General features: G+C 43.1%; 4 protein-coding genes, 1 non-coding gene and 1 pseudogene across 9 annotated transcripts; 1 reads left to right on the forward strand and 5 right to left on the reverse strand.

Annotated features, from left to right (window-relative positions):
* Window positions 1–29,871: 29,871 nt before the first annotated feature.
* On the forward strand, window positions 29,872–84,929 carry USP8 (ubiquitin specific peptidase 8). Its single transcript, XM_004611774.2, has 20 exons — window positions 29,872–30,008; window positions 43,712–43,862; window positions 47,834–47,978; window positions 53,766–53,851; window positions 56,455–56,617; window positions 59,184–59,226; window positions 60,650–60,794; window positions 62,270–62,432; window positions 63,917–64,061; window positions 64,356–64,579; window positions 66,532–67,107; window positions 68,474–68,560; window positions 73,477–73,557; window positions 73,940–74,202; window positions 76,818–77,030; window positions 77,615–77,825; window positions 78,630–78,866; window positions 79,869–80,011; window positions 83,839–83,971; window positions 84,093–84,929. Exons 2-20 carry the CDS (start codon window positions 43,759–43,761, stop codon window positions 84,276–84,278), a joined length of 3,348 nt encoding a protein of 1,115 aa, XP_004611831.2. The 5' UTR covers window positions 29,872–30,008; window positions 43,712–43,758; the 3' UTR covers window positions 84,279–84,929.
* Window positions 84,930–85,835: 906 nt separating this feature from the next.
* USP50 (ubiquitin specific peptidase 50) lies at window positions 85,836–110,212 on the reverse strand. The gene is made up of 8 exons (XM_055131409.1): window positions 110,160–110,212; window positions 103,796–103,990; window positions 103,519–103,714; window positions 100,270–100,278; window positions 99,497–99,703; window positions 96,964–97,106; window positions 93,931–94,063; window positions 85,836–86,438 (listed from the first exon to the last, which is right to left on the reverse strand). Exons 1-8 carry the CDS (start codon window positions 110,210–110,212, stop codon window positions 86,247–86,249), a joined length of 1,128 nt encoding a protein of 375 aa, XP_054987384.1. The 3' UTR covers window positions 85,836–86,246.
* A 1,923-nt stretch (window positions 110,213–112,135) lies between these two features.
* Window positions 112,136–208,812, reverse strand: LOC101552909 (transient receptor potential cation channel subfamily M member 7). 4 transcript variants are annotated; one of them, XM_055131064.1, is made up of 39 exons: window positions 208,544–208,675; window positions 185,060–185,139; window positions 183,765–183,803; window positions 180,834–181,029; window positions 178,112–178,325; window positions 176,889–177,013; window positions 175,026–175,197; window positions 171,870–172,044; window positions 169,557–169,680; window positions 166,241–166,313; window positions 162,255–162,355; window positions 158,303–158,437; window positions 156,310–156,363; window positions 154,151–154,291; window positions 153,741–153,875; window positions 152,892–153,172; window positions 150,842–151,070; window positions 149,432–149,587; window positions 149,210–149,353; window positions 146,377–146,505; window positions 144,179–144,457; window positions 141,716–141,890; window positions 139,521–139,647; window positions 137,999–138,183; window positions 136,646–136,778; window positions 135,502–136,217; window positions 133,824–133,873; window positions 131,134–131,230; window positions 128,734–128,804; window positions 126,733–126,767; window positions 124,545–124,570; window positions 122,403–122,453; window positions 122,235–122,300; window positions 120,819–121,102; window positions 120,609–120,691; window positions 120,255–120,460; window positions 116,593–116,644; window positions 116,378–116,484; window positions 112,136–113,824 (listed from the first exon to the last, which is right to left on the reverse strand). In XM_055131064.1, exons 1-39 carry the CDS (start codon window positions 208,544–208,546, stop codon window positions 113,694–113,696), a joined length of 5,580 nt encoding a protein of 1,859 aa, XP_054987039.1. In that variant the 5' UTR covers window positions 208,547–208,675; the 3' UTR covers window positions 112,136–113,693. The 4 variants fall into 4 exon arrangements, 2 of the variants coding, with proteins under 2 accessions (XP_054987039.1, XP_054987040.1); XM_055131065.1 differs by lacking the exon at window positions 180,834–181,029 and having other exon boundaries at window positions 208,544–208,812; XR_008629187.1 differs by lacking the exons at window positions 112,136–113,824; window positions 116,378–116,484 and having other exon boundaries at window positions 120,255–120,425.
* Window positions 189,122–189,278, reverse strand: LOC129403709 (U1 spliceosomal RNA). Its single transcript, XR_008629406.1, has one exon. It is a non-coding gene; the product is annotated as a U1 spliceosomal RNA (small nuclear RNA).
* On the reverse strand, window positions 203,210–203,485 carry LOC129404119 (U1 spliceosomal RNA; annotated as a pseudogene).
* A 17,558-nt stretch (window positions 208,813–226,370) lies between the features above and the next one.
* SPPL2A (signal peptide peptidase like 2A) lies at window positions 226,371–277,957 on the reverse strand. 2 transcript variants are annotated; one of them, XM_012933480.2, is made up of 16 exons: window positions 277,791–277,957; window positions 264,948–265,067; window positions 264,457–264,639; window positions 263,000–263,089; window positions 262,432–262,565; window positions 259,761–259,909; window positions 256,357–256,453; window positions 255,636–255,737; window positions 254,346–254,427; window positions 252,627–252,701; window positions 247,768–247,824; window positions 247,522–247,575; window positions 246,988–247,090; window positions 239,844–239,918; window positions 236,561–236,721; window positions 226,371–226,603 (listed from the first exon to the last, which is right to left on the reverse strand). In XM_012933480.2, the coding sequence occupies exons 1-16, from the start codon at window positions 277,854–277,856 to the stop codon at window positions 226,538–226,540; spliced, it is 1,614 nt and encodes a 537-aa protein (XP_012788934.2). In that variant the 5' UTR covers window positions 277,857–277,957; the 3' UTR covers window positions 226,371–226,537. The 2 variants fall into 2 exon arrangements, with proteins under 2 accessions (XP_012788934.2, XP_054988727.1); XM_055132752.1 differs by lacking the exon at window positions 247,522–247,575.
* Between the last annotated feature and the right edge of the window lie 10,401 nt (window positions 277,958–288,358).

Consider the following 288,358-nt stretch of genomic DNA (forward strand, 5'->3'; position numbering starts at 1 on the left):
CAGGAAAAGAATTGCACATGTATATTTCTTTTGCTTTGTAGGTTTGCTTTCTTGTCTAGTTAAATATATTGTTCTTTTTAGTTCATTTTTTACTTTAGGGGCCTTCCAAATAGTGCTTTGTGAAGCCAGAGGCCTGTCCTGGCAAAACTCAGCTTGCCTGTGTGGCCCACGCATCTGAGTCCTTGGGCAGGGCTACGCAACACTGCTACCGGCTGCCTGGGCCACCACCAGTGATGCTCGTGGGCACATGAAGCACCAGGGTTGGATCCAAGCGACCAGATACAAAGCATTTTCTGAAGCCCCTTAAACTGGTTCTTCTGTCCTTTTGTTTTTAAACTTTATAAAAATTATGTGTTTTTAGCTTTATACAAATGATATTATGCTTTTTTCATATCACTGTCACTGAAGTCACTGTCATCCCATTGCTCGTCGATTTGCTCGAGCGGGACCTGTTGTTACTGTTTTTGGCATATCGAATATGCCACGGGGAGCTTGCCAGGCTCTGCTGTGCGGGCGAGATACTCTCAGTAGCTTGCTGGCCTCTCCGAGATGGGTGGAGGAATCAAACCTGGGTCGGCCGCGTGCAAGGCGAACGCCCTACCCGCTGTGCTATCGCTCCAGCCCTTTTTGATATTATGCTTTTTTTTAAATATAGCAGAGCCTGGCAAGCTACTCGTGACGTATTCGATATGCCAAAAACAGTAATAACATGCTCTTCATGTTCCTGGAGCGAGCAGACATCATCGGGCTACACTAACACATGACAGGGAGGAATGAAGACGTTACTGGTGCCTGCTCGAGCAATCGATGAGCAATGGGATGACGGTGATACAGTGATCATGTTTTTTTTAAATAGAATCACTGTGAGATACAGTTACAAAGATTTCATGGTTGAATTTCAGTTATACAATGATTGAACACCCATTCCTCCACCAGTGCGCATTTTCTATCACCGATGTTCCCAGTATCCCTCCCATCACAACTCACCTCAACCCCTGCCTCCGTGCAGGCACTTTCCTTCTTACTCTCTCTCTACTTTTTGGCATCATGGTTTGCAATATAGATACTGAGAGGCTATCATGTTTGGTCCTATGCCTACTCATAGCACACATCTCCCACCCCAAGTGGATATCATGCTTTTTTATTCAGCTTTGGGAGGATATGTGGGAGGATATGTGGATACTGGAAGATGTGGGATGGTACGGAATATTGCATGACTAAACATATTGTCTTGGGGGATCTGGGACTGTATTTTTACATACCTTTTGTAGTTTTATCATATATGTTTATTTCAACTTATGATACTTAAGTGAGGCACATTTTCTATCTTGGAGATTCACTAACATTTCAAAATGAGATGTGTATTCTAAGCTCTCTCTCCCTCTGGGGAATCTCATGTCCTCTCTTAAACATGTAATCACGTATCCTTCTCCCTCTTCCTAGTCAGAGTTCCTATACTGCACTGTAGCACTGTTGTTCCATTGCTTATCGATTTGCTCGAGCAGGCACCAGTAACGTCTCTATTGTGAGACTTGTTGCTACTGTTTTTGGCATATCGAATACGCCACGGGGAGCTTGCCAGGTTCTTCCGTGCAGGCAGGATACTCTCAGTAGCATGCTGGGCTCTCCGAGAGGGGCGGAGGAATCGAACCCAGCTCGGCCGAATGCAAGGCAAAAGCCCTACCCGCTGTGCTATCGCTCCAGCCCAGAATTCCTATAAGGAAACGATATCATGAATCATCAAAGATCTTTACCTAAGAACTTAGGTCTCTTCTCAAAAGCTTTGTCATTCATCTCTTTCTTCATATAAAGTGGCTCTGTCTAGCCCCTCCTACTTGTTTTCATTTATGAACATATCTTCTATAAGAGAAAGACATTTCTTTTTTTTTCATTATTATTATTATTTTTTTATTTTATCACCATGTGGAAAGTTACAAAGTTCTCAGGTTTATGTCTCATTTATACAATATTCAAACACCATCCCTTCACCAGTGCTCATATTCCACCACCAAAATCCCCAGTATAACCCCGCCCACGCCCCCCACCCCCAACTGTATAACTGATGAATTTCACTTCATTTTCTCTTTACCTTGATTACGTTCCATATTTCAACACAAAACTCACTATTGTTGTTGGAGTTTCCCCCCAAGAAGGAGAAAGACATTTCTAAGTAAAACTTCCTTCTTGTGACCTCTACGATAATGCAGATTAAACAGAAAATAATATGTAAAAGTTCCTATCTGGGGGCCAGAGAAATAATATAGTGACCACTTGCTATATACACAGCCGATCCCTTGAGCACTGCCAGGAGTGATCCTTGAGCACAGATTTCTGTGACATTCCCCCCACCTCCCAAGCCAAAAAAATAAATAAATAAAAAGCTCTTGTCATTTTAATTCCTTTGATAGGAAAGATTTTTGATTCTTAAGATAAATGAAGGGCTGTAGAAATAGTACAAGAGTAAGGCATTTACTTTGCATGTAACTGACCTGGGCCTTGTCCCAGTAACCTTTGCTATTCCTTCTGTTTTTATGCAGTACAGTAAAGGATAGGTTAGTATTTCACGATGACGTTAGAAATTTGAGAATCTACTTATTTCTGATAGGGGAATATATCTGTTTTTGGGAAATTCTACCTGAAGCTGGCTTTCAATTTTTGTTTCAAATAATTTTTTGAAATAAAAAGGTACAATAAAAATATAGATTGGTTAATGGAAGCAGAACAGTAAATAATTATTGTGTTTTCTAAATTTTGCTTTGGGACTGGAGCCATAGCACAGCGGGTAGGGTGTTTGCTTTGCATGTGGCCGACCTGCGTTTGATTCCCAGCATCCCGTATGGTCCCCTGAGCACCCCCAGGAGTTATTCCTGAGTGCAGAGCCAGGAGTAACCCCTGTGCATCGCCAGGTGTGACCCAAAAAGCAAAAAATAAAAATAAAAATAAATAAATTTTGCTTTATTCTGCCACACCTGGCAATGCTGGGGGATACTCCTGGCTCTCTGCTTGGGGGCCAGTGTCTTTGGGGACCACCTGGCGCTGCTTGCCAGGCCTAAGCCTCTGAACTGCAATGCATGCACTCAGCTGTTCAGCCCGAAGGATTGGTGGAGAATCATCGCTGTGGCCCCCAGGCTTTCTGCCCACCACAAGGGAGAAAAGGTCAAATCCAATTAAAATATTGAATTTATTCATTCAAATGAAGGTAGCTTAAATGATACAGAACAGAAAAAATTGGAAATTTTTAGATGTTAAAATGTGAATCTGTTATTAGCCAACACCACTAACATTTCCTGTTCAGCATTCATACATATACATAACTACCTTTTTCCTTTTACATAGGAATACCATATATGTAAATTATATGGTGATTATGAAAAAATAGAGATGCTGAAAATATTCTTGTTTTTAAGATGTCTACATGAGTAGATAACCTTATTTGATCTCATGATTTCATCATGGTGAAGCATAATTGTTTTCTCATCTCTTTAAGCAGTTTTGGTATATATTAGTTTTATAATAATTAAGGTACTTCATATAATAATAGCGTAGGGAAAAACTATATTAATTATTGAATGTGATTTTTTTTGTCTTACCTCTCTTTGTTGATTTGTTAATGTTCCGACCCACCTTTATGTTACTGCCCTATGTGATTGCTATATAAACTAAGACTGTAAGATCTGCGGAGAGACAGAAGCAGAAGGGGTGATGACTTAAGCTTTCAATATTTCCCTTATTGTTGTTATTTTTTTTATTTGGGGGTCACACCCATCACTGTTCAGGGTTATTTTTTAAAATTTATTTCTTCAAGTTTTTGGTTCTTTGGGTCACACCTGGTGATGTTCAAGAGTTCCTCCTGGCTCTGCACTCAGGAATTACTCCCTACAGTGTTCTGGGGACCTTATGGAATGCCAGGGATCGAACCCAGGTTGGCTGAGTGCAAGGCAAATGCCCTACCCACTCTACTTCCCTCTGGCCCACCTTAAGTATTTTCAACATTAGAAAATAGCTGCACACAATTAACTGGTTTTTTGTTGTTTTTAATTTTCTTTTTGGATCAGACCCGGCAATTCTCAGGGGATACTCCTGGCTCTGCACTCAAGAATTAGTCTTGGGAGTACTTGAGGGACCATATAGAATGCTAGGGATCAACCAAGACAAGTGCCCTGCTTGCCGTGCGATTGCTCCCACCCCAATTAGAAACAGTTATTTAGGTGCATATGCTGCTCGAACCTGTGTAGATGAGTGCGACCCCGAAAGGGAAAACAATAGATGAAAGTGCAAAAAAAAAAAAAAAGGAGAAGAAGAATGAATAGGGGCTGGAGCGGGTAGGGCATTTGCCTTGCATGAGGCCAACCCTGTTTTGATCTCCAGCATCCCATATGGTCCCCCGAGCACCACCAATTTCTGAGTGCAGAGCCAGGAGTCACTCCTGAGCATCGCTGGACATGACCCAAATGCAAATAAATAAATAAATAATAACAAGTATGTGGAGACAAAATCACATGCTACTGAAGAATTATTTGTTTAGTAAGGAAATCAAAAGGACAAAATGAAGGCTGTTTTGGGTATTTGGGGTGGGGTAGTGGAGGTTGGGCCACACTTAGCTGTGCTTAAGGGCTTACTCCCAGGATCACTCCTGGTGGTGTAGGAAATAGAACTGGGGTCAACCACATGCAAAGGGAGTGCCAGAGAGTGCCTCACCCCCTTTACTATTCTTTTGGATCTTCAAAAAAGAGATGCAAACTACTTGGAGACAGAGAAAAATGAATATATATGCTATCAGACCCTATGGGTGTAGCAAAAGTGATAACATGAGAGAAGCTTTTGACTTCTCTCACAGGGAACTATAAGAAACAAGAAAAATCTCAATATTACAAGCATATCCACTGTGTCTCCTATTATTCAGCACAATACCAGAAGCCTAGCCAGAGCTGTTAGGTAAGAGAAAAAAAGTAAAGGAATTTAAATTGTAAAAAAAGTAAAACTAAATATTTTGCAGGTAATGATGTAGCTTACATTGAAAACCCAAAACCTGACCAGAAAGCTAATAGTTATCAAATAGTACAGTAGCAGGCTGAAAACTTAATACACAAAAATATGGTATATTTCTACATGTAAATAACTACAGGAAAAGGAAATTAAGAAAATGTTATATGCAATGATATTACTTAAAATTTTTTTAAGAATTAAATACCTAGAAAAAGTATAATAAAAATTGAAGACATTACTTGTATGGTTGGTTTTTGTTTTGAATTTGGTTTTAAGGCCATAGCTGGAACTATTCCCAGCTTGGTACTCACTTCTGCCAGTGCCAGGAAATTGGTCCCAAGCCTCCTGCATGCAAAACATACTCAGACTATCAAACTATCTCTAGCTCCAAAAACTGTAGACATGGTTAAAAGGAATAGTAATATAGCCCTTTGGACCCTGCTGCGGAGCGAGCATGATGGAAGAGCCCAAGGAAGCGCTCTTGGACTCCAAACAGCCCACTGAACTAATTCCGGCATGGGACCAGAGACCCCACGGTGCGCTGAAACAGTGGGAGCCGGGCATCCCCCAATTCTTTTAACCTCTCTCTCTCTCCACACCTCCCCCCTGAGCACAGCGCAGGATCCGCGGTTTTCCTGAGCGCAAAATGGAGACGCCGAGCCTCTCTCTAGGCTTCTCCATCTTATGAGCACCATAAAAGGGTAAAAGTTTGTAGTGATGTTATTTCTGGTTGTACTTTCCCTGGACTCTATACAGAAACCCAAAACCGCGCGGCCGCTGTCGCGGCCGCGCGACCTAATGTCATCTTAGCATCAGCAATATGTAATATGTCCCTTTTTAATGGGTCGGACTTTTGTGGGAGATCCTAACAAGAATAGTAAGTCTGTTGCTGAAATATTGAAGGCAATCAAAGTGGTAGCCATCTCTCTAGACTGAACTAAGCTATATCCCCACGCCGGCTGAGAAGAAATATCCTTCTTTCTCGGGAAGAAACGCGGCGTGGTGTCAAACATAGTGTGATGTCCATTAAGCAAACAGACCTGGTGGCGTGGGAATGGGATATAAGGGGAAAAATTATGTACATGGAACAGTGGGACGCTGGTGGAATCTCGAGCCGGAGCCGATACCAGCGCAAGCCCTTCGGTTCCAGAAACTGCTTGCAGAAACTACTAGTCTATCAACTAAGCCAGAGCCCCACGCCTGCTGATGACGGGAAATAACCATCCTTTTCGGTTTTTTTTCCCCTTGTCAGGCAGCGTGGCGATTACCAAACAGGCGTGAACCCGGTGGCGCGGGGCAAGGGGGAAAAAGAAAAGTTATGTAACAAACAGCGGGACTTAATATCTCTATATTCTTAGCAGTGGAGAACTATCAAATGCCTCCTTGGCAATAGGACTGCTTTCCTTTTTTGGGGGAAACCCCAACAACGGTAGTGAGTTGTGTGTTGAAACATGGAATGTAATCGAGATAAGGCATAAACGAAGTGGAACTTATCATGTACAAGGGTGGGGACTGGGGAGGTGGGAGGGGGTGGCAGGTATACTGGGGGGGTTGGTGATGGGAGATGGGCACTGGTGAAGGGAAGGGTGTTTGAGAATTGTATAACCGACATAATCCTGAGAACTATGTAACCCTCCACATGGTGATTCAATAAAATTATTTAAAAAAAAAAAAAAAAAAACAAAGATACAAAAAAAAAAAAAGGAATAGTAATATAAGACACAAAGAAATTCTCTGCTCATGAATGAGAAGAATTAACATTATCATAGTGTCCACCTTATCCAAAGCAATAAACCGATGCAGTGAAATCCCTATCAAAATTTTAATACTAATGTTCATGGAAATAGAGCATAGCGGGCTAAAATTTGAATGAAATGACAAAGTACCCAAATAGCCAAGCAGTCCTAAGAAAAAGAAAAGTGGAGGCATCAAACTCACAATTTCATACCATACTAAAAGCAATAGTAATCAAAATATTAGAATAAGAACTGATATATCGGAACAGAATTCAGAGCAATAAAAACATACATGTATTAATGGAACATAACAGAGAGCTCAGAAATATAGGGGCCCGAGCTATAGGACAATGGCTAGGGCTTTTGCCTTACATGTGGCTGACCAGGGTTCAACCTGGCATCTCATTTGAACTCTCAACATCGCCTGAGTAATTCCTGAGTCCAGAGCCAGGAGTAACCCTGAATATCACTAGGTGTGACCCTCCCACAAAAAATGACTTGGTAATTTTTGACAAGGGAGCTATGATAATTCATCGGAGAAAATCACTGTCACTGTCACTGTCATCCCCTTGTTCATTGATTCACTCAAGCAGGCACCAGTAATTCGTCCCAGCCCTGAGATTTTAGCAGCCTCTCCTTGCTCATCTTTCCCAAAGATTGGAGGCTCTTTCAGGGTCAGGGGAATGAGACCTGTTATTATTACTTCTTTGGGCCTATCAAATAAGCCGTGGAGAGCTTGCCAGGCTCTGCCATGCGGGCAGGATACTCTAGATAGCTTGCTGGGCTCTCCGAGAGGCATATATGTTTATTTCCCTATATGATGATGTGTTCAGGAATATGTTCACTCATGCATGAGGCTCGGCCCAAGCATGTGGAAAGCAGCCTGTAGCGTGGCAGCGGTTGGGTAGTGGAGGTCGGCTGCTGGGGCTGGGCCCCTTGGGGCGGGAGGGCTCTCACCTGCCCCCCTCTGGGGCATCCCGAGTGAAAACAGCATGACGCAGAGTCCGGTGGCATGGTTATGGGGGCCTCATTTTATGTGCATAAATAGAGAAAATAGTCTTTCTTTTTGGCAGCCTAGTTTGGCCCTGAGATTTTATCAGCCTCTCCTTGTTCATCCTTCTCAACGCTGCTGTACTGGGGGCTCTTTTAGGGTCAGGGGAATGAGGCCCATTGTTGTTACTGGATTGACAGAACACTAGATGAAGGACAACCATGCAAGCAAGCCGGGTTCCAAAAAGGATTCAGCACGATTGACCATATCCCCACAGTGACAAGCTCATTGAGGTTTCTCGAGAGTTCAAGATGCTGCCCTGTCTAACGTTCATCGATTTAAAGAGGGCCTTTGAGTCCATTGAGACTAAAGCAGTCATCCAAGCCCTAGCCAAACAGGGCGTTCAAACTCAGTGCATCAAGATCCTCCGTGAGCTGTATTACGGATTGACCACTAGGATCTCACCATTCTACAAAGAAGTGATCACTGGCATAAAGAGAGGGATTCAGCAGGGCGATACCATTTCACTGAAACTCTTCAGTGCCACCCTCGAGAACATCATGCGATGACTGGAAGGGGAAGGAATGGGAGTGAAGCTAGACAGTCGGCAACTACACCACCTCCGCTTCGCTGATGACATCGTTCTAATAACACCAAATGTCATCCAAGCGGCACGAATGCTGGCCGACTTCGACCGTGAGTGTGGAAAGGTTGGACTGCAGCTGAATCTCACGAAGACAATGTTCATGAGAAACAAACTAGTTCCTGATGTTCCATTTGCCCTCAACGGAATAAACATCTCTGAATGCAGCAGCTATCTGTATCTGGGTCGAGAACTCAACATGACAAACAACCTGGCACCTGAACTGAGCAGGAGGAAGAGAAAAGCATGGAACACCTTCAAGAGCATTGAAGAAGTGGTTAAGAGGACGAAGAACCTCCAGCTCCGGGCACATCTTTTCGACTCCACCGTTCTTCCTGCACTAACATACCCTCAGAGACCTGGGCCCTATGAAAACAGGATGAGAACGCTATTTGAGTCTCCCAAAGAGGGATTGAAAGAACTATGCTTAAAGTATCACGTTTCACTCAAGTGAGAGAAGGAATCTGGAGTTCTGACCTCCGTTGATGATCCAGAATCAGGACACTGTCTCGTTTGCCAAGGCATCAAAGATCAGATGGGCCAGACACATAATTCGTGATTCAGAGATGACTGATGGACTAGAGCTGTTACCGACTGGATCCCACAGGACGTCAAAAGAATGCATGGCCGCCCACCTACGAGATGGTCAGACTTCTTCATCAAGACCCTAAGAATGGTTTAACGCTCTTCGTGTTCCTGGAGCAAGCAGATGCCACTGGGCTACACTAGCACATGACAGGGATGAATGAGGACATTATTGGCACCCGGTCAAGCAAATTGATGAGCAGTGGGATGACAGTGACAGTGACATGTAGCATTTCAATGTGGAATCACTAGCATCCAAATGTGGGCAATCTTTTTTTTTTAACTTCATAAAGTCCTCCCTTCTCTCTCATATTCAGGATATGAAGAAATATAGTGGGGAGGGCCAGAGAGACAGTACAGGGTGCACTTCCCTTGTACATGGGAGACCCAGGTTCTATCGCTGGCACCCAGTACAGTCCCTAAAAATAAACAAACATACTTGCCCCCATAAAAAAGGTTGGGGGAAGAAGGCAGGGAAGTTCCTGGAATTTGGAACTTGATGATTTTGGAACTCAACTTTTTAAAACTTCTACATTCTTTTTCCTATGAAGTGTTCAATTATGGGCCAGGGCAATAGGATTATGGGATTATGGGCTGGGGCGATAGGACAGCGGGGAGGGCATTTGCCTTGCATGAGGCCGACTGGGATTTGATCCTCGGCATCCCATAAGGTCCCCTTAGCACCACTAGGAGTGATTCCTGAGTGCAGAGCCAGGAAGTAACCCCTGAGCATCACTGGGTGTGACCCAAAAAGCCAAAAAGAAAAAAGTGGAATTATATAGATTATTTTATATAGAATTCTATATAAATTATATAGATTCTATTATATAGAATTATATAGTACCTCAGTCCTTGATTTCATAAAATTTACAAAGGGCTGGAGCAATAGCACAGCAGGTAGGATGTTTGTCTTGCATGCAGTTGACCCGGGTTTGATTCCTCCGTCCCTCTCAGAGAGCCTGGCAAGCTACCGAGAGTATCTTGCCCCCATGGCAGAGCCTGGCAAGCTACCTGTGATGTATTCAATATGCCAAAAACAGTAACAACAAGTTTTACAATGGAGACATTACTGGTGCCCGCTCGAGCAAATTGATAAACAATTGGACAACAGTGCTACAGTGCTACAATTGAAAAGGCAAATTTACATGTCAAACATTAAGTTTTACAGTAACTAAATGACACCGAGATTTATTTATTTGGTTGGTGGGGGTTTTTAGCGCAGTCACAGCCAGCTGTGTTCAAGGCTTCGCCCTGGCTCTGTGCTCAGGGTCACTCCTGGTGGTATTGAGGATTGAACTCGGCTGACCATGTGCAAGACAAGTGCCTTACCCATGTGCTTTTTTTTCCCAGTCCCATATGTCAGGATTAAAAAAAAAATTCCTTCTCCCTCCTCCTTCCTTGGTTTGTTATAGATATTTTTGATATGCTAATGCTTGACCGAGGTGCTCACACATTAGCTGTGGTACTCTCCAAGCGCACACATCAGGTTGTGGTGCCTGACACTTTGCCTTGGTGCTCACTGGGATCTGCACTCCCTTAGTTGTGGTGCTCACACACATGCTGTGGAGGGTCCTCCTCCTACTGAGGTGCACAGAGTATGGTTGTGATACTCACCAGGGCACAGAGTATGGTTGTGATACTCACCAGGGCTCACCATGGTGTTTACCCATGTCCTTGCCAGAGGCTGTAGTTTCAGGCCGTGTTTGTTACTAGCACATCTCTTAGTCATGGTGTTTGTTGGGGAGAAAGATTGGGAGGCAGGGTGGGTGTCACACCTTTTTTCCTGTAGTGCTCACACACCTGGCTGTAGTGCAGAAATCATTTGTGATGCCGGTGCCCATGGACTGGCATCCATGAACAGACTACCCGGATCAAAGTCAGCACATGGGAACCCGGGGGCTTCAACTCATTGCCGTATACTTGCAAGGCAGCCATTCTAAGCTATGGTGCTATTTTTCTGGACCCTTTATGTCAGAATCTCAATTTAGCATTAAATGAAAGGGCTGAGAATATAACTTGGCACTAGAGTACTTGCCTTACTTCCGTGAAGACCTGGGTTTGATTTTCAGCACCATCAAAGAAAATGCTCAGAAACATTAAAGATAAAAATTTCAGTTGCTTGGGAATGGAGAGATAGAACAAGGGTTTAGGTGCTTGCAACACATACCTGCTGTTCAAGTTCTATCCCCAGTACTGCATATGGTCCCCGCAAGCACCACCTGGAGTGATTCCTGAGCACAAAGCAGAAGTAAGCCCTGAGCACAGCTGGGTGTGGCCCCAAAACAAAAGAAAAACTTAAATTGCTATATTATTGTAATTCAGCACATAATCATCACAGATTTTATGCCTATACATTTTTTCTTTTTTTTTTTTCAATAGTATGAGGTGTGACCAGTCCAGTCAAGACTGGAGTGATAGCACAGCCGGTAGGGCGTTTGCCTTGCACGCAGCCAACCTGGGTTTGATTTCTTAGTCCCTCTCGGAGAGTCCAGCAAGCTGACGAGAGTATCTCGCCCGCACGGCAGAGCCTGGCAAGCTACCTGTGGCATATTCGATATGCCAAAAACAGTAACAACAAGTCTCACAATGGAGATGTTACTGGTGCCCACTCGAGCAAATCGATGTGCTACAGTGCTATGAGATGTGACCATTATGTGAAGTTTTTAAAAGACTGTGTTGATATTCCTGAAAAAAATAAAAAATGGTGTGGCGATGATGTGGGGGCAATGATTATGCGCAAAATGCAGTAGCTACATTTCAAGTGCTCAAAAGCCACATATGGCCAATTGCTGCTGTATTAGACTTAAGAGCCTAGTGGAATAGGGAAGAGTGGAAAATCAAGCTGACTATGGCCGCTAGGTGGCCAGCTGGTGACTTCAGAGCACGCAGCCCTTCAGTTGATTCCTTACATTCCACATCCTGATGTCAACCCTTCAGAAGCTGGTTTGTTCTCTGATTTTTTTCCTCCCACAGTTCTCTAAAGCAGTGCCACCTAGAAGATGGTACACTGTGACCCAGTGCTAATCTGTGAAGCCTTTGTTCTTGCTCTGTGCCGAGAAACAGAAATTGAGAGGAAGAATTTTGACATGTCCGTTGCAATTTCACACTTAAGTCCTGGATCGTGCTGTGGAGTGGGACTGATTTCACATTGATCTTCCTCCTCAGCGTGCTTCCTCTTGCTTCCCTCTTGCTACTTCTACTTGAGGCTGCTTTTCCTTCCTTCCTTCCTTCCTTCCTTCCTTCCTTCCTTCCTTCCTTCCTTCCTTCCTTCCTTCCTTCCTTCCTTCCTTCCTTCCTTCCTTTCTTTTCTTTCTTTCTTTCTTCTTTCTTTTTCTCTCTTTCTCTCTCTCCCCCTTCCTTCCTTCCTTCCTTCCTTCCTTCCTTCCTTCCTTCCTTCCTTCCTTCCTTCCTTCCTTCCTTCCTTCCTTCCTTCCTTCCTTCCTTCCTTCCCTTTTTGTGAGCAGATTCTTTTCTTTTTTGTCTTTAAACATCTTCCTTCTTCCATGTTTTCTAGATGACCATACAACCAGGTAGACTAAGCTCAGTGGGAAGCTCTTTTCTTTTGATTTTGAATATCTTGTGGCATTTCCCTTCTGTACCACATGCTTTCTGTTGCAAAGCCCAAGAATAACCGTGCAGGGGTTCTTTTATATATGATTCCTTTCCCCCCGCAAGATGCTTGTGATACTCTCTTCTCATCTTCAGTTTTTTACACTTTAATTTTAACATCTTATAGTGTGTTCGAGTTTAATTTTTTTGGCAGTTTTTTAGTCTCTTGAATCTGGATGGGTATTTAGTTCCTTTTGAGGAACTAAATAAGGGAAGTTTGTTCTCTCTCTCTCTCTCTCTCTCTCTCTCTCTCTCTTTCTCTCTCTCTCTCTCTCTGATGCCCAAAAGTTCTTACCCTGAGTAAACACTTGGCGGGGGTGAGGGAGTGGAGGGTGGGGACACCCAGAGGTGCTCAAGGCTTCCTCCTGGCTCTGCACTCAGGACTCACTCCTTGAGGTGTGAGTCTCAAGGTGTGAGTCTCAAGGACCATAAGGACCTTGAGAGCTTGTTTGGAGGTTCTAGCAGGGGAGCTCAGCTACTTGTATACCCTTGACTAAGCACACAGCTTCAGGGGGATGCACATGGAAAGATGAGGAGGAAGGGGACATCCGCCTAGCCAGCCAGATCAGCCAGGTCAATCCTGGTGATCAATGGGGTGACATATTTCACAGCCAGGTCTCCCTCACATCCATTTGAGATCATATGGGATGCCAGGAATTGAACCTGGGTTGGCCACAAGCACTCTGCCCACTGCACTATCTAATTATTATTATTTGTCTAATAAATTATTATTATTTATAATAAGTCCATCCTCTGCTTATTAGGGGGTGGACATGTGAAGGAGAATAAGACTATCAATCCTTAGAGTCCATGTGTTTTTTCTTCTGGTCTCATATGACAGGATTTTAAAAAAAAAGTTCCCATTGTTTCTTTGGGTATTTCTGAGAAGAAAAAAGATGGAAGGCACTGCATTACCCAATTTTAAAGTATATCATAAAGCTATGGTAATCAAAGCAAATGATACTACTAAAATAAAACCGGATGTCCAGATCAATGGAACAGAATTGAGAGGTTGGAAGAAAATCCTCAAATGTGGAGACAGTTAATTAATAACGAAGGAGGTAGGTGCATTATGTAAAGCCTCTTTAACAAATGGTGATGAGAAAAATGGAATAGTCACGTAAGCCAAAAGAACATAACAAAAAAACAAAAACCCCGAAACTGACTCCAAATTGGACATGAAAGTTAATTCAAAATGAAATAAATAGCTTGATATTAGACTAGGTTCCATGAAGCGCACTGTGTTACAATTAAAAGGCAGCCTACCGAGAGTAGGGGAGGCAGCTCAAGGAGCATGTGGGAGCCCTGGGTTTAGTCCCTTCCACTACATAGTTCTCCCAAACACTGTCAGGAGCACCAGGAAAAAAAAGAAAAAAAATTCCCTTGTCCCTCAATTTTATTGAATTGTTCAATACAATATTTTAGGTCATGCTAAATAAAATATAAAATATGTTTTACTTTTTCCCCCCTAATTGTTGTTCTCTTTGAGTGTTTTCAGTAAACATAGGTTCCAATAGATTAACTATCAAACTATTCTAATTTGCCATTAAACCCTTCTTATACTTTTAAATTCATGATTTCTGTTTGAAACTTTTTTTTGTTTTTGGAGGTGGGTAGGATACCCAAACCAGCAGTGCTAGGAGCCACCAGGACTCTACCCTGCAGTGCTCAGACCCCATGCAGGAATCAAACCCAGGAGCCTTGTGCCTGCCAAAAATGTGCTCCAGCCCTTTGAGCTATTCCTGGCTTCTATAGTTTTTCTTTATTATAAAATCTCATTTTGTTTATCAGTTTTGGGACTTTATTTAACATTGTTTTAACTGTTTTTTACAAAATCTTATTAGGATAGAGATCTTATTTGTTGGTGGCCAAACCAGGTTCAATCCCTGATATCTTATACGGTTTCCTGAGCACCACCAGAAGTGATTCCTGAGCACAGAGCCAGAAGTAAGCCCTAAGCACAGCTGTGTGCCACCCCCCTCAAAAAAAAATTAAAAGCCAATAAAATCTTCTTTTGGTAATGTATGAAAACAAATTCCAAGTTTGTGCGGGGTTGTGAAATTCTTCACACTGCAGTGCTGTGTAAGCCCCTTATGTGCGCAGGGATGACTCGTGAAAGGGTGCTCATGGGCTCTCCGGGCCTGCGTTCGGTGCTCTTGAGCTAATTCTCCACCCAGGACGGCTGTTGCCCTGGACCAGCAAAGGAAGACCGAGGTCCAAGCTGGTTGCTGATTAGTTGCTGTTTATTCAATCTCTCATCTCTCCCAGCTCTCTCCATCTCTCTCCCTCTCCCGCTCCCTCTCTCTCTTGTTTCAGTCGATTGAACCAACAATCCAACTATCCCGTCAACCCAATCCCCAATCACCCCTTCCTCCCTGCAGCTACTCTTTTTATCCTCTCCTCGCACCTTTCCCTAGCCACGCCTCCCCACGGGAAGCGTGGTCAAAAATGTTTTTCCACACTTCTCGACCACCTGCAGCCCATGAGGGCAAAACAGCCTTCAGGTGTGTTTCTCCACTCCTTAGACCTGCAACTTAATTAGCATCTTTAATTCTCCTAATATTTACCATTCTGTATGGACATAGTAGTAGACACTTTTAGGCTTGTAGGGTGACTGTCCTGGGAACATCTTACCACAGACTCAGACTACAGTGCTCAGGCCGGATCAATCATTCCTATCCCCAGCAGGGTCCAAATCTAGTTTTTACTTTTGGATCATGACAGAATTTGTCCATGACCAAGCTCTTAACTTATAGTTAAACATTAGGGCACTTTGGCCAGGCCCATCTCTATGCCAGGGTAGCTAATAGCTCACTGCTTTCCCTGGGTTCATCCAGTCTCTCATCGAGACCCTGCTTTTGGGGATCTAGGAAATAAGGGCAACTGAGGCTTAAATTGAGAGAGCAGATGTCCAGGACGTAAATTATCTGGAATCAATCAACTCCCAAGCCACAGGCTTGTCTTTTAACTGCCTTTCTATATCCATACAAAAAGCAACTGCTCTGAAATAATAACCACGCAAAGGACATTAAGGAGAGAAGAAGACAGAGTCTGATCAGGAGACAAAGGTAATTGACAGGCTGGGGGGTAATCAATAAACACAAGCTTCCAGCAGCCAGGGAGGAAGGACAAACCAACCGTTATCCTACAAAGTAAGTTGTCCAGTTTAATCACATTTTAAATTTACCCCAATTTTTGTTATTTTCCATCATTTGTGGCAACTTCCTTTTTTTTAAGATTGTATAATAACTATTATGAGTTGAGCAGCTGCCTTTTCTTAGCTTGCTGTGAAGATCTCCTATCAGAATCATGGGAGGCAGGATTTCGTTGTAGGCTATTTTCCTAGGATATTGAGCTGTTGGTTGCTTTACATACTGACATGTCTACATCAGTTTAGATGATTGGACTCCAGGCAGAGACAGCTGGAAGCAGAGAAGTTTCTGTCAGAAGGTGCCACCAAGGATTGGACAGATATTTCAGTGGCTAGGATGTTTGCCTTGCACAGGACTGAACCGGGTTTAATTCCTGCATCCCGATATGGTCCCTTGAACCACTCCAGGTGTGAGTCCTGAGCACAGAGCCAGGAGTAAGCCCTGAAAACCGCTGAGAGTAACTACCTCCCACCCCCGCCCCCCCCACACACACCAAAAACAGCTCTGTCGTCCCATTTTTCATCGATTTGCTCGATTTGCTCGAGCGGGCACCATTGTGAGACTTGTTGTTACTGTCTTTAGCATATCAAATACACCACGGGTAGCTTGCCAGGCTCTGCCATGTGGGCAGGATATTCTCGGTAGCTTGCTGGGCTCTCCGAGAGGGACGGAGAAATCGAACCTGGGTCAGCCGCGTCCAAAGCAAACACCCTACCCGATGTGCTATCGCCCCCCCCCCCAAAGAAAGAAAAGAATAAAAGAATAAGGAGCCCTGAGCTCAGGCCTCCTCAGCACCTGCTAGTGTCTAAGCTGTGGCGAGCACAGTGTGCAGGCTGGTCTTTCTCAGCTCCTTCATGCTATAACCAGGCCCTCCGTTGTGTTCTCATGATGTTCGATGGGTTCTGCTACCCAAATCCTACACATAGCTGCAGGCGGTAGAAGAGCAATACGGGAACCTGGGGTTCTTGGAGACGCTTTGGGGCGTGAGTGTCAGAGTCTCTAGGTGCTGTGAGTCAAACATTACCACCCTAACAAGCGCCCAGTATTTCAGGCCAGAGGTTTTCTAACATTTGTTGTTTCTAGTTGAATCGCCTGGAAGCCTTTACAATATCCCAAATATCAGGCCAGAGGGAGTCCAGCAGGTAAGGCACTTGCCTGGCACACAGCCAAGCCTGATTCCATCCCTAGCACTGCATATGGTTCCACCAAGCCCCACCAGGCGTGATACCTGAGCACACAACTAGGAGTAATCCCTGAGCATATCTAGGTGTGGGCCCAATATCCCTACCCTATACACCCGCCAAAAAGAACAACAACAACAAACTAGGCCAGAGACATAATACAGCAAGTAAGGGGGTAAGGCACTGTGTTCATGCAGCTGGTCCAGGTTTGATCCCCAGCACTAGTATGACCCTCCAGCGCTGCCAGGAGTAACCTGTGAGCACAGCCAGGTGTGGCCCCCAAACAACAGCATCATTCATTTTTACTGTCTTTCTAATATTCCCAATAATGTGGTTGAGGGCAGTGCGTGGCATGACATCCATACAGTCTCAGTTCCGTGACACTGGAACAGAGCGGAGCCCTCAGAGGCGTCGTGATTCTAGAGTGCAGTCAGCTGTGAGAACTGCTGCTTGAGGCTCTGACCACAGGCAGGGAGTAGCAAGGACTACATCCTGGTGCTCGTCATCCACATGGAGGGCTCATCTGCCCTGCCAGCAGCAGAGGGCCTTAGGAGAAAGACACGGGTGAGCTCATTCAGTTCCCGCACAAAATCTTAGTGAGACTTTTTTTTTTCCTTCTTGGGTCACACCCAGCAATGCACAGGGGTCACTCCTGGATCTGCACTCAGAAATTACCCCTGGCAGTGCTCAGGGGACCATATGGGATGCTGGGAATTGAATCCAGGTTGGCCATAAGGCAAATGCCCTACCCGCTATGCAATTGCTCCAGCCACCCCCCCCCTACCCCCGTAGTGAGACTTTCTGTGGGATGTAAGGATGGAGAGTCTACTCTACTCCCCTTCACAGGCCAATCCCCGATGTCAGAAAACTCCATTCTGGACACAATCCTACTTCAAACAGTCCCTGGCTGACTCATTACAGACCTAATCAGCAGGATATCTACTCCATGAACCCTGGTTTTCCACATTTATGGGCCAGAAAAAATTATTAAGACAGGTTAGCGAGAGCACAAAGTTTTGATCTATGCTCAGATATGACCGCTGACAAACACCCCCCCCCCCGCCCTGCCCTGCCACCCTGCCAGGGCTAGAGTGATAGCACAGCGGGTAGGGCGGTTGCCTTGCATGGGGCTGACCCGGGTTCGATTCCCAGCATCCCATATGGTCCCCTGAGCACTGCCAGGAGTAATGCCTGAGTGCAGAGCCAGGAGGAACCCCTGTGCATCACCAGGTATGACCCAAAAAGCAAAAAAAAAAAACAAAACAAAACTCAGATCATGGAGAAACTATCTGATGTTGGATGCTTTTGCTTGGTTTTGTTTGTTTGGGAGCCACACCCAGCAGTGCTGGCTTACTCCAGACTTATTCCTGGCTCTGTACTAATGGATCACTCCTGGTGGACTTGTGGGGGACCATATTGGTGCTGAGGATTGAATCTTAGTCGGCCTTGTGTAGGACAACACCCGACCCTCAATACTACCACTCCAGCCCCTGATCTTTGATTCTAAAACAAGATTTGGTGCTTGAGCCCAAAGAGATGACAAACTAGGAACTGTCACTGTCATCCCGTTGCTCATTGATTTGCTCAAGCGGGCACCAGTAACCTTTCCATCTTGAGACTTGTTGTTACCGTTTTTTGCATATTGAATATGCCACAGGTAGCTTGCTAGGCTCTGCCATGCAGCGGGATACTGTTGGTAGCTTGCCAGGCTCTCCGAGAGGGGCAGAGGAATTGAACCCGGATCAGCTGCATGCAAGGCAAATGCCCTACCACTGTGCTATTGCTCCAGCCCAACAACTAGGAAATGAGAAATAATTTCTAAATAATATTAAGAAAACACCTAAAGATTATTTCAGGACATAAAATTCTAAAATGTCCCTGTCTGAATTTTGGAGAAAGCTTTCAGCAGGATGAAAGACTGAGAGCTACCTTTTCTCCTGACTCTCCACCTCTTTCTGGCAGCGGGGAACCAAGAAGTGGGGTAAATAGTCTTTAATAATGGATTAGAGCATTTGCCTTGTGCAAGCAAGACTCCAGCCTCAATCCCCACAACGTGGTTCCTCAAACACCTCCTCAAACACTCATGATGTCCCAGAGCACTGCTTTGAAGACCCCCGAAATAAAAATGAAAGCACTAGGTCTTGAATTAATTCCAGATTTTAAAATTGTCTACATGCAAGGGCTAGAGAGTTGGCTCCATACTCCCCTCCCCATTTCAACAAGGTCCCCCATCACTGCTGGGAGTCCCCCTTGAGTATGGAGCCTGGGGGAGCCTCCAAGTATTTTGGGGTGGACTCTGAAGCAAAATTTCTGCATGCCAGAAATTGATATGCAGGGCTTGAAGACAGTACAATAGTTAGAGTATTTGCCTGGCATGCATCCAAACTATCATACTTAGTGTTACTCAGGGATCACCCCTGGTGGTGCTGGGGATCGAACCCGGGTCGGCACTGTGCAAGGCACATGCATCTTAACCCCTTTACTCTCTCTCTCTAGCACCCTTGTGTAGTCTTTTGATGGGTTCTCTCTTCATTATTGATTTCCATTCTCTTATTGACTCACTTAAGTCTTGCCTTGCTTACTGATCCTCCCATGAATCTGAATTTATTTTCATAAACATTTACATCTTCAGAGATATGCCTCTGCCTTGTCTACAGCACTTCACACCGAGTTTTGACCTTAATGTCTTTGTTCATTTATTTAACAATTTATTGACTTACTCGCTGAGTGCCAGGCACATTGCCAACTTCCAGGAATGCACAGCTGTGGTTAGGAATATGTTGGACTAGAGAAAAAAGTTTGAATCCTTGTTCCAAGTGGTGAGCAAAGGCAATAAATTCGAGAATTTATTCACCTTGTCAATGTGATGTCATGCGTCAATATACTTTATTATTTACTCTTGTTGGGTCAGAGCCTAAGCAGAGGTAACACATATGCCACCACTACTGTTTAAGTGTCAGGTGGACAAAAATGAGAAGCTTTGGCCCACCTGCTGATAATAATGCAGAGATTTCTCTCTCTCCTGCTTCTTGGGAAAGGGATCTCTCTGGGTTCTCAGGACTCCTTTAGAAAAGAATTGATATTCTGTCTCCTGCTTCTGCCAGGATGGTGCAGATCATCAAGGAAGGATTTTTTTGTTTCTTTGCATCCACTGCACCTATTACACCATCATGTTTAATGTTGGCTAAACCAAACTGAGTATGACCAGGGCTGATGACACAGTATACTTAAAATCTCAAAGTGCCCCACCAATGTGCTTCCTTTTAGTGGGCCTGCTTGGTTTCCAATCTGGGTTTTTGTTTGTTTCTGTTTCTTCTTTTATGTTGTTTTGATTTGGGGGCCACCCTGTTTGTGCTCAGGGCTTACTCCTGGCTCTGAATTCAGGGATTATTCTTGGCAGGGTCCAAGGGACCATATAGTGTTCTGGGGATCAAACCTGGATCAGCTGCTTGCCAGGAAAAGCACTTACCTACTGTACCATTCCTCTGGGCCCCTTGTTTCTGATTCTCAGATGTAAATCCTATAGCTTCCTTCTCCTTCCCCACAGCCATCCTACCTGGACACCTTCCCAAACCCTAATTTTCTCAGTGTTACTTGTTTCCGTGATTGCCAAGGGATTTTCACACACTTTTCTCCAAGCTTGGAAGCTGGTGTATTCCTCAAGGATTTTCTCAGTATCAAGTTTAATACATGCCTGATAGGTTGTGCTTCCACCAAGTTCAAGGGCTTCCCCAGCAACCAGTGCCCACGGCACGGTGAGGTGCTTTAGTCTCACATCCCGGCTCTAAGTCCTGCTCTGTCCTCACCCAGCAGTGTGTGTGACATAGCAGAAGGCACTAACACACTCTGAGCCTTGTTTTACTTATTTGTACATTTAGAATAAAATTGCTACAGTTGTCATGGTATTATTTTGGTGACTTAGAGAAATAGTGTGTGAAACTCCCTAGCACGGAGAAAAATACTCCATGAGCATACTGGCATGTACAATTTTTTAATTTAATTTTTTTTTCACACCCTGTGATTCACAGGGGTTACTCCTGGCTCTGCACTCAGGAATTACTCCTGGAGTACTCCTGGAGGTGCTCGGGGGACTATATGGGATGCTGGAAATTGAATCCAGGTCAGCTGCATGCAAGGCAAATGCCCTACCCACTGTAATATCACTCCAGACCCCATACTTGCTTTTTATCCATAAAATAGTTTGAGAAAGAATGAAGCGATTCCCTAAACAGCACTTGCTTCAGCCCATCTCTAGTTTTTCTATGTGCTCTTGGGATGGATCATCATATGTCCTGATCAAAGGCTGAGATTAGTGTGCCAGTGAGGTGGGTGTGTGTGGTTCCTCTTCACAGCTTTGTGATGCCCATGGTATGACAAGGCAGAGTCTCTGGACTATATACACGTGGTAGAAAGTTATATGGGCATAAGAAACATAACAAAAATCATGGCAATTTGATGAGAACTTTTTTTTTCTCGCCCATTTTATTTATTTATTTTTTTAATTTAAATTTTATTGAATCACCTTGTGGAAGGTTACATAGTTCTCAGAATTATGTCAGTTATACAATACTCAAACACCCTTCCCTTCACCCGTGCCCATATTCCATCACCAACCACCCCATTATACCTCCCGCCCCCCCCCCGTCCCCGCCCTTGTACGTGGTAAGTTTCACTTCGTTTACGCTTTATCTTGGTTACAGTCCATGTTTCAACACATAACTCACTATTGTTGCTAGGGTTTCCCCCAAAAAAAGAGAAGACAGTCCCACTGTCAAGGAAGCATTTGATGGCTCTCCATTGCTGAGAATGTAGAGATATTAAGTCCCGCTGTTTGTTACATAACTTTTCTATTTTTTCCCCCCCTCGTCCCGCGCCACCGAGATCACGCCTGTTTAGTAATCACCACGCTGCCTGACAAAGGGAAAACAAACCAAAAAAGATGGTTATTTCCCGTCATCAGCCGGCGTAGGGCTCTGGCTTAGTTGATAGTCTGGTAGAATGTCTGCAAGCAGTTTCTGGAACCAAAAGTAATATGCTGGTATCGGCCCCGGCTCGAGATTCCACCAGCGTCCCGCTGTTCCAAGTACATAATAATTTATTCCCTTGTATCCCATTCCCACGCCACCAGGTCCGTGTCAGCTTAATGGACATCATACTATGGTTAACGCCACGCCGCGTTTCTTCCCGAGAAAGAAGGATATTTCTTCTCAGCCGGCGTGGGGATATGGCTTAGTTCAGTCTATAGAGATGGCTACCACTTTGGTAGCCTTCAATATTTCAGCACAAGATTTACTATTCTTGTTAGGATTTCCCACCAAAGTCCGACCCGTTAAAAAGGAACCATTTCATATTGGTGATGATTAAATGACAATAGGTTGCACGGCCATGGCAGCGGCCTCGCGGCTTTGAATTTCTGTATAAAGTCCAGGGAAAGTACAGCCAGAAATTACACGTCGCTACAAACTTTAACCCTATTATGGTCCCCCCAAAGTCCAACCCGTTACAAAGGAACCATTTCATATTGCTGATGATTAGATGACATCAGGCTGCCGCGGCCGCGCGGTTTTGGGTTTCTATATAAAGTCCAGGGAAAATTCTGCCTAAAATTCTATCACTACAATCTTTTACCCTTCAACAAAAAACTCAGTACTATTGTTTGGAGTTTCCCCGCACGGTAAGCCCTGCCAAAAAGGAACATTTACACGTTGCTGACAATCAAGAGATATTAGGTCTCGCGGCTGCTATTGCAGCCGCGCGGTTTTGGATTTCTATATGAAGTCCAGGGAAAATTCTTTTGGTAATTGCATCACTCGATGGCAGTGCCTGGGCCCGAAGCTCCGAGCACACAGTTTGGAGGCATTTTGGGGTCGCCGCTCGTGTCCAAAGTGGTTCAGTTGCCTCCGGGGTCGATCTCGCGCGGGGCCGGAAAGGAGCGTCCCCACATGGCTCTGCGCTTAAATGTCGGCCGGCACAGGGCGGATCCGGAAGTCCCGCCCCATCGGCTTTCCTGGGCTTCCTGCATAGTCTAAAAACCGGCTATTGCCTCGCTGCGTTCAAAAAGAAAGAGTTGAGAGAGAAATGGCCATACCCCGCTGGCAGCGCCTGGGCCAGAACTCCGAGCACACAGTTTGGAGGCATTTTGGGGGCGCCGCTCATGTCCAAAGTGGTTAAGTTGCCTCCGGGGTCGATCTCGCGCGGGGCCGGAAAGGCTGATGAGAACTTATTGATCCAGGGATATAGCTCAGTTGCAGTTATGCATGCTTCACATGTACGATGTCTTGGATTAGATCCTTGGTACCCCAAAGCAGTGGGCAACCCGAGTGTCTGAGAAAAAGCATCATGGAAAGAAATCAGAAACATGAGAAAGGGCTGGAACGAGGAGGTATCATGTTATGTGAAATAAGTCAGGCGATAAGGGCAAATGCCAAATGATCCCACTTAATATATGGCATGTGAAGAAAGCAAGCCAGTCAGATTGTCTCCCCCTCCAAGAAAACCCAATTAAATGGGAGTTCAAGAAAATAGCACAAAAGGAAAGAGCATATGCTTTGCATACAGGAGTGCTTGTTTCTATCTCAGGCACTGTACGGTCTCTCGAGACTGCCAATAGTGACTCCAGACACTGAGTTGGCAGTAACCAGAAGCAATAGACAGAATCTAATGAAAACAAACCACTGGACTTTAACAGCAGAACAGAGGTTACTGTGGGGAGGGGGTGGTGGGGACTGAGGGGTGGGGAGGGATGAGGGACTAGAAGTACATAAGGACAGTGGAGGTCGGGCTCTGAACTTAGGTGGTGGCGCAGTAACAGTACACCATATGCATGCATATTAATGATTATAACCACGCTACCTCAATAACGATAGAATATCCAAAAAGGAAGGAAGGGAACAAAGAAGAAAGGAGAAAGAAAAGGCAAGGTATGTGGAGAAATTCTATTAACACTAATTTTATCAGTTTCATAGGAGGTATTTCTGAAGTGTGGTTAAACAACAGTCAAGAGGAACAAGTGGTTAAGGATAACGGGAAATGAGAGCAGAGGCTGAAAGTGTAACTTTTAAAAATAAACTTTGGTGATGAAGTGGGAACGTGTAAGGAAAGAGGTTGAAGGGTTCCGTTGTATCATGGGTTGAGGATATTGAGTTTGGCTGAAAGGGAAAATGAAGAACCAAACAATGTATAAATGTGAACACAAGATGTATGAAGGATAAGACTAAAGGAAAAGACAAAAACACTTGTATGGTAGCCAAAGCAATAGTACACTGGGTATGGCACTTGCCTTGCATGTGGCTAACCTGACACCCCATATGGTCCCTTGAGTGCCTCCAGGAGTGATTCCTAAGCACAGCTGGATGTGACCTTAAGACAAACAACAGCGAAACAAAAATTACTTGTCTGACACAAGATTCCAAGGAATTTCAAATTAGATTCCCATTTATAGAAAAAAAATTCCCATTTTTTTCCTTGAGAAGAAAATAGCCCCAGCATAAAACATTTTCCCATTCTTTGACAGTTAAATATGTTTCCAACGGACTTCCAACACGACCTTCTCAGTTAGAGACACTTGGCTGAAGGGGAGTGGAGTTGCATAATTGTTTCCCCTGCCCACCGTCATCTACCTTCGTTCCGAGGGCCGCTTGTTTGACTGCAATTGATGTCACAATACTCTGAACAGCCCCTTTAAAATAGCTCTTCAATTTGGAAAGATGTTGATTTCACAACTTCTCTAGCTCTGACACTTAAAAATAAGGAGTTAGAACTGGAGAGGTGATTCAGTGGCTGAGAACAGGCTGTGTACACAGGGGGGCTGAATTTGATCCCTGGCACTGCCTGGGGTCCTCCAACAAGTAAATAGATAATCAAATTCAGGAGATAAATGAGAAAGATCTTAAAAGAAAAATCTTTAAGCAGTTAAGAATGTGGAAGGGTTTCTCTGAGAAATTTCTCTGAGAGAAGAGCTTCATGCCCTTAGAAGAGTTAAAGATTTCTTAGACAGGAAACAAAATTATTGACCCTAAAGGGTAAAATGTGTGTTTCTACCTTTCAGATTCTTTTTCTTTGGGGGGGTCACACCCAGCAATGCACAGGGGTTACTCCTGGCTCTGCACTCAGGAATTACTCCTGGCAGTGCTTGGGGGACCATATGGGATGCTGGTATTCAAACCCGGGTTGGCCATGTGCAAGGCAAACACCCTACCCGCTGTGCTGTCACTCCAGCCCCTGGATTCTTAACTTTTTAATTTTCACAGGTTGAAATTTTTAGAAATATCTATCCAAAAGAATATTCTGCCCAGTTTTGGGTTTTGTGGTCTGTGCTTTGTTACTATATAGCTCAGGGTATCATCCTGAAATCCACATCACTAATAAAATTCCTCATGTAGCCAGATGCAAAACAGCATCGATTTAGTTTGGCCATATAGACAGTCTAGCACTAATATGAGCATCCTTAATTTGGTCAGTATCTTGATATCATGTATTGCCTCATTCTAGTAATGAGGCTCTGTGGATGTTAGCGTCAAGTTCAGGATATAATAATATTTAGGGAGGTAAATTGAAGTCAGAAATATATATTTAAGTGCTGAAAATAAATAATTTTCAACTGATGATACTCAGTGCTTCCAGATTATTGCTCAGAATTGAATGAGAAAAAAAAGCACTTTCTAGGTAAACAGGGATTGAACAGCTGATGAATTAAATAGGGGATTCTGTTAAATTCAAAGGAATTCCACTGTAGGGCCCTTTTCTTATACATTGCCAAACTGAGTTCAATTTCTGGCATTTCATATGGTCCCCTGAACATTGTAAAGAGTGGTCCCTGAGTATAGAGTTAGTAATAAGCCATGAACACAGCTAGGTAAAGCCCCGAACAAACAAACAAAAGGCAATGCCACCTAGGAGTGGTAAGATATCAAAATATACAATGTGAATGTTGTCTCACTAAAAGTGTGGCTCACAGATTGATTCCAAGATCAATCTACCACATAGGCCACAAGTATACAACTTTACGTATAGACTCAGAATGACAATACAATGAAAATCTACGGAAGAAAATCATACAAAACTGGAAAAGGAATTCAAACAAGCACAAAAGGAAGATGTTAAAACATCTGAGAAAAACTTAGAACAAAGAAGCAGTAAACATCTCCCAAAACAACCAATAAAATGAAATAAATAGTTGAACTTCAATAATTATGCTAAATGATAACAGTCTGAATTCACTGTTAAAAGTATAGACACTTGAGTGAAGGAGACAGCTCAAAGGGCTAGAGCACATACATTGGGTCTAATCTTTGGCACCTCATAGAACCTGGAGCAACCCACCCCAAACATTTATTGTTGTGGCCCCCAAACTAAAATGAATGAGTAAATGAACAAATAAAACCTTCTTTTAAAAAGTATAAACTAGTCCGATATTACAGAGGTAAAGCACTTGCCTTACAGGCAATCAATTCTGGTTTGATCCCTGGCACCACAGACAGTACCCTTGAGCACTGCCAGGAGTGATCCCTGAGCATAGCCAGGTGTGGCCCCAAAGCCAAAAATTAAGAAACCCAACATTTTGTTGCTTAATGGAAATTCAGTTTCCAAAACAAATCCAGGCCTGAGGTAAAGCTGAAAGATAATTTTTCAAGCAATTAAATCACAACCTATAAAATGCAGGTACAAGACTAGGGATATGGCTGGAAGGTGCACACCTTTCATTTGAAGATCAGGGAACCACATGATACAACCCTGGTGGCCCCAACATGTCTGTTATGTTCCTTGTGGCCCTGGAGCACCTCTTGAACTGACTCTGGAGGTTCCAACATCACTGGGGAGGCTGGTATAACCCCTGGCACTGCTGGACCAGAGCAGCATTGCATCACAGACTTTGTCCTGTGAGTGGAACCATGAGCCCCTGAGCACTACCGGGGAGGATGCAAGCGCGTGCGCACGCGCGCGCGCGCACACACACACACATACACACACTCACACACACACACACAAAAGCAAGAAGTTTTTCAAAAGATTTCTTGTTTTTGCAACCATTTAAAAATAAATTTTGAGGGCTGGAGCAATAGCACAGCGGGTAGGGTGTTTGCCTTGCACGCGGCCGACCCGGGTTCTAATCCCAGCATCCCATATGGTCCCCTGAGCACCGCCAGGAGTAATTCCTGAGTGCAGAGCCAGGAGTGACCCCTGTGCATTGCTGGGTGTGACCCAAAAAGAAAAAAAAAATGACCTCAGGGAATGTTTTCTCAGGATTGAGTCCAATTGTATTACTTCAGCCAGAGGGTTCAGTCAGATTCACCAACATCTAGAATTCCAGGAACACCTTTGAATTATGAGGGCTGGAGAAATATGGAAAAGGTGCTTGTCTTGCCTGCACCTAACCTGAGTTTGATCCCTGGCACCCCATCTGTTCACCTGAACCCCCCAGGAGTGATTTCTGAGTGCAGAGCCAGAAGTAAACCCTGACTACTGTCATGTGTGCTCCCCAAACCAAAAGACATAAAGATAAACAATTTTTAAATTGTGAATCTCAGGGGGAAATAGCTCAAAGGGCTAGTGTCCCCACTTAGCTCGTGGGAGTTCCTCAGAGACACATATAACCACCCACTCCTGCTTACTTAGCACCACCTGGGCCAACCCTGGAGTAGAGAATAGCCTTTGAGTACTGCCCGTGTGGCCCCAAAGAAAATTGATGACTCTCCTTTAAGCTAGAGAAGTAGGTAGGTTCTTATGATTCCTTGAGGGGAGAGTTCTCTAGCTTCTGGATAATCAAGGTCTTCACATTCTTTTCCTGCAGTTTAACAATAGAACAGTTTGATCAGGAAAACTCCCTATTGACCAGTGTCAAAACTTGAAATTTTAACAGTAAGTTTACCTCCATAGAGAAACTCAAAGTTTCCCAAATAAACTGGGTAATCCTTGCTCCTTCACTATTTCATAAATACGGGAGTTGTGAGTGAGTTAGGATTCCTGTTTTGGAATGTTTCCTCTGGTATAGTGAATTTTATTAAACTCAGGCACAACTCTGCATGGGTTTTGAACAGGTCAGGGGGAACCCTGAGCATTTGACTAGCTTTGAATCTAGCCTTGAGTCTAGTACATTTTTGTTTGAGGTTTTCAACTCTCTGATTTTGTGCTTACTCAAGCCAAGTATTCTTGGTAATACTAAAACCCCAGCAAAATTATTTAATTTTTTTACTAATGATTTATTAAGCTGCTCCCCACCAAATACATACTACTAGAATGCAAGCTGAATTCAGATTTTATATCTCATGCCTTAAACAATGCCTGGCACCACATTCACATTCAGTAAATTCTCGTTGCATGGATGATGAGCTCGGTTCAGTATGATTCAGTAAGCTTTAGACTACCACCTATATGCAGGAATTATAACAGAAGGTGAAGCAGAGGGTGCGCCTTCTCTGAACAGCTGGTGATCACAGTCTCTACTGCATAGAATTTACTGCTGCAGTACACTTGTTAAAACACATACTGGGAAAAAAAATCTTGGGAGTCAGTAAGCATAATTTTATCTAGGTAACCCTGCCTCCTTGAAAAGTCTCATTTCGGGGGCGGAAGAGATAGTACAGCAAGTAAAGTGCTTGCCTTGCACACCGCTGACCTGGATTTGATCCCTAGCAACCCATATGATCAAGCAGCCCATCTGGAGTGATCCCTGGGTGCAAAGCCCTGCCGCCCCTTCCTTTCCCTTCATCCCCCAACCCCCTGCCCCCCCCCCCCCCCAGTTTTGTCATCTTATCAAGTGCCTGATTTCTCTTCAGAATATGCGGACCTACAATATGGATCTTACTCATTTTCAAAAAAGGTAAAACAAAAGGCCAGAAAACAGCTCAATGCCCTGAAGCTCACTGAGGCCTGGGGGGAAGCCCTGGTCTGATCCTGGGCACTGCAGGGTCCCCCAAGCCCCAGGGATCAACCCTTGAGCACCGAGCTGGAAGTTACTCCCAGAATATTCCTAGGTATACTATTCCTAGGCACCAAAGCAAAACACCATGGAAAACAAATTATTTGTGTTTTATCAAAGTTGGTTGATGCAGTAGAAAGTGGGTGGGATTTTATTCACGCGGCTGGGATTGAGCAGTTACATCAGTGTAAGATAAAGAACTTTAGGTGAATATTGGAGCCAAAGAGAGAGTACAGGAGGTAAAAGCACTTCCCTTGTATACAGCCGGGCAAAAGCACTTTTGCCGCATACTCCCTACCTATTTTATAAGAGCTCTTTCACTATGGTTTACAGTCAGGGCCATTGTCTTTGAGATTTTCTTTAGACAACTTCAAATTCTTCAGTTGTCTCTCTTTGCTTCCTATTCCCAAACTCAGCTCTATTTGTATTTGTCTTCTCGAATTCATCAAGGTGCAACGACAATCAACTTTTCTTTCCTAAAGCCCACTCTCCAAAGTTAGGCGCACATTTTCTCTATTCATGAGGAAATGACTACGTTGCATCGTCAGTTGGCATAAAGCTGGCCAACTGGCATGAAGCAACTTAATTGTTACAAAATGATTGCCGCCTCCAGTCTCTTTTCCCGAGGAAAAGGACCGCGATCGCCTCTTGAGAAACACTCCAGTGCGTTTTAGGATCAGCTTGTGATCTTCCTTGCCTGGAGGCTTGGCCTTGGGGAATGTTTAACCTTCAGTTAGAATCTGAGAGTCAGCCCTAACATGCCCGAAAGGTGGAAAAAAGCCGTTCCTAAGCGTTTCTGCAGAATCCTAGGTTCCTCCTCTAGTAGTAACCTCCCGGGCAACCGAGCCTAGAGAGGTAGGGGGCGCAGAGATTGGAGAAAAGGGCATAGCAAGGGGATTCGCCCCAGCGCGCCGAAGCCCTACACCCACGGCCACCTCCGAGCCCGGGCTCCAGGGGGCGCCCGAGCGCCAAAGCCCGCACTCGCGGGGGCGGAGCCGGCTCTGAAGAACCCTGGGCGGAAGCGCGCGCGCGGCCCCGCCCCCGTGACGTCAGAGGCGCGACGAGCCGCAGCGCGGTGCACACCGGGAAAAGGGGGATGAGCGGGCTTGGCTCCGGTCGGCGCCGAGGAGGCTGAATTTTGCCGTGGCCGGTGGGAGATGGGCCTCTGGGAAGCAGGCCCGTGCTAGGGAAGCGCGTCCGGCGCCGCGGTGAGTGCGGGTCTGGGCCCGGGTTTTCGTTTTCCGGGGAGCTGTCAGCATCGGAAGCCCTTTCCTTCCTCCCTTCCCGTCTCCCTTCCTGCCTCCCGCTTCTGGTCACCCGGAAGACCAGCTTCTCCGCCGAGAGGGGTGGCACCAGCCCAGAGGGTCGGCTTTCGGACCCGGGGCCCGGCCGGCCTCCTCAAAGGCTAGCCTTTGCTGCCCGCCAGCGAATTTTCGGTGGACTCAGGGATTTTTTTTTTTTTTTAATTTGCCGTCTTCGAAGGTGGCCTTGACCATTGCTCCTCTCAGGACGGTCCCACCCGGACACCGACCTCCCTCCTGCCCCCGTCGTCGGCCTCTCTGCTGCCCATCTCTCCCAGGCCCTGTTGGAGCCCCCCCCCCCACCCCAGGCAGCTTTTTCAGCCCATCCCAGTTCAGACCTTAATTTTAATGACGCCCCTGTCTTGAGTCTTGAGTAGCTTAACGGATAAAGCGCATCAAAGTTAAGCACTACGGCTCCATTTCCCCCTCCCCCCGGGTAGAAACCGCTGTCCTCTCTTAAAATATGTGGTCCCTCTCCTGGAGTTGTGGAGAAAGTTGATTTTTCTCCTCCGCGCCACCTTGGAGATGAGCAGAAGCGCGGATAGCTGTGAGGTGCCTTTCTACGAAAAACGACAGATCCATGCTTTGGGGGTTAATTCTTTCCTCTAATTAATTCGGTGACCTTGAAGCAAATCACTGAACCATCAGAATATTTACCTGACTCAGGTATGGCAGAGCCCGAGGAGTTGAATATTACGAGCTCTGAGGGTTTTAGATGAAAATATATGCTTAATTAAGCGAAGCCCGTTACTCTTTCCAAGCCGTCAGCATCCTTAATTTTATATATGTATCCTGATGCGGCCCTTAAAAATGTCAAGTGATCTCTGTTAAGGAAGTGTTTCTGTTGGAGACTTGCTTTGTGGCTTTGCTATGGAAGCAGATTTTTCATTCTGACATATTCAGTTTTAAGATTCCATTGGTGGAGCCACAGTGATAGTATAGCAGGTGGGCTGTTGTCCTTGCCTGCAACTGACCTGGTTCAACCTCTGCACCCCCACATGGCCCCCCAAGCCCTGCCAGGAGTGATCCCTGAGCACAGAGCCAAGAATAAGCTCTGAGCATCGGCAGGTGGGGCCTCCAATCAGAAATGAACAAAAAGATTTTATTGGCGAGTGCCTTCTGTAGTAGTTTTTCATGACCTCACAGTACTGACCTTCTTCTATGAAAAGTGAAATATATATTAATATTGTTGACTTGAAAAATATGTGTACCTCTTCTGACATTATATGTGCCTTTAAAACTAATTAGGATTCCCTAATCATAAAAACATAAAACCACAACCAAATCCCTGTCTTTCATGACATAATGATGTGCTAATTGCACATAGATGTTTTTGTATTCTTTGAAATAAGTGCATGAGAAGAGCTAAAATATTTTTAAACTATGTCTACCACTTGATTATATATTCACTTAAACTTTATTGTGAATTTTTAAATTAAGGATTTTAAAAAAATTTGGTCATGTCCTACTTTATAATGACAACAAATCATTATAAAACAGTGACTTTTTGCAGTGCATTTTGTTTCTCTGGGCTGCGCTGGTTGGTTCTCAGTGAAGAGAATGCTGCATTTGTAGTCAGATAAGCGGTTGAAGTCCTCTGCAAGCTCACCCGGCTTGGGCATCTATAAGGGTTCATTTGTTTGACTTGGCGTTGATCTTGGCTGGGAGTTCAGTTCAGGATGTCAACTGAAGTGCCTGCACATAGCTGCTTCAGATAGCCGGGACCTTCAGCATGAAGGCTGAGTTCCAGGGGCCAGTGTCTGAGGAGATAGCACGTGGAAGCTACCAGTTTCTTTCCCCCCTCTTTTATTATTATTTTTTCTTTATTTAAAGTCTGAAGCAGGGGCCTGGGATATGGCTCAGCAGTAGAGCTGTTGCACCTATGAGCCACAGGGTAAATACCTTTCATGGTTTAAAATATATAGCTTGAAGCTTTACTTCCTCCATACACTGTTAGGTAAATAGTAGGTATTCCTCCTTGCTTGACAGTAGACCCTACTTTTTTTTTTTTTTTTTTTTTTTTTTTAATCCCTGCCTCTTAAGGGAAGAATGTTAAAGTAGTTAGGCCAGTTTTAGCCTATCAAAATTTTGATGATGAAGTTGTGTTTAGATTTGGTATTAGGAATGGAATATGTTACATTTCCAATTTCATAAATGGCGATTTTTCTCCCTCTTCATTACATATTACATTTCTTAGTTTCTTTTGATGCATGCTTTTTATTTGGTCCCTGTAAAAACTGTACAGAAATGGATAAATCATTTCCATTTTGAAGGTGAAGATCAACTGAGGAATGACAGTGGTAATAGGAAGTCTTAAGGAATTTGCTCTAAATCTTTTGATTGATCATTGGAAGATGGAGCTGGAGTGATAGTATAGCTGGTAGGGTGTTTGTCTTACATGTAGCTGACCCATGTTCAATCTCTGGCATCCTATATGGTCCCATGAGCACTACTATTAGTAACTCCTGAGTGCAGAGCCAGGAATAACCCCTGAGCATTGCCAGGTATAGGCCCCCCCCCAAAAAAAAGACCCCCAAAATAATAATTAAGAAATGCAACAAAGCCTGAAACATTCAATTTATTATTAGCAAGTTATAAAATGTTATATTAAACTATTTGTAAGTAAAACAGTACTCATATATAATAAATGGTAGCATTAAGATAGCTAAATTTGGAGGGCTGGAGAGATAGTGTAGTGAGGGAGGGTGCTTGCCTTGTGCAATCCCAGATGCTCCATATGCTCCCCTGACCCTTGACTACAGAGAGCCAGGAATAAGCCCTGAGCACTGCCTGATGTGGCCCCCAAACAAAACAAATGTAGAAAAAAAGCTAATTTTTATCTGTTTGGGGACCACATTGTTGCAGCAGGGAGTTGGAGGGTTGCAGGGGAATCACTCGTGGCTCATTCACTGGAGCGAATGAGCCTTGAACCATCTTCCCTGCCTCTAAATCTTCTCTTCAGATGATAATTTATGCTTTGCATTGAGTATTACAAAGTTTGATCCCCAGCACTGCCTGGTCCCTGAGCACCCCAAACACTCCCCCGAGGGGTAACCCCAGCACCACTGAGCACGATTGAAACAGTTTAGAATTCAGCTCCACATAATTATAACCTGTCTCAGAGACTTACCCGTGATAAGATTTTCCACCAATACAACAAAATGAAATTATCATATAGTCTAATACCAATTTTATTTTTTATTTTTTTATTTTTTTATTTATTTATTTTTTTTTTATTGAATCACCAAGTGGAGGGTTACAAAGTTCTCAGGATTATGTCAGTTATACCTAATACCAATTTTAAAACTGATGGCGAATCTTGAAAAGATTTAGGAATCCTGGAGATTTTAATTTGATTTTAATTTCTTTGTTGCAGAATTTTAAACCTGAATATGATTTTTCATTATTTTGGTAGACTGGGAACATTAGGATTTAAGATACTGATTTCAGATAATTTCTAATTGTCATCTTAATATTGTTTTGTTTTTGTTTTGCTTAGTAACATGCTTATGTCCTTCCTGTTTATGGTTCTGTCTTGGCTGCACATAGAATTCACCCAAGGCTTTTAAAAGAGACTTATATAGGGTCAGGGCAATAATATCACGGGTACAGTGTTTGCCTTGTATATGTCTGACCCAGGTTTGATCCCTAGCTTACCATATGGTCCCCTGAACCTGCCAGGAGTGATTCCTGAGTGGAGAGCCAAGAATAAGCCCTGAGCATCTCCATGTGTGGCCCAAAATCAAAATAAATAAATGAATAAAATAAAATGCCTGTAACTATTTAGGTACACTGTTAGTAGCTACAGGGTATACAAAGAATATAGCGCCTAATAAAGTTTATGCCTCTTAAGATGAAACTAAGAACACAGTGGTTATGCAGAGTATGCTTAGTGTGATGAGAAATTATCACGCATAAGCCATGTCCAAATCTATTTTTATTAAAAAGGTATTATTTTCCAGAATGTCTACCTGCATGGAAAACCTTAATCCATTTCCTGTTATCTCTCGCTCAGTAGCACCTTCATGGTACTCAGGACTTGGTCCTAGCTCTGTGTTTAGAGATCTCTCCTGGTGGGGCTTGGAGGACTATACATGGAGTTAGAAATCCACCTGGGTCAGCCACATGCAAAACAAGCATCTTTACTCCTGTACCATCTCGCTCACCCCAGATGTAGGTATTTTAAAATGTTCACCAAATTAAAGCCAGTTTATATAGGTACTCTTGAGAATTTGGGCTAATTATGTTAAACTTCCTTTTAAAGAGCCTTTTTAGTATTTTGTTAGATATCCTGGCATTCTCTGGTTTCCCAGAAACTTTTTCCTGCTTTTTCTAACCAAATTTCTAATGATTTCTGTTTCTTTTCTCTATTATGGATGGGCCCACTTTCTCCCAGCTCCTGTTTCTGAGCCCTTTATACATCATGTGAGCTGGAGAAACAGAGCTTGTTTCCATGATAATGCATTCTACTGATTTTAATTACTGGTGGCATGAAGTCTATGTGTGAGGTCATTCAGAAGGCTGCTGTGCATGCATGTGTGTGGCCCTGAGTTGAATCCCCAACACCACATCCTCCCTACCCCATACTGCTAGGTAGAGCAGTGCAGGCCCCCAGCATCACTGAGGCTGTGCAGGACCACACCACCAGGCTGAGTGGTAGTGGGAATGATCCCCAGATCCCTCCACCATGATGACTGTTTAAAAACTATTCAATTTGGGGGCCAGAGAGATAGTATATTAGGTAAGGCACTTGCCTTGCCAGCTGACCCGGTTTCGATCCCTGACTTCCCATACGGTCACACCCTGAGGAGTGACTCCTGAGAGCAGAGCCAGAAGTAAGCCCTGGGCACAGCTGGGGGTGGCCCCAAAGATTAAAACTTAAAATTTTAAATATGCATAGGAGTAAAGAAAATAAGATTACTTTAATCCAGTCATAACAGGGTGCTTGCCTTGCATACAGCTGACCTGGGTTCCATCCCCAGCATCCCTTATGGTCTCCCAAGAACTACCAGGAATAGTTCCTGAATGCAGAGCCAGGAGTAACCCTTGAGCATCGCCAAGTCACTGTCACTGTCATCCCATTGCTCATCAATTGGCTCAAGTGGGCACCAGTAATATCTCCATTGTGAGACTTCTTGTTACTGTTTTTGGCATATCAAATACGCCACGGGTAGCTTGCCAGGCTCTGCCATGTGGGCTAGATACTCTCGGTAGCTTGCCGGGCTCTCCGAGAGGGGCGGAGGAATCGAACCCGGGTTGGCCTTGTGCTAGGCAAACGCCCTACCCGCTTTTCTATCGCTCCAGCCCAGCATCGCCAAGTATGGCCTAAAAACCAAAAAGCAAGCAAACAAATCAACCAGGTGATAACATTTTAGGCTCAGTACTTGTCTCCCAAAACAATAGGTAGCATCAAAATTGTCTTTTAATTGTTTATCTGGATTGGAGCGATAGCACAGCTGGTAAGGTATTTGCCTTGCACATGGCCAACCCGGGTTCGATTCCTCTGTCCCTCTCAGAGAGCCTGGCAAGCTACCGAGAGTATCCCACCCGCACAGCAGAGCCTGGCAAGCTACCCATGGCATATTCGATATGCCAAAAACAGTAACAAGTCTCACAATGGAGACGTTATTGGTGCCCGCTCGAGCAAATTGATGAACAACAGGCTGACAGTGCTACAGAGCTGCAGTAGTTGATCTGTTATCTGTCTGGGCTGTACAGGATAGATGTCTGGTTTCATGTTTACATTTTTATCAGGGCATCTCTAGTGTTATTGTTTCTCAGTATATATAGAATTGAATTTTTCACTTTCCTGTAATTGGCCATTCTTATTTGGTTGCAATTTTTCTCTAAGACCACATTTCTCAGTGTCTGGAGATATTCTTTTTTTTTAAAAAATAAAAATTTTATTTTATTAAATCACCGTGTGGAAGATTACAATGCTTTCAGGCTTAGGTCTCAGTTATACAATGCTGAAACAACCATCCCTTCACCAGTGCCCATATACCACCACCAAAAAAAACCCACACAGTACACCTCCCATCCCGCCCCCCCCCTAACTTGTAACTGATAAGTTTCATTTTACATTCTGTTTACTTTGGTTACATTCAATATTTCAACACCAACCTCACTATTGTTGTTAGGAGTACCCCACTAGATTCAGACCTACTGTGAAGACAAATAAGGTCGCGCGGCCGCTACTGCGGCCGCGCGGTTTTGAATTTCTGTACTTTAACACAAAGTCCAGGGAGATTTCTTCCTGATATTGGATCATTGCAGGCTTGAAAACCCAATCTGTGGTCGTCTTAATATGGCGGACACCGTGCCCTTCATCCCCGGAGAGAAAGAGGCGAGAGAGAGAGAGAGAGAGAGAGAGAGAGAGAGAGAGAGAGAGAGAGAGAGAGAGAGAGAGAGAGAGAGAGAGAGAGAGAGAGAGAGAGAGGAAGGGAGGGAGGGAGGGAGGGAGGGAGGGAGGGAGGGAGAGAGAGAGAGAGAGAGAAGAGAGAGAGAGAGAGAGAAAAAAGAGAGAAAGAGAGAGAAAGAAATACCTTTCCCCTCCTGGGCGGGCACGGGGCTGAGGCTTAGTTCTCAGGCTGGAGACATTCTGCGAGGAGTTGCCCATGCCGAAAGAGGTTTTGCTGGGTCTGGATTCACGCTTGTGCAGCTGTGGAGAGGCCGAGTGTCTGGAGATATTCTTTAGGTTATTAAACTGCTGGCGTCTAGTGGGTTGAAGATGGAAAGGAAATGCTGCTAAACTTCCTACAGCGCGCAGAACCACCTCCCACTGCAAAGATTCTCGGGTACAAAATACACTGTGTGGGCTGACAAACACTGCTGTAAACTGTGTTTTTTAATTATAGTATTTATTTTTTGTTAACAGTACCAATCGCAGGACCTGGAATGGTAGTACAGTGGGTAAAGTGCTTCCCTTACACACAGTTCAATCCCCGGCACTCAGTGTGGTCCCCTGAACACTGCCAGGAGTGATTCCTGAGCATTGCCTGGTGTGGACCAAACCCTCCCAAAACAAACAAACAAAAATCTAGAAAACTAAACAGTACCAATCTTCATTTCTTAAGGGGGGAGGGGGCGGAAAAAGTGTGTGTGTGTATAAAAGAAAATGTGTTTTGATCTGTAATCTTTGGCCTCCCCCCACCCCAAACCTCCAGAGACTTTCTATATATACTTTCCTTGTTTCTTTCTCATATCCAGTTAGTATAACCTTCAGTTTGACCTGCCTTGAGATGACATTTTCCCCTTTCAGAATTAGTTTATTACTTGCTACATCAAATGTAAACAATTCTGGATGGCATCAAAAGTCTTCCATAGTGTGGCTCTATCTCTTTACCTAATATAGTGTATTATTGTTAGCCAACATTTGTTATGTGTTGACTATAGGGATTACTGAGATAAATGAAAGGAATGAAGACATGTCAGTATAATCCCTTTATCCAATCGATTATTTTCCAGTGACGTGCATAGTATTCCTTATTTTGTCCATTGCCTTCTCATAGTAGTTCCCTGTTTTGTATCTCTGTTCACGGTTCCCTTTTCTGGACTTCCCTCCTTTATCACTGTCGGCAGAGCGAAATCCTGTCAGGTTTCTGTTTCTGTCTCATATTAACATGAGCATTGCATGCTAATGGTTGGGAAATCTTTTGCAGTGTATACATAGTTGTCATTTGGTCTGAATCCTGTATTAAAGGAAATAATGCATATAAGTCCTAGAGGATTTAGACTGGAGAATAAATTTCAAGAGTTAAGATCGTCTGGGATGGAAGAGCTGGAATGGAAGTGAGTGCATTTGGGGCTGGAAGAATTGGCTTTTCAAGCTGAAATGGTTTCCCTTCCTTTTTGACTTCTAAGTGACTAGAGTTGTAGGTTGTGGTATTGTGTATGAATTGTTTGCTTATTATTAATGAATATTTTGGTAACCAGACCAAGATATCTGTGATCAAAAGCCCACTAGATCACTCTATATCCCCTAGAGCAAAGAAGACGGTACTTTTGTACAGGCTTACAATTCTAAGATATAAATGTATGCATTGTTTTCTTCATAGGAACAGTTCAATGTTCTTAATTGAGTTACTTCTATTGTAAGTATCTTGTTTTCTCACAGAGTGGTATTCAGTTCTGGAGCAACTGGTCTGTGGACCATACTTGTAATTTTGCTGTGCATGACTTTTACACTTTTATAACACACAGGAAGAAATGTATTTTGCTTTCAACCAAGTGTTATGTGTATGAAAGCTTTCAGAAAGCTTTTGTTCTGGCTATTTGTACATGTATACACATAACAGTTTTCTGAAATAATCTTAGTGTGTGTATGATATTTTGATGACAGAAACTCTCATAATATTTTTCTCTTCAGCTTTATTTCTTTAAAGTATCAACATTTGCTTGTTTTGGGGGGCTTTATGTAGTACTTAGGGCTATTCCCAGCATGGTGCTCAGTGGACAATGCAGTTCTAGTGATCAAACCTGGGCCTCCTTTCTGCAAAGCATATACTTTAGTCCATTGAACTCTCTCCCCAGAAGAACCTAGAAATGATCTTTTTAAATTTAAAACTTTCCTCTTGAGCATTTTGCACTGTTAGATATATAGTAGGTGCTTAGAAAATGCCAGAATTTTTAGCAATGAGTATCTTGAAAAGGGGGATCTTACTAATACCTTTGAGTTGTCTTAAATTAGTTTTATCAATATTTATTAGTGACACTTTAACTGGAACAAGTACAGAGAGAGAAGGTCACAGGGCCAGGGATGTGGCTCCATGTCAAGCGCTTGTCTTGCCTGACAGACCAGGGTTCAGTCCCGGGCACTGGAAGAGGATAAACAGAACAGATAAAATGAGTCAGTGAGTGCCCTTGAGTCCTGTGAGTACCATGCAAGGCCGAGGTGGGGCCAGGTGCAAGATGAGGAACAGGTATAAGCTGTGCTTTCTTTAAGTGGTTGTGGGTATGGGCAGTGGCTGTTGTGCAACCCCAGTTAAGATGCCAGGACCATTTGAAGTACCACAGACACCACTCTTCACTCTTTTTTTTTTTTTTTTTTGCTTTTTGGGTCACACCTGGCGATGCACAGGGGTTACTCCTGGCTTTGCACTCAGGAATCACCCCTGGCCGTGCTCAGGGGACCATATGGGATGCTGGGACTTGAACCCTGGTCGGCCGCGTGCAAGGCAAACGCCCTACCCACTGTGCTATCTCTCCAGCCCCTCTTCACTCTTTCTTTTTCAGTTTTCACTCTGGTCCAAGTAGTGTAGTCTCAACTTATCTTTTAGGAGTCTAAGAGGTCAAAGAGAATGATATGTATCCCTTCCGTTTTCTCTTTATTTACTAATTTTCCGTATAGTCTGGATTTCACTTTTGGAGCATTGCTGTTTGACTGAACTGGAGTTGGTTATCAAGATTATGCGTTTCAAGAACATTTACAGCTGAAGATAGGGCTCAGTGGTACAGTGCAAGCCTTGCAAGCATGAGACTGGGGTTTGATCCCTGACACGAATGAAAAAGAACATTTTGTTTTAGAAAAATGTCAATTCTGGGGTGTGATTTGTTTTTTTTTTTTTTTAGTCCTATGACTTTTTTAAAAGCATTTTAACAGTTTTGAATGGTGGCCTTTGTTATATTTAGTTCTACATCTAAACAAATTCCAATTTTTTCTTTCTTTCTTCCAAGTTTTTCTTTCTTTTTGGCCACACCCAGTTCAGTGCTTAGGGGGGGTCACTCCCAGTACCAGCAGTGTGCAGGGGACCACATGGTGCTAGAGTTTGAGCAATGAACCTGGGCCTTCTGCCCAGGAAGTATGTCTTCAGTCTCTCAAGCTCGCTCGCTCTCTAGTCCTGTACATTTGAGTTTCCAATAATATAGCAATATAAATAAATAATATACATTTTTGGGGTTTATATTTGATTCTACAAGTTTGAATTCCAGGGGCTAGAGAGATAGCACAAGATTTAAGGCCTTGGATGCAATTGACCCCAGTTTGCTCCCCAGCTCAGTATCTGGTCCTCAAGCACCACTAGCAGTGACCCGAGTCCCAGCAGGTATGGCCTCCAAACCCCCTTCCGGGTTGCTCTGGGTGTCATTAGGTTGCTGCTGCTACTACTTGATTTTGGTTATATTGTTACAGTCAGAATAAGGAAATGTTGAATTCATTCTGTCATTTTTGGCTTTTAAGTTTTGAAGTCTACTTTGAGATTTCCTTAATGGCAGGGTGTAGTGGAAGGACATTGCACAAACTTGAGTGGAAGAACTAGCCTTCTTTGTTACCTCATTAGAAAGAAACATCCTTTGCCATGTGCTTGACCTTGTGCAGAAATGCCTGCAACTAAAGCAATGCCTTGGGATTTTAACAGGGGGCATTATTTGACTATATTTTTGTGAATGAAAATGGAAACGACTGTGGTCATTTGAGGGTTTTAGGCATTATTAGGTGATGGTGTTATATATTTCAGCTCTTCTCAGAAATCAATTAAGGACAGAAAAGTAACTTAAAAAGTACAATCTTTCTCCTAGAAATCCCCACTAAAAGCTTTGATGTCATTGTAATCTTACTCTCATGTTTGCCTCCTTGTGTCTAATTATTTGCCAGGCCCTGTCATTCTACCCGGGCAGCCCTTCCCCAGTGCCCTGCTTCTGACCTTCATCATCTTTCCTTAGGATCAGTTGAATTGGAGCTCCTGTTTCCCTCAGCCCCACCCTCTTAAGGCCTACTTGATGCTGTTTTTAGTTTGGATCAGTTTCCTTTTTTTTCTCCAAGAACCTTGTTTTAACTTTTAACTACCTTAAGAAACCAAAGTAATGGTAGGACGCTAGAGCTTTCTGTTCTTCTTTGTGTGTGTTTTTGGGTGGGGAGGGAGAGTGTTGTTTGGGCTATACTTGGGTGGTGCTCAAAGGTTATTCCTGGCTCTGTGCCCAAGAGTGAACCCTGTAGGACTGGGGGACCATCCATGGTGCCAAGGATTCAAGCAGGGATGCAGTACCTTAACCCTTGTTTTGTCTCTTTGACGGTCCAGTTACTGTGTCTCTACTGTGTTTTTTTTTTTAACTTTTTTTTCTTTTCTTTTTTATTTTATTATTATTATTATTTCGCTTTTTGGGTCACACCCGGTGATGCACAGGGGTGACTCCTGGCTCATGCACTCAGGAATTACTCCTGGTGGTGCTCAGGGAACCATATGGGATGCTGGGAATCGAACCCAGGTCGGCCGCATGCAAGGCAAACGCCCTACCCGCTGTGCTATTGCTCCAGCCCCGTCTCTACTGTTTTTTAGACTACTGTTTAGTATATCCTCATTCATGTGCCGCTGGATAGTTCCTAGCTCCATCATTATCTCAAAACCTTCTCCACCCAAGTGTAAATTACCACTCCCATAATGCCTTTAAGAGCATGCTAGTCGTATTTCATCTTTTGCTGTAAATTTTCACTCTGGGTAACTATTCCTGGTTTGATACCTTACCATGCTGCAGTACGACTGCTCCCTTTTTTTTCAATATGGATGGAACCGGATCACGTTGTCTTGGAATCCGATGCCTTTGATACAGCTGTATATCTGTGAATGTTTGGATTGATTTTAACTTTGAGGTGATGATGGATTTACTACTCTCAGTAGCTTATTTAGGAAAGAGTTTTTCTTCTTCTGTTTTCTAAAGATCCAGACTTCAAAGATAATCATAGAGATTCAACTTAGAATATATTCTAGGCCTTCATTTTGAAATATTCAGATCAGTAAGTTTTCCCAGTAAATAACCTGTTGTCATAAATCAACAAATGGAGTCTGCCTGACTCACTGCTCTGTGGTTAGACTAGTACTCACAAGCCAGATAGAGGATAGGATTGGAAAAGCAGGTAGCATTACATGGTACTTGGTTACACTGCCTAATTCTGGTTGTAGTCTTTATCTTTGTGTACTTAGTGTCACCATTAAAAAATTATTGGGCTTTGTGGGAATTAGATTTCAAGAGCTGGCATGTATCAGGAGCAAATATGGTTAAGTAGGCCGTACCCTCGCTTATCAAATTGAATGTGGTAGAAAAGCCAAGAATAAAGCTTGTTGGGTCAAAACGATAGTACAGCGGAGAGGGGGTTTCCCTTGCACTCAGCCGGCCTAGGTTCGATCCCCAGCATCCCATAAGGTCTCCCACGCACCACCAGGAGTGATTCCTGAGTGCAGAGCCAGGAATAACCCCTGAGTATCACTAGGTGTGACCCAAAAAGCGAAAAGAATAATGTTTGATGCTGCTACCTTGGACTGGAGCGATAGCACAACGGGTAGGGCGTTCACCTTGCATGCGGCTGACCCGGGTGTGATTCCTCTGTCCCTCTTGGAGAGCCCGGCAAGCTACTAAGAGTATCCCGTCCGCACGGCAGAGCCTGGCAAGCTACCCGTGCATATTGGATATGCCAAAAACAGTAGCAACAAGTCTCATAATGGAGATGTTACTGGTGCCTGCTCGAGCAAATCAGTGAACAATGGGACAACAGTGCTACAGTGCTATAGTTCTGCTATCTTATTTTCTCATTAGTCGTCAGTAGTAGTACAGACTCCAGTGTTCCCTGTCTTGTGCATAGTAATATCTATTGTGGTACCACTAATACCTCAGATTTCCTTAGTCTTTTTTCTGAAAAGTCAGTAGCTTCTGACCTTACTGTGCTTTCTAATAGTCAGCAGTACTATTCTTCAACTCTTGCTTAATTTCCATTAAAATCCTGTCCTTGCGACACCATTTCTTTACTGCCAGTTGTTAATTTCTCTAATTACATCCCCCTTCCCTTTGTTGTTGCTGTGGTGACTGAGGGTTGGGCACCATGGCTGACATTTGACCACTCTGCTAAGGTGTGCGGTCATTTAGTTGTGCTCACGTGTGTTCACTGGGGCTCACGCTCTCAGTGTCTATCTGGACATGGGTGCTTGTCAGTGGTCACTGTAGTCCTCTGTATGTGCCCGTCAGCTCGAGTTTCCTGGCCACAGCACCGGCACTGTTTAGTTGGGAGCGGGAGGTGTCCACACTTGTGTGTGTGGTGGTAGTAGTGGTGGGGTGGAGGGTGGTTACCAATACCTGCTGGCAGCATGGCTGAGAATGGCTGGCAGTGCCAGATATCACAGGCATCAGACTTGGGAGGCTTAAACAGCCCAGGTGCCCAGGTTGTGTTTGTCACGGTGACTTTCTGAAGGCAGTTTGGTGGGGCGGGGAGAGGAGGGGTGTAAATTGAGGAACTTCTGATTACTTCTGCCTTTACTTCATATTCAGTTGTATATTTTATTTACATTTGCATTATCATACTCGTCTAATGACTTTTTAATTTTTTAAATGAAATCTATGTTGATGTGGCATATCTTTTTATATGCTATAATTGTATCCTGTAATAAGAAAATGATCATCTGTAAGTGAGCTCCCCATCCTGAGAGGTACTGGTACCCCCCAAATCTCCTTCCCCTGCCTTCCTGGTTTTATTTTCTGCCTCCCTGAAGGATACAGTTTGGAGGGGGTGTGTTTGGTGGGGGAAGGGGCGATGTCTTCTTTTTCTTTCTTTCTTTCTTTTTTTTTTTTTTTTGCTTGTTTCATTATGAGGAAAACTAGTGGGATCTTTTGTGTTTATTTTGCTTCAGAAAAGGAACTGTTTTTCATGAAACTGACAGAGTGAGGCTGCTTCATCATGCCTGCTGTGGCCTCCGTCCCTAAAGAGCTCTACCTCAGTTCTTCACTCAGGGACCTCAACAAGAAGACAGAAGTCAAGCCAGAGAAGATAAGCACTAAGAAGTAGGTGTCCTTCGGTAATTGGACTGCGTCATGTATTGTATGTAGCTCATTACCATTTGAATGGATGAAGTACATGAGTAGTCAGCTAAAAGTTTATTGGGAAAAATGGCATTATCTCATTAAAGTGAACCTAGAGAAGTTTTTAACTTTCCATCTTACAAAATACACATATGTTTTGCTTACATCCAAATTTTCTGGTGTAAGATAGAACAGAGGTTCTACATGGGGCCAGAGTGGTAAGTACAGTGGGTAAGGCGCTTTGCCTTGCACATGGCTGACCCAGGTTCGATCCCTACTTCCCCATATTGTATACCTGATCATCTCCAGGAGTAATTCCTGAGTGCAGAGCCAGGAGTAACCCCTGAGCATTACCAGGTGTGGCCCCAAAATCGAACCAAACCAAACAAACAAAACAAAACAACCCCAAAACCAAAAATACAAGGTTTATACAAGAGTCATGCAGCCACAGTTAAAGCCCTGTCATAACATAGCATACAGTTACTTCTTAGATCTTTATCCGAGTGTATTTCATTGACATTTGACATGTGGTCCTTGTATAGCTTTTTTTTTTTTTTAATTGAGATAGGAGATCTAATCCCCCCTCCTCCTCTGCTTTTTTGGGTCACACCTGGCGGCTTCTGGTTCTGCACTCAGGAATTACTCCTGGCGGTGCTTGGGGGACCATAGGGGATGCTGGTAATTGGACCCGGGTTGGCTGTGTGCAAGGCAAATGCCCTACCTGCTGTGCTATTGCTCCAGCCCCGAGATCTGCATTTTTGTCCAATATTCAGCACATTATTAATGTGTACCAATCTGATATCCCCTCCCCTTTCTCCTCTTGTTGCTCTTTTCGATGTTGCCAGGTGGGGGGGTGAGGGAGGGGGTGTCTCACACACTTGGTTGTGTTCACTGAGACTTGCACTCCTGGCCTTGGTGCTCATATACTTTTAGTTTTGGTTATTGCACATACCTGGCCATGCCCTGCAGCTGTCCTGAGGTCCTGGACAGCAAAATTACCAAGACTTCTGGAGTGGCCAAAGAACCAGGTGGGCACTCTTGGCTCTGTGCTATCCCTGGGCCTTGGTTTTGTATTTTTTTATTTTTATTTTTTTTGCTTTTTGGGTCACACCTGGTGATGCACAGGGTTTACTCCTGGCTATGCACTCAGGAATTACTCCTGTCGGTGCTCAGGGGACCATATGGGATGCTGGGAATGGAACCCGGGTTGGCCGCATGCAAAGCAACGCTGTGCTATTGCTCCACCCCCGGTTTTGTGGTTTTTTTGAAATGCTTTTTAACTTAATGTTAAAAAAAAAAATTTATGGCGTATAGCTACCTGCTGAAATACAGGCTGTTGATGACAGCTTATTTGATAATGATGTTAAAATCTGTCTTAAAATACAATGTAACAGTGATGAATGTGACTAAGTTAGTAAAGTCTCAGCTTTGCATATGTGAGTGAGCCCTGGGTTCAGTCCCAGGCACCACAATAAGACAAAATAAAGTGGAAACATAATAGAAAAAATCCACCTATTTTTCTGTTTGATTTGCAGAAAATGAGGTCTCACTAATTTTTCTATCTGGTGATTGTTTTTCTAGAAGAAAATAGGAAACTTTCCTGAGTTTATTCCACCTACAAAGGAGAAAGTTTGGTGTCCAGTCAGTAGCCACATTATTGCAGAGTTGGAAAGAGTTTTGAAGACAAAACAGGGACTTGGGGGACATCTTCAGTAGAGCAAATGAAACAGAAACGGAAAGGATGGAGATGGGAGTGGTAGGGACTTTTAAGAAAGCCAGGAAAGAAAATGCCAGAAAGAAAAGGTATTTCTTTTTTTTCTTTTTTTTTTTTTTTTTGCTTTTTGGGTCACACCTGGCGATGCACAGGGGTTACTCCTGGCTCTGCACTCAGGAATTACCCCTGGCTGTGCTCAGGGGACCATATGGGATGCTGGGATTTGAACCCGGGTCGGCCGCGTGCAAGGCAAACGCCCTACCCGCTGTGCTATCTCTCCAGCCCAGAAAAGGTATTTCTAAATAAAGGACAAAAGGATGTTTTTGAAACAGAAAGTCCCTGGTGCTGGAAGATGGCTCCAGAGGCCAGAGCGCACGCATTGCAGAGCAGAGGCCTCCCGTTCAACCCCCCGTAGCACTGGTGTCCCAGCACTAGGCACTTCTGCCTCGCCATTTCCTCAGAGAGCTTCCTTTAATCGGACGGCAGATCAAGCCTTTCTAGCAAGTTCTGGTTTCACACTAGAACTATACTGATCCCAAGGGAAGAGGTTTGTTTGAGGAACTTCACTAAAATGGAAACTCCTGTTTTGGTTGTGTCAGGGCACTGTTTCTGATGAATGCTAGAGGATTTTTTGGCTCTTTGGCCACTTCACTGGACTTGGTAGTACTATGGCCATCTCGGCTTGATCTGCTGTGTAGAGGCCCATGGGATATACCTGCATCCTAGGCAGAGAAATCTGGAGAAAACTCAGTACTGTCGCACTGACCCCTACACTCCTAAGGAGAGTGTTTTTAATAGCTCTGACTTGTTTCCTCTGACCTAGGTCTATAATGCCATGCTGAGCTGGGCTTACCTGCTGACTGAAGAAGTCCTTATATAGACTCCACCTCGGTCCTAAATGTCATCTGGCCCTATACCCTTGTGTATTGTTTCACTTCTTTCCTAAACAGCTTAATCATTAATTCATGCCTCAGTCTTGGAGCAGAGGTAGACAACTGGAGAAAATGAGATACAAAAGATAAATTAGCTTTTTATAAATATATTATTGACAAAGCCTAGTGAATAGAATCATTTGCACTGAAACTTGGTCACCAAAACTATAATCCTAAAGGAATGAATTTCTCATAGAAATGTCTATTAATTTAGTTTCTAAAGATTGTTCAAATAAACCAAGAAAAGTACTTAGAGTGATTATCACAGAGTTCTCAAATTACTAAAGAGAAGATCGAAGAGGACATGACTTTTAGGCTAAAAATCTCTTTTCCTTCTAGAATAAGTGAATTGGCATGAGTTTAACTTTTCTGTATAAGATTTTAATCAAGTAAAATGAGAGAACTCATGTCTGCTTTCCTCTCCCCAGTTTCATTGATTTTTGGTTGAGGGGAATTTAACGTTCCTGGTTAGAAAGGAGTGGGGAGGGGGCCAGAGCGATAGCACAGCGGGTAGGGCGTCTTCCTTGCACGTGGCCGACCTGGGTTCGATCCCCGGCATCCCATATGGTCCCCCAAGCACTGCCAGGAGTAATTCCTGAGTGCAAAGCCAGGAGTAACCCCTGAGCATCGCTGGGTGTGACCCAAAAAGCAAGAAAAAAAAAAAAGGAGTGGGGAAAATTGAAAAGTGTTTTAAGGGCTGGAGAGATTGTTATAGTGGGTAGGGCACTTGCTTTGTACATAGCTCTCCTGGGTTCAGTCTCCAGTACTACGTATGGTCCCCTGAACAGAGCTCAGCATGGCCCAAAAAACAATTACAAAATATGTGTTTGTTTTAACTTTATAATTTTTTTGTTCCCTTCCTTCAGTACAACTTGTGTGCAGTTATGATTTGTAGTCAGCCGATGACCTCGGATATCCGGGGGCACTTGCTCAGGATGGCCTTTATGCTCTTGTAACCTGGTGTTGAACCCTAGACCTTACACATGCAAGTGCTCTACTACTGGGCTACATCATGGGCCCAAGATATGTCTTATTACAGCAAATATTTTAAGACTAAATGGATTTAAATGGAGTTTAACAGTTTACTCATACATAAACAACTATTATGAAATAGAAGTATTTACTTTTACCATATGATAAAGTTTAAGGTTGCATCCAAACTCTGCATTTTGCAGTAGTGTAACTTAAAATAAGAAATTTGTACATGACTTAACTTTAAATATTAAACTTGTCATATGTAGGTTTTATACATGACTTAATTATGCCCAGATACTACGTACTTTAATTGCTTTTTTCTTGAATTGAAGTTATGTACAGAGTGCTCTGAAGATCTTCAAGACAGCAGAAGAAAGCAGATTAGATCGTGATGAGGAAAAGGCCTATGTATTATATATGAAATATGTGACTGTTTATAATCTAATCAAAAATAGGCCTGACTTCAAGCAACAGCAGGTACCTTTAATTTCTTTATTTGCTGAGTGACTTTTGCACAATGAAACTATGAATACCTCTAAAATTTTAACCTGCTCAAATTTTACTCATAATAACTTTAAACTTTTACACAGATAGAAGATGTAACTAGGCATGAAATTTTACTCAGCTATGAGAAAAAGGAAATTTTGGACTGGAACAGTAGTAGTTAATAGCTGTTGTCTTGCATACAGCCAACATCGATTTGATTCCTGGTACCACTTATGGTGCCCTGAGCCTGCCAGGAGTAGTCCCTGGGTGTGAACCAAAAAAGCCCCGACTTCCCAAAGAAAAGGGAAAGTTTGCAGTTTGTTTTAGCTTAGATAAAATTGGAGGATGTCATAGTTAAGATGTTAAGTGAAGTAAGTTAGAGAAAGACAAACCACATTATCTCATTCATAAGCAGAGTATAAAAAAAACAAAGCAAAAAATTTGACAGTCCTCCATGGAAGCAACCATGATATGCCATCAGTGGAACTCTGACCTGAGGGTATGGGGGACAGAGCTGGGGGGAAAGGAGTTGGGGTCAGGAAGGAAGGGACCTGGGAATAATGTGGTGGGCATGGTGTAGTAGCACTGCAAGTATAGAACAATGTCAGTACTACTGTATTGATACTGATTACTACATTGGTTTTGATATTGATTGCTATATTAATACTGTTGTATCTTTCAGCTGTTGGTTCGGGTGAATGTTAGTGTTGTATTTAATGGCAGCACATCATGGGTGGTATTTCTTCACCACCATTAATGTTACTGTGCCACTGCCTTCTCCTTAGTTTAGGGAGGGTGACCCCCTTGTATTCGTAGATTCACCGACCTGTCCACAAATGTTGCCTTGCTCCTGCCCTTGGAACATTCTTGGGCATATTTATCTGGAGCTACAGAGGCCTGCCCTAATTAAAACTGCCTTTTTAAATATTCTTTGATGGAATTTAACAGTTTTCTTTGATCAGTTTACAGTATTTATGAAAGTGGAAGTGCTTAAAAGGAGTGCAAGAGTGTTTACCAAAGAAATATTTTTGAAAGATTTCCAAATTTGGATAACTTTGGAGGTTGTGGTGATTACTGTTTTGTTTGTTGTAGTCATGCCAATTTTTAATATACTTGTTTACTATATGCTTTCTTTTTCTAAGCAGATTTTTTTTTTAATGTGATTGAAGTGTTTTTACAGTTCATCTTTTTTAATTGAGAAGGATGGTGTAAATGTTATTTGCTAAGGTAGCACTTTACTCACAGTACTTACTATCTCTCTGGCCCAGATTAATTCACACTTTATCTAGACTTTACAGTTTGGAAAAAAATCTCATTTATCTGATTTTTCTTACTTGTGGAATAGAAAGGGATAAAGCAAGGTAATAGATAGTATTGAACAATGACAAACCCTTGGCTTTGGGTTATAAAGAGGATGAGGCAGTGGGGAATGAATATAGGGCCAGAAGGGACATAGGGACAGGGTGAACCGTTCCCAGGCACTTTGGGTGGTGGTCAGGTGCAGTGGCTTTTTATATTGATAACATAAACTTTTAACATAATTGTAACCATATCACTTTAATTCACTTAAAAAAATGTAAAAACATAATAAGAATAAAAAGAAAAAAAGGGGGATTTTCCCAGAGACTTTTGCATTCCTGGCGACACTTGAGAGTTGTAGAAGTTCTGGTTAGGAGGCTGCCCACAGAAGCGCTAACTCAGGCTTCCATTCAGCTGCTACAGCTGGTCACCTTCGTCCTCAGAGGGTACACTGTGTCCATTTCCTGTCTCCAGGGCACCACTGCTGAGTCAGTCTTAACAGTCACTTTTATTTTATTTAACCTAACTCCTGTGCACTTCAAGTATGTGAATTTAAGTTTAATTTGTAACTGGGTATTTTTGGGTTTTGCTTGTACAACCAGCTAGTGGACAGAATGGTTTTTTTGTTTGTTTTTTTTAGTTGAATCACTGTGAATTACAGAGTTACAAAGTTAATCACGATTGAATTTACAGGTGTACAGTGTTCTAATACCAGTACTTTCACCAGTGTCCACAGGTGTTCCAGTTTCCCTCTCACCCACACCGCCCCTCCCCACTCGTGCCTCTGTGGCAAGCACTATTTTCTTTATTCCCCAACTTTTAGGCATTGTGATTTACAGTACTGTTTCCAATAGGGTATCATGAATGTCACTTTACTCCCTTTAAACACCTATTTCTGACCCCGAGTTACCACTTCCCCTCTACCATGAGACAGAATGTTTGGTCTCTGATCCTCTTTAGAAACTTTATCATTCATGCCTGTTTGCTCTAGGAAAGATTTAAGATTTAGTTAAAACTAGTCAAGGTAGGGGCTGGAGTGATAGCACAGCGGGTAGGGCGTTTGCCTTGCACGAGGCTGACCCGGGTTCGATTCCCAACATCCCATATGGTCCCCTGAGCACCGCCAGGGGTAATTCCTGAGTGCAGAGCCAGAAGTGACCCCTGTGCATTGCCGGATGTGACCCAAAAAGCGAAAAACAAACAAAAACTAGTCAATGTAGCAAACTCACTTAGAAAGAACACCTTGCATTTATTATGTATACGTTGAAATCGTCAACTTATTGAGTCTTTCAAGGCTCTCTGACATAGGGGGAGGCATATGTATTTAGATAATAGTATTATAAAGTCTCAATATAAAATTAATATTTTATAAATTTTATAAAATAGTACAGTGGGTAAGATGCTTGCCTTGCACCCTGCCAACCCCATGTTCAGTCCCAGGCACTCAATATGGTCCCTTGAGAACCAGAGTGTGGCTCAAAAAAACAACAAATTTTTTTTAATTATACTTCAAAATCTCCATGTGTGCCTGATAATATAGTCTATAATTTTCGTTGAAATTATTCATTGAAATTTTTATTTGAAATTATTGCTATAGTTTACATTTGCATACAGGGTTTGGTAAAGCAAAGTTTCAGATTTCTCAGAAACTTATCTTCTTTATTCTGTAATTTCCATTACTATTAAAAGTTTGAAAATATGTGTACCTTAATTGTGCACAGAGATAACCATTGATAAGAAATCTCACTAAGGGGCTGGAGCAATAGCACAGCGGGTAGGGCGTTTGCCTTGCACACGGCTGACCCGGGTTCGAATCCCAGCATCCCATATGGTCCCTTGAGCACCGCCAGGGATAATTCCTGAGTGCATGAGCCAGGAAGGACTCCTGTGCATCGCCAGATGTGACCCAAAAAGAAAAAAAAAAAAAAGAAATCTCACTAATATTAGTGGAGATATCCTTGTGGTATGCAGCAGTAATGCAGTAATGCCCCCAAACAATTGTCATTATTAAAACTATGCTAATCTGATTTTATTTATCTGACACTTTAATAAACTGAAAACAAAAATTAAAGCAGGGCAAGAGAGATAATACAGGGGTAAGATGCTTGCTTTTCATCACCTTTTTTTATCCTAGTACTGCATATGTTCCCCTGAATACTGTCAGAAGTGACCTTGAGCTGAGCACAGAGCAGGAGTGATGTTTCGGTACTGCCTGGTATGGCCCCCAACTGCCCACTCACTCTCAAATTTAATTTTTAAAAAGCCATAGCATATCTAAGGATTTACTTTATATCTTTTTGCCTTAAATATCTTACAGTAAAGGTTAAACTTAGTTTTCTGTTAAAGTGTTGGTTAGGTCTCTGACTATTTATTTTCTACTGTAATTCTAAGTTGTTACAATATCGAGCAAACTATATTTTCATCCAAAATTAAGAGTGAAGGACCCTTTTTATTTGGCGTTTTATCTAGAAAAATAAATACAACCAAAATATAATCTGCTTTGAAGTTAGACACATACATAATAGTTGTGATGAGAAGATAGGTTTCATCAGTTCATGAGACGACATCTCAGAGAACCAAAGGTGGTATCTCTGACCTCCTCTACCTTTTAAGTATCAAATAAATCTTGATTACCAAGTGGGTGAACTGTATGAGTAGGTTCTGCTTATAAAGTTATACTGTTCAGTTGTGGCAGTGGCAGTCCAGCAGACACTTATGTAATGGATCTCACAATCCTACATGTCATGTTGATTTCAAAATATTTCGTAGTACCAATAATAATCGTAGCCCTTGGTGAGAGCATTTTTTTTCGTAGTGGTTCAGGCTTTCTTCTGGCTCTGTGCTCAGCAGTCACTCCTGGTGATGCTTGGAGGATCTATGTGGTGCCAGCTATCAAACCAGGGTGAGCTTCATGCAAGGCGAGTGCCTTACCCTTAGAGTATCTCTCCAGCCTGAGAAATCTTTTTTTATTTCTTTGTTTTGGAGCCACATTTGGCAGTGCTAGGAGTTCACTCCTTGCTGTGCTAAGGAGCCACTCCTGGGGGTCCTAGGCACCATGCGGGCATTGAAGCCAGGCAAGTGCCCTACCCATTGTACTATCCCTCCAGCTTATAAATCATTTTTAACAAGAATTTCATTATGCTAGTAAATTATTTGCCAGAACATATTTTAGAGCATATTATTATTATTACTGTTATTGGGATTGGGCCACATCTAGCAATGTTCAGGTGTTACTTCTGGCTCTGAATTCAGGGATCACTCCTGATGCTGGTTGGGGGATCATATGAGATGCCAGGGATTGAACCCTGGTTGGCTGTGTGCAAGGCAAGCACCCTGCCCACTGTGCTATCTCTCCAGCCCCAAAGCATGTTTTTTTTTTAATATATACATATATATATTTATTATTTCTTAATTATTATTTTTGGGTCATACCTGGCAGTGCTCAGGGATTACTCCTGGCTCTGCACTCAGGAATAATTCCTGGCGGTGCTTGGTAGAGGAAGAAGGGAGGGACATAGGAGATGCTGGGGATAGAACTTGGGTTGGCCATATGCAAGGCAAACGTTCTACCTGCTGACTATTGGTCAGGCACCAGAGACTTCAAATTTTTTGACAGGTGCCTTACCCCATGGTGCTCAGGGACTACTTATGGCTCTGTGCTCATCCATATAGCAGATCTAACCCAGGCCTCCTACATACAAAATGTGAATTTAGCCTGTTGAGCTCTCTCAGACCCTACAGTATATTACTGTGATTTGTTTTCTATCGTTTGCTGTTCAGTTCCTCAGGATTTCATCAAATGTGAAAGTTTTATGTGTTAAGTGGGATTGAATCCTCTTGGGAATTAGGCAACTGTGAAAATAGAACTAGAAGTAGAAACATCTGAGTTTAAAACAAGCAAAAACAAATTCTGTGCTGTAGATCTATATATACTTCACTTTACTACTCAAGTAGAGAATAAATGCTAAGGAACATATTTGCAACAGGAAAACAACTTTTGCTTTAGAATCTTTTCGTTTTGGTGATCATAAGAGTAGAATTTTAATTGAAATTATTTGTACCTTGCAAATAAGTAAAATATTTTGCTTTTTGGTGTTTTTATTTTTAAAGCATACTAATGGGGCCAGAGTGATAGTATAGAGGGTAAGGCACTTGCTTTACATGCAGCTTTGACCCAGGTTTGATCCTTAGTACCACATGGTTCCCTGAGTCCTGCCAGAAATGATGGGCACAGCTGGCTGTGGCCCAGATCAAAATAACGAAAGCATATTGAAAGAATGAAGAGACTTTGGAAACATTATAGAATAAAGTGCATATTTATACACATTTACATTTTAACCAGTATTTTATTTGATCATCATGTTTCCATCTAAACTTTCCTTTACATGCACCATGTAAATGAACCATGCACCATGATTTGAATGCTTTAGCTCTAAGCTTATATAATAACAGTTCGGGATGTTCTTTCTGTCATTTTAGGACTATTTTCATTCTATCCTTGGACCTGCAAACATCAGAAAAGCTATTGAAGAAGCTGAAAGACTCTCTGAAAGCCTTAAACTCAGGTATGGACATTATAATGAGATATGTAAAAGAATGTTAATTTAAAAGATAAGAATTAAGATTGTCAGCACATTTCTGATATACAGCTGACTGCCTGTTCCTAGAAATAAAAAGAGACTCATACAATTTAAATCTTTAGGGCTTCGGGGTGGGGATGTCTCTCAGTGCAAAGCACGTGCTTTGCCTTGTAAGACCTGGATTTGATCCCCAGCTTCACAAAAAAAGATGTAATAGAAATAAATAAATCTCAGTATTTTCAACACTAACAAGTCTCACAAATGGAGACGTTACTGGTGCCCGCTCGAGCAAATCGATGAACAGCGGGACAACAGTGCTATAGTGCAGTGCTATTTTGAACACAAGAAAATAGATGCACACATTTAGAGCTTTCTTGCAAACCAGAAGTTTTAAAAAATGTTTAAGAGAGAGAAGAGATAAATAAGGTACAAGTTGATAAAAGAATTTTTAGTATCCCAAGTTGAAGTATAGGGGATCCTAGAGTGGATACCACGATGCAGTTGTTCTTAAGCAAATATTACCAGATGCTTGCATAAATTACCAATCAGTAATGGAAACAATCTTCATAGTGATAGCACAAGGGATGAGGTGCCTGTTTTGCATATAATTGACCCTGATTCTTCATCTGCACCAAATCATCTGTCCGCTTGGGGCCAGAGACATAGTACAGTGGGTAGGAGGCTTGCTTGGCATGTGACCAACCCGGGTTTGACCCCTGGCCTCTCATACAGTCTCTTAGCACCACAGGAGTGATGATTCCTGTGTGCAAAGCTTGTAGTGACTCCTGAGCATCACTGGATGTACCCCCTTTCTCCCATCCCCCAAATAAAAATCCCTCCAAGAACAAAAGCCTAGGTCCAGATGTGTTCACCTATTCTACCAACACTTCAAAGAAGACTGATTATGTATACTCAGGTTTTTTCAAAATATTGAAGAAATCCTTTTAAAATAATATTTCTTAACAGATTCCCTTCTTCCCAGGGTCATATCCAGTGATGCTCAATGGCTATTTCTGGTTCTTTGTTCAGAAGTAAGCATATATAGTGCTAGGAGTTTAAGTTGGGGTCAGCAAGATGTATGGGAATTCCTAATCCCTGTACTATCTGTCTGGCCAGGAATTCTTTTTTGTGGTAGTAGGGGTAGGGAGTGATTTGGTAGTGCTCAAGGGCTATTTGTGGTCTCCTCTTAGCCCTGGTGTGTCTTGGGGACCATTTGTGGTGCCAGGGGCTGTACTGAGTGTTGACATCTTGTACAATACACACCTTACCTCCTGTATCATTTTGTATCCCCAGAAATGGGAATTTATCCTAACAGCAGGCGGAGAAACTGCTAAAAAGAAGTTTTAGGCTGATAACCCTGATGAACAAAGACTTTCAGAAAACATGGAGCTGGAGTGGTAGTACAGTGGGTAGAGTGTTTACTTTGCCCTTGGCCGATCTGGGTCTGATCCCTGGCATCCCATATAATCCCCTGAGCAACTCCAGGAGTAATTCCTGACTGCAGGTGCAAAGTCAGGAGTAATTCCTGAGCATCACTGGGTGTGACCTAAAAACCAAAAAAAAAAAAAGACCTCAACAAAACAGGAAGTTTTGCTTTTATGAATTAAACTGAAATCAGAACTAAGTCCAGAAATATATCAAGGGCATATGCTTTGGAGATGCAAGGATGGTTCAGTATATGCAAATCAATTAGTGTAATGTACACCATATCAACAGTAGGGAAGACTGAAGTAGGCATGATTTTAACAAGATTGAACATCCATTCATGATAAAAGCTTGTAACAGAATTCAAAATTGGAACAAAAGGAGTAGTCCATAGTGATAATGTAAACAACAAGCCAACAGCCAACATCACATTCAATGCAAAGAAACAGCAGGGTAGACTGGAGTGATGGTACCCTAGGGAAACTTCCAGCAATGCTCCATGTTCACGTTCGACCTATGATCTTCTCAGGCAACCGTGTTAAAAATTCAGAGAAGTTGCTAAGCCCTTGAGTATTGAAATTAAGTGCTTGAAAACTTAAAGGTCACCTGGCCAACCAGGGTTTGATTCTTGGCACCACATAGTCCCCTGAACCCTTTTATCATGAGTGGATGTTGACTGCTCACTTCCACATTTGGCTTTAAATAATAAACATAATTGTGACATTTGGCTTTTTCTCCCCCCAAATAATTAGAAAACAATAAATCCTTCAAAAAGAAAATGGCAGCAGATTCAGTTCCTTGAAAAGATTCCGCAGGCTCCAGATGTGACTCCAGGAGAGGTGCAGTGCATGCCCTGCACTCTGCTGGTTCTGTCTGGCACTGCAGGAAAGCCCCTGTGGGTGTGGGGGATAGCATTGAAAGAGCACTGAGCACTAAACAAGATGGAGCTGCTTTTCAAGATTCATGAGCAATTGGGGACCAATCCCTAGGGGCAAGTTCACCGATTGTGGTCCTAAGAGGACACTGGCAGTGTGGAATGTCTGTTGAAGGGAAAACCTTTGCACCCTAGAAATAACCCAGGCAGGACACTCGGTTCTTAGAGCCTTTCTCCCCTTTCTCTGAGACTGCTCGTGACAGGCCTCTTGGCTTCTCTTTTTAACCAGATATGAAGAAGCTGAAGTTCGGAAAAAACTTGAAGAACAGGACCGGCAGGAGGAAGAACAGTTGCAGAAACATAAAAGGCAGGAAGCAGGCAGAGAGGAAGGAGGCACATCAGCTAAAGGTTCTTTGGAAAATGTACCAGGTTCCAAACACAAAACCCTAGAGGTATTTCAACTTTGTTGTGTGAGGGAAGAGGAGTTGGTCTAAAGCAGCCTAGATGAGACGCGGTGCAATGTTCCTGTTAGAAATGGAATTAAATTGTCTAGTTTCAGTTGATTCTAGGCTTATGGAGCATCTATGGAAATTTGTACTTTAACTTTGAGCAATTTTTATAAACTTATTTAGAGCAGTAGAAGGAGGATTATAACTATGGTTAAATATATTTGGGATTTTGTGCTTTTTTCCTTCCTAAATTATTCAGGAGCACTGTTTCCTTATTTGCCAAATGAAGACCTTGAAGCAGATGAGTTTTAAGGTTTTCTTTCTTATAAATGGTGCTCAGTCTGTACTCTTCACTTCCTGAGAAACTCTTCCTGAAATTCATGAAAGGATTTTTGCTATTAATTTTTGGAAGTGTTTGGTGGGGAAAACACCTAGCAGTGCTCAGAAACTACTACCGACTATGCTCGGGGGTCACTGTGTGATGCTCAGGGATGGAGTGATATTGGAGATCTAACGAAGGTTGGTTAAGGCAGATGCCTTAACCTCTGTACTCTCTCTTTGACTCTGCTTTCAAGCATTTGGTGTCTTTCAGCTACCAATTATATGTGAATCATTGATGTCATTAAGAAGTAGAGGGCTGGAGAGATGGTACAGTGGGTAGGGCGCTTTCCTTGCACACAGCCAACCTGTCAGGAGTGATTCCTGAGCATAGAGCATGGCTGGGTGTGGCCCAAAAGAATTAAACCAAAACAAAATCATTGAAAAGTAGTAGCTGACTTGGTTGTGACTCTGGGCCATGTGCTGTCTAAAAGGTGAATAAATCTTTCTGGTCTTTTGAGTTTAAGAACTCAAAGCATAAAATAAGTCATACTGTCTTAGAAACAGTTCAGATCATTAATATAGTTTTAAAAATAGAAAGACTTCAAGAAACTATACAAGGCAGGCTTTAATGTATATGTGTTTGTGTGTGTATGTATATATATATGTACATATATATAATATCACTGTATCACTGTCATCCCATTGCTCATCGATTTACTCGAGCAGGCACCAGTAACATCTCCATTGTGAGACTTGCTACTGGTTTTGGCATATGAATACGCCACGGGGAGCTTGCTAGGCTCTGCCGTGCGGGTGGGATACTCTCGCTAGCTTGCTGGGCTTTTCGAGAGGGACGGAGAAATTGAACCTGGGTCGGCCGCATGCAAGGCAAATGCCCTATCCGCTGTGCTATTGCTCCAGCCCATATATATGTGTGTGTGTGTGTGTGTATATATATATATATATATACATACACAGCAGGATGATAGTGACAGTGAGAGTATATATTACATATATATAAATATATGTTTCCTCCCCCAACATGCTTTTTTTGTCAGTGCTGGCCTGAAGGTTTAGTGTCCAGCTCCCTGATAAGGTGATGCTTGCACCCAGCATTGCTGGGAGCCACCAGGGCCCAATTAGTATCTTTGCTCCAGCTGTCTGAACCATCTTCTTGGCCCATAAAAAGGACTTTCAGTCTCATAATCTTTTTTATTGTCCTGCAGCAGGGCCAACTCTTATTTGTTGGGTTAATTTTTGTTGAGCTTTTTTTGTTTTCAGAGTACGGTTAAACACTCTTAAATTTTCAGTGGTCATCTAACATTTACATGTTTATATTCCCTTTCCTGTTTTGCTGGATTATGTCAGAGTACATTTCCTATCGTTTTAGTCTTAAATATTTCAGTATGCATCATCCCAAGATGGGGGAGTTTTCATAAAAGCCATAATGCTATTTTTCTATTTTATAGAATTAATAATGTTCCCAGTCTACATTGCTATCTCCCAGCTTTTCTCAGAAGGAATTTTAAAACTATTTTTTTTGAGTCAGGACATAAGACAGATTGTCTCATATTATAGTTGCCTTGTGTCTTAAGTCTCCCCTGTTTTCTGCCTGGATGCCTCTTCTCATCTTTCATTTCACAAATTGGACTTTTTAACTCTGACTCACCATTGGAACTTATCTGATTGCTTCCTTGGTGTGCTTTGTTCTTCTACCTCCCATAATTTCTGTAAGCTAGAATTTCAACTCCAGAGATTTACGTTTAAGTTTTATTTTTGCTATGAATGCTTCCTAAGCAATACCTTGCACATTATTTTGCACTATGTTAGGAGGCATTTAATATGTATGAATATATTTTTTATTTGTAAAGATCTTAAAATTGATAAATACAATAAGTTGTTTTCTCATCTATAAAATAAATTTATACCTTACACAGTTATCCCATGTTGGCCTGGTTAGAAAAGGTAGATTTATGAATATATTCATTACATACTTGAATTGTGTAATGGAGTGCTATAGAGGGAACACCAGGATTTTTATTTCATAATAAATTATCTATTAGCATAGCATTTAAATCATATTTGGCCTGTCTCTTTGAGAGGCTAGTTAATTGTAATTTTATAAAATGCTACTACTATGTGATCTTTCCTAGATTTGCAGTTTCATGATGTATTAAAGTTTAACTTTTTATCTGAAAATTTTTGTTTCTGTTCAAGAAAGTAAAACCCTTTTTCCTTTATAAAATAGATAAATGGTGAAAACAGTGAAAAGAGTGAGACCACAGAGAAAGGTAAGTGCGTACAGGTTGGGCATTCTGGTGAAATGAAATTCTCAACACTGTCTAATCTCTGTAAATTAGATTATTTCCCCAAAACTATACAATTACTTGTAAAATGTGTTCAGTATTCTTATAGACTGACCTCAGGGGCTATATCTGGTAATACCCAATTGGAAACGGCAGGGCCACGTTTTGTACTTGCCAGTTATTTGATTTGTAGATAAACCTTAGCATGGGCCGGTGGGCTGGGAATGTGGCTCAGCAGTAGAGTGCATGCTTTGTGCATGTGAGGCCCTGGGTTCTTCCCCTGCCTCCACACACATACAGAAAGGTTCCATTATTAGTTTAAAGGTTTAGGTTAGCATAGTGTTCACTGAGAAGTCAGCCTTCCTGTCACATTGTCTCTGAATTTCCGTAACACTCTTGCGGAAGTTATTTAACTTCTCTACATTAAATTCCCCATCTGCAAAGTGGGAATAATATTGCTACCTCATTCTTTTTCCTTTCTTTTTTCTTTGTGGGGGGTTCCACATCTGGCCATGCAGAAAGATCATACTTAACTCTGTCCAGGGGCCTCTTGTGACTGTGCCCAGAGGCCACATCTAGCAGTGCATGGGGGGGCCATATATGGTGCCAGGGATTGGAACCAGGTTGGCAGCTCCAGCCACTTTTGAGGAGAGTGCCTTAACTTAACTCTGTACTTTCTCCCGGGCAGTAAATCACTTGAGGTCACAGTGAAGATTGAATGAGCTAGAACACATAGCAAAATCTGTGTATAGATAAGCAATTGCTATAGTTGTACATTAACTACATGACATTTTCATGCCAAATAGGTAATGTGCTGACTGTGGAATCAGAGTTTGAGCAAGATACATAGCAGGCAGTGACATGAATATCCAGATGCCACAGTTATGAACCAGAGAATAGTGTATTCAAAGAGCTTCTTCACTCTGCCCAGAGACTGCGCTGTGAGCCAGAGCACGCGCACTGCATCCCTGGGCTCCGTACCGGACCCACACAGTTCATACTGGGTACTACAGGGCGGAATGCCTGACAGATGAGCCAGGAAGAGTCCCTGGGCGCCCAAGGTTTCAATTTGAGTTGAGAAATTAAAGTTATGTTTAGTGTTGGTTTATCAGGTGAATGAATATCATGTTGGAATAATGAGTATGGGACATGCCCAATATGCCTCACTTGTCTAGAAACAGTGATTCTTTCTTTGATGCTGGGCATGGGAGGGAAGGTAATAATTTGGGCAAGGCCCTGCAGTGCTCAGGAGCCCTGGTGATGCGAGGAAGGCTCCCAGGATCCCACATACAGAGCATGTCTTCTCACTCTCTAAGCTATCTCTCAGCCCCAGTAAAAGTTTCTTTTTATTAGCTTTTATTTAAGTATTGAGTGTGTCTTGTCACTTCCATTGTCTCTCAATTTCAAGGATCAATTTCTGCCAAAGAGCTATACACAATGATGATGGACAAAAGCACCAGCTTAATCATTATGGATGCTCGAAGACAGCAGGATTATCTGCATTCCCGAATATTTAATTCTCTCTGTGTTCCTGAAGAAGCCATCTCTCCAGGGTGGGTACTGTGTATTTTAGAGAAACTTGCTAACTGAACAATGGACCTTTTCTGAAGGGTCTTATAAGGCACCTGTTCTTTGGTCATTTTCTGCTCTTTGTGGTATTTGGAGTCTTTTTAGAAACCAGATAAAGCCACCTTTATGGTTCTCCTTGGGTGTTTTTTTACAATCTTATCTCTGAGCATGTAGAACATAAGCTTCATCTGGACCAAATTGTGAAGTAGTTGTTTTGGATATTTGGATACCCTATGTTAGAATCTGTTTTAAGAGTATATTTCAAGAAATACCTATTTGAAGAGAAAGCATTATAGTATCAATATTTAAGAAAGAATAACCTCCAAAAATCAGACTATAGTCATGTTATATTGTTATCTTTTAGTTTGGTTTTATTTTGGGGGTTTTGGGCCATATCTTGTAGTTCTTAGGAATTACTCCTGGCAAGCATGGGGGACCATATGGGGCGCCAGTGATCGAATCTGGGTCAGCCGCATACATGACAAGTGCCCTACCGACTGCACAACACTCCAGTCCAGAATCTTTTTGTTTCTGGGCCACATGTGGTTGATGTTCAGGGCTTATCTTGGTTCTTCATTCAGGGATCACTTCTTGTGTTGCCCCGGGAACTCTGAGGTGCCAAGGATCAAACTTACGTTGGCTGTGTATCAGACAAGCACCCTACCTGCTGTGCTATTTCTCTGGTCCTGTTTGGAACTTCGGGGGTATAGCTTCACAGCCCTCTACATATGTGACTCACTGCTAACACCAAAGTTCTAGCACTGCCCCATCATCATCAAAAGAGACTTCTCTGCTCATTCTTCCCCCTTTCATTTTCTTTTGCAGGAGTGTTCTCATCAAATCTCAGAGTTAACTGGAGAGCTTACTCCTGGCTCTCTACCCAAAAATCCCCTCTGGGGATTTATATCTGCAGACCATACCTGGTTCTGGGGATTAAACTGGGGTCTGCCACATGGAAGGCAAGCACCGACCCTATACTATCTCTCCAGCCCTAGACTGTTTAACATCCTATTGGACAGTCTCAACAGTCTCATAGAAAGGAATCGTGATTTTCTGGGGGCCAGTCCCTCTGGTGCTCAGAGAACCCCAAGATCCTGGTGATCAGATTTAGGCTAAGGCATGTATGCTAGTCCTCTGAGCTGTCTCCCCACTCTGAAAGGAATCACTCTTCCTTGGTGGAGTGTAGATCCCAAGTAGTATTCGGGGCACACGGACTCCTCCTGACAGTTCTCAGCCAGCTAGGACAGTAGTGCAATTCAGAGGCCCAGGAACTAAACCTGGGTCTGCCACATGCAAGGCGTGTTCCTTAATCCTTGTGTTGTCTTTGTGCAGTCTCCCCCATCCCCTAGGAGTATGCCTTAAAGTTTGCTATGGTATTGGTGTGATGTAGACTGTACAGCAGATCTTGGTGTCTTCGGCTTGTCTACTTTTGCCCAATACAAGTATTCATACATTTCAGGGTCACTGCTAGTTGGATTGAAACACACCTTCCCGCTGATTCTAAAGACACTTGGAAGAAGAGGGGAAGTGTGGATTTTGTGGTACTTCTCGACTGGTTTAGTTCAACAAAAGATTTACAAGTTGGAACAACTCTACGGAGTCTGAAAGATGCACTTTTCAAGGTCAGAACGTTTCCTGTTAATTATAACTATAAACTTTATCTGATTGGAAATGTGTATTATTTACTAGTCAGTAATGTTAAGATCCATCGTGCTCTGGTTGTAGAATTTAGGTAGAAAAGAGTACATTAGAATCACCGAATAACAGTTAACTGTTCTGCATAAAATAGGATGCTAGAATGTTCAAATATATAAGTACAGGTGAAAGTGTTTCATTTTTTTGTTTTAAGAATTGTATTTATGGGGCTGGAGAGATAGTACAGCAGGTAAGGCACTTGCCTTGCTTGCAGCCAGCCCTGGTTCAGTCCCTGGCATTCCATATGGTCCTCCAAGTACTCCCAGGAGTAATTTCTGAGTGTAGAGCCAGGAGTAAGCCCTAAGCATTGCTGGGTGTGCCCAGCTTCCCCGAAAATTGGACCTAGGCCAGTGAGATAGCTCAGAGGACTGGAGTGCTTGGCTGGCGTGCGTAGCCCTGTTCGATTCTTGGCACCATATGGGCCTTCCAGCTCTGCTGACTGTAACCTGGTGGACTCCAGCTTCACAGGCACAGGTGACTCCATGTCACAGGGCCTGAGTGCTAAACTTTCCGACCCTCACCAGTGGTACCTCACCAGGTGCCCGAGCTCTGTTAGAGGGACCAAAGTAAAGGCAAAGGAGGACACATCTAAAGAAAAAAAAGATGTTGTACAATGATGTCCTCTATAAAAAAAATGATCGGAGATTCCTACAAATTGAATAGAAAAAATAAAGATTCAGATTTAACTGAGTACCATAAAAATGATAAAAATATCTGCAGCAAATGTGGCAGTGTTTAGAACAGTCCTTCTCAGGATAGTCCAATGTGAAATTACCCAAGTGATGGGCCCCAGCATGAGCCCAGAGACAGCAAGGAGCCAGAGGAGGGAAATAAGGCCAGAAGGGAGCACAGTCGGATAAAGACTGAGGGGGGGGCGGGGGGGGGGGGAAGAGCGCTTATCTGGTATATACCTGACTCTGGGCTTGATCCCTAGCACCCTATCAGATCCACTGAGCGTCCCCAGGAGTGATCCCTGAGTACAGCTGGCTGTCGCCCCCAGAAAAAATATAAAGGGCGGTGGCGGAGAATGAGAAACACTGACTCATTTAGAATACCTGCAATATGGAGAGGTTTTGAAAATAAATAGGGATGTGCCTTAAAGTAGTCAAGTAAGTAGAAGACACACGAGGAAGAAGTGTCCCTCATTCCCTCCACCTGCTTTCTGAGCTCGCTGTCTGCCTCCCATTCTGTGGGGCCTCTCCAAACATAGGGCTATTAAATAAGAGTGTCAGACAGAAGACGGCAGGACTTGGGCACAAGTACACACTTGGCACGCTGCGTACACACTGTCTACGGGAACCCAGAGGCGGCAGCCCGCCACTGATAGGGAAAATCTGCACCTGGAGATGAAACGGCCCAACTGGCCAGCACATCGCTATCCTATTTAAAGATAACCCTCTGCCTCTTACAGTGGGAAACAAAAACACTCCTGCGCAACGAGCCCTTAGTCCTGGAGGGAGGCTATGAAAACTGGCTTCTCTGTTACCCCCAATATACAACCAACGCCAAAGTCACCCCGCCACCACGAGGCAAGAACGAAGAGGTGTCTATCTCATGTATGTATGTGAAATTTTTTGTTTAAATTGATTCGGTAAACTGGACATCCAAACAGGTGTTTTTGTGTCTGCCGGGTAATGTTCATGATGGCATGTGCATTTATCCTGTTACGCAGGCATATGTACTCAGGCATTCATAATCAGACTGTTCCCATTCTGGGAGTTGACGTTTCAGTCTTTGAGATTGTTGTCGTCTCCATGTAGTTGACGGTTAAATATCACAGCATGCATAAACTGCTATATACTGTTTAGGAGATGAACTGTTCTTTTATAATTTTTTTTTAATGATTTTAGTGGATTTTACTTATCCCTCGCTGGAAGAACCAGTTCCTTTTAAACCTGCTGCACAGATGCCGCCTCTTCCAATAGATGTAGAGGAAAATATGGAATTGATAAATGATCAGGATGAGAGAATGGGACCACTGAGCTTATCTGCTCCATCTGAACCAGTTATGTCTTCTAAGTCGGATGTTTCGCCCATGATTCAACCAGTGCCTATTTTAAAAAATGTTCCATTGGTATGTGATTTTGTTTTAATATTATACTAAATATGTAATATAGAAATTAAATAACCTTAACACTTTAGAAAGAAAAATATTAGTGAGAAGAATTGGCTTTGGTACATATTTTGTTTTGAGAAATTTCTTTAAAATTCTGTCTCCTTGGGGCCTTGCATATGCCTGATCCAGGTTCAATTCCCAGCACCACATATGGTCTGTTGAGCCCCACCAGGAGTCATTTCTGAGTGCAGAGCCAGGAGTAAGGAGTAACCCCTTGAGCATCACCTGTTGTGGCCCAAAAATCAAAAATAAAAACATTTTCTCAAAACAGTTGGCTTACTGGTGACCCATATCTGATGGTGGTTTTGAAATAGTACATCTGTTACTAAAAAGCCTTTTCAAATGTTTTAAATATCCAAGATGTTATAGATATTTCTTTGATTTTACTTAAATGAAGTTCACACATATATTTTCCAGCAAGATTTTTTTTTTTTTTAGCATTTGCTTAAACATTTTTCCTCATATATTATTCAAGAGTCTTTACTTAAAAAAATTTCCGGGGAGGGCCCACTCCCATCACTTCCTGAAAACTGCTCCTGGGTCTGTGCTCTGGGTTTGCTCCCTGCATTGCTTAGACAACTGTTCTGTGCTGTTCTGTGCTGGGGCTTGAACCCGAGCCTCCTGCATGCAGAGCCTGAGCAGCCGCCTGCCGGGAATATCTACATTTAAAGTGGATGACCATTGATTGTTGGAGGAGACCATAAATACAAAATGAAGAGGTTTCTTTTTGGAGGGGGTGGGGTGGGGTGTGCGAGACCTGCGATGCATAACCAACTGTGCACAGATCACTCAGGGCAGTGTTCAGGGAACTGCAGTGCTGGGGGTAGAATCTGGCTTGGCTCTGTGTAAAGTGTTTTAACCCCTTTGCAGCTCCTCAAGTCCCTGAGGATATAAGTAAAAGAAATTTATGGCTATGGCAGTGTTTTATTTTTTGCTTTAAATAAAGCAGGCTACTTATTTCTGCCTATTATAAAGGTTTTCCAGGGGCTGGAGCGATAGCACAGCGGGTAGGGCTTTTGCCTTGTACTCGGCTGACCCGGGTTCGATTCCCAGCATCCCACATGGTCCCCTGAGCACCACCAGAGGAATCCTGAGTGCAAAGCCAGGAGTAACCCCTGAGCATCGCTGAGTGTGACCCAGAAAAGCAAAAAAAAAAAAAAGTATTTCAGGGTCTGGAGAGATAGTACAGTTGTATTATCTGTAGATAGTACTTACCTTGCACATAACTGACTTGGTTGAATCCCTGAGCACTGCCAGAAGTGATTTCAGATGTGGCCCCAAACCAAATAATAATAATAATAATAGTAATAATAATTTAAATCATAAAGGTCTTCTAATTTTACTTTTTCAGATAAACACTTAAGACAAGTGTGTTTGACTTAAGTTTTCTGAAAATGCATGGTAAAGCAATTCTGAATGAGCCTATCTTACAGCACTTCCTTTCAACAAGTATATATGGTTTATCAAACATGCTTTGGCATTTTCTACATAAAAATTATCATGCATGTGCAAAATATAATTAAACTGTGGATCCTATAAATTTGTTTTTGTTTTACTGGGTTTATGTGGAATTCTAATGTTGGCTATACAGAGTGGACAATTGGATATAGAGAAAGTGAAACAGTCTAGGATCTCTCAAGTATAGGTTTTTTGTTTTTGAATGGACTCTTCCATGTAGAACACACCAGAATGAACTGAAAGTTTGGCAACAAGAGGAGGTTAAGTAGTTGACTCTTCCCATTCAAGTGCTTGTGAAAAATCTTGACCTTGATGACATTCACAGAGGTTGTAGCAGTTGTCTCCACAGTGTGCTGAGTCTTTTAGCATACCTTGATTTCAAGAACTGAAGTAGTGGTAATGTATCCTGGATCTTGGCAAAAGTGTATTTTGCTCTGTTTTTGTTGTTATAGATTGACCGTACAAAAAAACCGGCAGTCAGATTGCCTGAAGATCATAGAATACAGTCTGAAAATACAGATTATGAGCCGCAGTCTCAGGATGGAAAAGTTGTTCCCGATCGTTCCACAAAGCCAGTGTTTATATCTCCAACTACTGTGTTAACAGAGGAAGAGAAAGCTCTTATCCATGCAGAAACTGCTGTGCTAATGGAGAAAAACAGACGAGAAAAAGAACTCCGAGAAAGGCATCAGGAGGAACAGAAAGAGAAACTTAGGAGGGAAGAAGAACAGAAAGCCAGAGAGAAGCTTGAAACTGAACGAAATGGAATCGCAGAAAGGCAGCAAAAAGGAAAAGAAGAAACGGAGAAGAGAGAAAGTGAACAGGCCAAGAAAGAAGAGAAGGAAATCTCAGCAAAGAGGGGAAGAGAGATAACAGGAGTGAAAAGACAGAATAAAAGTGAACATGAAACTACTGATGCCAAGAAATCTGTGGAAGACAGAGGGAAAGGGGGCCCAACCCCAGAGCAGCAGAGAAAGCCGACAGATGTGCCCCAGGCCTCTGTGCCAGGAGATTCAAGTGCAGGCAAGGTACAGGCAGAAACTGTAAAAATTGCCAGCTCTGTGAGATGGGTGTATGTGAGATAACCCAGCCTTATCCCATAACCAGGCAGGCATTTTCAGATCTCCAGTGGATGGTCGAGTGTTATAGATTCATCTGATTTGCTCACCTCTTTGGTTGGTTGAGAATGGAATTACATAGTTTTAATAATTCACTTAAATATATTTTGAGTTTTTAATGTATATTCTTCTCTGGACAGAAAATTAGGTATCGTTTATTTATAAGATTTTTGTGTCTGCTTAGACTGGCCAAAATTAGTGGTACTTAAATGGCCTCACATTTATCTTTGTACATGAACATTTTTGTTTTGATTCGATGTACCATTTTGTTATTTCTCCATTTATCTAATAATATTGGTCATGGTTTTATTACTCTTGCCATTATTTTAGTCTTTCACCCCAATATTGAGTCCCACAATTCTGTGCTATTATTCTTCTAACCTAATGTTACGAGTACAAGCTGTTTGTTCATTTTTCCTCTTTTATGCCCCAGTAGCCCCAGCACCACTGGCATTGAACCTTCTCGGTCTGGTTGGCCAAGTATTGCCTGCTGAGCAGTGCTTGAAAGGCTCCACCCCTCAGGAAAGGAAACTGTGGCAGGCCCATGTATAGAGTGGATTTGCACTTTTTAATATTACTCTATAGAGTTCTGGAATCTTTCTGAGGGGTTGAGGTGGGGTGCCAAGGAATGTAGCCACCACCATATACACGGGCAGCTTGCACTGTCACTGAGCTACATCTCCACCCCATAGAATCTGTTGGTTTGCTTTAATGTCAGTTGTGTTTTTTTTAATTCCCACTGTTGTGCTAATCACCGTCATATTCTTGAGCAAAACGAAAATGTTCAGAAGAAATTAGGAAAAATAACATACTAATGACCAGCTTCTTGTACTTGGACTATATTATGTGCTTTACAATAAGTTGTGCTTCACATTTTTTTAACCAGACTAATTGATGAAAATTTTTTTGGGCCACACTTGGTGGTGCTCAGAGCTCACTCCTGGCTCTGCACTCAGGGATCACTCCTGGTAGGGCTCAGGGGAACACGTGGGTTCCCCGGGATCCAACCTGGTCTGCCGCACGCAAGGCATAAAACTCCCTGCTATACAATCTCTTCAGCCCCTCAAAATTCATTTTGTTAGAAAATGCCACGTGGTCTCCCACATGGGCCCCTTTAGTGAAACGTATTTTATTTGGCAGTAGAATGGACTTAAATGTTCCAAAGCCTCATTTTTTTCTTCCTTTTACACTTTTGGTGCGGTAGCCTGTGAAAAGTAGCATTGTAGTGGGGGAAGTTGGTTTTCCTTACCATTCTGACATTTTAACAACTTCACAGCCTGTTAAGATTAAAGGACAACCAGAAAGTGGAATTCTGAAGACTGGAACCTTGAAAGAAAATACAGAGGACACCGAAAAAAATAAAGTGAGTCGTTGATGGGTAGTTCCTTTTCTGAGGCCTGTGGGTATGGGTCCCCACTACGGTGCTTGAGCCCCTGAACTTGATTCTTGGCACCAGGAGGAAAATTTTTTTGCCCTTTAGTATCTTTTTCATTTACTTTTGTCAACATGAGTTTTCAGAACCCTTTATTTATTTTAATTAATTTTTTAATTGAATCACCGTGAAAGACACACTTACAAAGTTATTTGTGATTGGGTTTCAGTTATACAATGTTCCAACACTGGTCCCTTCACCAGTGTATATTTCCCAGCACCAATGTCCCCAGTTTCCCTCCCCTCAGCCTGTCCCCTGCCCCTCAGCCTGCCGCTGTGACTGGCATTTTCCCCTCCCCCCTCTCCTCTCCCTCCTCCTCTCTTTCTCCCTCCTTTAGGGAATTTGGTTTGTAATGCAGGTGCCGAGAGGTTATCCTGTTTCTCTCATTACCTACTTTCTGACTCAGTTCTTGTCCAGAGTAGTCATGTGGTCATTTCCAGCTGTCTTTGTTGTAGTGGTCCCTTCTCTATCCTAACTGCGCTCCTCCCCCCACCACCACTTGAGGCAGGCTTCCAACCTTGACTATTCCTCTTGGCTCGATTCTATATTAGTCTCGTACTATGTTTTATATATATATTCAGACATAAAATGAGTCCAGTCATTCTGTGTCTGTCCATCTCCCTCTGACTCATTTAGTTAAATGAAGTTGGGATGCTAGAGAGTTCCACACAAACAGATCAGTGACTGTAGACCCCATAGTATCTTGCACTTTGTCATGGTTTCTTTATCCTGAGCACTAGGGGAGGACATCAGCAGTTCAAAGATAAAGGGTCCAACGGAAGCCAGAGTGCAGGTGACAGTCAGCATGAAGGCCTTTTCTTTCCTGGGGACTTTGATTAAACTCTGTTCAGGGCTTTACTGCCCATTTCCCTTTGAGGTCAGCACTTTTATGATTGAGTCATTTATATGCTGAAGGGAACAAACTGATATCCTACTACTTAAAGCATATTCTGTGAAAGTGAAAACTAAGGGATTCTATGTTGGATTTTTGTTTTTGCTTTTCTGTGTGTTTTATTTTGTAGTTTCTAGGCCACACAGAATCTCTCAGAGCTTACTCCTGGCAGTACTTGGTGAACCACATAGTGCCAGGATTGAACCAAGGGCAGTTACATGGGAGCAAGCACTTTCTCCTCTGTACTGTCTTTCCAGCCCCAGGAATTCTACTTCTAAGTAGTACACAAATAGTTGAAAGCAAGACCTTGACCAAGCAGCTTAATCAATGGCTGAAAAAATAGCAGTACTCCTACATTAAAGAAAAAAGAATAACCCATAGATACAAACAAGGGTCAGTTATAAGTGATTTAGCGTAAGTGATGTATGGATTGTGAAATTTTCTTATCTGACATAACTTTGAAATACACTCAGGTTATTGAACATTGTTATTTTTGAAAGTTGCATCGGTTTTCTCCTGTTCTGATTTTGTTAATTTCTAGCTTATAAATTTGGTTTTAATTAAAGTTCTTATGTATATGTCATATCAATATTTATTCAAGAGCTACCCCTTTTAACTATCTGAACAAATGCAGATACAAATAGTAAACTTAGAAAAAGCCAACAAAAACAAGCACAATGCTTTAGAACAGAGGCCCCAACTTTTACATATATGAGTCTTGTAAAGGTCTCTCCCACAGTATTTTTATATTTAGTATCTATTGATTGTCAGAATATAATTGCCAAAAAAGCCACTATGCATTTAATAATATTGTAAAGTAAAAGTTGTTTTTCCTGATCTTTAAAAAAAAAGTTTTTTTTAGTTGAATATCTCAGATAGACCATTATAAAGCTGTTCCTAATCAGTTTTCAGTCATATAGTGATCCAGCACCCATCCCTCCACTCGTGTACATTCCCCCCACCAGTGTCCACCCCCAACCTGCCTCTATGGGAGACACTTTCCTTCTTACTCTTCTTTCCCTTTTGTGCATTATGGTTTGCAATACAGGTCATAAGAGGTCATGGTATTTTTTCAGGGCACTGGGTATTTTTATCGGGATGGTAAGGCTGGAGTATTTTTTTTAATTGCGTTATAGCTTTGAGGTGTGGATGTGACTGCCAAGGCTTCTGGAATTACAGGGAGGTGGGGGGAGGTAGCCTATCCCAACCCCGAGAAAGCCTGGAGATTTCAGTCACAAAACCTGCATACCAGGATTTTCAGCAGATTATATCTTGGTGAGGTCTGTCCTGAGATGGACCTGCTTGGGTGGGCTCCAGGCTGACCTGTCCCCTCTTCGATTTACCCTAGTCTATTCAGCTGTGCGTGGGTCTGATATTAATTGTGGCTTTTTATCTCTTTCAAGATTAATTTATGGGTCTCTGAAATAAGACAGATAAATGAGCTTGTGTAGCAGAGCCAGAGGTGGTTGTGGGCGTGGCTCCCATATATCTAACTTTTGGCCATTTAGTTTCTTGGTAAACTTGGTCCCAAGTTGTTGGGGTCCGGCCAAAGGCACAACAGCAATTTTGGGAGATCAGGAAGCCTGAAGGCACCATCAGGCTGCTGATGTACGCACCCACAAGTACAGGTTGTCCTACTGGCGGCACCAGACCCCCAGCAAACCTACTTTCATAGAAGAATTATTCATGCGAAAAGATGACAGCATCTTTAGTATCCCTTGTTAGATAATGTTGAAATGAAAGTGTGGCAAAAGGAGAGAGAGAGCAAAAAGGAATGCCCTGCCACAGAGGCGGGGTGCGGGGAGGGGGAACAGGGTGGGGATGGTGAGAGGGATGCTGGGACCATTGGTGGTGGAAAATGGGCACTGGAGGGATGGGCACTTGACCATCGTATGACTAAAACGCAAGCACGAAAGTTTGTAAGTCTGTAACTGTACTTCATGGTGATTCACTAACAAAAAATATATATATTAAGAAAAACTGAAATGGGGCTGGAGCGATAGCACAGCAGGTAGGGCATTTGCCTTGCACGTGGCCAACCCAGGTTCGATTCCCAGCATCCCATGTGGTACCCTGAGCACTGCCAAGAGTGCAGAATCAGGAGTAACTCCTGAGTGTCGCTGGGTGTGACCCAAAAAGCAAAAAAAAAAAAAAAGAAATGAAAGTGTGACATAACATACTGCGGATTATTATCTAGGCTTTATAAGGAAAGACAGGGCCGGGGCCAGAGTATAGCGAGTAGGCTCTCGTCATGGTTTGCTTCCTGATATTCGGTATGGGTCCTTGAGAATTTCCAGCAATAATTCCTAAATGCAGAGCCCTGGGCATTGCTGGTTGTGGCCCAAAAAGGAGGAAAAAACAAATTGAAGAACATATAGTGGGGCTAGTGCAAAAAGCTACCTTGCACACAGCCAGTCCAGCTTTGATCTCTGGCACCATAAATGGCCCTTCTCAAAGGGCTTTGGCACTGCTGGGTGCTGCCTTACAGACCCTTAGCACCATAGAGTGTGGCCTGCACTACTGAACTAAGGAGCTTGGAGTGCCAGAGCCCCAGACCTAGTACACCCGGGAGACCCCCCTCCCCAAAATAAACTTTAGTAGAAGTACCTTTGGGTTTTTTGGGGTTTTTTTTACCAAGTTAAAAGTTTTTCTTTTAATTTTTTTTTATTTTATAAGGTAGCTCACAATATTTAATTATATTTCATATACAAACACCAATCCCACCATCATTACACCTTCCCACCACCCTATTTGGGATGTTTCCATTCCAAACCCCAATCCCTGTCCCAGAGTCACTGTCACTGTCATCCCGTTGCTCATTGACTTGTTCAAGCGGGCACCAGTAACGTCTCATTGTGAGACTTGTTAATGTTTTTGGCATATCCAACACGCCACGGGTAGCTTGCCAGGCTCTGCCGTGCAGGCGCGATATTCTCAGTAGCTTGCCGGGCCTCCTAGAGAGGCAGAGGAATTGAACAGGGGTCGGCTGCGTGAAAGGTGAATGCCCTACCGCTGTGCTATCACTCCAGCCCAAAGTAGAGCCGAAATAATATATTTTGTATTGTTTGTTATGAAAAACCACTGAAAATGCTACAAAAAGTATCCATACAGGAAAGAGTGTGAAGATTGTTCTTTTTTGGCAGGGACCATTAAGACCTTCTATAAGTTATCGCTAACATGTTGTTAAAAGGTTAAGCCTTTTGAACATATATATATATGTATATATATATATATACATATATATATATGTGTACACACACATTTACCTCTAAGATTGGTTGCCTGCTATTTGAACCCCATCAAATGTGGTACTCTTTGAGAATGGGTAGGGTGTTTCTTATGATGAGTTGCATGGCCACATGGTCCAGGAATAGGTTCACTCATGAGTGATGCTCTGCCCGAGCATGTGGGCAGTGTCCTTGAGCATGGCGGCAGCTGGATTCTGGAGGTTTTCAGCTGCCGGGGCTGGGTGACCCCCTCAGGGGTGCCCCAATGAAACACCTGGCAAGGAGTCCAGTGGCATGGCTATGGCGAGCGTCATGTTATGCTTCCTTCCCAGAGAGAAGGACATGCAATCTAGATGGTGGCTGATGACAAGATTATCTGACACTGGCCAGAGGTGGCTTTATGGGCATGACTGCTGGGTCACCAGAGACGGGGAAATGGGCAGAGGATTTCCACTCCTGGTCCCGTTGAACCCAGAAAAGTACCTTTGTTATAGGAACAGTAAACAAAGAACAGTGTATACTCATTCTTCTCCTTGTAGTGATGATTTTTGGACTCTACAGGAAAACAGTGAAAACAGTTCTTAATCTTTGAACTCACTTCATGAAATGTTAAAAAGGGTCATTGTGAAGGATTGGGGTGGGGGCGGAAGCGGGGATAAGCAGCCTAAATTTGTTTGTAGTGGAATTTTTTTTTTAATTGTGTGTTTTTTTTTTTGGCTTTAAACTAGGCTCAGCGAGAACCTTTGACAAGAGCACGGAGTGAGGAAATGGGGAGGATTGTACCGGGACTGCCTTTAGGCTGGGCCAAGGTAACTCAGCGTTTTCATAGAAAGAACTGTTTATTATGTGTTTTTAACATTCTCTGCTGTGCACCTCCTGGAGTGCAGACTATTTTCTTCCTTCTGTATTGAGGACCCAGTTTATTCCCTAATGATAGCAGGCTTAGATTCTCAGCATTCAGCCTGGCGTCTGGGCTGCAGAATTGCAGCAGTCCTAGAATCCGTCATTTATTTAGAAATACATCTGTTGCTTTAAAACATAATTTCTCGGAAAGTTTCATTACTGTAGTTTTAATTATCACCCTTTTATCCAAAATAATTGGAAAGTTTAGCAATGGAGCGTGTGTGTGTGTGTCTGTGTGTCTGTGTGTGTGTAGTGTTCTAATTTGTGGCTTTTTTTTCTTTTCCTAAGTTCTTGGACCCAATCACTGGAACTTTTCGTTACTATCATTCACCCACCAACACTGTTCATATGTATCCACCGGAAATGGCTCCTCCTGCTGCACCCCCTTCTACCACCCCAACTCATAAAACCAAACCACAGATCCCTGCTGAGCGGGACCGGGAACCCTCTAAGCTGAATCGTTCCTACTCCTCCCCAGATATAACGCAGGCCATTCAAGAGGAAGAGAAGAGAAAACCAACAGTAACTCCAACAGTTAATCGGGATAACAAGTAAGTTTATTCTGACTCATAGACTAGAATGAGTGGCTTTGTTTGGAAATTTCTACACTAAACTTACCCAGCTTATTGCTGAGTCTGTCGTTTCTGTTACTAGCCATACCAGCCATTGATGTTTTCCAGAAAGGAAGAAACCGATTAATTACCCTTCTTTTTTCTCCCATTTATAACTTAAATATGTGAGCATGATGTATCTATGTAATGGGAGGGCTGGAGAGATCAGCTGACCAGGCAATGCTTTGCATTAAAGAAGCCCAGGTTTGATTTCCCGCACCAAGAGGTCTCCAGAGCACTGCCAGATATAGTCCAAAACCCAAAAAGTATTAATAAATTTACAAAAGTGCTTACACAGGACTGAGAGAGCACAACAGGCTGACGGGTGCTTTGCATTCAGTCCCTGATACCACCCGAGCAGAGACCCAGGAGCTGAGCCTCCCTCCTGCCCCCGCCCCCCTCCTCCCCGAATTGCATATACTTTGGTGTATTTTAAGGTCATAGATTACCTCAAAGTTTTCAGAAACTTCCTGTGGTCCTTTAGAGGAACATAGTTTCTAGGATTTTTTTTTTATCTTGTAGCAGATCTCAAAATCATGTTACCAAAAAAATCTCAGCCAGTTACATAGAAGCAGGCTTACACAAGCATAATAGTGTGTGTCTGCTTCTAGTTCTTATTCTGTTTCCTTTGCCCTCAGTGGATTTCCCAGTAGTCTTCTGTTCCCAAGTAATGATCAGTTGCAGCATTTCAGTGTCTGAGAAGCCTGGACTGGGGTGTGACTCGGGTAGAACAAGCAAACACTGGGCTTGATCCATAGTAACACACGTTTGCCCAAAAGCATCTCATTTAAATGTATTTTTGTGTGTAGTCCTTTAGGAAATGTAATGTTTATAGTAAAAAAAGGTTATAAGGAGGTAATTTATAAGTCTGCTTTCCACTTTTTTGACTGTTGTTGTGGGGCGGGGAGGGGAAGTGGTATTTGGCCACACTCAGTTGTGCTCAGGAGCCATATATGGTACTCAGGATCCAACCATACTTGGTGTCATGTAAGATAAAAACCTCATGGCCCCGACCTGCCCCCTCTAATCTTTACCTTTTCAGAGTTAGGAGGAGATATACATGGAAATATAAAATACAGTGTCTCAATTGCTAAGAAATTTCAGCTATGTTTATATTTTCATTTACCTCTTTTGTAGCATGCCCCCCCTCCCCAAATCAGAATTTTTGTTTTCTTCTGAAACTTATTATTATAGGTGGGAAATGAGTTGGAGATTTATGCGGTCAAACTAGTTTCTTATTTTGAGACTCAGTATTTTAAAATGGTGAGATTTTGGGGCTGGAGCGATAGCACAGCGGGTAGGGCGTTTGCCTTGCACGCGGCCGACCCGGGTTCTAATCCCAGCATCCCATATGGTCCCCTGAGCACCGCCAGGGGTAATTCCTGAGTGCAGAGCCAGGAGTAACCCCTGTGCATCGCCAGGTGTGACCCAAAAAGCAAAAAAAAAAATAATAATAAAATGGTGAGATTTCATTGTCCATAGAAATAGCTCAAGAGGACAACCACACCTTTGCCTGTGGGAGGCCCGGGTCAGTCCTGGCACTGCAAGGGCCCCATGAGCACCACCAGGAGCAGCCCTCCACACAGAGCCAGGAACAGCCTCTCCTCACGCCTCTCCCCACAAAGAGAAGTGAAACTTATTTTCTCCTTTGATCATTATTCTCGCCACTTCGTTAATTTGATAGTTAAGGGTTTATTTATTTATTTATTTAGCTTTTTGAGTCTCACCCAGCAATGCACAGGGGTTACTCCTGGCTCTGCACTCAGGAATTACCCATGGTGGTGCAAGGCAAACACCCTACCCGCTGTGCTATCACTTCAGCCCCAATTTGATAGTATATTTTTAAATATACTGGACAGAAAAAGATCATAAATACATCCATCTGTGTGTATCTAAAGAAGTTCATTGGGATAGTTTAGTCTGTTCTCAGTATCCCAATTAAGATGAGAGAATGCTTAGGATTAATAGTAAACCACCCATCAGTTAAGGTTTTTCCTTAATTCTCTTTAACAGTTCTAGAAATCACACTTGTAAAATAAATTCAGTAGCAAAAGTCTTGACTACATGCTCTAGTTCGTTCCATCTTTCTGTGATGACTAAAAAGTCATTCTGTGCTCCCCATTCTATTTTAAATTGTGGCTTATGAATGATTTTATTGAAACAGCCCTGGTCAGAAGCTGCCATATTTGTCACTGTAGCTCTAGACTTGGGTTATATGACCTTTGCCTCCCTAGTTAATATCCTTCTTTTTTTTTTTTTTTTGTTCTGTGTTCAGGATCCTGATATACCTGCAGATGGATTCTATGAACATTTGTTAATTTACTAGGCTTCCTTGGCACCACCACCTGTGTGGTTGGTCTTATGTAAAGAGATTAAAGATATTTCTCACCAGTACTACCCTGATACTACGTGTATGATAGACCCAGTACCTATGGACTGTTGATAAGATTATGATACGCTGAGGTACAGGGCTAGAGTCTGCTGTCATTTATTCTATACCTTTAATTTCAGGTATTCTGCATTTTAAGCCATCTTCTGTGTGTTCTCTTCTTCAGGCCAACATGTCACCCTAAAGCAGAGATTACAAGGCTTTGGAGTAATCAAATTCGAAATCTCAGCCCCGTTTTTGGAGGACCTGGACCAGCTCTTACTGGGCTTCGTAACTTAGGAAATACTTGTTACATGAACTCAATACTACAGTGCCTGTGTAATGCTCCATGTTTGGCTGATTATTTCAATCGAAACTATTACCAGGAAGATATTAACAGGTAAGGGAATATCATATTTTGCACACATTAGTATTAAAAGAGTGAACCAAGGCTGGAGCGATAGCACAGCGGGTTGGGTGTTTGCTTTGCACACGGCTCACCCGGGTTCGATTCCCAGCATCCCATATGGCCCCCTGAGCACTGCCAAGAGTTAGTTCCTGAGTGAAGAGCCAGGAGTATCACCCCTGTGTATCGCCGGGTGTGACCCCCCAAAAAAAACTAACAAAAAACCAAAAAACAAATAAAAGAGTGAGCCAGCCACACATATCACTCAGCTTCAGAGAGTACAAATTAGAGAAAATGTTTTTAATCTTCAAAGGGACGAGAAAAGTCTCCTCTGGCTGATGAAGGGCAGATGGGACAGGTTTAGGGCAGCAGCCTGTTAGTAAGTCAGTGGGACAGGTCAGGACTACCAGCCTCAAAAGGAACAAGGTTCGCAGAGTAGGGTTCTGGTGAGGATTTGGTAATAAACCTGTGAATGGATGTGTGTAGGGTCATAATTTGGGGCTTATTTAATGTTGACATCAAGAAAATACTATACTTTGCCTTGAAAATTTTTTAATGCTTCAATTTTATTTGCCAAGGTCTAATCTGTTGGGGCATAAAGGTGAAGTGGCAGAAGAATTTGGCATAATCATGAAAGCCTTGTGGGCAGGACAGTACAGGTATATCAGCCCAAAGGACTTCAAAATAACCATTGGGAAGATCAATGACCAATTTGCAGGATACAGCCAACAGGATTCACAAGAACTGCTGCTGTTCCTGATGGATGGTCTCCATGAAGATCTGAACAAAGTAAGCGGTTTGATTCTTCTTTTCTACGTTGACAGACTTTAGCAATGTAATAATTGTGTATGTAGCACTTTTAGTTACTAGTTAACTCAAATCTGTTGACTCTGAGAGTTGTATTTATGTTGACAAGTTGTATTGTGAGAAATTCCTAAGTGTTAAGTAGTTGAAAATACTATTTGTGATCTACATGTAGGTAATAGTAAAATTATAGATATGATTTATCATGAAAGATTATTTACAAACAACCTGAGCTTAGTTTAGTGTGTGATAATTATTCCATATAAATTATTCCTTTCTCTTTGTAATGACCATAACTAGCATCCATCTGTATGGTCAGGCTTCTCAGGCAATTATGTGTGCATGAGACTAGGATGAAAGAGTAATTTATAGTTGTAGCTCACCTCCCACCTGTATATAGGATATGTTCTCGTTTCAAAATGAGATTTTTATTTGGAGATGCTCAGGTGGTGCTTGGGGGACCATCTGCAATGTTGGGGATTAAACCAGGGTTGGCTGCAGCCAGACAAGCACCTAACTTCATACTATCTCTCTGGCCTTTGGCTAGAAGTTTTTTGTAAGACTAGGGATTGAACTTAAATCTCAGACATGCAAGGCCTACAACTTGACCATTAGTTACATCCCCCACACACACAAAAAAAAATCTGTAGCACATAATGGGATCAGAACCTACCTTTAAGAACCAGAAGTATCCTGATCTGCAAAGTACATTTATTTTTTCAGTTGTCTGCTTAAATGCTGGTATTGCGTTACTATATATATATTATTGTAGTTTAATCTTATTTCCAGGCTGATAATCGGAAGAGACATAAAGAAGAAAATAACGATCATCTCGATGACTTGAAAGCTGCAGAGCACGCCTGGCAGAAGCACAAGCAGCTCAATGAGTCTATTATTGTGACACTTTTTCAGGGTCAGTTCAAATCCACAGTCCAGTGCCTCACCTGTCACAAAAAGTCTCGGACATTTGAGGCCTTCATGTATCTATCTCTGCCACTAGCATCCACAAGTAAATGCACATTACAGGTAAGTTTGAGCTTTGGGAAGTGAAGTTTTTGGTGTATCAAACCTTGTTTGGTGTATAAAAAAACTGCTTACATATACAGAGACGTGTACTTTGTTTGGGAACTTTTGAATTTCTGCCCCATAGACATTTTATAGGCAAAAATTCTGTTTTAGATAGGTCTCATTGTCAAAAAAAAAAGAAAAAAAATTGGCCTAAAAAAAAAAAAAAACGAAACCAAAATCCTTTCCCCTTAGATATGCCGTCAGAGGGCAGGGAGCATGAGGCCATGCAGCACCACAGCCTGAGAAGGGATACTGAAGGATGAAAAGGCGGGGACTGTTCAAAGGGCAGGATTGTGTGTTTGCATGCTGGAGCCATAGGTTCAGCCCTGGCGCATGCTCATAGCTTACCCTTCCCCCCCTAAAAAAAAAGGATGGGCCGGAGAGATAGTATTATCTCAAGGGGTGGGGCGCTTGCCTTGCACCCAGCCACCGGGGTTCAGTAGCCAGTATCCCATATGGTTGCCCAGTCACTGCCAGGTATGGCCCCAAAATAAAAAAAAAAAAGAGAGAGAGAAAGAAGTTGGGAAACAGTATGTTATTTTTGTGTCAGGGTGGGAGAGTCACTCCCAGTGTGCTCAGCAGACAATACAATAACTGCCTGAGGATTGGACGACCCAGGGCTCCAGCCACTTGCGCCATCACTCCAACCTGCATTTTAACAAGAACTTGCTCTGGGTGGGAATGTCAAGTAGCCTGTTTCCCACACAGTAACGCTGAGATTGGAGTGGCTGGTAGATTCCTTCAGTCGTGTCTTTTTCTATTCCAGGTAGACTAGGTCAGGTTCCTGTGTGTTCTCAGGACTCCTCTGCTCCCACAGGGGTCCTCTCCACGTCCTTGGCCCCTCTTTGCCTGCCGTCCCCACTGGGCATAGGCTGGGTGTGCATAGCCCGTGTTTGCTGTGTTTGAGTCGTAGCTGAACGCATGGATTGATGAGTGTCTACTGCTTGTGCCTTCCTTCAGGATTGCCTTAGGTTATTTTCCAAAGAAGAGAAACTCACAGACAACAACAGGTTTTACTGCAGTCACTGCAGAGCTCGGCGGGACTCTCTCAAGAAGATAGAAATCTGGAAGTTACCACTTGTGCTTTTAGTGCATCTGAAACGGTAAAGGGGTCAGACTTAAGAGTCTACAAACTGTTTAATGATTTCCTGGAAGAAATGCTGTGTCCTTTATTCATTGTTGTCTTAAATTTCTAAGGACATGTAAGAGAAGATGATCTGGTTGGAGCAGCTATAGGCAGAATGATGAGGCTGTTGGTTCACTTTGTATTTACACCACCAGCGTGAGCAAGACACTATTTCATGCAGTTCTGTCTTAAAATCAGTGTAAATTAGTATATTTCAAATATATAAGGAATGGTATTAAGAATTTTATTAACAGCAGATAAATTCTTCATAGTTTTATTTTTATTTTGATAAAATGTTACTGGGGGTCGAGAGGTAGTATTTGGTTTAAGGAGCCTGACACCTGAGCACAGCAGGGTATTATCCAGAAAACAAATGAAAAGAAAAAAAATGTTAAAGGGCTGGGGACTTGCCACAAGTGGTCGAGCCTCTGCTTGACACTGAGAGCTCAATCCCTGGTTCTTCCATCACCAGGTGTGGCTCCTACAGAAAATCAAGCAGGGGCTCAGAGAGGACCACAAAGGGCTGGGTGCATTCTCTGTTCTGGAAGCACGGGATGTAAGGGATAGCTACAGAGCACTGCCACGTGTAGCCCAAGCAAAAATGTTTATGGTTAGCAATGGGATTTTTGTTTTGTTTTATTTTATTATTTTATTGAGTCACCATGAGATACAGTTACAAAGCTTTCATGCTTGAGTTTCAGTCATACAGTGATCGAACACCCATCCCTCTACCAGTGCACATTTTCCACCACCAATTTCCCCAGTATCTCCCCTTGTACTTTTATTATGTTTTTAATGTAGGAGTAACTATTTATTCAGCCATTGATTAAGCTGATTGAATTGGGCATGAACTCCACATTATATTTTATTCAAAATGTTAATTTTTTAAATTATGTTTTTAATCTCTGTGAGATAGAGATACAGAGCTTTCCTATTTGAGTTTCAGTCATACAATGACTGATCACCCAACCCCAGAATCCGCCCTGCCTCTGTGGCAGACAGTCTACCCCATACTCTCTCTATTGTATTTCTTGTTATGACTAGCATAAAATATTGCGTGGCCACCAGGGTTTTCTAGGGGGCAGGTGGAAGGACGACATCTGCCCCCGTCTGAGGCACCTCAATTAAGTCTTCATCCAGAAGCATATGCGGTTCGGAGATTCTTTTGTGTGTCTCTGGACCATGGCTGTTAAGGAGCTTAAGTACCAGCTGGAGGCAGTTTGTGAGCGTGATCTCCAGGGTCCCATGGGGATGGCGATGAGAGGGGTCAGCTCATCCCCTGTTCCTTTTGGAGACCTGGAGTTTGCTGTCAGTGAACCCACATACCTGCACTTCTCATTGGGTTCTGGAAGTTGGCAGCCACCGGGGCTTTCAGGGGGCAGGTGGAGGGACAACATCTACCTCCGTCTAAGGCACCCCAGTGAAGTCGGCCTGGCTTAAAGTCCAGGGGCACCTCTGCAACGAGCTGCCCAGTTTGGAGATTCTTTTGTGTCTCTGGATCGTGCCCCTTGTTCATCTTTTCCAGAGAAATAAACTATTGGCATATGCCCTGCGCCACTGGCCCTAACCGGTTTTTAACCTCTTTCGAGATGTATGGGTCTCTGAAACAAGGCCAGTAAATGAGCTTGTATAGCTGAGCAGGAGGTGGTTTGTGGGTGTGGCTCCCACATACCTTACTTTTGGCTGTTTGATTTCTTGGTAAATTTTGCCCCAAGTTGTTGGGGCACAGAGGCAGTTTTGGGGTAGCAGGAAGGCTGAAGGCACCATCAGGCTGCTGATGCACTCGCCCCACAGGTATAGGCTGACCTGCCGGCGGCACCATACCCCTGGAATTTTGCTTTAATAATGAAAAAATATAGCTGTCTTGGGGCTGATACAGTGGGTAGGGTGGGTAGGGTGCTTGTCTTGCACATATCTGAACCAAGTTCAGCCCCCAGCATTCTATAGGATCTCCTGAGCACACCAGAGCACTCAATCCTGAGTACATAGCCAAAATTAATTCCTGAGCACTGCCAGGTATGACCTGGAAAAAAAATCTAGCTTTTGTGAGGCTAAAGTACAGGGGATAGGGCTCTTGGCTTGCTTTGCATGCAGCTAGCTGATTTCGACCCCGTGTCCCATATGGTTCCCCCAGACATGGCAGGAGTGAGCACTGCTAGGTTTGGCCTGAAAAAGAAAGCCAAGCAAATAAAGTAGCACTGTAATAGGATAATGCAAGAGTTGTAAAATATGTCCCAAGTCTTTGCATTTATGTAGTGTACCTGTAGAATTGTAAGTCAATTTTTTAGACTTTTTAAGTAAAAAAAATTCTTTTTGTGATCTGTAATTTTAGAAGTCATGTTCAAATTTTTTTCAAAAATCAGCTAAGAGGGCTGGAGCGATAGCACAGCGGGTAGGGCGTTTGCCTTGCACGCGGCCGACCCAGGTTTGATTCCCAGCATCCCATATGGTCCCCTGAGCACCACCAGGGGTAATTCCTGAGTGCAGAGCCAGGAGTAACCCCTGTGCATTGCCGGGTGTGACCCAAAAAGCAAAAAAAAAAAAAAAAAAAATAACTAAGAATTGTAGAGGTATAAATATGCTGATTTATGATTATTTCTTTCACGATTTTGCCTGTTATTCTTGGAGAATGGGTGGAGCGATAGCACAGCGGGTAGGGAGGGCATTTGCCTTGCACGTGGTCGACCGGATTCGATACCTTTGTCCCTCTTGAAGAGCCTGGTAAGCTACCGAGAGTATCTCACCCACATGGCAGAGCCTGGCAAGCTACCGTGGCATAATCGATATGTCAAAAACAGTAACAGCAAGTTTCACAATGGAGACATGACGGGTGCCCGCTCGAGCAAATCAATGAACAATGGGATGACAGTGCTATGATAGTGCTACATTTTTGGAGAATATCTAAAATGGGTGCTTTTTTTTTTTTGGAGGGCCAGGAATCAAAAACTCGGGTTTTTAAAAGTTCTAGAATAACGATAGGATGCCTTTTTGCTTTATGGGTCACACCCAGCGACACTCAGAAATTACTCCTGGCGGCGATCAGGGGACCATATGGGATGCTGGGAATCGAACCCAGGTCTGCTGCGTGCAAGGCAAACGCCCTACCTAACTGTACTATCGCTCCAGTCCCCGGATGCCACTATTTCTGATCACAGGTCTACATGCCATAATGCCATGCACTCATTGACTCTGGATGTTTCCACTTCATTGGAGAGCAGCTCTCTGTCTCCTCGTCTGTTGGGATAATGCATGGGTGGGATTCCCTGCCTGTCAGGTGACATAGGAGTGGCCTCACTGCGGCATGCTAGGTCGGACATTGGGCCCAGCCATTTACTGTGTCTGTCTCGTTTCCGCATTTATAAAGCTGAAGAGGAAGTATTAGGGTATATTTGAGACAGATTGTGTTATCCTGGTGGAAGAGATAGTGTACGGAGTAAGGCTCTTGCATTGAACCCCAGTTTAAGTCCCTGGCATCCAGGAGGTGTGACTCCTAAATAGTGAATGAACTAGGGTTTAAATCATACTATTAAACATTAAATATCATTAAATGTATTTAATAAATAATAAAACAGTTTTTTATTTAATATATTAAAATAAGATATTGTTCCATTATAGTCTATCACTATAATCTATTTACGTGGCTTTTTGGGTCACACCCGGCGATGCTTGGATTACTCCTGGAAGTGCTCAGGGGACCATATGGGATGCTGGGAATCGAACCTGGATCGGCTGCGTGCAAGGCACATGCCCTACCCGCTGTGCTATCACTCCAGCCCCACTATAATCTCTTGTTTTTCTCTACAGTTTTTCCTATGATGGCAGATGGAAGCAAAAATTACAGACATATGTGGACTTCCCATTAGAAAATCTTGATTTGTCTCAGTATGTTATTGGTCCAAAAAACAACTTGAAGAAATATAATTTGTTTTCTGTTTCGGTAAGTATCTCCTTGAGCCCAAATGTGTTCAGAGCTAACAACAACAAAAAGCTGATAATTATTCTGAAATTGATGTCTTGACTGTGACTCCATTAAAAGGCTTTTCTGTCTCTTCCGACAGAATCACTATGGCGGGCTGGATGGGGGCCATTACACCGCCTACTGTAAGAACGCAGCCAGACAGCGCTGGTTTAAGTTTGATGATCATGAAGTTTCCGATATCTCCATTTCTTCTGTGAAATCTTCAGCAGCTTATATCCTCTTTTATACTTCAGTGGGACCACGAGCAGCTGATGTAGCCACATAACTCAAAAGCAGGTTAGCAGCTAGTTAACCTTTGAGAGGCTGGCAACACAACTCTTGACATGCATATAGAGATACTGGCCAGCTCGGGCTGGTCTTGCAGAGCAGCGGTATGACGGTGCGAGCTGTGTTACGTCGCCATATATTCTAGGTCAGTGGTATAAGAAGCAGCTGACATAACATTTAACAAGTATTGCAGTAAGCACTCCTTGCAGGTACCATTTATTTAAAAAGAACTTTTGTAGTCTGCTCCAAAGTCAAAAATAATTAACTAGCTAAGCATTATACTGGTCTAAAAACCATTGATATCCTTTCTTTTCCTTTTCACTGTATGGCCTTTTCACTTTCTAAATCCCAGCTTGACCTATGAATAATACTCTAGAATGATGTAAAGCAGATAGGAATGTATGTGTATATATTTATTGCACAATTGCACATCAAATCGATGTATATACTCTAATACATGGTCCTTTTGTGAAGCCTAGAACTCAGATAATTGCTGTTTGTTTTATTCCCTTCTTCTTGGCCTATTCTGAGTAACTGCAGTGCTTTCTTAGGGAAATGACAGGGCAAAGCTGTTTTTCTGTTAGCTTTGGGCTGTATTTGTGCACTAAATCTTTATTCTAAAAAAATAAAATGTAAAACTTTTCTTTAATTTTTTAAAATAAGAATTCTCATTTATACCTACATTAAAATCTTAATGAGAAAAATAATTTAAAACCCTTTAAGTGTTCTGTCATTAATGTTACATTATCAAACAGAATAGTGTAGAACTCTAGATTTTATACACCCATACACACATTATCTTATTACATTAACTTAAAATTTAATTGACTTGTATCAGGACTCATCCTTCGTCTGGACCCCAGAACTGTAGGTTCTCAGAGTTGGGAGTCAAAGTTAGAAGAAATAAAACTATCAAGATTTCAAGAACCCTGAGGTTCAGAGAAAGAGGGCTGGAAGTCAGGCACGATGGCATAGTGAACCACATTTTAAACCGCATCTTTACCCAGTGATGGAGTGAGTAGGAATAAAAGGTTAGAGGTGTTTGGAATGTATTGTTTCTCAGGAATTCAGTGGCTATAGACGAATTCAAATAAAATAATGCAAATAAGACTCAAGGTGGTTTTGAAAGTTCCCACCAATACTAGTGTGCCCTCAGCGAAGTCACAGAGAGGTTTTTTCCTTAGGAAGGTGACCACATCTCATGGTTTTACATTTAGTTCATATACTTAATTTGGCCAATAAACTTTCTTTTTGTTTTTTGGGTCACACCTATCGATGCTCAGGGGACCATATGGGATGCTGGGAATTGTACCTGGGTTGGCCACATGCAAGGCAAATGCCCTATCCGCTGTGCTATTTCTCCAGCCCCTAAACTTTTTCTTTTTGAGTTTAAAAAACTAAAAGTTTAAAACTTTTTTAAACTAAAAAATGGCTTATTGGCCAAATTAATAAACTATCTCTTAAAATATTTTCAGATCACATTCTTTAAATCACAAAAGTCAAATGAACTATAATGATTATGGTTTGGCCACCTGAAATGCTGGAAAGTAACTTGTTGGTATATAGACATGAAGATAGTTCACAATAAAAATATACTCAAATATGGGGAAGAGAGCGGGTGGAGCATTTGCTTATACACAGCTGACCGGGTTTGATCCCCGGCATCCCATATGGTCCCTTGAGCACTGCCAGGAGAAATTCCTGTGTACAGAGTCAGGAGTAACCCCTGAGCATCGCTGGGAGTGACCCAAAAAGCAAAATATATACTCAAACATTGAATTTTGAAGTCTGAAACTAACATATAATATGCAGTACTTTGAAATATAATTTGACTAAATTGCATTATCATGCCAGAAATAGTTTGTAATGCCAGTGACACAGAAGTTTCGAGAGTTTAATGACAAAGCAAAATTTCAGTGCCAGTATCTGATTGCTTATCTTGCAGTTTTCAGGAAACCCCATTTTCCTAGCTCTTGCATTTTCGTATAGGTATAGAGAAGGGCTGGCAGCTGTAGAACAGGAGATAGGCTGTAGCAGTTTGAACTGAAGTGTCTGGAATCTCACTGACTCTTGTGTCATCAAAGCTGTACCACGCCTGGGTAACTGAGTTCTTGCAGAAAGCAGTGTAGTGGCCACCGTCCAGATCCCCAAAGTGGTTCTAGGGGAGGAAGAAGATGACTTAGTGTTCACAAGGGACTACTTAGACTGCAGGAACAGAAGAGTTAAGAAATACTTTTAATCCGTTATACTACAAAGAAAATAATTTCCACTAAATAGATCTTGAGCCTGACTCCGTGGCCTCTCCCCATACATTAGCAGAGCTCGAATCCTGAGGGCACTGATGATTTAATAGACTCTCTGAGTGAAGTAGGATAGTTTTTGATATAATGTCTAATGCTTAGCACTTAATACTTTCAGCACTTCCTACACTAATACTCTATTAAACATTAAAAGAAACTTTAAAGTAAGATAGTCATCCATCCTAAATGCATTTAATTTTGTAGCTAGGCTAAGATGGACCTGAACAGGACAGTTCAACATTAGAACAAGACCTTTCAAGAGCTGCATAGTGCTACTGCACAATTTGAGGGGCTTGTGTCAAACAGCCCTCAGAGTCACCTAGTCTCCAAACCCAACTCTTCTGTGCTTTTCCCCATGTCTGTCTGAACTCAGACAAAGGAGAGCTTTGCCTATCAGCTGCTGTGTAGGGAGCGGGGCCGGCAGGCGGGGCCCATGAGTGGGATCGAGTCTGCTGCTTGTTTTGATATGGCCCATGAGTTAGAGATACATTTTATATTTTTATATGCTTGAAAACAATAATATTTTGTGAAATGTGAAGTTACTATAAAACTCAAATTTCAATGTCCTTAATAAAGTTTTATGGGAACACAGCCCTGGCCATTTGTTTGTTTTTCAAGTGGCTTCTTTCACATTACAAAAACCAAAGTTTAATAGTTGCAACACAACGCCTGAAATTTCCTTTCACAAGTTCACTGACCTCTGACATGAAGAGGAAGAGGGGAGTTTTTATGGTCAAGACGACTGTGATTTCAGTTCTGATTAATACTACACAATGAGTAGGAAATTCTGAGATTTACTTCTCCTACTAAAGCATGGTACTGATATATAGTCTGAGAAATAAAAAGAGCAAAATCGGGAATGGCCAAGGAAATAATACAAGGGTTAAAGGTACTCGTCTTGAGTGCAGCTGGTTTGATTCCTGGCATCATGTTTTCCACTTAATGTTGAAAATATGATGGGGGGGAGGTGGGGGGCAGTTCAAGACGGCAGCATAGGAAGACCCAGGGCTCCCCCAGCACACCAGCTTCCCATGTGGCAGTGCATGAGGATGAACAGCAAGGTGGTTTGTGCTCCATAAATACATCAGTCCTTGTCACTAGGCAGGTTCCAACAAAACCAAATTTCTGATCAGTTGGTGGACATCCATTTGCTAAGTGCAGATTCACTTACCTCAGGGCCAGAGCAAATGTAGCAATTTGATATTTTTAACAAACATAAATGAGTGTCTGCTATGGGGCAGGCATAAGGGGTGATTGGGAAAATCGGAGACAGTGATAGAGGGAAGGTGTAATGGTGGTGGGATTGGTGTTGGAATATTGAATGTCTCTAACAAATCATCACGAACAACTTTGTTAACCACAGTGTTTATATAAAGTATAAGGGGGAAATTTAAAAAATAAAAGCAATTTGGAAAGCATGTTAAGGCCAGGGTATCGTTCAGAGAGCTGGAGCACATGCTTTGCACACAGTGGGTTCAATCCCCCCCATCCCCACAAGGTCCTCTGATCTCTTCTAGAGTGACTCATCCCTGACAAAGCCACATGCTGGTGTGTGGCCTCCAAATTTAAAAACCACATCAGGCATGCATACAGGAAACTTCAGTCCTCAATCACCTGTGAAAAAGTAATTAAGCAAGCTTAAGGGGGGTGGGAGGCTTTTCTATTTCTGGCATCAAATTATACTACAAAGCTACCTTGCTAAAAATTGTGTGGCATTGGGTTAAAAAAGCCAGACTCTACAGGGAGAGACTGACCGTCCAGAGATAGAACCTCATATGTATGGACAATTAATCTATGTCTAAGGAACTATATGATAGGAAGCAAGGAAAGCCTTTTCAACAAATAGTGCTGAGGAAACTGGTTAACCACAAAAAATGTGTCCAGATTCCTAGCTCACATCATAAAGTTAATTCAAAATGGATCAAAACCTCAATAGTAGACTAAAATGTATCAGGGAAAACGTTCTTTTCATGGTGACTTGAGAGGCATTTTCAATGATTTTAGTACTATTGGCTAAGAAAACACAAGCAAATGTAAGCAAATGGCGGGGTGAGAGCTAGACCGGAGCACATAGGGTGTTTGCCATGCAATATGGGTGATCCAGGTTCAATCTCCAGCATTCCGTATGGCTCCCTGACCTGCCAGAAGAGATCCCAGAGCACAGAGCCAGGAGTGAGTCCTGAGCACTGCAGGTATGGCCCAGAGTAAACAAGATCTGAGATTTATAAAACAACAAAAAACGAACAACCCCATCAAAAATAGGGGGAGGAGCTGAGCAGATGCTTCCTCAGAACAGAGGTACATGGAAAAGTGCTCTTCATCACTTCATCAGGGAAATGTAAAACAAAATGACAGTGCAAACTAACAACACAAATGCAAATCAAAACAACAGAACCTCACGCCAGTTAGGATGGCACTCATCACACAAACCAGAAACACTAATGTGGTGGGGATGTGTGGAAAAGGGAATTCGGATCTGTGTTGGTGGGAGTGTCTCTGCTTCAGCTTCTATGGAAAAATGGTATGGAGATTTCTTTTAAGAACAGAGCTTCCGTAGAACCCAGAAAGTCCACTTGGCATCTATTCCAAGAGAAACATTAAGACAGAAAGATACTTGGTGGAGTTCATGTCCAGTTCAATGAGCTTAATCAATGGCTGAATAAATAGCAGTACTCCTACATTGTAAAAAGAGAAAGGTATTTGCACACTCTATTCACTGCAGTGCTAGTCGCAAAGCCCCAAATCTGGAAAAAACCCAAGTGCCCAACAATAGCAGATTCTATAAGGAAACTGTAGGTGAGGGGAAAATGAAATCTTGGAAGTTTTCTGCACCCTGGATGGAACTCGAGGGTGTCGTGCTAATGAAACACAGCCTGGAGAGCCTGTCTCTAGAAGTGTGCTCAGCCAGAAATGGGGAGTTCAGTGGGGCCTGGAGGCAGTGGTGGAAGTGTCCTGAAGCACTGTTCGAAGGTGTGGTGTAGCAACACTTTTCCTGAAATGTTAACGCTATTTTAAATCACAGTGCCTGAATAAAAGGGATTTTTTTAAAAAGCAGTTATGGGGCTGGAGCGATAGCACAGTGGGTAGGACATTTGCCTTGCACGTGGCCGACCCGGTTTGATTCCCAGCATCCCATATGGTCCCCTGAGCACCGCCAGGGGTAATTCCTGAGTGCAGAGCCAGGAGTAACCCCTGTGCATCGCCGGGTGTGGCCCAAAAAGAAAAAAATAAAAATTAAAGTTATTATCAAATATCAAATAGAAGAAACAACTATTAGGAAAGTATGTAGATGAAAGTGTACTCTTGTCCACTGCAGCATCCCATATGGCCCCCTCAATGCCCCCAGGAGTGATCCCTGAGTGCAAAATCATGGTAAGCCCTTGTGCACCTCCGGCTGTGGTCCCCAAAGTGAAAAAATCCACTGGAGATATTTGGGACATTTAAATATGGATTTGTGAATGTGTGATAGAATCCAACGTTTCCTTGTATATAATTCTGTGTAGGAAAATGCTGATTTATGTATGGATGAAAGTCATCATATATATATGCAACTCGGAGATCCTGGGAATATAATAAAACACTTAGGGGCAAAATGTTTTTAACTATAGTTCATCTTTTCTGAATTTTTGTAAATTTTTATTTTACTTGACAGGAGGGGAGAGGCTGGAGTACATGTGGCAAACTTAAGGCCCCAAGTTCAATCCCTGGTACTATGCCCTATCCCGACCCCACCAAACACCAGTGGATATACCTGGCCCCAAAGACTGCATCAGGGACCAGCACTGAACAGTCAGGCCCATGTGGCCTACACATTACCAGCCTAGAAACTGCTTTGAGATAACCCACCCTCACCCCAAAATGCTTATCATCATTAATCTTAAGAAAATGCAACTCAGAAGTCACAAACCAGCATTTCACACTCAGGAAGGCTAAAATGAAAAGAGAAATCAGGAGCATTTGCAAGGCTATGAAAGATGGTGAAAAGATTGAGAAAAGTTTAAGGCAAGCTAATTATCAACATGTATGAATATAAACACAGAGATGTGAAAGAATATGTGCAATATGATTTCAGATCTAAAGCATGCAAAGCAACATTACACAGTGCTCTGATACATATGCAGATGATAAAACGGTAAATGTATGCACAGGAGTGGGCTGGAGCGATAGTCCAGTGGGGAGGGCATTTGTCTTGCATGTGTCCAACCCGAGTTCAATCCCGGCATCCCAGACAGTCCCCTGAGCACTACCAGGAATAATTTCTGAGTGCAGAGCTAGGAATAACCCTTGAGCATTGCTGGATGTGACCACAAAAGGTTAAAAAAAAAAAAAAGCCTTCCTAATTCAACATAGTGGTTATGAAAGAGAATGGAGAGGACTGGTGTCTTTTATTGTTTTTGCTTTTAGGGTCATACACAATGATGCTTGAATTATTCCTGGCTCTGAGCTCAGACATTACTCCTAGTGGTGCTCAGGGGACCATATAAATGCCAGAGATTGGACCCAATGTTGGCCACAAGCAAGGCAAATGCCTTATGCTATACTATCTCTCCAGCCCCTGTACTGGTGTCTTTTTTTGGGGGGGGGGTGGTCATACCCGGCAATGCACAGGGGTCACTCCTGGCTTTGCACTCAGGAATTACCCCTGGTGGTGCTCAGGGAACCATGAGATGCTAGGAATTGAACCCGAATCGTCCGCGTGCAAGGCAGACGCCCTACCTGCTGTGCTATCTCTCCAGCCCCCCTGTACTGGTGTCTTTAAAGATGCACAGGGAGCAATTATTTTATGGACATGTTTTTTGGTGGTCAAGGCCTCCTGTGTACAAAGCATATGCTCCAGCTCCCCCAGCCCTCCCCCAGGTCCCTATCTGCAAAATTTTATCAGCAACATTTTTCTGCACCTGAATCGGAAATGTTTCATCATTTTAAAAAAGTTCTTTCGGAAACGGATAATTTGAAGAGGATTGAAGAATACATACTGTTTATGAGTGCACTTGGAAATATTTAAAGGGACATCCTGTATGAGAAAAATGTCCTTTTGCTAACCAACGTACAAGCATTTATTAGGTACAAAGCCACGTATCACTTTTAGTACTTCAGAGGACAGGAATTAGGGCAAAAGGAAGAAAGCGGGAGGAAGTCAGATTAGACCCACGAGTCAGCGGCTTGTTAATAAGCAGAGGCAGCTAAATACGGTAACAAGGCACAGAAGACTGTCTGGGCTGACCTGTCTGGCTTTATGTTTTGGCTCTTTCTTTCCTAGGCCACCAATGTGACTGCAACCAAACTATTTAACCTCCCTGCAGTAAAAAGTGGGTAATACCCAGCTGCTCTTGGTGCCATAGCAAGGACTGAGTGACTATTTGGTAAAGCACTTTGAACTGCCAAGTATCAGCAAACACTGTTTCTCAAACAAAGGAGCTGCCTTGGGAAGCAGGAAGTTCCTCACTGGCCTTAGGCTGGCGGAGACTTTAAGGGTGATGGGGAGCAGCATTTCAGACCTTTCCTAACTGTGAGCCCTCCCAATCTCGTTTCCTTCCTTGTGCCCCCCAACCCCCTTCTACTAGCTCTCCCCTTGTTCCCTGCCACAGCCCCCATTTAATACCTGTGACCCCTGGGAATATCCTGGGGGGTCCCCGGTGAGAAATACTGGCGCAGAGGTATCCTTCCCTTCCGGTCTGGATTGGAACTTCCCAAATATGCACATTCTCAAATATGCATTTATTTGATCTTGTTAAAATGCATAGACCAAGCCCCCAAAAAGTCATAGATGGAGCCTGAAATCATTTCGAACAGCTGATACCAATGCTTGAGCCCCAGGGAACCCCCTCTGAGCCTGTGCAGCCCTTCTGGATCACAGCTTACAGATGCCTCTTTGGCTTTTCCAGCCCGCATTGAGATACTGTGAGGTAACCCAATGCTACAAGTTTTAGCATCCAGTTTCAGGAATCCAATCCAGTTTCACACCATTTCAAAAAATTAGATTACATGTCACCATGATCAAAGCTGGAATAACTCCCCACCATCCCATAGCCCCCCACCGACTGTACATCCCTCCCCCATCCTAGCCCCCCAACCTCTGCCCACCTTTGGTAACCACCATTTATACTGGTTGCTTTTGTTTTTCCGTCTCCAACAGCAAGGAAAACAAGCCATGGGAAAGAAATTGGGTTACATCGAGCCCCAAAGTATCGGTATAGCACACACACAGGATAAAACCATCACACAAGGTAACCTACTTACTGGGAGGTGTTTGCAACTTACACTTTTGGCAGGGCTTTAACATCCAAAATTATAAAGAACATATTTCATTCAACCACAATAAAACCAACTCAGTCAAAATCAGAAATATTTGAATTGACACTTCTCTAAAGGCAACATCAGATGGCTCAGAGGCACATGAAAAACAGCGCATCCCTTATGAGGGAAATAGAAATCAAGACCCCAGCAAGATCACAGCACACTGCAGAGAATAGTGTAATTACAAAGAAACAAGAAACAAGTGTTGGTGAAGAGACACTAGTGGTGGTGGTACCATTTCAATGAAAAATAATAGATTCATCAAAAAATTAAAATTTGGGGCTGGAGTGATAGTACAGCAGATAGGACATTTGCCTTGTGTGCAGCCAATCCCTGGCATCCCACGTGGTCCCCCAAGAACTGCCAGAAGTGATTTTTTTTTTTTGCTTTTTGGGTCACACCCAGTGATGCTCAGGGGTTACTCCTGGTGGTGCTCGGAGACCATATGGGATGCTGAGAATCAAACCCGGGTTGGCCGAGTGGAAGGCAAACGCCCTACCCTCTGTGCCATGGCTCCAGCCCTCCAGAAGTGATTCTTGAGTGCAGAGCCAAGAGTAACTCCTGAGCATCTCCAGGTATGACCCCAAAAGCCAAAAATAAAGAATAAAAACATTAAAACTAGAACAACGGTTCAATTCTTGGTATGTGAAACTTGGGAAAACACCAATTACTATAATATATAAAACCATAGCACTATTATCTATTATTACATGTTATATATAACATGAAATATTATATAATATATATAAAATCACAGCACTATTTATAGTAACCAAATAGGTAGACAATGTAAATTCTATCCATGAATGATGATTAAAGATGCTTGTGTACACAATTGAATACGTCTCAACTCAACTATAAGAAAATCTTTCTATTTGCAACACCATGGACGCAAAGCAATGGAGGGGATCCTACAAATGCAGTAAGTCAGGAGAGCAGAGGACAAATCAGGGAAAGGAAGAAGGATTAGACTGAATTCAGACAGATCTGATTCTCCAGTTTCCTTTACTAAAGTCTTGTGTTCTGGTCCATCGTTTTTGGTATTTTACTCACCACCACTGCACAGAGATTGTATTTTGGACGTTTCCTGAAGACTGGGTAGATGTACGGAGTGAGGTCCAAGTTTGTGAGTGGGTATTGAATAGATGTTCTCAGTTTCCTTTTCATTGTGCCAAGAATGTCAAATCTGGCGAGGAAAGAAAGGTGGGTTGGAGTAAACGGAATGTCTGCTCATGAATCAAGTCCATAGATCTTGACAAACGCCACAGAGAGTTCAAAGTGATTTCTTAGATGGGTGCAGACTGCCTGCACACAAATCGCTTTTTTCCTCATCTGTGTATTTAGAATCTCTCACCCAGAACACTCATGAACCAGACTGGAATGAAGCAGGAGGTACAGAGAGTGCCCACCGTCTGGAGTGACAGACAAGGACAGAGTGAGAGGGTCAGCCATGACTTTTGTGACTTTTGGGGGTGCCCACGCTGTTCCACCTAAACTGTGGCTCAGCCCATCTTTGGTGTGATTTTAATATATGCTGTCTTGGCACTGGTCTGTCTGCTAGTTCTGAAATTTTAAGATCTTTATAAGATATGTTTTGTGACACTCTGGTCACATTCTCATACACAGAACACCCATGCCCACAACTGATCAAGAGCTTTTGGGGAAAAAAAATGCTAATGGCTGACTTTGGAGTCAAATTACTGGGTGAATCTGAGATATTCTCTTTAAAACTGTTATTAAAACACCATGTTCATAATACAGTTTCAGGCATACAATCTTTTAATCTTATCAGCATTGTGACCTTCCCCTCCATGTCCCCAGATTCCCTCCCACTATTCCCCCACCTACCCAGATAACAAATTTATCAGGCACAAAACAAGTTTACTTCAAACTACTTGCTCCAACAAAACTTAAAGAGATGGCAAATGGAATTCTCAGAAAATAAATCGGTCCATTTGTAGATATTCTTTCAATTTTTAAAATTTATTTTTGGGGGGTTAGAGGGATAGCACAGCGGGTAGGGCGTTTGCCTTGCATGCGGCTAACCCGGGTTCGATCCCCAGCATCCCATATGGTCCCCCAAGCACTGCCTGGAGTAATTCCTGAATGCAGAGGCAGGAGTATCCCCTGTGCATCGCTGGGTGTGACCCAAAAAGAGAAAAAAATATATTTAATATATTTTTGGTTTTTGAGCCACACCTGGCACTGCTCAGGGTTTACTTCAGGCTTGCACTCAGGGGTCACTCCTTAGCAGTGCTCAGGGGGACCATATGCTGTGCCGGGGATCAAATTTGGATTGGCTGCCTGCAAGGCAAATGCCTTAACCCCTGTACTCTCTCTCTCTGAATCTGAAATACTCTTGGAGCAGAAATTAAGACACCTTGCAGGGGAGCGGGGAGGGGTGGCAGAATCACAGCCAATTTGAGCATCTGCCTTGCAAGCATATGGTTATAAGTTCAGATGCCTGTAGGTGCCGTCCGAGCCCCCCAGCATCCTGAGTGCAGCACAGCGATGTGTGAGCCCCACAGACAAGTGGGGGCACTGCTCAAATGTGTGAACCAGCTAGTGGGAGTTCCATTGAGGAGGAGCACGGGTGTGAGCACCACAGCAATGCCCAGCGAGTGGCACAAGCATGCTTTCCGCACCCTCAGCCTTGGAACAAGCACCCCACCCGGTGGAGAACAGCCCTCGGGGAGCACCTCTGCTCAAAATGTAAAGTCCCCATGAGCACCACAGCTGGGACAAAGAGTGTGAGCACTTTAGTCAGGAACATGGATGGGCCCTCTTAGAGGAGTGGCCCCAGAGATAATGACAGTTACAGAGGGAAGGAGGGGAGGAAATTAAAGAGAGAGCTTAAACAGAATCTTTTTTTTTTCTTCCAAGTTTTAATTTTGGGTCTTTAGCAATAGCACAGTGGGTAGGGCGTTTGCCTTGCTTGCAGAAGACCTGGGTTCAATTGATCCGCCCCTCTCAGAGAGCCCGGCAAGCAACAAGAGTATCCCACCCGCACAGCAGAGCCTGGCAAGCTACCCATAGCATATTTGATATGCCAAACACAGTAACAACAAGTCTCACCATGGAGACGTGACTGGTGCCCGCTCGAACAAATCGATGAACATTGGGACAACAGTGCTACTGTGCTCCATGTATACCAAAGCTCACATTACCCAAACTTTAACATGTTAGTGATATCCTATAGAATGTCTTAATGGTTCCTGCCAAAATAGAATAACCTTCACACTGTTTCCTACAGGAACACTTTTTTGTAAGCATGTTCAGCAATAGGAAATAACAGACAATAGGAAATATATTATTTCAGTTGTGCTTTGGGACAGGGATTAGGGCTTGGGATGGAAATATCCTGAATTTGATGGTGGGAAGGTCTAATGGTGGTGTGGTGGGATTAGTGTTTGAATATTAAATGAAATCAAATATTGTCAACTAACTTATAAAATTTTTTAAACTAGAATTTGGAGGAGCACTCAAATGATATAAAGGGCCTCCAGGAATCAAAAATTTTTTTCTTAGGTATGATAATGGTGTCATTATGTAGGAGAATGTCCCTTTTCTCAGGTGGCACAAGAGAAAACTACTAAAGCAACAGATACCCTTGTGTTTGCACCTCATTTCAGATGTTTAGCTAAGCTGAAGAAGAGAAACAGAAAAAGCCGGGAAAAGAACAGAAATGAAGTCAGGTAACACCAAATAAGGAAGACTTTAGGTGAAGTAGATATGGATGTGTGTTATATGTATGTTGTGATTAGGGCTTACTCCTGGCTCTGTGCTCAGGGATTACTCCTCTTGGTACTCAGGGGACCACACATATGGTACTGAGAATCGAACCTGGATCTGCCATGTGAAAGGCATGAGCCCTACCCTCTGTACAATTGCTGTATGTAATTCACCCTCCAGTCCTTGCTATATTTTACCGCAAAATTTTTAGATATCCTAAACACCACTATACACCTTAAATTGGTGAATCCCATGATTTGCAAATTGTATTTTGAGAAAATTCTGTGTGTATGTGAGGCGGAGGGACAGGGTGGGGGGACAGTAATCTGATCACAGAAGTGTCAATTCTTTTACCTTTTTAAATGAAAGATCATAATTTTCGGTGCTTTGGACATAACGGCCCTCACAGCGGTCTCCTGCTTGGTCTCACAGACGGAGCAGTGGATCTGGTTGTTCCAGGTCAGTGTGTCTTGTTGGAAAAAGCACTGGAGACACTCCTGTTGGCATGGGAAAGCATTTGGTGACAACGGGAATGCCAGCACGGGGGCTCCTCAGGCCAGTGTGCCTGGGGACAGCAGGGCCCCAGGGGTGCCCAGACACAGCAGAGCTCCTGGGGCCTCACAGCCCCCATCTCAGCTCTGGCAGCCTCACGTCTGCTTTCTCGAGAATGAGGAGGCCACCTGTGCTGTTCTCACTAGCCCAGTGACAGGCGTGCTGCACTGTAGCTCTGTCGTCACATTGTTCATTGGTTTTGCTCGAGCGGGCACCAGTAACATCTCCATTGTGAGACTTGTGATCGAATATGCCATGGGGAGCTTGCCAGGCTCTGCTGTGCGGGCGGGATACTCTCAGTAGCTTGCTGAGATCTCCGAGAAGGACGGAGGAATCGAACCCGGGTCAGCCACGTGCAAGGCAAACGCCCTACGCGCTGTGCTATCACTCCAGACAGGGTGCTAGCTGACAAATATGCTGTCTCAGGGTCTTGGGTGGCCCACAAGGAAGAGAGCAGACAGAGGAGAAGGAGAGCGGGTGACTTAGGGGACACTGTGACACCTGGCTCCCTGGTCCTGCAAACCATGGACCTCCAGAGAGTGACCATGGCGGAGCTTGCTGGCTCCTTGCGGATCCCTGCAGTCCACGCAGCAACCCTTGACAGTTTGGTCTCAGAACAGAACCCAGTTCCGAATACCTCGTGTATGTACCTATAAACCATATATGTTTTTATCTGTATTGTTTTGGTGGTGGTAGGGAGCGGGCCGGTGACACCTGGCAATGCTCGGGGTCTATTACTGGTTCTGCACCCAGGAATCACTCTCGAAGGCCAAACGGGGTGCCAGGGATCAAACCTGAATTGACGGCACACAGCACCTTTCCCACTGCACTATTTCTCCAGTCTCTTATATACGTATTTTTCGGTGATCTCTGTCTGCCACTGCTCCCCTGGTCCACCGCTAAAGAATAACGTACTAGTATATTATGGTGTAGAAAACTTTTTTTTTTTTGCTTTTTTTTGGGTCACACCTGGCGATGCACAGGGGTTACTCCTGGCTCTGCACTCAGGAATCACTCCTGGCGGTGCTCAGGGGACCATATGGGATGCTGGGAATCGAACCCGGGTCGACCGCGTGCAAGGCAAACGCCCTACCCGCTGTGCTATTGCTCCAGCCCCTGGTGTAGAAAACTTGATAGGTAAATGGCGGTCCTGCACTCTGTCCTCCCAACGCGTTTCACAATTTATGTCCAAAACATTAAGAGCTCAAGAATAAATAGCAAGACTTTATTTAGGCATCACTCCTGATGGTGCTCAGGAGACCATATGGAAAGCTGGCAATTGAACCCAGGTTGGTTGCACGCCAGCCAAGTATCCTACTCCACTGTACTATCGCTCCAGTCCCTATTGAGACAATATTTTTTAAAACAATCTGGACCTAGACCTATTACAACTGTGTAAGGAAGGCAAAGAAAGGTTTGCCAGAAAATATCAATTCCCTGCACACATCAACGCAACATACTAAGCCCACCTAGCTTCTCAGTTACACGAGGCTGTTGTACAGAATACCTGTAGAAATGCAGATGAATTCACACCAATTTGGGGATAGTGTGTTACTTTTCTAGAAAACATTATAATTGGGGGACAGCAGAGAGAGCAGAGCGAGGAGGGTGCTTGCCTTGCACACAGCCAACCGGGGCTGGATCCTCGGCACCACGACAATTCCTTGAGCCTCACCAGGAGTGATCCCTGAGCACAGAGCCGGGTGTCAACACCGCCAGGCGTGGCCCCCTCAAAAAATTATAATCGTGGGTTTCCCCCTAAATTTGTAAAGCAATCAATTTCATATTAGAAAAGGTAAGAAACAGGGGCTGGAGAGATAATACAGCAGGTAAGCCGTTTGCCTTGCATATGGCCAAACTGGGTTCAATCCCCAGCACCCCCATGTGGTCCCTCTAAGCAGCACCAGGGACTGGATAGCTCAGTGGGCAGGGCACTTGCCTTGCATGCATCCAACCTGGGTTTGATCCCTAGCATCCTATATGGTCCTCTGAGTACCACCAAGAGTGATTACTGAATGCAGAGCCAGGAGTAAGCCCTGAGTATCACCAGGTATGAGCCCAAAACTAAACAGAAAATAAACAGAAAATGTAGGAAACAGCTCTGAGAAAATCCAGGGCTAGAGCAAAGCCAGACAAAAGAAGTCTCTAGAAGTGGAGATACAGCTCGGCGGGCTACTTGGCATTCTGGAAGCCTGGGTTTGATCCCTGATACTGCAAGTTCCCCTTAAGCACCGCCAGGAGTGAGCCCCCTGAACACAGAAACAGGAGCAGCCCGACACCGAAGCAGGGGTTTGCTTAAAAATAAGCAAACGGTCTCCTGGAGTACAGGCCCTACCTGCAGCGTGCACTCAGACTCGGATGGGATGGGGAGGGAGAGGACGGTGAAGACTTCGTTCCTGTAGCTGCAGTTCTCACACTTCAGGCACATGACGCTGTAGCTGAGCTGCCCCTCAAACAGACGCGTGATGATGGAGGACTCGCTGACCAGCACCTTTCTGCAGCACCTTGGAACAGAGCTTTTTTCACGCGATCTCCGCTGGTACTAGAGCAACAGGACAGGGTGGAGGCACGTGGGTTCAATCCCTGGCACCACATAAAGTCCCCTCCCCCTCAAAAAAAGGGGGGGTATAATGTAAAGACTGAGTCTTCCTGCCTCTCAAAATGACCAAAAACCACGGAGGTCTGGATTCAGGTGACAAGTGAGCACGGTTTTTAGAAGATGCATAATTTCTGGTAATTTGGCCACTCCTCTCCAATGAAGCTGAAAAATGTTTTACCCCAAACATGGTAAAACACATGTCCCTGCTGCCAAGTTAATAGTTGATTACAATGTGCTCAAGGGTCTCTAGCCCATTTCCCTGGGGCCAGAGCAATAGTCCAGAGGGGAGGGCATTTGCCTTGCAACATGGCCAACTGGGTTTAATCTCTGGCATCCCATACGATCCCCCAAGCACCTCCAGGAGCAGTTCCTGAGTGCAGAGCCAGGAGTAAGCCCTAAGCATTGCCCAGTGTGACCCAAAAAGGAAAAAAAAAAGACTTTCCCTGGGAAGAGAGGAGAGAGTTTCATCAAATAAAATAAAAAATATTTGTCTGGGTTTGGGGCCCCACCCAGTGATACTCAGGGGCTACTCCTGGCTCTGCACTCAGGAATCACTCTGGCGGTACTCAGAGGATCATATAGGATAATAGGGATCGAACCCAGGTTGGCTGAATGCAAGGCAAGTGTCCTGACCACTGTTCTATCTCTCTAGCCCCAACGGTAAGATGTTTAACCAGTTGTCAGGCCAGTTAATTTGGAGATAAAACAAAGAATTTGATCTTTCCTCTGGTCCTTTGCAATAATAATCCTAAACCTTCTATTAGAAACCTTAAATTTTTAAATTTTTATCTTTTGGGCCACAGTCAGCAGTGCTCAGAGATCACTCCTGTTGAACTCAGGGGACCATATGGGGTGCCAGGGATCACACCCGGTGGTCAGTCACGTGCAAGGCAAGCACCCTACCCACTACATTCTCCCTATTTAGAAAACATTTTTAAAACAAGCAAATCTTAATATTCTAAGAGAGTACAAGTAAACTAGCGTTGTTGTCCAGTATGACTCTAAGGGAAGCCTTCATGTTGCTGAGATTTCTGGAAATGTGCTTGAGCAAATTGGCACTGACTGTAACCAGCGTTACCAGAGGTTGGCCCTCAGGAACAAGAGGGAGTTTCAGGAAAGATCTCTGCTTACAAAAACATCACCAACCCTCTGAATGAAGACCAAATATGCAGAGCTAGAGTGACAGAATGATAGGTAAGGCATCGCCATGGGCCTGGGTTCCATCCATGGCACTTCATAGGTGCCCTTGAGCACCAGCAGGAGTGATCCCTACCTGCAGAGCCAAGAGTAAGCCCTGAGCCCCACCAGGTGTGGCCCCAAACAAACTAAAGCAAAACCCAATACACTTCTATTACTGTTGTTGGGGTTTTTTTGTTTCTTTGTTTTGGGGGCCACATCTGGCAATGCTCAGTGTGTACTGCTGGCTCTGCACTCAGGAATCAGGGTGTGAGAGACCCAAGGGATTCTGGGGACAGAACTCCAGTTAGCCACATTGAAGGCAAATGCCCTACTCGCTGTACTATCTCTCTGGCCATAATGCTTCTCCTATTCAACAGTTGTACACATTCACTCATTCCTTCTCCATCTGTTCCTTCCAGATCAGGCCGGGACCAAAGCCCCACCCTGCAGGTGGGACAGGCAGGTGGAAGCCCTTCCAGCATAAGGACTGTTACCCTCCTCCCCCGCTCACCCACCTACTCCCCCTTCACAAGTCTCTTGAGCGCATCTCGGGGACAGTGGAGGGAACTATGGCAGCTGGAGAAACCCAGCTCAGAGGTGCAAGCCCCAAACAGACAGGGGGTCAGGAACTGATCATGTTCCTCAGTTATCTGAGTAACTCCGGTTTGCATTCTGATGACCCATTCATGCCTCAGTCAGCTCAATTGTGGGCACGCTGCGCCCCCTGTGTTCTCGGAGCACACGTTGCCATCCAGGGGGCCAGGCTGTGGAATGTGGCCCAGGAACTGTTTCTTCTCAGATTGGTGTAGAAGCCCGAAATCAATTTTACTGACCAATGCCCTCCCCTGGATGAAAGAGGAAAGGCATCCTGAGTAGTTAATCATTATTAGTAAAAAAAATTTAAAAATGGGTCTGCCGACGAGAAGGTGTTACTGGTTATAGTTTACAATCATTTAGGCTTGAGAGCAGCCGAGATTAGCAAAATCATGCTGCAGAAATAGAACGTATCTATGGCGAGGTGGGGTCTCAGTTCTAGAATGAAGGCAACGGAGTGCTATGAACAAAGCCCTCATCTCTGACCATGTTCTGTTTCGGTAACTGTATGTCCTAATGCAATGCAAGGCTCGGATCAGGCTAATCTGGTGTGAAGATAAAATTCTGCCAATCTGGCCTGAAGTAATAATAGAACAGTGAGCAGGGAACTTGTCTTGCACACTTCCAACCTGGGTTCAGTCCCTGGCAGCACATATGGTCCTCTGAGCCCCACTAGGGCTGATAACTCAGCAGAGAGCCGGGAGTAAGCTCTGAGCACACCCAGTTGTGGCCCCAAAACAAAAACAGAAAGCAAAAATAAAATTCTGCCATACATATAGACAATATATATTAGATGGTGAGTACAACCTTAGTTTTTGCTTTTGGCCAAATCTTTGATGCTCAGGATTGACCCCTGGGGATCATATGTGGTGCCAGGGATTCAGTCTGGGTTGGCCAAATGCAAAGTGCATTAACAAAACACTTTAGGGTATAAAATTATAAATGTTCATGCTGTACATTTTTTCAGCAGGGATTAATCCCGAAGTCTGACATCTACAAGACATTTGCTCTAATACAGAGTTATATTTCTAGCTTCTAAACATTCTATCACCTGAGAAATTTGGGGCTGGAGTGATAGCACAGTGAGTAGGGCATTTGCCTTGCACACGACCAAGTGGGTTAGATTCCCAACATCCCATATGGTCCCCTGAACACCACCAGGAGTAATTCCTGAGTGCATGAGCCAGGAGTAATCCCTGTGCATCACCAGGTGTGACCCAAAAAGAGAATAGAATTTATAAAAGATGTATTTCTGAGCCAGGACTTTAGCTTTTGCCTTTCGTGTGTGAGTGTGAGGCCCTGTGTTAGCTTCCTAAAACTATTTAAAGTTCATTTTTCTTTCAATTTTGGGGGACACCCAGTGGTGCCAGGGGGCCCATGCAATGCCAGAGATCAAACCTAGGTCTCCTTTATGCAGAGCACGTGCTCAACCCACTGAGCTACTTTGCTGACCCCAAGATTTCCACTTTGAACCCTGTGGTGACATCTCCCACATCACACATGGTCCCTTGAGCATAGGATCAGGAATAAGCCCATAAACACCTTCAGGTGTAGCCCTAGCTCCCAAGCCAAACAAAAAAGATGCTGCTGCAGCACTTTGCAAAACAAAAAACAAAAACAAAATCAAAACTGGTCTAGTGGTTCTTACACCTGCGGATCCCTACAACTGCCATCTGGACTTTCTCAGAAGAATGCGGTGAATGGGAGTAAGGGGAGGGTGGGTTTTGGAACCTGAGCCCTAACAATTTATCAGCAAAGCGGGGAAGAAACGGCTCTACAGTAAGACATTTACCTTGCATGCCTTACGCCTTGGATGCCTTACGTCCCATCCCAAGCAGTGCCAAATAAATAAACAAAAGTCCCAAACCCTCCCCTTCAAATCCAAACTGCATCTTCCCGCGATCCCAAGCAACTGCTGGTGAAAGAGTTGCAGCCTCTGTCTCCAGCCGCCCCCCCCCCCCCACTCCGCCCCCAGCCCACCTTACCTTTTTCAGCGCGTCATGGAGTTCGTTCAGGACGTAAATCAAGAACTCCTGCGCATCCTGCTGCGTCTTTTTCATAAACGCCGGGTAGAGGCTGCCCAGGGCTGATCGGAATACTTCGGGTGAGACACATTCGGAGTCTCCCAGCCACATGTCTGTCATCAGGTAGGCAAAGGCGGTGGCCACCTGGCTGCAGTCCCTTGGGAGAGGAAAGGGGGCTGGTCGGCGGCCGCCTGCGCCCTTCCCCGCTGCAGCCCAGCCCGGGGCCCCGGCGCCTTACTTCTGGAGCGCGGTGATGTACTTTCCCGACAGGAAGTATTCCACCAGCGGCGAGATGCTGCACAGGCTCTGCAGGATGGCGTTCATGTAGCACGTGTTGCCCAGGTTGCGCAGGCCCGTCACCCCCTGGGAACGCTGCTGGTGGTCGTCCACCCCGCCCGCGGGCAGGGGGTCGCCGTGGTCTGCACACTCCGCACTGTGCGGGGCATGGGGTGGGGCGGGGGTCGGACAGAGAGGGAAGGAAGGGGCACAGGATGAGGAATAAAGCATCGGAGGGGGGGGGGCTTAGGGTGGGGGGGCTAGGGGCGTGGGGGTGTTTGGGGTGTGAGGGGGCGGGGTGGAGCTATACTGGGATTCTTGGTGGTGGAATATGAGCACTGGTGAAGGGATGGGTATTCGAGCATTGTATAACTGAGATTTAAACCTGAAAACTTTGTAACTTTGTAACTTTCCACAATAAAAAATTAAAAAAAAAATAAAAATAAAAAAAATATGCCATTTAATAAAAAAATAAAAAATAAAAAAAAAAAAAGCATCGGAGGGGCCAGGGCCACGCAGCGGACCCCGGTCCACCTCCGGTTCCCCCAAAGGGTTCTCCGAGTCTCCAGGAGTGATCCCGGAGCACAGCCGGGTGTGGCCCCCAAACAAACTGAATCAACTTTAGAAAGCATATTAATGGGCAGGGAAGGGGGTGCAGTGCCCACTTCCCCCACCTCCACTCAGCAGGGATGCAATGAAGCTTAGCACCCCCTCTCTGGCCCCCTTTTTCCATGCCAAGGACACAAACACACACTTGGTCCTTTCTGGAACTTCGAGTTTCAACAAAGAGAAAAGTTGAACCAAAGCAGGGTGTGGACCACAGCGCCTACCAGCTGCCTCCAATTGCGTGGCTGAGCGTGGAATCCTACAGATAGCTCAACCTCTGGGCTGCAGAGATAGTATATGTGGGTTGCATGCAGCTGCCCTGAGTTTAGTCCCCAGCACCTGACCTGGTCTCCTGGGCCCGCCAGGAGTAAGCCCTGATCACCACCAGGTGTGGCTCCCAAACAAACAGCAGCAAACTGTGAATGCATCCTTAGTGAGTTGAGAGTTAATTTCAAATAGTCCAGCGTAAGTATAATTGTCATCTCTGGCTGGCAGGGAGGGCAGAAAAAGCAATTGAAGAAATAACAGCAAACTACAACATTTAATGAAAGCCCAGTCCCCCACTTCCAAAAAACTAATGAAACTCAAGCATAAAACTCAAGCATATGGGGCCACAGTTAAGGCACAGCAGGTAGGGGCTTGCCTTCCACCCAGAGACTGATCCCTGAGTGCACAACCAGGAGTAAGTCCTGAGTAATGCTAGATGTGTTCCACTAAATAATTTTTTTTTTTTGCTTTTTGGGTTACACCCAGTGATGCTCAGGGGTTACTCCTTGCTCTATACTCAGCGGGAATCACTCCTGGCAGTACTTGGGGGACCATATGGGATGCCGGGGATCCAACCCGGGTTGGCTGTATGCAAGGCAAATGTCCTATCTGCTGTGCTATCTCTTGGGCCCCCACAAGTAATTTTATTTTTTTGCATTTTGGGTCACACCTGGCGATGCACAGGGGTTACTCCTGGCTCATGCACTCAGGAATTATTCCTGGTGGTGCTCAGGGGACCATATGGGATGCTGGGGATTGAACCCGGGATGGCCGTGTGCAAGGCAAACGCTCTACCCACTGTGCTATTGTTCCAGCCCCCAGAAGTAAAATTTTTAAAATAAATACTTTGAAATCATCTGTTTCTCACCTAGAGGCCCTGTGAGGAGCAGGGCAATGGCCAGAGCCGATTTTGAGGAAGGCAGTCATGAGCAGGGGTGAGGGGGACTGGGGTTTTTATCAAGTTCTGGAGGAAATTGGAACTGGCTGATTCAGGGAGCCCTAGAGAGTTCGGCGCCTCTCATTGGCCGTCTGCGCCACTGCCCTCATCAGCTCAAGGAGGGACAGGTGCTGGGCCCTGTTTTGAAAGGCCCTTTCATCTGTCGAGATCCGCAGAGCATAAGTCACACCTGAGCATAAGTTGAGTTATCCACTTTTAGTGAAATACATTCTGCCCTCCACTGCCACAAAGGATCTTTCCTTTTTTTTTTTTTTGTTTTTTGTTTTTTGGGTCACACCCAGCGATGCTCAGGGGTTACTCCTGGCTCTGCACTCAGGAATTACTCCTGGCGGTGCTTGGGGGACCATATGGATGCCGGGGATCGAACCCGGGTCAGCCGCATGCAAGGCAAACGCCCTACCCGCTGTGCTATCACTCCGGCCCCACACAAAGGATCTTTCTTGGAGAATATGACCCACGTCATGCCCAGGGACGGAAAGTCACCAGGAACGACATTTGAGTGACTCAGAATTCAGGTGGAAGGGCCCCCTGGCCATTTCACTTTTTTTTTTTTTTTTTTTGCTTTTTGGGTCACACCCAGCGATGCTCAGGGGTTACTCCTGTCTCTGCACTCAAGAATTACTCCTGGTAGTGCTTGGGAACCATATAAGATGCCGGGGATTGAACCCAGGTCGGCCGCGTGCAAGGCAAATGCCCTACCCGCTCTACTATCGCTCTGACCCCTTTTGAGATCTTCAAACGCTGAAAATCAGCACCAAGTGTTGAGCCAGTGACACACCCTTCCCTGCACTGTTCATTGCTTGAGTGGTGGTGGTGGAAGTTTCTATGATGGGACGTTTCTGAAACGGAGTGTCTGAAGCTGAGACCGGCCCTGCCACTCCCACAGCCAGCTGTGCCCAGGAGGGCGCGGAGGCGCCGCTCTCACTCGGCTCTGTGGCTCGGTTGGTTCCTAGCACTGGCCGCAGGTCTCCTGCTCACCCATCTGTAGAAAGCAGAAACTTCCTGCCTGCACTATTAACACTCCCCAGGACTGTGCAAGAGGAGTCTCTCTGCAGGCCTCTGCTGTCCCTCAGGCCCGTGCGCCGCCTTTTAATAAAACGGACTTTGCTCTGCCCAAACTGTCTCGCTCTCCTGGCAAATTCTTTCACCTACCCATGGCTGGGACCCAACGAGGCCCTGGACTCGGGCAGCCCCTACTTCCCCTTCAGTTTCTCTCCCTTTTGTAAAGGGAGGGGGGCTCCCAAGAAGAGTTCTGGGGGTCCTGGGACCAGCCCGCCAGGACAGCTCACTGTTCAGACTCAAGGATATCAGGTGTTCCAGCATATCCGTTGGGGGACCAAGGCCAGCCCAGGGTGCTGGGGGTGGGAGAGCATGTGGTGCTGGGGTTTGAACTCCAGCACAGATGCCTGTGCTGACTAGTGAGCTACCCAGTCAGTGCAAGGTTGCTCCTTTTCTAATGAACGGGGAAGTGTGCACAGAAGCACCGTTTCTCCAAAAAGAGAATAAAGGCAAGAGTCTTGGTTCTATTACACAACTCTACAGAGTGTGGGGCTACTCCGAATGGGTGCAGATAGGAGCAGAGATCACAAAAGTTACCATCGCTTCACAAAAGCAAAGCTTCCAAATCACCATCAGAAACGAAGCCAGAAAGAAGTGGGCAGAAATTACGTCCATAAAAAAGGAAATCTTCGGAGCTGGGCTGATAGTACAGCAGGGAGGGAGCCTGCCTTGCACATGGCCCACCTGGGTTTGATTCCTCGGACCCTACACAGTCCCCCGAGCACTATCAGGAGTGATCCCTGAGTGCAGAGGCAGAAGCAAACCCTGAGCATCGCCGGGTGTGGCCTCCAAACCAAACACTAAAGCCAAACAAACAAACGAAAAAAGCCAACCAACCAAACAAATTCCTGAAATCTGGGCCCTGGGAGTGCCATGAGTTAGGCAAGCAGCAGACTGAATCTTATCCCTGGCACACCTGAGGCCTGCCAAGAGTGATCACTGAGCACAGAAGTAAGCCCTGCGTTACTGAGGGTGTGGCCCACGGTTCCTCCCTCCAAAAAATCCTGTGAGATCTGGAACCCACCACAACAAAAGCGGACACATTATTACACAAACCTTAGCCACATGCTGCACCATCAATAGTTGCAAGCAAGGTGAACCCATGCTTTTGTATTTGAGTGAAAGGTTCCTGTTGGGTAAGTTGTTTTTTTTTTAAGTGGTCTTTTAATTTTGTTGCTTTAGAGCCACACCCAGCTGTCTTCAGGGGTGAGTCAGCTCAGTGCTCAGAGAATCACGCAGTGTGGGTGCTTACACCCCAGATTCCTGCATGAAAGCATGTGCTCAGCTCCAGAGATCAGTGATCTCTGCAGTTGCCTTTTTTTTTTTTTCTTTTTTGGGTCACACCCGACGATGCTCAGGGGTTACTCCTGACTCTGCCCTCAGGAATTATTCCTGGTGGTGCTCAATGGACTATATGGGATGCCTGGGTCAGCTGCATACATGGCAAACACCTTACCCCCTGTACTATCAACCTTCTTCTAACTTAATTCCTTTTCCCACCCACCCCTTCCTTTCATTATTTTTCATATCATTGTTGGGGTGTCATGCAAGGCAGGCATCTGAGGTGAGGTCCGGTGTTACTCCTCTGGGCCGTTAGACTTCTCCAGGTGCACTCCCCGCCTTCAGCACCCCGAGGCTTCCATAAAGTGATGTGATACCCGCCCCTCCCCCCATCTCTGTATTGCTGAAATCAAGAATCTGACCTTTTTCTCTTGGGGCGTGGGGCATCAAACAGTTGCTCAGGGCTTACTCCTGGCTCTGCACGCAGGGATCACTCCTGGAGGGCTCAGGGGACCTTATGAGTTCTCAGGGATCAAACCCAGGTTGGTACGAACGCAAGAACTGGCTCTCTGCAGGAGCTACTGAGTCATTCCAATGCTCTCTTCTCTTTTGTGGTTGAGCAAGTCATCTGTGATATGTGGAGGTGAGGAGTATATATCTATCTACCTAATTATTTAAGATCTGCTAAGTTATTAAATTTGAATTTATGTACCAAGATTTATAAAAATCTTTATAAAATTTATAAAAAAAGATTTATACAAACCAGAGAGTCTCCTGCCTGCACGCCTGGCTGTCTTCCCCGGAGCCCCTTGGAGGGGATGGGTTCCAGCTTCCCTTCCCGCCCTGAGCAGAGTTCCCGGCGGCCGAAGACCACTGGAACCTAGCCACAGCCATGCTCAAGGCCCCTCTGCACACGTTCGGACAAGCCTCATGCATGAAGGTACCGGCAGAGGAACCCAGGTGTGTATAATCCCATCAACGGCCAACATCCAGAGACTTAAAAGCAAGCTCCCAGAAGTGTTGCGGCCGTGCGATTTCTTATAACCTACTTTTCCCTCTGGGAGAAACTTGCAAGCTACTGGGAGCTTCCTGCCCACATGGGACAGCCTCGAAAGCTTCCCATGATGTATCCATATGCTAAAGCCAGTAACCAGCTGAATCTCATTCTCCTGACCCTGAAAGAGCTTCCAATGCGGCATCGTTGGGAAGGCCGAGAAGAGAGAGGCTTCTAAAATCTCAGGGACAGGACAAATGTAGAGGTTACTGAGACCGCTCAAGCAACTCGATGATCAACGGGATTTCGTGATTCGTAATTATGTACCAAATGTTAAGACTGCGTGTATATAATATGGCATAATGTATGTAAATAACATACATATGTAACAAGAGCATAATGTATACAAATGTTATGTATACATGTATGATATACAAAAACATACATACATATTATGAGCAAAATATATACAAATATTAAAAGCAAGTATACAGGCCTCTTGGTCTTGCCAGAGACTGTTCTTCACAGACATAAAGAGGAAGGAGAGTAAATCCATCCAACATATATACTCAGCCCAGGGCTGGAGAAAGTGCAGCCTGGCACGGGGCCAACCCGGATTCTGTCTCCGGCATCCCATACGGTTCCCTGAGCAGCACCAGGACTGATTCCTGAGCAGAGCCAGCAGGGTGCTGCTCCCTGAAGAACAAATACACATATTCAATATGCACATGTTATGTATGTGCACAGACACATAAGGAGGCAGAAAAGATAAAGAGCATGGACATGGACTCCACAGAAATAACTGACCTTAGTTTAAATCCTCATTGTCACTTAGCTGCTACATGATCTGAGTCTTTCTTTTAAAAAAAAAAAGTCTTTCTAAAAATTCTGTGTATGGACTGCATCTAGAGGTGCTTGGGGGACATGTGGGACTGGAAACCGATCCCGTGGCCTCTCACCTATAAACATGTGCTCTACCCGAGCACTCTCCTGGGTCCAGAAACATTACCTTAGGACTGCCTAGACATTCATTTGGGGGACTTCCAGTGGGTCAAACCTGCAGGAACCCTCCCAAGGGAGCATGATGCTACCCCTAAATTCTTTGAGCTCCCTCAGGACCCCCAGCTGAGTTTATCTAGAAAGCCGTAGATGGAGGCTCACAGGACATAGTAGATACCGAAGTCATCTGCAGGGAAATGCTGCTGCGAAGTCATGTTAGTGAACTGCATGGGGCTTTCGAGTCTGCTCAGGAGCTAGAGGTAATCCAATCCATTTAACTTCATTTCTTGGAGCCCTTCACTGTGAGTCTCCTTGTTTGTGATGACTTATGTGCTTCTCCCCCCCCTCAAGCTGATTTTCTTCTGAACTTCAGGCACAATTCCAACTCAGAATTTTCCAGGCATCATAATCCTTTCCACTCCAAGGTTCTAGCAGGTTGCCATGAGACTTACTTGGTTACTGAAACCAAGACTGGGTATTGCTGGTAACAAATTGACCCCATCATTGTCGCTTTGGGCACTCACCCACCCTCCTAGTGCCCACCCCACTCCTCTAACGTCAATGAAGTGTTTCTCACACTTGGGCAGACGGGGGCGGTTCCACTGCTCTAAAAAAGTGCTCAGCAGGGCTGGAGAGCTGGCTCCACAGGCTGGACTCACATTTGACATGTGGGAAGCCCAGGCTCAATGCACTGCAGGGTTTCCCGAGCACTGCTGGGAGACATTCCCCAAGCATGGCAGGGTGTGATGCAGAAACCAAAGAGAAAATTTAAAAGATAAAAATGCTCAGCACAGCTGAGTACTGCTGGGAATGGCATGACTGGGTATGCAGTGATTATAGAAGGAACTGACAGGGAACCCTGGGCTGTATCTGAAGGGAAACAGGGCTAGGGAAGATAAGTGGTAGCAGTCGGGTTGAGGAAGTGGTGCGCCTGTGTCGACATCAAGCCCAGACCTCGTACCTACCCCCCCAATACGCCCCCATGTGCTGGGACAGGATCTGTTAGAAAAGGAGAGGCCCTCTGGAGTGCCCAAAGCTGGCAGCAGCCTCGTGAGCCTTTAAGCTGACTCGGAATCTGTTGAGTGGCCAAACGGTGAGGGAAGGAAGCAAAGGCAGAGCCCAGGAGGCCAGAACTACCTTGTCTTTTCTTAGTTCTGAATAAGAAAAGAAAAAGCGTCTTTAAAATGGCACTGCAAGGTTCCCCTGCCGCCAGGCGTAGCCCTCAGCACACCAGATGTGGTTCAAAACCAAGAAAATCATTTTCAGGTAAAGGGAAAAAAAAGCCAAGATTCACACCCCCATCCCCAACCCTCCCCCAAATTTAAGAAGAATTTGGAGAAATAAGACCAACATAACACCTAAATCTGGACTGAGTCCTGATCAGCAAGAAAAAAAAAAAAAAGTCCATAAGGGTTATTTTAATAACCAACCTTGACCCTTGAATATATTTATGTCTTAAATATCCGTGGAAGTAATTATAACATACAAAAATAATTTACTTAATATCTTGAATTTTCTAATTTGCAAATATTAATAGTACCAATTCATAAGATAATTAGGAGCATTAAATGAGTTACATAAAGTACTTAGAGGAAATAATATTAAGCAATACATAAAGGCTTGCTACTTACTATTCACCTTGTAAAAATAATGAACTTAAAAATTAAATGCCAGTAGAAAGCCTATATCTGCAGTTCTATTTTTTTTGCTCTTTGGGTCACACTTGGCAATGCTCAAGGGTTACTCCTGGCTCTGCACTCAGGAATTACTCCTGGCAGTGCTCAAGGGACCAGATGGGATACTGGGAATTGAACCCGGGTCGGCCGTGTGCAAGGCAAACGCCCTACCCGCTGTGCTATCACTCCAGACCCTATCCTCCATTCTTTAATTTTTCTTTCATGATTTTTGGGTCATATCCAGCAATACTCAGGGGTTACTCCTGGCTCTGTGCTCAGGAATCATTTCTGGAGAGCTTGGGGGACCATATGAGATGCTGGGGAGCTGGGCACACGCCCTACCCACTGTACTATCACTCTGGCTGCAGCCCAGATCCTCGTTTCTGACATAACCAGAATCAATGAAAGAAAGGTAGACCAAGATCACGTTAAACAATGCATAGGATACAAAGGAGAAAAAGCACAGGTATGCAAATGGTTTATTAAAAACAAACCAAAAAAACAATGGACACTCTGAAAACAAACTGACCGGAGGTATCAGACACTTTTGGGGAATAATTAAACTCACTAAACATCTGTAAACAAGAATAAATTTATTTAATTTCTTTTAAAGATTTAATGATATACAAAATGTATATAGAATATTATCTTTAATACACTTTTTCTTTCTCCCCTCATCAATATTAAACACTATTTAAACAGTTTCTCACTTCTTGCTTTGTCTGTATCTATGAGATACACTACAGAATACAAATAAGATTTACACTGCTCCCTCCAAATAAAAATAAAAATTAGTACCTAGAAAGTAAAAAGAAAAAAAAATCAAAGCGTAAAACTTTAGTCAGATGAAAAGCTTTTCTTACTGTTGAGTATTCAACAATATCTGGGGCAGTTAAATTACATTTTATTGGCATAATGTTGCATTGCAATCTCCCGACATCACATAATGATAATCCAACTCAGTTTCTTAAATAAGTAACACACATGCGCATGAGCGCACACACACACACATACACACACACACACTTCCCCCCAAAACCCTCATGTTCATTTGTTCCTGCCCAATTTTAAATATATAAGAATTCATGTTTACACATTCTGACTGATACACTGGTCAATAAAATCTTTGGAAAAGTATGTAATTTCCAGGTTGTCACTACAGATACAGATAGGAAAAAAGCACTTTTAACTTTTCTCACTAGGTAACTTCTGTCTAATAGTGCCTGAAGTTTTTTCCTTTGCTCATTTATACCAATTTATCATGGCTTTCTTCTACTTAACAATAACTTGATAAAACAATGCTTATTAAAAACAAAAACAAAAGAAAACCAACCAATACTTTTGCACAATTTGGGCTCTATTTAAACTGGCTCTATCTTTAAATATGGAGCCGAACCCTGATTCTTAGAGACCCTCTTAGAAAATGGTTTTCAGCAAAGGCTTGTACTAGTACTGTGAACCTAAAATATTAAGTTACCTCCTTTACCTGGGCCAATAACTTGCTAGCTGGAATCTAGTAACTTCCATCAATGCACACATGAGAACACAGCGAGGAAACCTCTGACTGCCACTGAACCCAGAAGGCTGGGTGGTTCATTTTCTTCGCTACCTGCACGGCAGTAAGCTAGCTGCCAGTGTCACCTGCAAGGACACCTAACTTTGGTTAATGGCATTGCACCACATGAGAGAGGGCAGGACCCTCATCGGGACAGAGTCAAAGGAAATCCTCGGGGGGAAGTGAGGGGGTGGGAAAAAGCCCTTAGAAGGTGATAAATACTAATTTCCTTTAAAACTTAACAGCTGCCCACTCTCTGCTACAGGGAGTTTCTGGCTGGGCCGACTCATCAGGCCGGAAGAGGAGGGATCTTCCTAACGGTCAGAATCCGCACAGACAACACGCACACGCTTCTCCAGGAATCAACCGCTTCCGGCTAAAGGAAAAGTGACACTGACAGTTTGATGAGGTGTAGACAAAAAAAAAAAAAAAAGGAAAAGAAAAAAGAAAATCGATTCAGTATTATTATAACATCAGACGAATAGAACTGGCTGACTCAGATTCTTTGGTGGAATCTCCAGGCTGAAGAGTCAAATCTGTAGGCTCATCCTGAGGAAATAGGATTTTATCAGGTGTGTAGTCATTCCTCTTCAGATCTACAGTCAGCACCCCAAAGAGAAAAAGAAAAAAGGGTCAGCATTTTTTAGAAAGGGAGGATAAAGAACATTTCCTAAATCAATATTTTTATCTTTGAATGCTCCAGATGTACTTTTTTTTTTACCAGGTTACTATAAATTCTACAGTCACAACATTTAAACAGATAAAAAAAGCAATCCATTAGGAAGCTGAAGCAACAGTACAGCAGTTAGGGCATTTGCTTTGCATGCAGCAAACCTGGGTTTGCAACCCAGCACCACACAAGGTCCCCTGCGCTCCTCCAGGAGTGACTCCTGAGCACGGACCAGAGGAAGCCCTGAGGGCTGCTGGGTGTGGCCCACTAGCAAACAAAGCCAATTCATCAAACAAGTAACCCTTACGTTAAAACCATAATTCATAAGAATAGGGAATACAGCAATAAACAACTTCCCTGCTCTCATGAAATGCATACTTTTGTGGGTAAAAAGAAAAGAAAAAAAAGAAAAGAAAATTGAAGAACTATAGCAGAAATAGGTGCATAGAAGGTGAGTATACATATATTCTTTTTTCACGTGGAAGGGCAGAAAACAAGGAGATCATATTTGTGTGAAGCCCTAAATATTGAGAAGTAACCTATTAAAAAAACTCTGAGGACTTTTTCTTTGGGAGGGGGGTGGGCAGGGGAGAAGCCTGGATGAGGGGAAGACCAGCAATAAAGGTCCAGCAGCAGATAATGGCCAAGTGTGGCCAAACTGGCCTATGGGAGAAACCTGGTTTGCTGCTCACATCTCCCCATCCCCTAAATTTGTTACTACTGTTAGGGGGCCACCCATGCGCCAGAGATCAAATCCAAGGCCTCATGCAATCGAGGATCGCACACTTGGGCCACATCCCTGGTCCTGTTACGTAAGCTTCAGGTATTTGCTGCCTGTTTTTACACTCTTACTTTACTGCAGATTGCAGTGCATTTTGCCAGTGTTTTCTTTCGGATCTTCAATGACTATTCTACACAGCCAAACGAGTGGGGCTGCTGTGGCACAGGCCACGAATCTCACGAAGCATAAAACATTTCGCACCTGGCCGTTTCTGACACTGATTTATGGAATGCAAGCTATAGTAAGGACTAAATTTTTACAGTGAAAATCCAGGGGGAGGTAATCCTGTCTTAAGAGAGAAGCAGCCTGACTACAGAGTTTTGGCAAAATTCAAGGAAACAAAGTAGTGGCAATGATGATGGGAGAAAGATACACATTCTAGGAAGACTTCAGAATTGAGAGCAGGCAGAATTTGTACCAGATTGGCCATGAAAGCAAGGTATTTCTGATACGAAAATCTACCACAGATTAAAGGAGATAACAGAAGCAAGTTCCATGTACTTCAAAGACCAACTCACTTAATCCTGATTTAAAAAAAAAAAAAAAAAGTCCACAGGGCATTCCGATGGACTTTGTTAAGGGGTGTAACCACTGGTCGTTGCCCAAGTTTACAGTAACAACTTGTAATTCTCCAGATGAAAAATGTAGTACTGAGAGAAAGTGCCTGCAGTTCATATTCTTTTTTTCTTTTTTCAGGCCACATATGGTGATACTCAGAGGATACTACTGGCTCTGTAGTCAGGAATTATACCTGGTGGTGCTCATGGGACTATATGGGATGCCAGGAATGGAACCCAGGTTGGCTGCGTGCAAGACAAATGCCCCACCTGCTGTACAATTATGGTGCACCCCCCATTTTTGGGGGGGATAGGGGAAGGGTTTACTCCTATCTCTCTGCTCAGGGATCAGTTCTGGTGGGGTTGGGGGACCACCTGAGGTGCTGGGGACTGAACCTGAGCAGGAAGCATGCCAACTGAGTGTCTTACGCAGTGTACTATCTCCCACTGGCCCCACAGTTCCTTATTCTTGCTCCATGAAAACCTTTGTTCTCAACTTTTCTGCCAGAATAATCTAAAAATCTTCATCCTGCAGTGTAAGCAAGTCTCCCAGCTGCCCAAGAAGTATTTGATCTCTAAGTTGTGCTAAGCAACCTGTTTACCTGTTTGATTTTTTTCTGCTTGGTATTTATGACATTCAGTAACCCCATTAATCTTGTCAATATTCATTATTTAACTAAACTCTACCGAGGGCAGGGACAATGTCTGTTTGGTTCACTCCAGGCTAGCATCCAGTAGACAAATATCTATGAAACAAATGAACTTTGTGCTTTTCACAGTGGGGAAGGCAGACAGCTCTCCTTATAGCCAACAAGTATTTGTGCCTCTGCCTTACTGCAGTAAATAATTCTGTTAATTTATTTACTATACAGGTCAGCTGGGGCTGGAGCAATAGCACAAGACAAACAGGGCATTTGCCTTGCATGCAGCGACCTGGGTTTGATTCCTCCGCCCCTCTTAGAGAGCCTGGCAAGCTACTGAGAGTATCTCGCCTGCATGGCAGAGCCTGGCAAGCTACCCGTGGTGAATCTGATATGCCAAAAACATAACAACAAGTCTCACAATAAAGATGTTACTGGTGTCCGTTCAAGCAAATCAATAAACAACGGGTTGACAGTGACAGGTCACCTGAAATGCTTACCTGGAAGTTTAAGTTTTCTACAGCAAGAATTACAGTGATGTTTTGCTCTGAAGTTTTTTATTGCATCTTCTCCTAGATTTGCCGGGCCAAAAACCATATCACAAGATCTGCAGAATTGGTAGTTAAAATGAGGGAATAAAAGGCAATTTGTAAACATAGAAATGGAGACTTTAAAATTATAAAAATGACAATGGAATATTAAAACTTTTTTTTACCTCTTTTCTTCTGCTTTTATCACAGATGGGTCAGTCAAATTTTCACCCACACCTTTATATGTACATACAAAAAAAAAAAAAAAGAAAATTTTACACTGTGTTAACTACTGTAACACTGATATTTGTGGACATTTTATAGCAACACCAAAAAAAAAAAAAAAAAAAGAAGATAAAACACCCCATTAAGTATTACATCACTCAATTTACGTACTAAATTACTCAAATGTCATGTTGGTATTTCTCTTGGTGATCCATAACCTAGAGCTGACCTGAGCGCCACACCTGAACCAACACAGCTTCTGTGCTGTGAAGGAAGTAGGTGTCTGAGCTGGCATGTAGGATATGAGCTCCCGAGACACCAGCTTCGGACACAGCACAGCTTGTGGGTGCCAGCACACATCTCCTCATGAAAAAACGCTACAGTCGGGGTTGGAGCGATAGCACAGCGGGTAGGGCGTTTGCCTTGCACGCGGCCGATCCGAGTTCGAATCCCAGCATCCCATATGGTCCCCTGAGCACCGCCAGGGGTAATTCCTGAGTGCAGAGCCAGGAGTAACCCCTGTGCATCGCCAGGTGTGACCCAAAAAGCAAAAAAAAAAAAAAAAAAAAAAAAGAAAAAAACGCTACAGTTTGCCCCTCCCCACCCTGATGAGAAAGAACACTTAGGCATACAAAGGGATAGTGACAGTATGCAATTGGGTGGGGGTGGGGTGGGGCTGGCGTCCAAGCATACAGCTCGGCAGTGAGATGAACGACTCACAATATATGAAGCTGTTAAGTTCAAGTCCCATTATCACTGCGAAGCTGGACGTGGTTAAACATTTTATTTTATTTCATGTAATCATTCATATATGAACGACTACTGATATTTGAATACTCTTTTAACCTGTGAATGTAAAATCTAATAAAACAGATTTTTTCTTTTGTCTGGAAGTGGGGGGAGGCTATTGGCCAGAGCTCAGTGGGTGAAGGGGCACTAGAATGACTCTTGACCAACCTTAATCAAAAAAGTTCACTGCTCGGGACGTGGTGGTCCCAGGTCAACCCCAGTGATGCCCAGGGCCATACCCAGTGGTGTACATGGGACCAGACTGTCAGGTTCCAACTCAGACCCCTGAGCATGCACGGCCGCTTTGGCTGCTGAGCTGTATTAGAACTTTATGGTGGGAAACGCAGAATTAAAACTACACATGGTGAGTAGTAATACTATCTATCAAACCACATTGATAGATATTAAAGGAAAAAGTACTGGAGAGACTGATATTCATATAGCTTTTTGTTTGCTTTTTTTGCTTTTTGGGGCACACCTGATGATGCACAGGGGTTTACTCCTGGCTCTGCACTCAGGAATTACCCCCGGCGGTGCTCAGGGGACCATATGGGATGCTGGGAACTGAACCCGTGTCGGCCTCGTGCAAGGCAAACACCCTACCCACTGTGCTATCGCTCCAGCCTCTCATATAGCTCTTGTTATTGGGGGCGGGGGGTAAAAACCCATTATGGTCTGAGAATATACTGTGATATTTATTATTTTCTTTTTCATATGTTTTCTTGGCCACATTCAGTGGTGCACAGGGCTTACTTCTGGCTCTGTACTCAGAGATCACTCCTGGCAATGCTTGGGGGATCATATAGGGTCCAGGGATCAAACCCAGGGGGAAAGTATGCAAGGCAAACACCCTACCTCGTGTACTATCTCTTCTCTGGCCCCCAATTTTTTTTATTTTTGGGCCACAACCTTACTGAGAGAACCCTATGGCTCCCGCATGGTGCCGGGATCAAACTGGGTTAGCTGCGCGCAAGGCAAGTAGTGCCTTCCCTGATAAACTAGAGCCCCGGCCTGGACATAACTTTCTAGGTTCCAAAAGAGAGAGTGCAGTACCCTAAGGAATGCCTAGCTTCAGTTTCTTACAGAAGCTCCACGGCACTTTGCAAAACAGTTTCAGCAACGTATATTCCCAACAATAGTGCATCAGTGCTCCTTCGCCTCCGTACCTCCCTCAACATTTACTCTTATTGCTGTTTCTGCTGCGAGCCATTCTCAAAGGTGTGAGGCAGTGTCTCATTTTTTTTTTTTTTTGGGTTTTTGCGTCACACCTGGCGATGCACAGGGGTTACTCCTGGCTCTGCACTCAGGAATTACTCCTGGTGGTGCTCAGGGGACCATATGGGATGCTGGGATTTGAACCCGGGTCGGCTGCATGCAAGGCAAATGCCCTACCCGCTATGCTATCACTCCAGCCCCATGGCAGTGTCTCATTAGGGGCTTAATTTTGATTTTCTTGATGACCAATGATGACCAGCATTTCCTCAGAGGCCTATTAGCCATCTGTATATCTTCTTTGGAAAAGTATTTATTCAAATACTTTTTGAATAAATGGACAGAATCATCCATTTAAAAAAATTAGTTTCTTTTGCTGTTGCTGAATATAGTGAGTTCTTTATTTACCTTGGATACTAGGAGACTTTTACAGATGTATAATGTACAAATAACACTCACCATTCAGGTTTTTTGTTCCATCTTTATTTTCTCTTGATATAAAAAAGCTTTTTAATTTAATCTAGTCCCAACTGTTTATTGCTACTTTTGCTTCCTTTACTGCTGGGGTGGGCTGGAGCAATAGCACAATGGGTAGGGTGTTTACCTTGCACGAGGCCAGCCCGGGTTTGTATCCTCCACCCCTCTCGGAGAGGCTGGCAAGCTATCAAGAGTATCTCGCTCCCCATGGCAGAACCTGGCAAGCTACCCATGGCATATTCAATATGTCAAAAACGGTAACAAGTCTCACAATGGAGACATTACTGGTGCCCGCTCAAGCAAATCAATGAGCAACAGGATGACAGTGATACTGTTGGGGCTAAATTGTCTAAAATCTTCTCTAAAGTAGTAGATATTTCACCAATGCTTTTATTTACTTTATGGCCTAAGATCTATTTTTTTGGCCCATGCCTGACTTTGCTCAGGGACACTCCTAGAGGGACTCAGGGAACCATTTACCCCCGGAACTCCTAGCAGTGCTGGGGGTTGAAGCAGAGTCTGCCACATGCAAGGCCAGCACTTAAATCTCTATACTATCTCTCTGGCCCTTACACTGATGTCTTTAACCATGCTCGATTTCTCTGAAAATTCAGTTAGGCTGTAGTTCAGCTTCATTCTTTGGCATATGTTGGTCTAGTTTCCCAGCCCCATTTTTTGGAGACTCTCCTTTTCCCACTGTATGATCTTAGATCCTTTGTCATAAATTAAAGTATTGATAAACATCTAAATTTATCTCTGGACTTCCTATTCTATTTCACTGTTCTCTTGTGTCTGTATTACACCAATGTCGGAGAACAACAAAAAAAATGTGGTGCTAAGGGGTCACCGAATCTTGCCCCAGCCCTAAGATTCTCTGGGGTAATCATATACCACGTAACTAGTCTAACTACCTGAAATTATCATGCTATGAAAATGTCCATGTTGCTTTAATGCTTGATGAAGAACTAAGAAATTCAGCTAACAGTGAACAGAGATCTCGAATATTTGGCTACAGTCAAGCTGTCCACAGTAACATACAGTCATTTGAAGGCTCCAAGCGGATCCCAAAGATAAACCATCTCCATTAAGCCCCATCCACATTTCTGAACGAAAGAAATGTATGTACATGAAATGGTTGTTTTACCTTGTAAATCAAGCACCAGTAACTCTCCTCTTGTATATTCGTAAGTCCAGTGGCTAAAGGCTAGCATGATCTCTTCCAGTGTATTAGTTGGAATAATCTCATCACCATTGTTATTGTTGTATTTTCTAAATTCTCCAGTCATACATTCTTCCACTGCAAACCACTGTCCTGCTGAATGGCAATATAGCAGGAAAACTTCAAGGAACCTTATAAAAAACAGTTATAGACATTACTGGCAATTTTGTTAATAACATTTTAATTAATCTTTAAAAGGGGCAAGTAAAATACAACATCAATAGTTAAAAAGAGGTTCCACGTTATACTAAAAGATGCCAGAAAAATGTTGACATTTACCTTGGAGAATACGGTATGGATTTGGGTTTCATTTGGTTGAAGGCAAATGTGAGCTTTTGTGCTGCTCTCTGCTGTTGAATTTCCTACAGAGAAGGAAAAAAATAAGGTTTTCAATGTTTACACTTAAGATTTTGTTTCATAAAATTTATCTTTCAGAAGGGAAACAGTAAGTTCAACTAATGTTCCACGTTCTAGAACCGTGAGACTTACTCTGAGACAGAGGTGCAGAACGGTATCCTCTTTATAGATACTCGACCACGTGTTAACCACTTCCGGAAGGAAAGACTTGATAATATAGAGATGCCCTGACTTGAGGATGTCGTGTTCTGACCAGGTACACTGCACTTTGACAGCTCTCCGTAAGCCTCCTCCCATCTCTTCTTTACTTAAAAATTCTATTTTGGCACAGAGGCCGAGCTGCGACCAGGAGGACATGCTGTTGTTCAGGATGCTGGGCGAGCTCTCCTCCAAGCGATACACGGTGACGGGCTCACCTGCGACACAAAAGGGCACTTTGTAAGGCGAAAGCAGGGCACTGGAGAGAACCGGGCGGAGTAAAGACTTTTTGCTTATTTTGGTCCAAATCAGGAGAGGGAGAGAGGATGACACTGAGAATTGTATTTTATAAAAGAAGTTCAAGCCAAAAAATACTTAGAAATCAGTTATCGACTAATTTCTCAATATTCATATTAGAAATCAGTGATGGTAGTTACTTTTAAAATGTGAACATTTCCGGGATTAGAGAGACAGTACAGCGAGTAGGGCATTTGCCTTGCATTCGGTCAACCTGGGTTCGATTCCTAGCATTCCATATGGTCACCCAAGGAGTGATTCCTGAGAGCAGAGCCAGGCGTCACTCCTGAGCATTGCTGGGTGTGGCCCAAAACCAAACCATACCAAACAAACCCCAAACAAACAAAAAACAAAACACTCCAACAACAACAAAATGAACATTTCAAGAAAATACAGACAGGCACTTTAAACTATATGCTGCACACATGCTCAGAGATCAATTTATCCATGTTTTCATTATTAACAATGGATCAGAGCTTTTCTGGATGAGAGTACAGCACTGCTTCTAAATGCTGCAGTAATCAAGAACTTCAGTATTTCTGTGGCCAGAGTGTTGATTCAATAGGCTGCAGAGTACATGCTCTGTTTGCAGGTGGAATTGATCCTTAGCACCAGATGACCTCCTGAGCACTGCTGGAAGTGACCACCACCCCCCCACACCCCAGCACAGAGCAAAGAGTCCCGGGCACTGTCAGACATAGGCCCAAACAAAATAAAACTAAACAGATAAATTCAGCAATTCTAATGTTCCTTTTTAAAAAGCATATAACTCTTGTGGCCAAGCTAATTAGGAATTTATATAAAATTGGCTCTTTTTGTGGTTTGGGGCCATATCCCGTGGTGCTCAGGGAACCATAGATAGTGCTGGGGACTCGAACCAGGGTTGGTATAAGCAAGGCAAGAGCTTTACATCCTATCCCCATTCTCCAGCCTGAAATGGGCTGTTCTCAGTGTAACCCCTCTACCGCCACCACCCATGTTCTCTATTAATCCTAAAAACATAAATTAACAGTTGTTTTTTTTTAAATCATTTTACTAATTTTTTAGATTTACCTCTTGGAGGCACAGGTGTGAATGGAATGCTCTGGGATAACCTCATCAAGTTATTTCTTTCCACAGCTACATGCAGATAAGAGAAAAAATATATGAAAAAGATTCATAAATTTTTAAAAATCCCCGTAAAAGTGCAAAATATGAGTAAATTTTGTTCATAGTGTTTACCTGAGTAATAGTAATTTGTATCCATCACTGGCTTAAATGGAGAAGCAAGACCTAAAATAAACAAATTAAGATATTTTAATATTTTAAAAAGTATTGCAACAACATTTTTATTCTTTTTTCTGACCCTGCCCCCACCCCGGGGAGAGGGGCACACCTGATAGTGCTTAGGGATCACTCCTGACTCTGCACTCAAGGGTTTTTATGTGGTGCCAGGGATAGAACTCGGATTGGCTGTGTGCAAGGCAAATGTCCTACTCTCCAGCCCTCCCATTCTTTTATCCTGCTTCTTTCATGTAAACTCACTTCACAAAAACAAAAGCAAAATTTGGCCACTGAGTGCTATGTTACTCTATTACATTACGCTAGATTAGTGGCAATTAAGTACCCAGACACCTGGAAGGAAAAAGGACATGATGGTCCACATTCTTTCTCATGAAGTGTATTTTTTTTCATTCCCTCCACTCAAAAAGAAAGTCTCTGGGGCTAAGGACGGGGCTCAAGTGGTAGGGCGCATGCTCGTATGTGCCAGGCTAGTTGCAGAATCCTCAGCACTGCCCTTGACCCAGGGGGGGTGACCCTAGTAACCCTGTAAGCATCAGTCAAATATGGCACCTACAACAACTTAGAAGTAGAATAGAAGACAATGGAAAAGAGTCATCTGACAAATTCACTGAAAAATAAAAAACGATTTGGGAGTGTTTAGTAAGTGCTTATCACCAAGCAACTCTATACCTGGTTATAGAGTAAAAAAAAAAAATTACATGTGTAAGTTTACCAAACAACATAAACATGAATATCACAGCAGGGCTATTCATAATAGCCATACACTCAATCAACTGGGATGCACAATAAATAGAATGGATATGCAAATCAAATACACAAGAAAATACTATGTAGCAGTGAGGATGTACAAACCAGCATAATACATAGCAATATAGATGAATCATGAATATTTGGAGGAAAAGGCCACAATACAAAAGAGAAACCATTACATGATTCCTTTTATATTTCACTCATACACAAACTGTCACTGTCATCCCATTGCTCATCGATTTGCTCGAGCGGGCACCAGTAACATCTCCATTGTAAGACTTGTTACTGTTTTTGGCATATTGAATATGCCACGGGTAGCTTGCCAGGCTCTGCCATGCAGGCGGAATATTCTTGGTAGCCTGCCAGGCTCTCTGAGAGGGACGGAGGAATCGAACCTGGGTCAGCCATGCACAAGGCAAACAGCCTACCCGCTGTGCTATTGCTCCAGCCCCATACACAAAAGGTTAAATAAATATATTATGTTATGTGGAGGGATTATATGCATAAACACAACACAAAAGCTAGAATTTGGCAACATTTGACCTTATGGCTTGGGTGCTGATATAAAAAAGATTTTAAAATGAAAGACTATCAAAAGCAGTTGAGTGATACATAGTAGAGGATGAATTAAGAGTGACTTCCCTCTACTGTCCGTTGTACCCGTCCCTGACTGTTGCTTTTTGCTTGGGAACGTACAGAAAGGGGAACTTGCTATTCCCCTTTGTTTCTTTATGTCCAACATAGGAGAGAGATCATTCTGTGTCTGCCCCTCTCCCTCTAACTACTTCACTCAACACGGTACTTTACAGATCCACCTATGTAGCAGCAAACTGCATGACTTCATCTTCTTTTTAATTTTTATGGCCGAATGGTATTCCCTTGTGTCTATGTACTAGTTTCTTTATCCAGTCATCTGATTTTGAGGTATTTGGGTTGTTTCCAGATTTTGGCTATTGTCAATAGTGCTGCAATGAACACAGGAATGCAGGTGGTTTTCCCGCATTGTGCTTTTGGGCCCCTTGGGTATATTAGGGTCAAATGGAATAGAAATATATTGAAGAGGTAAATACAACTCTAAGAACTCCCTTTCAAGAGAAGGCTGGGTGGCAGGTAGGAGAGGGGCTGGAGGAGTGACAGTGCAGAGATTATCACATGATGACATGCGAGGCATCTATATTAGATAGAACTTTGCTGAACAAGGTACACTTTACTGGCATTTTCAAACATGACGTCTAAAATTTCATACCTAGAATAGTCTGGCATTTGCTATAACAAGATCATATGGTTTATCACTATTATTTTTACATCAAATCTGTAACATGGACTCACCATTTAATGTTCCTTCTTCAGATGGTCTAAAGAAACACAAAAAAAAGGCAATTTCTCAATGTTAGTTTAGGCTATCATACAAACTTTTAGAAAATTATAATTATTAAATTTGGCAATGTGAAAGGAATTCTTAAGTTCAGACCTACCTCTGACTATATGCCATTTTCACTAGGTCAAAGTCATATGTGGATATGACACAGCCATATGTTATTATGATTATTTAATTTGGCATTATGGGGATCTGCCATTTTCATTAAACTAATGCCAAAATCATGCATGAATATGATATAGCTATATGCATATATTTTAACTATAATTGGTATCTTCAATCCATGCCTATAAAAACATAATTAGTATTTTGGTGCAAAATGAAGATCCAATAGTAATGCAATGCAGGAAAAAGTTGATGATTTACTTGTGGACATTCATCTCAGTACTATAAAGTACATACAAAGTTTTCTGCCCAGAAATAAGGCTAATAAGACAGCACAAAGCTAAAGTATCCAAGTCTTTGAAAAATGTATTAAGAGCAAGCTGAAAACAAGATATTCCCCCGCACCCACCATCTGTATCAATATAAGGAAGATCTTACCAGTCACAATTATAGTATGACTCAATTTTGTGGGATAACATTGGTTTGTCCTTTCTGCCTTGCCACAGGGAGCTTAGGTTTACTGGGTTGCACCCATTCACAGTGCTCCCGAGGCACTCCCATTCCACTGTGTTTATTTGTAACCTCTTTCTTTGTGCTTTGCTTACCCCTGGTCAATCGCCTTTTTCTCCTAATCAGACTCTGTTAACTTGTAAATACTGCTTTTCTCTTCTCCTTGTGTCTTTTGCATAGTTAATTTAAAGCAATGTCCTTTTTGTATAGACACAGGAAGACAGTTAATGCTATGCTTTTGTAACTTGGGAGTTAACTGAGTCCAAAGAATATTCACTCCTGGGCATCTGTTTTCTTGACCTAAGCCTCAGTTGCCCTTAGTTCCTAGCACCCCAAAAGCAGGGTCCCGATGAGGGACTGGATGAACCCAGGGCAAGATGTGAGCTACCCTGGCATCGAAATGGGCCATGCCAAAGAGCCATAGTACTTAACTATAAGTTAAGAGCATGGTCATGGACAAATTCTGTCATGATCCAAAAAGTAACAACTATATTAAGACCCTGCTAGGGTTAGGAAAGATTAATCTGGCCTGAGACTGTAGTCTGAGATCTACAGCAAGATGTCCCTAGGAGAGCCACCTTACAAGCCTAATGTATCTCTTACTGTGTACATATAAAATAACTAATATTAAGAAGTAAAATTAAGATAAATGTTTAAATGATGATTAGACTAAGGAAAGGAGCAAAACCCTAGGTGGTATTTCATCCTTGAGCTGATCTCCTGGCTGCAGAAGACCAGGAAAGGCTTTGATATGTTGACTGTGCTACCGCCAATACTGGGAGGTTGAGAGAGTTGAGGGAGAGAGACCAAGGAGGTGAGTGGGAGCGTGGACAGTGAGGGGGACAGGAGGAGACGGGAATCAGGGGCATACTGAGACTGGAACAGACGTGTGGGGAGAATGGAATAAACAGCAACTGATCAACAACCAGCCTGGCCCTCATTTCCTCCCTCATCTGCCCATGGCATCAGTCGTCCCACGTGGGGAAGCGGCCTGAGACCACCCAATGCAAGTGGTGAGAGAGAGCCATGGGATTCCGAGTCGTTTGGTGATTACACGAATTTTACTATAAACTATACAAAATTTTGTATGCATTATTATTTATTTTTATACCCCTTCCCCATACATGTGGGGATGTGTTTGAACTCCAAGTACATCCCTGGACCAAAAATTATCAAATTAAATCTACATAATAAATTGTGAGCCCTTTAAATTCTTTGCAAAAATAATAATCATCACTCATACTAAAATAATGTTCAAAAGGAGCCAGAGTGATAGGGGGTAAGGCCCTTGCCTTGCACATAGTCGACCTGGGTTCCACCCCCAAGATACAATACAGTCCCCTGAGCACCACCTGGAGTGATTCCTGAGTGCAGAGTCAGGATTAGCCCCAGAGCACTGCTGGGTGTGCCCTCCCACCACAAACAAAACAAGAAGAATGTTAAAGAAATGATACAAGGATATAAAGACAACAGTCAATAACTATTATACTTTTTCAAGGTAACAATGAGAAACGGTTTACTTACATTTCTCTGTTTAATGGTTTATCCTGTAACCAATCCTTTAGTAAAAAAAAAATACAATAAGAATTAAAAAAAGAAACTTTAGGTGTGACAAAACTATTTAACACTTTGTTTCAGGAGTATGTTTTAAGAACAAAGGCTGAAAGATTAATATGAAGTCCTGTCTCAAACGGAAAGAATACCATAATAAACGTAGCTTTCATAAGGCCATTCCTCATGGTAAAATAAAGAAGTCACACACAAACATTACTTCTCATAAAACAGTCTATCAAGGGACTGGAGAAATAGTACGGTACAGTGGGTAAGTTGTCGCCTTGCATGTGGCTGACCTGGGTTCAATCCCTGGCACTGAACATGGTCCCTAGAGCCCTGCCCGGTGCCATTCCTGAGCACAGAGCTGGGAGTAAGCCCCAAGCACTGCTGGTTGCAACCCTTAAAGCAAAAAAACAAAAACAAAAAATGAAACAACACAAAAACAGTCTACTTCTTTAATTTCTTAAATTCCTGATGACATTTTTATTCTTTCAAAATATGTTTTCATCCTAAATATGGTGGTAGGAAGGTGTAATAGCGGTGGGATCGATGTTCAAATATTAAATGTGATAAAATATTGTATAACTACTTTAATAAAATAAAATTAAAAAAAATATATGTGTTTCGGGGCCAGAGTGATAATATGGCGGGCAGGACAGTTGCCTTGCACGTGGCCCACCTGGGTTTGACCCCCGGCATCCTATATAGTCTCCCCAGCACTGCCAGGAGTGATTCCTGAGTGCAGAGCCAGGAGTAACCCCTGAGCATTGCTGGGTGTGACCCAAAGAGAAAAAAAGAATAAAATATATATATGTGTGTTTCTATGATTCTAAAACTAATATTTACCCTGTGCAAAAGAATACCATATAAAGGTATAAAAAGAACATATTTAACCATTTTATCACTGATATTTAGGCATTTTCATTGCTTTTTCTGTGTGTGTGCATACAAATTTTATTCTAGAATTTTGCAATGTTTCTAGGTGTGGACTTATTTTCATTTTTCCAGTTTGGAACTTAACGTTACCTTCATTTAAATTTCCATCCATTTCATAAATTTGAAGAACTTTTAAGTCATCTATAATCTTTTCATAATCTGTATACACACTCAAGGCTAAGTATATGCATTTTTTTCTGTTTCTATTTTACTACTATGGGCTGGAGTGATAGCACAGCAGGTGGGGCATTTGCCTTGCAGGCAGCCGACCCGAGTTCGATTCCTTTGCCCCTCTCAGAGAGCCCAGCAAGCTACCGAGTCTCTCGCCCGCACAGCAGAGCCTGGCTAGCTACCCGTGGCGTATTCGATATGCCAAAAACAGTAACAACAAGTCTCACAATGGAGACATTACCAGTGCCTGCTCGAGCAAATCGATGAGCAACAGGATGACAGTGACAGTGATTTTTACTATACCTTAATTAAAAAAAAAAAAAAAAAGAATCTTGGGGCCCTGAGTGATATAGTACAGCACGTAAGGTGCTTAAGCTGCACATGGCCAACTCAAGTTTGATCCCTGGCACAACATATGGTCCCTGATGTCCTACCAGAAATGATTCCTCAGCACAGAGCCAAGAATAAATCCTCAGTACCACTGCATGTGGGCCCAAGACAAAAAGAGTTTTGTCTTTCTACTGCATAAATCTTTTAAATTCTTGATTTAGGGACTGGAGTGATAGCACAGCAGGTAGGGCATTTGCCTTGCATGGGGCCAACCCGAGGTTTATTCCCAGCATCCCATATGGCTCCCTGAGCACCTCCAGGAGTAATTCCTGAGAGCAGAGCCAGGAGTTAAACCCTGTGCATCGCCAAGTGTGACTCAAAAAGAAAAAAAAAATTCTTGATTTCACAAAAGTGGTAAGTTCTCTAAAGTGAAAGAATTTTTGAAAGCTATTATCTCAAAAGAAACAACATCTCTTAGCTCTTCTTTAACAAATATGTATTTAAAATACACATTAATACAGAAAGTATACTAACCGGCAGTAAAGCTGCCTTGGAATTTACTTCCTGGGTTTCTTCTGTAGATGGCCTTCTACTGCTGCTTTCCACTTAAAGAAAATTTAAAAAAAAAATTAAAACTCAAACTTTAAATACCTATGTAACCAAACATACAGCCTCTAGAGAGTGTGGCTGGAATACTGCATTCTCTCCCTAACAGTGCTGTAACCTAAGAGTTACATGAGGCCTACAAGTCCTTTGGCACAATGGAACAAAACTGGGGATCAGAAACAAACCAAAAAGAAATCTTGGGCTAGAGAGCTAGTACAGAGGGCAGGGTGTTTGCCTTTCCCCTGACCAACCTGGGTTTGATCCCAGGCACCATCCCTGCCTGCCAGGAGTGGTCCCAAGTGAGTGCAGAGCCAGGAATTACCACTGAGCACCACTAGGTGTGGGTGAGAAACAAAACAAAACAAAACAAGCCCCCCCTCCCCCTACAACTGAACAAACCTTAGTCAACTGACTCTTGTGCTCTTGTGAAAGACAGCAAGAGAGAAGTATCAAAGCATTTTGCTCTTCTCCTGTTCCCTTGGGGAATACATAGATTAATATTCTATTATGATTTCTTACTATCTTTAAAAAAAACAAAGGTAGTATAATATTCACAATGATATATGTGGGAATTTTCTTGCTGTTTATTTTAGCCATTTTCTTTCTGTATCAATACACAGGACTTCTCTATTCTGTGTTGATGCTAAGTTGGACATTATACTACAGAAAAATAACAGAACTGATATTGTTTAACATTTCAATCTCTTGCTATTATCAAGAATGTTACAAATAACACACATACACACACCAATCTATAGTAAAGAGGGGAGAGACTGTTCACCTTTTCTTTACAGATTTAAGATGTCATCTTTGACACCTTGTTTAACCAAAAACACTGAAGAACTGGGTCTATTATGAAACAAACAAATAAACAAAAACCCTTACAAGGTGTTATTTACTTATAGAAAACTTAAAATTTATACAATAAGAGAAATCAGAATGAATGATAGCTAGAAACCTTAAAACAACAATTGTATTCAAAGGACAAGAAATTTTAAGCTAATAGAACTACCACCAAACAGTTTATCTTTAAAAGAGTTACATACCAGAGAACATAGTGTTTATTTAACCAAAATAATTACCTGACTGTATTGGTAGGGAAAAAAAAGAGAAATGGGAAAGGCTAAAACCCTATCTTGGACTATTTTTATGAAACCTTGATGTTGGTGGTAAATTTCTGAGGACATCCTTAAGCTCAAATGAAGGAAATTCCACTTTATTTTGTTTTTTGTTTTTTTTTTGCTTTTTGGGTCACACCCGGCAATGCACAGGGGTTACTCCTGGTTCTGCACTCAGGAATCACCCCTGGCGGTGCTCAGGGGACCATATGGGATGCTGGGATTCGAACCCGGGTCGCTCGCGTGCAAGGCAAACGCCTACCCGCTGTGCTATCACTCCAGTCCCGGAAATTCCACTTTATTATTATTTTTCGGGGCTGGAGGATAGTACAGGGGTTAACATGCTTGTCATACATGTGGCTGGCCCCATTTTAATCCCGGCACTTCAGGGTTCCTGGGCACCACCGAGAGCGAATCCCATTACAGCGCCAGAAGCAGGTATAGGTGAACACCTCCTCCCACCCGTATTCATTATTATTTTGCCAAGAGTTCCTAATTTAATCTAATCATTAGATCCTTAATCTAATTATGAATTAGAGTTCAATCTCATTAATTGCCCACCTTTCCTACAACGATTGAAATAATCTAAGAAGCTTAATTAAATTCATGTGCATCACTAAGCTTTAAAATTAATTATTCAACTTTTATATTACATATACACATGTACATACATGTATACACACACACACACACACACGTAACTTGACTCATAAAAAGCATGATATGGCTGCAGGCCAGAGAAATAACACATTAGATAAAGCATTTGTCTTGAATCCTGCCAACATTTGTTTGAATCCTGGTCCCATATATGGTTCAAGTATTGGCACAAGTAACGCCTAAGCACAGTCAGGAATAGCCCCAGAGCACTGCTGGGCCCACGCGACATGCCACAGAAACACCCCCAATTCAACTGTAATTTTAAAAAGTAAAATTAGAAATCACTAGCCTGGTTGGTTTCTAACTGGAGAGCCCCCCTCCCCCCAGAAGAAGAATTCAATTAAAGATGCTGAACTAATGATACATTTATATATAAATATAACATCATAAAAGTCAAAAAAGGTTTATATATCATCTTTAGGAATTAATCTAAAAATATTGGAATGTAACAAAGATGGATCAGAATTATCATTTCTTAACTCAGAATATGATTGGTCAGGCATGACACATAGCTAAAATGAGTATGTGTGCTATTCATAGTCAAAATTCTCACCTTGTTCTGAATGAGGAGAAACAGAAGTTTTGTGACATTCAGTAAATCCAGCGTAAGAACTCACATGTTTCAAAGTGCTTTCAGGAGGAATATCATTCTGTATATTGCACATAAACACAATTTTCAGAACAAATGAATCTCAAATCACAATAATACATATTAACAGTCTATTTAGCACAATATACTTAATTCTATCTGGGCACCCAAAGGGAATATTACAGACTTTTAAATTTTCTTGCATATCAACCTCAAAAAAATACTCTATAAATACACCTAAATGAATCCTTTATCATGTTTTCACAAATTCACAGAAACTAGGGTGCAGCGGCTGGAGCAACATACAAGGCAGGGTACTTGCCGTGCATGCAGCCGACCGAGTTCGATCCCCAGCACCACAAACGGCCCCCTGAGTCCTGCCAGGAGACTCAGGTTAGACCCCAGGCACTGCCACGGGCGTGCACCAGTGAATGCCAAAAACCAAAACCAAAGCCAAGAAAAACCTAATACTAGTTTGGGGTAGGTGGGGCAGGGTGGAATTTAATACAGTAAAAAAACATTGGGTTCAAAAATCAAACTAATCAAAACACTAATGTGAAAAGATAGGCAAATCGGTGAACTGAAAGGGCTGGCAAGGGCAGGGCACACTCACACTCTTTCCCTCCAGTACCCTGGGTGTGGGCCTGGTGCTCAGTCACACCTTTCACCCTGTAGCCTACTAGTGATAGAAAGAAAAAGATAATGCACACCAATGTCCACAGTAGTACAATTTACAACAGCCAAACATGTCAACAGCTCAAATGCCCAAGGACAGAAGAATGGATACAGACACAGTATTATACACAAAGAGGAATATCATGCAGCTCTAAGAAAAGACAAAATTCGCTTTATTGCCATGACATGGAGACCGGGAAGGAGAATATTAAGTGAAAAAAGTCAGAAGGAAAAAGACAAAGTAATGACTAATGACTTCACTCAGACGGGCAGTGAAAAACAGCGCAAAGGAAAACACAAGCAGTGGAGTTCATGCCCAATTCAATCAGCTTAGTCAATGGCTGAACAAATAGCAGTACTCCTACATTATTTTTTAAAAATTAAATTAATTAATTAGTAAAAAAAACAAGAAAAACACAAGCTGACAAAAAAAAAATCCCGCTAAGTCCTACAGAGAAGGGATAGAAGTATATTGGGTGGTGGGTATGGTGAAGTAATTTACACTTGAAAATGGTATGGAATTTTATCCCTTAAACATATATAGTCCTGCAAATCAATGCTACTTCAATTTAAAAAGAAAAGAAATTCATGTCCTTGTCATTCTTTAGCTTCAATGTTAGGGAATATCTTTTTGTTGTATTTCTATAACTAAAGATCGTTAAGAGACGGAGAAAACTAATACTTTCAGCTTTTTTTTTTTCTTTTTGGGTCACACCCGGCGATGCACAGGAATTACTCCTGGCGGTGCTCAGGGGACCATATGGGATGCTGGGAATCGAATCTGGGTCGGGCGGTGTGCAAGGCACGCCTGACCCGCTGTGCTATTGCTCCAGCCCTCAGCTTTTCTTAATTATCATAGTTCAAATACATCATTACCCTCAGGACACGAGACAGCTATGGGCAATTCAGGAAATCAAATAGTAAGTAATGAAAACTAGAGGTTGCAGATGTGGCTCAAACGTAGGGCATATGTCTCAGGTGAGTGAAGCCCTGGGTTCAATCCCCCAACAACTCATGGCTCTGTGAATACCTGAAGTTCCCTTCCTCAAATTAAAAACAAAAACAAAAAACCACCCTATTTTCAGCAGAAAACACACATCTATTGGCCAAATCTACATATTTCAAACCTTAGTTAAAAATATTATCAATTATACTAGTTACTGGAAAATATAGAGGGAAGCAACTTAAAGAGATACTTAAATTTAATATAAATATTAAATGTATACTGAAAGATAAATACTATGATCTTAATGGGGAGATTTTACCTAGAGAGAAAACATTCAATTCTCTAATCTTTATAGATGTTCAAAGACCAAGTAAACTTCCAGGCTGGGAAGGTGATGACCATGTTGAAGATAGTTTAAAATTTTAGTTAATAGGGGGCTGGAGTGATAGCACAGCGGGTAGGGCGTTTGCCTTGCATGCAGCCGACCCGGGTTCGATTCCCAGCATCCCATATGGTCCCCTGAGCACCACCAGGGGTAATTCCTGAGTGCAGAGCCAGGAGTGACCCCTGTGCATCGCTGGGTGTGACCCAAAAAGCAAAAAAAAAAAAAAAAAAATTTAGTTAATAAAATGTGGATATTTGTTTTTTTGTTTTTTGTTTTTTTTTTTTGCTTTTTGGGTCACACCCAGCGATGCTCAGGGGTTACTCCTGGCTTTGCACTCAGGAATTACTCCTGGCAGTGCCCGGGGGACCAAATGGGATGCCGGGGATCGAACCTGGGTCGGCCGCGTGCAAGGCAAACGCCCTACCCACTGTGCTATCGCTCCGGCCCCGGATATTTGTATTTTTTAAAGATTCCTGAATTTTTCTTTTTTTGCTTTCTTCAAACTGTTTCAACTAATAGGAATTATCATACTGATGATACTAAAACTATTATGTTTAATGAAAAAATTTAATTCCATTTGCAACTAAATTCTAAAACAGAAACGAAACAACAGTGTAAGAATTTACAATGAATAATTATTTCCTTTACCTTGACTGATGTTTCTTTAAATCTCTGTAAATCCATGCTATCTCTATGTCCTTAAAGAGAATAACAACAACAAAAATTTAAAAAGATTTAAAAAAAAAAAAATCAATATAAAGTCACCGACTAAAGTCTACAAAATAAGTAATTTGTTTTGAATAGTTTCCACTTTTCCACCGCTTTGCTGTTCCTTCTAGCTCTTTTTATTTCGGGGCCACCCCCAGCAGTGCATGGGTCTTACTCTCTTGGCTGAGTTCAGGGATTACTCCTGGCACCAGCAGAGATGCTCGGGAGACCCTGGACTGGACTCCTGGCATCACATGGTCCCTAGAGAACCGAGTGGGAGTAGCCCTGGAGAACTGATTGTGGCCACAAAATAAACAGAAAAACCAACTTGCAGAGTTGATCTTAATGGGGAGATTTTACACAGACACAAAACATTTCAATTTTCTAATCTTTATAGATGCTCAAAGGCCAAGTAAACTTTCAGGCTGGGAAGGCGATGACCACGTTGAAGGTAAGCTGCAAGCTACTTGATAGAAAATGACACATCTAGGAGACAGAGGTTGTCATTCACACCTTGATTATGTCTACAAACAAAACAAGCTATCTGCTAAGAATTATTTGATAAATACTTTGCTCTTACTAATATGAAAGAAAAATTTAAGAGAACATCATATTCTTCCAAATTTTAGGGATCAATCTAGTCTCTGAAGAATTCTCACCTTTTCCTTAACAGGGAATACTGCCAGCATTTGTATTACCAAGTCTTGAACATCATTAAAAATAAAATAGGGCCAGAGAAATAGCAGAGATAGTAGGATATTTGTCTTGCATGTGGCTCACCCGGGTTCGATCCCTAGCCCCGTCTTGTCACCTGAGCATCACCAGGAGTGATCCCTAAGCACAGAGCGAGGAATAAGCCCTCAGCACTTGTAACTGTAGCCCCAAACCAAAAATGTCAATAGTGAAATAAAAAGGAGCCAGACCGCGCCAAGGGAGCAAAGTGCTGGAATGTGCTAGCCCCCCAAGAAGCCTATCACCAGGCCTGACACCTAACAACTAAGCCCAGCATAGCCAGGACGAGGTATCGACAGGATGTCCTGGGTTCCCTGAGCACTGCTCAGAAGGAACCCGAAAATTAGTAACACAAAAACCCACCTTCCTTAAACAAACTTTTTCTTTTTGCAGTACGTCCTTTAGTCTTATGTGCACTGATTTGAATTAAAATATATAGCTACCCTGTGTATAGAGCAATACTCTCTTCCAATTATTTTTATTTTCTCTTGAACTTTCTTACTATCTCCCAGGTGTCTAACACTATGAATCACGCAGGTACTTACAATAAAACTTCATAAGATTAAATGGAATATTAAGTTCAAAAGGTAAGAACTCCTTTTGAAATTTTCATTTAAAAAATTATAATAAATTACACTAAAAATTATAGTAAATTACACTAAAGACCTATACATATGTGCCAATATATTTATTAAAGCGCAATTCAACATGTTTCCCCCACACTTTCCATTTCATTTACGCATTTTTGTAAGTAGGAGCTGAGGACACAGCTCAGTGGTAAAGCACAACAGTATACGCGTGAAGCCCCAGGCTTGGTCCCTTTTAAGCAATTCTAAAAGAAACACACGTTTTGATATACAAATATTAAACTGTTTTCTAAACTTACCTACAAATGCTCCAAATTCTATATTATCTCCTTCTGCGCCTTTAGGGCAAATAGTTTCTTGATCTTTGGTTACATTTTCCAAGTGGCTTTTACAACTTGGCTGAGATGGTGTACTAACAAAAAATTTGGTTGGTGGGGATGACTGATGTGGGATACTAGCAGATGAACTACCTAATTTTTGACTTTTACTAAACATTTTTAAGGCTTCTACTCCAGGAAGCCTCTGTCGAAGTTCTGAGGGAGAAATAGCACTTGGGAATAAGGCACCACAAGATGAACCAGCCTCTGGAAAACTGAATTCTTTTCTCTGGGGTATTACAGGTAAATCCTGACCAAATATGTCAGGTTGGGGATCTTTTTCATCTTTCATAAAAACATTACATAGAAAAGGATTATTACTTTCGAGACCACCTTGGGGAAGTGAGGAACTAAGTGTATTTACAACACTGTGCTTTTTCCATACAGAAGGTCTTACAGGACCATCATCAATAAGGTTTTGAGCCAAGTGTTTGGATATGCTTAATTCTCTTGTGATTTCATTGTGAACTTTGCTAGCTTCAGAAGCTTTCTGGGCAGTGAGTGTTTTTAATGTGTCTACAGTTAGGGCTGACAGATCTTGCAAATGACCAATCTGAGAATCTAATGACTGCAATGATCTCTTAATATAGTTGACACGATCTCCAACTTCTTTAATCTGAATACACATCTGTTCCACTCTGTAAAGGAAACAAAAGTCTTTTATAAATGTTGAGAATGTTTTAGAAATATTTGTGTAGGTTTACTAAATGGAAATGGTAAGAAATTAAATTTGTAGAGATAAGCAAATCAAAATAAAGGTATTATCATACTTATACAGATACATAATTATGCTTAGGTAGTGCTAAATGTATCATTTAGCATAAGATTTTAAAAGTATTGTTCCATATGCTCTTCATTACAATTTCCCCCATCAAATCAATGGGGAAAAAAATGACTTTATAAAGTACTAGAAGTAAAAGCTGAAAGATCTCCTAATATATACTGTAAAACTATTACTGAACTTGTTGACAAACTGAACAATGATGAGGTAGGTATAAGATTCAAAGAACTAGTAAAACTCATTCTGACATACAATATACTAATTGTAACTGGAAAATTTATGAACCTTTCAAAGGTAACACGAATTCTTTCTTCACTCCCAGAATGGAATTTGTCATCTTTCTCATTAAAGAACATTTCAACACATTGCTCTTCAAAATCATGAAGTTTCTTTTGATCTTCTTCTGTTAAATAAAGTTCTAAGGGAAACACACACCAAAAAAAATGAAGACAATCATGAAATCAAACTCTCAGTTCATGAATTATGTGAATTATATGTGACTGCTAAGATTATATTCACTGCAATTCTTTTTCCCTCATTTTTAGAAATAATGTTGCATTTCTAATGCACTAGGTTAAGTAATATTTTACTTCACTCACATAGTGCAATGTTGACAAAACAATTACATGTCTAAATCCCTTTTCCAATAAAAGGCCCTCTTCCCCCTATTTTCCTTCTCTCATATATATGTAGTTAGAGGAATTCAGAATTGACTGAGTAGAACAGAAATCCATCATAAATTTTAAATCACAGTTTGCCGTGGTGATTGATCTTGTTTAAGAATGTATATGGTTTGGGGCTGGGAGACGGTACAGTGGTCAGGGCATGCCTAGCAGATACCCAACCTGGGCTTGAGGTGCACCTCTGGGGTCTGGACAGCCCCAGCACTGCAGGGGCTGAGCTGAACTATGGCCCCAGGTCCTTGCACTGAATCACCGGTGGGGCTCCAGGTCTCCTGAGCACTGCTTGGGAACACCCCTATGAATAGCTAAGTAATAAAATGAAAATCAAGAAAGAATGTATATGGCTTGCAAAGCAGCAACAAAAGTTTACAGAATGCCATGTTATGGGTCAAAGTGATAGAACAGCAGGTAGGGTGGTTTGCCTTGCATGCGGCCAACCTGGGTTCCATCCCTGGCATGCCATATGGTGCCCAGTCCCACCAGGAATGATCCTGGAGTGCAGAGCCAGGAGTAAGTCCCAAGCACCACTAGGTATGGCGCCCATCGCCTCCCACAAAAAAAATCCAACAAAATACTGTGTTATGAGGGTGTGGTTCAGCAGGAAAATGCATGGTTCTCACACATTAAGGCCCTGGATAGAATTAAACCTCAGCATAGAATTTAAAAAAAGGAAGGGGAGGTGCCCTAGACAATAAGCATGATGCTAGGTTTATCAATTAAAAAAAAACAAACCCAAAAACTGAGACGCCACTTAAACAAAAAAAGGACATTTAATACTAAGTGCACTTGTACAAATATATTTCTGAAATTCCTTGGCTTAAGCAAATTCAATGAAATATCAATTGTAATATATTTTATAATCATATCCAATTAAGCCTTGTAAATAAAATTTATGTTAGCCTTCACTATAGTACTATTTAGTAATTTATTAAATATAACAGTATATTTTACTTACTTGGTCCATCTGAAGTCTTATCTTTTTTTCTTCTTTTACATATGCAACAAAACAGAGAAACTATATGGCTAAGAATGATGAGTGGTGGAGGCAGAACTGGTTTCTCATGATAAGCCATAATAAAATGGTAACGCTGGTACTTCCACACAATGTTGGAAATTGCCTTCACTTGGAAATACACATTGCTTGGAATAATAAAAGAAAAAAGAATTCAGGTAATCATCTTAAAATTTAAAATATTCAAATATTTCATCGTACTTCAGGTTCTAAACATAGGGTTGACTGAGTTTATTACTATAAATATGAGAAACTAGGAAAAAGGTGCAACAAGGATTACAAGGTTATTACTGAAGGTCTTCATTACAAACTCTGATGTGTGGGCAGGACAATTCCAGAAAATCAGTGCTGCCCAGACCCAGTGATGGTGGGGCTCACCAAAACCACATCAGGCGGTTCACAGCGAACACATACAGCCCTAAGGACCAAACTCAGGGCTCCTACACTGCCCTGTGATGAATGTTCCTGGGACACAAAGCAGGATTTTGGTGGGGGGAGGGCAAGGGGAGGTTTGGGCTACATCTGGCAATGCTCAGGGTGAGTCTTGGCCCTGCACTCAGGAATTATTCCTGGTGGGTGCTTAGGGGACCGTATGGGACACTAGGGATGGAACCTAGACTGGACACATGCAAGGCACGCTCTCTACCCACTGTACTGTCACTCCAGCCCCACAAAATGGAATTTTTGAAATTTAAAAATTGTATGTAAATGACAAAAACATGAGAAAATTTTCAACCTTTGTAGCAATAAAACTAAAAACAAATAAAACCAAGACACTTTCACTAACATCAGAGTAGCAAGTTTTAAAAAATACATCCAAGTGTTGGAAATGTAGGAACATAGGCTTATTTTGACTTTAACTTCTAAAAGTCCTAAAAAAGATTTATAGTAAACAGTTTTATTTTTAGGAAATGTTCTAAGAAACTACTTAATGACTGACCAAATAACCACAATATAATTTTAGGAATAAAAAAATCAGACAATCAAAATTGAATCATAAACCATTAGCTTGAAAAAGAGCATGGTCTACATAAGGAACACCAGAAAGTCATTAAAAACAAACTTGAGAGGGATATTTAGAGAATAATAGTCAAGCTTTAGTTCGCTCAAAACATTATATAAAATACAGCATTTAAAAAAAGATCTCATATATATACAAAAATAATAGAAAGTGGTACATCAGAATGAATTACTAATATTCTATTTAATTTTCTGTGTACTTATCAGCCTAGTAAAAACTCCAAATTTTTTAAATTTATAAAAAAACCCTGCAAGTTCAAAGATAATTCTCAAAATTAAAATTCATTTAATATAAAAAAGCATACCTTGTTTGCAATTTTCAAAGATAATTTCAGTAGTGTAAGTATCAAGTGCAATTTGGAAAAAGCCTCTGTATTTCCTTCAAAATAAGTAGGGCTGTGTGTTAAATGATCTCATTACCATAGTGAGTGAATAAAATTCTTACTTGAAAAATGCAATAAGAAGATTGACCATAATGATATACTGTACAAAGAGGTAGACTGCTTGGAGAAATGGAGTCAACCATGTCCCAGGACCACAGATTGAAGAGATAGTGGAATCATTTGCACACACTTTAGAAAAGAAAAATAAATAAAATTAAAATACAATCATTAACCAAATCTGTTGCTATTTATAATATTTACCTTTTTAATAATATTTACCTATATTATTTACAAAAACAGTATTTCTTTTTGAAAGTAGTTTTGATTATGTACAAATATTATTCACAGTCAAAAGCCTCTGGGCAGAGAGTCATGGAAATACAAAGGCAGAACACACCTTCTAGAAAGCTTTAAGTGGAGTCACGTCACTCCATAACATTTCTATAAGAAAAGTAACTAAACCATTAAAGTTTGCAGAGTCCTAGTAAACGTAAAGACAGAGAAAAAGACTGCTGAATTTATCTTATGCCATAGAAGACTGCAGGCGTGGTCACACTCCCTGTAAATGTATAGTGACAGATTTATTGTTGTTATTTTGTCTGCTGTCTGGGTCACACCCGGCAATGCTCAGGGGTAACTACTGGCTCTACACTCAGGAATTACTCCTGGTGGTGCTTGGTGGACCAAATGGGATTCCGGAGATTGAACCTGGTAAGGCAAATGCCCTACGTGCTGTACTGGCCCTGTATAGTGCCAGATTTGAAAAGCTTCTTTTTCATTGCTTCTACTGGGAATGATTCTGAAGCTGAAACTGAATATAAACAAGGGGAAGAACTTTAATACCTTTTATAGCTGAATATAAATAACAGAAGAACTTTAATCCCAAGCAAAGAGTTATGAGGAATAAGGTAAAACTGATTTTAAAAAGTGCACAGATTACAATAATCCTGTATTAGTGAAAATTTTAAGATCACTGTATCACAGTCACTGTCATCCCGTTGTTCATCGATTTACTCGAGTGGACACCAGTAACGTCTCCACTTGTCCAAGCCCTGAGATGATATTTTAAGATATATTAAGTGTTCGAGTTTAGTTAATTTAAAACGATAGTCTTCAACCACTTGTATGCAGGACAGATGCCAGTCCTCAGGTGTAAAAATATTAAAGAACACTGATTTAAAAAACCATATGCCCCATGGGGCTAGATAGACAGTACAGTGGACAGCGTGCTTGCCCTGCACACAGCCGACCGAGGTTTGATCCCCAGCACCTCTTAGGGCGCCCCAGCCCTGCAAGGAGTGACCCCTGATTGCAGAGACAGCAGGAAGTCCTGAGCACATTTGGATGTGGCCCCCAAACAAACCAAAAACCCCCAACTATACATACACCATGAATGAAGTTCTCATCTCTCTCATTTGGTTTTAAGAAATGGTTTTATTGCCAAGCAGAAGTACAAGATCCTTTCCCATCTTTTTTTTTTTTTTTTTTTTTTTTGCTTTTTGGGTCACACCCAGCAATGCTCAGGGGTTACTCCTGGCTTTGCACTCAGGAATTACTCCTGGCAGTGCTTGGGGGACCATATGGGATGCCGGGGATCGAACCCGGGTCGGCCGCGTGCAAGGCAAACGCCCTACCCGCTGTGCTATCGCTCCGGCCCCTCCTTTCCCATCTAAAAAAACATATTCGGGCTGGAGAGAAAGTACATGGGCAAACTGCTAGTCTCGCCTGAGAGGCAGGAGAGACTGCTCAAAGGAATCGCTGAATTAATACCCGGCTCTACAGAGCCAGGGGCAGCTCAGCGCCCCGTATGTGTGTAGGGGAAGGGAGAGAGAAGATGAGGAGAGAGGGTAGAGGAGAGAGGGAGGGAGGGGGTCTCTTTCCTCCTGTTACTAGATACTACGGAGAGCCTTAGCATAAAGAAAATCTCTATCAATCAAAATGATTAGAGCTGAGAAGTGACAAAGAAGAGGTGTCCCGAGCTATGAACCAATGAGCCACTTCCAAAGGTCATTCTACTTCTGGCCTTTGTTATATGAGCTAATAAATATCCTTAGCTGTAAGTCAGTTTAGTCCAGGTTTCCATTATTTGTATAGCTGAAAAACTTAAAAAATATTCCCCTCCCCCACGCCCCGAATGGCTTTCTGTAACAGATGTTTGGAAATCAGTACACTGAGGGAGTGCTGTAGGGCAGTGGTAATGTTTTGGCTTAAAAACATCAAATGACCGAAAGATGAATTCATAAACATAACTCCTTACCATCAATTTCATATGCATAAACTTCACCAAAGATCATCCAATAAGGCTGAAAAACAATATCTTTAGCAAGTGTCCAAGATGGTTCTTCACGAGGATAAAGTATTGCCTTTCTGGGAACACCAAAACTAAGTAATACAAGAGCCATAATCACTACAATGTAGAACATATTGGCCACCTGTTAAAAAATAAACAGCGTTAAAAAATATGGAATAAAAATACAATGACCAATTTTCACCCTAAAAATGTTTTATTTTTCCCTCATAGATAACTAGAATCTGAGTTTTTTAACATAACAACATAACACCACCGTACTGGGTGTTGCTTAAAGATCACTCCCCCACGTGCCCCAGGGACCAAACCTGGGCCTTCCACATGCAAAGCATGTGCAACAGCTATTGACACCATCTCCCTTGTTCTTCATGTATCTTTTAATGATATATACAGCTATGGAAACAGAAAGGAATATAAAGCAGAAAGCTAAAAGACTCGATGGACTAACTATATATAGTCATTTAGACTTCATCTTTTAAAAATTCTGTTAAAATTTCCTTTTACAGTAAACAAGAGCTGGGTCTGTGACTTGCAAATAAAGAGTTCTAATCCCCTAAAAATTTCAGTTTTTTAACTTGTAGTCACACAATGCCTTCTTTGACTATTTAAGAGAATTACTGAATCCCCCCCTCACTCCCTCCACCCCTTCCAGCTGGTCACACCCAGTGATGCTCAGGGGTTACTCCTGGCTCTGCACTCAGGAATTATTCCTAGCTGTGCTCAGGGGGCTATATGGGATGCCAGAAATAGAGTAGGGTCAGCTAAGTGAGAGGCAAGGGCTCTACCCTTGTCATTGCTCTGGCTCCTGAATATTTTTAATATACATTGGGGTTAAAGATTTTAAAAGACAATAAATTCGCCAAAACATTATTCATGGCCTATCTTTTACATAAAGTCTGTTGATATGAACAACCCAATAATAATAGTAATTAAAGGTCACACAATGAGGTATTATTGAAGGAAAGAATAGGGGTCCCATAAAATTATACAGCAAAGGAACCTGATCCACTTGTAAGAGATTAAAAAAAAAAATCGTCTCTGAAAAAAAGTCATATTGGAGCTTAAATGAAGGATGAAACCAAATTAATTAGCTGAAAAACCTAAGAGAATGGGTCTAAAAAAAGGTGATAATTTTATGTAGTAAGAAAATGAAGGTCAATGTAGCCTGAGCAACAAAAAAGAAGTGAAAAAAAAAAAGGTGAGGGATACAATTTGGGACAAAACCCAACAACCTAAATGGGCAGTATTTGAATTTCATTAAAAAAAATTAAACTCTAAAGAAATATAAAATCCATTAAAACAATTAGTGGGGGCTGTGGAGAGCCTCCACCGGATAGTGCTTCCTGGACACCTATTTTTTGTTAATTGCACCATGCTTCGAAAACAACTCCTAATAAGGAAACAGGATGTCCTGTCACGCCCACAAGGTGTAACTAGCCTATCAGCTGCAGACACTTGGGCGTAAATAAGCAGCGAGAGGTATATAAGGGGGGGGGAAAGCTGCCTAGCTAGGGGGTTCCCCCTCCTTTCTCCTCTTCCCCATCCTCTTCATCTTCCCCAATGCATGGGAAGGTCCCTGAATAAATCGCTGCAAGAAGAATCTCCGGGTTGCGTGTTTCTTTGCTGGTCGAAGCTGCGCGCGACAGGGGGCCCCGGGGCGTAGGGGTGTGGGATCTTCCCAAGCATTTAGGGAGCCTGGAAACCACTCTTGGGATCCCTGGCCAGCTGTGCAGGACTAACTGTTCAGAGTTCAGACCCGGTGAAGTGGTGCTGGGGGCCAACAGTGCCACAGCCAGTGATACTGGGGGATATGGGAGGATGTTTGCAGCGCATCACACTTAGAGTCTTATCTCTCCACTCTCTAAAATAATTTTTTTTTTGAAAGAGTAGTGGTACTCAGATTTGCATTTTAAAATAGTTTCTCCAACTTAATTAAGAATTCAGAATTCTTAAATTAAAAAAGAATAAAGTGACTATGAGAAAACAAGATTACTAGACTTTCATGGGTGCCAATCAAGAATGAATTGGTTTAGGAAAGTATCAGTGAGAATAAACACTTCAGATTAAGGAGCTAATAAATTCTTGTTCTTCATTTGATTTTTTTTTTTAAAGAATCAGACTTCATTTTGATAAACAGTCCTAGAAGGAGCATTAAAAAAAAAAAAAACAACCAAAGTATCTCAGGATAAAAGGATTAATACAAGGCTTTCTAACCTTATTCCATCAAGTACTTCTTCAAAGTTAATATCCTTATGGAATGGACCATTAGAACCATTATGTAAATAAACATGAAATAACATTCACCATGAAATAACCATTATGTAAATAAACAAAGTAACATTCAAGTGGAACTCCATTTTACAACTTAAAATATTAATAAGCATGAGTATCATCAGCTACCTTCGAACTTACCATTTTTCCAATCATCATTACATAAGGTCCTGCCTGTTGATTTACAGCGAGAAAATCTAGCAAACGCACATACCAAAATATAATATTAAGACAGTAAATTAATCTTCCTGCCACAAAAACATAATTATCATATGCATTCTCAAAGTTCCACTTTGCTCCAAATCTCAGTCCAAATCCAATGAAGAAAGAAATAATGGCAATTGTATCACTAATATTGAAGTAATCACTAAACCACACTTTAATCTTCTGATTTATCTTCCCAGCTTCGGACATAAAGATCTGAAAGTTAAAAATAAACAGATCAAAATCCATTTCATCCTTGTATATTAAGACATATACCATCATTCAATTTTAAGCCACAGTAGAATCATCTGTGTGTTAAAAATTTCCAAGTCCTTGGAAGCTGGCCTCACATTCTGCGGAGAGGGCAACTCAGATAGAGAAGGGAACACCAAGTAAAATGTGGTTGGAGGCCACGTGGGGGAAGGGTGATGCATGCTGAATGTAGACTAGAGACTGAACACAATGGCCACTCAACACCCCTATTGCAAACCACAACACCTTATTAGAGAGAGAGAACAAGAGGGAATACCCTGCCACAGTGGCAGGGTGGGGTGGGGGGAGATGGGATAGGAGAGGGTGGGAGGGATGCTGGGTTTATTGGTAGTGGAGAATGGGCACTGGTGAAGGGATGGGTTTTCGAACTTTGTATGACGGAAACATGAGCACAAAAATGTATAAATCTGTAACTGTACCCTCACAGTGATTCACTAATTAAAAAATAAATTAATTGAAAAAAAATTTCCAAGTCCTAGGGCTGGAGAGAAAAAGTACAGGAGTTAAGGATCAGGCCGTGCATACCACCAGCCCTGGTTCAATTCCTGGTACCCCATAGTGTGTGGTCCCTCGAGGCCCCCAAGCAGCACAGCTGGGATGTCCTGGGTAATCACCAGCATTCTTTGGGCCCTGGCACTGAATCTGTAGAACAAGAATTGCTGGAAGCTACCTCTGGAACCCCTCACTGAACCCCTGAGCAAGCAAACACAAAAATTTGAAGTACTTTTGGTTATCTATCTTGGCATTCATGATATATTTTATAAACAAAAGAATTCCAGGTATCAAACAAGCTATTTCTTGTGCTTATACTCTATGTATTCTGTACATACATATACTAATATATATAAAAATATATATCTTCAAAATATAAATATATAAAAAGTGAATGGCCTGCTCAAAGTCATACTGCTAAGAATCTGAAAAATCTTAGAGAACAGTTTTCTAGACTTGAAATAAGAGAAACTTTAAAAAAGTTGATAGTGTATAAAATACTGACCAGTCTCCTTCCTATACTTCTTCTTAAATCAATTTATAGCCTATCTCACTAAGGAAACCACACTATTACTGTCTAATGAATTCTGGTAGTTATCTAGTATAAATTCTAATAATTTACGCATATACACGTAAAAGTATCTCTGCAGAGAGCTAGAGAGAATACAAAGGCCAAGGCACTTGCATTGATGCTACTGACCAACATATGATTCCCTCAAGTACCATTAGGAGTGATTCCTAAGCACCACCACCTGTGATGAAACAGCCAAAACAAAGCAAACGAAAATCTCTGTACCTTGCTTTTATCATGTGACAATCAAATTTATCCAAATCTGATGCTATGCTAACAGACTGCATAAACATGGACCTCGGCATGCTGAGAAATAAGAAATTTCTAATAAGCTATTTGGGGGGTGGGAAGGCCCACACCTGGCAGTGGCCAAGGGATAGTTCTGACTGGACGCTCAGAGAAACATGCAGTGCTGCTAACAAATGCAAGGTTCCTCCTACATGCAAATTATGCCCTTGTTGTGATTTTTAGAAAAGCAAATTATGAGTCTGAAGTTATCAGCTACTGAAATTATGAATAACACACCTAGCAAACACGCCCATAGATCCATATATGTACCCAAACAAAACCACTCATGTACACAGACAATTTTTTCTTTTTGATTTTTGGGTCACACCTGGCGATGCTCAGGGGTTACTCCTGGCTCTGCACTCAGGAATTACTCCTGGTGGTGCTCGGGTGACCATATGGATGCTGGGAATCGAACCTGGGTCACCCATGTGCAAGGCAAACACCCTACCCTCTGTACTATTTCTCCAGCCCCCACAGACAATTTTTGGCAGGAAAATGACATACATACCTCACGGACTTTCTCAATAGCATAGGTAAATATATAAGCAATAACAATCCATTCTTGAACTGAAGGTTGTTGTTCCATTTGTACAAGAACCACAAATGTATAAAGCATCAAAAACCCTAAGTATGCCAACTGAAAAAAAAAAAGATATAAATTAATTATACAATAAATGTTTTACTTGTGAAGAGTTTTCATGCATGTACATGAAGAAGTCCCTGTCATGTTCAAAGCTTCAATCATTAGGACACTTTAATGGGGGCCACTGAGGGATACAGCTCAAGCAATAAGCACAGGATGAGTTTCCAATTTCCTGCAACTTTATACCCCTCAACCCTTGAACCAAAAGGCTGCCGACTTTGGCCTCTACTAAAAAACCAAGCAAATAAAAAATAAAAAGCTTTGATGACTAAAGTAAATCTTCAGCTGAATTTTTCAATCAAAACAGAAATGGTCTTGGGGACGGAGAGATTGCTCAATGTGCTGAACATGTTTTGCATGTGGGATGCATGGGTGTGACCCCTGGTTGGTTGTGGCCAACACCCACAGCCATCCCTCAAAATAGAAATGACCTCCAAGATACAGAAGTGTTGTCCTAAAAACGCTGTCAACCTTTCAGAGGAGGAAATGCAATCATGTCCTGAGGAATGTTTGCTGGGTAAACAATGGCTAAACAACACTCAAACTCTCATTTTTGTACAAAGTCCTTGGTAGCACTATAGCGCTGTTGTCCCATTATTCATCAATTTGCTCAGAGGGCACCAGTCTCCATTGTGAGACTTGTTACTGTTTTTGGCATATAGAATACGCCACGGGTAGCTTGCCAGGCTCTGCCATGTGGGTGGGATACTCTCAGTAGCTTGCCGGGCTCGAGGGACGGAGAAATCAAACCCAGGTCGGCCGCGTGCAAGGCAAAAGTCCTTGGTATGTTTCAAATATATAAAAATGAAAAACTAAATAAAAAGCTTAAGTTTCCCTGGAGTGGAGAGTGAAAAATTCATTTTTCACTTAACCTCTGGAGAGCTCTACAGGCTAAACACAGGCTTTGCACTGAGGCCTACATTTGACTCCTAGTACCACGGGATCCTCTAAGAACCTCCACGAATGAACTTAAAATTAGAGGATGTGGCAAATTCTCTGCCTGTGTGAGGAGTCCTGGGTGTGATCACCAGAGCCTCTCCTACCAATAAAGGATTAATCTCATGTATTTCTTCAAGTTGATTTCTTTATGAACATATTTACTCTTTAATGTAGTACAGGGGCCAGAGATAGTACAGCAGGTAGGGCACTGGCCTTACACGTGCTGACCTGGGTTCATTCCCCCAAATCCCATATGGTCTCCTGAGCACTGCCAGAAGTTATCCCTATTGCATTCAGGAGTATAACCCCTAAGCACTGCTGGCCGTGGCCCCAAAACAAAAAACTCTGTGTGTGTGTGTGTGTTAGTAAAATCTGTTCATCCACAATGCAAAGATGAATTCTGTGGCAGAAAAGTGAATTCTGTACTCAACATATCACCTATAGAAGCTAGATCATCATTCTTGAACCACTGTTCTACTACAGTGGTTGTAACTGACAGTCCATGGACCTGTTTGCAGGAGAGTTGCCAGTCCATGGATGTAAAGAGACTGGAGAACACTGATCTAAATTTTTTTTTTCTTTTGGCTTTTTGGGTCACACCTGGCGATGCACAGGGGTTACTCCTGGCTCTGCACTCAGGAATTACCCCTGGCTGTGCTCAGGGGACCATATGGGATGCTGGGATTTGAACCCGGGTCGGCCGTGTGCAAGGCAAACGCCCTACCCGCTGTGCTATCTCTCCAGCCCCTGATCTAAATTATTTTTCACCATCATCAATTAAGTGAAAAACAGGTGCATTTCCAAAATGTTACATATTACCTGCAAAATCCTACTAAAGCACAAAGAAATCATAAGAGTGTGTCAGACTCTTGTCAGTTAGCCATATCAGTGTTTTTATTTTTTAAATATTTTTATTTTTGGGGTCTTGGGCCATAACGAGCAATGATCGGGGGTCAGTTACTCCTGTCTCTCTGCTCAGGAATTACTCCTAGTGGTAGTTGAGCAACCATATGAGATGCTGGTGACTGAACCCAGTTCAGCCCCATGCAAAGCAAACACACTACCCGCTGTTCTATTGCTTCAGGTTCCCATAATCAATATTTTTAGACGATGACTTGCATTTGTTACTGAGGTGTATGATCAACTATGTTTTGCAAGTTTCCAGTTTCAATCAGAACTTACCAAGATTTGCTAGTGTGCATGAAACTAAGCCAAACTTACTACTCTTTAAAATGGCAAATGGGGGGGGGGGCCTGGAGCTATAGCACAGCGGGTAGGGCGTTTGTCTTGCATGCGGCCGACTTGGGTTCTAATCCCAGTATCCCATATGGTCCCCTGAGCACCGCCGGGGTAATTCCTGAGTGAAGAGCCAGGGGTAACCCCTGTGCATCGCCCGGTGTGACCCAAAAACCAAAAAACACCCAAAAAAACAAAAAAAAAACCCCATAAAATGACAAATGGGGGCCGGAGCGATAATACAGCAGGTAGCGTATTTGCCTTGTACATGGCTGCCGACCTGTGTTTGATCCCCAGGATTCCATAGGGTCCTCCAAGCACTGCCAGGAGTAACTCCTGAGAGAAGAGCCAGGAGTAACCCTTGAGCACTGCCAGAGTATGACCCAAATCAAAAATCAAAAACAAAAAATAAAATAAAATGGCAAATGGCTTTTCAGTGATCCAAGTTATATCAAGATCAGCACAAGCTCTAGTCAGAAAGAAGGTCTAAGGAAAAAAAAATATGCTCAATTAAAAATCATACCGTGTTAAACCAGAATTTTACAATTGGTGCATGATAAAAGGCATAAAACTTTCGTGTGATTGGAAGCTTTTTTGATTTTATTTGTATTTCCATTTCATTCTTTCCTTCACTGCTGTCCAATATTCTTACTTCTTTAAACACTTCCTAAAATAAATAGAAAGAATATTTACTATATATTTACCCACAAACATTTGCATTTATTTAAATTGTTTTCCTTCTTACCATGGGGATCTCTTCTGCTATGTTCTGGAAGTTGTTCTCACTGTCCTCCATTGTCATTTGGTGGGCATCTTGGGATTGTGGAATATGGGACATTTCAGCCTTTGTTTTATACTCCAGCATTAGTATAGCAGGTGGAACTAAAATGCTTAAAATAACCTAAAAAGGTAAAAACAAGTATTAACATTTTAAACTAATTAAAGGATATTATCAAGACTATAAAGCAAACAAAATCATTAAATATTATTAGCTGTTTTGCTCTTTGAAGGATAAGGGGGAAAAAACCCCTTCACCTTTGCTTACTTATTAAGAGAGACACCTAGGTTGTGTGTGTGTTTTGTTTTGGTTTTTTTTTGCTTTTTAGGTCACACCCGGCAATGCACAGGGGTTACTCCTGGCTCTGCACTCAGGAATTACCCCTGGCGGTGCTCAGGGGACAAAATGGGATGCTGGGAATCGAACCCGGGTCAGCCTCGTGTAAGGCAAACGCCCTATCCGCTGTGCTATCACTCCAGCCCCTAGGTTGTGTGTTTTTTTGCTTTTTTTTGGGGGGGGGGGGTCATACCCGGCAATGCACAAGGGTTACTCCAGGCTCATGCACTTAGGAATTACTCCTGTCGGTGCTAGGGGATCACATGGGATGCTGGGAATCGAACCTAGGTCGCCGTATGCAAGGCAAACACCCTACTGCTGTGCTATCACTCCAGCCCCTAAACTGAATTGTTTTTAAGGACAAACAAAACTTTGTGGCTTTATTCAATGAAGGCCGGAAAAAAAGACTTAGTCATTATCATAGACTTTTAACAATCAGATTACAGGGTCAGAGAGAAGGTACAGGATTAAGGTGCTTGCCTTGCAATGCAGCTGTGGCAAGTTTGATCCTTGGCATTAAATATGCCCCCACCCCCAAATAAATAAAAACCAAACAGGAAAAAAAAAGTCCTCTCAAGCATTATTGGGGGTCACTTCTGAGTACAGAGTCAGGAAAAGCCCTAGGCACTGCCAGCTGTAGCCCAACTCCACACCCCTAAATATTTTTTAAAAATTATCAGATTACTCTGACCAGGAAAAAAACCTTTTTTTTTTTATCCTTAAACAAAACTAAGGACTTATTAAATTAAGACCTTAAGTTTTATTCCTGAATCTATTTGCAAAGTGTCAAATATTATTACTGATCCCACCACCCAAGAAAAGGCGGGGGCAGAGAGACAGGACAGTGGGTGGCATGCTGTCTCAGGTGTGACACAAAAGGCAAATCCATGAACCTTGCATCAGCTGATCTTGGTAACACAAGCAATGTCAGAGATGATCTCTGAATAACCCCTGCACAATGCTACATGTGGCAAAAAATAAATAACATTTCTCTCTTATTTTATTCTAATCACATCATTATCAAATTGCTTCAAGATATACCTTGTACCAGGAATTTTTCCTCATATTCAGCCTTCCCATCCACATATCAGATAACAACATTTGTGTACAGGTGTGGGCTACAAAAGGTCTAAGTCTTGAAGAGACTGCTAATTTAAGACAGGTGGAATTACTCCAGTTTTTCAGTTCATAGGTGAGCAATTTCATAGCCATGGTTTCATCTTGTCTGAAGGATTGTTCTAATAATTCCACTGCCAATTGACCAAAATCACTGTCAAAAGATAAAAGCCAAAACATTAAGACTTTACCAAATTGTAGTTTTAAACCATTTAAAATTCATCCAGAGTGTGCTCCACTTTTAAGTATTTCAGATACTCAAGGAACTGCCAAGAATTATGTTTTTACATATGTACTACTATGATTGCCTTACACGCGGCTGACCTGGGTCCAATTCCTCCATCCTTCTCAGAGTGCCCGGCAAGCTACCCGTGGTGTATTCAATATGCCAAAGACAGTAACAAGTCTCACAATGGAGATGTTACTGGTGTCTACTCAAGCAAATCCATGAAAAATGGAACAGTGCTACTACTATGTGAAAATCATGTCACATCAAGAACACGACTGAGGCCTGGAGAGATAGCACAGAGGGGAGGGCATTTGCCTCTCACACAGCCGACTCAGGTTTGATCCCCTGATCAACGCCACAAGTAATTCCTGAGTGTAGAGCCAGGAGTAACCCCTGAGTACCATCGGGTGTGACACAAAAAGCAAAAAGAAAAAAAAAAAAAAGAAAAAGAAAAGAAAAAACGTGATTGCCTTAAGAATCAGGTTATTTCCCAAAGTACTTTTCTTCTGATCCTAAAACCAAAACTACAGTCTCATAGGAAAGTCAAGCTGACAATCTTAATATAGCGCTCTGTTTCAGAAAGTCTCTATACATCACTCAACATAAGAAAGGGTTGGCACTCATCAGGGAATAAACACGTATACAGGAAGTAACCTAAACAAAAAACAATCGGAATCTTAAACATCCTTGTGATCCCTGCTTGAATTATTTTTAATAACTAACCTCAATCTCTTCCAAAAAGGACCAATTTGGGGAGAAAGTTCTTATCACAAAGCATCAAACTCAGTTTTATATTTTTGTGTATATTAATCCCACCACCCAAAATGTTCTTCTAGTTGAATTAAACTTACTTCATTGGGACCAGAATAAATCTTCTTTTCTTAATACTTCAAATATAACTCCCTCCCTCCCTCCTTTCCTTCCTTCCTTCCTCTCCTCTCTTTTTTTTCTTTCTTTCTAGTACTATCACTCCAGCCCCCAAATATAACTTTTTCTAATCTACTCGCATGTGTGATTGTTAAACTGGCACCTGGCATTTCTTTTTCTTTTTTTTTTTTCTTTTTGTGTCACACCTGGCAATGCACAGGGGTTACTCCTGGCTCTGCACTCAGGAATTACCCCTGACTGTGATCAGGGGACCATATGGGATGCTGGGATTTGAACCCGGGTCGGCCGCGTGCAAGGCAAACACCCTACCCACTGTGCTATCTCTCCAGCCCCGGCACCTGGCATTTCTTATAGAAATTTTTGGACTGCAAACTATAATAATAATCGATTTTATATGGGAAAAAAAAAAGCAGCACAGATTCTAATTAAAAAAAAAAATTTAATTATGTGGCTTCTGGAGCCATACACAGTGCCGGGGATCAGGCCCTACTTCATTGGGAGCCAGGCAAGGCCTGTACTATCTCTTCAGCCCCACTTAAAATATATTTTTAAAGTTTTAATTACGCTAATAAAGTTATACATAAATACATATATCCCCATTACAAGCTCCAACTGAATATATGCTCTATTTTGTATTTCATTTTTTGGTTTTGGGGCCACAACCAGTGATGTTCAGGGCTCACTCCTGGCTCTATGTTAAGGGATCAATCCTGGCGGTGCTCAGGGGACCATCTAGCATAACCTGGGTTGGCTGCATACAAGGCAAGAATCCTGCCCATCATACTATTATTGCTCCAGCATGCCAATTTTGTATCTTTAAACTGTCTCAAGTATTGAATGAGTCAAATAAACACTTACTTAGAATACTGCTTCAATTCCTCTGAAGTGTCATCTACAAGGTCACTCTGCTTTGCTTCATATGCCATTGAACGATAGATCTTACAGGCGACTAATGCTTTAGCCATTGATTCTTCACCGTGCTGCCAGAGAAAGCGAGCCATAACCTGCCTCTTCATAAGACATGCCCAAATCAACAGTTCGTTAAGTGGGTAAGGGAAGCGCTTGGTTTCTGGATCATCAATATCTACAATTTCATCTTTGGTTCTTTTCTTTTTTCCTTCTTCCATAGTTGTATCAATCTTCAAAGGAAAATACAAATTAGGGTTCATTATAATAAGGCCATATGACATTCAAGCTCATGATAATCTTTATAAAATCTCGACACTATTCTTCAACTTCATAAAGCTGCATAAATAGGAATACTATATATATATTTCACATACGTGGCTTTTATTATAGCTCAAAACTCATCATTAAAAAAAATGGCACTTTTAAGAAAGAAAAAAAGTTCACAAAAACATTACTGCCAAGATTAAAGAAAGGACCTAGGCATTTCAACTAGTAGCTGATAAAAAACCAGAATTTTAATAGAAGTTTAGTTAACACCTCTTATCTGTGGTCAACTAAGTAAAATGAAATAAGAAATTAGGCAGCTAAGTATTTGCCATTTTTTTAAAAAAAATCTGGTTTTATCATAGTTACATATGAGAAACGTAACTCACAGTAATTATACATGGGAAAAGAATTAAAGATTATCTAAAATCAAAATTATTCCTATTAAAGCCAATATATTTTATTTCATAATATCAAGTAATGATCTAGAACACAATCCAGAATATAGAGAAGGTAGTACTTAAAGAAATATACCTTTGGTCGGTAGGGCTGTGCTGTTTTAATAAAATGATTATGTCTCATTTTTTCCTTTTTATCTGCTCTGTTGCCAAAAGATTCATGACTCTTTCGCAACTGAGGGGTGCTGCTGGAGGTATTCCGGCCAGACCTCTGGAAACAAAGGCTTTTTTGTTTTTATGGATTTAAATGTGCTAGTTACAAAAATTCAAAAATAAGTTTTTAATATATTTCAAAGTATGTGTGTGCAATAACACACATACTTGCTCTTTTATAGGAATTTGAATTACATTTTATTGTTATTACAAACTTAAAGTCTCGTATTTTTAAGGCCAACACTACTTTCAGCAACCTATTAAGGACATTTTCACTTTTAAGGTGTATGAATCAATTTTAAAACAAATAAATGTCCCCAGTATATTACATACCCGGTTATTTCCACCAAGGCTATTATATATTAATCGAAAACGCTTCCGAGTATAGGTGCATCTATAGGTTCCTCCCATTAGATATTCAATAACAAGTCCTATATCAATTAGAGTGATTTTATATCCTGGAGGAAGATTTCCCTGTAAAAGAAAAATTAATTTTAAATCAAAAGGAATAGCATTTCTCAGTACTTCCATGATATACCCAGGAATGTACCTACTCCCCAAATAATAACAGCTGTTACAGGAAGCTGAGGTGTGACAGCTATCTTTTTTTTTTTAACTTTTTTATTGAATCACTGTGAAACAGACCCTTACAAAGCTGTTCATGATTAGGTTTCAGTCATACAGTATTCCAACACCCATCCCTCCACCAGTGCAATATTGATACTTAAAGGTTATCAAGAATATCCCTTTACCTACTTTTAACCCTAAGATCCTGTCCAGTGTGATCATTCCCAGCTGTTATTGTCATACTGGTCTCTTCTGTGTCTTACTCTCAGCCCCACACACGCTTGTGGTTAGTCCCAACCACTGACCAGTCTTCCTAATCCCTGTTTATCCCTGGCTATGAATGTTAGTCTTCTACTGTATATATTTTTATATACCACAAATGAATGCAGCCATTCTATATCTGTCCCTCTCCTTCTGATTCATTTCATTCAGCATGATACTCCCCGTGTCCAACCACTTATAGGCACATTTCACGACTTCATTTTTCCTAACACCAGCTTCTTTAAAGAGACCTGCTGCAGTATTTCCCTTGGTGGACGAGGGTTTTGAAGGTCTGAGACCGCAAAGGTATGGCTCACAGACCACAGAATAGAGCAAAAAGACAATGTGATGTCTCTATTTCCTGAATTTATAAAGGGGCTAAGCAACTTGGTTTTCTAACTCCCCATAAGCAACTTCTATGAGTCAAATATTCCATTTCAAGAAGGCAAACATGAATTATTCTCCTGCAAAAAATACTGCTATAAGAGTCATGCTTCTAAATGAGACTATAACTGCATAGGGAATTCATAGTCTTGAAATCAGTTTTGCAAGAAGCACTCAAAGGGCTCCTTTAAGTATAGAAGAAACTTGGCAACATGTGGGAGTTGAGTATGGAACTCACTAATGGTGCATATGGTTGCCTTCTACTAGATTAAAATGGTTAAAAACACAGCAATCAATCATCACAAATGAACTTTTATTAATACATTTTCTGATCATTCCATTTGCCATTCCTTTAGCAAATAATATGAAATAAATTTGTTATACGCCTGCTGAAGAGCAAACTTGGGCGGGGGGGTGGGGGAAATGATGGTGGTGGGACTGGGAGTATTGTATGCCTGAAGCAACACCATTATGAACAACTTTGTAACCAGTTTCTTAATAAAAAATTGTTTTAAATGGCTATGAATTTTTAAAACTATTGCTTCACAAAATACCCCAATAGAAAATTATCAGTGTATCAAGTTTAGTTGCTACAGAATGGCCTGAGATTGAAAAATCAGTATTATATATTTAGTCACTGTCAACCCTTGATTAAAAAAAGAAAAAAAAAGTATACATCGCAGCATTTTTACTGGAAAAACTTGGTTTGGGACAGCCCAGAATTACTGGTAGAACGACTGCCCTGCACCACCCCACACTGTGTCTGAGTTTAATTCTTGGCTCTGCTGTTATGATCCACGCACAACTGTCAACTGTGCGGGCAATATGACCTAGTGTACAACATACAATGAACTGGAATAATACAAAGTAACAGACAAGTAAAGAAAAGAGACAAAGAAATGTCCCCTGAAGACCATCATTCATTATTTCCCTGAATGAAAATAAAATAAATTTTATTTAAATTTTATTATTGGGAAAATTAGTTTCTTGAAACACAAAGAAAATACACTGTCAATGATCTCCTGTATGGACACTATGGGACTGAAATATTTCAAAAACTTTTATCTCAAATTACTAAAAACTCAGACAACTTGGCTTAACTGTGTACTATTCTTTTCCTTGGTTTCTATTATAGTCTTTACTCTTATCTCACAATAAAGTTAGTCCTTATTTTAGAACATATCATAAAAAAATTCTAAGTTTTAAGTTTTGGGGGAAACTGGCAAGTTAGAAATGGTTTTTACAGACAACATATTTTAAAAACAAAAATAATGTTTTACCTGTTTCACATCTCGAACAAGGTGAAATAGCATTGGATTAGTTGGACCTTGTTTCTTTAGGAAAAAAAAATAAAAGAAAACATTATTTATCTTCTAAAATGTCTTCAACAACCTTTTTTTTGTTTATAGGACTTTCATCAACTTATTTGTACAAATTACATGGTGTCAAAGTCAAATAAATTTTGTTCACACCAAGGAAGAAAAGCTGCAACAATGTTATGTTGTCCTGTTTACCATCTGTATGATGCATAATTTGTAATACTTTTATTTTCTAAAAGCCAAGCCAGGGCTGGAGTGAAAGCACAGCGGCCTTGCATGTGCCAACCCGGGTATGATTCCCAGTTTCCCATATGGTCCCCTGAGTACCGCCAGGGGTAATTCCTAAGTGCAGAGCCAGGAGTGACCCCTGTGCATCGCCGGGTGTGACCCAAAGAGCCCTTCTCCCCCCCAAAAAAGCCATGCCTATATGTGCAAGCTTCACAGACATATCTTAGATTTAAGTTTGTTGTTCCTCCAATGATGAAGGTATGTTATTTCTTGTTAAAAAAAAGTTTGTCTTTATCTTTTTGGGGGTTTGGGGCCATACCCAGCAACAGTCAGGGGTTACTCCTGCACTCAGGATCACTTCCTGCTGGCTCAGGGAGCCACATGGGATGCCGGGGATCGAATCCAGGTCAGCTGCATGCAAGGAAAGCAAGTGCCCTTCCTGCTGTACTATCTCTCCAGCCCAAGTCTATTCCCACCACTAATCAAACTTGAACCATCTGGCTTTTAATATTTATGCATATGCCATCTTCTCCTTACTACCTTATTTTCTACTTACGTATGCTTAAGACTAAATATGTTTCATTTTATAGTATTTTTATTTGATGGTAACCTATTACTTTGAAAAAACACCTAGAAGCATATTTCACTTACCAAAACTGAGGTAAAAGGCTCAAAACACATTCTTCTAAGATTTTTATTTTTTATTTTTATTTTTTTAGACAATACTTTGACCCACCAAAAACTGGCTAATGAATTCTCAAGAACTCTCAAGAACAAATTACGAGACTAACTTCTAATAAATCAAATCTATTGTTTCAAAGAAATTTCAAAGGAACCTTTTCTACCACTGTAATTGTTAATATTAAAAAGGTTATGTATCAATTCAATTTACTTTTCCATTTTGATATGAAATACTTTTATAAAATTTAACTAGGCAAACTGCATTTTTTTGGCAAAAAAAATTTTCTCTGATAGTCCGTCTTTAAATTCTGTGATCTGAAGACGAATGACTGATTATGTATAACCTATATTTTATTTTTTCTTTCTTGCATCATTCAGTCTATTCACACAGAAACGGAATATTCTCTGCTTATTCTTTCCTATATGTGAACAAATATTTTAAAACTGTTTGACACACTGCTATGACGTATTGAATCAGTTTTAGGCATTAGGGACTGTCAGTGCATTTTTCTCTGACATTATATAAGCAGACAGAAATGCAATTTTTGGAACTAGATTTTATCTTAATCCATTAATGTTTATTCATTAAACATAACTTCTCTGTATAAATAGATTTCAATAGTAGTTCTCAAAGTATGGTCTGGGAACTCTGGAGGTCTCCAACATTCTACCAGGAACTTCACAAGATCAAAGTATTTTCAAAATTAAGTCAAAATATCAAGTGCATTTTTCATTCTCATTTTCTCAATGATTATGGAATATCTTGATGTATAATACTGTAAGTTTAAATTTAAAAGCAAATAGGAGGTCGGACAATATTACAAAGATTTAAAAAAATATTCCATTAAATTTTGTACATTTTTTTGGGGGGGGGAGCAAGAAAAGGTTTAAAAAGCATTTGAAAGGTTTATTACTGTTCCTTAAATGCAATCTAATATTTTAAAATTTAGCCAAATATTCTAATACAGAAAATAACAACCTTAAGTAATGCCTTTAGAATGCCTTTTTGAAGTCCCAAGAACAAAGAATTTTAATATGTACTTACAGTATTGTAAAGTTCTTCCAGTCTAGGAATGGTAAGAAATTTATGCATGCTTACTCCATTTTCAATAAGAAGTTTTACAAATGAAACTCTGTCCATTACAAGTGCATCAAGCATAGCTTGTTCCAAAGATCCAACCTAAAAGAGTACCAAAATCAATAAATGTTTTCACACATTCTATTTCTGTAAACGAAAGATCTATAAAGAAATGGTAAAAAACATAAGCTTAACTCCTCTGGTCTCCCTCTCTGACTCAGAGTTTCCAGAAGAGTGCTCCATGACCACAATGTATGTAGATACACAAAACGCAAAAGCAAGTAGTCCTCATTTAAGATTAGACTACACAAATTTTTCTATAATTTGATTTTTTTTATTTTTTTATTTTTTTGCTTTTTGGGTCACACCCGGTGATGCACAGGGGTCACTCATGGCTCATGCACTCAGGAATCACCCCTGGCGGTGCTCAGGGGACCATATGCGATGCTGAGATTCGAACCCAGGTTGGCCGCGTGCAAGGCAAACACCCTACCCGCTGTGCTATCGCTCCAGCCCCCTATAATTTGATATTTATGTAGGGAGAAAAGATATGGCTTGTCTGATAAAAGCTAGATAATACTTTAAGGTATAGATAAACATTAATTTACGAGGCCTTCTACTGATTCAGACATGGAACAATTACTTATGAAGCACTTAGTCTGAACCAGGATTAGAAGAACAATGAAATATATTCTTGCTTTCATAAAATGCAATACAGAGATAAACAAAGAGCAAAAACACAAAGTTTGGGGCTGGAGAGAGACTACAGCAGGGAGACATTTGCCTTAGAGTTGCCAACCTGGGTTCTATTCCCAGCATCCCAAATGGTCCCCAGAACACAGCCATAACTTAACTTAGAAGTTATGTTGTTAAGGAGTAATGCCTGAGTGCAGAGCCAGGAATAACTCCTGAGCATCACCAGGTGTGGCTCCAAAAACAGAAACAAAACAAAGAAAAGCTGTGAAGAATACTATCTGGATGGAGTCACAGTGTAGTGGGTAGGGTGTTTGCTTTGCATGTTCAATTTTGCAGGTTCAATTTTGGATATCCAATATGGCCCCCCCAAGTACTGCCAGGAATAATTCCTGAGTGCAGAGCCAGTAGTAGCCCTTGAGCATCACTGGGTGTGACGCCCCCCCCCAAAAAAAAAGGCTATGAAACCAGAGAGATGGTACATGTGTAAGGGCACATTATTCTTGCCTCAGTGCCACAGTGATCCCGAGTCCTGCCAGGTGTCCCCTGTATGAGACCCTATTAAAGTAGGCAGGGCAATGAACGTCTGAGGAGGTGACACAATTAAAAATCAGACAAGGGGCCAGAACATCAGCTACATTTAGGATTTCATTAGTTCTGTTTGCTTTTTTTTTTTTTTTTTTTTTTGCTTTTTGGGTCACACCCGGCGATGCACAGGGGTCACTCCTGGCTCATGCACTCAGGAATCACCCCTGGTGGTGCTCAGGGGACCATATGGGATGCTGGGATTTGAACCCGGGTCGGCCGCGTGCAAGGCAAACGCCCTACCCGCTGTGCTATCGCTCCAGCCCCCTAGTTCTGTTTGCTTCTGATAAAACTTTGTTTAATTGGGTTTGTAAGTCTCTTTAAAAATCTTAAAAACGGGGGCCTTCTGCCTAGACGAGACCCGAGCGGCTGCACACGAGTGGCTCCTCCGTTCCTGAGTGACCATGATCCCGGAGGCCCACTAACTGCTTTCGGCACCCAGCGGCTTTTTGCAGAAATGCCTCTAGACTGTGAACTAAGCTACAGCCCCATGCCGCCCCAAGAAGGGAACGGTTTTTCTCTCTGGCCTTTCCTTTCGCCAGTGGTGTGGCGCCTGCCATCTTGTAGACCCCACTAAACAGAGGTACAAGCTTGCAGTGACACGACTTCTGGCATAAATTTCTCTGGACTTAATTACTAAATACCAGAAATCCAAAACGTGCAGCCACGCAACCTCATACGCTCTTCATTCTCGGCAATGGAAAACATATTATCAAAACGATGCCTTTTCGGCAAGTCTGATTGTTGGGGGAAAATTCCAAATAATCACAGCAAGTTTTCTGTTGAAATATTGAATGTAATCAAAGTAAAGAGAGATTAAAGTGAAAATCATCAGCTACACAGGGGGGTGGGTTGGGATGGGAGGTATACTGGGGATCTTGGTGGTGGAACATGTGCACTGGTGAAGGGTTGGGTGTTTGATCACTGTTCTGACTGAGACTTAAACCTGAAAGCTTTGTAACTTTTCTCATGGTAACTGAATTAAAAAAAAAAAAATCTTAGAACCGGGACTGGAACAATAGCACAGCAAGTAGGGTGTTTGCCTTGCATGTGGCCGACCTGGGTTCTATCCCTCGCATTCCATATGGTCTCCCAAGCACCGCCAAGAGGAACGCCTGAGCAATGCTGGGTGTGACCCAAATAAATAAATAAATAAATTAGACAAAAGAGAAAGCAAATTTGGTTTGATGCTTGTGAAACTAATGAGAAAGACAGACTTGATATATTCCAACAAGTCTGCCATCATGGCTACCAAAAAAAAAAAGCCCAGCAAAGGGGGAAGGTGGCAATATGTAAGCTAAGAAAAGCAGCACAGGGGCTGGAGCAATACCACAGCGGGTAGGGTGTTTGCCTTGCATGAGGCCGACCCAGGTTTGATTCCCAACATTCCATATGGTCCTCTGAGCACCGCCAGGGGTAATTCCTGAGTGCAGAGCCAGGAGTAACCCCTGTGCATTGCCAGGTGTGACCCGAAAAGCCAAAAAAAAAAAAAAAAGACAGAAAAGCAACATAAAGCCTTCATTGTAAGGCTCTGGCTAAATGTTATGAGATTCTCTGTCAAAGGAGAGGAAGAGGAAGCATAAGAAAAGCAATCAGGCTATAATTAAAATATTTTTTTTTTTTTTTTTTTTTGCTTTTTGGGTCACACCTAGCAATGCTCAGGGATTACTCCTGGCTTTGCACTCAGGAATTACTCCTGGCAGTGCTTGAGGGACCATATGGATGCCGGGGATCGAACCCGGGTCGGCCGCGTGCAAGGCAAACGCCCTCACCATTATGCTATTGCTCCGGCCCCTATAATTAAAATATTTTTTAAAACGGAAATAGATTATACTAGAATGATGAAAATGGAATATTTTCAAGTAAATCTAGACTGAAATATGTAAATGCACTGAAATTTGAGAACGAGAAAAGTGAAAGATGATGATAAAGTCTCTCATCTCAGAAACTAGTAAATGTTCCTTACCATTTATTAAGATATAACAAACTTAAGTGGAAACTGATCTAAATGTCCAGCAGGTTGCTATATTGATTTCTCTTACACGCAGAGGACATTTCTTTTTTTTTGGGTGGGGGGGGAGGCTGAGGGGGAATGGGGCGCATACTTGGTAGTGCTCAGGGCTTACTCCTACACTCAGGGATCACTCCTGTGGGCAAGGGGAACAATATGAGGTGCAATGGATTGAACCCCGGTCAGGCTATACCCAAGGCAAACATTTATCCACTGTACTATTGCTCTGGCCCCCATGATTCTAAGATTTTATTTTTTTGTGTTTTTTTTTTTTTCTTTCTGGGTCATACCCCAGATGCACTCAGGAATTAGTCCTGGCGGTGCTCAGGGGACCATATGGGATGCTGGGAATTGAATGCAGGTCAGCCATGTGCAAGGCAAATGCCCTACCCGCTGTGCTATTGCTCCAGCCCCAATTCTAAGATTGTTTTTTAAGAAACTTACAAACCGAATTAAAGAAAGCTTTATCAGAAGCAAATAGAACTTACAAAATCCTAAATGTAGTTGATGTTCCAAATGTGTTAACCTAAACAAATTTTATACTTTAGCAGATAAAAACACCCAGGTAACAGCTCCAGCAAAATTTTACTATTAATTCAATCACATAGTGCACATAGATTATGTACATACCAGCCACTGCTGTCCATAAACAAATACATGATTTTTGGCAATGTCAACTCTATCCCATGCCAACGTAAGGATAAGCTGGTCAAATGCAGATGCATTGGTACCTAACCAAATAAAGAACAGAGACAACAAGTTCATGAAAATGTGAGTACTGATTAGTTGTTTCATATTCTCTTATTTTACATAGCTGGTGTCAGTCACTCTTCAGAGGCAGTCTGATTCAGTGAGACAAGATTACCCCCAGGTTTGAAGACTTTCAATTTCCAACTACAGAAAAGACATTGCCTCATACACTGCAAGTAATTCAACAATAAGAAATTCAAGAATAATTTGTTTCTAACATAGAGGTAGTACTAACTTAGATTATGAAAAAAGTCCTTACTGGTGCTTTTTTGCATCCAGAGAAATAAATATACTTTAATTCGTGTAAAAAAAAAACATCACCACCACCACCAACAACAACAAAAACAGTTCACAAACTGAGCATAAATCATACACATTAGTAGCCTACCTTAGTCTTTTGAAACAGTGTGATATTTGGTTTACATTTGAGTTTTTGGTGAGTACGTTTTTTTTTTTTTTTTTTTTGCTTGTGTTTATTTAGAGCAATTTTGTAGGAAAAAAAAACACATACTTTATTTTCTGCAGTGCCAGAGCCTTAAACATATGAAGCAAGTACTCTACCAAAGAATTACATTCCCAGTTCCAATTTTTGGTTTTGCAGTTCTGAGGACAGAACTTAGGGATCCTGGAATGATAACAGACATTCCATCACAGAAGCACGTCCCCAGCAGGACTTATACTTTAATGATTCTTCTTCATTTGCTGTTTCTGGGACACACCTGACCCTGCTCAGGAGTTACTCCTAGCACTCAGGAACTTCTCCTGGAGGTGCTCAGGGGACCATATGGGATGCCGGGGATCTAACTGAGATTGGCCGTGTATGAGGCAAGTGCCTCACCCACTGTACTATCTCTGGCCCCAAAAGCTTATGTCTTAAATTTACTTTCTTTCTTTCTTCCTTTTTGGGCCACACAAGGTGGTTTTTATAAAATGCTCCCAGTGCAAGTCTTGTATTGAGGTTCTCGCTCCAGGCTATATTCAGGGGATCATGTGGTGCCAAGCAATCAAACCAGACCTGTGACATTTAAGTTTGCACACTGGCCCTTTACGCTAACTTCTCAGCATTGATTGATTTCCACAGCTTTTTTTTTGTTCCCAGTGGTGCTCAGGGACTGCTCCTGGTAGTGGTCCCATTACATCGTGATGGGAATCGAAGCCAGTGTTCAGACCCATCCCCCAAGTCCTCATGGGTACCTTAAAGAAAACCTTAACACTGATCAAATTCCAAAACTGCACCTGAGCATGTGTGCTATTCTGCTAATGTCTTTTCTTGAGGAGAGACTCCCATCAGTGCTAAGTGCAGGGAGACCAAAGGACTCCTGGCTCTATAAAGTCTGACAGCGCCAGAGGCCACCTGGGTCACTTTAGCAGTGCTGGGTGTGGGCCACGAGGGACCAAGGATTGAGCTCAGGGCCTGGTTAACGTGAGTTAAAACCCTGGCACTGGATAACTTTCATAGAAGTTCTAATGAACTTTCCCATAAGGCATTCATGGTTTTCTTATAAATTTTTTTTTTTTTTTTTTGCTTTTTGGGTCACACCTGGCGATGCTCAGGGGTTACTCCTGGCTCTGCACTCAGGAATTACTCCTGGCAGTCCTCAGGGGACCATATGGGATGCTGGGAATCGAACTGTGTGCTGTGTGCAAGGCAAACACTCTACTATCGCTCCAGCCCCTGTAACAATTCTTTATGATTTCTTCTTGTTAGCAGTTCTGCCACTTAGTTTCCTTATCTAGAAAATAATAAAAAGAACAGATCTGCTCTTCAGGCCCCTGTAAGGTTAAAATGTAATAAAGAGGGGCCAGAACAATAGTATGGCGGGCAGGACATTTTGCCTAGCTTGTGACTGACCCAGGTTTAATTCCCTGGCACCCATATGGTCCTCCTGAGCACCATCAGGAATAATCCCTGAGCACAGAGCCAGGAGTAAGCCCTGAGTGCCACCGAGTGTGGCTCCAAACCTTAAAAAAAAGTTCTGATGGGTATAAAGCACTAAAAGCACAAGAGGCAGCACACATACATGGGGGAAAATATGGCAAATATTGGGCTTTTTCTTCTATTTTTCTTTTCTTTTTTGCTTTTTTTGGGTCATACCCGGCGATGCACAGGGGTTACTCCTGCCTCTGTACTCAGGAATTAACCCTGGCAGTGCTCAGAGGACCATATGGGATGCTGGGAATCGAACCCAGGTTGGCTGCGTGCGAGGCAAATGCCCTACCTGCTGTGCTATCACTCCAGCTCCTATCTTTCATTTTTTTGTTTTTTGCTTTTTGGGTCACACCCAGCAATGCTCGAGGTTACTCCTGGCTCTACACTCAGTAATCACTCCCAGCGGTGCTCGGGGAACCATATGGGATGCTGGGGAATGAACCTGGGTTGGCCGTGTGCAAGGTAAATGCCCTACCCACTGTACTATGGCTCCAACTCCCCTATTTTTCACTTTTATGAAATTTCAAGATCCTTTCCCTTTTGTGATTTCTTGTTTCCCATTATTTATAAATTATTTTCAAGATGATATAAAAACCTTCTGTATTACTATAATATTAACTGAAATTAATTAGATGTAATATTTGATAAATTCTTTTTACATTATTTTTGTTTTTTGGGTCACAACTGGCAATGCACAGGGGTTACTCCTGACTCATGCACTCAGAAATTACTCCTGGTGGTGCTCGGGGGACCATACAAGATGCTGGGAATCGAACCCAGGTCGGCCACGTGCAAGGCAAACGCCCTACTGGCTGTGCTATCGCTTCAGCCCTGATTGATAAATTCCCAGAGCTGCCAACAGAATGCTTTCCTGTTCAGCTACTGTGGTTTCACTTCAAGGCCCTGGGGTAGAATACCAGTTTACTTCCTAATTTTTTAAAAGAGATTTCGTTATTAGAACGTTTGCTGTATCAGGTAGACGTATTTGGAAAGATGAGAAGAAAACTTTAATCTGCATGAGTATAAACCTTTAAGTCCCAGAAGATAACCACCAGTTTTCTTTCCAAATTTCTCAGGATGAAAATAACATTTTTAAAATGTTATCTTCAATTTCTATCCATTAATACCTTCACTGCACTATTTTTTTTATTATGTTAACATTTGTTTAAAACATTATGTACGTTTTAGGAGTACAGATTTTGTTTTAATTCAACATATGCATTTACAAGATATGATCACCACCCCAAAATCTAGTTTTTATCCACCATGATAAAACTGATTCTCATAATCAGGTACATCCAGCCTTGCTCCCCTTTCTCATCTGACCATCACTATTCTGTTCTTGTTAAGAGATTTTGCTTTCATTTGCTTTTTTTAAAAATTCTTTTTTTGCATCTTCCACAAATTCATATTAAACATTTATTTTTCATCATTTAAAATGTTACACATATAATCTTATGGGCTCAAGAAATGTGACTAGAGGCACATTCCTGCTATAAACCTAAAATGTATTCTATGAAATAAATAATAAATAAAACTGGAGCAATAGCATAGTTGACCCAGGTTAGCTGACCCAGGTTCTATTCCTCCGTCTCTCTCGGAGAGCCCGGCAAGCTACTGAGAGTATCCTGCCCTCATGGCAGAACCTGGCAAGCTCCCCGTGGGGTATTCAATATGCCAAAAACAGTAACAAGTCTCACAATGGAGACTTTACTGGTGCCCACTCGAGCAAATCGATGAACAACGAGACGACAGTCCTACAGTGTTATGAAATAAAGGTGAAAAGTAACTAGTACCCAAAAACAAAAAACCCCAAAATAGTTAATATTGTGTCTGTAAAAAAACTATTGAAAAATTTGCTCCCAATTAAAAGGTACAACCTACTATGAATAGGATATAAATGAAAGATATTATGAATAAAGTTCTTAAATCTTACCTTTAAGCAGCGCAGTAAGTATTGCTACATCTATTTCTTGCTGTTCATCTGATCCAATGTGGAAGACAGTGATCTATTTAAAGATAAATTTATAACATTATGCTTTTATATTTTATTCTATTTTCATTTTTGTGTGTGTGGTTTTTTTGTGTTTTTTTTGGGGGGGAGGGGGAGGCACAGGCATGACGGGAAGTCCTCAGAAAATGTTCCTGTCTTGGTATTTGGGTGTTGATCCTGGCAGTACTTGGTACCAGGGAACTGAATCCTGGACCTCACGTGCAAATCAGGTACTCTGGTCTTTTGAAATGGCTCCCAAGTCCTCACTTTTTACTTTAAAAGTTGAGGCATAAAGTATCATAAAACAAAAAATAGGGGTCAGAGAGCATGCACAGGGGCAAGACACATGCCTTGCCTGCAGCTTACCCTGGCTGGATCCTCGAATAGCATCGTCCCCTGAGCACCACTGGGGTGGCCGGGTAATCGCTTGCAGGACAGGGCCTGAGCATCTCATCACCCAGCCCTCCCGCTGAACCACACACCTGGTGAGCCAAGATTTGTCAGTCACCCCCTTTTTATTATATTTTTGGCTCTGGGGGGGGTCACACCCAGTAATACTCAGGGGTTACTCCTGGCAGTGCTCAAGGGATCATATGGGGGTGCTGGGATCAAACCTAGGTCGGCCATGTGCAAGGCAAATGGCTACCTGCTGTAGTGACCCTCTTAAAACAAAAACCGAAAAAAAGAAAAGTCATTCCAGACTATATTGGACATAATTTTCTGGGGACATTCCTTGATCAGAAATAACTAAGAGCAATGAAAGAGTTACGATTTACCAAATAAAAATGACATCTATGCTCAAAACGTTTGGTGTCCTACTGTAGCATTGCCTACTCCCAGCAATATTCAGGGGCACTCCCAGTTCTGTGCTCAGGAATTACTCCTGGAGGTGCATAGGAGATGCCGGGGATTGAGCCCAGTCGGCCATGTGTGAGGCAAGCGCCCTACCCACTGTACTATCACCCCAGCCCCAGCTTCATTTGTTTGTAGTAAATAAATGTAAAGAAGGCCCTGGGAGAGCTCAGCAGTGGCTCACCAGCTCTGCCCTCGTGAGGCAGTGACTCAGGCCCAGCACTGCCCCTCATGCCCCCGTGTGACCCCAGTGCGACCCCAGTGCCTCTGCTATTCGGGAAGCCTGGATCACCATCCATGCAACTCAAGAAGGTGATCCGCAGTGAGCACAGCAATCAAAACAATTAGAAATAGGGAAGACAAGAGCATAAATAAACTTTAAAATAAAGCATGAAGACACAGCAGGGCTGGGGTGTAATTCAACGGCTGAATGCAGCCCCGAAGGCTCAGGTTAGATCTCTGCCACCAGACGACCTCCCAACCACCACCAGGTATGGCCCAAACCCACCCAAGAAAGTTATCTCTAAGCCCGTAAGGCTGGAACAACAGTATAGTAGGTAAGGTGCTTGCTCTGCACGTAGCAACTAGGGTTTGATTCCTTGGCACCCCACATGGTCCCTGAGCCCCACCAGGAGTGAGTCCTGGGCACAGCTGAGTGTGGCTCCAAAAAAAAAATAAACAAAATAAATAAAATAAAAACTTAAATCCATTTTCAGATGACTGAAATGAAGCAGACTGACATTTGACTACTCATTAAGTAGAATACAAATCTCAAGATTATGTGGGGCTATAGCCTAATAAGTCTGTCACATACGGAAAATATCTGAAGGCAAAATACAATTAAAAAGGCACTTATCATCTCTGTAGCAAACCACAACACCCAAAAAGAGAGAGTGAGCAAATGGGAATGCCCTGCCACAGAGGCAGGGTGAGGTGAAGAGGACTTGGTGGGGTGGTGGGAGGGATGCTGGGACCATTGGTGGTGGAAAATGGGCACTGGTGGAGGGATGGGCTCTCGACCATTGTATGACTGAAACATAAGCATGAAAACCTGTAAGTCTGTAACTTTGTCTCACGATGATTCACTAATAAAATAAAAATTTTTTAAAAAAGGCATTTACTGGGGATGAACAAATGCAGCTGACCCAGGTCAATCTCTGACACCTCATCGAATACCCTGAGCAACTGCCAAGAATGGTCTCTGACTGAACGAACAGTAGTAAACCCTGTGCATAGCTAGCTAGGTGTGGCTCAAAAACAAACAAACAAACAAACAAACAAAAAGCACTTATTACAGCTACCCTGAGAAATATCACAGTTTAGCCTCATTTATCTTAAACATGTTCAAAAACACCAGTGTACAGCTGGGCAAAAATCACATCAATATAAAGTTTATTTTATAATGAAGTGTTTAGTATTACATAAATTTCTTTAATATGAAAGTGAAAACAGTACCATAATTCAAAATTTAAAGTACAATTTCTATGCCATGCACAGAGCTTTCAAGTCATTGTAAAACTGAAAAATAGTTCAATCAAACTATTGTAACTCTGGGATCATCTTCCGCTTAAGGGTCCCCCCTCATTCCATTTTACTGTTTTTTTTTTTTTGTCACTGCAATGCCAACGGTTAATTCAGGGCCTAACACATACGAGCCTTGGGCTCTATCCCTAAGTTATATCCTCAGCCCCTTTGCCTGTATTTTAAAGAAGTCAATCATAATTTTGGAGTTTCTTCTTGATCCTGACATAGTGTGTTGAGACCTAGTTGTCAAACTTACCCTAAAATATAATATAAATGTTTTAATAACATAAAAACAAAAAATAACTAGTCCTCCTCCTAGGAGTCTGATCTTTTAGTTTCAATAAAATATTTTTAAATGATAGTCTTATAAGATTATGAAAATTTTATAACATTATTATTGATTTAAAAAAATTTTAGGGGCTGGAGGAATAGCACAGCGGGTAGGGCGTTTGCCTTCCACGCAGCCGAACCCAGCCGACCCGGGTTCGAACCCCAGCATCCCATATGGTCCCCTGAGCACCGCCAGGGGTAATTCCTGAGTGCAGAGCCAGGAGTAACCCCTGTGCATCGCCGTGTGTGACCCAAAAAGAAAAAAAAAAAATTTTATTTTTGCAGTGCTGAGGATTTAATTCAAGATCTCAGAGCTGAGCACAGGATTAAGCAATTTTAAACCCAGGGCTGAAGATACCTCAATGAGCTAAGTACATGTGACACCCAGCACTGTATGGTCCCCCAAACACCATCATAAGACACTGTAATTGTGAGCTAAATGTAGCTCCTCAGCATCACTGGGCAAATGGCCCAACAAACAACTTAAGACAGTATCTTAAGACAGTATCTTAAAAGAAAGGAAAAGAACCACACTTTGCTTAAGTTTACTTACAAGCTCTTTTCTTTTCATGCACTCCATCAATGTCTGAAATAAATGAACTGCTTCACTCTGGCCAAAGTTAAATGTTTTCTTGATGGTTGAAATAATATCAGGCTCTGCGGCATCAGGAAGATTCCTGGAATATGAAGAAACACATCCTGAGTTATTGATTTCAATTTCATGTTTGGTAAACTCTAATGTGAAGTCCATGTGGGCCACGTTAAGACCTTTAGAAATATTATATCATTAATAAATATTTGATGTTGGGTTAAATTTGCTCTTAGTGAAACAGCCATTATACCAACAAGGGAAGGAAAATGGAAGATATATTTGGTGTGGGGGCCACACCCAGCAACACTCAAGGCTTATTCCTGGCTGGCTCAGTGCTCAGGAATCACTTCTGGCAGTGTTTGGGGGACCATATGGAATACCAGGAATTGAACTCAGGTCAGTCACATGCAAAGTAAACGTCTTATCCATTTACTCTCTCTCGGCCCCTGAGTTTTTTGGTTTTTTTTTAAATCCAGGCATGTATTGGGTTGGAGTGGTAGTATTGAGGGTAAGGTGCTTGCCACACACATGGCCAACTTGGGTTTGATCCCTGGCGTCTCACATGTTCCCCCAAGACCTACCAGGAATGATTCTCCCAAGATCGGGCACATTCAGGGTGGTGTGGTTGTAGACCAGAAGTGATTCTTCAGCTCAGTCAGGAATAAGCCCTGACCACCACTGGGTATGGCCCCCAAAACAAGATAAAAACATTTATTCCAATATCAGCACCCAGTATAAGTACTGGGGGAGAAATCATTTGTATTTTTTTTGAAGGGGAGATATGTTCCTGTGGCGCTCAAGAGCCACAAGAGTAAGAAGAAAAAAAAACACCAAAAAATTGGGGCTGGAGCGATAGCACAGTGGGTAGGGCATTTGCCTTGCATGCGGCCGACCCAGCTTCGATTCCCAGCATCCCACATGGTCCCCCGAGCACTGCCAGGGGTAATTCCTGAGTACAGAGCCAGGAGTAGCCTCTGTGCATCGCCGGGTGTGACCCAAAAAGCAAAAAAATAACAACATACTACTCTTCTATCATCCTTTTTCCATGAATTTTGATAATGTTCCCAAGCTGAATACACAGGTATCAATCTTACATACCTACAAACTATTCCACTAGTCTGTTTGAAAACTGCTCTATTTTGTTTTTCAACTTTTACTATTACACAATTTTGTAATTTTATACATGCTGATTCACACCAGCACAAATACAAAAAAAAGAACTGTTAGTCAATAAATATGTGTTTCCCTAAACATGATAGATCTTGTAAAACTATCCTCATTCGATGTTGCATCAGACATGTTATTTCCTCATGTCATAAGGTACTGTAGTAAACTTGAAATTTTTGTGCCTTAAAAAAAATGCGAAGAGGGGGCTGGAGCAATAGCACAGCGGGTAGGGCATTGGCCTTGCACATAGCTGACCCAGGTTTGATTCCCAGCATCCCATATTGCACCTCTGAACTCTGCCAGGAGTAATTCTTGAGTGCATGAGCCAGGAATAACCCCTGTGCATCGCCAGGTGTGATCCCCAACCCCTCCCCCCCGCAAGAAAGCAAAAAGACCACTATGACAATAATAGCTGGGATGGTCATGCTGGACAAGAGCTAGGGTTAAAGGTAGGTAAGGGATATTCCGGGTAACCTTTCAGTAGCAATACTGCAAACCACAGTCCGAAATCGGGGGCGGGAGGGGGAAGGGATGAGAAAGGGAGGGGGGAGGGAAGACAGAGAGAGGGGAAGAGAGAGAGGGAAGGAAAAAGAGAGGGGGGAGAGAGAGGAGGGGGGGAGAGAGGAGACGGGGAGAGAGAGGAGAGAGAGGAGAAAGAGGGAGAGAGAGAAAGAGAGAGGAGAGAGGGAGTGGGAGGAAAAAATGCCTGCCATAGAGGCAGGCAGGGGGCGGAGGGTTGACGGGAGGGAACCTAGGGACACAGGTGCTGGGAAATGGTGGAGGAATGAATGTTGTAATACTGTATGACAAATCCAATCATGAACATCTTTGTAAAAAAAAAAAATTATTTAAAAAAGCCCAAATCCATCTAAAACTTCATAAACCTGAAGCATCTTTATAGCTACTTAAGTTATTATTACTGTTTGTTTTAGGACCACACCTGATGCTCAGGGCTCACTCCTGGCTCTGCACTCAGGAATTATTCCTGGCAGTGCTTGGGCGACCGCACAGAATGACAGGAACAGAACCTGTGTTGGCCGCTTGCAAGGCCAGCGCGCCCTGGGCTCTGGCCCCACACAGCTCCTTCTGCTGTGACCAAACACTCACCCTCCTTCTTCTGTCTGTTTGTGAATGTATGCCAGCAGGTCCGCCGCTCTCCCGGTTCCCTCGCACACGACCACCGGGACGGGAGGGCTCTCCTGAAGGTACTCGAGAACCGTGAGAATGACATTTGGCCCGCCTTCAAATATAAGTGCTACCACAGGGACTCCCTGGCCAATTCCTGCAAAAACACAGTTGAGGTATTAGGCAAAATTGAATAGACAAAGCTTACACTCAATCAAAACAAACCAAAAAAGGCCCCTCTGGATGTGGGAGGAAAGAGCATTTCAAGTGATGCTTACGAGGTCCATCTTGGCAATTCTTAGGCACCTGGAACTCTGGTTCAAAGCAAGGACACACAGTTGGAGTGTGCTCAGGCCCTGTGGTGCCAGGAACTACCCACTGATGTACAGGGGACCATATGTTGCCAGAGACCAAACCAGGGCCTGCCTGCTCACAAGGCACATACCTTACCCTGACAATCTAGCTCTCCATAATCTAAAACAGAGCTCCTTATAAGGCTGTGTTGACTTCATTTTAAGTATTCAACATGATACTGGTCTTCCATATACAAATTGATGGATAAATTTCTCTTACTGAATTAGTCTTTCCAAAATGAAAAACATTATAACATCTAGGGGGTTGGAGAAAGAGTTCAAAGGGCCAAGTGTGGGTTTGCCAGCAGAAGCCTGGGCTTCATAACCTCAGGGGTGACCCCTGAAACACACACCCAGGTGTGTCCCCAAAACAAAAATGAAATAAAATAAAAAGAAAACCAGTTAGGCATATGATCAAAATTATATAATATATATTTATATACTGCTCGGATCGGGACTGGGCCTCTTCCACCCAGATTCCCCATTTTCCAGTAGCTAGGCAGTCACACCCAGAAACTGTAATCCCATCAACATCCAGAGACTATAAAACCAAGCTCCCGGAATAGCCTAGTTCTCCCTCTTAGAGAATCTGGCAAGCTACCCAGAGTTTACTGCCCACACGGGGAGAGCCTGGCAAGCTCCCCGTGGCATATTCATATGCCAAATACAGTAACAATGATGGGTCTCATTCCCCTGACCCTGAAGAGCCTCTAATGCGGCACCATTGGGAAGTATGAGTAAAGAGTGGCTGATAAAATCTCAGGGCTAGGATGAATGGAGATGTTACTGGGCCCGCTTGAGCAAATCGTTGATCATCAGGGTGACAGTATATACATACCTCTTGAAAAGCCTGGCAAGCTACCGAGAGTATCCTGCCCGCATGAGCAGAGCCTGACAAGCTACCCGTGTCATATTCAATATGCCAAAAACAGTAACAACAGGTCTCATTCCCCTGACCCTGAAAGAGCCTTTAATCATTGGGAAAGACGAGTAAGGAGAGGCTGCTAAAATCTCAGAGCTGGGAGGAATAGAGACATTACTGGTGCCCGCTCGAGTAAATCAATGAACAACGGGATGACAGTGATACAGTGATAATTATATACTACATATATAAATTAAAATTTATAAAGTTAAATGTTGAATGTCTAAACTAAATCTGCTTTGTCTCTGGGCCATACCCGGAGATGCCCAGAGGTTACTCCTGGATCTGCACTCAGGAATTACTCCTGGTGGGCTTGGGGGACCATATGGGATTCAAGGAAATCACTCCAGCCCTATTTTATTTTCTTTTTAATTTTTTCTCTGAGACCATATAACTGAACTTCTAATACGTTTTATTCATCTTAAAAATATATATTTGTGGGTTGGGGTACATACAGAAAAAGGCTGGATATAAGGCCAGAGATAGATCACAGAAGTTAAGGCACCTGCCTTGCCCTGCACACAGCTGACAGAGTACCACCAGGAGTAATCCCTGAGCAAAAAGTCAGGAGTAAGCCCTGATCATCTCAGGCACTGACCAAACCTTCTCGCCCCACTCACCCACAAAAAGAAAGAGCACTGGAATGCACACTTTGCACAAGGGAGTCCCAGGTTTAAGCCCAGCACTGCAAGGAACCCCCGCACCACTTAAAAGTGTCCTTCTAAACAGAATGTGTGTGTTAATCCCAAATGATCTAATACCAAGTAAATGAAAATTAGGATTTAATAAATGGAACTGATCAATAAATATAGGACTATATGAGAATAACAAAAAAAATAAGCAAAAAATTCTAACTATGGTTTTTATAACAATTTGCAATGCTGTGAAAGAGTCTAGACTAGGTAACTAAGATTTTTTTTTTTTTTAACATATTATGAACTTGGGCTTGTTGTTGCTGCAGTGCCAGGGACGAAACCCAGAGCCTTCCACATGTAAGCCATCCTTCTACCACTGAGCTTCATCCCCCATCCTAAATCAGTAGGAATTTTTAGGAGATGCTACATGACTCCATCATGATCAACACACTGCCATATAGTTTTGTATAGCATAGCGGTAGGGTAGGTAGCGGTGTATAGGTAGCCTTGCACGATGCTGACCCAAGTTCAATTCCTCCAGCCCGCTTGGAGAGCCCAGCAAGCTACCAAGAGTATCTCGCCCCCACAGCAGAGCCTGGCAAGCTACCCATGGCATATCTGATATGCCAAAAACAGTCACAAGTCTCACAATGGAGACATTACTGGTGCCCGCTCGAGCAAATCGATGAGCAATGGGATGACAGTGATACAGTGATAGTGATTCTGTCATAAATTTCATGTTCTTGGAGTGTCTTATGATTAAAAGATTTCTTCGTTAGATAAAAATCAACTATGCTGAATTCCAGAAAGCTGGAGTATTGTTTGGGAAGAAAGACTCAGTGCCAAGAAAATGATACTCTTATAAACTTTATGTAAGCTGATTTTGAAATAGAAGATTCCCTTTTTATGTTTCAAGCACAAATTTCTAAATCTTACATAAAAACCACACATTTACAGTTTCCTGATCTAATGAGACTGAAAAGAGGTTACAACAGTAACAGAGTGCAATGAACCTTTGTGGCTTTGGCCTTGACATCCAAGTACATTACTTGGCCTCACACCTTTTTCCTAGACCTTCTTTTATTGTTTCTTATGGCCATTTGTGAATGGCTTCATATGTTGTTTCCTTGAAAATAAGGAAAAGAACACTAACTTTTTAGAATGTTGCCAACAATTAACAAAATCCCAGAATAATTTCAACAGTAACAAAAGTTATAAATTCCCTTACTAGCATGAATTCTTTGTTGGTTAATGGTTTTCTCAAGTTCTCTTCTCAGTCTGACTTCTGCTCCATACTTTCCAACAGTGCCATCGTCCACCAGTATGAAATGGGAATGTAGGTTATTCAGAACATTCAATTTACTCAGAGGGTTCAATAAAGTTTGATAAGGCGCAACCACCTAAACAGTAAATATAAGAGTTAGTTGGCACAATAAAATATAAAGTAAAAATGAACTTTGAAATTATCTACGAATTTTTAAGTGCAGCAACGAAAAGTGACTAAGAATAAAATATAATGCTGTGCATAAAATATGTCAGCTTACGAGCACTTAAAAATTTATCAGGGCTAGAGCAATAGCACAGCAGGTAGGGTTTTTGCCTTGCATGCAGCTGACCCGGGTTCAAATCCCAGCATAACATATGGTCTCCCAAGCACCATCAGGAGTAATTCCTGAATGCATGAGCCAGGAGTAACCCCTGTACATCGCTGGGTGTGACCCAAAAAGAAAAAAAAATTATCAGTAATGCATTAACCATACAATTACTTTGACCCTGACTGAAGAATATATATTTCATTCCTCTATGCAAAAGTGAAGAAAGCACGGAATTACTCACAGATACACTGCAATATATAAAAAGGACACTAAATAAAAGCAATCAACATCGCTATTTTCCAAGCCGAAGTAAAATCCTTAAAATTAATATAATACCATTATAAGCTAAAGTTAATCATTATAACTGAGTAATTTAGAACTTTAAAAGACTTCTATTTTAATTAATTCACATGTCTATAACCTAGCCAAATAAAACAATAGCATTTTATCATAACTCTTGGTGACAGAAAAATCTGTTCTTAGTATCATGGAGTTACTAAAAATTTGATTTCATAGATCAGAGAGACAGCTCAAAGGGCTGGTGCCCATGCTTTGCAGGTGAGGGGGACTGGATTTGATCCCCAGCTTTGCAGGGTCCCCTGAACACCACTGGGAGTAACTCCAGAGGACTGTGCTAAGAGTAGCCACTGGTGAACCAAAACCAGAAAACAAGCAAAAATGCTTCTGGGTTAGAAAATATACTGCAGTTTGGCAGCACATGTGCTTTACATGTGGAAGCCCCGAATTGCGGTGCTGCCATGGCACAGTCCTGAGCACCACAGGAGTCATCCCCAACGCCACCACTGCACCCCACGAGCACTGTCAGATGTGGTACACAAAGCTTTTAAATGACAAAGACCAGCATAATATTAAAAAAGTGAAATTATATTATACTCCCTCTCCCACAAAAGGGCATGGCCAGGGCCATGAGCCGCAGAATAGGGGGTAAGGCACTTGCCTTGCAAGATGGTCAACTCTGGTTTGATCCTTAGCACCAAGCATGGTCAGCCAAGTGCTGCCTGAGGTCACCCTGAAGCACAAAGCCAGAAAAAAAATCCCTGACCACCACTGGGTGTGAGCCCCCTCCCACTAAGGTCATAATCCCAAATGTAAAAAAAAAAAAATTTTTTTTTCAGGGGCTGGAGCGATAGCACAGCGGGTAGGGTGTTTACCTTGCACACAGCCGACCCGGGTTCAATTCCCAGCATTCCATATGGTCCCCCGAGCATTGCCAGAAGTAATTCCTGAGTGCACGAGCCAGGAATAACCCCTGTGCATCGCTGGGTGTAACCCAAAAAGCAAAAATAAAATTAAAAAAAAAATTTAAATCTCTGAACAGGCTTTCAAAAGCCCTTTCAAAGGAAACTACAACCTGAAACTTCATTAGCATGGTATGATTATAAGCATCTTAAGTTGTTTTTTTCTTATACATTTTTTGTTAATTTTGTTGACACCTAAGTTCAGAACAGTAAGAAATTTCAAAAAAGCATTCTCACATCTTTTCCAACCAGATCGTTTCTGTTTTCAATCACTCCCCAGGGAGCAATCCCGATCGTGCAAATCTTTCGGGAGGACCTGGAGGCGTGTTCTTTCAGGGCGTCACCCACATGCTTTGCCACACCTGTTTATATAAAATTTGATTCACTTATTTGAAAGGCTTTTGTGGTACAAATAATCCTGTGCTCAATCTGTAACAATTTGAGGCATTTATCCTTTACATATACGAAATACAAAGCAACAAGCCCAATTTGTATGAATACTAGAGCTGGGAGGAAAAAATTCCACGGTGCTGTTAGACCAAGTCCTTTCTTATATTCATTAGTGAAGTAACTACATTTTAGGGATTAATTCTCTATCATCTTAAATGAAATGAAAATTGTGGCTCAGACACCTCAGCAAAGAATAGACACATACAACAAACAACAGCACAGGTTGTCAAGCATGAGAGAAAAGTAGAAAGTAAAAAAAAAAAAAAAAAAAAGAAGAAGTGCATAGAACGCCTCACTACCACTTGTTATGAGTTGTGTTTGCAGCCTTCCCCGAATCTCTCTGATGATGGGCCCTCGGGAATAGCAGCAGAGAACCTAGCCCTGCAAGTATGAGATTAAATCCCTCCACCCCTTCCCTACATGTTACCAAGTATGGTCCTGATAACACTGCTCTTTTAACCTGTGATTTCAGCTACATTGATTACTGGCTGTACCACGCACAGGCAGGTACCTGTAAGCACCACAAAAGGGCGAAAGCCATAGTGAGCACTGTAACTACAAAGAGATGTCAGCACCGTGGCCAGGGAAGTACTACTTCCTGTTAGCCCACAGGTAAGTGCAGTGACCCCAATGAGCACAATCATGACTTATGGGCCTCAACCAAGTGTATGGTTCTGGGTGCGCAAACAGGTAGGCACCACAACCAAAGGGCTGCAATCAAATTATTCATCTCTGCTGTTAAAATCACTACAATATAAAAATTGTGTGGCCACGTTCCAATAAACCTTTATTTATAAATAAAAGAGTTGGACAGATTTGGTGATGTGACTTGCTGTAATGTGTCGTTTTTTTTTTTTCAAACCCAATGAAAACCAAATGCTTTTACAGTTATCATTTATACCCAGGCCCTGAAGATCATTCAACATACAGTACTATTTCAAATACCTAGTTTAGAAAAATGCATTAAGAACACCAAATAAAAATTGGTACAATTTTGTAAGAAACATTACCTGTGTTTACGCCTCCAGTTAAAATCCAGGCTCCAGTTGTAACTGCAGCTTTGATAAGACCCTTTCCAAGCAGCTGCTTGATTCGTGGATGTAGCTCGAATTTCTGCATGCCCCCATGGACAGAGATGACCAGTTTGGGTAATTCCATTTGCCATTCTTTAAGCAGAAGTTGCAGAATGACTTCAGGTTTGGTGTCATATGATAATCTCACATACTAAAAAAGATTTTTAAAACATCATTACTTGTTAATACATTTTTTTAGTGCAGTATTATATAGCTTCCTTTGAACTAAATAAGTTTCCTAGGCTAGTTTCAATACATTTACATTCCTAAAAATAAACAACATCTAATTATTTAAGTTTGAAAACTCATTTTATGAAATAGATGTAGCAATATTCTTGACTTTTTATACTTTAAGACACAAACTATTTTATTCATATTTAAATTACTATTTATCCAACTTAAAAATTCATTGCTTTATTTAACTATGAGTAAGCAACAAGTGAGAGGTACTAAGGCTAGCTAGAATAAAGAGAAAGGGAAAAAAGGAGAAAATGATGGAAAAAATGAGGGCTTCTATAACTTCTGCTATTAAAATAGAAGAAAATATTTTCTTTTTAAAGGTTTAGTCAGTGACCTAGTCCATTATAACAGAACTGTGACTAGCAAATAACAAAGGTATTTTTTAATATGGATGACTGTTTTCTTTCACTAAAACTAATTGCTGACTTGATCTAAATATTAAATTACTGAGAAATTACAAAAAAATTAATCATTTCAAATGGATTCAATGGTTTAATTTTTAAAAAACCATTTTCTAGAAAATAAGCTATCACATCAGTGAAATAACTTCCTCTGTCTTGAAAGATTAAAAAAAATTATCTTTCTGTTAAGTGATATCATAAAACTTACTTGCTATAACTTTAATTCATTCTCTTTGTCTAAAGCACATATATGAATTAGCTCATAAGAAATCTGAAATATTCAGATGTTGGAAGAATATTTTTAATCATCTTCAAGAAAGGTTCTTTGCAAAACAATGTGCTGTCCATTCCTTTACAAACAGAGATCAAACATCAATAAAAATGTATTTAATATGCCCCAAAATATCATACCCCCAAATATCAAAATCCTATAAAACTGATAAAACTCCAGTGTTCCTTAAGAAAATGTTGTACCTTTCATGGGTAAAGCCCTGAGCTTGACCTCCAATACCATAAAAAGGAAAAAAATGTTTCAAAGACTATTTTGCAGTATTTGTTCTGTACTAATCTGTCGGCACAACTTTAAAAAACAAAACCAAAACTGTGCAAGATGAAGTATGGAGGTGTTTGGGAAGCATGAGGGCCACACCTAGCCTAGCAGTGTTGGGGGGCCATGTGGTACAGAGTACCAAAGCTGTGTGAGCCATGTTCTGAGCCTTTACCTCATGACTATATTTTGGCATATATACAAAGTAGTGCTTGGGAAAAAAAGCATGTGAGAGCTGGACAGTTATGCCCAGCAGGCTAAGGGCATGCTCTGCACGCAGGAGGCCTGAGCTTCGTTCTGGAAACCACAGTCTCCCGAGGACTCCCACGCTCAGCTGTGGCAGCAGCCCCCAAACACCACTTGGGTATGGCCCCCCAAAAAAACCACACTAAGCACAAAAATGCTAGGAATTAATGAGGAATTCATTTTTAACAGTAATGAATTAATTCTGCCTTTGGTGAGACCAGAGGTCGATCCCTGGCACTTCCCAAAAAAAAAATATTTTTTTCTAATTAAAAATTATTTCCCCTCGGTAACTAGAGGACTTAGAAAATACACAAAAATAGGTTGTTTTGTTTTGGGGCCACACCCAGCAATGCTCAGGGCTTACTCCTGGCTCTGCATTCAGGAATTACTCCTAGCAGTGCTCAGGGGACCATATGGGATGCTGGGGATCAAACCCAGGTTGGCTGTGAGCAAGGCAAATGTCCTCCCTGCTGTGCCAGAGAGCAAGGATGGGTGGACAGGGGGATAATCAAAGGATCCAGGAACAACAGGAAACATGAGACAGATCCACCTTTTAACTGCTTTTTCTATCTTACAGGGAGAAAAGCATAAAAGGTACAATGTTGGCATATCTGGTAAATTCCAATGAATAGCCAGATTTTGGTAATTTGGCAAGGGAAAAAATTAGTGCCAACACACTTACATGGTCATGAGGGAAATAAATGTAGTTATGTATTTCTAGGGGGTCTCAGGGTTGCCCAGAAGTAGGGAAGGAACTAATTCATAATAGTAACAAGCCAAAATGAATTTAGTTTCTAGTCTAAGATTAATGAGCAGGAAAAGAATATAGATCATGGGCTAACAAGGAAAAATTTCAAATACTTAATCCAGAAGATAAAGGAAATGGGAGTCAAAAAAAGTAGACTAAATGAAAGACATATTATACTTAAAGAGAAATTTCTTCACCAGGCAAAGAAAAGGTAAAAAGTAAAAAGGAAGAAAGAAAATTCAGCTATACTGCATTCAGAAAAAAGTAATTTTGTCAAGGAAAATGATAAAACACTCCATAATCATGAAAAGTTCAAGTCACTAAGATCTCAAAATTATGCAAGTATTTGCATGTATTTAAAAGAAAAACATTAAAAGATAATTGAGACTAATTTTCTGAGATAGTTTTATACAAAGTGCAACACAATAAATTTTAGTAATAAAAAAATCAGTTAAAAAAAAACTCAAAGAGACATACCTTTGCTCTGTATGAATGAGAACCCCCTTGAAAATTTATGATTCCATAAGCATCTGTTGGACTCAGTTCTGTATGCTTTTCCACAGACCACTCTTCTATCTGACTAAGATGATCACCCAATTTCACATCTGAGTATTTCATGGCAAGACTTGCAGTAAAACAAGCATGCTGCTTGACCAAGCGACCACAAAAACACCTAAAGGGAAGAAATGAGTTTCAAAAGACCATTTACCAAATTTGTCAAGAAAGTAATAAGAAGTGGGTCAGCGGGAAAGCCCAAAAGGCTGGAGTGCATGCCCTGCATGAGGGAAACTTCAGCTCAATTCCCACCATCACATGTCCTAAGAACTGAACTTATAGATCAAGAAAGTTAACAGGGGCCAGAGACATAGTGCAGTGGGTAAGATGCTTCCTTGCACTTAGCTGACCTGGATTTAGTTCCCTTGGATACACTATGGACCGGACCCCTGGGCCCTGCCAGCCTGCCGCAGTGATCCCCGAGTAGCTGGAAGTAGCCCCTAAGTTTCTTTTCTCTCTCTCTCTCTCTCTCTCTCTCTCTCTCTCTCTCTCTCTCTCTCCTCCCTCCCTCCCTCCCTCCCTCCCTCCCCAGAAAATACCTATAGCAAAATGAAGAATTTGAAGAATTTGAAGAATTTGAGTGTCGAAATTTACAGATGCTATTGTACACTGTTTGGAATAAAAGTTATAGTGTGTGTCTATATACCTCAACACATAAAAGCATAGCACACAGGAATTTTTAGGAGACGTGACATGCAGTGCTGTGTGTGGGGGGGGGTGGAAAGGCTAGACGAGTTTTAAAGTGACTGAATAGGGCTCTTCGGGCCCAATTAGATGCCACTATGGAGCACTGGTCCAGAGCTTGGGGTGGGCACCCCAGTTCCACCATGGGGACATGGCAGAGAGTTGCTGGGGGTGCAACCCAATCACCACTTCTTCCTGCGGCCAGTCTGCACCACCCACAGCACATTACGGAGGAAGGTGGTGGGAGAGAAACTGAGGACATTGGTGGTGGGAAATGTACCCTGGTGAACAGATGGGTGTTGGAACAACGTATGCCTGAAACCCAATCATGAAGAGCTTTGTAATGGTCTATCTCACGGCGATTCAATTAAGAAAACAAAGAGATTTTAAAAAATTGTGTAGTATAGATTAAATTACAAGAGAGAATCTATAAGACTCATCTAAACCTCTGGGAAGGGCGACTCCAGTGGGAATCACATCGAAACTGCCTCATGACTGTACATAGATGCAGAATGATGCGGCAGCAAACACACTGACCACAGGCAGAGGTGCAGCATGCAAGACAGTGAGTGCTCCCTTCACTGGAGTCTTTAAGGCTTGAAAGTTAGGAACTGATCCTCTGTGACTGTGCTAAGTTCAGCGAGAGAGGCGAAATAACTCACAACAAGCAGAAAGAAAATCAGATCTTCCTCCTGACAGTGCTTCGAGGGGCAAGCCTGGTTCCAGGGACGAGAAAGACTCCTCCAATAAGATATGGCCTTGCTAGAGTGAAGTACTCCAGAGGAGATGGAAAGGAGGTCAAAAGTGCCTGCCTCGGCGGCAGGGAGGGAAGGATCTGGGGACAGTGGTGGAGAGGAGTGGTCACTGGTGAAGGGAATGTGATTGTACATCTGAAACTCAATCACGAGTAACTCTAACTTTGAAAACTTTGAAATTCATGGAGATTCAAGAAGAAAAAAAAATTAACAAATTTAAATTTGTTATATGCCTACCAGGGGTCAGGCTGGGGGAATGGCAGGGACCTGGGGACAGTGGTGCTGGCACTGGTGTTGCAACATTGTATGTCTGAAACAATTCTATTATGAACACCTTTGTAAATCATAGCATCTTGATTAAAAAATACATACATAAAGTTTTTAATGCCAAAAAATTATTGGAGTAAAATAAACATTTTCAGATCAACCAAGCTGAGAAGTTTCATCTCCAATAAATCTGTACTAAAACAAATGCAGTAAATACCAAATTTAAATGAAACCAAATGCAGTTAGATAAAAAGAGGAAATAAAATTTCCCATCTAGAGGAAAGAATGAAGAGGACTGCAAACAACTCACTATACTAAAACAAATTCATTCATTATCCTATATACATTTTTGTTTCTAGTCTACCAACTTCTTATCTTCCTCCTATATTTTACCTCATTTTCCTGGACATGGTTATTTACTTAATGACATAAGAAATTTAAGTACATTTAAGATTTCTCTTTTTCCACAAATCACCATGTCCAACTGAGTTTATCACATTAATCCCATGAATATGTCTACCTCTCTTCCTCACGATAACCACTGGTGCTGGCAGGTGCTGATGCTGACATGCACCACCACTTACACTTAGATGTGGCTTAGTTAACACAACTTGTGATTCCAGCATCGCTGCGTTAAATCAGAACCATGTAGCCATAGCAATACTGGTCTTCTACAGTCTCTGGTAAAAAATGAACATGGTCTGACAGAACCAGGGCCACCTCCTGCAGTGTCAGGCCTTCCCACATTCAATTCTCTCTGCCTTAAATCCCTTTCCTAGCAAATTCACAAACTCACACAACACCGCTCAGCTGGTTTCACCTGCATTTCAAGAAGTAGACTTTAAATTTAACAGCCTCCAAATTCCAGCTGCCTCCCCACCTTTTCCTCTTTTTGGTTTCTGAGCCATACTCCATGATGCTCAGTGCTCATTCCTGGCTCTGTGTTCAGGGGTCATTCTCAGCAGTGCTAGGGGGACCAACCATGTGCACTGTTCGAACCCAGGTCAGGCTCATGCAAGCCAAGTGCCTTAACATTTGCACTATTTCTCCTGCCTTTGCCACTGTTTTAATTGATGTTTCTAATAGATTAATTTTATTAGATTTTTTTTTTTTAATTTGTGCAACAGAATGATGTTACTCAACTTACCTGACAAGCTGCTGACAAATCTGACATCCTGGAAGGCATCTATTAAAAAAAAAAAAAAAAGATAAAAAGAAAAAGTAAAATTTCAAAGAAAAATTTTAGTCTAAACTGTATAAACACAAAGGAAAAATTTAAGTTTCTATTTATTTTTGTTTCAGAGCCACACCCAGTGGTACTGTGGGACCATGTGGTGCTGGATTAAACTGGGATCCTCACATGCAAAGCAGGTGTTTCAGTTCTTTCCGCTAGTTCAGCACAAATTTACATTTTTAATAAAAGTAAACATAATAATACACATATTTCCCTTAGATACAATTGACAGTATCAAAATTAAAGCTTATACTTTAGCTTAACTTTTCAACTGATATCACAGATCGTGTATCACTGTCATCCCATTGCTCATCAATTTGCTCGAGCGGGCACCAGTAACGTCTCCATTGTGAGACTTGTTGTTACTGTTTTTGGCATATTGAATATGCCACAGGGAGCTTGCCAGGCTCTGTCGTGCGGGCAGAATACTCTTGGTAGCTTGCCAGGTTCTCCGAGAGGGACAGAGGAACTGAATCCGGGTTGGCCGCCGCGTGCAAGGCAAATGCCCTACTCACTATGCTATAGCTCCAATCCAAACACAAAAGTAAAAGGATTATTTCAGCATGAAGTAGATTTGATTCAACAACCTAAATTTCATGAAAATTGAAGGAAAAAGTGACAGTGAAGACTGAAACAAGAAATGAGGAGTTGAATTCAATAGTAGAAACCAAGAACTCTGTCTGGTTAGGAATGGCTGAAAGTGTCGAGAATGTTTCTTTTACCTTTCTCCAAAAGATGAGAGAAAGAAAACCTCATTCAGAAATCTTTATTTGCAGTTACATTGGAACTGTGCCTCAGATCAGCTGATCTGGTCATCCTGGTGCCACCAACTTGTAATTCACCTTTGCAAAACAATATGCCTTCCTGCTTTCTTACTCTTACATAAAAGCCCTGTCTTGTGACCTACTTTGAGGAACATGAGTCCAACATCTTCCAACCTGCCAACACATTACCGGTAAAGCTCTTTCTGAACTCATAAAAAGAACAAACACTAACAGTAATTACAATTAATATAATCTTGTTTGAATAAGCGGCCCTTTTAACTAGAAATATACAGAATTAAATATATATTACCTAGAATATCTATTATCTAGAAATATCTATTAGAAATACATATTATCTAGAAATATCTATTGTCTAGCAGTAGATATAATTTATCTAGAAATGCCTAGAAAAAAAGTCCAGAAGAAACAAAAGTGCGTGCTTACCTGTGAGGGTCTTTGGAACTTGGTATAATATATACACATTCCCTCTTGGTCAAAGTATTTTCTATCCAGGATTTCTGGGACTGAAACAAAAATTTTAAAAGACGGATTATAAGCAAACTCATTTACAACAAAAGGAAAATTTTTAATTCACTAGATTATTTGCTACACACTAAATGCTTCTGATAGAAGAATACCAGGAAGATTAGAACCATTCAAGTCTAGTGTGTTCCATTACATTAAATGTGACATTAGAGTTAACAGTGCTGTGCAGATACTGCTTGGGTCAAATAAATACCCAGGAGTGGAAAACCAAGTTTGAGATTCCCCGCTGTGAACCCAAAATCTCAACAGGACTGATGTGATCCTTGGAAATGGATCATGTAAAAGTCAACTAAAAATTCCTCTGCTGACCTCCACCCTTTCAGGTGAAATTAATCTCCAGCTTAACTGGCTTGGCTCAGAACCAGAGGCAGACTTCCCACCCTCTGGCTAGGCACCAGATCTCCACCATATCAACATGTTAGTGACCTTTGTAAGAAGAAGTATTGGTTTCCTAAACTGTATGCCACCAACAAATTTAATCAACCCAGTAGCAGGAACCTCCAGACTACCGCCAGACAGCAGCAAAAGGGGTGTGTGTGTGGGGGGGGGGGTTTGGGGGAACAGGATATCTGACTAGCATGTGAAATGAGGCAAAGGGGAATCTCTCACTGAATAGTTTGGATATTCAACTAGAGTCAGAGGACAACTTGGTGATGGAGGAGAAAAACTCCCACATCTTCCCTACATACTGTAACAGAGTGCAAAATGTCAGAGATTCAAACCTCGAACCTCATCTACTTCTTTTGTTGAAACACTACCTAGTGTATTTCCTTGTTCTCTGGACAAACATCTGAGATCTAGCGCAATGATCTCAGGATCATATTTACAGAATAGTCCTGAGAACCAAAATATCTGATCATTTCCATGTTAAGCTGCTGGTAAAATGTTTCCCTATTCTGGCCCGTTTTCCCATTTCACAACAATAATCCTGCAACCAAGTAGAGCATCTATAACTGAAGAGAGATTTATTCATGCAACTGTTTTGTAACTGGTTGGAGGGGGGGGATTATTTGCTTGTACTGGCCTAATACATTACTATCAGAAATGTATACAAATCTACAAATCTCCCAATGCCAATGCACTGCTTCAGACTCAGGAAATTTTATTGCACTATTATTTAAGTGCAGGATTTACCCTTGCATGCACAAGAACCTGAGTAGGAGCCACGTTTGAACCTCAATATCAACAGATCTTAGAGCATTAATTCTAAGACTACCCTGTCTCCCCCAAACACACGCAAATAAAAATTTAAAACATTGGGTATACCCCCCCCCAAAAAAAAAAAACAAGCAGGTCTCTTCTTTTAGAAAAATCAGGCAGCTAAACAGGGCAAGTCCAGGGACAACGAGAATCTTTGGAATAAGACCAAGATGTGATCTATGAAAGCTACTCTGGTCACCAGAAGTAGCCCAAAAGCATGAAAACAGAGCCCCCCGGGAACAAACTGACGTCTGATATGACTCACGGATGCCAATGCAGGCCCAGAGAAGGCTGGATGCCCTCAGGAGGGCAGAAATTGCAGCAAGAACAAAAAAGGCCAGGAAGAACGTAAAGACCACCAAAAGCTCACTCAAGGTTGACAATATACTAGCAATAAACTCTACATAGAAAGCCTCATATGTGGGGAGGCTGGGAAAACCCTCCAGAACCAAATCCGAGACTTCGTGAGCTCATTCTCATCTCAACTTAAGGTATATAATTCCTTTCTTTCAGTTCATGGGCTTTCTCCCCTCTGGAGAAGCCCATAAAGTAAAAGTCATGGGCTTTTCCACTTGTCTCGTACTGAAATGATGAACCTGGAAGACCTAGTCAGTCATGAAACAGCAATCCCTGGCTCCAGCACGAGACCACAACCTCTGCCCCATGCCCCCCACCCCCACCCCACCCAATCTCAGGTGGGATCAAATCAAGTGGAACTTAAAGGGGTTTCGAGGGCTGCCTTGTGGCACTAGTACAGATGCTACTGGGGGACTTTTTATCGATCTAACCCCAAAACTTCCCTGGGGAGACCAAAGGGGAGGGGCAGTGGGGGGGGTGGGGCAAGCATGACTGACTAGTAGCTCTCTGCTCTCTCCGGGCTTTATCATATGGGCAACCATTCAGGACAGACTTCGTTTGAAATCTCATCCAGAGAGCTATCCAGCACCAAATAGCAATTAGCAGCTCACTCCAGGTTATGGTAAGAATTTCACCAAAACTGTTTTCGATTCCAGGAATCTTTGGTTCTCAAAACAAACAGAAATTGATGCAAGGCCAAGGAGAGATTTGGGCCATGCTGACTGCAAGCTTACAGACATGCAGGGGGGTGTGGGGGGGGACGGAGGAGAGGGCAGTGTGCCTTAGCTGCTCCCCAAAGAGAGGAGGACTGAGGATTTTTATTTACTTATTTATTTATTTTTGCTTTTTGGGTCACACCCAGCGATGCTCAGGGGTCCACATGGGATGCTGGGAATCGAACCCGGGTCGGTCACGTGCAAGGCAAACGCCCTACCCTCTGTGCTATTACTCCAGCCCCAGACTGAGGATTTTTAAACTAGAAAAAATTCAAAAGCTTTTGTCCAAATGGGCAGCTTTCTTCACCACTGCCAGGAAATGCTGCACTCAATTCCAAGAACTGTGCAGAGTTCACTGGTCTGTACTAGCAGATGTCTACTACACAGGGTTCTGAAGACTGGCACAGAGCAAGACCACAACTCCACATGCTCTGTAGGTGTCCACAATGCCACCAAGAAGGCAGAGTGCTTGATCACTGCCACCCCAGGAATTCATAGTGAGCAAGTTGCTTAATACTGAGCAAGGATGAGGAATTTCCCTCTGTGGGGAGCAGAGGTGGGGATATGCTATCAAAGGCCAGATAAATTTGTCCCGAAGAATTTGGAGTTAGGGCCTTATTCAGCCCTCAGGTACATAGATTAGGGAAATTTTCAGATTGGACTTCTTTCTTGATTGGGGTGAGAGAGTAAGTCTAGCCCCACCGTGTTTCAAAATCAGGTATTAAAATTACATATTTAATGTATTCAAGAAACCTACTAAAGTGGTGGGGCTATATATGCATTAAACAGCACTAAGACTATTCTAGTATCAAGGATATAGTTTCTTCTGGGGGCAGAAGTACACAGTACTGAGGATCAAACTGGATTCTAGTTGATAAAATCACCTGCAGCTCACAAACATACACCTAAAGTCTACAATATAAATTAAGGGTGGGCATACAGTAAGCACAGCATGAACAAATCTGTTAATTAATAATACAGTGGAGGGACTGGTTAGATGGCTCAAAGAGCTCAAGAATAAAGAACTCTGAAAACTCAATACCTGAAAAAAAATATTAAATAAGGGTCTGGATTGACAGTACAGAAGGTATGTGGCCAACCTGGGTCGATCCCCAGCAACTCATATGGTCTCCCAGGCCCTGCCAGGAATGACTCCCTGAGTGCAGAGGCAGGAATCAGCCTGAAGCACTGCAAGGTATGGCCATCAAACCAAAATAAATTAAATATATATATATAAGTCCAATCAGCAAATGGGCAAAACACTGACTTTTCAGCAAGAGGACACACTTAAAAAAAATAGTACTAAGCATATGAAGAGACTCTAAATTCCACAAACTTTGTCTTTAGGGAAATACAAATCTAAAACCGACAAGCACATACCACTTCAAAACTACTAGGACAAAAATCAAAGGCTGACAATACCAAGTATTGACAATACCAAATACTGGCAAGGATGTATCAAGTGGAACTCCGCTCCTTGGTAGGAGTACAGAACAACAGTACAAGCACTTTGGATGGACAAGCCTAGCTGTTCATTAAAAAGTTAAGCAATATATGACCCAGGCAATTCTGCACTTGAGCATCTCCAAGAAAAACGAAAGCATGTTCCCACAAAGACTTGTAGCTGATGGACCATTCAAAGAAGCATATTTTTTCTCCCCATCTCCCCCTCCTCAGGCCCCCCTGGAGAGAACGTGAATGCAATTCCAGCCCCCCATCACAAATTATCCAGACAAGTTTCCCATGTTTGGGGAAATTGCAGAGGTCAGTACATCTGGAGTGCAATGCATAAGCCTCGTCTTGCGAAAACCACCCTCATGGTATCTCCCCTGCCAGCTAAGTATGAAGCATCCTTCTTAAAAGCCAGCAAAATAAAACTTCCATAAAATGGTATCACTGTCATCCCCCCCTCTGCTCACCAATTTGCTCGAGCGGACACCAGTAACGTCTCCAAGTGACTGTTTTTGGCATATCAAATATGCCACGAGGAGCTTGCCAGGCTCTGCCGTGCGGGCGGTATACTCTCGGCAGCTTGCTGGGCTCTCCGAGAGGGATGGAGGAATCAAACCTGGGTCGGTCGCGTGCAAGGCAAATGCCCTACCCACTGTGCTATCGCTCCAGCGATAAGAATGGCATTCTATCAATTTAGCTCTTAAAAATAAGAGGTCAGGGATGTTCTCAACAGAATACCTCACATGTGTGAGGACCTGGCAGTTCAATCCCTCGCACCACCAGAATGAAATTAAAAATTCAAACTCACATCTGCCCTCTCCCTGGCCCCCCTGCTTGTTTTTTTAATGTTATTGACTTTTATTATGTTGACTTTGTTTGTAACGTGCCAGGACATTATGACTGGTGGCAGTCTGCATATGGTCGTCCGCAGCAGGGCGCAGGTGCAGTCATGCACCAAACTGGCCCTGAGATGCACCTGAGCTGCAGGACAGGGACAGCAGCTGGATTTCAGGAGCTGTGGGTGCTTAGGAAGTCAGGCCCAGTCTCCACCCATCACGGGTCTTTCTCTTTTCACTGTAGATTCTCTACAGTATGCAGGTAAGATTCGGAAAACTGTTTTCTTGAGAGAGAATGTGGAAGGAGAAAGAAAGGAGAAGCCTGAAAAACGTGGTGCCGAAGCACATCCCTAAGGTGGGGGCACACACCTGGAAAGCACAGGGCCCAGGGCTGGTCCCTGCCCACCTGCCTCACCAGCACTGCTGAGAAAACCACCCAGAAATTAAGCAACGCGGCCGGAGAAATGCTCCAGACCCGAATCCGGGCCAACAACACCAGGGATCCAGACGGAGGAGGTACAGCTGGTACACCTTCTCCGGATGGAGCCCTGGCGACACTGAGCAGCAACTAACACGGCTCCGAGTTGCGGGACTGGAACACATCCGAGCCGCGCGGCCGGATGTGTTAGCGGCGTTAGCGGCTGCGAGACCTTTTCTAAAAACTGAAAACATACAATCTTTTAATGACAAACCAATTATCAAATGCTTCCTTAGTAGGGCTGTCTTCCTTGGGGGGAAACTCCAACAACAATAGTGAGTTTTGTTTTGCAATATGGAATGTAATCAAGGTAGAGAGAAAATGAAGTGAAATTCATCAGTTACACAGTTGGGGGGGGCGGTGGCGGGGGGGCATACTGGGGATTTTGGTGGTGGAATATGGGCACTGGTGAAGGGATGGTGTTTGAATATTGTATAACTGAGACATAAACCTGAAAACTTTGTAACTTTCCACATGGTGATATAATAAAAATTAAAAAAAAGAAAGAAAACCACCCAGAAACAAACCATCCATCGCACCACCAAAGCCGCCAAAGGAAAGGGAATTCTCAAGTCTAAACAGACCACTCCAGAGTGGAGAGCCGTGGACAGCGATCACCCGCTTCCAGAATGGAGCTGCAGGGTGTTGCCTGAGAAGCTGATTCTACACAGGCCTCTCCCAAGCTGTCTTGACTGGGGCAAAGGCCAGGACTCTGAACTCAGACCATCCTTCAGTCTTATCAGGGCACCAGTTCCTGAACTGTCTCCTTATAGTCCTTACTCCTGACTCAGTGCTCTGGCGGTGTCTAGGAGACCAGAGCTGACAGACAAGAGTGGCCTCTTATCTCTCTGCTCCCTGACTCCGGAATGGGTCTTCTGGGCTGGGACTCTTCGTTTGTGTGTGTGTGGGGGGGGCCCACACCCACATACTCCACTAGCAAGCAAGAGTCCAGCCCGTGGTGTACCTCTCAAGCCCCTTGGAGAGATCTTAAGTCTTGAGTGAGAAAGGGGCAGGACAGGATAGATAACACCTTTTCAGATCCAAACTAGGTTCCCTGACCGCCTTCCTCCAGTCTGGTAACTGAGTGTATACTTGGAAATCTCAACAACAGGCAGAAGTCATAGAAACAATGAGTTTATTCCCCGGGGCTGAGAGTAAGAGCAGGGATAAACAGCAGAACTAGTTCCAGGTGAGTGGTGATAGGATTATTTTTAAATTGCTAATGTGGCTTCAAAGGGGAATTTATTAAATGCCATCCAATTTGTACATTATGCCAACACAAATAAAAAGCCCTTTAAAAGAAGACCTTTAGCTAAGGGTTAAAAATAGAAAAAACAGGCATAAAACAGCCACATTCTTGGCACTTCCCCCCCCCCCCATCCAAGACAATAAATGTGTAACCAAGAGCAGTTTTAAGAACCTAAACCCAAATCTGTTTCCTGATTAGCAGGAGAGGGATAATCTGCATGACAAACTCTCTTCCCCTGAGAAAAACTTATTTTTCAAGCAGTCTCTTCCCACCCTTTCAGACAACAAAAACCTTCAAACTTGTGCAAGACCCTGGCTGTGCCCTTCTACCTGTTAGGTGACATTCATAACCACTTTTAAAAAGCCAGTCAGATCTGTAAAATTATTCTAATTTTTAGGTTTTTTTAAATTAGAGAACATTTAAAATCTTAAAAGAGATGAGCAAAACAGAATGTGTAGTTAAAAACTCTTTAATAAGAGTTCCAGAAAATGAGAAGAATGGACGAGAACAATCTTCAAAGGGACAGGAAGGACAATATCCCAAAGAACTGATGAAAAACACCGACAGGTCTTAAGTGCGTGCACGCGCGCGCGCACACACACACACACACACACACACACACACACACACAAAATCCAAAGCATATTTTACAAAGAAATCCACGCTTTGATAGTATTGATGAAACTTTTATTTGGGGGTGATGTCTGAGGCAAGGCAACAATCTCACCCCAGTTCAGGGTTTGGTCTTTCCATGGCAGAAAGGAGTGACTGGGTAAGACAGACAGTGAAGCTTAACAGCTCCTGAGGAAGTAGGAGCCAAGAGACAGCAACCCCACAAAGAAACGAAAGGAATTACACATCCCAGGTGAGCAGATGAGCCGTTCCTGAAAGGAATGCACACTGCTTGCTTTTCAAAGTTGGTTTTACAGGGTTTTTCCAAAGTGCTCACTAGGGGCTTTCCACGCAGGTTAAGTTTTGTTGGCAGAGCATTATCAAGGGAAATGCGTGTCTTTCAAAAGTTCCTGATTAAGTTTTCTCCTTTCCTGGAGGGTGGGGATGTCAAGCCTTGAGACCTGGGTATGGCAAAGGGCGGGTGATTACTTCCAGGATCTCAGTGCCAGGAACACCATCCTCCACCTAAAGTCTCATATTTTTACAACGTGAATTTTTTTTTTTTAAAGGGGGACATTTTTGGGGCTGGAGGAATAGCACAGCGGGTAGGGCGTTTGCCTTGCACGCGGCCGACCCAGGTTCGAATCCCAGCATGCCATATGGTCCCCTGAGCACCGCCAGAGGTGATTCCTGAGTGCAGAGCCAGGAAGGAGTAACCCCTGTGCATTGCCGGGTGTGACCCAAAAAGCAAAAAAAAAAAAAAAAAAAGGGGGGACATTTTAAAAATACAGCTAAATTTAGTATACGTTAGAGGTATAACAGTCCAAAACTGGTGTTGTATTATGCTCTGTACTTACAAACAATTTGAGATTGTAGGTACAGTTTCCAAATCTAACTTCCCAGGAGACAGTCACTGTTTATAAACTGCTTACTTACAACCAAGGTCAATGTGTACAAGGTGCACTTCTAGCTGTGCTACCGATAGGATTGTCAGGGAGGTCACACCTGTGACCTAAAAACATCGCCAGGGTCACCATGTGCCAACAGACAGCACCAACTAAAACCCCTCTTCTGCAGAAAAACTGGACACTGGGTATCAACCATGAAGCAACCAGCTTAATAACCTCAGACTCAAGTTCCCAAATCACACAATGGACATGCAAAACTGTACAATGGTTATACAATGGATATACAATGGTTACAAAATTACCACACAAAGAGAAACACAAAGTTATTATCTATAATTTCCCATTACACAATGCAATTTACCGAAAGGTCACATTCTTAAAAAGTTGTCCAAAGGCTGCTGACATTGTATCCTTTGTAAATCTTTTGCTCAGAGAACACTTAGTAAAAGGCAACTTTACTTAGTAAATGATGTGCATGTCAGATAATGCTCCAAAGATTTAAGACGCATGATCTCGGGGCTGGAGTAATAGCACAGCGGGTAGGGCGTTTGCCTTGCACATGGCCAACCCGGGTTCGATTCCCAGTATCCTATATGGTCCCCTGAGCACCACCAGGGGTAGTTCCTTAGTGCAGAGTCAGGAGTGACCCCTGATGCATGATCTCATTCTATGCTGATAGCAATCCTCATTACAGTAACTAACCCTAAAAACAGACAGCATCCCCAGATTATGGCTGCAAAAAGTGGGACACAAAAAGTGAACATTGAAAGTTGCACAGCTAATTGTCTCTACCTGACTTCTAAGAAAAATTTAAATAGGCACTTCAGGACAGAGAGATATTGCTCAATGAGCTGAAGCACAGGCATTGCATGCTGAGGGCTGGGGGCCAGGGCCAGAGCAATAGTACAGTAAAGCAGGGTGTCCACCTTGCATGCATCTATTCCCGAAACCTGATATGGTCCCCTGAGCCCTCCATGAAGGCACCGCCAGTAAGTCCTAAGCAGGGCTGGGTGTGACCCAATACCTCCCCCAGTAAAATAAAAACAAAACCCCCAAATATGCATGTTGAAGGCCTTGAATTGATCCCCAACACCACATGGTGCCCTAAGTACAATTAGGAGTGACCCCTGAGCATAGAGTCAGAAGCTGTCCCTTAAGCACCACCTGGTTTGTTTCAATCCCCTCCACACCCCTCCCCCCTAAATAATAACACGCATTGCTGTATTTGCTGCGTTTGAGAGTGCACATCTATGGAGCTGGGGAACTGAACCCAGGGCCTCAAACACACAAAAGCGTGAATTCTACCACTGGGTGGGTCCAGGAATGATGTGCTTCGTAGGAATTCCTGTCTTCCTCTGTTCCCCGCTCCCCCGCCTTCTTCTGGAGACGCTACACTGACGCTACACTGACTCGAGCCCAATAAGTGCTTGCCGGGCATTCTCCCACGTATTTAGCTGCAGCACCTGCTGGGAGATGTAGATCAGATGTAGTGCTCACCAGGGCTTACACGACTTTGGCTGTGCCCATAGATGTACTTGCACTGTTAGCTGCAGAAAGCAAGTTCTGCTTGGAGGGCTCGTGAGGGGGCATCATGGTGCCCAAACACAAGCTCGCTCACGGTCACATGTTCTCGCAAGATCTTTGGCTACAGTGCCTTCTGGGGGTTGGAGACTTCTGCTGTGGTGCTCACACACCTGATGCCACAGGCAGCCCCAAGAAATGTGCAGTGACAAAGACCATGGCTAAGCAGAGCAACCAGGACAGCTGCTGGGATGGGGCACAGGAGACATTGGGACTAAACTTGCCACCATACGTGTGCAAGGCAGGCATTTGAAGGCCTTCCACATGCTCGGGCCGGGCCTCACGCATGAGTGAACATATTCCTGGGCCGTGCGACACATCATCATAAAGGGAAATATATATATATATATGTATATATATATACATATATATATATGTATGAGAGCCCGGCAAGCTACCAAGAGTATCCTGCCTGCAAGCTCCTCATGGCGTATCTGATATACAAATACAAATACAGTAACAATAACAGGTCTCATTCCCCTGACCCTGAAAAAGCCTCCAATCATTGGGAAAACGAGTAAGGAGAGGCTGCTAAAATCTCAGGGCTGGGATGACTGGAGACGTTACTGGGGCACTCACTCAAGTAAACCGATAAACAATGGGATGACAGTGATACAGATACAGGAATATTGTTTTATATGTGTTATATGTGCAATGCTGAGTACATGGGTCCTCCTGCCATTACTGAGACCCTCTGCCCACCCCCTCCTGCATCCACACCTTTAGATCACAATTCTACTGATGAGACAGCTTTACAGAAGACAGTTTTTTGTCTGTTGTTTGGGCACACCAAACAGACCTCAGGGCTCACTCCTGGCTCTTCACTCAAGAATCACTCCGGGCAGGGCTTGGGGGACCATATGGGGCCGTGGGATGAACCCAAGTCAGCCACATGCAAGGCAAGCACCCTACCCATAGCCCTGGACAGTAACTTTAAATCAGCCCATTTTCTTAGAGCTTTTCTGAAACCAATAAATACAATAGTTGCCTTCAAAAGAAGAATTTCTATGTGACCACCTTGTAAAATTTTCCAAAACCTGAAAAGAAACCAAAGAGAATAGTAGACCTGGCATATCTTCTCAGAGACTAACTCCTGCTAAGCAGTGGTTAGTTTTTCCTATTTTCCCTCCCCAGTTCCTCAACAAAAGCCTGAGAAGCAAAGGTAACCACAGCTCCTCACAGTGGGGTGGGGATCAAATGAGACATGGCACACGCTTTTCAGAAGTTTGTGTCTTTCTGTCACCTGTACATAATATTTTCACTGACACTTTTATTTAAGGGGGAAGAAAACTGCCCTTAGTAACAGTTTAGTAAGAAATGACCAGTGCTCTTTTTAGGAAGGTTAATCTGAAAGGAAGAAAAGAAAAGGCAATGCGCATATGCTGCCTGAGCCCATGTGCTGCCTGTGCCCACGTGGCCGAGCACATGTGGTGCCCAAGCACATGTGTCGCCCGCATCTCCCCCCTTGAGATGTGTACTTTCATGCTTTCGTGTCCAGTGCTAGGATGTGTGTAGAGCTCTCTCCACCCTTGGAGAAGCCCGCGTTCTCTCTTGAGCGCATTATTCTTACTATTCTCTCTCCCACTTATCCCTTCCTCAGAAACCTAAATAAATAAAATCTGTTTACTTCAAAAAAAAAAAAGAAAAAGAAAAAAAGAAAAGAAAAGGCAAGCTAGAGCCAGTCTTCTAGGAAGAAGCAATGCGGTCCTGGAGAGGAAGAAATGAAGCAACAAAGGACTTCCAAATTCATGCAAACAGATTATATTTCATTTTTAATTACGAAATTTTTAAACTACAAGTAATTAACACAGTTCTCGTTTCTTTGCTTCAAGTTCTCTCCTACACTTGCTTCCCATGGCATGAAACTATCAGGGTCCAACGGAACACCTTTCCCCCCCTTAACCAGTCTCTCCCAAAGAGGCAATACTGCCTCAGCCCCCCACAGCGGAACAAGCCCAGGCAGGTGGCAATAGCCTCAGGTGTAACTGGAGGTAGGGGAGGGGGCTTTCTGTTCACTTATAAAGGATGCTGAGGGGACGGAGCCACGGTATAGCAGGTACAGTGTTTGTCTTGCATGAGACTGATCAGGGCTCGATCCCAGCACCCCATATGGTCCCAAGCATCCTGAGGTGAAGAGCCAGAAACAAGCCATGAGCTCCGCAGTGTGTGACCTTAAAACAAAAACAACGATGAAAAAATTTTTTGACTACAGACATACAAAGGCATTAATGTTTCAAGACTCTCTCTTACAGCAGCCTACTTTAGCTGGGCAGTTTCTTGAGGTGTCACAGCCATCTGTAAATGTATTCCAAACCCCAGCATTCTTTGGGCCCTTCATTTGTTCTACTAGAGAGGGACATGACGCATCTGATAAATCTTCTACCCAGGCTCCTTAACTATAACTCTGGGCTGCTGAGACTCTGCAACAGGCTGAGTCCATGCTCTGCATGCAGGAGGCCCAGCTTCAATCTTCAGTACTGCAGGAGAGATCCCCAAACAGAGCTAGGTGTGGCCCCCAAACAAAAAACTTGCAAATCCTTCAAAAACACTTATTTTTTACATTTTTGAAAGTTTTATATTTCTACTCTGCTGCCAGTTACCCTATCACAGATGCACCCTGGATTATAAATACACATATAAATTCCTAATGATCTATTTCTCCCTTCCTTCCTTTGCTAAGATGCATTACCAAAATTTACCAAGAGGTGGCACTCTATAAACATAAATCTAAAACTGTCTAAAGGAGACAGCTCTAAGCAAATTACAGTCACAGAGTGTTAGCCCTGCAAACATTTTTTTTTCTTTTTTAAAAAAAGATGGCCACCCCAAGAGGGACTGAGGGACAGGAAGGCCAGGGCTGCGACGCTTGTCCTACAGAGCAGGTGTGGGGCCTAAAGACCAACCTGCGCCAAACCCAGCGGTGCATGGAGAGATCATGGAGTGCCGGGGATAGAACTCAGGCATGTGCCGTAACACCGCTCAAGCCCCAGGAAGAAATCTTTAAGTTCACTGAGGGACGCGCAGTAGCTGGAGAGCAGACTGGGACAGGAAGGGAGCTCAGTGGCAGAGTGCACCACTGCATATGTAAGTGACCCCGGGAGACGGAGAGGAGAGAGAACAAATTGTGGGTTTTGTTGTTGTTTCTGTTTTTGAGCCACACCCAGCGGTGCCCAGGGCTTACTCCTGGCTGAGCACAGGGATCATTGGGGGAAAGGGACCCCCTTGGAGGGCTACACGGGGCGCCAGGGAGTCACCCCGAACTGGCTGCTGGCAAGGCCAGTTCCCTACCCACTATACTAGGGGTACTGATTCCAGGGGCCAGGAGCGAGCTCAGACGACTAGTGTGCAAGCCTTCTCTGCACGCCGGAGGCTCAGGCTTGATCCTAAACACTGCCAGGAGTAGTCCCCAAACAGAAAAGACTTTAATTTAGTTGTTTACTATCTAGAAAACCTAAAACACGTTTCTGTCCTTGGCTTTTTTTACCTGTTTAACAACAACAACAAAACCCATCTCAGAATGTAGCTCTGAAGATTAAATAAAATAATCCATGCAAGGCCAGAGAGATGATACAGGTGTTAAGAGGCTTGTCTTGCACGTGGCCAAGCCCAGTTCAATCCTCAGTACTGCATATGGCCCCTTAAGTACTGTCAGGAGTGACACCTGAGCACAGAGCAAAGGGTAGCTGAGCACAGCCGGGTGTGGTCCAAAACCTTATCATCCCCTCAAAATACTCCGGGCAGTGTTTTAGGCACAGTGCTTGACAATCAGAAGCCCAACAACATAACCAAACCCCAGGAATAGCTGCAGGCGATGCAGCTCAGTGGTGAGTAGAGCTCCTTTGCAAGCTATCAACCTGCCCACCACATCCTACACTCTGAAGGAACACCGGGATATCCGCTTGCCTACATACTGGTGCTCAATAGTGACAAAAAAGTAAAAAAACAAAACAAAACAAAACTCCTTATAAAATACTTCCAAATTAACGTATGTTGAAAATAGATTATTTTTATAGCTGGTGATATTCTACTGTTCTCTACATAAATTAGAAACATATACTAAGAAGGAACTTCTGAGGAAGTTTGGCTAGACCGACAGTCCCAGAGAATAATCCTCATCTCAGAACAAAACAAAAAGCAGAACATACACCTCTTAGCAGCAGTGAAGCAGGAAAAAAACTGAATGCAGTCAATACATGAAATAAAGGAACAGTGAAAAATAATTTTTTTCTAAATGTTTAAGGCTTTTTGCCCAAAGGCAAGCCCTAATCTATATAGTCACAGGCACCTAAAATGCCAGTGGAAACCCCAGTCTTCCCAAGGTGTGAGAACCTAGAATACTAAATTCAAGAGGACAACAGCAAGTGGAAAGCTGTGGGGAAAACCTAAAAACAAAAGTTATGGAAAGGAGCTCGAAATACTAGATATTAACTACTCCAATGGTTTGGTGCCCAGAGGTATGGGACTAACTCCAAGAGGCCCACTGAAAAGATAAAATTACTGAACAGGTGTTTTTGCAGCCCACCAAAGAAGACTGACTGGAATTTATTAGCACGTGCATGCAGACTGTCAGAATACTATCTAGCAAGTGGCCTGAACCACCATTAATTTATTTACAACAGTTGTAGAAAGTGCAGCCCAAGCCCAAGCTGCCCAGAGTGTTGGTAAGTGGGGAGACAGGTCTCCTCACACGGTGAAGAAAGGCTTATAGAGTTTCTCTAGTAAGGGCACCAGGCTTGTTACAGCAGCAGAGCCCTACCCTACCCCTACAACTTTAACCAACTCCCCCTCAAAAAAAAAAAAAAACCCTATCTTTTGGAGGCAAAGGAAATAAGAGCTTCAACATTTGATTTGGTTGGTCACAAATATCCAGTCCAGCTTAAAAAACTACCTTTTTTTTTTTTTTACTTTTTGGGTCACACCTGGCGATGCTCAGGAATTACTCCTGGTGGTGCTCAAGGGACCATATATATGGTATGCAGGGAATCGAACCCAGATCCGCCGCGTGCAAGGCAAACGCCCTACCCGCTGTGCTATTGCTCCAGCCCCTAAAAAACTACTTTTTCAAAGTAGTTAAAGACTGGATACTGAATTCAGAGGACTGTAACAGAACCCAGAATCTCTATGAGGTAACATTCTCAATATCTAGGACAGAGTTTCTCGGCTGTTTACTGATCCTGTTCCCTTCCTATGGCCCCCAGGTGACCCTTCAGTGGAGCCCCTCCCCCCACTTATGCAACTTGTATCTGTGGCCCCCTTGGAATGTCCTGTAGGTCCATACGGCCCCTGGCTGAGAATGCTGATCTAAGACACAACGCTGAGAGCCACTGGCTCAAGGGCTGGAGCAGATGCCCTGCTAGCGGGGAGCCCCGGTTATATCTGGCACCACATGTCTCCCTCCTCTCCCTCCCTTCCCCAGAACACGGGGAGTGATTCCTACCCAAAGAAGAACCTAATATACAATCCAAAATTACAAGATTCAAGAAGCAGAGAACAATAGCTCATATTCAATAGACTATTCAAAAAGAGAGTTGGGTGCCAGAAAGATAGTACAGGGTGTTAAGGTACATGCCTGGCATACACGAGACCCCAGTTTGGTCTCGGGCACCACATTATACCCCAGCACCTCTGGGCTGGGTGCAGCCCTGCACATCCCTCCCTAGCCCTTGCTGGGATGACCTGAGCAGCACCACATCCTTGGCACTAGTACTGAACCACCGAAGCCAAGAGAAGCCAAGAGCTGCTGGGACTTAGCTCTGAAGCCCATGCTTGGCAGCTGCCCACCGCCCTCTCCCCCTGCCCCCCCGCCCCCCGCCCCCGGGGTTTGCCTACTACTGAAATGTGTGTTTACTAAATCTCTTTCTCCCTCTTTCCCTCCCCCTCCCCTCCTCTCTCTGGACATGCTATAAAGAAAATGAGAATAAACTGCACCATGCGGGCTACTACGGTGAACACAGACTGAGCGGACTCGACCCTGGGATCCAGCAATTCTACTCCCAGATACGCTACAAAAATCCTCATACTCACAACAAGATTTTACACCTAAAAATGCTGCATTACTAGGGAAAAAATTAGAGGTCACAGAGAATGAATGCAGGAGACCCAGGCTCAAGCATCAGCACTGAGGGATAACCCCCCTACAGCACCATCTGGAGTGACCCCAGGAATAGCTCCAACATTTTTTGTTTGAAAAAAAAAACAACCCAACAACTTTCACCTTAGATCTCACGTGCATTCTGATCGTAAATATTCTTGTATAAGTTTTTATCTTACTAGTCAACACCTCCTCTACCTCATATTAGCCTTATAATCTTTGGTGATTTCACTTTTTATAAATTTCTTATAGACAAAAAAGTTTTTGTCTACTTTATAGCGTTTTATTAAGAATTATATGCAACTGATATTTATATAAGCATATGAAACAAGGACCACAACTAAATGTTAATATTCATACATATGTGCTTAACTTATAAAAATCTGTCAAAACAGATTTTTATAAGTTAAGCACATATTATCCTTTTTCATAATAAAACCATCTGGGTATTGAGTATAGTAACTAATACCTTTAGGGTCAAGGCCATACTTTGAAATGCTTGGGGTACTGGGCATAGTAATTAATATCTTTAGGGTCAAGGCCGTATCTTGAGATGCTTGGGGTACTGGGTAGCACTGTAGCACTATTGTCCCATTGTTCATCGATTTACTTAAGCGGGCACCAGTATCGTCTCCATTTTGAGACTTGTTACTGTTTTTGGCATATCAAATATGCCACGGGTAGCTTGCAAGGCTCTGCTGTTTGGGTGGGATACGCTCAGTAGCTTGCCAGGCTCCCCGAGAGAGATGGAGGTATAGTAATTAATACCTTTTGGGTCAAGGCCATACCTTGAGATGCCTGGGGAGCCATATGCGTTATTGGGGATCAAACTGGGATCGGCTGCATGCAGAGCAAGTGCCGTATATCATCTCTCTGGCTCCATAGATCATATTCAAAGACTAGACAGACCATTGATTCACATACCAAAAGGTAATTTACAGGTCTATCTTTTCAGTCTAGTTAATGTTTCTCCAGTTTCCTTAGACTAAGTCTGCGACTCAGGTAACTTTCCATCTATCATTCTCAACGTACTAACTATAAATTGGCAGAGGAAGCAGGTAACTTGCGTACTGAATTTCACTTTGTACATATTTTTCAGTGAACTCTGGGTTCAGGGCTGCTATACTCCTGATAAGAACTTGACTCAATGTTTTTTTTTTTTCTTCCCATGAGGAAATGGCTATCTCACAGGCTGAGTTTTTCATATAATTGGTAGCTGGACAGGTGAGGTTTTAAACTATAAACGTGTCTTCATGTTGCGCGGGGGGGAACAAATAGTTATTCTCAAAACTTTAATCTAGTATTGTTCTTGTTTTGTTTGGGGGCCACACTCTCTGTAGCTGCTCTGGGCTTATTCCTGGCTCTGTACTTAGGGATCACTCCTGGCAGGGCTCCATAGCTGATGCCAGAGATCAAATCCAGGTAGGCAGTGAGCAAGGCAAGTGCCCTACCCACGGCACTTATCTCTCCAGCTCATTCTTAGTATTGTTCCTAGTAGTGATCAAATGTAGAAAAGATCAAAGCTGGAGAGATAGATAGTACAGCAGGTAGGGCTCTAGCCTTGCATTTGCCTGGCCCGGGTTTGATCTCCGGCATCCCATATGGTCCCTGAAGCATCCATCACCAGGAGTGACAAGTATTGTGGGGTGTGCTGCTGCCCCCTCCCCCTCCAAAAGCCAATTTTTTTTTTTTTTAAAGGAAAGATCCCAGGGACCAAAGATAGTACAGCAGGCAGGGTCCTTGCCTTATACATATCAAACCCAAGTTCAATTCCCAGTGCCCCATCTGGTTCCCCCCCAAGATCAGTTCAGGAGCAATCCCTGAGCTCAGAGCCAGGAATAAGCCCTGAGCACTGCCATGTGTGGCCAAAAAAGAGAAAGAGAGCCATTTCCAAGTCAATATTTCTAGTATTTGCCAAGGTCCACCTACAAGTCATACACATCTAAGTGTTGCTCCTTGTTGGGCCATACCTGGCAGTGCTCATCGGACCATGCCGTGCTGGGTATCAAACATGGACCTCTACGTTTTTTAAAAAATCAGTTCACTTAAGTGATTCCCAAACTGGAATCGGCTGGGATCTTAATCCTTAGAATGCAGTCATTCTAAGCTTACCTCAATAACTCCGAATTTTACCTCCAGTACCAAATTTAAAAAGGAGGAGAGGTAGCTCAAAGGGTTACAGAACACTCTGCATGTGGAACACCCAGTTTCTATTCCCTGACCCAACACACACACACACACACACACACACACACACACACACACACACACACACACACACACACACACACACACAGAGCAATTGGGAGTAGCCCCTGAACACTGTAAGATGTGCCCTCCTCCCCCCAAAAAAAACCCTAAAAAACAGACCCTGAACGATCAAGGGCGTGACTCAGTGGTAAAGCAAATGCCTTCCATAAGTGAGACTCTGAGCCCAATCCCTGGCATCAAAAAAGCAATCAGGCACTTAAAGTTCCCCCCAAAAGAAAGTGAAAAGAGAATTCCAGAATGAAATGACTATGGACATTTGTCTTATCAATAGCCCTTTTAAAAAAAAAAGGGGGGGTGGGGGGAAGACCATGAATGCAGTCACCCACTACCATAAATTATGCAGGGGAGTTTCCCACATTCTCGGAAACTGCAGGGGTCAGCATATCCAGAGTGCAATGAATAAGCCTCGCCCTGGGAAAAGCTTTTTTTTTTCTCTATTGAATCAACGTGAGATAGAGTATTACAAAATTATTCATGACTGCATTTCAGTCATACAATGTTCCAACACCCATCCCTCCACCAATGTGAAAAATATTCTTCTTGATCACAATATCTCCCCTGCTAGGTAAGTATCAATGGTCATTATTAAAACTAACATGTAACACATAAATTTCCGCAGGAGATTTCACAACTGAAAGACCAGGCAACTGATAACACCAACTTGTCAGTTAATTTTAACATAAAAATTAAAAATAAAATGAAATAAAAGCAACTTGAAAGTAGGTGTCTTGGGGGGGGTCGGTGGGAGGTGTATTCCTGGCTCAGCGCTCAGGGGTCCCGGCGGAGCTGAGGGAGGGCTGTTCAGGCACAGTAGGAGCCTTCGGCCCTGTGTTCTCTCTCTCTAGTCTGACTATGAGTCTGTGAAAGTGATACAACACCAAGTACACAATACCATCTGCAAAGTATCCTTGTCAAAATGTCAAACTAAAATTTGATCCAGTTTTGAGTCTTATCACTAAAGTTTGTAAGAAATAAGAGGAGAAACACACTGAAAGACCCTACAGGAACGCACTTAGCAAAATCCAAACTATGGGAAACTCTACAGGTTTGTTTATTTTTCCTTTTTGGTTTTCAGTAAATTGTGGGCCAGACAGAAAGCCCAAAGGACTGAGAATTAGCTTTGCATGTGAGAAGTCCAGGATCCACCCTCATCCTGCATTGACCCTTTAACAGCCCAAGTACTACCAGTAGGGCCCCCAAAGCACCCCAAATCAATAATTGGCAAACGAGAACAAAAAGGATAGAATATACTGAATATACTGAAAGACTCATTTATCAACAAGATACTGCATGAAATTCTTTAAATACTGATTCCAACTAACTGGAGAAAAAGAAAAGCCAATCGGGGAAATATGAATATTTAGTGATACTAAAGAATTAATTTTTAGATGTGTTATCAGCACATGGAAGTTTAAAAAGTACTTAACATCTCAGAGAGAAACATGAATAAGTATACACGAGATTTGCTTTTAAAGGACTCTGTTAGAAGGTAATGGAAAAACTAAATAAAAGAAACACAATTCGTGTGTTTCAAACTACTAAAACGAGTCACGAATATACGGTTATTCATTTTACTAGTGTATTTTTGTGCATTTTAAACCTGTCATATTTAGAATAATAAAGAGAGTATCTGAAAATAAATAAAGAGAATATCTGAGCATTAGATCAAAACATCTATGGCAAAACTCTCAAATTTAAAATTCTGTTAATGTTTACTTCAGTAGATCATTTAAAAATCAAAAACAATGGGGCTGGAGAGATAGTACAGTGGGTAGGGTGCTTGTCTTACACCTGGCCAATCTGGGTTTGATCCCCAACAGCCCATATGTTCGTCTGTGTCCCATCCTGATCCTGTACCACCAACTTCCACCAAGAGTAATCCCCGAGCAGAGCCAGGAGGAAGCGCTGAGGACCACCAGATGTGGGCCAAAAACAACCGCCCCACCAAAAAATGCAATCATACATAGCAAATTCTTCCACAAAAGTAACCAAGTGCAAAATAAATTAACTCCTAAACATGTTCATTTTTCACTTTTTACTCCTATTACTTTATTTCAAGCCCTCAACACTGAGTTGAAATCTTGCTATATGCTGGTCTGGAGAAATAGTACAGGGGGTAAAAGTACTTGCTCTGGCAGTGGCCGACCAAGTTCCATCCCTGGGTGTAGGGTGCCCTGAGCCCAACAGCAATGATCCCTGAGTGCAAAGCCAGGATTAAGCTTTTAACACCTCCAGCTATGGCCCCAAAACAAAACAAAAACTTGCAACAGTTTTCTCTTTCAGCCTAAATACTCACCAAGTCATGTTCCATGTTGCTTTCTTATGTGAATCCCCAAAATCTCCAGAATAAGTCCTTTGCAGGATACACACTGCACTCAAAATACTGGCCCTGGGGCCAGTATTTAACTCCAGTGCCGAGTACAGGAGTTAAGGCACTAGCCAGTTCCAATCCAGTGTACCACATATAGCCCCTGAGTCCCAGCAGGAGTGAGCTTTAAGCAAAGCCAGGAATAAATCCTAAATACTCCCAGGTGATCCAAAAACCATAGTCAAAACAAACCAGAATACAGGTCTGTCTTATCTTGTTAAAACATTCAGTATGGCCCCAGAACCCTACACATAAATTAAAAACTATGTACAGTAAGTATTTACACATCAGTTCCCAGTGCTCTTCTGTTATAAAAGTTCAGCTCCCTACTATAAAAGCACAAACAACTGAGGCTGGAAAGAGTACAATGGGTAAGGCACTTGCTTTGCCCAACTGGGGTTTGATCACAGGGCATCCCAACATATGGGCTCCCTAGCACTGCAGGGGTAATTCCTGAATGCAGAGCCAGGAGTAATCCCTGAACATCACCAGGTGTGACAAAAAAAAAAAAAAAAAGAACCTTAAAAAAAAATGCAAAAAAACCCCTACCAATTCAATATCCTGTTTTGTTATGTTTGGGGGCAACACCTGCTGGTGCTCAGGAGTTACTTACTCCTGGCTCTTTACTCAGTTATCACTTTTGGTGAGTTCAAGCTCTGGGGATGTTACGGGATGCTGGGACTTGAACCCGGGAGACAGAGTGCAAGGCAAGCACTGTACCCGCTGTACAACAGCTCCAGACCCCAACACTCTATTTCTAAGCTAATTTTAATTCCTATTTAACAAGACCCACCTTCATTTTAGGGTGGGGGATTTTGATCTTTGGGTCATTCGTGCAATGCTCAGGGTATCATGGGTTGGTGGGGATAGAATCCCAGTCTCCTGAATGCAAAGCATGTGCATTGGTTCACTGACACATCTCTCCAGCCCAAGACCTCTTTCTCACCATTAAGTTTCTTTGCCAGACCACCTAAAATTTCCCCTCTAGCAAATCAAAGTAAATACTTTCAGTTATCTATGCAACAGTGTAATACTTTTTGAGGTTTTTTTTTTTTGCATATCTATGTTAGTAAATATCAGTGCCTACAACAAAGTAGACACTAAATGCTTTATGAAGTCATGTACATGTCTTCCACTGATAATAGAAGGGTAGATCTCTTACAAATGACTAGAACGTGAGCTATCTGAATGTGGGAAATTTGTCTAAGACATCTTTGCCGCTCTAGTGCCTATCACAGTCCTTGGAATATATCAAACACTGAGTAAGCAATTGATAAATGAATACAATAAATACTTCCAGGAGCTATGGTAAGAAAATGGGCAAAACTGGATTCCACTCCAGTTTTAAAGTTAACATTTCTTGATTTTTTATATTGTTTTGTTGTTTTATATTGCTTTTTGGTGCATTGGATGATTTGTCTGGATTTTTTCTGAAAGATAAACTTTTAAGTGCATTTATCTGAAAGCTGGGGAGAGTCAACAAATTAACATTGAAAAGAGAAGCCCAGTTTTAGGTAACCATAAAGTTTTACTGTAGCTCAACTGGGAATCTGTAAAGAACTGCTCCACAGTAAGCAGCTAAGAATCAGTCACAACTTGAGCAGGCCAGAGAGTTCAGGGAAGTGAATCTACTATTTAAAAACTGGGCAGGAATGAAAAAGCAGCAGAAACAAGAGAAATTTAGACCGCACCCTAATTTTTGAAAGTTCCTTAAGACTGTAGAGATAACAAGGCATTAAGATAACATGTCGGATTCAAATAAAACACCTTGGGTTAAAGACTATGAAATTAGACTTTTCATAGGAAAAAAGAAATCTAGTTGCTAAGCACTACCTTGAGCTTGATAAATCACCTTCATTTCCACGTTCTCATAGATCTAAAATTTCAAAATACTGAAACGGTATATTCAAATGTACGTCATCTGTAAAGGAAAAAACTCTACAGATCACTTAAGAGCCCGTATTAATGGTGTTTTTCAAACAAAAGCCGTTTGACTCACCTCCCCACCCACAAGCCCAAAGAGATTCCACCTAAGTGGAATCTTAAAAAATTTTCTTCTTTAAAATTCACCTAAGTCCTCAAAAGAAATTTCCGCTACGTCGGTGGAGGAATTAAAATCTTTCCAAAATTAGGAAAATAGCAAAGCAACTTTTGAACAAAAAAATTACTTTCCATCACGGAAGACAGTGGAAACCCGTGGAAGATGCACGACTTAAGCAGAGCCATACAACTCGATTCGCGGCTTCAGTTTTGTGTGGCTCTTGAACTGGCTTCCAGACAAAAGTAAAACCTGCCAGGCTCCGGGGAGGGAAAGTCCTCGGATGCAGCCTATCAAGTTCCGGTGCTGAGCAGGACACTTAAACCAGGTCTGCAACCCCTGATTCCTTTGAAAAGGCTTTCTTTGCAGGAAACCTTCACATTCTAGCCGCCCCCCACCTCCCCACACACGCGCACACGCACACACACAACGATCCAAAGCTGCAATGCACCGCCTCCCTCTCCTCGGGTTTAAAACTCGACCTGATCCTTCCCGAGGGCACGAGGGAGGTCAGCAGAAAGCCTGACCACGCTCCACTCGCAACCCGAGCAGTGCCCCCATAAAATCCTTCCCAGAAGACGCCCGCCCAGACCCCTCCGTCAATCACCCGGTCCCCGTCGGGCTCCCCCAGGGAACTGTACCTGTAGCGGATCCACTGCGCAGCAGGCGCGGCAGCGTTCCAAGCCGTGTCCTTTCTCAACCCTCCCTCCCCCCCGCACCCTCCTCCTCCCCCCCCACCTTTTTGGTGCCGGTTGTTTCTGTCCCCTCCCGTGCCCAAGTTGAGCGGAGCTCGAGGCTCCCTTATCTGCCGGCCGCCGGCGCCGGGCGGCACGCGCTCCCGGGAGATGCGGCGCGGGGCGGCGGGCGCTGCGGCACCGCTCGCCCCAGGTACTGCCCGCCGCGCGCGCCGCCTCCGGGGGGCTCCCCGCGCCAGCCGAGGTGGGCTCCGCTCCGGGGCGCCCCGCCACCGCCGCTCGCGCCCGCTCGGCTCCCAGCTCCCGGCCCCTCCGCCCGCACACGCTCCGCGCCGCACTCGCGCCCCGCCGGGGCGAGCCCGGGCAGCCCGAAGGCGATGCAGGGGCAGCCGCTGCCGCCGGGGTGGCGGCTCCCGGCACCGCGCGACGCCGCGCGCAGCCCGAGCCCGCCAGCCCCGTGCCCCCCGGCCGCCCCGGCGGGCGTCCCCGCACCCCCCGAGCCCCGGCCCGGGCCTGCGTGGGTCCCGTACCATTCTCCTCACGGGGCAGACTCCGGAAGGGCAGCAACTCCACCTCCTCCTCCTCCGCGGCCTGTAGCCATCTATCGGGAAGCGTCTCCGGAGGCGGCAGCAGCGGCCGCCGGACAAGGACAGCCCCGGGAACCCGTCTCTGCACGAACTCAGCTCCGGCGCTAGCAGCAGCAGCAGAAGCCGAGTCTTTCATAATTGTGCGACCAACTCCTCCGGGTGACTGGCCACAGGGACGCGCCCGCGCCCGCCTCCGCCGGCGACGGGGCTTGAGACGGACCACGTGAGGGGCGCGTCGTGTGCGTCGCCGCCCGCGGGCCGGGTTACGTGAAGGGCGCGCGCTCCCTCCTGCGCGCCGCGCGCACGCGCCGGCCACGAGCGCCCCCGCCCCCACGCCACCCCGGGCCGCCCCGCTCCGGAGGGCGCGGCCTGGCGCGCGCGCGCGCGCGCGGGCGGCCGAGGCGGGACGGGGCGACGCGCGTCGGGCTGCGCTGCGGGAACGGAGCCGGAGGGAGTTCTCCGGGCTTGGGCGGTGCTGCATCTCCGCCCCCGGGTCGCGGCCGAGCTCGGCACGCCGGAGCCCGTTCCCAGCCTCTCTCTCTCCTGTGTCTCGGAAGGGGGAGCGGGGCCCGAAATAGTACTCTGACCTCGTCCAACGTGCAAACATGCAATGAAAAGAAACGCTTCATCATCTCAGTCCGAGTTGAGTTCTTTCTTCTGGCTTGCCCGCTTCTGCATAGATTCTCCCGCCTTTGCCGAATGCGCACCACCCCTGCCCTCCTCCTCTCCCCCCCCACCCCCATGAGAGAGGCTTACACAGACTGGCATGCATCACGCACCTTCACTAAAGTCCGTTCCCGGGTCTGATGATCCATGCTCTGTCTTTAGCCCTTGCAGTCACAACCAGCCCAGGCTTGACTACTAACGATAGTTTACTCAATTTTGCTTTGCACACACCACCTTCCTGCTCCCGAAAGACTTGAGTTCTTTCATCTGCTCCTCTGTGATCTAGCCTTGAAAAAAGAGAGAGAGAGAGAGAGAGAGAGAGAGAGAGAGAGAGAGAGAGAGAGAGAGAGAGAGAGAGTCAGCATTATTGAGAAACCAACACATTGTAACCTTACATACTTAGCTGTACAATTTGGCAACTGTTCACATTCGTATGCCCAGGAAACCATTACACTGGAGAGAGTCACCGTCAGTTTCATCTCCAAGTTTCCTGTCGTGTTGGTAATCCCTCCATCTCCTTCCTCATGGCCATGCTTGGGAATAATCATCAGGCATGGTGTATAGCCGAGTTATCTGGCAGGATTCACAAGACTACGGTTAAAGACAATGTTTTAATATATGTGTCATACCTTTCCTACTGAATTATCAGCCCCTTGGGGCAAGGATCTCGCCTAATTTATGCTGTACACTAAATAAATGTTTCTTTTCCAGACGTCTGCTGGGCCTACACACTTTCTGACACTAGGGAGTTTAGAATCTAGAATGTGGCAGCAAATCAGAAAACCCACATACAGTGAGATAAAAGTATTTTGTTCATTCCTCTGCCACAGCAACCCTGGCCTCTTTGTTTATGTTTTTGTTTGGGGGGCCACACACAGTGGTTGCCCCCATGCTGTGCTGCTCCATGTGGTGTCAGGAATGAAATCCAGGTTTTCACACGTGGAAGTCATGTGCTTTACCTCTGAGCCACATCCCTGGCAGGGATCCAGGACTATTTTTTTTTTTTGAAGCCGACTACAAATATTTCATCCCTTGTTTGGGTGGTTTATAAAAGGAAACAAGAATTACACATGACATTTGGTCTCATGAATTCTTTGGTAAATTGGAGCACTTCAGTTAGAAATGGGGAATAGAGTTTATTCCTTAGTTGAACTAACAGAAATAATTTTTTGAGTGTTGTAGTTGTTGTTGTTGTTGTTGGTGGTGGTGGTGGTGGGGTGTGTGTGTGTGTGTGTGTGTGGCTTTGGGGTCATACCTGATCATGCTCAGGGCTTACATCTGGCTCTGCACTCGAGGATCACTCCTGGCAGTCTCAAGGACCTTATGGGGCACCAGGAATCAAACCCCTGTGAGCTGTGTCCAAGACAAGCACCCTACCCACTACTATTGCTTTGGCCCCAGAAATAGATTTCTTAACTGGGGAGAGAGGTGTTGGAGCCACACCTGGCAGCTCAAAAGCTATTCCTGGCTCTATGCTCGGGGGACCATACGAGATGCTGGGGATCAAATCAGGGTCAGCTCATTCCAGGAAAGCACCTAACCCCTGTCTTTCTGACTCCTATGTTCTTTAACATGTAGTTGATCAGATAGCATTGAAATTCACGTGTTTTGGCTTTCAGTGAGCAATCAGCTTTGGAGGATAAATTTTTTTCATTAAAATAAATATTAATAAAAAATAAAATAAATATTAAGGGGTGCTCTTCAAGCCATGTCTTCCCTCGTCTCTGCTCATCTTCCATCTCACTGCTTGTCTGTGTATTTCTCTGCTTGCCTGTTTCCACTCTGGAGAAGCCTGTGTTCTTTCTCGAACACACACTTCTCCCTTTCTCTCCCCTCACGTATTTCAATAAAGACATCTTTCACATGTCAATAAAAACTATCTTGTCTCACCTAAAACAAATAAACAAAGTAGAATAAATATTGAGTTTCAAAGGATATTTCAGGATCAGTTCTCTTTACTGTTCAGTCACAAACAGAATAGACAAGCTCATCATTTCAGGTACTATTCATGAAAACTAGAACACGGCGAAAGCGATAATATAGCAGGTAGGGTATTTACCTTGTATACATGACTGACCTGGGTTCGATCTCTGACACCCCATATGATTCCCCAAGCCCTGTCAGGAGTGATCTCTGAACACAGAGCCAGGAGTAAGTCCTTAGCACTACTAGCTGAAGTCCTAAAACAAAACAAAATAATTAAATTAAAATAAAAGTAAATCTTTGTACTTTCCGTGTAGTGGAGACCCAGGTTTGGTACTATGCACCCTGAAGAATAAAGAGATGGAAAGGCACCTTGCATGCAGCCTACCCTGGGTTCAATCCCTGGCTTATGGTACTTTTAAGCCCACCAGGAGTAATTCTTGAGTACAGAGCCGGTGTTACCTCTGAGCATTGCCAGATTTGGCCCCAAAAACTAGCAAACAAAAATTCCACAGGGAAGGTAGACTAGGACACAAGTTAAGAATATGAGAGCTGGAGATGTGCTCAATGATAGAGAATTTACTGCATGTGTGAGAGGCCTTGGGCTCTATTCCCAGCACCACCATCACCACCACCACCAACAAGATACATCTCTTGGTGGGGAACGTGGCTCAGTGGCAGAGCACATGCCTTGCCTGTGGAGGAGGTGGGTTTGGTTCCCCAGTGCTAGGGGATTTGAAAAATGAATGATGAAAACTCTCAGGGACTGAAAGATAGTAGAGGGGTTAAGGTGCTTAACTTGCACAGAGCTGACCCAGCTTTGATCCCCGGCACTGCATGGTCCCCCAAGCACTGCTAGGAGTGACCCCCAGGCATAGAGCAGGAGTATCCTCTAAAAACTGATGGGTATGTTCCCCCCAAATTTCCAAACTCTTGATAATAAAAACAACATGATATTGAAAGAAAAACACACAATCCAGAGAAATAGAATTGAGAACCCAGAAATAAACCCACCCATATATGGACAGTTAATTGATAACAAAGAGACCAAGAAAATATGAAGAAGAAGGAATTTTTCTTTAAGAAATGACTTTGGGAGAACAAGCACGCCCCCGTCCCCGCCCCGTCCCCCCCCATTCCCCCCCCCCGTCCCCCCGTCCCCCCATCCCCCATCCCTCTGTCCCTCCACAAATAAGTAAACAAACCAATCCATCAATAAAACAAAAATCAAGTTAAAAAAAAAAAGAAATGACTTTGGGGAGCAGTAGTACAGCAGGTAGGACACTTGGCCTTGCATGCCGTTGACTTGGGTTTGATCCCTGGCTCCCCGTATGCTTCACCAACTCCTGCCAAAAGTGATCCCTGAGCACAGAGCCAGGAATAAGCCCTGAGCCCAGTTGAGTGTAGTCCCCAAACAAAAAGAAATGGTGTTGAGAAACGTGAACAGCCTCATAAAAAAGAATGAAACTAGATCAGTATTGTGCACTAGACACAAACATTAATTAAAGATGAATTAATGACTTGAATAAACCATAGAATAAAGAAAGAAAACAGAATATACTCTACCACATTGGTCTCAGTGGGGAAATGATTCTTAACTATCAGGGGGGGAAAGGCAAAAAATAAACTAGAGAGGGGCCACAGAGAGAGCTCAGTGGTCTGAACATAAAGATCGCATGCAGGAAGGAGCTCCAAGCTTGATCCCAGCACCATGTGGTCCTATAAGCACTACTAGGAACAAACTCCAGGCACCAAACCAGAAGTTTCTCTCAGCACTGATGGATGTGACCCCCAAAACCACACAAACAAAAGTAATAAACAAATGGAATTACAAAACAATGAAAGGCTTCTGCATAGTGAAAGAAACTATCATCAAAACAATAACAGGCTGGGATGTAACTATTATAAGTAAATACTTTGCATGCATGAGAATTGGGTTCAATTCCTGGCAATAACAATAAAACAACTCAATATAAAAATGGGCAGAAAGGGGCTGGAGCGATAGCACAGTGGGTAGGGCAGGTAGGGCATTTGCCTTGCATGCGGCCGACCCGGGTTTGATTCCTAACATCCCATATGGTCCCCTGAACACTGCCAGGGGTAATTCCTGAGTGCAGAGCCAGGAGTAACCCCTTTGCATCGCCAAGTGTGACCCAAAAAGCAAAAAAAATTAAAAAGGGCAGAAAATCTGAAAAGACTTTTTCAAAGACATTCTTGTCATCTTCTTAGCACCACTGGGAGAGCCGGGAGCATTGCTGGATGTGGCTAAAACAACAACAACAACAACCCAAAAATGAATATGGAAAAGAATATGCAACCTAAGTAGCACTATTTTCAATATAGAGACAAGTGTCCAAGAATGGAGAAAAGGGACAAAGAAAATATGTGGTATATATACACAGTAGAATACTATTCAATCTTTAAAAGATGGAATCTTGCTGTTTTATAACATAAAATTAAACTGAGCAAAATAAGTCAGATGGAGAATTACAAACACCAGTTGTTCTCTCATATGTGGATTATTAAAAACAGAAAAACAAAGAAACAGACAAAACCAAACCCAAATAAATCTTTGAATTCTGATTGCAGATCTGAGGTTATGGGGATCAAGGAGTTCGAGGAGGAAGAGGGTTCAATGGGCTGTAGTAAAGAGCTATTGGTTTTTTGTTTTGTTTTGTTTTTTTAGTTTTGGGGCCATACCCAGCAATGCTCTGGGGTCACTCCTGGTTCTGTGCTCAGGAATCACTCCTGATGGTGCTTGGGGTACCATATGGGATGCCAGGGATTGAACCCAGGTTAGTTGCGTGCAAGGCAAATGCCCTCCTTGCTGTGCTATCGCTCTGGGCCCCGCTATTGGTGTTTTCATGCTAAGTATCAACTCTTTTTTGTAGATGAGGAAACTGAGGCATAGGGCAGAGCCAGGCTTTCAAGGTATGCAACACAATTCCAGACTGTATGCTCTTAGTCCTTATATTAGAGTACCTCTTGGAATTTTCTGGTTTTTGTTTTTCGGGGTCACATCCAGCAGTGCTCAGGGCTCACTCCTGGCTCTGCGCTCAGGAATCACTCCTGGTGGACTCGGGAGACCATATGTGGTGCCAGGGATTGAACCCAGGTCAGTTGTGTGCAAGGGAAGCTCCCTATCTGGTGCACGATGGCTCTGGCCCTAACTATAATACCTCTTGTGACAGTAAATACCACAGAGCTGTCTGTCACTAATCACAGGAAACTTTGTGCTAATCATAGAAAACTATTTATGATCCAGTCTTTCACCAAATTTTGTCCTCATACTATTTAATGAATTCGTCAAGAATTTTAGCTTACTTCTCTAGACACAAATAGCTGGCTTATATGATTGTTTCCACATTAATCAAGTTCTGACTTTTCCCTAAAGGGATTTGCCACCAGTGGAGTCCCGGGCAACTGAAAAAAGAAACAGTGTCTCTCAAAACGATAGAGGAGCAGCTGGAAAAGCTGTCAATATTAAAACATGGGGCCGAGAGACAGTCCATCAGGAAAAGCACTTGCCTTAAGTGCTTTCAAAAACCAGAAAGAGCCAAGAGGTACTCATAACATAAGGACTAAGATCATACAGTCTGGAATTGTGTTGCATACCTTGAAAGCCTGGGTTCGATCCCGGCACCCCAAACTGTTCCCCGAACACTGTCAGGATTTCTGAGTGCAGAACCAGGAGTAATCCCTCAGCATTGCTTGGTGTGGCCCACCAACCCCAATAAATAAATAAATTAGTTAAAATAGATTAAGGCATCAAGATAATTTATTTGTTTGTTTTGTTTTTTGTTTTTGGGTCACACCCGGCGATGCACAGGGGTTACTCCTGGCTCATGCACTCAGGAATTACTCCTGGCGGTGCTCGGGGGACCATATGGGATGCTGGGATTCGAACCCAGGTTGGCCGCAGGCAAGGCAAACGCCCTACCCGCTGTGCTATTGCTCCAGCCCCTGCATCAAGATAATTTAAAAGGAAGCTAATACATGAAATGACTGTTTTTATGTAATCTTTCTATCATTTAAAATTACACACTCATAAATGTTTGGCAAATACTCTTTATATAACCAGTTCAACAAATTTTGCATTACTTTGAATAGAGGATTAATGGATTTTCTTTCTTAGACATTCTTTCAAATAATTAAACAGATTTGCAAGGAATAGGGAAAAGAAAAGAAAATGAGGAAAGCTTACAAACTGGCAACCAAGACTACCTGGAATGTTCCAAATACTAATCTCTAGACTAGTAGCTTAGTATTAATGCCTGGCATATCATCTACAGATGATCGGTAAAGAGTTCTTGAGTAACTAAGAGGACAACAGTAAAGCTTTTCAATTTTATTGTACGTGAATATATGGTGATTAGTAATAAAGAAGTAATATTTTTAAGGGTTTTTTTTTTCATTTAGTTATTTGACTATAACTGTCAGCCAGGTCAGCAGCTCAATGAAAGGGTCCAAGGGGATGTAGCACAGCCCTGGCCCCAAGGTCCTGGGATCCCCCAGTGACCCTGGCAGTGCTCAGGGGCCTCCAAGGTCACATCCCCTATGCAGTAGGGGAGCTGCCAGGGTTACACCTAGTGATACCCAGAGAATCCTGCAGTGTTGGGATGGAACCAGCATCAGCTGCAGGCTTGGGCGTGTGCACTAACCCTTTCACGCTCTCTGACCCGGGCTCATTTATTTTGATGTCTTTGCTTTGGGGTCACACATCATGAGGTCTGGGGGATGCAACCCTTTGAGTATCAGCCTGATTCACTTATTTTCTTCATTTTTGTTTGTTTGTCTTGGGGTCACACCTGGCAGTGCTCAGAGATTGTGTCCTGGTTTCTCTTGGTTCTATTACTCCTGGTTCTCTGCTTGGAGGTAGATCCTTTGTTACTCAATGCTGGAGAATGAATCTGGGCCTATTGCATGCAGACATGTACTCCAGCCCATTGAGCTTTCTCTGGCTCTCTATTTTGGGGGAGGGGTGAAAGGCACACATGGCGATGCTAAGGAGTTATTCTTGGCTCTGCTCTCAGAAATTATTTCTGGTGGTGCTCAGGGACCATATGGGATGCTGGAGATCGAACCTGGGTCAGTCGTGTGCAGAGCAAGCGCCCTCCCTACTGTACTATCTCTCCAGACCCTACTTTTTTTTTTCTTTTTGGGTCACACCCAGTGATGCTCAGGGGTTGCTCCTGGCTGTGCACTCAGGAATTACTCCTGGCAGTGCTTGGGGGACCATATGAGATGCTGGGGAAAAAATCTGGGTCGACTGCGCGTAAAAGCGCTACCCGCTGTACTATTGCTCTGGCCCCAGACCCTACTTTTATTTTTAAAAAGGAGGGAGGTTGGGCTACACCTGGTGCTACATGGGCAACTCTGTGATTAGAGCTTACTTTTCACATTGCTCAGGGGATCATATGCAGTGTCCAGAATGAAAATGGGAGTTAGCCTCAAGCAAGGCAAGTGTAAACTTCTGTACTATACCTCTTGTTCCTTGATTCATTATTCTTTTTCTTTTTTTGGCTTTTTGGGTCACACCTGGCAATGCACAGGGGTTCCTCCTACTCCTGGCTTTGCACTCAGGAATTACTCCTGGCGGTGCTCGGGGGACCATATGGGATGCTGGGAATTGAACCCGGGTTGACCACATGCAAGGCAAATGCCCTACTTGCTGTGCTATCGCTCCAGCCCTGCCTCATTATTCTTAAGAAAATTTTTTCTTGTTTAATGATCTCAAAAAGATAACATTTAGGGGCTGGCTGGGGTGATAGTACAGCGTGTAGAGCCAGAAGTAACCCCTGTGCATCACTGGGTATGACCCGAAAAGAAAAAAAAAATCCTTGCTCCCTTTCCTTCTCTTCACTGTTATTTCTAATAATGCTGTTATGATTATCATGTTGTGTGGAAGTCACACAGAAGCCTGGTTATGGCACTTATACATTTAGTTGTAGGTGCTTGCTGCAGTTTTCACGTACACGCTCACCAGGACTCACACTTCCTGCTTGTGGTTCTCAAACTTCTTTCTAATTGCCAGAGGTTGCACCTGTTTGTGTTGCTTATACATGTCTAGCTGCCAAGGATCATAGCAGAGCTGCCAGGCTCAAACAGCAGAGCAGGCTCCCTGGACAATCTTGGCCCAGGTGGGATGCTGGGATTTAAACTCATGACCAAATGCTTGTGAGGCTAGTGCTTTAAATCCCTGCATTATTTCTTGTGGCTCTCTAGGTTCTATCTTTTTTTTTTTCTTTTTGGGTCACACCCAGTGATGCACAGGAGTTACTCCTGGCTTTGCACTCAGGAATTACTCCTGGCAGTGGTCGGGTGACCATATGAGATGCTGGGAGTCAAACCCGGGTCGGCCGTGTGCAAGGCAAATGCCCTATCCACTGTGTTATCGCTCCAACCCCTAGGTTATGTCTTAAAAAAAAAAAAGAAATATTCAAGAACAATTCATGGTGCTTAATGCTTCTTTATTGTATCACTGTTGAAAGGCTTGCTAGAAAGACTCCTAGTCCCACTTTCAAAAACAGTAAGATTTACCAATGTTGCAAAGGCTGACAATAGAAGCTGGGCATTCACCTAATGGTTCACATATTGATTATGTTGCCTAAACAATTTCATTTTAGGGGTCAGAACATAGTACAGCTGGTAGGGCAATTGCCTTGCACACAGCCAACCCAGGTTCCATCCACAGAACCCCATATGGTCCTCCGAGCCCCATAGGAATGACTCCTGAGTGTAGAGTCAGGAGTAAGCAGGGTGTTTCCAAAGATAATAAACAAATGTCACTGTCACTGTCATCCCATCGCTCATCGATTTGCTCAAGCGGGCACCAGTAATGTCTCCATTGTGAGACTTGTTGTTACTGTTTATGGCATGTCAAATACGCCATGGGTAGCTTGCCAGTCTCTGCCGTGCAGGTGAGATACTCTTGGTAGCTTACCGGGCTCTCCGAGAGGGGCAGAAGAATGGAACCCGGGTGGGTCGGCCGCTTGCAAGGCGAATGACCTACTTGCTGGGCTATCACTCCAGCCCAATAAACAAATAAACGATTTCATGTTGGATTACAAAGCAGTGATTTTGTCACACAACATGAGGTTCAGGAGACTTTGGGCCTCCCCTAGTAATCTTCAGCCAACCAGGCTGGTTTAATGCGAAGGCCTGAGGATGCTCACGGTGCTGGGATTTGTCCAGGACACTCAAGCAGGGCTCAGGGGATCATATGTGGTGCTGGGAATCAAATTAGGGTCAAACACAAGCAAGTCACACACCTGAGCCCCTGCTCAATCTCTCTGGTCCAGACTCTGATTTTTTTTTTTTTTTTAAATAACCTCATTGGGCTGGAGCGATAGCACAGCGGTTGGGCGTTCGCCTTTCACGCAGCCAACCCGAGTTCGATTCCTCCGCCTCTCTCAGAGAGCCCGGTAAGCTACCGAGAGTATCGAGCCCGAGAGGCAGAGCCTGGCAAGCTACCCATGCGTATTGGATATGACAAAAACAGGAACAATAAGTCTCTCAATGAGAGACGTTACTGGTGCCCAGTCGAACAAATCTATGAGCAACGGGATGACAGTGATATAACCTCATCATTCATAGGGCCAGAGCGATAGCATAGCAAGTAGGGCGTTTGCCTTGCATGTGGCTGACCTGGGTTTGGTTCCTCTGTCCCTCTTGGAGAGCCCAGCAAGCTTCTGAGAGTATCCTGCCTGCACGGCAGAGCCTGGCAAGTCCCCGTGGCGTATTCACTATACCAAAAACAGTAACAACAAGTCTCAATGGAGACGTTACTGGTGCCCGCTCAAGCAAATCCACTAACAAGGATGACAGTGTTACAATGTTAAAGTGACATCATTTGTGAAGAGCCACAGATCCTTTCTTCATATAACTGGTCAAATGTCCTTTACTGTCTCTGGCAGAAAACTAGAGGTTTATTCTCTGGAGAGAAAGAGTAATATCTGGGGGTCTCTGTTCTGGGGGTTATAGTTGAGTTACAACTGAGGGCATTCAGGAGTTAACCACCTGATAAACGTGTCTGAGTGACTGTTTGGGAATAGAATGCTGAGACTATCAACACTTTTCACAGGACTCCAGGAGATTAGGTTTGTTTATTTATTTATTTTAAGGAATCTGATCAGTCTGTGAGAAAGCCCTTCAAGACTGTGACTGTGGGAATTTTCAGGAGCAGAGCCAGGTCATCCTACAATGCATCTCATATTTAATCAACCCTACTTAAGTGCTCACACATCCTATTAGATTTTCAGTTTCTCAGCCTCAAACATGAGCAGAAAACTAATGATTACTTTCCCTCAGTGGGGTAAAAGCTTCTGTTATTATAACAACAACAACAACAACAAAAACAATGGAACTGTCAGAAAACAGTGATTATATGCAGAAAACAATTTCCAAACCAAGTGAACACAAACCCTGTATCATTCACATGTTCAAAGGAATCTGTGGCATCAAAGCAACAGGAATAGCTACTGTAACAATCAACCGACAGCAAACAAGGGCTCTGGGAAATTACATACATGTCAACAAAAATTTTAAAATTTCAATTTTAAAATTGGAAGAGAATGTTAAAGAAATCTTTCACCTAGCAAAAAGGACAAGTAGGATATTTGGGAGGAAAGGTTAAGGACAAGCATAGGGGTGCTTCAAGAGGTACATCAAAATAGTGTGGATTCTAGAAAGAACAAATGGAGGTGAGGAAATTATATCACTGTATTACTGTCATCCTATTGTTCATCGATTTGCTTGAGCAGGCATCAGTAACGTCTACATTTGTCCCAGCCCTGAGATTTTAGCAGCCTCTTCTTACTTATCTTTCCCAACAATTGGAGGCTCTTTCAGAGTCAGGGGAATGAGACCTGTTATTGCTACTGTATTTGGCATATCAAATATGCCATGGGGAGCTTGCCAGGCTCTTCTATAAAATTATGATTTTTTTTTAAATTTGAAGGAGAGCTTACCAGGCTTACTGAATGATCAGCAAAATGGGTGAACTAGACACAAAATGAAAACTAAACTCAAACATTCTCAAGCAGGAGAGAAGAGAATATCCTAAGTATAGAACTATGCTTTGGAACATATTTATTCTAAAAATCATCTGTGGTTTATCAGAAACTTAAATTTAAATAGGTATCCTATATTTTACCTGAGAACCCTACACTGACCTTACCACAAATAATCCTAACTTCAATATCTAACAATAAATTTCGACGATCAGTGCCCATTGCTCCAATCTCCTTCTCCTCCTTTCCTCTTCCTCCTGCTGCTCTTCGAGAGACCTGGGCCGGCTGTGTGTGAGGCAGGTGCCCTATTCACTGTATTATCTCTCTGGCACCCAATCCAACTTATTTTAATATCCCAGATCCAACCATCATTCAACACAACAGAGACCTAGAATGCACTTATACTCACACTTTTTAATATCTCTCACTGCTTTCAAATCCTCATGTTCAACTCATAAAATTTAAGTTAACAAATTATAAAATTCACTTCCATACTAAGCTCCCTTATTCCTATCTTACTTCCTTTTTTTTTTTTTTTTTTTTTTTGCTTTTTGGGTCATACCTGGAGATTCACAGGGGTTACTCCTGGCTCATGCACTCAGGAATTACTCCTGGCAGTGCTAGGGGGACCATATGCGATGCTGGGAATCAAACCCAGGTTGGCCATGTCCAAGGCAAACGCCCTACCCACTATGCTATCACTCCAGCCCCTATCCTACTTTCTTAAACTTGCTTGGCTACCCATATAACTGAATGTGGTTGTGTAAACATACACATAGACATAAAAATGAGTCACTTAAGATTTGAGGGGCTGGAGCAATAAAACAGTGGATAGGGCACTTGCCTTGCATATGGCTGATCTGAGTTCAATCCCAGGCACCCCATATGGTTCCTCAAGCACCACCAGGAGTGATCTCTGAGTGGCAGAGTCAGGAGTAAGCCCTGGGCATTGCAGGTGTGCATAACCCCCTCAAAAAGTTTGCTATCACAAACTGTAGTTTATTATGCTAGACTAGTAGTTCTCAAAGTGTGGTCAGAAAGACAGCTCTGAGCTCTGGAAGACACTGCATGCACAGGCCTGGGTTTGATTCCTGGCGTAGTATGACCCCCTGAGGACCACCAGGGAGGAAGTGTGCCCCAAGCCACGGGGATATAGCCTGAACTACTGCAGGGTGAGGACTGGGCCCAGACAGGATTTGTAATTCAACAGTTCTTCCAGGCAGTTCTTCTTTTATTTGAGGGTGCCCAGGGCTGACTTCTGCTTTGCACTCAGGGATCACTCCTGGAAGGCTCAGGGAACCATATGATGTGCAGGGATCAAACTCAGGTTGGCCATGTGCAAGGCAAATGCCCTTCCCACTGTGATCATTTCTCTCTCCCCACTTCTAGGCAATTCTAATATACTGGGTCTTACTTTTTTTGTTTTATTTTGGGGTCATACCCAGCAGCGTTCATCATTCCTGGCGGGGCTCTTGAGACCATATGCAGTGCCAGGGATGAACCTAGGTAAGCCATAAATGCCTTACCTGCTGTACTCTCACCAGCCCCAATAGCACTATTTTTACTTTCGCTTTATTTTTAGTGTAATTTGTTGTGGATCATTTGGGTAAGGCCAAAATCAAGTTGAGTCCTGATCTAGTAACTCCATCAGATGATAGAAATGCAAATGATCTTCGACCTCCCATTTTATAGCAAAACAATGAATTTCAAGCTAATAACAAACATTTTCATTTTTTTAAATTTTTTTGTTGAGGGGGCGGCTACCTTGCAGAGCTCAGGGGATTATCCCAGACTCAGCACTTACAGGTTGTTCTGGGTGGCGCTAGGAATTTATGTTGTTGGGAAGCATGCAGTCAGCCTGTTGAGCTATCCACCCGATTACACTTTTAGAGGACATACTCCCACCCCCCTCACCCCATAATACTGAGGACTGAACACAGGGACCATACATGTAAGCAAGAAGTGCTCCACCAGTCATACCCTTGGCCCCCATAAGTTAATTTTAGGACAAAAGAACTTCATAGTAAAATGTTTCTCTTTGCTCCACTGTATACACTGGACTGTTGATAGGGCTATCTTAAGAAAATGACATGAATAATTTGCTTTTTGGCCAAATCCATGAATATGAATACCTACTAAAAGCAAAAGAATTCACAGATTTTTATCTATCTTGAATCTAATAGAAATATATGATAGCAAATGCAAAATGTGTAAGAGTATATAGTGAAAAAATGAGTAGTTCCTTACCCTAGCCATCTTATCAGAGATAGCAATTCTTTCTAGCATCTTCTGGGGTAGAAGAGATGGTCGGATCAAACAAGAAGGTACCTTTGCAGAAGGGCATGGAGGGATCAAGATAAAAACTATAGACCCAGATCTAGACCAACCATATCTGAGCTACAGATTCAGAGTTTGTATAGGGGCAAGGCACAGGCCTTGCACGTGGCTGACTGTGGTTCAATCCCTGATGTGGTCCCCAAGTATCATCCTCCCAGCCCCCAAAAAGTGGAACTATCATGGTACAAATGTCAGGAGTTCATCACATGACAACAGATAACTTCTCAGTGAAGTGAGTAATAAATGAGGGTTGGAGAGACAGGACAGCAGGTCGGGCACTTGCCTTGCATGTAGCTGACCCAGGTTCAACCCCTGGCATCCCCAACAGTCCCCAGAACACTTCCAGGAGTAAGCCTTAAGCATTGTTAGGTCAGAAACCAACCAATCCCCCGCCCCCTCAAAAATAAAAAGTGAGTAATAAGGGTGGGGCAGGGTAGAGAGATAGTACAGCAGGTAGGGCACTTGCCTTATACATGGCTAACCCAGGTTCAATCCTTGAAGATCCCACGAACCCATCAGGAGTAATCACTGAGTACCGCCCGATGTGGCCTACCCCCCAAAGAAACATAAAAATGTAATTAAATAAATGTATTACTCATTAATTTAATTGTCTTTTTTTTTGGGGGGGGGAACCATATAGGGTACTGGGGATCGAACCTGTGTTGGACACATGCAAGGCAAAAATGCCCTACCAGCTGTACTATCACTGCAACCCCTAATTCAATAAACATTTATTAGAGCCATTTGTTTTTTGAGTGCTGGGGATCAAACTCAAAGCATTTACATACAAAACACACTCTCTACTATGGAACCACATTCCCAGCCCAAATTTTTATTAACCTTAAATACTTGTTAAGGTCAATATAAACTTCTAGTAAATGATACTTAAGGAATATAAGTTTCATTGGTAACTCAACTACACAGCTTTCATGAGTGATTTTACTGTTTTTGAACCTTATGTTATATGATCTAGTATATTTTTTGTTTATTTTAAATATTTGTCACCATCCCAAAGAAGACAAAATCAGATTTTATTTTAAAATAGAATTTATTGAATGTCATGGTGAGTTCAATACATTAAAAAAAAGATACTTTGCTTGTCAGTATTGGCACATGATGAATTCTTAAAGCATTGCTAACTTCATACTTCAAAATATTTTAAATCCTATTTCATAGAAAAATAAAGCCCAATAGTGTCACAAAAGCATTACTTTACACTAACTTATCAAAGTGTTAAAATTCCATACTTAAATCAATCATCTAAGAAGTAAAAATTTAATCATATGTATTATTTTAAAGGTTCTCATTTGAACAAAGTATGACAGGAGGTATAAAATAGGCAAAAGTGACCTTATTTACACTGACTTGTCTTATTGGGAGCTCCTGAGGACTAAATGGATAAATTTCAGATACTAAAAAAATCCCAGGGCTGGAGAGACAGATCGAGAGGGGTCCTAGCACCACACGGTCCCCAACACTGGCAGGAGCGAGCCCCAGGCAGGAGAGTTGGGAGTTGACCCAGAGCACCGCTGGGTGCGGCCAACAAACAAAATAAACCATGCCCCCTACCAAATATCAAATACCAAGGTAAGATTTCAGATACTTAGATGCAAAATTCTTTAATGTTGTTCACAAAATAAGGATGAGGCTTGTGACGATATCAAGCAGGGGTGGGGATCAAGATAATTTCACCCAAAAAAACCCTGTGTTTTGGCAAACATGTTTATTGGTACTCTAAATGAAAATATAGCTGGAGCTTAAAAAATGGCACTTAATCTGATTTTCTCTCCACCAGGCTCTACCAAATTAATTCTTTGGAAAAAATTTAAACTTGGTATTATGGAAGCAAAATGAAGATGACTCCCTGTCAGACATATACTTGTCATTTGTCAGAAACCAAAGGGCCTATAAGTGTAGCTGTTTACTCAGCAGGTTAACAAACAGCGCTCAATTTCTTCAAAAGCTTAATTTTGAGTTCAAATATCAAAGGTCTGGGGGCTGGAGCGATAGCACAGAGGGTAGGGTGTTTGCCTTGCATGTGGTCAACCCAGGTTCAATTCCCAGCATCCTATATGGTCCCCCGAGCACCGCCAGGAGTAATTCCTGAGTGCAATAACCAGGAATAACCCCTGTGCATCGCTGGGTGACCCCAAAAGCGCCCCCCCGCAAAGAAATGAAAAGGTATCAGCTTAATTTTTTTTAGTTTTGGGGTTACACCTGGCAATGCTCAGGCGTTATTCCTGGCACTACTCAGGAATTAACTCCTGTTGGTGCTTTGGGAACCAAATGGGATGCCAGGGATTGAGCCTAAGTTGGGTGTGTGCAAGGCTAGGGCCCACTGTATTATCTCTCCAGCCCCTCGGCTTTATCTTCCAATCAGCTGAATTAGTTTCCAAATGAAAGATCACAGAGTTGTTCACATATCTTATACATTATTTACAGAGAAATGCGAAGTTTCTCAGAGGAAAGAACACAGAAAAAAAATTTGACTCTCAGGAAAATGTTCAAGGCAACATCTGAGATTTAGCCCAGAAAGAGATCATTTAAGTTGGTTGATACCAGCGTGCCAATATTGTAGGTCGCAAGCGACTCACTTTGCTGTTAAAATGATGCAAGTGGCCAGAATAGTCAAGGTCTTGTACCATGTCTTGTCTCCTTTCTTTTGTCTCAGACTTCCTCTGAAGCACACTTTGTATACATCTCACCACCCTCCATCACAGTTAAAAGGTTAAGAGTGTTTTCCTACAGCTGAAGGAGCAGAAGCCAGGGGGAATGTTAGAGATGATACAGTAAAAAGAGCAAGAACAGATGATTTCACAAGAAAAATAATTTTACAAAATATCAAGCCTTAACACCAACAGGAACAAACTTTCAAGAGATCATACTTACAAAATAATAAAACTGAACATTATTGCAGAAACAAACTATATCTTGAAGAAAAATATAGTGCATCAGAAACTCATTTCAGGTGGAATCCGTCACCACGGATGCTCCCCTGAGCACTGCAGGAATCACTTATTGAGCCAAAGAGCCAGGTGTAGCCCCTGAGTACCAGTGGGTGTGGTCCCAAAACAAACAGATTTCATTTTTATGTTCTGTTATTGATTCATTCTATGTATCAGGTTTCAGCATACCTGAAAAAATAATTCTAATCTAATAGAGACGCACATGTAAAGTGCTTTATGTTCTCAAATTTTATTTTTGGGTGTTGGTAAACACCTGGTGATGTTCAGGGCTTATTCCTGGTTCCTTGTTTGCCAGTCACTCCTGGTGGTGCTTGGGATTCACATCTGGTGCCAGGGGCTGTCTGCACACCAGGCAAGTATCTCCACCCCTATAATAGCTCTCTGGCTTTTGTTCTCAAACTTTAAAAGGGTTTATTTATCTTTAAATTTATAGTATAAAAATATACACTCTCCCAAGTTTTATATATATATATATGTACGTACATATATATACACACATATAAACATCTAATGAATAAAAGTCAAAATTTTATTGCTGAACAGCCAAACATGGTCTTAAGTTGATTCTATAGAATGTAAAATTTGCATAATTATTTATAATAAGAACTGCCTAGAACTCATTTTTCCAAGCCCAGAAATACTTCTTTTGGGGGGCGGTGCCTCTCAAGCAGGTCACTCTGGTACTCGGAGGCCACCACAAGCTGCTGGAGGATTGACTCAAGTCTCAGGCAGCAAGGCATTGCTTTCCTGCCGGGCCGCATCCACAGTCCTCAGGAACTCTAAGAACAATCTATTATACATGGTAAATCTGAAACTTTCATAGGTCATATGCTTTTATTTATTGCAAAGGCACAGCTTTAACATAGCTACAAGCAAATAAATTTTATTTATAATTGTTGATACCTGTTCATAAAAATATGTATTTGCAAGCATACAAAGGAAGATTCTCTTAGATTGTCAATTCAGAACTCAATTTAAAAAATCAGGCTATCTGGAGGAAGTCCGTTGACACGCTATAGCAGGTTTGAACCACATCAATGTGGGATGGTCTGTTCATTCGTGGTCACGGGGTTTTCTTCGGCTACTTCGTTGTTCATGATCTAGGCATAAATATAAGATGTGAGGAAATAAATGCATATGTTAAAGGTGCCCACAGTATTCACTCATTTGACAAAGGGATATTCAGGTTTTTGCCTTCTTTTTGGCACAGGGGATCAAACCCACAGACATGTATATGACGAACATGCATTCTACCTCTGAGGAACAGCTCTGGTTCTGGGTTCTTGGTTTTTTTGGGTCCCCCCCCACCAAGGAAGGGGGATCACACCCAGTGATGCTCAGGGGTTACTTCTGGCTTTGCACTCAGGAATCACTCCTGGTGGTGCTCAGGGATGCTAGGAATCGAACCCAGGTCTGCCTTGTGTAAGGTAAATGCCCTACCCGTTGTACTATTGCTCCAGCCACCTGGGTTCTTGGTTTTTAAAAACAAAATATGCCACGAGATGGAGCAATACCCTGGTTCTGTGTCCATACTTGGAGGCCTTCGAGTGAAAGGGATGCTACCGGGAAGCCATCTGACTCCAGGCCAATGTGATAAAATCCTTTCTCTGGATCATACACTATTTCCATTTCCCAATATGAATACTGCCCTGCAGGGCAGTGGGAACGCCACCCCCAAAGGGAGAGAGTCCTGCTGTAGATACCAGGACACTGGTCTAGGTAGGGTTCAGTCCTGCAAGTGAAAAAACTAAAAATGTTTCTGTAAGTCAATGTGAAAACAGCTGCTAGTTTGGGGACAGGAAAACTTGGATGACACTAGGAAATGATTAAAGGTTATTTAAGAATGACCCATGGATGGGAGATGCGGGCTGAAAGTAGACTATAGACCGAACATGATGGCCACTCAATACCTATACTGTAAACCACAACACCCAAAAGGAGAGAGAGAGAGAGCAAAAGAGACGGGGTAGGGGGTGGTGGTGAGAGGAATACTGGGGTCATTGGTGGTAGAGAATGGGCACCAGTGGAGGGAAGGGATGGGTACTTGATCATTGTATAACTGAAATGTAAGCATGAAAGTTTGTAAGTCTTTAACTATATTTCACGGCGATTCATTTAAAAATAAAATTTTTTTAAATGACCCATGAAAATTTTGATACATTATGAGACAAAACTTTCTTCTAAAAAGAAGGCCAAATGGTATTTGAAAACAAAACCAAGAATACACTAGCTACCAACTATTTTAAAGGATATCAGTTAGAACTTTCTCAAATGACAACTTCTGTGCTGTATGTGGTTAGCACATATACCCTAACATTTTTTTCTTCATATTTCGGTCATATCCTTTGAGGTATGTGTGTGTGGGACATCACTCTTAGTAATACTCAAGAGACCATGTGGAACTGGGCATCAAACTAGGGCCAGCTGCATGCAGAGCAAGTGCCTTATATCCTAATATTATCTCACCAAACTCCCCCGCCACTCCACTTTCTTCACTTCTTTATACTTGGGAATTACAGAAGAGCTGAGAAATGTTTTTGCCCCTCAGATAAAATTACTTAAAAATAGAAAAAAAATACTTAATATTTCTGAGTGTTAGATTTTTAGATTAGATTAAATGTCAACATTGCAATGCACTTTCTTCTTAGTCAAGAATTAGAAGGAGGACAGAGGAGTCAGATAAACATTCCTATTTTTATAAAGGGATTCTAAAAGCTTTGGTATCTTTTGGAAGAGGAAGCAGAGAGAGATAACTTCCAAATGGAGTTTCCAGACTTGTCAAACAAGAATACACAACGAGCTAAGGCTTTCAGCAGACAACTTTCTCAAGTAATAGCCACAGCTTATAAAATTCAAACTTCTAATACTTTTGCGTCATCTCAAGCCCCCAATCAGTTTCAAGCCCCTCTACTGATCAAAGATAACCCCTCAGTTAAGACAGTATACTCTAGCACTTCTGGGGAGAAGGAACAAAAGGAAAATCAACACAGGTAGCATAGCTATTAAACACTGCACTACGTAAAATTTGCACGTTGGAACCTTGGGTTGCTTAAATGAGCCAGGGAAGGTTATGATATATTTAGGCCTGTTTCTTCTAGCAACTGAGAAGTCCTGCAAGAGGCAGGAGCTGTAGTGACAGAATTGAGGCAACCCCAGTAGACTGGGGAGTGGAGAACTTTCTTTCTTTTTTTTTTTTTTTTGCTTTTTGGGTCACACCTGGCAATGCACAGGGGTTACTCCTGGCTCTGCACTCAGGAATTACCCCTGGCGGTGCTCAGGGGACCATATGGGATGCTGGGAATCGAACCCGGGTCGGTCGCGTGCAAGGCAAACGCCCTACCCACTGTGCTATTGCTCCAGCCCCAAGTGTGGAGAACTTTCTATGCTAAGACCTTCTTCCCTTGACCACTGCTAGCTCTGAGGAAGTAATAACTAAAACAGTCAGAGTTGTAACGTGCCTTATTATTTCCCAGTTGTCAAGTACCTCACCGACACTATAGTCTGATCCTTAAATATGGAAATACATTTCAGAAACTTTCCAAATCAACTTAGAGAATCAAACATCTTGATATTTACTTTTCTTTTGGGGGGGATGTGGGTGTGGGGTGAGGGATGAGGTACACCCAATGGTGCTCAGGGACCATGCCTGGCTCTGTGCTTGGAAGATCCTACGAGGCACCAGGACTTGAACCAAGTTTGCAGCCACACTCACAGATGAGGCAAGTGACTTATAAACCTTTGGACTATTTCTCAGCATTCTCATATTTACTTTTCTTTACTGACTTTTCAATAAAAATAACAGATACAGAAAAAACTTAAAATAGGTTTTGAAAAATACAACAGAAATTAACACAGATTAAAAGTAACCTGGCAAAATGGATGAAATTTGTTTTTGTATTTGTTTATTTGTTTAATTTACTGGTTTTTTGGCCACAACCAGTGATGCTCAGGGTTCCTGGCCCTGCACTCATTTCTGTGCTGGAATCACTCTTGGTGGCACTCCAGAGGCTGTATGGGATACCGGGGATTGAATGTGAGTTGGCTGCATTCAAGGCAAGTGCCCTACTCCTCCTGCTATACTACTTCTCAGGCCTCTGTTTTTCTATTTTAAATATGGAAGTTCAATTGGGAAAAATGGTCTCTGAGACTGGACCAGCTAGCCTGACATTCATTGATGACCTTGCTTATTTATAATTGAACCAATCTCCAGAAACAGTTTCATAAAACTCCTATTAAAGTGGAGTACTGGAGAGCTGTTGATACTACAGCAGAACTGCTCTAAGTGTCTCTGTATTTTGACTTGTCATTTACAGCTTGTGACTTCTAAAAATAATTAGAAGCACTAGTGACATTTAACAGAGACAAACTCACTGCTTACTGGACAGCAACTGACAGAAAACGTACCATCTACCCTGAGCAAAAAGGACCACTGGCATTCAAAATTAGGAAATATTCCCAAATAGCTTTTTCTTAATTGTTTAATATGTCAAATTTCTGATGCCACTGCTTTACATTTCTCTCTAGAGAAAAAAAAATCTATACTCATATAACTAAGACTTTGAGTAAAATTAGGTAAATGGAATTTAATGTTGTAGCCCTTGAAGCTTTCCAGAAAAAAAAAAAAATATATATATATATATAAAACAGTATAAGTAGCTAGAGAAGAGAATTACAATTAAGAAAATACAAGAGTGGCTTGGAGGCTGGTCTCTCATTCTGGGTAACTCAGGGAAGGGACCACCAAGTAAAATGTGGTTGGAGGTCATGTGGGGGAAGGGTGAGGCGGGCGGAATACAGACTAGAGACTGAACACAATGGCCACTCAACACCTCTATTGCAAACCACAACACCTAATCAGAGAGAGAGAACAAAAGGGAATTCCCTGCCATAGTGGCAGGGTGGGGTGGGGGGAGACCTGGGGAGGGGGGGAGGGATGTTGGGTTTACGGGTGGTGGAGAATGGGCACTGGTGAAGGGATGGGTTATTGAACTTTGTATGGGGGAAGCATAAGCATAAAGATGTATGGATCTGTAACTGTACCCTCACGATGACTCTCTAATTAAAAATAAACTAATTAAAAAAAAATGCAAGAGGGCCAGAGAGATACCCCAGTGTGCTGTAGTACAAACTCTGCATGCAAAAAGCCAGGGTTCAATTCCTGATACTGCATGATCCAAGCACTGCCACAAAAACTAAAAACAAAAAGAGAACTGGAGGCACAGTAGTGGGGAAGGCCCTTGCATGGCACATTGTTGACCTGGGTTCGATTCCCAGCACCACATAAGGTTCCCCAACCACCCCCAAGAAGGATCCCTGAGCACAGAGCTAGGAGTAAGTCTTGAACACAGCGGGGTGTGTCCCAAAAAGAAAAGGAAAAAGGAAGAGACTGCCAAAGAATGCATAATTCAAAAGTCCCAGGGACAGCAGAGCTAGCTCACAGGGCCAGTGCACATGCTGTGCAAGCAGGAGGCGTGAGTTTGACCTCTGGCACTGAATGGTTCCTGGAGCACTGTAAGGGGTGACCCCTAAGAACCCCTGGAAAGGCACGACAACCAAACAAACAATAAGAGTTCAAAATCAGTCGATGATTGAAATCTCCAGGCTCTCACAGAGGTGGGGATGGGCGACTTCCCCCAACCCCCCTGTTCTTCTGGGATCCTGGCAGTCATGCCCATGAACTGCCTCTGGTGCCATCTAAGCTCATTAACCGGCCATGATCCAGAGGCTCATAAAAAAAATCTCAAAAGAGATCAACAAGCTGCAGAGATGCTGCCAGACCCCAAAGTCACCATCCAGTTAAAATTTTAACTCTAGCTATAGCACCCCACTAAAAATTTTGAGATTCCTGGAGCGGTATCTCAAACTCCACACCACTGATATACCAGGAGTACCATAACACACTGGATGGAATGTAAACCAGAAGGCAACCAATATCTCATCAAAAAAATATTAACACACAGGTCTTGTGTTTCACCCAAGAGTGCTCAGGGACCATATGTAGTTCTAGGGATCCAAGCAGGGTTCGCCAAAGAGGCTGCAAGCAAGGCAAGCACCTTAACTCTTGTACTATCACTCTGACCCATACATTTGCATTGTTTTAGTGAAATCCTAGAGACATTAATTCTTTAACAAAATTTTTTTTAGTGCTTGGAAGAACTAAAGATGAAATGGTTTGAGGCCTTGCACCGTTCCATCCAGAGCAAAGTTACAGAAATTTCAGACAACTGCAAAAAGTTTTTTTCTCAATTCACTGAGATACTGTGATTTACAATACTGTTAATCGATGGTTCCATATTCATGTGTATATAATTCCAACAGCAGAAACATTATTTTCCCTGCCCCCCCTTTGGGGAGAATGTGAGCAACCTTTATTATTTAAGGCATTAAAAATATTTTTAAATATACTAAAAATAAACTCAAATGAGTTTTGCTCCATGAGATTATGCAGAGTTTGGTCTTCACTTGAAAGAAGTGAAGCTTCTTTCAAGTGAAAGACCAAAGTGTAAAGAAGCTGAAAGCTCATTACACAGTGGATGGGGTGTAGAAAAGATAAGGAAGAAGAGAAAAGTACACAGCATTACTTCTTTTGATGGAAGAAATTCACAAAAAAGTTTGAAAGACCTAAGTACAATACAAAGGTGCTTCCACTTGGGGCAGTGACGAGGCTCAGTGTAATGAACATGCCTCCATGTGTGAGGCCCTGGGTTCATGCAATCCCCAGCACTGAACCTTAACGCAAGGGGAAAAAAAAACATAAAATGAAGTCTATAAGTTATACCAACACATGAGGTAAAATTTGTCCGTGGGGAAAAAAAAAATTCTTTTTCTTTCTGACATCCCCATCCAACTGGTCTTTTTTTCTCTTTACTTTTCTCTTTCTCCAAAGTTCTGACTTCATTCCTGATTTCTGTTGTTGTAGGTCGTGAGACCTCAATATAGGGTCAGGGGCACTCCTCGAGGCCTCAGGGGTGTCCAGGGCCACACCAGGAGGTGGAGAGCCCAGGCAGTGCCGGGGACTGAACCTAGGGCCTCACACATAGGAGCTGATGCTCTCCCACTTGGCCCACAGCCCTGGCATTAAGCAGTTCCAGGGAATGTAGCCCATGAGGTTTGATTCCCAGCATCAGAAAACAACCAACAAATTTACAGACTTAAAAAATGAAAATCCAAACAAACCACCATCAGGGTTACCAGTGACATTTAAAAAGTCTCAAGTATAAAGTCCTGCGTTTTACCACCAATATTGCTGCAACTGATTCTAATACTAAACATTACAATGAACCAAATGATTAACAGCATAAACAAATGTGCTTATGCTGTTAAAAACCTTAGATTCTGATTATACATCATTTGTTTTATATTTTATTATATCAAAATAGTAGTAAAGGCTCTTGGCACTTGCAAAAACTGTTCAGATGTAAAGACAGTAGAGATTTAAGTCTAAGTTAACATTTTGAAAGTGTCTTCCTTTGTGGATGGAGCGAAAGTACAGCTGGTGGGGTTTTTGCCTTGCATGGGGCCAACCTAGTTTTGATCTCGAGCATCCCATATGGCCCCCTGAGCACTGCCAGAAGTAATTCTAGAGTGCAGAGCCAGGAGTAACCCCTGAGCTTCGTAGGGTGTGACGCATCCCCACCCCCCACCCCACAAAAAAAGAAAAAAAGAAAGTGTCTCACTTTGGGGTTGAAAGATAGTATAAGGGCTATGGTGCTTGCCTTTAATGAAGTGGACTTTAGTTTAATCCCAGATGTAGCATATAGGAACCCATGAAGGAACCAACAGAGAAACCTAGGTATGCAGAACCTGTGGCTAAGATCTCCAAGCCTGCTGGCATCAGGACTGGGCCTCCTCCATCCAGATCCCCAGTTTTCCAGTAGCTTGGCAGTCACACCCACAAACTCCTCCCAGCACCATGTAACCTCATTAACTTCAAGTTCCAGAGACTTGGAACAAAGCTCCCAGAAGAGAGTGATGCAATTTTTCCTGGAGCTGAAAATGCGGCGGCATGACCTCTTTATTTTTATTTTTTTCCCTGCACAGCAGAGCCTGGCAAGCTACACGTGACGTATTTAATATGCCAAAACAGTAACAACAACATGCTCTTCATGTTCATGAAGCGAGCAGATGCCACCGGGCTACACTACCATGTGACAGGGACAAATGAAGACGTTACTGGAGCCCACTCGCACAAACTGGTGAACAACAGATGACAGTGATACAGAGATAGCATGTAGGCCCCTGAGCACTGCCAGAAGTGACCTCTGAGCACAGAGCCAAGAGTAATCCCTGAGTCCTCAGCACCTCCAGGTGTGTCCTCGAACAAACAAAAATCGTGCTTTGGGGCTGGAGTGATAGCACAGCGGGTAGGGCATTTGCCTTGCACAGTGGCTGACCTGGGTTGGATTCCCAGCATCCCATATGGTTCCCCAAGCACTGCCAGGAGTAATTCCTGAGTGCAAAGCCAGGAGTAACCCTTGAGCATCGCTGGGTGTGACCCAAAAAGCAAAAAAAAAAAAAAAAAAAATCGTGCTTCACTTTTACAATACTGTACTATAATTTTGATGACTTTTATAAGGGCTGCTAAAACATAACAAGGATGTTTATGTTTCAGTGACTAGAGGTGAGTGTATTAAGGACTGGGACACTGTAGTTGTCTTGCATGAAGAATTTCTGTAACTGTTTTTCAAAGCTGAGAATTTCACAGTATGGAAAACACTTAAAACAGGGATTATGGGGCCAGTGCTATAGTACAGCGGATAGGGTGTTTGTCTTGCATGTGGCTGACCCAGCTTGGATCCCCGGCACCACAGATGGTCCTCTGAGCATCACCAGCAGTAATCTCTGATTGCAGAGCCACGAGTAAGCCCTGATGTCTACACAGAGTTAATATTTAAAGTAGAGATTCTACCTGCATCTCCAAAATGAAAAGGTGAACCCAACTTCAATTGGAAAACTCTTGGAAATCCACTTGGCAAAAGCCAATTTTGAATTGGGCCTTGTGCAAGTTTTGTTCCAGAGACAGCAGCTGACAACACTATTCGAGGCACTGCACAGGAGGAAAAGGCTCAGAAAAGAACCAGTCACTTCTAATCTCCCAAGGATTGTTTTTAGGACCGAGCCTCCAGACTCTTCTGCTCCGCTCCAAGCCCACACCCGCTATGTCCACTGGGCATGCTGAGGTTCCCTGAGCTCCTTTCAAAGCCTCTGCCTAGTTTCACACGCACCCACCTTGGCACATGTTGGGCTGGCCCACAACCATGTGATACAGATTATTCTACCTTCCTCGAGATTCAACCTTATTTTACAGATGAGGAGACGGCAGAGGAAGAAACTTGACAGAAATGATGCCCAAACTGCTAACATACTGCCTCTCATGTGAGCTAAAATTTGACTTTAGAAACAAGATAAAAGCAACAAGAGGGACTCGAGTGATAGTACAGTGGGTGGGCATTTGCCCTGCATGGGGCTGACCAGGTTTCAATACCTGCACCCCATATGGTCCCCCGAATCCCGCCAGGAGTGATTTCTGAGTGCAGAGTGAGGAGTAACCTCTGAGCAGTGTGACCCAGAAAGGAAAAGAAAAGCAACAAGAAATATTCTTTTTCATATAATTGGGGGAATGATTTTATGAAGGTACCATATTCTATAGCTTCTGAGATTGGCAGTTCTCCAGAAAGCCAGGCTGCCTGTCTCTTGGCAGTGGTTTATTATATGCTCCAACTAGCTTGTTTGAAGATTCTGCAAATGTCCAATCTCTGTACTGCAAAACGCAGTGCACAGTAGGAAAATGACTGCAATTAATCTATTTCCTCCCCTGCTCCGAGGCCTGCTCTCAAACATTCACTGAGGTTCTGCACTCTCTTAGCTGTATTCGTCAGAGACCACTACTCCAAGAGCAAAGTTCAGAGTTGTTCTCCGGGGAGCCACAGGCATACAAAACACATGGTCAGCACTCTGAGTCCTCTCCCTGGCACCGCTATCAAAGACCTTTACAAATAAGTTAAAGTAGTCATGTTAAACAGAGCCCCAGAGTTTGACTCTCCAAGCCAAGAAAATGGTTATCTAGCTACTGCATTGAAAAATAACCAACCAACCAACAAATAAACCAAAACCAACAAACACAAAACTCAATTCCTACAACTGTATCAAACACATTTATAGTGCTTATGATATGTCAAGCTCCATAATGAGTAATCTGCATATATTACAACAACCTTGTGAAATTTTACACTGGGGGAAGCTGAGGCACCAGAACACTAAGTTACTTCCTAAGGTCATACAGCTAATAATGAATAAAGCTCAGAATTCAAACGGAGGCAGTACAGCACCAGGCTCCATGCTTTTTGTTATTCTGTGTTCTTTTGCATTCTGAATGGCTTTACAAATAAAATCATGGCATCACACTTACAAATGTGAAAACTGAAGAACCAATACCGTTTCACCCTTTTTGGACGCTTTAAATTCGGACTTCCCTATGATCAAGTGTCTGCCGTGTCATGCAGACCCTGGGTCATCTGTCCTCGCTTTGTGTCCAGTTACAATGATCCTCCCCTTTAGAGGCAGCTGCTGGGAAGCAGACCCCATTTTTATCCCCCCGAAAAAATAAGCATTTTGGGAGGGAGCTGGGCAGAGGTCTTCCAAGAAGGGCTCGGGGGGCCTTGACTCTTACTATGAATAGCTGCCTTCTGTTTCAAATTCAGTGCCAATTTAAGCAGAGTTTTATCTTTCACGAAGTAAACTTTCTTTGTGGACATTCTGAAAAGTCACGCCGGAAGGCTGCTCCTTTGGCTTCCCCTGACATCGCTCCACTGCTCTGCGGTGATTTCACCTTGAGTCACACACCAGGATTTTGGCATCAGACGGAAGAGGGGAGGGGACCCGATGGGGAAGCAGATGGACAGAAAAAGAAGAAGCAGTGGAAAAAAACTTCGGATATGCACAGAGCCGAGGTAACCGCCTGGCATATAAAGCTTTGCTATATATAGGTAGCTCCGAGCCGAGGTTAGTCACCAAATTACGTCATAAAGTAACTCGGTAACTGAAGTACAAGCACATACCTGATAGTTGCTACCTTTCCAGAACTTTTCCATCTCCTTACGTATCCAAGCAACAACTGCAGCAGTAATGAGTGTGCACGGTACTAAATAAAGGAGAGCAGGTTGTCCCTTGTCCATCAGCACCAAAGCGACAAATGTGATGATCATTCCAACAGCATAGGCTGCAAGAATAACAAGAATACCATGCATCAGTCATTTCCATGTGCAATCAAAGATGGATTTTTAACTCTCACTAAAGTATTAGATTTCATGTATTTCTGAGGAACTTCTCAGAGCATGACTTGGTTTTACAGTTTCCTTGTTTTCCTGGACAGTAATTAGGAGAGATATTCTATGGAACATCAATATAGTACTACAGTAGCAATTGATCACTGACGTAATAATTCAAGAAAGCCTCAATTCTGACACTGTGAAGTGTTCTGAATTGGGGCCAGAGAGACAGTACGGGGGTTAAGGCACTTCTGGTTCTCTGAGCCACACAGGAATAATACCTGAGCACAGAACCACGATTTTGTCCTGAACACACTGCCAGGTGTGCCCACTCCCCCCACCCCCCAAAAAAAACCCCACAAACAAAACAAAAAGGATGTTGAGTTGCTTCATATCATGGGTAATCAAAACCTGAGCCTTTGGGTACATGTCATTTTGAAGTCTCGCTAACATAAGGTCTAGACTTCCTGGGCTGCTTCTCCCTAACCGAGTACAGGCTCCCTAATCTTCCGTACGATCACACCAAATATCACATGATCACCTCTGTCTGTCTCTTGGGCCATACCCAGCAATGCTCAGGGCTTATGCCTGCCTCTGCACTCAGGGATCACTCCTGGCTGACTTGGGGGACCACATGGGGTGCTGGGGATTAAGACCAGGTCAGCTGTGTGCAAAGCAAATGCCCTACCACTCCCCCCCCCTACTATCACTCTAGCTCTCATATGATCATTTCTTAATGACTCAGGGTCTCGTTATGAGCATTAGAATCTCAGATTATTGGAGCTAGAGGGAAAGGAGCAGACATTTAATCAACCTCCTAAGGGTTTTACAAAGGAAGCAATGACGGATCAGGCAGGTTAAGTCACACAGTGGCACTGACAGACATTTCCACTCATCTACTTTTCACAGAGTATTATTTGATTCCCTCACATCATCTGGAGCTGGACTCGAATTACCGTGATAAATGGCTATAGGGGGTTGATTTCTGCATGGCTTTCTCATTCTTCTCACTGTTTACTCTCTTAGCTTATCCTGTGCGGTCAGGGTACTGATTTCTAGCTAACATCTTTCTCTATCACTTTTGATTTTTTAACCGGGGGAGGGAGGGCTCTGACATGGGAGGACATGCAGTGCAAGGGCTCAAATTTGGGGCTCTGACACACCAAATATACACGTTAGTCCTCTGAGCTACCTCCTGGCCCCCTAATATACATTTTAAAATCCACCATGAACTGAAAACTTTGCAAGGATAGCATCTAAATGGATGTGCCCTTTCAAATGGCTACCAATACACTAAGAAATGCAAAGTATTTTATGACTTATGTCCCACTCTTGCCTATACAGGCTTAGTGCCAGAAACAGAGACACAGGTGACAATTACTTCTGTTCTACCAGGTGAGATGGTGTGTGCCATAGGCTCGTTTACACAAATATTAACACAGGGCTTTGAAAAATATTGACTTCATATATTTATATATAGCATCAAATAGTATTCTTATTTGCCTTGCTTTCTGTTATGTTTTGGGGGGGCCACACCTCGAGGAACCATGTAGTGCCAGGGGTAGAACCTAAGTAACCCACAAACAAACAAACAAAAAAACCAAACATGCTTTAGACCTTTTAACTATCTCAGTGGCCCAGACTCAGATGTTTCTCTTTTGGGCTGGAGTGATAGCACAGCGGGTAGGGCATTTGCCTTGCACGTGGCAGACCCGGGTTCGATTCCCAGCATCCCACATGGTCCTCCAAGCACTGCCAGGAGTTAATCACTGCACTGCTGGGTGTGACCCAAAAAGCAAAAAAAAAAAAGTTTCTTTTTTTGTTTGTTCATTCAGCCAAGCTCAGGAGTTACTCCTGGTTCTGGACGTGGGAAATCATTCCTGGCAGAGCTCAAGGGACTATACGGGGTGCCAGCGATTGAAGTGGGCAAGGTAAGCACTCTCCACACTGTACTATTGTTCTGGGCCCTCAAATGCTTTGCTCTTAGATGTCATTTTCACATTTTTGGCGCTTTTGTCTCTCAGGGCAATGCTGGGGCCCCTAATAGCCCCTCCCAATGATACTCAGCCAAGCAGAATGCTTTAGGGAGAGGGATGGTGGTGTGACACTGCTGGTCGGGGACCAGGAAGGCCACTTCTGGCTGTCCTGGGGTCTTGAGGGCTTCACCTGGCGACATTTAGGGGACTTCCTTTTTAAACCTCAGTAATGCTTCGATATAGACAGGAAGTATAATGACCACTGCCCTTTGTATGCGTGTGGGGAGGGGGAGACCACACTGGGACTGAAGTCAGGGCTCCGACAAAGAAGCACTTGCTCCTGTCCTTTGAGTCATCTCCCTGACCCCAACTGTCCTTCTTATGGGGGGAAATAAACCCAAAACCTTGTCTTACAAACAGAGCAGAATTACAATCCAGGCCATCTGGTCCTTATTTTCAGATGTCTCTCTCTTCAAAGATACTACTACGTAATAATAATAAAACAGGACACACAAAAGAATCTTCGGAACCAAGCAGCTCGATGCAGAGATGCCTCCGGACCTTACGCCAGGCTGATTTCACTGGGATACCTCAGACGGGAGCAGGTGTTCTCCTGCCACCTGTTCCCCAGGAATCCCAGTGGCTGCCAACTTCCTAAACCCAGTGACAAGCCCAAGTACTCGGGACCAGTGACTGCAAACTCCAGGCCTCAGGGGATAAGGGATGGGCCTGTTCTTCCCATCTCCCCACCCCTGTGGGACCCTGGAGGTCACACCCACAAACTACTTCCTGCTGCTATTTAAGCTCCTAAACGGCCACGATCCAGAGATACATATACACTGCAGAGATTTCTCCAGACCCTCACTATCTAAAATTTTAGAACTTGAGACCGCACTACAGCTTATGCTATTCATAACATGCAATACAAAATAAATTATCTAGCATCTGCCTCTTTGTCAGGATGGAGTGGTGGCAGGAAAATTCAAAATAATGGTGGTGGGACCGATGTTGAAATATTTAATGTAATCCATTATTGTGAACAACTTTATGAAACTAGATAAAAAGTAAATTAAAAATATAATAATAAAAACAATTACCAATTACGGAAGAAACATAGTATATAGAAGAACCATTCTGCACATCAAATCTTCTACAGTATGCAACCAACAAACCTGTAATGAAACATCCTGCATTATTTTCTTAAAACACCAACACAAGTTGAACTCTTATTTATAACATCAATATGTATTTATATCATCTTTGTTTGCATCATAAAAACATTAAAGCATATCATTACAGGAAAATTTTATTTGCTTTTTTAACTTAATATTTAGACATTTCCCCAAGCCATTAGACAATTTTAAAATCCTGATTTTTTTTTTTTTAGGGGTCAAAAAGCATAGTGGACAAGGCACTTGCTTTGCATACAGCTGACCTGGGTTCAATCCCTGGCTCCTCATCTAGTCTCCTGAGCAACCCTGGAGTGATTCCTGAGCACAAAACCAGGAGTAATCCCCGAACACCACTTGATGTGGCCCCCAAACCAAACCAAAAATCTTTTAAAAAACTTTTACTTTTACTCAATCACCATGAGAAACAGTTACAAAACTGTTCCTGATTGGGTTTCAGTCATATTATGTTCCAACACCTATCCCTTCACCAGTGTACATTTCCCACCACCTATATTCCCAGTTTCCTTCCAGTCCCCCCGCCCCCACCAGCCTGCCTCTATGGCAGGCATTTTCCCTCCCTCTCTCCCCTTCTCTCTCTTCCCTTTTGGCATTATGGGTTTGCACTACAGGTATTGAAAAGTTATCATGTTTGTCTCCGCCCACTTTCAGCACTCAGTTCCTGTCCAGAGTGACCATTTCCAACCATCATTGTCACAATAGTCTCTTCTCTATCCTAACTGCCCACACTGGACACCACTTGTAGCAAGCCTCCAACCGTGGACTAGCCCTCCTGGCCCTTGTTTCTACTGTCCTTCAAACCAAAAATCTTGATTTTTATTAGATGCTTAATGGTCCATACTATGAAGAAAACTATTTTTTGGTTGTGGGATCACACCTGGTGGTGCTCAGGGCTTTCTCTTTACCCCTGGCCCTGTGCCTAGGGATCATTCCTGGCAGAATTCAAAGGACCATAGGTGGTGCCAGGATAGAACTGGGTCGGCCGAGTGCAAGGCAAAAGCCTTGCTATATTCCCATACCATTTCTATAGCCCTAGGAAAAAAACCTTAACATCTCTATTGTATTAGTTATGGTATATTTTCTTTCATTTATAATTTTACTGACTTGGGTTTCCTGTGTTTCTTTGTCTAGCGAAATTTTGTCAATTTTCTTTATCTTTCCAAAGACCCAACTAAAAAATTTTGCTAATTTAAAAATTATTTTCCTGTTTCCTATTTTTGTTCTAATATTTACTGGTTGCTTTCTGCTAATTTTAGACTTATTCTTCTTTTTCTAGTTCTTTGAGATGTACAATTAGATCTGAGATCATTCTAAACTTCCTGGTTTTTTGTTTTGGGGCCATACCTGTGATGCTTAGGGGTTTGCCTGGCTCTGTGCTCAAAAATTACTCCTGGATGTGCTCAGGGACCAAATGGGATGCCAGGATTTGAAGCTGACTCAATCACGTGCAAGAGAAGTACCCTAGCTGCTGTTCTATTTCTCAAGTCTCTCAATTTTTTTTTAATGTTTGTGCTTATTAACTGTATACTTTGCTCTAACAAATGCTTCAAACGAATGCTGTATCTCGTATGTTTTTTAATACTATGCCTACTTTGTTCATTTTTGGCTTTTTGGGGTCACATCTGGCAATGCCCAGAGGTTACTCCTGGATCTGCATTCAAGACCTACTTCTGACGGTGCTTGGGCGAACCACATGGGACACTGGTTTCAACCCTCGGTCAGCTGCGCGCTAGGCAAACGCCCTAAAACGCACTGTATTATCATTCCTGCCCCAACTGAAGATACTTTTTTCTCCCCAATTTCTCTTTGATTTTTGGGCCACACCTGGTGGTCCTTAGGGCTTACTCCTAGCTCTGCACTCAGGGATCACTCCTGAGGGTGCCAGGGCCCAAACCTGGGTAGAACATAAGGCAAACAATGCCCTATCATTTGTATGATGGCTCCGAGTGCCTCCCCCAGCCCCCTCCAACCTGCTTGAAGAACACCTTCTGACTCTACTATGTTGCTGTTGCAAAGATGGTGGCAGGGGCAGGGAGGGTGTTACACCTAACTGGTGGCAGTGCTGCCATTCTTGGGTGCACTGCTCTCTAGGGGTTGCATATTTGTTCTGGTGGTGCTCACTGAGGACAGCACACTTTTAGCTCTCCTCACCCCCCCAAAAAAAATCTGGTTTCAGCATGTACCAGACTGCACATTTTATTGTGGTGCTACGGATGCCAAAAGATTCTGCTGCCCGGATAACACTCGGCATGTGGCACACTGCCCAGGACTGAACTCGCAACCTCGTGTGAAAGGCAGGTATTCTATCAACGAACTAGGCCAAGACACTCCCTGTTAATATTTAATAGAGCCACTGGTTGTTCCGGAATACATGTGTGAGCTTTCTAGTTTCCTCCTGCTACTACTTTCTAGCTTCAGCTCACTATGGTCAGAAAAATATATATTAATGGTTCAAACTTTTATTTATTTTTTGCTTTTTGGGTCACACCCGGCGATGCACAGGGTTACTCCTGGCTCATGCACCCATGAATTACTCCTGGCGGTGCTTGGAGGACCATATGGGATGCTGGGAATCAAACCCGGGTTGGCCACGTGCAAGGCAAACGCACTACCTGCTGTGCTATGGCTCCAGCCCCAATGGTTCAAACTTTTAAAGTTTTTCTTTTGGTTTTGGGGCCACACCTGGTGATACTCAGGGGTTAGCTTAGGAATCACTCCTGAGAGTGCTCAGATGACAGGGATCAAACCCAGGTCAGCTGCATGTAAGGCAAGTGCCCCACCCACTGTGCTATCTCTCCAGGCCCTGATCCAACCTTCTTAAATTTGCTAAATTGGGGGTGTTGGGTGTCATCCAGCAGTGTTTAGGGGCTGCTTTCAGCCGGTCACTCAGGGGTTGGTCCTCGTGGAGTTTGGGAACACTCGTGCCAGCATGAGTCCGGAGCTCCCATATGCAATGCACCTGCTCCTGTTCTTTTTCTTTTTAAATTTTTGTTTATATTATTCATATATTCTGGCAGCACTCAGGGGTTACTCCCAGTGCTGTGTGGTGGACCATATGGAATGCCAGGGATGGAACCTGGGCTGGCGGCGTACAGGGCAGACACTCTGCCAACTGTACTGTCACTGCAGTCCCATTTGCTCTGGCTTTTCGAGCACCTCCTCCATCTCCGAGATTTGTTTTGTGCCCTAATATATAACCCAGCGTTGGGAACAAATCCCGTGTGTATTTGAGAAGGGCATGGATCCTGATGTTGGGCGAAAAGTTCTGCTTTTCTCTGTGTTTGGTGTAGAGTCATGGCTCTTGGTCGTTTTACACCTACAGATGGGCACCCGTCCACAGGCAGGCAGATGCGCTCAGGGTCACTATCCACCAGGACAGATAGTTGAGAATTTTTTTTTAATGTAGCATTAAGAAACTGTATGATGGTCTGTGATTCAATAAAAAAAAAAATTGTATGATGGGCTGGAGCGATAGCACAGCAGGTAGGGCATTTGCCTTGCATGGAGGTTTGATTCCTCCGTCCCTCTCGGAGAGCCCGGCAAGCTACCGGGAGTATCCCGCCCGCACAGCAGAGCCTGGCAACCTACCCGTGGCGTATTCGATATGCCAAAAACAGTAACAACAAGTCTCACAATGGAAACATGACTGGTGCCCGCTCGAGCAAATCAATGAGCAATGGGATGACAGTGACAGTGCTACAGTGGGGCAGGGGCAGTGGTGGTGGCAGGCATAGGCTTACTCTTGGCTCTTCGTTCAAGGGTCCCTCCTGGTGCGCTTGGGGGACTATAGAGGCTGCTGGGGATCAAACAGAGGTCGATCACGTGCTGCCTCATGTCCATTTTTAAACTGGCATTGAAGATGTCTCCCTTACGTCTCACGTACAGTCATGCAAGTCTGCAGAACAACCATCTCAGGTTCTACTTATCAAACACTGACACTGATATGAAACAGCAAAAATGATATCTAATGATTTCAAATCACAAAATACTTTTCCTATCTTTATTGTTTGCTTAAATGAATTCATTTGGTCTCCATATAGTTTGTCAAATTAGTTTCTTGATAGCTCCATGCTATTTTTATTATACTTGCTCTAGAATTTTTTCGCCCTGAAAAATATTTTTCTTTAATATTGTTTTTTGGGGGCCAGAGAGATAGTTGAGGGGTAAAGGCTCCTGCCTTGTATGCAGCTGACCTGGGTTTGATCCTTAGCACTACATACGGTCCCTTGAGCATCACCAGGAGTGACTCCTGAGCACAAGTCAGGAGTAGCCCTGAGCACTGATGGGTGTGGCCCAAACCCACTGTGGTATTTCCCTCTCCTTACAAAATATTTAGCTTTTAGAACTAAGACTTATATTGTCAAAAATCTCTGCTCTTTGAGGAAATATTTGTCTGGTACCTTCAACATTGGGCTGGAGTGATAGCACAGAGGGCAGGGCATTTGCCTTGCACACAGCCAACCCGGGTTCAGTTCCTCCGTCCCTCTCGGAGAGCCCGGCAAGCTACCAAGAATATCCCACCTGCATGGCAGAGCCTGGCAATCTACCCGTGGTGTATTCGATATGCCAAAAACAGCAACAAGTCTCACAATGGAGGCGTTACTGGTGCCTGCTCAAGCAAATCGATGAGCAATGGATGACATGATACAGTGATACAGTGATACCTTTAACATTTACTTCAAGATTGCAATATGTAGGACCTCTCCTCCATGCATAAGTGCCAGACCATCAGTTTCCATTGGGTGAGTATTTCCTGGAGAGGTCCTTTGGGTCAAGAGGGCTCCCTCCATACAAAAAAAGTAACAACTATAGAATCATTCATTTGTTTGGGAGCAACACCCAGCAGTGCTCACCGGCCACTCTTCACAGCAGTTCTCAGGGAACTGTGCAGTGACGGATCAAACCCGGGGCTCCTGCACGCAAAGCATGCACTCCTAGTCCTCTGAGCTGTCTCCCTGGTAATCTACCATTTCTAACAGTTCTTTTCTAAGTGCAACATACAAGCTAACTATTTAGCACTTGGCACAGAGCTGGGAAATTAGGCGTCTGTTTAGAGGTATAGGGAACGCTGAGGTTACTCAATAGAGCACTTTCTGTATCAGTTGGGAGAAAGGAAGCGCAGTGAACCTGGAGTTGCTACACTGGAGTTTGCTATGCCAACTCACAAAGCAACACTGTTGGCTTACCGGTCTCTATTCGGCCTTTACCAAGCAAATGAAAAGACTTTTCCAAAGAGGCAGTTCTCTTGGCCTATCAAGCAGATGGTATACAGGGAAACTGAAGAAAGCACAAATGGGCAAACACATCTGACTAAAGCATTATTCATGGCTTCTAAGTGCCCCTGTTACTGGGCTGGGGGCTGAGTTCATTGACACTCAGAGCCCAGTAAAAGAAAGGCAGGAACAGCATCATGCGAGAGCTGAGACCGCACCACCTGTTCTGTCTACTTCTCTATACGGCAGAGTCCTACAAGGCAACCTTCCGCTGTTTTTCCTCTTGACTGTGACCTTGTCATGATCTTGTCCAGCACACCAGAACCACTTTCCCTGAAACTTATGAATTTGTTAAAAAGACAAGTAACAAATTGTAAGAATTTTTTAAATAATATTTCTTAAAATTATTAAGACCAACTTGAAAAAAATTGTTTTTTGTTTGGGGGCCACAGCCAGGGGTGCTCAGGATTTACCCCAGCCTCTGCGCTCCGGGATTACTCCTTGGTGGAGTTTGGGGAACCATATGGATGCTGGAGATCTAACCTAGGTTGTCCACGTGTAAGGCAAGTGTCCTACCTGGTCTCTAATAAAATATTTTGAGATACACACTCAGATTTCCTTGGGGAAGGTCAAACTGATCCTATTTGTTTCTTCTAAGAAACTTTCCGGTCTTTGGCAATTGGAAACATACTTTAGTAATTTCCATCACTTGGGTTTTGTCTTCAACCCCTTAAATGACTTTTTATTGGGGGGAGGGGTGCACCATACCTGGCAGTGCTCAAGTCTTACTCCTGGTTCTATGCTCATGAATCACTCCTGGGGGTGCTCACAGGATAGAACCCAGGTCAGTCACATGACCACTGCACTATCTCTCTGGCCCTCAAATGACTTTCCTGTCTTTCTTATTGATTTCAGCTTTAGGTATTGCCAGAAATATTTTTAAAAATAGTAGGTCATTCTGGTTAAAGAAACTCTGGTACATCTATACAATGGAACAGTATGCAGCTGTTAGAAAAAATGAAGTCATGAACTTTGCATATAAATAAATCAACATGGAAAGTATCATGCTAAGTGAAATGAGTCAGAAAGAGAGAGACAGATATAGAAAGTTTGCACTCATCTGTGGAATATAAAATAACAGAGTAGGAGACTAATATCCAATAGTAGAAAAAAGTACCAGTAGGTTGGCTCCATGGCTTGGAAGCTGGTCTCACATGCTGGGGAAAAAGGCAACTCAGATAGAGAAGGGAAGACCAAGTAAAATGTGGTTGGAGATCCCGTGTGGGAAGGGAGATGCGTGCTGAAAGTAGACTAGAGACTGAACACAATGGCCACTCAATACCCCTATTGCAAGCCACAACACCCAACTGGAGATAGATCAAAAGGGAATGCCCTGCCACAGAGGCAAGGTGGGCTGGAGGGGAGATGGGATTGGGGAGTGGGAGGGATACTGGGTTTATTGGTGGTGGAGAATGGGCACTGGTGGAGGTATGTGTTTGCAAACATTGTATGAGGGAAAAACAAGCTCGAAAATGTGTGAATCTGTATCTGTACCCTCATGGTGATTCACTAATTAAAGAATAAAATAAATTTAAAAAAAAAAAAGAGTAGGTCATTTTTTTTGGTTTGCTTTTGGGCCACACCCAGCAATGCTCAGGAGTTACTCCTAGCTCAGCACTCAAATCACTCCTGGTGGTGCTCACAGGACCATACTGGATGCTGGGGATCGAACCCTGTTTGGCCACATGCAAGGTAAGTGCCCTCCCCACTATACACCATCTCTGGATACGCTTAAGGCCGGTATGCTTCTGCCGAAACAGCTACAAACAACTGCTTACCTGGCACAACTATGTCTCCAAAGCCCACCAGTGAGAAAGATATGGAGCACAAACTCATTACCGAGAAGAAGGCCGGCTTTGGAATCTTGATGAGTATTGGTATCTGTAATAAAAAAAATTAAAAAAAAACGATAATAAGCCTTTTCAGGACTTTTAACCCATGTCTTTTAAAAAGAGAAGGACTGATGTTAGAATAACTATTTTATCATGTAAAACCTTAACTCTTAGAAGTATGTGAAATCAGAGAGCATTAATTAACATGTATATATTCTGAATGTATAGAAAGTTTGACAAAACATCGTGGTTTTGGAAAAATGAAACCCAATACACATGTTGCGTCAATAGTGTTATCCATTATCCCCATAGCTAAACTCTCCCCCCAGTTTTACCAAAAACAGGACTCAGGTCTTAACACAGGTTTCTGCTGCTTTCTGTTTTAAAGTAATCTGAATTTGTTTCTCCCAAGGAAGAGCCCTGTCTCAGAGGAGGGCAGGATGTGAAGTCCAGTGAGCACATCTGAAACACAATCCTTACTTTCTCATGGGGAGCTGAGGGTTGAGCAGTGGCTTCCACCAAGTTTCCATCATTCTAGGATGAAACCCAAGTCAACAGGTATTTAATGACCGAGAATAACTAAGAAAAGGGTCGATTTTTGTGAGGAATAACGTTTCACAATACCTTCACGTGCACTATGTGACCGACAGATTATACAGGAAGTCAAAGCTATTGGCGGATGTCACTCAGACATTGGCAGGTGCCCGGGACCATTCCCATCCCTACCTTTTCGTGACTTCCGACAGGTCCATCTGCAACTTCGACCAGGACGCTCTGGCCATTCTAAAATCGAGAAGGAAGAGAAAAGAAACCGTCCGGTCATTGAGAGTGGAACCTGGCGGCATGTGAGGCCAGCCGGAGCCTGTGTCTACTGTAAACTAGTGCAGAGCTCAGTGAGAGCCTGGGCCGAGTGTGAGCACTGACGTGGGAGCCCCAGGGAACAGCACAGTCCAATGTGAGACCCCAAGTCATCATAACGACATCAGTAGCAGTAGCAGCAACAACGATGGCAAGGCAGGGTATGAAGCCGGACTCAAAAACGTTTCTGGTTTTGGGGCCACACTTGGCGGTGCTCTGGGTTGTTTTTTTTTTGCTTTTGGGTCACACCCGGCGATGCACAGGGATCACTCCTGGCTCTGCACTCAGAAATTACCCCTGGTGATGCTCAGGGGACCATATGGATGCTGGGAATCGAACCCGGGTAGGCTGCGTGCAAGGCAAACGCCCTACCCGCTGTGCTATCACTCCAGTCCCATAGTGCTGCGGGTTTGATCCTGGCTCTATACTCAGGCATCACTTCTGGTGGGCTGAGGGGGAACACATGTGGTTCAGGTATTGGACCTGCGTTGGCTGCATGCAAGGCAAATGGTTAACACGCTGTTGAATCTCTCGTATCTCTCAGGCCCCTACATCTTTTTTTTTTTAAATGAAAAATAAAAAGAGGGCTGAGGACGTAGCTTAGTGGTATGGCACTTGGCCTTGCCTGTGTGGGTCCCAGATATGATTCCTGGCATCATAAAAAAAAAAAGTAAATGAGCAAATAAAGCCAAATCCACATTGTACACGGCTTCACTTAGACCAGAGACTGATAGATACATCTCACACACACCCACAAAAACACAGACACATCCCGCCCCCCCCCCTCAAGTGAAGCTGACTTATTTATCCTCACACTAATCTGTAGCATATGTAATGGGCGCTACAGTTTTTGTTGGGGAATACTTCTGGGTCATTCTCAGGGTTTGCTCTCAGACGTGCTCGGGGCACCATGCAGTGCCGGAAAGCAAACCTAGGCCTTCGGCAGGCTGTAAATTTTGTTTGTTTGGGGGGCCACACCCAGTTATGCTCAGGGCTTCCACCTGGTTCTGTGCTCAGGGATCACTCTTGGCAGGACTTGGGGGACCATATGGCATGCCAGGATCAAACCCGGCTTGGCCGCATTCAAGTCAAGTGCCTGCCCGCTGTGCTATCTCTCCAGCCCCTGTGCTGTTATAAATTTTAAATGCATTTACTTAGGCCACACACAATGGCCTCTATAGTTTTTGTTTGGGGCCACACCTGGCAGGGCTTGGAGGCTGCCGAGGCGGCCATGGACAAGGCAAACACCCCAAAACTGTACTATCCTCCGAGCCCTCCTCAAAGACACCTTTATTCTTACCCTACACCTTCCTTATTTTCAGCAATAAAAATAAATAAAAACACAAATGCCTACATTTTTTTATTTAGATTTATAAGTACCGATAACTTATTTGAATATACATTTGACCTTTTTTTTTTTTTCCTGCTTTTTGGGTCGCACCCAGCGATGCTCAGGATTTACTCCTCGCTCATGCACTTAGGAATTACTCCTGGCGGTGCTCAGGGGACCATATGGGATGCTGGGATTCGAACCCGGGTCGGCCGCATGCAAGGCAAATGCCTTACCACCGTGCTATTGCTCCAGCCCCACATTTGACCTTCTGTCTACTCACTGCGCTAACAAAACAATGAAACTGAATTTGCAAAGTCTCAGCCCGAAAGAACTTGAGATGTTTCTCCGGCTTGACTCCTGTCCAATGTCAGCCCTGCCTGCTTTTTATGTCCCAATCAAAACATTAATCTTAGATGAATTTTCCTCCACTATGTCTGGCTACGGTCTTTTTAAATGTGCACTGCGTGAGAACTTCATTTAAAAATCCTTTCTTAATACCTGACTCTGTTGGAGTTCGGGGAAATGTTCTGAGTTAGCAAGCTAAGACTACATGTATACCAATTTTACACTTCACATGAGGATAAATGTTACTGAAATAAGTAGCAAGAAGATAAATAAACATTAAATTTCAGGAAAATCTGATTAAATATGTTCCACGTGGGTGGAATGCATAGGAGGAATCACACGGGTGCTTTTCAGAAGACATCACCGAATCCTGAGCTCAGTGCAAAGGATGAAAATTCCAGGATACAGAAATCTTTTCCTCATGTTAAGCTTTAAGTTACAGAAGGGTTAAAGTCACAGGAGCTTAGGAAAATAAACCAGTGTTGAGTGCAGTTCCATGTTACAAACTCCCATAATGTGACTGAAGTCCCAGATCGAGAATTCACATTGCTCATTTCCTAATATTTACTTAAAACGTTTAACTGAAGGCTGTCGTTGACATTCTCTTCCCTGTGAAGGTCTGATGAGAACAGCAGCTCACCTGACAGCCTCGGTTTGCGCCTGGGCACTGCATGGTTCCCCTCGCATGCAAGTTCTATCAAGTATAGTGGGAGATGATAAGACTAAAGACAGGCTCTTCTTTTTTGGCAAGTAAAATAGGTTTTATTTTGAGAACTGTGAGAAGAGAGGGGAGGTCAGGAAGGAGAGAGGAAGAGGGGGAGAAAGAGCGAGAGAGAGCGAGAGAGCGAGAGAGAGAGACAAAGAGAGGAAGACAAAGAGAGAGAAAGGAGAGAGAAAACACAAAGCAGCTTATGATTAGGATGACAGAAAACATGCTTCACAAACTCCAGGGTCAAGACACCTTTAGAATGTCTAATACCTACTCCTTGAAATTTTCAGTGAGAAACACAAAAAAATGAGAAATGACATAACTGGTTTACTTTATTACAGTAAAGTCATTTACTTAGGAAGTTCTGAGAGCGAGGGGAGTGAAGGGAGCAAGAGGGAGCCCCGCAGAGTGGAAGAAAGGCATCACACACCTGAGTCAGAATGGGCTGACTCCACAGGGGAGTGCACTGCCGTATCTGATTTTAATTCTGAGTTACTTTCACTTAAAAAGCAAGGCCTACAGACTGAATCAAAACACACATGACTGGGAAGGTAAAGTACACCAGCCACAGAGAATTCCAAAGAGCACCGAAATCTCTTCTGCCATATCAGATTACTAGGAATCACATTCCTAGTCAGAGGGAAATAAGATTGAAACAAAAGAGAAAAGATAACGATCAATTCCCTAAGCACTGCAGAAAGCTAAGCTTTGTCAAAGACATCTTTTTTTCTGTTTTTCTGTTTTTGGCTTTTTGGGTCACACCCAGCAATGCTCAGAGTTACTCTTGGCTCTGCACTCAGGAATCACTCCAGGTGGTGCCGGGGGATCGAACCCGGGTCGACCACTTTACAAGGCAAACGTCCCAACCTCTGTACTATTGCTCCTGCCCCACCTCAAAGCATCTTTATTCTTATCCTATGCCTCGAACATACTGAAACCGTTTATGTGTAGGGAATAAAAATAAAATTTGCTGGAAGATACCCTGGGCATTTATAAAGTGGTATTAGTGTTAGAACAGAATGGAAACGCATTTCAAAAGCTCTTACTTAGAACCAGAGACAGTTCACTGGGCCAGTGCAGGTGCTCTCTCTGGGTTTAACGCGGGCACAGGGCAGTCTTCAGGGCACCACCCAGGGCACCCCTGGGCAATGGGCCAGGAGCAGCCCCCAGGCATTGCTTGGTGTGGGCCAAAACCAAAAGGCCAAACAAAACTACAACAATAACAGAAAGAGTTTGGTTACAGTTTAGTGCTATGATCACTATGTAACAGAGGTGTCATAGGCTGGAACTGCCAAAGTTCAGGGAGTTGCTTTGCAGGGAATGTTTTTCTTTGGCCCCAGCAACCTGAAAAAGTGCCCATCCAAACTACAGATATGCTTGTGAGAGTGACAAACGCAGTCTGAAAGGATGGACCCAAACGGACAGAAGCAGAAAGAGAGCATTTCCTTCCAGGATCATTTCTGTAGAGGCCAGCCTCACCCTGGCCTTCCCACACACAGCCTAGAGACAGTCTGGGTGGCAGTTTTGGTGCGGGGAGGCTGGGTTCTGTCTGCTGCAATCAACGCAACTGAATGAGTGAGTGAAGAGGGAGAATGGAGTGCTGGCAAACTCCCTCACTACAATGCATTAGAAGCAGAGCATAAAGGGCCCAGGGACTGGCCAGACGGAAGAAAGAACTACACTTCAGGCTTACCACTTCTCACATGGTGCTCCTGGTCTAGAGAAATGAATCATAAAAACCAAAGGGATAGTTCAGTGGGTAAGGCACTTGCCTTGCATGCAGCTGACCCAGGTCCAATCCCCAGTGTCCTGAGCACAAACTGGGTGTGGCCAAAAAAAAAAAAAAGGAAGGAAATCTTCCTTCCTTTCCTGGGGGGAAGCTCAAAGGGCCCAAGTACATGCTTTGCATTCTGGGTTTTTTGTCCCTAGTACTGTATGGTGCCTCCCCGTGCCCACAGCACTGCTGGCAGTGGGCCCGGGCACAGAGCCAAGTATTGCCAGGTATGGCACAACACCCCTCTTCTGAAATAAACCAACAAACAATAAAAAATGGGAAGGAATTTTATAGACATTATCATTTTATATTAACTAGGAGACATTTTAACTAGGATAGACTAGCAAATTAATTTAAAATCTTGAAAATAATTTCCATTAAAAGACCATTTTCAATAACAATTTTCTTAAAAGAATCAGAACTCAACGATAAATGTCTGCAAAACTTAATCTTCAAAAAGCTTTTGTGAACCAATGATAACCCAAGTTAAAAATGAAACATTTCAGAACAGATTGAATATCCTCATATTTCAGCATGTTTCTCCTAAAATTTTTAAAAAATCATACCTTTGTGATGTATGGTGTTAAAAAAACAAAAAATACATCATAGATGAGAAGAAGGCTCAGAAGCATCACACATGACTGTTAAAGAGAAAATAAAAGGTCAGACTTCTCACATTTACCTTAAGAGATTACATTATTCTGCAAGTACAAATGAATATGTGAACAAACATTTGAAAACTCTTCTAAGGCATTTAGGTGCAGGGATTTGAATGCAGGACCTCAAACCTACAAGACAGGCCCTCTGCCACTGAGCTATAGCCCCTGACCTATTTTTAAAGAAATTATTAGTTATTACTATTTGTAGTTTTTGTTTTTTTGTTTTTGGGTCACACCCAGCAATGTACAGGGGCTATTCCTGGCTCTGCACTCAGAAATTACTCCTGGGCTGGAGTAATAGCACAGCAGGTAGGGCGTTTGTCTTGCACACAGCCGACCCGGGTTCGATTCCCAGCATCCCATATGGTCCCCTGAGCACCGCCAGGGGTAATTCCTGAGTGCAAGAACCAGGAATAACCCCTGTGCTTCGCCAGGTGTGACCCAAAAAGCAAAAAAAAAAAAAAAAGAAATTACTCCTGGCAGTGCTGGGGAACCATATGGGATACTAGGAATCAAACCCGGGTTGGCCGCGTACAAGGCAAAAGCCGTACCCACTGTGCTATCGCTCCAGCCCCATTACTCCTTGTAGTTTAACTCTACAAATCACATCAAAACTTGTATTTTCTTTATCCTGTTCTTATGAAAAAAGAATCACCGATAAAATGTTTTTCCTTGGTATTTTTCCTGCAGAGGTATTAGATATTCATAATGTATGAATGATTTTTGGGCCACAGTTACTCTTGGCTCTGCATTTAGGAATTACTTCTGGTGGTGCTCAGGGGACCAGAGGTGGTGCCGGGATTGAACTTGGGTCAGCCACGTGCAAGGCAAGCACCCTACCTGCTTTGACTGCTCCCCTCCATTTTTGTTTATCCAACAAGTCACTGGTGACCAGGGGATTAGGCTATACTAGAAAGGGCACAACACAGTAAACATTCCCTGAACTATATAGTTATAATGAGTGCATTTCTGCAGGGGATAGAGCTCAGGGATGGTGACTGCTCTGAATATACAAGGATCTGGGTTTGATCCCTGGCATCATAAATGCACAATTAAGAAGGTGCATTTTACCTGCTGGGCCCAAACAGTACTGATCTGCCAGGTTTAATCACTGAATCCTCAGGTCCAGAAGATCTGAGTATCACTGGGAGTGGTACCAAGGTCTCTTGGGCATTGCTTGGAAGGACCTCCTTCCCTCCCGCCCCCACCAAACAAAGCACAGTCTATGATATGAAAAATATACTTCAATAGTCATTTTAATTATTTGTTATTGGCAGGTGGGGGTCACACCCAGTGGGTGCTTGGGTTATTCCCAACTCTGCGTGGGGTATGGGGAGTGGAATCATGACTGGGTCGTGATAGCAAGCACCTTAACTCCTGTACTAGTTTACAGCCCAGTGAAGTTGTTTTAAAAATAAATTCAGAGGCTGGAGCAATAGTTTAGTTGGGAGGGTGCTTGCCTTGAGCGTGGTGGACATAGGTTTGATCCCTGCCTTCACTCAGAGTCCCCAGGGTACCACTAAGGAGTTAGCGGGGAGCAGTGTCAAGTGAGGCCTATACCACCACCACCACCACCTCCAATAAAAAAATAAAAATAAATTCAGCTAGCAAAGCAGTATACTTTACCTTGAAATTGGTTATCTTCACTGTTTTAATGAAATACAGACAGAAAGCAATCCCCAAGATATCCTGCAAAATCCAAGCCCACCTAAAACCAAAAGAAGTTACTGTGCTTTCAACTGATTATTTTTACATGAAACATTTCAAAAGCAATACATTCATTTAGAGATTTTATTATTCAATTATTTGGCAAAAGTTGTAACAACAAAAACTTCCACATTCTCTACACTTTCGTATTTTATCGCATCAGTGGAATGCACAAGAGAAAGCGTCGAGAGTCTACATCAGGTAACATCACACATATGTGCTTATTTATCTCTGAGTTTATGCTATGTGTCTGTTTTGAGGGAAGGCACTTGGGTCACACCAGTGATGCTGAGGGTCGCTCTCAGTCCAACTGGTAGACTATGCCGTGCTGGGGATGGAACTGGAATGGAATGCCTGTGAGGCAAATGCCTTAAGCCCTGAACAAGCTCTGTGGCCCACCTCTGCCTCCTTATTAGAAAAGTAACCTTGGAGCTCAGTTTAGAACAGAGCTAGAGCATAAAGGCAATAAGCTGTACAGCATCCAGCATCAGAACCTAAGAGTCAACAACTAACATAATTAACAACTGACCGACATGCAGCTGTTGGAAAACAGATCATCTTTGTCCTCAATTTTAGGTCTTTAAAGCCCATAATTTACTTTTTAATAGTGGGGGTGAGGGGGGTCATACTTCCGGTGCTCAAGGTTTACTCCTGGCTCTGAGCTCAGGGATTAGCCCTGAACAGCACTCAAGGGACCATATACAGTCCCAGAAGAAAACCAGGTTTGGTTGCACGCAAGGCAACTGCTGAAATCTCTATACTATCTCTCGGGCCCTAAAAGCCAGACTTTTAGTCTTTAATAATCACATTAATCACTAAACTTATATATACATATATATAATATATGTATACATATATATACTTACACATATATTTACCTCCCACCAAAAAAAATTATCAGGGTCTTGGGGCCAATGGAATAACTCAGAGGTGAGGAATGCATGTCTTGGCACACGCATGGCCCCCATTCCTAGCGTAGGCAGCGCAGTCCTGGGGACCCCCAGACCCACTGCACCTGGGAAGCATGTCACCAGGTCCTGGGACAGAATCATCCCAGTCTGCTTGGCCAAGTTAGCCACATTCCTGCGCCAAAGTATGGAGCTATGGGGTCCAAGAGTGGTCCCAGGGCCCCCCGGGCAGAGTTTGTAAGATCCCCCACCTGAAAATAAAATAGATTAACTTAAAAATAAATGTGCTTAGTACACATACCTCTCTTCATGCCGAAACACGAACCAGACAACAACTACTGCTAAGCATAGTCCAGCGAGAAATATACGTCTCACTTCAATGGCTTTGCCACGATACTCGATTCTTTTAAAAAATAAAATTAAAAAGGTAGCTTACTGTCCAGATAAACTGCATTATTCACTTAACATGAGAGATGACAAATGACCATAGTCACAAGTTATGAAATACCAATTTAAGAGTCTGGATTTGAACTGAGACCAATGATAAATAATAAACCGTTTTTTATGTCAATAGAACTTCCTGTGATGGTAGAAATCTGTATCCGTCAGCCCGGTTCAGAAGTCATTAGCCACACATGATTATTTAACAGTTGGAATGTAGCTAAGGAGATACACGGACTACATTTTAATTGTCTTGAATTTGGGGGCTGGAGGGACAGTAGAAGGGTCAGGGTGCCTGTTCTGCAAATGGCCTGATTCATTCCCCTGCACTGCACACGGGCCTCTCCACCCCTGCCAACTCTGCCTCCAGCACTGCATGGGGTCAGTCCTGAGCACAGAGCCAGGAATGACCCCTGAGCAATATGGTCTCCAGCTCCCTCCCAGGTTTTCTCCCTTTAATTTCACTTTAAATCTGATTATTCACATGTGTATTGAACCACACAGGTTCAAAGCAACATTCAGCTATTCTTCTACCACTTTAAATGACAAAGATCAATGACGGGATTCTTGGAGATACTTACATGCACCGTCCACAAGGTATCTTACGCATCAGTGCAGCAAGACAGTGGAAGAGGCCAACTGATGAACCCATGCAGAAAATCACTATAATAAAATAAACTAGAAAAAAAAAAGGCAGAAGAACAGAAGAAAGTAAGAAAATTCATCCAAGCAATTTATATGATTCACCTTTCTTGATGGACCGTGGCAGTTTCAGTGTAGAGATCATACTACAACTTTAGGCTTTAGAGTGGGTATTTTATACGTTGTTTTAATTCCCCTATACATTGATTGGATTGTGTAAAAGGCTGAAGCAGGTTCTATTTTTTTTCTTTTTAATCATTCAATAGTTCAAACTGATGCTTGTCAAAGATTTCTCTGATGTGAATAGCAGTCTTTGATGAGTATATGTAAATGTTGGGCCAGAGAGATAGTGCAGCAGAGAGGGTGTTTGCCTTGCGCTCGGCCAACCTGGGTTTAAAAATGCACCTTAGAAACTTGACCAAACAATTAATTTGTAAGGATGAGAATTGACATCTACTTTAGACATTAACCATATTATCTATGTTTTTTTCTGGTACAATTTATGTCTAATAATTTGACCTGTACCACATCTATTTAAACCAAACTTTCTGCTGTGATATAATATCATGGTAGTTAAAATGACAAGAGTTTTCTTATAGTACAATATTTATTTGAAAATTATTTAAAATTGAAAATTTTTGATGGGTTGTTGAAATGGGAAACATATTCTGAAATCAGAGTATTTGCCCTCTGAACTTACTCAAAATTTTACAATGACAATGTATGTTCTACCTAAATTCTTCAAATTTCACTAAATTTCAGAAAAAACAGAACTGTTTCAATATGTGAAAAATTCAGAGTAGTCTAGAGATAGCAAAATCAGGAATGGCTATTTCTTTCCTTATTTTGGGCACACCCAGCAATGCTCAGAGTTTCTGTCTGGCACTGCTCTCAGGAATCCCTGCTGGCGGGCAGTGCTCAGGGGATCGTAGGAAAAGCTGGGGACTGAACCCAGGTCAGCCACATGCAACGCAAGCAGCTCACTGGCTGTATTGCCTCTCTGTCCCCTGGCCCCGGTAAATTAAATCCTGCAATATCACACTAGACATTATCAGAACACACAGGTTCAACCTGTAACAAACTGTTAGTATCTCTTGTACAAGGGTTTAATGGCTTCAGGGTGAGATACAACAATCTTCACACACTTTCCTCTAAGGAAACTTTTTTTTTTTTTGCTTTTTGGGTCACATCCGGCGATGCACAGGGGTTACTCCTGGCTCATGCACTCAGGAATTACTCCTGATGGTGCTCAGGGGACCATATAGGATGCTGGGAATTGAACCCAGGTCGGCCGCTTGCAAGGCAAATGCCCTACCCGCTGTGCTATCATTCCAACCCCTAAGGAAACTTTTTTGAGTCATTTTTAGCAGATTATTTATAACAAGAAATACAAAATAGGGGCCAGAGCGATAGCACAGTGGGTAGGGCGTTTGCCTTGCACGCGGCCGACCCGGGTTCGATCCCCGGCATCACATATGGTCCCCTGAGCACCGCCAGGAGTAATTCCTGAGTGCAAAGCCAGGAGTAATCCCTGTGCATCGCCGGGTGTGACCCAAAAAGCCAAAAAAATAAATTATATTTATATTCTGCTTTGGGGACAGGCTAGAGGGGTGGTGGGACTAATTTGAAATAATGGTGGTAAGAAGGTGGTGAGATTGGTATTGGAATACTGAATGTAATAAATTATTGTGAACAACTTTATAAAAATAAAATGAAAAAACAAGGGGGGGTGAAAAAAATTAAAAAACAAATGCAAAAAAAGACAGAATAAAAATAAATCTGTACCCCAAGATAACCATTAGGTTTACTGATTTTCCTGTATCACTGTCATCACTGTATCACTGTCATCCTGTTGCTCATCGATTTGCTTTAGCGGGCACCAGTAACGTCTCCATTGTGAGACTTATTGTTACTGTGTTTGGCATATCTAATACGCCACGGGTAGCTTGCCAGGCTCTGCCGTGTGGACGAGATACTCTCAGTAGCTTGCTCGGCTCTCTGAGAGGGACGGAGGAATCAAACCCGGGTCAGCTGCGTGGAAAGCAAACACCCTACCCGCTGTGTTATCGATCCAGCCCAGATTTTCCTACTATGAAAATTTACTTATAAAGAAGTTCAACTTTTAAAATACTGACAAGTTTACTGATGAATATTTGTGGGTGTTTAGATTGAATTTGATTGATTTATTTATTTTGTTGCTTTTTGGGTCACACCCAGCAATGCTCAGGGGTTACTCCTGGCTTTGCACTCAGGAATTACTCCTGGCGGTGCTCGGGGGACCATATGGGATGTTGGGAATTGAACCCAGGTCGGCCGCTTGCAAGGCAAATGCCCTACCCTCTGTGCTATCACTCCAGCCCCTAGACTGAATTTGAGCCCCATGGTTAATCCAGGTAAAGTTAAGCTCAAAGTCAGGAGCATGTGTTTTGTATGAAAGAGGCCTGGGTGTGATTCCTAGCACCACATGGTCCCCTGAGCCCAAGTGGGAGCAACTCCAGAGCACTAAGCTAAATATAGCCAGCAGGGTGTCGTGGGAAGTGGGACAAAAAAAGCCTCTTCAACAAATGGTGCTGGGAACGAGAGAGACAACTCAGGGGTTATGGAACATGTCTGGCATGTGGATGGCCCTGGTCCGAGTCCTGGCACCACACGGCTGGGTACAGCCCTGCAGGCCCCTGAGAACCACCAGCACAGAAAACCCCCAGCACTGCAGGGCCTCAGAAAGTGAACTACCTTACTGGTACGACATTCCTGGCGTGACACACGTTATACCTATTTGTTGTTGCTGCTGTTTTGGAGCCATACCTGTTTTCATTTCAAGGAAGTGCTAAGTGCTCAGGGACCACATCTGGAAGTACTCCGGGGACCACATGCAGTGTGTGGAACTGAACTGGGGTGGGCTGCGTGTAAAGCAAGTGCCCAACCTGCTGTACTATCTCTGGCCCCAAATATACTCTCTTTTAAACTGCTTTTTTCCCCCTTTCATCCCAGAGTAATGGAGACCCAATATAACAATTTAAAATGTCAGCACTGAGGCCTTGAGGAACAGTTCAGCAGGCTGGAGCAGGTCTTGCATGCAGGTCTGGAACTGAGTGCTGACGGGTGCAGTTCAGTGCCAGCTCTGTTTGGGCCCCTGGGGACTGCCAGGAACTAGCTACCCCTGAGCCCTGAGTTAGGAGCAGCCTCTGAACACCACTGGGGGTAGGCCAAAAATCAACACATAAATGTCAGCATCACTGTACAATTATTTACTTAAACTTTCCATGTAGAAAGCCTACATCTGACAAAGGGACTAAAAAAGATTATGTGCTGAAAGTTGCAAGTACAAAAGACAGCACCTTACCCAACCATTTGTAGAAGAAATAGAGTAAAACTATCATGACACAGCAGAGGACCACAAACATGGCGATGGTTAAAGGTGTCAGAGCTGCAGAATCTTTTTTCTTCCTCTTTTCTCTGTCTTCTGTGTCTCTCGCTGCCTGGATGTGCTCCCTGCACAAACACACACAGGAACTTTAAGCGAACTGACGCCAAGGTCAGTTATTTTTAAAATCTATTACACCAACTACATTTATTCCCGAGTACAAAATCAGATATGCTTTTTAAAATAAGAAAGAATAGCGAGGAAAGTAAAACCTCTCTGCAAGTGCCCTCCAGAGATGATGTTATTAACCACTAATGCTGGGAGAGACACATGAGTGGGGGTGTTGATTAGGTGTTCCTGTCTGTCGTCTGTCTGTCTGTCTCTTTTCTTTTTTTATGTTTTGGGGGCACATCTGGCAATGCTCAGGGATTACTCCTGGCTCTGTGTTCAGGAATAACTCCTGGCGGCACTCAGGGGACCATATAGGATGCCAGAGTTGAACCCAGGCTGACAGTGGGCAAGGCAAGTACCTTACCTACAGTACTACTGCTCTGGCCCCTGAGCACAAATTTCAATGAAAATCTGAGTGAGAAATAGTACCAAAACTTTTTTTTTTTTTTTTTTTTTTTTTTTTTGCTTTTTGGGTCACACCTGGTGATGCACAGGGATTACTCCTGGCTCTGCACTCAGGAATTACCTCTGCCGGTCCTCAGGGGACCTGAGAATCTTACCCGGGTCGGTCGCATGCAAGGCAAACACCCTACTTGCTGTGCTATTGCTCCAGCCCCAAGTACCAAAATTTTTTTTTAAGTTTTTTTTTAATTTATTTTTTAAAAAATTTATTTTTTAATAAGTGAGTCACCATGAGGGAAAATTTTTTAAAAAGTTAAAAAAAATTTTTTTTAAAATCAGAGCACACATAAAAGTCATAACAATGAAAGATTTATATATTTACATTCAGTGTACTTAAAACACAACAGAAACTTCCTGAGGGGGAAACATGTGCTTTATAGCCCGTTAAAATATTACATCTTTAACAAAAAAACCTTTACCCAAATCAACTTAAGAGCCATAGGCAATAGGAAAAGCTAAGTCTTCTTCCATGCCATCCTGAGTTTAGGAAACCTGAGAACCAATTATGACATTATTTAAGACTTTTGTTCACTACAGAAGTTCATGGTTTTTTCTGTGTGGTGGTGATGGGACTGTTTTAAGCAACACCCAGAGGTGTTCCTGATCCCAGCAGTGATGGAGGGATCAGGCAGCGCTGGGGATCAAGCCAGGCCCCAACACTCAGGGGCCTCCAGAGCTGCTCTGAGCCATCTCCCTGGCCCAGAGAGTATTTACATGGGACCAAGGCATCTTCTTTCCCTTTTGCATAAAGATAAACCCTTTATATGGCAGAGCAATTCTGGGCTATAAAGTCTTGTTTTGGAAAACTCTTCCTTCCTTAAGCCCTTGCTCTCTTTCTCCTGCCCTTTCTATTTTTGGTCTCTGGGTCACACCCAGAGGTGCTCAGAGGCCATACCTAGCTGTGCTTCGATTTGGACCAATATGTGGCTACAGTCGTATACTAGGCAAGTCCTTACACTTTGAACTATTAATCCACCACTGCTGACTTCACTTTCAAGCTAATTTTCTTTACTTGCTGACAGCCTTTATGTTATTTTTAAAAATTAAGGCATATTTGAGGACCGGAGAGATCGCTTAAAGGGCTAGAGTGCACACTGCATGCAAGAGGCCTGGATTTGACCCTCAGCACCACATGGTTCCCTGAGCACTAATACCAGGTGCAACTCCCGGAGCACTGAGCTGAGAGTAGCACCTGAATACTGCCAGGAGTGGCCCCAAGTCCCCCTCCCCAAAAGAAAGATACACTTGACAGATCATAATGGTTTCAACACACAACATGGTTTGTTATTTGTATATATTGTAAAATTATCATCACAGTCTAGTTAATATTACCACACAGTTACAAAAACTGTTTCTTGTGATAACTTTTATTTTTTTATTACTATTATTTCCATTTTGGTGGGCCACACCCAGCAGTGGTCTGGAGCAACTCCCAGCTTAGTGCTCGGGAGATGCTTCTGGCAGTTCTCAGGGGACCATCAAAGCATGAGCCCCAGCCCACTCAACTTTCTTCCTGGCCTTGTGATGAGAAGTTTAAAAGACATATTCCTCTAAGCAACTTTCAACATACAACAGAATACTATTAATTCTCCTCACTAGGAAAGAAGAGAGGGAGGGAGGGAAGCAGGGAGGCAGGGAGGGAGGGGCCAAAGAGATAGTAAAGGGATGAAGGCATCTGACTTGCATGTAGGCCACCCCAATTCGATCCAGGCACTGCATGTGGTCCCTTGAGTACTGCCAGCAGAGACCCCTGAGCGAGGAGCCAGAAGTAAATTCTGAGTGCAGTTGGATGTGGCCCCCTAAAAACAAACTAAAAAATAAAATAAATGCAAAGTGCTCATCCATCAACGTTTTGTTTTGCTTTTGCTTTGGGGCCACCATGCTGAGGGGTCCAAGCAGTGCCAGGAATCAAACCTGGGATACCATACAGGGCAAGGCAAATGCTTTAACCAAACCTCAGTCCCAGACAGTACTTTTCAACTATTTATCAGAGAACTCAAGTTCAAATAAAACTCACCACTCAACTACTCCACTCCAGTATCCTCCCAAGGCCACAGTGAATACGGTAATTAATACAATAATCACAATAGTATAGTCAATGTCAGGCCATAAGATAGAATACATTTGTACCGTAATGTTATTTCCAAGAGTCTGAAAAGCAAGATAATGATGAAAACACTGGAATTAATTTCCCCTTCCTATTCTATGTATGTCAACACTATTTCATTCTCACTCTGGCATGGAAACCTCACATTGGTCAGGAAGACTAGGACTCTTTCCCAAAGACCCTGTTCTGAAACAAACAGATCTGCTAGGCCAGAACAGCAAATATTTATAGAGAACAGGCTGTCAGCCAATAAAGCATACACAATAATTTGTAATGATTATCAGTGGTTTGGGACCAATCAAAGGCCAGGTTCCTTCCCTGGCACTGTATGACCCTGGCAAGGGTCCCCATAAAATACATACATACACACATACATACATACATACATACATACATACATACATACATACCAGTGGTCAAAAGTCAAAAGCTACACTGTTCCTATACCCATCCTTGTATAACATGTAATTCTAATTACCTGTTTCATATCTTTAAGGTCTCTGTTGCTTATAAATGCAAGCAATATTTTCAGATCGTGAAACTCAGATTTGTTTCCTAAATGAGGAAGCTGTAAGAAAAAAAGCATTATATTTCATTAAATATATTAGTTTTAAAGTTACAGAATACGGGGCTGGAGCGATAGCACATCGGGTAGGGCATTTGCCTTGCACGCAGCCGACCCGGGTTCGATTCCCAGCATCCCATATGGTCCCCTGAGCATTGCCAGGGGTAATTCCTGAGTTCAGAGCTAGGAGTGACCCCTGTGCATCGCTGGGTGTGACCCAAAAAGCAAAAAATAAATAAATAAATAAATAAAATAAAGTTACAGAATAAGTGTTAAGTGCTTTTAAAGAATAGGTACTAGAGGGGCCAGAATGATAGTACAGTGGGGAGGGCGTTTGCCTTGCACATGGCCGACTACAGTTTGGTCCCTGGCATCCCATATGGTCCTCCAAGTACCTCCAAAAATTCCTGAGTGCAGAGCAGTAATCTCTGAGCATTGCTGGGTATGACCCAAAATGCCAAAAAAGGAAAAAGGAACTATGATTCTACAATGTCATCAGTAGATTGCTTAATAATACCTCATAATACAGAGTCCAACTCTACAAACATATTCCTTTTGTTCTATATTAACTTATCTGTTATTGATACTTTGTTGGGCCATATGAATCTTTAATTTAGCTTGTTAAGGCCCAGTATCATTTCAAAAATCTTGTCGTTTTGATTAAAACTGCATTCAGTTACTAATATGGGAAGGAGTTCTTAGGACATTGAAACATGCTTGACGGGGGCCAGAGAGATAACTTAATGGACTCAGCACGTATATTAAAATTTTACTGAGGTAACGTTGATTATAACATTGTATAAATTTCAGGTGTACAGCATTAACATTCAACATCTATATAGATTATAACATGACAGTCACCTGAGGCCTGCTTTTCACTGTCATCATACACCTGACCTACCCCCAATTCACCCATGCCCCAGCTGCCCTTCCCTCCAGTAACCACCAATTTCTTTTCTGTATCTAAAAACTTGCTTTTGTTTGTTTTATAGTCTACATATTAAAATATGGTATTTGAAAAAAAAATATATATATATATGGAGCGTAAGTGTTTTCAAACTAGACTCCTTTTGTCTTTGGGCCACTGCCAGGGTGCTCAGGGCTTATTCCTGGCGGGGCTCAGGACAGTATACAGGACATCAGAGATCATGCCCGGGTCGGCTGAGTGTAAGGCAATCACCCTACCTACTGTACTATCTCTCCTGCCCCTTGGCTACTTTCTTAACAGAAAAGAATCTATTAAATTGTGAAATTAAATGTTTATAATCTCCAAAACATTTAAAAAGAACCTCACAATTAGATTATTTGAGACTCAGCCCTGAAGCCACCCACAAGTAAATCAGTTCAAGTGCTGTAATTTGATAACTTACTTGAACACTGTTATTGGCAAGCAACAACGCTTTAGCACCGCCATCCTGTGCAATCTTGGCTTTTTCCAGAAGACTGCAGGGCCCCCACTGTACTGCAACTGCTTTGTTCATTATTCCTTCCGGTGGAATGTCAGAAGGTTTGCACAGTGATACGTCAGTCAGGTTTACCAAACTAAAGGAAGTCTGCGAAGAAGAAATGCCTTTAACATGATAAGCACAGGAATGTGCCTTACATACATGTGGTGACAAGGTATCAACATTGGTTCACTACAAGGCTGTCTGAAAATTGAAGTGTTTTATCACAATTGGTCTTTGAGATATTAAAAATGTTCTTAACTTTTTCCCATAGAAAGAAAAGTCCTTAAGCAAATTTTTAAAAACTTAGTTCTTATTAATCCCATTTTACAATTCATTCACACATAAGGACACAATCATCACTTATTCTCACTTTCCAGTATTTACATTGTTTACACAGTGACCCAATGACTTACTGCATTTTTCAGGGAACTGGGAAGAGTTGTCAGCGAAGGGTAATAGAGCATGCAGTAGTCCTTGGATTGTGCAGATGTGCCATTTCCAGATGCGTGCAGGATTGCTTCCTGAGCAGCTGTCTAGAACATGAACAATCATTTTCACACTGGTATTAATTTTATTTGCAGAAGGCTCTCCTGGCTCTACCCTAGGAGAACCATACAGGGTTTTTGTTTGCTTGTTTTGGGGACACACCCAGTGATACTTAGGATTACTCCTGGCTCTGCACTCAGGGATCTCTCCTGCCGATGCTCAGGGAACCATACGGGATGACAAGGATTCAACCCGAGTTGGCCACATACAAGGCAAATGCCCTACCACCTATACTACTGCTCTGGCCCCCAAACCACGTGGTTCTAATGACTAATCCCAGGGTTCGCTCATACAGGCATGCGCTCAAGCCCTTTGGATCATCTCCCTGGCCCCAACACTGACATAACTTAACTTGCCAAAAACTAAGAATTTTAACAAAACAGACCATTTTCTTAGAAGGGATGGTCTTCCTATGAAACTTATTTCACCTTGTTTAAGTAAATATACATTTACGCATAACATATATTTTAAGGAAGGTAACTCACTTTCTTAGGGAATACAAACATGGCTCTTGTTCTAATGGCCATGTGCCAGAGAGGATTCCTACTATGATGCTCCCTTCAGTCTGAAACTTTCCTTCCCACTCTCTGAAGAGTTACAATTTCATTGCATATGACATGTAATAATGTATTCAAAACCCCTCATTGCCTTTGTTTCATACCCAAAAATTACCTGCTGTTGGAAACAAAAGCACATACAATGTTATTTCTAAATGAGAAATATTTGGGATCCAGAAAAGTTGGAACTCTCATATTTTCAATTATTTTGCAACTGGCTATTCACAAAGCCCAGAAGAGATGGTTCGTTTATTAACTGGGGAGTGAAAGGGGTTATTGAGCCATACATGGTGATGCTACAATTCCAAGTTACCATGAAGAATTGGATGATGTAACTGTCTTCACACGCCAACTCTAAATAAATAGTGACAGGTATTAAATGCATTTATCACCTTGCCAGTACTTCTGTGATGCAGAATACATGATTATAAGATCATTAGTGGTTGCCTGGGGCTGAGAGTTCTAGAGATGGGCTTTTCCTTTCTTCTTCCTTCTTTCCTTTCTTTCAATACTTCTCTTTTATATTTTTGTATTTCTGTTCAGCTTTAGGGTCATTGAAGAGCAGAAAGTTCAGAAAATGTCTCACATATCCCTTTACCACATAAGAGCTTATTCCAATCCATGAACCTAACAGGTATGTCAGAATCACCCAAAGTCAATGGTTTACGTTTATTTATTTTATTGAGTTTATAGCATATGTAGCAGTGCTTGGGGGCTCTTTGATAAGGGGGTCACTCCTAGTGGGGCTCAAGGGTCAATCCATGTCAGCGATAGAAGAGGCATCTCCTCACCCCATGTTTCACACTGAGTGTTCACTCTTGGTGTTGCACATTCCATGGGTTTATATAGTTTCCACCATTACTATAGCATAGAGAATAGCTTTACTGTCCTAAAATTCCTCTGTATTGCCTATGATTGGGTTTTTGAGGAAATGAAAATGTTTAAAATTGACAATGGCGATAACCACATATAATTTTGACTATAAAAAACCCTGTACAGCTTTTTTTTTTTTCTTTTTGGGTCACCTGGCGATACACAGGGGTTACTCCTGGCTCTGCACTCAGGAATTGCTCCTGGCGGTGCTTAGGGGACCATATGGGATGCTGGGAATCGAACCCAGGTTAGCCGCATGCAAGGCAAACGCCCTACCTGCTGTGCTATGGCTCCAGCACCCCTGTATAGCTTTTGTATTTGTTTGACCTGGAATCATACCTGGTGATGCTTGGGGGTCACTCCCGTACTGGGGGGAGCAAGCAGTCCCAGGATCAAACCGAGGCCTCCTGCATGCAATGCACATGCTCCAACCTGTTGAACTATCTCTTTGGTCCCACTGTACACTTTTTTTTTAAAATTTATTTATTTTTAAAATTTTTTTTATTGAGTCACCATGTGGAAAGCTACAAAGTTTTCAGGTTTAAGTCTCAGTTATACAATGCTCGAACACCCATCCCTTTACCAGTGCACGTGTTCCACCACCAAAAATCAAAGTATAGCTCCACCCCATCCCCCCCACCCCCAGCCCCCCCAGTTCTCCCCCCCCCCTGTAACTGATAAATTTCACTTTACTTTCACTTGGATTGCATTCAATATTTCAACAAAATTCACTATTATTGTATGGAGAGTCTCCCCCCTAAAGTCAGACCTGCTGAAAAGGAAGCATTTGATAATTTGTTTTCCATTGCTGAGAATGAAGAGGTATGAGGTCGAGTGACCTCACTTAGCGGCCTCCACTGTACACTTTAAATAGTGGAACTGCATGGCGTATGTGACTTATCCCTCAGTAAAGCTGCCCGGAGAAAGAGACACGGAACAAGAAATAATTGTCTTATTGGGAAGATGAAAACAAACCTCAGTAAACCACAAGCAGAATGCTATTAACGTCAGAGTCTCGAGTAAAAACATGAGGAGTTCTTAAGGTGTTAAGAAAATGCCAATTCCTGGGCCCAATCCCAAACCCACTGAAGAAGAAGGCTCCTGGTAGTTTATTTTCTAATAAGTCCTTCTGGAAGTTCAGAGGCCAGTAACAATTTAAGAACTATTGCTATAGGACCCAGCTACCGTGTATATACATCAATGATCATTTTGTTGTTGTTTTTGTTCTCTTTTGGGGTCACACCCGGCGATGCACAGGGGTTACTCCTGGCTCTGCACTCAGGAATTACTACTCCTGGCAGTGCTCAGGGGACCATATAGGATGCTAGGAATCGAACCCGGGTTGGCCAGTGCAAGGCAAACGCCCTACCCGCTGTGCTATTGCTCCAGCCCCCTCAATGATCATTTTTAAACCAGAAATTGTCTAAAGGAGTCTTGGGTGGCGGGTGAGCTCACAGGTGATATGGACATGGCTTATCAAGGATCACTCCTTGAGTATTAAGAGAACTGATGTGGGAAGGCCACACAGCTGTGGGAGAATCCTGCTGGGATGCCCAGAGCAGTCGCTCAACTTGTTCCCTTCTGACCTTCCCAGTGGTCCCCTTGTCCTGCTGTTTGCCTCCTACTCTCGTGCTGTTCTCCCTGCAATCCCACTACCACCTACATATGCAACTTTCACCTGTGATCCTCTTAGGATATTATCCTGCGTTTACGAGGGTCATGTGGCCCCTGACTGAGCAGCAGCAGCCTAGAGAAACTCGAAGGGGCTAAGGACCAGACTAGGAGAGACCCGGAGTCTACCGTGCTAGTGCTAGTGACACAAATGGCTAATGTTCGGGGCAGACACGAATGGCCCAGGTCCTCACCCATGGAGGCACGCGCTCTCCTGCTGGGCCACATCCTTGGCCCAGAATACCGTCCTTTTTAATCGGTCAAGTTAGAGACCTGCTTCAAAAATCTCTGGATCTTCTTTTGTAACTGACCCAGCCTGGTCTTTAACCTATTTCCTTCATTTTACATTCAAACTGGCCAAATGACCAAACGATGTGGTCTCAAGAGGCCAGTACAAGAAGTGAGCTTTCCAAAACCCAGGCCAGTGGCTTTCAACTCTGCAAACACTTCACGTTCCTCCTGCAGCTAGATCCCTAAGACCCGATTAGAGCCCAGCCACCAACCTCCAGTTTCACTTTTATTTGTTGCTGGGGGCACCTGGCCCAAGTGGTGTTAGGACCACATCGGGCAGTGCTTGTCATAGGAAAGAAATTCCATTCTAGAAATTCAATTCTAGAGTTCTACACTTTGGGATATTTGGAAGAGAATGTGTAAAGGACTGGGAGTTTGGAATATTTAGAATCTGGGAGGAACTCATTTGGGTTTGGAGTAGTTTGCTGGTAGGAGACCCATGCCAGTTTTATAGAGGAGGGCAGGTAAGCAACAGAGACACAGGTTTGTTTGACTAATACTTCCAGTTTTGTGCTCAGGGGACTAAGCAGTGCCGGCGACCTTGCCAAGGTCGACCTTGCCGACCTTGCATACCTTACTTTGTATGCAAGTACAAATATTTGTACTTGCATACAAAGTAAGCACCGTAACTCCTGTGCCATCTTCTAGCCGTCAACCTCGATGTTCAGTATTAGTCAAACAAACCTGTGTCTCTGTTGCTTACCTGCCCTCCTCTATAAAACTGGCATGGGTCTCCTACCAGCAAACTACTCCAAACCCAAATGAGTTCCTCCCAGATTCTAAATATTCCAAACTCCCAGTCCTTTACACATTCTCTTCCAAATATCCCAAAGTGTAGAACTCTAGAATTGAATTTCTAGAATGGAATTTCTTTCCTATGACAATTGACCCATCACTGATCTTAGAAACACTGGTCATTCAGGGCCAATAAATAAATGATCAAACCAATACCGGCGCATTTATATACTGTATTTTACTTAATCCTTAGATGTGAAAGAACAAGTTTAATAACCCATAGTATGAAGTACTACACTTTTTCCTTTCAATTTACCTCATAGAATTCCATGGGCACTCTGCTGTTCACAAAACATTTCCAATTTGTCTTACCCAGACCACATGGCTTCAATTATATTTCATATCAAAGAATGTTTATATAAGTCTATCCTAATGTATACTTGACTACTCATTTGGCTATGGTCTTCCTAAACAGCTTTCTGCATGGTATCATGGTCACCAAAAATCTAAAATAGGACAACTGTTAGGGCATATGCTACACTTTTCTTTTTTTTACCATTTTTCCCCCCTGAGGCATCAAGGATTAAATGCAGATCTCATGCATGCAAGCTGGCACTTCTCTGGTGACTCACATCCCTGGCCCTATTATGCTTTTTTTTTTTTCTTTTGGTGGGGGAGGAGAGGAGAGGAAGAAATTGATTTTAGGGCCACACATGGCTGTACCAAGGCAAGCATTCTACCCACTGTACTTTAGCTCCAGCCCCCTATTATTCTGTTTTGTTCTGGAGGTCACACCCGACAGTGCTCGGGGATCAGAGCTGCTCGGGGGAACGTACGCAGTGCTGGGGACAGAACTCTGGTGGGTCATGTGCAAGGCAAGCACTTTACCTGCTATGCTATCCCTCTGGCCCCTTACTAAACTCTTAATCTTGGAGGTATACTCCTAACTTCCCCACAGCCCCAAACCAATCACACTTAAAAAAAAAAAAAAAAAAGCCGAGCTATCCGAGCTTTACTTCACCAGAAAGAACAGTTACACTGAGTCAGTCCTGTGCTGACATTTGCATCCCTGGCTCTTGAGGCTACATCCACGCTTTAAGCTCCAAACCCTTGGTGGTGCTTCCAACCACAAACGACTCAAGTCCTGGCCTGTGGCCCAACAGCCTCCTGATGCTGACTCACCAGCCTGATATTACCCACTGGGAACAGGTCTGTTCTTACTCCTGACCACGCACAGAGCACGGCCTGAGAGCTCTTCCATGACCTTGCCGTGCGCAGCTAGCATATTTGTTTTCTATCTTTCCTTCTCCTTCAAAAGGTCTCTTCCAACCCTGACACTATTATCCAAATTTAAATCCTCACATATTTATTCCTTATGAAAATAACAATTCCCTAGTTAAAATGTACCTGACAATATAACACCCCTATCCGATATCCATGCCATCCTTTAGTTCTGCCGGGATTTGGTATCCTGGCCCATTTGCACCTGATCAAGATGACGCTCTGAGCAAGGCAATGTTAACCTTCACCCCAGTTTTTACTGGATTTCCGTGTAAAGGTCCAAAAGATTAGACAAATACGACATCTTTCCTGGCGACTATACGCAATAATCTGAACAGTAATTTATTTTACTTATTTATTTTGGAGTCTTGGCCCACAACTGCCAGTACTCCTGGCTCTGCACTCAGGGATGACTCGTGGTGGGGCTCAGGGGACCATATATGGCGCCAGGGAGAGAAACTGGGTCGGATGCTTGCAAGGCAAGTACCTTCCCCGCTGTACTAGGGTTCTGGCCCCTGACTGGTAATGTCTTAATGGCTTATTATAGATCTGTGCTTAATGAAGTTTAATTAAGTTCATGTTAAAACACAAATTCTAATCCAGGAGACGTACCCTACTTGGGGTCTTAACTATTCCCAGTAAACACTCAGGGAGTGTTCTGATGTTTATCTACAAACACTACAGACTTCATCACGAGGAGCTGTGAGAGTTGCCGGCCTCGCAGAGGTTAATAAGTCCTCCTAGGGATTTTTTCAAAGGTGAGAGGCGCACTGTATCTGCAATCTGCTGGCACTCTTGTGTCTTGGCAGCAGTTCTCAATCTCACCCATTATTCAAAACATCATTCACAACATAATTCACATGCATTATTGGATCCCAGCCTCCCTGCCCACCTCCATAGTGGAGGTGTCAATCAAAGCCAGATCATGTGATCTCTATCACCCACTAGATGAATGAGAGCCTCAGTTTTTAAGAGACAATGTGTGAATATAACTCTCACTCTGATTAGCCTGCCCAGTCTCTTTCTGCATGAAGTATACAAATTAAACTATGCCTCAAATTTTAGATACCAATTATGCAGGTTGGGGGTTGGAGCTTTAGGGGCAAATTTTGTTAATCGACATGATTTATAACAAGAACTAGCATTTGTATATGGGAGTGGTGTCGGCATCCAGGGGGTATGTAACTGGTTTCAGAGCACCTAGGGTCTCATTTGGTAGAATGCTGAGGGCCATACCTCGCAAGGCCAGGAATGGCACTTGGCAATGCGGGGATCTAACTCAAAGCCTCTCGCCTGCAGGGCAGGCAATTTATCACTGGGCCATGTCCCGGGCCCCAGAAACTAGCAAAAGAAAAAGAATAATAATCTAGGGCTGGGGGAGGAGTCTATCTTCAAAAAGCAGAAATATAATAATACAATGAAATCACAGGAATGAATGAAACCAATGGAATCACGGCTAATGCTATCATGTCCTTGCACCGCAGCAGCACAGGAGTCATTCCTTTATTCACAAACATCTTTCTCTCTGCAGCGGTAAGAGTTTCAAATCAACTACAGTAAAAGAGGTGGAAAAAGGGTTCCTTGGTAGGCAAGGCAGTTGTAATTTACTACATAGTCCAAAGTCAGGCCCAAACACCTTTCTGATCATTCACAATTATATATTCTTAGCTCAGGCTGCCATAACAAAATATCCCAGAGCAAGAAGCTTAAATAACCCAAATTTATTTTCTCTTGTCTAGGGCTAGAAGATAAAGGTGCCAGCATGGCTGGTTCCTGCTTGGAGCGCTCCTGTTTCTCCTGTGCTGTCATGAATTTATCTGAGCTGAATTCTCTCCAGTTAGGAGATCATTTCAATCTGCAAATATCACAGGAAGGAATCGGCTCAAAATAAGAATGGGGTGGACGACACATTTCAGTACACAGTACTCTATCCCAGTCTCTCAAACACTCGTTAGCCTGTGGGCTGGAGCGATAGCACAGAGGGTAGGGCATATGCTTTGCAGGTGGCCGACCCGGGGTTCGATTCCCAGTATCCCATATTGTCCCCTGAGCACCGCCAGGAGTAATTCCTGAGTGCAGAGCCAAGAGTAACCCCTGTGCATCGCCAGGTGTGACCGTAAAAGCAAACAAAAATAAATTCATTAGCCTTCTCTATGAAAAATGCATTCATTCCAACCCAATTACCCTCAAAGTCTTTTTTTTTTGATAGGTGGGCAATGCACCCCCCCACAGGTGGTGTTCTGAGGGCCATACACTGCCAGAGATCAAACCCACGGCTTCTGCATGCAAAGCAGATGCTCAATCCTTTGAACCATCTCCTTGGTCCTGCCCTCAAAGTCTATACTCATTCTAGAAAGAACTCTAAAATCCTGAATCATCTAGATAGAATCTAAGTTAGCTCCGGAGGAGACCCATGATAGTATTCACCTAGCGGCAAAATTTCTCTCCAACTACAAACCTGTGAAACCAGACAAGCGATGTGCCTCCAAAATATAACCACTGGACAAACTCCCATTCCTAAAGGGAGAAATCCAAGGATGAAAAGGGTGGTGGGAACCAATGAAGTCCGAAATTTATCAAGACAAATTTCAGCTTATGGTGCAGAAATAACTCACTACCCCATGGCCAAGCCCACTGGGGGGAGAATGACACTCATGGCTCTGGGATGCAGCCACAAAGGTAGGGGGGTACTGGAACTGAAGAGGAAGCCCTGTAGTTCACTGACGCATCTCTGCGGTCATTTTTCCCTCTCAAGAACACACATTTTGGCCTGAAGTTGCAGTACAGTGGGGAGGGTGTTTGCCTTGCATGTGGCCAACCCAGGTTCCATCCCTGATGTCCCATATGATTCCCTAAGCAGAGTGCACAGCCAGGAGTAACCTACAAGAATTGCATGGTGTGGCCCCAAAACAAAACAGAAACAAAAAAGAATGCACATTTTCAACAAAGAGCTCTATTATCCCAGCCAGGCAGATCCAAGTTCAAAGCTTTTCACTTTATCTTCTGCAGCTCAAACTGGCAATGATTCTGCTCTGTTAATTCCATAAACTTTAAAAAAAAAAATGATCAACTAATTATTTTTAATTGAATCACCATGAGATACAGAGTTACAAAGTTTTTCATGGTCAAGATTCTGTCACACAGTGTTCCAACACCCTTCCCTTCACCAGCATACATTTCCCACCATCGATGTCCCCTGTTTCCCTTCTGCTACCCTCCCCACCCCCCAAGTTTTCCTGCCTTCCTCTTTCCCTCCCTCATTCTCCACCCCCTGCCCATCCCGTGTCTCCCTCTCCCACTTTTGGGCACTACGGTTTGCAATACTGAGACGTTATCATGTTTGTTCCTTTACCTACTTTCCGCATGCAATTCTTATTCAAAGTGATCATTTTCAATTATCTTTGTCATACTGTTCCCTTCTTTATCCCAACTGCCTTTTCCCCCAACACTTGAGACAGGCTTCCAACTGTGGACCAGTCCTCCTGGCCCTTGTTTCTACTGTCTTTGGGTATTAGTCTTATGTTGTTTTTTATATTCCACAAATGAGTCCAATCATTCTATGTCTATCCCTCTCCTTCCGACTCACTCAGCATGATACTCTCCATGTTCATTCACTTATAAGCGAATTTCATAACTTCACCCGGGGGTCCAAAAACACACAGCAGAAATGCCATCTGCACTTCTATGGTCATTGCAGCAAAATTCACAAGAGCCAGAATCTGGAAACAACCAGAGTGCCCAAGAACAAATGACTGGTTAAAGAAACTATGGTACACCTACACAATGGAATATTACTCAGCTGTTAGAAATAATCCCATAAACTTTTACCAAATGATTGTTCCTATTCATGCTCTTCTCAGAATAGGCATCCTCATTTTTTTTTTTTTTTGGCAATAGGGACAGACTTGACAGATCTCTACATCCTGGATCCTGTTTCTTCTGATTCAATTCGTCCTCTCCTTTTGCGTTACACTATAAGCATTCAGAAGGACTGCAGGAAATAGGATAAGGAGCTGGAGAGATAGTACAGTGGAGGGGTGGGGGAGAAGAGGGGAGGGTGCTGCCTTGCATGTGGCCGACCCAGGTTCAATACTTGGCACCACATATAGGCCTGAGGATCACAAGGAACGATCCCTGAGTCTAGAGCTAAAAGTAAACCCTGGGCAATGCTAGGTATGCTTCCCCTACCGCCACCACCCCACCCCACCCCCCCAAAAAAAGAAAAGAGAAAGATAGAAACTAGGACAAGCAGACAGATGTAGGCTACAAATGCCTTTCCAGACCTAAACCCTCTGCCTCCTCAGTAAGGCCACGGCAGTTGTTTTGAGAGATCAGGTGCTACATCTAGACAAGGAGGCCGGCACTGTTCTTAATGACTATGGCACAAAAGTTCCAGCAACGCCAACTTAAAGGGAGGAGAAACAAAATGATTAAGCTGGCATCATTAATTCCACTCAGCCCAGCCACCTGGAATGGGAAGGTTAGGAAAGCAGAGGGGACTGGACGGAAGATGGCAAATTAAAAACCTTCAGGCAGAGCAGGAAGAATCTAGGTACTGAGTAAATAAGCAGAGGAGGAGGGAGCCAGCCCCAGTAAGGAAAATAACATTTGACTTGTGTTCCTCAGAGAAGGGGAAGAACAAATAAGAGATCATTTCAGGAAAAGTCAGGAAGGGAGGAGCAAGAAGAAAATGAACTCACTGAAAAAAAAATTAACGAAAGAAAATACTACTAGTTGGCACTGAGAAAGATCTGAGCAGGGCCAGAGATATATCTCAATCGGACGGAGCACATGTAAAGCAGGCAGGAAGCCCGGGTTTGATGGCCCAGGCTGCCCCGAGCACCCTCAGATGTGGTCCTCCCCCAGAAAGAAACAAAAAATCTGTACAACTAAAAACAATCTTGTCAACTTATTCGGTCACCAGCACAGTGCCTGGCACACAATAGATGCAAATTAATTATCTGTAGCAGGCCCAAGAGAAAGTACAATGTGTAAGGCACTTGCCTTGCATGCGTCTGACCCGGGTTCGGATCCCCTGCATCCTGAATGATCTCCTAAGCCCTGTAGGAGTGACTCCTGAGTTCAGAACCAGAAGTCTTAAGAGCACATCGCCAGGTGTGGCCCAAACACATACACACACAGACACAAGCTAATTATTTGTAGATATTCTATTTGCCTAGTAGAATATAAGACCCCACAACAACCCCAGGACTATATACTTGAGAGGTACAGAGTCCAAAATGAACCCTCTGGCACAACAAAAGATACAGGTGCAATATACAAAGAATAAACTCTAAAACACTGGGGCATGGGGAACAGGCTAGCTACAAGATCACACCCTGTCGTACTTGGAAAGGGCAGTCATCCTTGGGGGCACAGCGAGGGGGGCATGGGGTCCTCCTGCATGAGTTCAGTCTCCAACCCTGTATGAACCTTTCATTTTCCTCACACATGAAGGCCCATGCTCTACCACTTGAGTTACATCACAAGGCAGGCCAGACACACTGAAATTTAGGCCAGGAATGACCTTTAGTTTATAAAGACCTTGAAATTCTGTGAAAATTATGCTTGCATTTATCTGCTGACAGGGTTCAGGGCTTTCAGTGAGAACTCCTCTGAGTTTATGAGCAAATATTTTATTACTTAAACATTAGTTTTGAGGGGACTAGAGCAATAGCAGTGCGTAGGGCATTTGTCTTGCATGCGGCCGACCCGGGTTCGATTCCCAGCATCCCATATGGTCCCCTGAGCACCGCCAGGAGTAATTCCTGAGTGCATGAGCCAGGAGTAACCCCTGTGCATGGCCGGGTGTGACCCAAAAAGAAAAAAAAATAGTTTGGAAAGGATTCTTTTTTTTGGGGGGGGGGCATATATAAATACACTCTAGCAATTACCTAAAGAGGTTCAAATGAAGCTGGGAATGTGGCTTGATGCTAGAGCACCTGCATGGCATGCATGAGGCCCTGAGTTCAATCCTTGACAGGGAAAAAAAGTCTTCAAGTTCAAATAAAAATGACTACAAAAACACAAGTTTTAGATCCAAGTGACAGTTCTGTGTGTACTGACCCACTTTCTGAATTGTTCTCTTTGGGCCATATAATTGATATGGCACACAGCACTGAAAGAAGCACAGAGCACAGTGTGAAGTTCTCTCAAAACAAATTGTCAGGTGTACGCGCTGTACTCCCGGCCCTCCATCCCAAAGCCATCTGGGGGTACAGTCTTTCATGAAAGAAAAGACTAAGGCTGCCTCACGGAGTGCAAAGCACTGTAACCATCTATCTTAAGGCTTCAACTCTGGCATCCTAATAAATGGGAACCGCACTTTCCTACAGCTCATTCACTGGCAGTAAGCCTTGGAACCAAAGAGAAACAGGGCTCAGAAGTCACCCATTCTAATGCAAACATGTAAACACCCTTATCAACGGCTCCGCCCAGAAAAGTTTCCAGCCGGAAACACCCTGGGGGATACTGACGGGAAACTGCAAGCCAAGCCGGAGCTCGGGACCCAACACCCGGCAGAAGCGCCAGACGCTGCAGGGGAATGTGCAAGGAGGGTGACTTTTTTCTGCATTTAGCAAAAATGTGTGAACATATCCGTAGTAAGGAATTGTTCCCTAACCCACCCCACTCTCCCTTGGGCTGAATATCATTAAAGGCGCGACACTTGGGTGTGTTTTTTCAAAAATCATTTGAAATGTTTTACTATTGCGCCCCCACCCCCGCCCCCACCCACGCCCCCACCCACGCCAAAAGAAAATCAAAACGAACCGTTCCAGGCAGGAAACCAGAAAGAGCAGAGGGAATCTGCATTTATAGCAGTTAAAATAAAGCACAGACAAGAAGCCTCTAAACAACCCCCAAGACCAAGTGCGTCTCTATTAATATTTCCTCCCTTTATTTTTCCGGGGCAAAGATGTTAAGTCTGAAAGGAAGACGGGGGTGGGGTAGAGGGGAGGTGCGGTGGGGCAAACTGATAAAAAGTCAGGAATCAAGTACAAACTAGAGAAAAGAAAAGCAAAACCAAAAATAAAAAGGAGGGGGGTGGGGAGAGAGAAAAGTTTTGTTCTGTTTTTACAGGAGTATGCAAAGGAACCCAGCAGCACCCAGGTGAGCAGTGTGCCGGCCTTTCCGGGGAGAAGGGGGCCAGGCGCCGCGGGAGGGCACGGGGAGAGGGGGCGGCGTGGGGGGTGGGGAGGGCTGGGGGGTGGAGAGGCTGCCGGGAGCACCGGCGGCCGGGGAGGGAGGACGGCGGCGGGGAGGCGCCGCCCCGCCCCGCCCCGCGCCCGGCCACCCCCTTACCAGCGGGAGCAGCAAGCCCCAGAGCAGCGCGGCGGCGGCGCGGGGCGGCGGTCGCGGCGGCCCCATCGGACTGAGCGCGCCCGGCGGACGAGGGCGAGCCCGCAGCGGCGCTGTTCCGGGCCCGGCGGGACGCGGCGGGGCTGGCGTGAGCAGCCGCTGTCGCCGGGGACGCCGCCGGCGGCCACTTCCGCTTCCGGCCGCGCGCGCCCGGCTGGGAAACCCCGCGGCGCGCACGTGCGCACCCCGGGACCGCGCGCCCCGCCGCCCGCCGGCTCCCGGCCTGTGGCCCCCGGCCCGCCGCCGCCTCCTCCTGCTCCTCGGGGCGCGCGGGAAGGGCTTTTCTCGAGGCCCGTTCCCTCCGGCAGCTCTTCGGGCTCCCGCTCTGGGGTCTCAGGTGCTCTGAGCCTTGCGGCACTTGAGTGTCACCCAGCAGGACCTAGATTCCGAACCCCGTTCGCTTTCTTTCTTTCTTTTTTTAAAAATATTTTTATTTATTTATTTATTTATTTATTTATTTATTTATTTATTTATTTATTTATTTTTCTTTTTGGGTCATACCCTGCGATGCACAGGGGTTACTCCTTGCTCATGCACTCAGGAATTACTCCTGGCGGTGCTGGGGGACCATATGGGATGCTGGGATTTCGAACCCGGGGTGGCAGCGTGCAAGGCAAACGCCCTACCCGCTGTGCTATTGCTCCAGCCTCCTCCCCCACCCTCCACCCCGTTCGCTTACTCCAAAACAAACCGCTGGATCCAGGCCACTCATGTCACACCCACCCCCAAGCTTCCCCCCGCCCCCCCCCCCCCCATGGACACGGCAAACAGTCGTTTTGCAAAAAAAAAAAAAAAAAAATCAGATTCCATTACACTTTGGAGAAAATCAAAACGACTCTGACCTACCAAGTTTTATTTTGTTTTCTTTTGTTTTGCTTTTTGGGTCACACCCATTGATTCTCAGGGGTTACTCCTGGCTCTGCACTTTGAGAATTTTTCCTAGCTTTGCTCGGGGGACTGTGTGGGATGTTGTGGATAGACTTGGTTGGCTGTGTGCACGGCAAACACCCTATCTGCTGTATTATCCATCCAGTCTCCTGACCTACCAGATTTTGACCATGTGCTCACTTCGTGGGTTTTTTTATTTTTTGATCACAGTTTCATAACGTGTTTGCTTTAAACCACGTTGACTTTTATCAACATATATATATACATATATATATAAATTGAATCACTGTGATTCAAAAGACCCTTACAAAGTTTTTATCAACTTTTGTGCTGGTCTTGGGCCCTGCTGAAATGCCCTTCTCCCGCATTACCTGGCTTAAATGTCACTTCCCCCAGAGGAAACTTCTAGACGTTTCCATTCCAAACTATCAGCGCTGTCACTTCCCTATCACACGGTTAACAGTCTCTGCATATCACGTTTCACTCTCATACTCTCTTGTTTATGAGGTTGCCTCCCACTTAATAGCAAGGAGTGTCTTTGCTTATTGCTCTATTCCTCACACTTACACCACTTGACATAAAGTAGGTCCACAAACACTTGTTGCATACGTGTTTGCTACTCAACACTGAGCTGGGTGCATACCCGGCTATCCCATACTTCAGAGTTTAGCTACAGAGAGAAGTGTGTTTGCACATACAACTCAGGATAGTGACTCTTGTTTTTGCCAAATGTTACAGGAGCATCAAAGACGAGCTGAAAAAGAGTGCCAGGAAAAAATTCCACCCTAAACCTAGCCTGGAAGGTTGAGTTAATTTTAGCCAAGCAAAGGGCAGAGGAATGGGGAGACTTCCAGGAAGAGTGTACCATTAGTGTCAAAGCCAAAGTGACATTGGAGGAACTGCAAAACTTGGGCTTGGCTGAAGTCATGAGTGGTGAAAGATGAAGTGAGAGAAGGCAGAGGCCAAATCACAAATAGAATGGGACACCTTGCTCGAGAGTGTAGGTTTCTTTAATGGAGAACCACTGAATAATGAGAGTGGTGGTGACAAATTGTGTTCTAGGAAGTTCTCAGGTGGCCAGAGGGTGGCAGATATAATGAAAGCTGACAACCAAAGAAACAACTGAAGCCAGGAGGGGTGGGGGCGGGGTAAGGTAGCTGGGAGGACTGAATTGAGATAGCAGCAGAAGAAATGGAGAGGAGATGGGTCAGAAAGATCTGTAGCAGAGTTTGGTCTCTGAACCAGGAAGAGGAAAGATCTTGCACTGTGTGAATTTTTTTCAGATGATTACTGCAGCCAATGAGGAAAGGGAGATGTCAATTAGGCGGGGCAAATATTCTGAAGTACTTATAGAACATCCCAACACAAGTAAGTATCTGTAAGTTGATGACTAAGTATGTTGGTCCTACGCTTAGTGGCACAATGAGGCCAGAACTCAGGTCTTCTGCCAATTCTGGTTTCTTCTCACACTTTCTAGCTGCCAAGGGCAAGCTAGGGCCCCCTTTGTCCATTGACTATGATGGACTAGATGACTTCATTTCTAAATATTCCCTTCAACCCCAAGTGGCTCCTTTGCTGAATCTCCAAGGTGCCCCCGAGCCTGCTGACCAGCTCTGCTTTTTCTGTTGACATTTATGTTCCTTTTCCTTTCCCCTTTCATGCAGATTTTTTTTAAGGTCCAAGAATCTGTTATGGGTTAGTTCCTTGCCCGGCCTCTTTGCCTGCTTTAACTTTCTTGGCTGAAAAAGTGAACGTTAAATGTTGTTTGATCTATCTTGCATTAATATTATAAAAATTACTTGATGATTTGTCATGTGGGTAAAATTATGCTCAGAAAAATATGAGCCTGTGAAGCAGGGTTCAGGGGACCAACAGACCACCCTCAGTGATACTTGTATTCAGGCTGCCAAGATGGCAGTCCTTGGACCAGCAGGGCAGGGGACCAGTAGGACCACACTCGGTGTTTAGGGGCCACGCAGATCTATGCAGGAAGGCCAGGATTGAACCCGGATCCTCCTACATGCAAGGCATGCATCATAGATTTTTAAGCAACTTTTCAGCCCCTGAGAAATTTTAGGTGGGAGGGGAGCACATCTGGCAAAGCTTACTCTTGCTTCTGCACTCAAGGGTCACTCCTGGTGGGGCTTAGGGGACAATATGGTGTGCCAGGGATCAAACCTGTAAGGCAAGTACCCTATCTGCTGTACTATGGCTCTAGCCCCTAGCGCAGAGGGTAGGGCATTTGCCTTGCACGTGGCCCATCCGGGTTTGATTCTTCCATCCCTCTTGGCGAGCCCAGCAAGCTACCAAGAGTATCCTGCCTGCACGGCAGAGCCTGGCAAGCTCCCTGTGGTGTATTCGTTATGCTAAAAACCGTAACAAGTCTCACAACGGAGATGCTACAGGTGCCCGCTCAAGCAAATCTATGAACAACGGGAAGACAGTGCTACAATGCTACTACAAGGAAAACTTGAGGGGGCTGGAGCGATAGCCCAGTGGAGAGGGTGTTCGCCTTGCACACACCTGACTTAGGTTTGATCCCCAGCATACCATAGGGTCCTTCAAGCACCACCAGGAGTGATTTCTGAGCACAGAGCCAGGAGTGACCCTTGAGCATTGCTACCTGTGACCCAAAAACTAAAAAAAGAAAAAAAATCTTGAAAGTGATTTGCTCTTCACTAATATTATACTGTTATATATTATATATTATAATATAATAATATTATATTATTAGTATAATATTATACTAATATTATACCCTGCAAGTACTTGGATAATTAGGTACTTGGACAATTTGTAGCCAAAATTTTCCTTCCCTAAGTAAATTATAAATTAAAACCCTCTTATGAAAGCCAGGGAATAGCTGAAGGGTCAGGGGTACATGACTTGCACACATGAGGTCCTGAGTTCAGTCCCTGGCAATGGTGGCCCTGAGAACCACTGAGCACCATGAGGGTGACACTGGTGGTCCTTTGCAGCTCTGGGCCTGAGCAGCATCACACCTCTATATCTAAACACAGAACTTTAGTCACATACTTCCAGCAGTGTCCTGGGGACCCCCCTGAGCACTGTTAGGGCACCTCCTTAAAAAAAAAAACGGTTATGGAAAATAAGTTCCATTTGGATCAAAGATCATTTTAAACTTATAAGTAAAGAGAATTTTTCTCCCCAATGGGGGGAAATAAAAAGATACGATGTTTCTTTGTTGTCAGACTCTTTCTATAGTCTGGGCAGGAAATAGCTGCTTGGTTTTACAAAAGGGCAATTGCTAGTTTGATAGCAAAGAAGAAGGTGCCAAAGCCCAGTCAGTCCCCAGGCCTGGCACGCTACATACATGATCACTTATACGACTTGTTTGTCTGAACTGCACAGAGTTTTTGACTCAGGGGACACTGATGAAGTGTTAGGTAATGAGCCCTAAAGACTTTCCTGGGCAATTTGGAAAATTTTTAAGTATAGAGCAGTGTGTTCTAGATTCTCAATTATAGATTCTCAATCTTAACTGCTTATTGAGTCACACTGGGGAGCTTTAAGAGAAACTGATGCACGGGTCCCAGAGTTCCCCTTTTCCCAGCGCAGATCCTAAATTTAGTTGGCTGAATGTATGCTGCGTATCATAATTGTTAAAGTTCCCTGAAGTATAAAAGGCAGTCAAGTTGAGAACCTGGGATTTAGTCAGTGTCTTGCCTTCTTTTTTATGTTTTTGGCTGCTCCCTTAAGGGTTCGAGGATCGAACCTGGGTTTTCAGATTCAAAGCATGAGCTTCAGCCCTTGAGCCCTCTGCGCCATTGGTGATTCTGAAAGTGGCTTCAGACCAATAGCGTCTATATCACCTGAGTACTCTGAGAAATGGATATACTTATAAATCTACTAAATTGGAAACTCTGGGAGTAGGGCTCAGCAATCTGTCTTAATAACTTCCCTAAGCATTTTGATGCATGCTAAAGTGTGAGAACTGTTTTTTGTTTGTTTTGTTTTGTTTTTTTTGCTTTTTGTGTCACACCCGGCGATGCGCAGGGGTTACTCCTGACTCGGCACTCAGGAATTACTCTTGGCGCTGCTCAGGGGAATATATGGGATGCTGGGACTCGACCCCCTGGTTGGCCTCGTGCAAGGCAAACGCCCTACCCACTGTGCTATTGCTCCAGCCTCCAGGTGTGGGAACTTTTAGAGCAATATATATATATATATATATATATATATATATATATATTGCTTTTTGGGTCACACCCGGCGATTCACAGGGGTTACTCCTGGCTCTGCACTCAGAAATCACCCCTGGCGGTGCTCTGGGGACCATATGGGATGCTCTAGCCCCCAGAGCAATCTTTTTTTAAAATAATGTAGGAGCACTGCTATTTATTCAGCCATTGATTAAGCTGATTGAATTAGGCATGAACTCCACATTACTTTTTCTTTTTTAATTTTTTAAAATTTTATAAGTTAGTTCACAATGTTTGATTACATTCAATATTCAAACACCAATCCCACCACCATTACACCTTCCCACCACCAAATATGGGATATTTCCATCCCAAACCCCAATCCCTGTTCCAAGCACAACCAAAATAATATACTTCATATTGTCTGTGATGAAGAGCTGCTGAACATGCTTACAAAAAAGTGTTCATATAGTAAACAGTGTAAAAGTTGTTCTATTTTGGCAGGAGCCATTAAGACATTCTATAGGATATCACTAACATGTTAAAGTTTTGGGTGATGTGAGGTTTGGGATATATATATGAAAATATGTATATATGCATATATATATATATATATATTTCCCTCTGTGACTTGTTGCCTACTATCTGAACCCCATCAAATGTAGTGTAGTAATTATGGGTTATGAGTAGGGGGTGTTTTATCATGTGTCACATGGCCACAGAAACAGCCGCATGGTCCAGGCGTATGTTTACTCATATGTGAGGCTCAGCCCGAGTGCATGGGGTGCAGCCTTGAGCGTGGTGGTGGTTGGGTTGTGGAGGTTTTTGGCTGCTGGAGCTGTGTCCCTTGGGGTGGGGAGGGCTCTCACCCACTCCCCTTTGGGGCACCCCATGTGAAACAGCCTGGCATGGAGTCCGGTGGCACGGTTGTGGGGGCCTCATGTTATGCTCCCTTTCGGGAGAAGCAGCCATGTGATCTGGACGGTGGCCTATGGTGAGATTATCTGGCGCTGGCAGGAGGTGGTTTATGGGCATGACCCCTGGGTCGTTGGAGACTGGGGAAAGTGGGCAGAGGATCTCCACTCCTGGTCCCCGGTGAGCCCAGAGTCCAAGGTCACACAGTTCCACGTTACCTGGGTTCCGTAGGATTTCACTCAGGCATGAGGCTCGGCCCAAGCGCCGGGCAGTTTATGGGTGTGACTGCCAAAACTGGGGTCTGGGGGGAGGAGGCCTAGTTCTGATCCAAGCGGGCCTGGAGCTCTCAGTCATTGGTTCCCACCTACCTCTGCACTACAGGCCTTAACTGCTTCTTTTGATCTCTTTTGAGATTTATGGGTCTCTGAACTAAGGTCAGTAAATGAGCTTATATAGCTGAGCTGGAGGTGGTTTGTGGGTGTGTCTCCCACATACCTAACTTTTTGCTGTTTAATTTCTTAGTAAACTTGGCCCCAGGTTGTTGGGGTCTGGCCAAAAGCACAGCAGCAACTTTGGGGTACCTCGAAGTCTGAAGGCACCATCAGGCTGCTGATGCACTTGCCCCACAGGTACAGGTTTACCTGCTGGTGGCACCATACCCCATTTAGAGCAATCTTTAGCTGCAAACTAGAATCATCTGCAATATTAATGTAAAGGGCAAACTCTAATGTTTCAATACTGATGAAACTGAAAGGGAAAATAGACAAGACCATAATTCTAGCTATAGATTTCAGCATTTCCCTCTCAACAATGGAAATAGCCAGTTAGATTTTAAAAAAGAAATCAGGAGCTGGAATGATAGTACAGTGGATAGGATATTTGCCTTTGCATGTGATCCGGGTTCCATCCCCGGCATCCCATTTGGTCCCCCAGGCACCGCCAGAAGTAATTCGTGAGTGCAGAGCCAGGAATAACCCTTGAGCATCGCCGGGTCTGACCCAAAAATATCCCCCCCCCAAAAAAAAAATCTGTGACGATATAGAAAACTTATATGACCTAATTTCTCTCTTAAGAACCAGAAAAAGGGAGGTATTATGCTGCCAACAGGTCAACCTGTACTTGTGGGGTGAGTGCACCAGCAGCCTGATCGTGCCTTCAGGCTTACTGACACCCCAAAATTGCTGCTGTTCATTTGGCTGGATCCCAACAACTTGGGATCAAGTTTACCAAGAAACTAAACGGCCATGCCCACAAACCACCTCCGGCTCAACTATATAAACTCATTTATTGGCCTTATCTCAGAGACCCATAGGTAAAACTCAAAAGAGACCAAAAACCACAGTTAATCTCGTACCTGTGCTTGGCTGAATAGACTGGGGTAAACCAGGGGGGAGGGGGCAGGTTGGCCTGTGCCTGCCCAAGAAGAGCCCCCAGCAGCCACAAGCTTCCACAATCCAAAATCATCGCCATTCCCCTGGCCTGGCTCCACCGTTTCAGGACTGACTTCAATAAGATATAATCTGCTGAAAATTTGGGTATGTGGATTTTATGACTGAAATCTCCAGGCTTTCATGGAGTTGGAGTAGACTTCCTCCCCCCACTTCCCAATACACATGGGAGCACTGGCAGTCACCCCCACAAACCAACTCTAGTGCCACCCTGTAAACTCTATTACTGGCCTTGCTTCAGAGACCCATAAATCTTGAAAGAGATCAAAAGCCCGAGACACAGCAGCAAGTCCTGGAAGACACCACAGAGCCCCAGAGATCTCTCTGGGTCCCATACTGAGCCAATGTCACTGGGCATCCCAGATGGAGCAGGTGAAGTCTCCCCACCTACTCCAGATGGAATCCCGGCAACCAAGAGCTTCCACAAGCAAGGCCCAGGTATTCGGGTTCCAGGACTAAATCTCCATGCTGCATGGCAGCAGAGGTGCCAGGCTGTTCCTCCCCGGCTCCCCACCTGCTCATCAGCCTGGCTGTCACACCCACACAATGTGCCTCCGGGCACCAGTAATCCTGGTGCAGAGACACCCAGTGGAATCCCAAAATGGATTAGTGCCCTACAGAAATGTCTCTGGAACCCAACCATTTACAATGTAGGATTCCAGAAGTGCAGACACCCAAGATATTAAAAATGGACAATATCTGATCTAGCATCTGCCCCTGGCAAGCAGGCTTGAATGGTGGTAAGAAAATTCGAGCAAAACATAATGCCCCAAAGTAGAGACAGAGCACTGGGGAAATTGCCTACCATGGAGGCAGGGTGAGGACTGGGTGGGGTGGGGTGGCATATTCTGGGGACATGGTGGGGGAAAGTGTGCACTGGTGGAAGGACGGGTGTCAGATCATTGTATAGCTCAATCTCGAACATGAAAGCTTTGTAACTGCATCTCACTGCGATTCAATTTTTTTAAAAAAAGTAATGTGGAGTTCATGCCCAATTCAAACAGTTTAATCAATGGCTGATAAATAGCAGTACCCCTACATTAATGAAAAAAAAAAGAACTAGAAAAAGCTAGGAAGATAGTGCCAACAGCTGGAGCACATGCATGGTAAGTGAGAGAACCAGGCCCTATTCCTGGCACCACAAAGTTTTCTGAGCACCACTGGCATTGTCTGGGGTGCCTCCAGTACCGCAGGGCCTGCGGTATAACTGCGGTATCTCCAGGGATGACGGGGTAGGGGGTGGGGAGGAGTTCTCCACCCCGACCCCTGAGGAATTAGAAAAGATGAAATTAAATCCAAAGGTTTGTAGAATAAATGAATTGAAAATATCTGGGCAGGAATCAATAGCACAGTGAACAAAATACAAATCTTATAAAAATAACAATTTCATAATTATTCAGTGCCAATCAAATATCCTAAAGAAACAGGTGGGTTTGGGTGTGTATGTGTGGTGGGGGATGGAATGGGAGTTAGGGGGTATTTTTTTTTCTGTTTTTTCATATAAAAATGAGAAGTCGATTACAACTTGTATGTGAAAATGTGAAAGAACTAGAATACACAAGAACCAAATCAGAGGAATTAAATATCTGTTTTCCAGATTTCCTTAAAACTAATGAAATGCAGTCACTGTCTTCCTGTTGCTCATCGATTTGTTCGAGCGGGCACCAGTAACGTCGTCTCTCATTGAGAGATTTATTGTTACTGTTTTTGGCATATCCAATATGCACAGGTAGCCTGCCAGGCTCTGCCGCGTGAGCTTGATACTCTCCGTAGCTTGCCAGGCTCTCTGAGAGGGGCGGAGGAATCGAACTCTGGTAAGCTGCGTGAAAGGCGAACGCCATCGCTCCAGCCCATGAAATGCAGTACTGGTATAAATATGGATACAAAAATTGTTGAAATTGTATAAAGTTCATAATTTAACATGCATAGGTATAGCCAAGTGCAACAGTAGGGTCAACGTAATTTGATGAGAAAAAGATGATTCCTCCCTCACTTTCTTTTGGGAACAAAAATCTTTTCGACAAACAACCTGTGCTGAAACAACTGAGTATTCATGCCTCCCTGCCCCAACCAACCGAAATGAAACTCAATTTTTGTCTCCTGCCACATTCTAAGTTTAACTTGAAATTAATTATAGACCTAAATCAGGAAGCATAAAATAATCTTTGTAACTTTTTCTCTTGAATTAAGCACAAACTCAGGAACAACAAAAAAATAAAAACTGGAGGGGCTGGAGCAATAGTACAGCGGGTAGGGCATTTGCCTTGCACGCGGCCGAACTGGGTTTGATTCCCAGCATCCCATATGGTCCTCTGAGGAGTGCCAGGGGTGATTCCTGAGTGCAGAGCCAGGAGTAACCCCTGTGCATTGCCAGGTGTGACCCAAAAAGCAAAAAAAAAAAAAAAAAAAAAAAGAATAAAAACTGGAATCAGAGAGAGTACAGAGGTTAAAGCACTTGCTTTGCATGTGGCTGTAACAATGTTCTGAATTCTGGCACCAAATATAGTCCTTCAGCACTGCTAGCTGAGGCCCCCTGAGCTTAGATCCAGGTGTGGCCAAAAAGAATTAAATTGGACTTTATAGAAATGAGAAAGACGCTTTTTGATTTTTTTTCTTGCTTTTTGGGTCACACCTGGCGATGCACAGGGGTTACTCCTGGCTCTGCACTCAGGAGTCACTTCTGGCGGTGCTCAGGGGACCATATGGGATGCTGGGATTCGAACCCGGGTCGGCCCCGTGCAAGGCAAATGCCCTCCCCGCTGTGCTATCGCTCCAGCCCAAGATGCTTTTTGAAAGATACTGTTGAGAGAATGAAAATCAGGGTTGGAGAGATAGTACAGTGGGTAAGACACTTGCTTTGCACACAGATGGCCAGGACTGTATCCCTAGCATCACATATGGTGCCCTGAGCACAGAATGAGGGGTAAACCCTAGACACAGCTGAATCTCATGCCATAAAGATAAATTAAACTCTGGTTACCCTCTTTTCAGAAATCTTTATATCTTCTAAACAAGGGGAATTTTAAGAGCAAAATTATACTAATTGAATAATAATGTCTGAAAAGCTCTTGTTATTTGAGAACTCGTATTTGAACCT

This window comes from Sorex araneus, chromosome 3, assembly GCF_027595985.1.
Source record: "Sorex araneus isolate mSorAra2 chromosome 3, mSorAra2.pri, whole genome shotgun sequence".
NCBI lineage: Eukaryota > Metazoa > Chordata > Mammalia > Eulipotyphla > Soricidae > Sorex > Sorex araneus.

What these genes read in the sequence shown, in the direction of transcription:
- USP8 (XM_004611774.2), top strand. Translation starts at nt 43,759, where the DNA reads ATGCCTGCTGTGGCCTCCGTCCCTAAAGAGCTCTACCTCAGTTCTTCA. An exon ending in TCTGAAAGCCTTAAACTCAG is followed by an intron (nt 53,852 to 56,454) that starts GTATGGACATTA and finishes CTTTTTAACCAG; the next exon opens with ATATGAAGAAGCTGAAGTTC. An exon ending in CGAAGAGGTGTCTATCTCAT is followed by an intron (nt 64,062 to 64,355) that starts GTATGTATGTGA and finishes TAATGATTTTAG; the next exon opens with TGGATTTTACTTATCCCTCG.
- USP50 (XM_055131409.1), bottom strand. Translation starts at nt 110,212, where the DNA reads ATGACTTCGCAGCAGCATTTCCCTGCAGATGACTTCGGTATCTACTAT. An exon ending in TACATCACCGCGCTCCAGAA is followed by an intron (nt 103,715 to 103,795) that starts GTAAGGCGCCGG and finishes TCCTCTCCCAAG; the next exon opens with GGACTGCAGCCAGGTGGCCA. An exon ending in AGTCTGAGTGCACGCTGCAG is followed by an intron (nt 97,107 to 99,496) that starts GTAGGGCCTGTA and finishes CCATGCCAACAG; the next exon opens with GAGTGTCTCCAGTGCTTTTT.
- SPPL2A (XM_012933480.2), bottom strand. Translation starts at nt 277,856, where the DNA reads ATGGGGCCGCCGCGACCGCCGCCCCGCGCCGCCGCCGCGCTGCTCTGG. An exon ending in CCAGTTCCCTGAAAAATGCA is followed by an intron (nt 264,640 to 264,947) that starts GTAAGTCATTGG and finishes TCTTCTTCGCAG; the next exon opens with ACTTCCTTTAGTTTGGTAAA. An exon ending in TAACACCATACATCACAAAG is followed by an intron (nt 247,825 to 252,626) that starts GTATGATTTTTT and finishes TCTCGATTTTAG; the next exon opens with AATGGCCAGAGCGTCCTGGT.
- LOC101552909 (XM_055131064.1), bottom strand. An exon ending in CTCATTCATACAGAGCAAAG is followed by an intron (nt 178,326 to 180,833) that starts GTATGTCTCTTT and finishes AATCTTTTTTAG; the next exon opens with TATGTGAGATTATCATATGA. An exon ending in TTAAAGAAACATCAGTCAAG is followed by an intron (nt 131,231 to 133,823) that starts GTAAAGGAAATA and finishes TGCAATATACAG; the next exon opens with AATGATATTCCTCCTGAAAG.